The sequence below is a fragment of the Euleptes europaea genome, chromosome 2, assembly GCF_029931775.1.
Source record: "Euleptes europaea isolate rEulEur1 chromosome 2, rEulEur1.hap1, whole genome shotgun sequence".
NCBI lineage: Eukaryota > Metazoa > Chordata > Lepidosauria > Squamata > Sphaerodactylidae > Euleptes > Euleptes europaea.
The window spans coordinates 97,376,537-97,664,894 of NC_079313.1; the positions used below are offsets into that span (position 1 = coordinate 97,376,537).

At 43.6% G+C, this 288,358-nt stretch overlaps 5 protein-coding genes and 1 pseudogene across 6 annotated transcripts; 2 read left to right on the plus strand and 4 right to left on the minus strand.

The window, feature by feature from the left end:
* Window positions 1–4,446: 4,446 nt before the first annotated feature.
* ST7L (suppression of tumorigenicity 7 like) lies at window positions 4,447–57,836 on the minus strand. The gene is made up of 15 exons (XM_056845417.1): window positions 57,554–57,836; window positions 52,494–52,576; window positions 49,629–49,794; window positions 48,721–48,775; window positions 46,189–46,304; window positions 44,457–44,535; window positions 43,275–43,429; window positions 40,692–40,789; window positions 38,586–38,700; window positions 34,352–34,424; window positions 33,151–33,253; window positions 20,961–21,111; window positions 19,654–19,746; window positions 14,257–14,396; window positions 4,447–4,636 (listed from the first exon to the last, which is right to left on the minus strand). Exons 1-15 carry the CDS (start codon window positions 57,834–57,836, stop codon window positions 4,541–4,543), a joined length of 1,806 nt encoding a protein of 601 aa, XP_056701395.1. The 3' UTR covers window positions 4,447–4,540.
* Window positions 57,837–59,430: 1,594 nt separating this feature from the next.
* Window positions 59,431–88,131, plus strand: CAPZA1 (capping actin protein of muscle Z-line subunit alpha 1). The gene is made up of 10 exons (XM_056845419.1): window positions 59,431–59,518; window positions 71,987–72,050; window positions 73,761–73,812; window positions 74,863–74,926; window positions 77,056–77,262; window positions 80,396–80,475; window positions 81,010–81,088; window positions 83,783–83,854; window positions 86,646–86,708; window positions 87,949–88,131. Exons 1-10 carry the CDS (start codon window positions 59,480–59,482, stop codon window positions 88,087–88,089), a joined length of 861 nt encoding a protein of 286 aa, XP_056701397.1. The 5' UTR covers window positions 59,431–59,479; the 3' UTR covers window positions 88,090–88,131.
* Window positions 75,407–75,741, minus strand: LOC130473807 (eukaryotic translation initiation factor 1b-like; annotated as a pseudogene).
* Window positions 88,132–96,347: 8,216 nt separating the features above from the next.
* Window positions 96,348–134,899, plus strand: MOV10 (Mov10 RISC complex RNA helicase). Its single transcript, XM_056844846.1, has 22 exons — window positions 96,348–96,862; window positions 107,681–107,777; window positions 109,738–109,862; window positions 112,996–113,222; window positions 113,823–114,063; window positions 115,534–115,671; window positions 117,456–117,618; window positions 118,025–118,179; window positions 118,840–119,016; window positions 119,845–119,992; window positions 121,316–121,477; window positions 121,614–121,717; window positions 123,185–123,282; window positions 124,359–124,478; window positions 125,061–125,163; window positions 125,713–125,830; window positions 125,921–126,115; window positions 126,552–126,620; window positions 127,817–127,942; window positions 128,830–128,918; window positions 133,376–133,500; window positions 134,835–134,899. Exons 1-22 carry the CDS (start codon window positions 96,348–96,350, stop codon window positions 134,897–134,899), a joined length of 3,360 nt encoding a protein of 1,119 aa, XP_056700824.1.
* A 7,994-nt stretch (window positions 134,900–142,893) lies between these two features.
* RHOC (ras homolog family member C) lies at window positions 142,894–148,390 on the minus strand. The gene is made up of 4 exons (XM_056844440.1): window positions 148,223–148,390; window positions 146,375–146,495; window positions 144,678–144,808; window positions 142,894–143,135 (listed from the first exon to the last, which is right to left on the minus strand). The coding sequence occupies exons 1-4, from the start codon at window positions 148,376–148,378 to the stop codon at window positions 142,962–142,964; spliced, it is 582 nt and encodes a 193-aa protein (XP_056700418.1). The 5' UTR covers window positions 148,379–148,390; the 3' UTR covers window positions 142,894–142,961.
* Window positions 148,391–185,527: 37,137 nt separating this feature from the next.
* PPM1J (protein phosphatase, Mg2+/Mn2+ dependent 1J) lies at window positions 185,528–215,626 on the minus strand. Of its 2 annotated transcripts, none has more exons than XM_056844645.1 (10): window positions 215,328–215,626; window positions 207,419–207,545; window positions 205,262–205,585; window positions 198,384–198,496; window positions 192,874–192,958; window positions 189,768–189,886; window positions 189,076–189,139; window positions 188,246–188,353; window positions 186,536–186,687; window positions 185,528–185,708 (listed from the first exon to the last, which is right to left on the minus strand). In XM_056844645.1, the coding sequence occupies exons 1-10, from the start codon at window positions 215,624–215,626 to the stop codon at window positions 185,561–185,563; spliced, it is 1,539 nt and encodes a 512-aa protein (XP_056700623.1). In that variant the 3' UTR covers window positions 185,528–185,560. The 2 variants fall into 2 exon arrangements, with proteins under 2 accessions (XP_056700623.1, XP_056700621.1); XM_056844643.1 differs by having other exon boundaries at window positions 205,262–205,588.
* Between the last annotated feature and the right edge of the window lie 72,732 nt (window positions 215,627–288,358).

Consider the following 288,358-nt stretch of genomic DNA (forward strand, 5'->3'; position numbering starts at 1 on the left):
TGCTCAGGTACCAATATTCTTTCAATTAAACAGTTGGCAACCCTACCTGCAGGGTAGAGGAAAGGGGAGAAGCACAAGCACAATAACAACTTTGAGACATGGTGTGTTCTTGTGATCCATCACTATATCTGGAAAACCCAGAAGTGCTTTTCATCAGATTCATCTGGTGAGAAATGCAGTAGTGCCCTTTCAGATGCAGTCCTGGTACTAGTTTTGAAACTAGGTCAGTTTGAATAGGTGCTGGTGTAGCATAGTGTCTAGGAGTGCATAATTTAGGAAATTGTTTATTCAAATTTCACCTCTGCTATGAACTGCTAGATAGCCTTGGGCAAGTCATCCTCCCAGTTCCAATCTACAATTCAGGGATAATATTGACCTGCCTTACAGGATTGTTCTAAGAATTACAACAAGAGCATGTATGTAAAACCTCTTTACACACTGAAAGCACCATATGAACTCCAGTGGTATTGGATAGCTTGATGAAAATGTTGACCCAGTGTGCAGCTGCTGAGAAAAAGGCAAACCCCATGCTGGCTATAATTACAAAAGGAATAGAGAATAAAACTGCCCTTGTATATCATACTGCCCTTATATAAATCAATGGTGAGACCACACTTGGGATACTGTTCATAGTTCTGGTCACAGCATCTGAAAAGGATACTGTAGAGCTTGAAAGAGTACAGAAAAGAGCAACCAAAATAATCGGGGGCTAGAGTAACTGCCCTATGAGGATCAGTTAAAACTCTTAGGGCTGTTTGGCTTAGAAAAAAGGTAAGGGGAAACATGATAGAGATCTATAGAATTATGCATGGTGTGGGGACAGTGGGCAGGCCTCTCTCATAATACTAGAACCTGGGGTCATCCACTGAAGTTGAAGGTGGGAGTTTCAGGAGAGAAAAGGACTTTTCACACAGCTCATCATGGAACTCACTGCCACAGGATATGGTGATGGCTGCCAACGTGAAAAACTTCAAAAGAGTGGGCAAATTTATGGAGGACAGGGCTATCAATGGCTACTAGTCATAATGACTACTAGCTGTAATGGTGTGGTGGTTAAGAGTGGTGGACTCTAATCTGGAAAACTGTTTGATTCCCCACTCCTCCACATGAAGCCAGCTGGGTGACCTTGGTCTAGTCACAGTTCTCTTTGAATTATCTCAGCCTCACCTACCTCACAAGGTGTTTGTTGTGGGGAGAGAAAGAGAAGGAGAATGGAAGCCGGTTTGATTCTCCTTAAAAGGTAGAGAAAATCAGCATATAAAAACCAATTCTTCTGATGCATATCTACTCCATCCAGAGCCAGAAGCAGCATGCCTCCTTAGTTGCTAGGGAGCACGGGTGGGAGGTTGCTGTTGCAGTCATCCTGCTTGTGGGCATCTTAGAGGCAGCTGGTTGGCCACTGTGTGAACAGAATGCTGGAGTTGATGGGTCTTTGGTCTGATCCAGCATGGCTCTTGTGATCAACCAAGAGACTTGGACAATGCACCAAGTGTGAATATCAAGCACATTTTCAAAGGCTAAGCAGCTATCACAACTGTGGAACTTCTTTCGCTTAGATTTTGACAAGTGTGAGTTTTGGCATTTTCAAGAATCATGCAAAGGCTTTGTTCAGACTAAGCAATATGGATATTTAATTTTAAAATATTTTTTAAGTTAATGCTTTTTCTTAATGATTTTGATGCATTTTAAAATGTTGCTCCTTTTCCCAAGTCCTAGAATTGTGGTGGTTTAGGAAATGGAATAAACTGGTTCTACAGCAAGGGAATTCTCAGTATCACAAAACATCTGGAGATCAATTGAATACATCTGTGCAATTTGTCTCTAGGACCCAACAATCAGTCAATAGAAGATGCCAGTGGCCGTAGATCTTAGCCACCACCCCTCTCCGACACCAGTAATTCTATCCAACCCTGACAAACCATGATATCCAGGGTTGTGGGACCTGTGTGGTCCAATAGCCACACAGACTGGAGGGCTGAGCAGGGGGCAAAGCTGCACCTCCTCTGTTAGTGAAGCTGCACTTGCAGAAGAGAGGGTGATTTCAGACCCTACCCCCTTGTCAGGGCAGCGCTTCAAACCACATTGCTTTCACTCCATATAAGACCTGCAGTCACAGGAATCACCTGGGGTAGAATGGACTGCCATGGCAAGGGTTGTGTGGCAACTTCTGGCATCGCTGGATTGCTGGATTGAACCCAGTACCTGCCACTTGCAGATCACAAAATGGCGAAGAAAGCCCATTTCCTCAAATGCAGGAGTTAGATAAAGTTTGGAGAACTTACAAACCACCACTGTAAAATGAAGCAATGAAATCTAAAATGGAGCAAGTTCTTATTCTCAATGTTCAATTCAAAAGTAGAGATAATTGATTCCTGAAGAAGTAGAAGCAAAACCACTCCAAGGCAAAGGGATCTGCATGTATACAGCAGCGTATCCTGGAATTGACTAGCGCCACACTTGTCAAAAGGGATGACTATCTATGGTTTATAGGACTGGTGACCTCTGGCTCTGGTATCTTAAAGCAAAGAATTCATACAAATCAGACAGTTGTCCACATTTTTCTGCAAGGCAACTGGGTATGACAAAATTCCAAAAAGCTATAGAACAGAGCAGGTACCAACTGGTTTGCTTCATCCAGTACGGCATAGACAGTTTTACCCTAGCAGCCTGTGTGGCTCTCTCAAGTTAAAAAACAAAACCGAAAACCTCTTCTACTAAGAATTGCTGATAGCATTAGACATCATAGACCACTGCCAGCTCTTACATTCACTCACTGCTAGCCCATCCAGCTCTAGTACACTCATGTCAAAGAGGAGACAGTGAGAGAAACCAGCTCTAGGGAGTGATACATGGGAGGCTGTGCTTCATTTATAACCCCACACATATGCTGGAAAAGGTTCAACTTTAAAAAGCATTATATCGCTTACCTTATGGGCCCCTGTGGATGGTGAAGTGAAATTGCACGAGCACAACATGTCTATTAATCATCACTGTGATACCAGCGTGAGAAACAGCCCCTGTGGCTTATGCTCACTTCGAAGAAAATGTTGAGGGGGGAAGTTACCTCCTGGTAGTTATGTAGTTTCAGCAATTTGTATCTCTCCCTTTCTTATGTCATCATAAATGAATGCTAATATCAGGTGGTAGACAGTAACATAGCTGCAGGATTGTGATTCAAGGGATTTCTTCTCCAAAAATGAGAACCACATAAAATACTACTAAGAATAAGAATGTAGACCGGCTTTTTCAACTTTCTGATATTAGTTTAGGGAACAGAATGAGATCCAAATGTTGAGGGGGGGGGAAGGAAATTAAACAAAAAACTTCAACACATAGGAAAAGTTATAATCATGAAATCATGTGGGCAGCAGTACTACCTCACACTTTGCTACCAGCAGCCAGCCTCTTTGTGGGAATCAAAATGAGCCTTTGCGTGGTTAAAATTGCTATGTAGTTTTCTAGTGTAGGGGTTATGCTCTTTCTAGTGAAGCACCAGTCGCTTGGATTAAATGGACATCCTAGCAAAGCCTTTGAATGAAGGTTTGAGAGATGCATGTGGCATCCAACACTGCACAACCATGGAACAGAGTTTAGGCCTCACACTCCCCCCCCCCCAAATATGTGCTGCTTGGGAGTGAATAAGAAATAGGGGAGTATAAAAACTGAGCTGTGTGAATGCTTCTGGATGGTCAAAAGTCAAGGAAAGCATCGTTTCTGTCCACGGTACTTCGAAGACATTCCTCCCAAGGTACTCGTCTCCATCAAGCACTAGAAATAGTAAACCAATTCCAGAAACAGTTGCAAGCGCCAGTGACAAAGGCCACTTATTTAAGTTTTGATTTATGCCTCATCAAATGGTAATAGGGGGAAACTCATCAGAAAAATTCAACCCATTACATTTGGAAGGAGCTGGATCAGCTACTTCAGTGGTCTTGTGAGTAATAACATGTTTCGCTTGCACGCGGACCCAAGGTTTTGACGATCACACCCAAAGTTATGATAACCTGATATCCTGCCCTCTTGTTGAAGCTGAGATACCTCACAGACAACATGGCTCACAATGTTATTGTAATTCAGCTAATCACTACAAAAGAAAATTAACCACAGATTTATAATGAGACAACCTGGGAAGTTGCCTAATGAGGGGGGGGAAAGGGTCTCTTTAGAATTTTGGTCAATAAGCATTTAAATGTACCTTGTGTTCTGAAGAAAACTTCAACACACCACTTACCAAATTTATTGCTTTCCAGAGGGTCTTACACAGAAAGCAGTAGCTTCAAGTGGTACAGCTAATGTTCAAGTGAGCACAATACCCTTCCCTCACACACAATGTAAGCTGTGCGTTTTTAATCAATATAGACACTAAGGCTTAAGAAGGGATACTGCAACTCTCAAGCACCAATAACAGGATGTAAAATAAAACAAAACGAAGTCATAGAACTTGTCTTCCTTCACACCCTTAGCTGCAAGTGCTGTTGTTTTGGGGGTGCTGATGGTAGAGTTCCTGAGAACAATGGCTGGCCCAACCATTGAGGTCCTCTCAAATTTGAGTTAGTTGATGCCAGAGACCAGCAGGCATGAGGCGCTCAATCTTCTCCATCATGAAGCTCAAAGGTGACAAGAGAGTTCCAAAGAACTGAAAGATTAAAACAGAGAGAGATGCAACAAACATTGATGCTTAAGTCCAAACTTCACAAAAAATTATTCCTTCAGATAAAGGTCCAGGACAATTTTTTTCCCATGTGAGCATCACTACCAGAAACAGATTTTCTTGAAAACCAGTGAAATAATTTTAACAGTCCAACCAAACTAGGACATTAAAAGATCACTTCCCCAAATCAACACATTGGGATAAAGGGAAATCAAAACAACAACATTTTTGTATCTTGCAAAACCAACGTATTTAGACAACCTTTTGTTTTTAAAAATTCACAAAGTGAAATGCTGCCTCTGTCTTCTCCGCAAAGCAACTGATAACATTTGGAAGCAGAGGGAGATCAGAAAGGGGGTATTTAACCAAACTGCACCATAAATAGAAAAATTCAATTGATATTCTGAAAATCTGAAGTTTATCAAAGCAATAGATGTCTTGAACATTTAAGAATGCTAGCCTTCGTTCCCATTTTGTTCTTATAGCAACAATTCAGTCAATTCTAGACATTCTTTTCCTCAAAATTGCCCTTATTAGATAAAAGCAGAGAGTAGAATTTTGATGACCACAGAATCCTAAAGAAAATACAACTGAACTAGGACAGAAACCAGAAGTAAAAAATTTCAAACCGTTAGCTATAATCATTTAATAGTGTCTTCATTTCTGTTTCAACTTTATACCAAGACAAACGTGCACGATACTTGACTTTCAAAATAAACTTTTAACCTTGTTCAGCCCTTTCACGTTCAGCGTTCACGTTACTTTAAACAATAGACTATCCCATCTTCTTCTAATTGCCTTCTGTAATCTGCTAGGACCTTTCCCTATTCTTCACATTGGTAATTAAATCCAGAAAGTTAATGTTAAAAATACTACTTTGTGCCAATGGCTTCAGGCCGAGGCAAATGGGCTATCCACAATTGCCTTGACATAGAACAGTTTGTGACTGAGTTCCAACAGTATATTAATGGAACTTTTAGTCACAAGATCATTCTTAATATCCCAGGAACATACAGAAGCCAACCTTTAAATTATCAGTCTATGAGTGGCTTCTCTCATATCAAGAACACCGATTAGGATGCTGATTAGCAAAGCAAGAAAATTTGGCCTGTCAGTTCTACCCATTCAGTTTGTGGGAGAATATCTCAGAAGTTTAAATGTAGAATTGTTATTCATTATACCTTTCCAAGTCATATAACATTCTCACAGATAAGCAAAAGCTTCAACTGTTTATAAATCTGAGACGTTCAGCAGCTGTGTAGTAACTTAATTTTTCAATGTCACTTAATGAGCCTCAACAAAACAGTCCAGGGATTTATTCCTATTACAAAATCTGTTGCCATAAAGATTAGCAGAATGAATGTCCTGGGATTCAGAGGTCTACTTGGCATAGTATTAAGGCTCCCAAAAAATATGCAGAGTTCCAAAATGATTGTGGGAGAATCCTCTGAAGCAGATGGCAACAAGATGACCCACAGACTAGAACTGTCACCAAAAAGTCACTTCAAGCAGGTTTTTGAGACAAATTTGGAGATCCCTGCTCAGTATAAACATGTGAGGAATTAAGGGGAATTTTAAAAAGAGAGGCAACTAGCAAACTAGTGGTAGGCTTCCACACATTGTTAACACAAAGCTGCCTCCCTAGAACCATTACTTTAGGTGAGACCCTGACAAATTCTACAAAATTTCAGGGTATTGAACCCTCTAGACAAAAGTGTGTTTGTGTGCAAAGGAACCTTAAACACACAAGGGTTACCAAACTATGAGTACTGGTTAATCCAGCATACAATTAAGATAACCATTATGCACCTGGAACTTCCAAGAAACTGCCAGATTCTCTGTAATATCAGTGAACATTAGGTGCAAGGGGTTTATGAACCAATGCATGCTGTGTTCTTGCAACAGAGAACTCAGATACACCATGACCTGCAACTGCATACACAGAACATTCTTGAAACTTAAAAGGACAGCTCCTGCTTGTAGAGAGCACAAGAATCCATACATGCTCCTTGGAATCAAGAGGCAAAAGATTCAGTTTCTATGCCTAAGTAGTGACAATGTTCTTGAACATGTGCAGGTAATTACTTCTGTAGCAAGTTCTTAGGCTTTTAGTGTTTCAGTGGTATTACCTTTGATCTCGGATCAACAACTATGCAAATGCCTCAGGTATGGAATAACAAGGTGGGATGGGGGCAAAAACTTAATACTGAAAAAAAGCCCCATCTATATATCTAATTCCCAAGTGGGGCCCCCATCTGCAGATACCTACATTCGCTGATTGGGGCCACACTTAACCCCAGATTTTTCTGCAGACTCAAGAGACTCCCTAGGTCTGCAGAAAAATCTGAATTAAAAAAAAAATCAGAGGGGTTAAATACCCCCTCCCCAAATTAAATAAAGTGTTTTCTGAGCAAATGCAGAGAACATACTTCCTTTTGATGGCACATCTTGGAAGTGCGATGGGTCTAGCAGTGGCGGTGGCAGCACAGCTGGCCTGGTGAGAGAGTGGGGCTGTGGGGGGAAGCCATGCCATGCCCACCCAGAGCAGCTCTAGGTAACACCCCAGAGAGCCACTGTCAGTCTGAGTAGGCAAATACTGACCTTGATGGACCAACAGACTGATTTAGTATAAGGCAGATTCATGTGTTCATGGGGGATTCAACATGGGATGGGGTCTGCAATGAGAAGGGGAAAGAGCAAAAACCACTTTCCCCCTCAAACTAGCAGAAGATGACTTAGAGCTCAACCCTATATAAATACAAAATATTATGTATTGTAGACAACTGGGGCTCTTAATTCAGGTTGTTTAAAATGATAACTTCGTGTGGGGCATTAACTAGGTAGTATCAATAGATATCTTTCTAAATCACACCATTTCCTGAAATATATTAGATGTGCAGTATTAAACACACTTACGCAGGAATAAATCCCTCTGAAGTGAATGTGACATCTGATTAAAGATACCTGGTATCATATTACACAAAGCCTAATCAATTCCTCTGTCAACTGTATCGTCAAGAATGCAGGGGGGCAAAAGACTGACACCACATTTTACTCATTTATGGCATCAATGAAAACAAAAATATTAGGTACTTTCCAACAGCTATTAACCAAAAGTGTGATGCCACAAGACAGAGTCCATGTAGAGATAGATGAAAGAAAATCACCACTGTAAACAAGTTGATGAATAGATATGTATTACAGAGTGAACAAAACTTGCTTGCTGTCATAGCAGAATTCTATAGTTCTTCTAGCTATAATAGGTAATCCCAAATCAAACTCATCTTCAGTCTGCTCATGTGTACAAGGATTGAAACCTCACAGCACCAGTCTCAGATATTTTGCATACCTGGTAAATTGGTGATCAACTTAATTACTCTCCTCCCCCCACACTTGGAATGAAGTTAATTTTTTTTAATGACCCCTCCCCAAATCCAGATTAAAGATAGGAAAACAGTGCAAGCCCTGTAAATTGCTCCCAGAAGTGATTGCTTCACGGTAAAGCCAGCACCTTTACTTCTATTTTTAAGTATCACCACCAGCAGGGCTTTTGAATCAGGTCATTGTTGAAGGAGAACAAATCCTTTTACTCTTTCCTGCACTGCTAGATAAGCTACCCTGAGATGTGAATGGAAGTGAGGAAAGTGGACCTCCTATGGTCCACATCCACAGTACCCCCTCCTTGATATGGCAACAACATTTCTGACTTAGCCTTTACTTGGGCTAATAAACGTAACAACCAAGTTAGCTGGAGGTTAAGCGATCACATAAACAAGCTCAAATAACAGGATTCAGGTTTCCCACAGTGATATCCAAAGCGTCTAAAAAAGCAGGTCCAAGAAAAATCTGTAACTCCTGCTGCATCAAAAAAACTCAACAACTATGTGCCCACTGAATCCGATGGAAAGCTTCCATTCGTTTCAGTTGAGCAGCTATGTGCCAGTGCTGGGTTTGTGTTGTTGGCATATTCCATTGTGTATATGCTGTAGATATTAAAAGACTAACTGTGGGTTTTGGCTTCTCAACAGCTTTTTGCAGTTTGGCAAGAGTCTTGTCTGGCAATTTGATTGTAGAGGAAACAAATGAAATATTATCCAGTGAAAATACACAAGTCATCACTGCTCCGCTAAATAGATATTGAGATTGTTCTTCTACAGGAGTACATAGCTGACCATATGGATTAGACAGCTGAAATGTATCTAGCATCTTCTCTCTGCAGTACACAGAAGAGTTGGATGGTGTGATAGCCACCTACCTTTTAAAAGCAATACTGACTTAGGATCACATTTAATATCAGGGAGCAGAGATGAAACTGTATGAGCTGCCACTACCAGATCACTATTACTGCTCCTCCTGCACTCTTAAAACAAGCAAAGGTTATGAGGAAAACCTTGTCTAGGCCTCAAAATCATCTATTTGTTGTAGTCTAGATGCTGAGACTCATCTCTCTCTCCCCGCCCAACCCTCCCACAGTTAGGGCCTACTTATACTGTTTCTGGGTCTGCCCCAAGTCAAACCAGATCATGTTGGGAGACTGCTTTACCAGGTTGATACTTGCATACACACTTTGTATGAGAGACCAATACAGCCCAGTGTAGAACAACTTACAGGTATTCTACCTAGAGGGATTTCTAATTTGAAATGTATTATTCATCCTATACACATGCCTGGGCTTGTATAAAGTTATCTATCTATATTTGGTCATATATTGGTATATTACTTGTGTGTGTATTGTATGTGTTTTTATTTGACCACTGATGAAGGCTTGAAGGCCAAAGCACATATGGTCAGTGTGATTTAAGTCTATCAACCTTATGAATTGCCAATGTGCCTTGTTTTATCATTTTTAATGTTTTTAACCTGATTTAAGCACCTTAAAATAAAAATAATTTTCTATTATATATTTTTACCTTCTCCACCCAGCCTTGGGTACCCAGCATCACGCAACTCCCTATGCATGTTTGGTTTGACAGTCAGATCCAGAAGCAGTGTAACATGTAGCTAGGCCCTCAGTTGTCAAAGCGTGAAGATCTGCTTTACTTGATTTAAAAATGTAAAAGCCACATGGTAAAATTATTTTCACATTTCAAGAAAGAGACAACTGAGTTGCTTATTCTATTTTACCTTTCTGCCACAGTGCTCAAGGTGCTTTACAACTTGAAATAATGCCAAGGAAACATAAGGCAAAAGGGGCAAAGGATGGGAGGAAGAGCGAAGGGGATAATCAGCAAATTCAATGTCCCAATTATTTCTCTCATTTAATACCCAGAATAGGAAAGATGTAAACAGATGTCTTCAAAATAATATGCAAGTCATAGCATGAAGATAAGTTTCAAAAATTACTTACAGTAGGTTCAATACTTTATTTGATTTAGAGATTAAAAATGCCCAGCAAGGCCCAACCCCCTATACATTCAGCATTGTATTCAAGTTGTGTTAGAGGTTCAAGATGGCTTCAACTACACGGCTGTTCAACTGCTCAAGGTCTTGCATGGTTTAAAAATGAGAACAAAGGAAAGCCAAAATCAACTCTCTTTGCTAAAATGAAAATATTAGGGAAAGGATGAGCTCCATTCCCAGCAGCAAGGCCAAAGAAAACCCTGAGAATCACACCTCTTAAAGGAGACAATGCCTCTTGTGCATGGAGACCAGATTCTCAGCATGGAGAAGAAAGAGGGAGAATACACAGTATCCCCGCCAAGCTGTCTAAACTCTCCCCTTGCCAAGATGAACCATCAAGAGCACATTTCCAGCATTTGCACAGCCCCCCTATGGTCTTTTTAGCTTAATTCAGCACTGGTTATGACCTACAAAGATCTTAATAGCCTGGATCACTCACATACTTCAAGAGACCAACTCCTTTGTATCATTATAACCATTACCATCAGCAAAGCCCAACTTGACCGTACAAATCCGCATGCAAATTTCAAACAGCAAAGACACATAAGAAAGGCATTCACAGTGACTACCACACAATTGTGGGATTTCTTTCTGGAGTTCTGAAAAAGTCAGAACCAAAATATTTTCCTGATGAGTTGCAAACCTTTGGACTGGCGTCCAAAAGTTAAATTTAGCAAATATGGGGTGATTTTAATTTAACGGGATATTCTGTTTTTATTAAGTTATTCTCCATGTTTAGAGGTAATAGCTCTGAGAAGAGGTTGCCAGGGAGAAACAACAGGGGTAATCTGTAGCATTTTGACTTCTTGAACGTCTTCTGATGCATTTTGTTATCATTGTAGGGAAAAGGATATGGAACTATAAGGATTACTAGTCTGATCTAGCAGGGCCTGCCTTACGAGCTCTTCTAATATGATGGCAGCTATAATATACAATTTCTCGCCTAAAAATGAAGATTTTACTTTCCCCCCAGAATTGTTTATTCATATACAAATATCTATTAATTAATTCCCATATGATTAATGAAGCAAAATTTCTCAACAGCCATATTACTCACAAAGTTAATTATCCAGAGCCACACAGCAAAGTTTACTCAGAGGCAGAAGAAACAAGACTGTCAGTTTACACTTAAATAACTGGACCACATTTTGTTATGAGTAACTGATGACTTTGGTATCAGCTTCACTGGAGAGATCTTTTCCTATGGTCTGGAATGGAACTCTTTCAGGAAAAATAACAGACTACAAAATCAACATAAGCCAGTGCTAGCCTGCTCTGTTTTTCCAAATGAGGCGACTCCTAGGGAAACTGCTAGAAATAATCATGGTGGCAAAACATTAAATTAAACAAGAGATAAGAGATTAAAAAGTTCCCATCTAGCGGTATTTCAAAAGACAATTTTATACCAAGTATGCAATATTTGTTTTTTTGCTTACGCATGGTAATCAACGTGCTTCCTGTGCAAACAAGGAGGTAACAGAATTTTTAGTTACAGAAATCCAGCAGGGAACTTCACTGGGCAATTATTTGTTAGTATAACATTTGACCTTGTATCTCTTTTGGACATCATACAAACTTTGCAAATGCAGTCCTTCAAGAATTAATCAGGCAGATAGTTATAGCCTCGTTCCTCCAAAGACAGCCAGTTATGAACAGCACACAAATGCACCGCTGGCATCCAGCTATGTTTTCCCACATAATAGTTAACTAACCTTGGTTACCAGACTTATACAATTCAAATGCTGCAAGCAAAAACAGATTTCATGCAATTTTTGCATTGAAGACAAGCTGTTTTGTTCTGGTTTCGCCCTCATTTAATGTATTACCTGGATGCAGACTATCAACATTATTTCTATCCAAGTTTATGCTATTGCAAAATAATGATTTCATGCAAACTTATTCTATAGATCCTCAGCCAGTACTCCAGAGTACAGTAATAAAGAACAGTGTGATAAAAACTGGATATCTCAGAGTAGCAGTTCTGCAACTGTGGGTCAGGATCATAAAGCAGAGCAGGTGGGAAGATGAACAGGATGAGCTGGGAGAAGACACTCAATGGCAGATTTGGTTTTGCTTCTGCCTAACATGCCAAATGGCCATGAAATACAACCTGTTGCTAAGCAATGCCCTATATTTATAAATACTAAACTTGAAAAGTTTGTTTAGTAATAACTAGAGATGGAAAAAATTCTGGAATTTTTGAAAACCGGGGTGGGGGCAATTTTAAAAGAAAAATATAGCTATTCTGGGGAAAACTGACATAAAAGCAGTGTTTACTTTCTATCAAAGCTAAACATTGAACTGTGTTATCCTACAATCCATCATTTATAACTTAGGTAGCATATAAAATTGCACTATTTGGTATCTTCTGAATTTTACAAGTATGATAATACAATCCTAAGTAGAGTTACACTTTTCTAAGCCCATTAACTTGAATGGATTTAGAAAGGTATAACTCTGCTTATATCAGCACGGTAAATGCCTCAAAATTGTTGAGCAAAATTATGAACATACTCTCCAATACTGAAAAGAACTGCAAACTGCTGTTACTTTGCATATATAACTGGGAGGTACGAAAAAATAAACGTTGAAAATTGAAAAGGCTGATGAAATTTAGTTATCAAGAAAGGGTTTTCAGAGGTTTAGATTGTAGGTTAAGATAGATTTTAGTCAAACTTATAACTTTGTAATTCTAAACTACTTGTTCTTTTTTAGTTATTATTGAATTTGTTTCTGATATTGACTCGGAAGCACAAACCCTGGGAAATTTTATTCCCTTTCCCCCCTATTTTTTTTCTGTATCCTATATTTTTCTAAAAATAAAATATTAAAGAAAAAGAAAACTGAAAAGGCATTTTGTAACAGAAGAAAGTATACGATTTGAACAAAAATAGTCTTTGTCACAATAAGACTAGCACCATATTTGGATAGCAAGTTAAAACTTTATAATATATTAAACTCCTTAATACTGTATTATCATCACACACATTGTAGACAAAATTAGTCACATCTAAACAATAAATATACCCTTACAAATACTGTGCTTACAGTTTATACAGGAATCTTCTAATGTTGTGTAGATTGTCGCATAGTTAAAAAAAATTCACATTTTGAGTAAAACTTGGTTAGAAACCATTTTCTCATTCCAAAACATAAAATATTTCAGTGCTTCTAAAATTTCCAATTTTTTCCTTTGGAAGAAATAGAAAAAAAATTCTTGAGGAAAAAACATTTTCTTCTCTCCCAAAATGTTCTGGTCTCCCCTCCCACCACCACTTCACATTTCCATTGTTAACTGAGGTGAGATTCCTGCATATTACATTGGGGACGGAGAAAACAGTATGAGGTTACTTTGCAGGTGGGTCCCAAAAACGACTGTAAGTTTAGAAGTGGGTTCCACCCCAAAAAGTTTGAGAACCACTTTAGAGAGTGGTTTGGAACTTGGTAAGGCGGTCATTTAGACTTTTAGAGTGTGTGCAGGAGTACTTAAGAATCACCATAGTAAATGAGACCAATAGCTCATACAGAGTTGTATCTACTCTGTATGACAGGGGAATGTGTTATTTTCATTCCTTTCAGTAGCCAGTATTTATGGTCTTCTTCAGCATCAGACGATACTGGCCTTATTATCCCAGTTACAAATCAAGAGAGGAAAGTCTGCAAAGAACACAAAGCATAGCAGGACAAGGGAGACAGACACTCTGGTAGACGACCCACAAGATGACAAATACAGTACCACCCCTAGCAGCTAAGGAAGGAGGGCTGTTAAGCAGATCTCTGCTTAATTAAGTACTTGGCAAAGAAGGTGTTTTAGAATGATAGATCACAGCTACCTCCACCCCACCCCAGCTGTTGAGTCCAGGCTGACACTGCACCAAGAACCCTGAGGGATAGAGAATTAGCTTCTAGAGATCTGTAGACAGAGCTCTTAGTTTCCATTCTTAGTGTCACAACACACTTTAAGTAATAGGGTTGCCAACCTCCAGGTAGTAGCTGGAGATTTCCTGCTATTACAACTGATCTCCAGCCGACAGAGATCAGTTCATCTGGAGAAAATGGCCGTTTTGGCAATTGGACTCTATGGCATTGAAGTCCCTCCCCCAAACCCCGCCCGCCTCAGGCTCTGCACCAAAAACCTCCTGCCGGTGGCAAAGAGGGACCTGACAGCCCTATTAAATAAGCTCTGAAGTAGAGATAATACTTACAGCTTTTGCAAAAATGACCATGAGTTCAGGGAACTGGTGAGTGAGGAGGGCTAACATTGCTGTGAAAGAGCACAGCCCGGCTGTAAAATGGATGAAAAAAGGAAGCTCCTTCTGGGGATAGACGGACACATCGTGAAATGCTGGAACAAAAAACAAAAAAAAAGGTGACGATTACTTAATGGTTCAGGTATTCAGGGATAACTTTATAAATGTCATGATTTAACAGAGGAAAATATATTGAAGATTAATCTAATGTTATAAACTGTCAGACTTTTACGGATACATTCAGATTTTTTAATACATTTAGAACAAAACACATGGTTGACAAATGCTGAAATATAGCACAATGCTAATTACAGTTTCCAAAAACCACTAAAATATGATCAGTTTTATTGAAATGTAGGGTCTGTCAGAGTGGTCTGGGGTTGGGAAGGTGTTTATCATTCCAGCAGTATGATGTGACCTCTTGTGTGTGGGGGGGGGGGGACGGGACAACGACAGAAACACTAAGTAAAGAATGTGCCTCTCGATTTTCAGTGTTTCCTTGTAAAACGCCACAGAACTTATATAAATATAAGGGCCAGTTCAGATGTTTGTAAGTCATTCTTCCTGAACTAGTTTGAATTAAACTGAGTCAAAATTAAATGAAATTTTCTATAAGAAAAGTGTGTCCAAAATGTATTCCACACCTTGATAGCACTGAAAAAACACTTAAAGCTACTTGAGGGCCCAAATTCCATTAATTTTATACTTTACACTTGTATCTTTAAAAAGATAAGGTGTATCACTTAATTTTTCTCAGCTGGGCCAACAGTAATAACAGCAGGCTGAATGAGTTGCCTCATCTCCCTTTCCCACATAGCCAGAAACTACAGAGAGTGACTATACCCTTATCTCCTTGGCACAATTAGCTCTAGCTAATCCATACAGGGACTTCTAATTACGCCCATCATCTTTTATAAATCCAAGGCTCCTTGAAAAACGATAAAAATTTAAGCTGGAAGCAGCATGAACAGAAAATTTCCCACAAACCTACAAACTCGGATCTATCTTTTGATATGGGGAAAAAATCTATAAGAATACTGAATACATTATTTGCAGTTATGTGTACACCAGTGCAAGCAAGCCCGAATGGAGTAAAAAACAAAAAAGTTCTTTCATTAAAAAAAAAAATCCAACTAGCTGCATTTTTTAAATTTTAGAACTGCTGGAGAGTTGTAGTGTAAAAGCGTTAAGATGATTTTATTTATGGATAGTTTTGTATTTAAAATTTAACAGGAATGCGTGAGTGATTGTGCTGAAATGTCTGCATACATTGCAGTTTAATTTTACCGGGAAACCCACGGCTTAGGGTTAGTCACTAGCCAAGGCATTCCTTGAGCAATATCCTGCATGAGTGAGAAATGAGTAATTTAGAGCAGTCTGGGGGCAGATTTTAATTAGTTTTTAAACAGAGCTTTTCAAGGTTTTTTTTTTTTTTTAAACACTTTTTATTGAACCACATATATGCAAGTGCCCTTGTGGCAGATATGCTTTGGTAATATGTGCGCCGCACTTTGCAAATGAAGGGCTCCACATGATGCAGGAATTAACACTTAACAGAATCTCACCAGCGCCTAGCATGAAACAAAACCCTCATTATAATGTAACAGGGCAACACAGCTCACACATTCAGCCAGTGAGAAGTATATTTTCAGGTTGCTTTACAAAGGATCACTCATGGACTAATATCAAGATATTGATTTACTAGAGGAGAACCTCTTTTCTGATCTAATCAGAGACACCAATGAAGAACCCTGAAGCAGAATGACAAAGCTGGAGACCTTCTATTAGGAGGTTCGATATAGGTGGCAGCCTGTATGTAGCATTTAATTGATAATTTTTGGCAAGACATTTCTGACCTCCCTTCTTCTTCAAATTAAGCAAATGTGTTTTTAGGCTACATGCTTGAATGGCAAAAAAAAATTGGCACGGCAGCTACTTGAAAAATCTCAGCGTTCTCAATAAGAAAATCTACAACCCATAGGAATGCTAAAACAGCATTACAGGGTAGCGCACAGACACAAAAGCCTTGAGTGGAACCTGTAGGGTCTCATAAGATGAATTATCAGACTCATTAACAGTCAGCCACTAGCCCCTATAGCTTCCACAAAAAACAATGATTCTCCTCAACATGGAGCATCTTGAATCCTGGTATAATTAAACATTTTTGTGCTACTAAATGTTACTTACTTCCTATATGGAAGAACTGTCTAGACCAGTGGTTCTCAACAAGGGGGGAATTGCCCCTCGGGGGGAATTTTAGGGTTCGGGGGGGGGGAATTGGGACCACTATTCAGCAAAGTGTGATGTCCTGTTGATTATGTACAATCTGTAAAATTGTAGGGGTTGTTTTTGAGTTAGACTATCTTGGGAAGGGGGGAATTATATTCTGAACAATAGTGAAAGGGAGGAATGGAGCAAAAAAGGTTGAGAACCACTATTCCAGACAGAATGAAACATAAGAACTATAGCGAGATGCTCCTATATGACAACTGCACATACACAAAGAAGAACAGAGGCACGTGCAACCATCTTTCATGGCAATCTATACAATGCTAATGTGCACACAGCTAGAAACCATGTAACATCTGAAGCCTTACTAAAACGATTAGGAGATTTAGTTGGTGTGAAGGGCACACTATTCTTCCCAGGACATCAGAAATTGCCTGTGAGCACCATTCCCTCTTCTGTTCCCAACCAGATTCATTTGAGAGTACTCTTTTTGACTGTGGAACTTTAACTATCAATTAATTGAAGTTTCAATTTACACACATTTTTAAAGTGACAAATCCCAATCCCAATCAGAGAAGTATAAAAGTCCAGTGCCAAATATGTCTAGCACACACAGAATTCTGTAGGTCTCCAGCACGGAACACCAGTGTGATTCTGTGCTCATCAAAATTATCCTGGCTAACCTTTTTTATCATTTGTTATTGTCATTTAAAAGCCAGAAAAGTAATAGAGTTTTTTTAACAAGATATGAAGCTCCGGACACATGACAAATCAATCAAATAGGTCAGATCCCCACTAAAATTTATGCCAAGGAAGGCACTTTCCCGCCTCCCCATCCTGCTGCAACCCACCAATCTTCCCAAAATGCTGCTCCTGAAGGACAGAGGACCCCCAGGAACAGCATGAGAGGTAAGTAATGGGGTCTGCAGCAGGGTGGCAGGGAATAAGCAAAAACTGATGTTTGGAGACAATCCAATGTATGGAAACCTACGCCAGTCAGGAATGCAAGTCTTCAATCAAGCTGTAAAGGTTGGTCTCTGCAAGGATGAAGCAGTATCACGGGTAAGTACAGACACCATCACACTTTCAAATACCTATGTTCTGAGAATCTTCTTTAAAAAGGACTAAATGAATTTGGTAAATTCAGAGTCTCTTCCAACCAGAGAGAAATGCTCATTGAGACTTGGGGATAGATTGTTGAGAGAAACACAGTTTTTATCACCGTCACGCTCCCAACTAGCAGCTGCCAAAGAGAGAGGAGGCCATTGGCCAGCTCTGGGTGGCTGGTAGGGAGGCCAGTCATCCTAAGATCTTGGTCAGTGATTGGCTGGGCAGCAGCTGAGAGAGGCTAGGTTCAACCAGCTGGGAGAGGCTAGGTTCAATCTACATGGATGGCCCTTTAAGGGCTCTCCTGACACCCAGCTGATTGCCAGTATGAGGAAAGGGAACCATAGGGCAACAACAAGCCCCTGCCCGGGGAGTTCTACTCTAACTGGTGAACAGAAGCAGGTAAGGGGGAGGAGCCTGGAAAAAGGCATGTTGGGAAGCAGCCCCCACCTCCTTGAGGATGGGACCCCACCCACAGGAAGTGGGAGGCAAACAAGAAGCAGGCACAGCGTGTGAGGCTGCCTTCAAAAGGGGCATTGAACAGGGCTGATGAGGACATACATGGTTTCTTTCCCCAGGCTGCACTGGAGAGGGCCAGGAGAGAAGACAAGGACCCAGATGCCATCTAAAAGGTTAGTAGGGGTGGTGAAGTGCAACCTTGGTTCTATAAAACCAAGTGGCAGCATTGAGCCAATCCTGAAGTTAAGTAAAAACACAAGAGGTGGCAATTATAACTTGATTTCCTCTTGGAAGCGCTAGAAAGAGAAATTCCCCCTCTCAGTCATCTTCTCATTGCAGAAGTCACTTCAGCACAACTCTCTCCTGTACCACCGCAAAGAGAGTTCTGGAATCCAACAGGCCATGCAGGAAGAGCTCTTCCTTAGACCAGTGCACCCCTCCATGAAACAGGAGCAGTACAGGCAATGGGGAGAAGTAAAACTAGCCTCTCCCATACTGCCTACAGTTTGTGACAACATGCACTGTGTGAAAAGACAACATACCACAGTGGTTCTCACTGCACAACAATAAGGGGGAAGGGGACGCTGTTCTTAACTGTTTTCTATACCTCTTTTACATAACTGCACATCAATGTTCAGGTATCCATACTATCCACAATGCACTTGTATGTAGGAGAACCAATGAGAACATTACTAAATATACTTACCGTATATACTCGCGTATAAGCCGAGTTTTTCAGCCCAAAAAATGGGCTGAAAAAGCCGGCCTCGGCTTATACGCGGGTCAATACGGGGGGAGGGAGGAAAGAGGAGGGAGGAAGGGGGGAAACTTACCGCCGCCGCCGTGCCGCTTCCTGCCGCCGGGAGCGGCCTGGGGCAGCCTCCTGCTGCTGCAGAAAGGCTGCCCCGCCCCCCACCAGGCGGCGGCGGCGCTTCTCCCCGCCGGGAGCGGCCTGGGGCAGCCTCCTGCAACTGCAGAGAGGCTGCCCCGGGCCCCCCCAGGCTGCGCCACCGCTTCTCCCCGCCGGGGGCGTCCTGGAGCAGCCTCCTGCAACTGCAGGAAGGCTGCCCCGGCCCCCCCGGGGCAGCGCCGCTGCTTCTCCCCGCCGGGAGCGGCCTGGGGCAGCCTCCTGCAACTGCAGAGAGGCTGCCCTGGCCCCCGCGGGCGGCGGCGCCGCTTCTCCCCGCCGGGAGCGGCCTGGGGCAGCCTCCTGCAACTGCAGGAAGGCTGCCCCGCCCCCCCGGGCCGCGCCGCCGCTTCCTACTGCCGGGAGCGGCCTAGGGCAGCCTCCTGCAGCTGAAGGCTGCCCCGCCCCCCCGGGCCGCGCCGCCACCCCCGCCGGACCCTCGCCGCTGGAGAGCCCTGTAAGGCAAGCCTGCGGGGGGGGGGGGGAAGGGGTTATAAGCCGACCCTCGGCTTATACGCGGGTGACTAATTTTTCCCCATTTTTGGGGAGAAATTAGGCACCTCGGCTTATACGCGGGTCGCCTTATACATGGGTATATACGGTAGACAGCAGACTATAGCTGAATTATGAGAAACAGAACAGTTACTTACTTGGTAATAACTCTCTGTCTGCTGTCTCTGTACAGCTGGGATAGGGATGGAATAAATGTCCCTTCTCTAATGGATATGGGATCATTCTAAATGCTGAGAGAAAAAAGACAAAAAAAACCCCAATGACTCTTGACCTATGCAAAATTCACATTTCTAGCATCTACTAGGGTTGAAGTCATTTCTGCATTCTATATAGCACCTAGAACGTGTTATTACTAAATGCAGTAGTTTGTTGAGAAATCTCAGAGGAGAAGGAGTGTGGAATTACCTATGTTCCTCTCCAGATAACAAATGGTCAGCATGGCTACCAAGGCAGTTTCAGTTGCAAATCCAGGATGGATGTCAGTTGTAAACCATCCACCTAACCACAAATTAGATACCAGATAATAGGTGGAAAGATCATCTGCTAATACATCTGGCTTCTTTACAGAGGGGCCTGAACACAGCTTCCTTTAAAAGTGGCATCATCTTTCCCTCTCACTGACACTGAATCTCCCAACCAATTTATACTCTTACAAACTTTCACATACAACGGTAGACAAGGGTCCAATGTACAGTGGCTGCCCACATTTCCTGAACTCCCTCTTGGCATCCAAACACAAAACAAGCTAAAAATGATCTAATAAAAAGAGAGGATGTCTCTAATATTGTTCGCATCCAGCTAAAACGGGATGAGAATTATTGTAGTCTATTGAAATGTTTATTATATGTACCACTTTGCTTTTATTGCATTGTCTTCTGCTTTTGTGATCTACTTTCTGCATTATGGTATGTCACACCTTAGACTTTTTTGTTGTTATTGTTTGCATCATTTTCTAACTCAGTAATCCTTGTCCTATTACATAGTTTATGGGATTGTGTCGTCTGGCTTAATTGTCTCCTATGTTTTGTAATCTGCCTTCAGTTTCACCAAGAAAGGCAGGTTATAAATAATGCAAGCAGACCTATATTCCATTATAGCCTATGGGGAGTCTTTCCTGGGCTTGCGGGTAGACCAACTTAAGAGTTCATGTGGCAAAAGTTCAGACACGGCTATGTGCGAGGGACTTATCTTCGCCTTGAACCATGAGGAAAGGTGAGATATAAATATTTTAATGAACAAATACAAAACAGATAAACTTCAGTCTCCGAAACTAGCTATTTTGGTTTGGAGGTAAGCAACAGGTCTAAGACAGTTATGATGATAATATAAAGTCAATCAAGCTTCACACAGTACCTATCTGAACAGCAAGAAGAAATGGCCCTTTAAAATATCAACTTCAAATGAAAGAGAAATTTGCTCACATCACTGACAAAAGGATACTTACTGCCTTCCCATGTACAGTGCAAGAGATTAAGGGCCCCTTCTATTCTTTTCCAGTGCTGGAGATGGAAGAAAGCATATGCCACTGCTTCGCTATCACCACGTTTCAGGATGTGTTCCGGAGGTAAAATTAAGCTTTTCATTTCTAATAAGTACTAAAAGAAAAAGCATGAAGTGATACAGCTAGTTCTTAGGTGCACAATCCCCCAGTTTTTTCAAACATTATGTTTGGCTCAGCTCTCTATACCACTGCAGCAAGGAGATCCCGCCTGTGACTGGAACACAATGTTTAACTATTATTCAAATACAAATTAATAGTCTGACAAAATCCTCACAGACATGCATGCATCGTTCTAACTCCCAAAGAAAAGGGAAAGGACATAAGATTTGTAGGATTTGTGTTGTAAAAGATTACCACATTAATATTTCAGATTGTAATACACAAAGTGGTCCTAAAGAATAACTGCTGATGTAGGCAAAGTGGAAGCTAGGTATTTTAAGGGGGGGGGGGAATGAGAGAAACCTTTTGGTTCACATGGTGGGACATGCATTTAACCTCCCAGTTTTAGCACTACATTATGAGCTAAAGCTGAACCCCAGTTCTTGGGAGAATCTTTTAACCCCCAAACTACTCAGCAAAGACAGCCAGCTGACACAAGTCATAAGAAAAACTACAGTGGTAGACAGGGTCAAGTAGCCTTTCATCCAGCAAAACTTAATCAGAAGCACTATAGGCATACCTAACCCTGGCCCATCCCTTTTTTGTTGTTGTTGCATTCAGCATATTTGAACACACAACATGCTACTGATGTGTTTTTAAACCCCAAATATGCATAAAGAAGTAGAAGTCTTTTGATTTTTTTTTAAGGGTAGGACTCACCACTTCAACCTGAGAACTGTTTTTAATTGTTGATCATATATGACTGGCTTTCTTCCTCCCTCAACCCCAGCATGAAAAATGTGGTGGCACAACTGCTGAGTCACCCTTGGTAAATCAGAGTACATCGCAATTGTGTATCCCAACAAATGGGTTGAAGACCAATGGAACTGGACATAACACTGGGTCACACGAACATTAAAAGTAATGGGCAACTGTTAGAAGTAGCTATTGAGGTCAATATTTCAGGAGGAGATGATGGTATTTCCTTCTTAGTTGGGGTATCACACTGGTAAGAAGGTTCTCATTCGGTTCTTTAGTAAGAAAGTCTTGGAATTGTTACAGTTAGAACCACTAATCTGACTTTGTCTCCAATGATTAGTATCTGTATGAACCACTCGCTCCACAGATGGAAGGAAGGCTCTACACCATGAGCAAAAATAAGATAAATGTCACATTTTTTCTCCTAACCTCAACATATTTAATGACTACTGTTATTCACACAACATAATCTAAGCCCTTCCCACAAATGCAAAGAATTTGATTTCTTTTTAACAAAGAAATAAAAAAAACCCAAATGAATGGCTTTTTAAAATATGCTGATTGATGGATTAGCCTGGCCCACTCAGTAATGGCCAAATATAGTACCATCTTTGATTATGAGAACCAACGATTCCATCAGCTCTCCCCAAAACTGTATAAATGCGGCCAACTGACCAAATTATTTCAGCAGATGCCACAAACCATGAGATTATTTACTAATCCAGTTCAAGGGACTTAACTTCTTCCATTCAGATTCTTGAAGGAATGTAGCCAGGGCTCTGCCCTGGTCAAATAAAGCACATTTACTGCCTGGCTAGGTTCTTCTCTTAATGTCTTGGGGCTACTTCTGGGAGGGTAATATTCTTACTAATCCCATTTAATCCTCTTTGACTATTTTTTTGACACAGTAAAGGATCACTCACATAGGGTCACTGTGGGAAAATTGTCTCAAATATCTGACCTCTGACATGACTCCTCATGGTCTCTGCAATGACTAGCTTGGTACTGAGCTGGATTTCATAAATAAAAGAAGGAGAATGTAGCATCAACGGTGAAGCCTAGACTAAATTAATGTCTTGTGTGATTGTGAACTCTCCAGATAGGGCTAAAGTCTGCTTGTTCCTCTTATGCCATTCAGAAAAGTATAAATAAGTGAAAGTTGCAAGAAAACAGATTTTGTTTGTTTGTTTCCTGAAGCATTTTGGTAAACTATTTACTCTGAGAATAAATAAAGGAGCAAATATTATTGTTGATGTTATTTTAGTTATGGCTCAGGATGCAAAACCAATGCTTAACTTTTTCTCATAGATATAATAATCATGTAGATCTTTCAGTATCTACATTAATAGTTGCTCTGATTTTCAGTCCATATACTAAATGTGGGAGACTTGAGATATACTGAAGCACTAGCTTTTGCCATTCTCACTGATAAACTAAGGCCAACTTAAGCAAAGCAAGACTGCAATGAAGGAAAACAGGAAAATTATATTGTAATTCCTTTCTGAATAGTTTCAAATTAATTAAAAAAATAATTACGTGAATTTCACCTCCATCTTCGCACATTAAATGGTGGTGATGGAGTTTGACAACCTGGTTCCCTCTACCTCCATTTTGCCAGTGATCTGCTATTAAGGTATGAACAGGGAGTTATCCTGTCTGTGTCACTGTTTTTACTCTGTCCCACCTTTAAATCTTTAGAGCACGAAGATTATTTTAAGGATTTGTATTACAGGAAAAAACGAGTCATGCCTAAAATAAAACTTACGTTGCTTTAAATTAAGGGGTTTTGTTGTTAGATTGATCAAATGCTTTTCATGAACACTCTTCTTGGGTATCACAGATTAAACAAACTATCAATGTATCAAAACAACAAAAACCCATACCAGTAAGACCAGATAACTATTATCTTAAACTTAAGGCCAAACACCTAACATATGCTAGAACTGGATTATTTTAAATGCAGATTTGTTGTTAATCTAAATAAACTGTTCACATCTCTGTCTAACATAGTGCCCCATCTTGGCTGGAAGTGGGAATTTAAATACAAATAATGAAATAAAAAGAAAACACAAGAAGAATAGGATGGTAGAATTATTGATAATGTAAGGCACTAATGTTCTTGTCATCTTGTGGTACTAGCCAGCGCTACACATTGACACTATAAGCATCTTAAACGCCACAAAGACACAGGCGTTCTGAAACAACTGACAGAACACCAAACATATAGATAATAATACATAATCTTCTTCCCCTAAAGGCAGAGAAGCTGAAGGAAAATCTGTCTGAGACTGCCTGAAATGAACTTGCTGTGCTCTTGATCAGTCATGCAGGCAAACAACAAATTCTCTCAGCAATTAGCTTGCTCAGTGCACATTCTATCAGACTGGACAGGCAGACAGAAGACTAGATGGATAAATTCAGACCTTCAAGGCAAGAACCATTTGGACACCCTGATTATCAGAGGAGGATTAGGCCCAGGGATAAGCCATCCTTTCCCTATCAAGTCTGCAATGACCATATATCATCAATGCCAGGAATGCGTGGAGCTGTGTGGAGGTTCCAGTTATACACACTCATATAACGAGAAAATGAACGGGGGAGGAAGTGTATCATACTGGCTAGTGCCATAGGGCGATATGGCTTTGACTTTAAAAAAGGGAAGGTATTAATTGTTCCATGCTTCTAAAAGGCATGTTGCAAACACATTGGAAAATTTGGGAGGGTGAGCGAGTTGTATAATGACAACAGCTAACAAAAATTTATGCCTCGGGACAGTCTACTAAACTGGCCCTTAACTTTACCTAGAAAAGGGACATGGATGTGTGCACATGTGCATGAATGCAAACACACACACAAAAGCAGTCTTAAATGTGCGAACAAATATTTAGGGCCCCATCCTTTAGATGTTTAGAATACGATTGCTCTGCCCTGAGCTCTGGGGCTGGGGGGGGGGGGGAGCGGGGGAGGAGGATAAAAAAGAAGTGACTAAAATTAATCCTCTGCTTTGCAAGAAGCACAAATTATGGAAGCCTGGATAGGCTAGCATGATCTCAGCAGCTTTTCATGGCTGAGGAGTACAATTTCACCATCAATATAAATGCAGGACTGGAAGAGACTCTTACAAGAGTGAAGGCTCCATTCAGCAGAGGAAAGCACCATTGCTAGTGGAACAGATCTGCAGGGTCCAGCCCAAATTTATCCTTCCAAAACTGCAATAAAACTGTTGTGCCAATCCATCTGCAGTGTGCCCACATATTCATGGCATTCTGCTCTTCTCAGACCTGATTCAATCTTCAGGACAGCGATAAAGTATTTACTCAAATGCAAGAGTAGTTTTTTTTCATGGGTATGCCATCAAAAAAGGGGGTCATCCTATATTTGCATGCAAGTTCATTATGTCCAATAATAATTTCTTTTGTATGTAACTTTTTTGAAGGGTGCTGCCTTACATTCAGGGTCAACCTCAAGTAAATAGGAAAGACACAGCTGAAGAACTGCTTCCACAAGGCTAGGGCTTCACACAAGCACCCCAAATCAATTGTTCAATTTGAATGGGCAAGTCCTAATACCAGCACCACCCTAGTGCCTTGTGGGGAGCCAACTATGCAAGAGCATTTCATGGTAGCAACCACATAGCTGCCATAATATCTGAAATCCAGAATAAATTGCTTAGCAATGTACTGCATGATGCCCTTTGTTCATTCAGCCCTGCAGGAAGGACCCCTCCCCCATTTGTGGTTGCAAGATTCGCATCCAACAGGGGCAGAGATTTTAAACTACTTTCAGTAGGAGCTATTGTAACATAATTGCTAACAGAATGAGCTGTGATCAGGGAGGTCCCTAGTTCAAATTTTGCCTTGCCACGAAGTCACTAGATGTCGTCGAAGGCTTTCACAATATTGTCGAAGGCTTTCACGGTCAGAGTTCATTGGTTCTTGTAGGTTATCCGGGCTGTGTAACCGTGGTCTTGGAATTTTCTTTCCTGACGTTTCGCCAGCAACTGTGGCAGGCATCTTCAGAGTAGTAACACTGAAGGACAGTGTCTCTCAGTGTCAAGGGTGTAGGAAGAGTAATATATAGTCAGAAAGGGGTTGGGTTTGAGCTGAGTATTGTCCTGCAAAAGTATTGTCCTGTAAGTATCAAGATAATGTGCTAATGAGGGTATGGTATGTTGATATGGAACCATTGTATCCTGAAGTGATCTGTTAATGTGTGTAATCCAAAACTAATCTGTATGGCTATTGTTGAATGTTGTCTTTGTCTGGAGGTTTTTCAGGGCAGGAAGCCAAGCCTTATTCATTCTTAAACTCTCCTCTTTTCTGTTAAAGTTGTGCTGATGTTTATGAATTTCAATGGCTTCTCTGTGCAATCTGACAAAATAGTTGGTAGAATTGTCCAGTCTTTCAGTGTCTTGGAATAAGACCCTGTGTCCTGTTTGTGTCAGTCCATGTTCAGCCACTGCTGATTTCTCAGGTTGGCCAAGTCTGCAGTATCTTTCATGTTCTTTTATCCTTGTTTGTATGCTGCGTTTTGTGGTCCCGATGTAAACTTCTCCACAGACCCCCTCACCTCTGCAGGAGTATATCATATACCTTGCAGCTGTGGAGAAGTTTACATCGGGACCACAAAACGCAGCATACAAACAAGGATAAAAGAACATGAAAGATACTGCAGACTTGGCCAACCTGAGAAATCAGCAGTGGCTGAACATGGACTGACACAAACAGGACACAGGGTCTTATTCCAAGACACTGAAAGACTGGACAATTCTACCAACTATTTTGTCAGATTGCACAGAGAAGCCATTGAAATTCATAAACATCAGCACAACTTTAACAGAAAAGAGGAGAGTTTAAGAATGAATAAGGCTTGGCTTCCTGCCCTGAAAAACCTCCAGACAAAGACAACATTCAACAATAGCCATACAGATTAGTTTTGGATTACACACATTAACAGATCACTTCAGGATACAATGGTTCCATATCAACATACCATACCCTCATTAGCACATTATCTTGATACTTACAGGACAATACTTTTGCAGGACAATACTCAGCTCAAACCCAACCCCTTTCTGACTATATATTACTCTTCCTACACCCTTGACACTGAGAGACACTGTCCTTCAGTGTTACTACTCTGAAGATGCCTGCCACAGTTGCTGGCGAAACGTCAGGAAAGAAAATTCCAAGACCACGGTTACACAGCCCGGATAACCTACAAGAATCACTAGATGTCCTTTGCCAAGCCTTCTTCTCTGAAACTCCACTTCCTACCCAACATGCAGATGACGTGTTTTTGTTTTGTAAGGGAATTTCAAACACTTTTGCACCAGATTAGTTTCCAGAACAAAGTAATTTCACAAGGATATACTAATGGCTCCCAGAAATTTCTAAAAAAACAAGACCAAAAAACCCCCAGAAAAACCTTTCTGGAAAAGATTTTCATCTTATCTATGCTTTCCCAAAAAACAATCTTTAGAAGTATTTTTAAATAAAGTTTAGCTTTCATTTCAACAGTATTTAATAACACATAATACCACTCACAATTAGGCTAATGGGAAAATTCAACAGCACTACCCTATTGACACAGCTCTGCAAGAAAACTTTCAAAGAATTCCATCTTTCCTGGAACTGCAAATTTTGGCAATCTTCTGAATTCTTCAGAACTGGTCTTAGTTGTTGTTCGGTAGCACATGAAAATATATTATTGCAAGGCATGAAACATCCTTTCCCTTGAGTAACACAGAAAGGTTGCTTGTTTCCCAAGTCACGATGGACCTGACCCTTCCTCAGGCAGGTACAAGGCAGGTACAATGCCCACAATGGAACCCTCACATGAGCAATAGTTTCTCTCTCAATACATGCACGAGACCACTGCACCAGAACATCACAGGGAGTGTGTTCACACCATCTGCAACCCTGCCAGCCCTCTCCCTTCCATTGAGTCAGGGAAAACAAACTCTGGAAAAGGGTATGGAAGGCATTCACAGACCTTGCATTCTCCTAGAAGGCAGCTGCAGTGCCTACATGTGTGTACAATTCAGGGGGCAAGGGAGAGAAAGACACTGAGGACTCTTTATCCATGGAGGCAGGCCACATTATGGGATGGACAGGTCCTTCCATCTTCCTCCAGAGGTACTAAGCTGCTCCTTTGAGCGGAGTGATCCCATTCTTAAAATATGCTGAAAGTGGTTCTTGTGATACTGTAAGAACTCAGGAAATTTCGGAGCTGTACAAAACAATCTAGCCCTACTGGTTGAAATTAGAAGTGAGGAGACAAGCAAAACAGAAGACAAGCCCTAGAATCTAACTATTCTAACCAAGAAGACTACTGCCCCCCCCCCCAACCCATTTCCCACTATAATCATGACAGACCACACTTGGCACAACCAGGACATTACCCTCTTGGAGAACATCCTGGGGATGGACATAGAAAAAGAATGAATGTCAACATCCCTCTTTTTTCTTTACTGTGCATCTGTAAGGAGCTTATTCCCACTTTTGGGGAGTGCAGCTCTTAGACAAGAGGCATGACAGAGCAATCCAAAAGAGGCATCTGAAAAGCAGCAACAGCTCTTGAAGAAGGCATATTTTGGGGGTAGTATTTGTAATGTTCTTGCCAGATGTCAAGTATTCGCTCACAATACTCAGTGAATGAAACATGGAGGCCTTGAGAATACTTCCTTTGCTCTGACAGCTTGTGCTCCGCTGTTTGTTATGGCTGTCGTTCTGGGACTCCAACTGCTTTACGTAAACTAGGAACAGTGAACACACCATAAGTCAGAGGCAGAATTCAGTGCGATCTGAACACACTGGAAAAGTGGGTGGATGTGAACAAGATGCAATTCAACGATAAATGCAGAGTTCTACATCTGTGCAACATAAATGAGAAATATGCATACTGGATGGAGGATACACTTCTGGGTAGTAGTGTATGTGAATAAGATCTTGAGATACGGGTGGACTGTAAGCTCAATACAAGCAGCCAGTGTGATGCAGCGGCAAAAAAGGCTAATGCAGGCTTGGGATGTATCAACAGAAGCATAACATCCACATCGCAAGATGTCATAGCCCTGCTGTATACTACATTGGTCAGGCCGCACCTGGAGTACGGTGTGCAGTTCTGGGGGCCTTACTTCAAAAAGGATGTGGACAAAATGAAACGAGTGCAGAGGAGAGTGATGAAGATGATCAGGGGCCTGGAGACCAAGCCCTATGAGTAAAAGGAAATTATTGCTCTTTAAGTATTTGAAGGCTGTCACTTAGAGGAGGGCAAGGAGCTGTTCTTGTTGGCAGCAGAGAGTAGGACTCACAATAATGGCTTTAAATTATGGTCAGAAAGGTAGTGGATGGATATTAGGAAAAAATTTTTTTACTGTGAGTATTGTTAAACAGTGGAATCAGCTACCCAGGGAGGTGGTGATTTCCCCTCACTGGCAGTCTTCAAGCAGCAGTTGGACGAACACTTGTCAGGGATGCCTGAGGTTGATCCTGCATGGATCAAGCGGTTGGACTAGATGGCCTGTATGGCCCAGCTCTATGATTCTATGAGGACTCGTGTTTGAAACATCTGCCCTGGGAATCTAATCCTCCATCAATAACATGAGGCCAACGGTCAAAAAAGGCATCTCTTTGTATGTTCTGAATAACCTGGGCATAGAAGAAGGGTTGAAGCTCAGTGTCCTTGTTGGGTGGAAACACAATGAGTGCCATTCTATGGCAGAAGGCGCCGAGACACCAGCTGGTGAAAGCCTTGAAGTCTTCCAGAAGTAGGAGGTTCAAAGCACAGTGCAGAAGCCCGGACAGCCTTCCTGCTTGTGGGCCCTGACATGTCTGCTGCTTTCTCCTCGGTCTCATTTGGCTCAGTCTTATCTTTCTCCAGAGGAAAAGTCAAGAACCTGAATAGGCTGCGGGGTCTGTACTCTCAAGATTTCCATCTAACCTAGGTGGCTACATGCACTCAGGGGTCTCTTGGCAGTTTGCTGTATTGGTCCACTTGGCCCACCTCTAAGTCACTCAAGAAGGGAGGAAAAAATGAATTCTGCCTTAGGCCTCTAAAAATTTCTAGTTTTTATTTTTAATAAAAAAAAATATTGCTTTTTTCATAAAGTTGATACAATAATCCCATTCGATATACCATCTAGCTTATTTTTCCATATATAAACAATAATAGTACAATGCTAAATGGATATCCTCATAGTAAAATACATATATCAATTTGAACTCCCCCCCCCCCAACTTCCTCTAACCCATTCTTAATCCGGTCACTTCTTTGTATTAATCATTGCCTATCCTTCTAAAACAGTATATATTTATTTTTATTTATCTATTTCTTTCTTATATCCATGCATATGCCATAACTTTGTAACCCTATCTGATATAATTAATTAACATTAAAAATGCTAATTAAATTATAATTAATTAAAAATGCTAATAGAGTATAAATTATTCCAAAAACAAGGATAGAACTACACATACTTAACATTATCATGTAAATTAAAAAAAAGATTATATTTCCCTACACCTCCCCTTATTCCCTTTATTTTAATACCCTCCAACCAGACTTCTTCTGTCGGGGGTTTCTACTGTGCTTTTCTTGCTTTCTCGGTATAGTCTCTTGAAGTCGATGGTGTCCAGTTGCTACATCTTGCCCAGTTGAGTCTTCATCCTGTCGCATTTCTTCTTGGTCTCTGTCTTGAATTGGATCTGTCAGTTCTTTGTGGCTTAATACAAATCTTTCAGCTTCAACTGGTGAGTTGACGGCACATCTGCTCTGTTTATAGATGAACGTAAGTCCTTGTGGTATTAACCAGGTATACTTTATTCCATTTTTCCTCAGCATCATTGTGAAGTCTTTGTAAGCATTTCTCTTTGCAACCAAGTGGCGAGGTATATCTTTTAGCATTATTAAAGGTAATCCATCTACCGAAAGAGGACTATCATATTGGATTTGCATGATTGTATTCCTCATTTTGAGATCAAAAAAGACAATCACAATCTCCCTGGGTGTTGATTTCTGTATTTTTGGTGACAGGGGAGCTCTGTATATTTTATCTATTGTGTAGTTTAATTTTTGATCACTTAAATGGAAAATATCAGCAAGTGACTTTATCATAGTCTCTCTGGTGTCCCCATATTTTTCCACGAGATTGCGTATTCGTAGATTTGATTATCTCGATTTCATCTCCAAAAATGCAATCTGGTCCTTCAGAATCTCTCCTTGTAGGTTTTCAATTTGTTTCTCATTATCTTTGGTTTCCTTGTAAATTTCCTTTTGTTCCTCCTCCACTTTTATTATAGTAAGTTCCATCTTATTCATATCTATTTTTAATACCTTCACTTGTTCTTTAATTGACATAATCTCATTCATAAGATTGTCAAGTTTCTGGTCGAGTAGTTGAGTCATATGCTGTGTTAGATGTTGAATGTGCTTGTTAAGTGTTTCAGTTTGCTGCATCAAAAGTTCCTCCATTCTTTTGTAATCCATGGTTCCCTGTAGAATTAGTTGCATAGGCGGGCAGTATTGATGTAACACCCACCATCGAGTTTCAAGAGTCTTCTAGTTAGATCTGTAGAGACATCCGGTACTTCTCACTGAGTCTCCTCGCTCTCACAATGAGACGTGGCAGGAAGGCTCAAAAGCGAAAGTATTTCAAATCGGAAATAAAACTTCTTCCCTCCCCCTTCTAACTCGGAGTCTTCAGTTGCTGCGTGCAATGTCACTCAAATCCTCAGTTGTTATGTCTACCCGCAGGAAAGATTTATAATCCTCAGTCCGGTTAGTGATTTGTCTTATTTATTATCAAGTTATCTCATGGTCTTGGGAAGGGGGGGTGCGGGTGTACAGCTAGTTTAAAAAAACTCCTCCGTCTCTTTTTTTTTTAAGAAAAGCAAACAAAAGAAGTTCTTGGCACTTACAAGTCTCAGATGTTGGGGTTTCTGATGATTAAAATTTTTCAATAGCTGGTATTAGGTAGAGGAGATCTGATCCCGGTTCCATTAGAGGCGCTCGCAGCGATGGTCCTCCCTCAGCCGAGCGGGACAGCCTCAACCCTCCCCCCCCCGGTTTTCGTTCCCGGGGGAGAGTTTGGGAGTCAAACCGCACTGGTTGGCAGCAGGAATTGCCTGCTCCACGTTCCACCTTTTAGGAACGTGGTCGAGTCACTGAAAGTGACTCATGTCCAAAGCGCCTCTAGGTTCTCTCAAGAGCTCTTGAGAGAAGTTGCGATCAGACCAGCCATCTTGCCGGAAGTTTCTAAAAATTTCTAGTTTTGAAGGTCAATAAACAGCATGCAAACAACAAAAACTCTTTCAGATGAACAATTTAAATCCACTGAAAGACCTGCTTCAGGATGAGGGGTGCATGTTCCCTCATCCAAGGGTATCTACCTTGGAAGAAACAACAAGACTCTTTCATCCCCTATGGGGATTCCTCCACAAGCAAGCACCGTGTTCCTGTCATGAAGGAATGAATCGAGTGTAGAAAGAATGATATACAGGTTTACTTAGGAGTAACCATACTTAGAAAGAAAATAACTAAACTGTAAAAAGTCCAACATCCTTCTGAGAACTCATCTGTTTCTTATTGTATGAGTTATCCAATCTATCTAGCTTTTAGCTGGAAAAAAATCTACATTTCAGCCATTTAGAAAAAGCTTTCACTTCCTATTAAGCAAAAACTGATCTATTAAGAATTTCACTCTTCGAAAAAACCAGTAAGAGCATGCAAAAAAACAAATTCTTCCCAAGAGAGGTTATTTTGAGTCATTTCTACACACAATATGCTATAGCTGAAGATTAAACTGTCCCAAACTGTCCAAAACAATGCTGACAGGATCATATTTTCCTGGCTAGTAGCTCTGTTCTCATAGTTAAAGTGGTAGGTGGGTCTCCCTAGAGGTGAGCAATTCCTAGGAGAGTCAATCGTCCTGTGCTCCTTTCATTTTTTTACCCAATTTCTTTTTATCCTGAGTTTTGCACATAGTTGCCCAATTTTCACTTGGAAGTCAAAGCAAGGAGGGTTCTTCCTTGGGCTGCACGCTGGCTTGTCCATATGAACAGCTGAGGATTTAAGGACAAACAAACAAGCTTCTGATGTTCTCAAAGATTATTTTCTGGAGTTCATAACAAAAGGACCATAAGGGACTCCCTGAGTACATATTGTCCTTGGCCCAAAAGAAAGTGCCATCAGCAAAGCAATCACTTTTTGGTTTTCCTTATGAATATTCAAGCAATAACTGAAATGCTACAGTTAAAGGAGCAAATGCACTTACCTTTGGGACATGAGGGTTAAATTCAACAGCTCTGTGAATTGCTTCTACTGCATTAATCTCTGCTGTACTAAGTCCTCTTCTTGAGGCTGTTTCTGGAGAGAACCTGAAGCAACACCCAAAAGCTTGATAAACTTCTAAAACCAAGAACAATGTAGCCTCTTATCTTTTTCAAGATAAACTAAAAGGAAACATGTGCAAGTAAATTGGGCTGGCAGACTGAGATGCAAGGCTTCAGTCCTACAAAGCAATCACTGCTACTCCAAGATGCCCGGTGCACAATTATGTGCTTTGCAGCAATGCGCTGAGCCCTTTGTTCCCAAGTCTGAAGTGAGAAATACAAGCCAAACTTTGACCAAGCCAAACTTTCACCTATCCCATAAGCCATTGGTGAATGTTCAAAAAACACAGAACGTGGCTATCTCAGAAGAGTGTGTCATACCAAGTTCAAAGAAACAGGAGAACCAAACACTCTTAATCTAGCTTCAGGCATAGCTTAGACTTGATTCATACAAAGGACAGCAGCCAAATAGGTATTGTCTGCAATTGTACCCACATGACAGCTGTTCCATCTGTTAAGATAACTACAGACAGCAGCTCCTCATATAGATTTGTTCCCTCTCTGTTTATGTGCACATACTACTGATCTGCCAATATACCATTGTAATATACTTCTACTGCCGGTTTGAAGAGGCATGGAAAACAGCATGTGAGGAACAGTTTGCCTAATACAACAGCCACTACCCAGATACACTTGCAAATAGCCCTTGTGCAGTTATCATTTTGAGCGAAGCATGCCTGGCTGTTCAAGAAAATAAACACAACCACCAAAATCAAAATTCAACCTTGTCACTTCGGAATAGCCAGGCAATAAACTTGCTAGAAGCTTTTAGCGCCAACATTGTGGTTGTTTGTTTTACAACACGCCGAGATCACTTGCTAGTATGGGATGAGCTCTGCACCAAACATCTCGTAACTCTGTGTGCTGACCAGACATATGGATATAGGGCAAATCAGTCAGAGGAACAGTTTGCATGAATAGACACATGGTTACCAGGTTACAAGATATTATGTGAATTGGTTTATACTGAAGAACTTGCTTTTAGAGTTATTAAAACCCACTTAGGATGGGCTGTTGACCCAGTCTTGTGTTTATGCTGTAAATAGTTTGGTTTGATATTGTACTCATCTAAAATTGACTTACCTATCTGAAACTGCTCTGGCCTTTAGAAGTGCTGCTGTGTAACATATTGCTGCAGATTTTGGAAGGCTGATATCTATGGAACAATAAATGGTTGTCTTTAGATCCTAAAGTGAGAAACATTTCAAAATCACTAACTCTGAATACAACCATTTACATTTGGGACGTTGTATATAATTGAAACATCTTGAATTCTCCCTTCTGATATGTTTTCATATCAGAAAACATACACATGAAGCCAGCTGGGTGATCTTGGGCTAGTTACACTCTCTCAGCCCCACCAACCTTACAGGGGAGGGGGAGGGGAAGGGAAGGTGATTGCAAGCCAGTTTGATTCTTCCTTAAGTGATAGAGAAAGTCAGCATATAAAAACCAACTCTTCTTCTTCTTTTCAGCTCATATGCTGTGGGCAATGTTTCTAAGATTAACATTTAAGATGAACTCAGAATTTCTGCCTAAGTGCACATCAAGAGGAGCAGTCTGTGTAAGTGATCAATCCACGCAACAGGGGCCTTTCAGCTCCCACAGAGGTGGTGGCTAGAAGAGGTACTTTGGAATCAATCTGCAAGCCTTGCTGTGGGAGGTGTAGAGGGGGAAACTACAGAAAGAATCCTGGCTATGCACCTTTTTCTCTTGTACATGCATAAAGAATCCCATTGGATCATGCCCCAAATAGCCCAACTCAGTAGAAACCCAATGAGGAACTGCTTTAAGCAACCAATTTCCCTCAGTGGCCATTGCTAGGCAACCACAGATTCTGGGCTTCAGTTTCTATGAGTAAAAGGCAGGGGGAGGGGGCAGGGCCCTTTCTAGGCCTATTTTGGCATTTGAGGGAGGACTCATTGGGGCCAGACCTGGGCTTGCCGGCTCCCTGTTAGAAAGTTCCTGGAGATTTTGTGGTAAAGTCTGAAGAGGGCAGGGTTTGGGGAAGGAAGAGGCCTCAGCAGGGTATAATGCCATAGAGTTTACCCTCCAAAGCAGCCATTTTATCCAGGGGCACAGATCTCTGTTGTCTGGAGTTCAGCTGTAACTCCAGCAGATCTCCGGGTCCCACCTGGAGGCTGGCAAGCCTAGGCCTTCCAGCAACCTCTGGGTGCCTTGTTACCAACTGACTTGCATGACTCAACTAGGCCTGGCTGCTTGCTGCTGTTCAACAGCAGCCACCCCACGAAAGCCAGTGCAGTGTACCAATTAGAGCTTCAGAATGGGGTCTGCGAGACCCAGGTTCAAATCCCCATCTTGCTGTGGAAGCTCACTGGGTGATTTTGGACCAGTCACATTCTTTCAGCCTAACCTATCTCTCAAGGTTGCTGTATGGATAAAAAAAGAGGAGAGGAGACTAATGTAAGCTGCTTTGGTCCCCACTGTGGAGAAAGACTATAACTTTCCAAGGCAGAGGCTGTGGGGTTGGGGAGACAGAAAACCTAAGACATGGGGCAGATAAAGTAGGTTTGTGGGGGCACTGTCTTTTTATATTTGGGAGAATTTTAAATGTTATCTTGATGGCACTTAACACACAAACACACACACAACAGCTCTTAGAGATGTGAAGGCCTGGGGGAAAGGGGGGATGGGGGGGTCTGTTGTTTTTTTCCGAGGACTTAAAAAAATTCTGATGGAAATGTTCGGGAGAACAGGGGGAAAAAATAACAATGTGTGTCAGTTTAAAAAAAAAATTTCCCCCACATCATTCTGTCACCTCCTCCTCACTCTCAGGAGTTTAATTATCTCTTTTTCTCCTTCCACAGGCCAGGTCAAAGAAGCTTTTCCTGAAGAGAGAAACTTTTTGAAACTCAAGGTGAAGGTTTTGTTCAGGTGAAACCTCCAAACAAAAATGCACGTCTCCACAATATTATATTGAAGGATTGCAAAGTTCCAAATCTAGGGGCAAATGTTTATATAGCTGTACTTAGTAAAATGTAACTGAAGTTTGTAACAGTGATCCTGAAATAAATTACCATTTTTCTGATTAAGAGAAGGGGCCTATCTTAAGGGGAGAACAGAACACATGCTACAAACTGGTTCAATTGCCTGGTTCTAAATAAAAGAACAAAGAAGCCCTGAGATCCTGAAAAGCTGCTGTGACTTGGCATGGTCAGTCTTGGAACAGCTCGGGAGGATAATTTTATAAGGGAATAGGATTGTAGTTTACTGCAACATTTATTGTCGGTATCATCTTGCTTTTACTGCATTGTCTTCTACTCTTGTTTTTGGTATATCTCACCTTGGACAGTTTGTTGTTTGCATTGTTTTCTAATTCTACAACCCTAGTCCTGCCACACCCTGATCTGGATAACTCAGGCTAGCCCAATCTTGTCAGAGTTCAGAAGCTAAGCAGGGTCAGCCCGCATCAGTACTTGAATGGGAACCCACCAAGGAAGTACAGGGTTGCTATGCAGGGGTAGTTTGCTATGGCAAACTACCCATGAATGCCTCTTGCCTTGAAAACCCTACGGAGTTGCCATAAGCTGGCTGCGACTTGACAATAAAAAAAGGCCAACTGCATTGTTCACCGGATGTCTTGCACTGTCTACCTTGAGAGCCAGCAAGAAAGAGAGCTATAAAGTAAATAAACAGTTAAAAATAAGTATACATAGTTTTGGATGATGTTTCATTGCCAACATCTGTGGATTTCTTTATTTATTGGAATTTATTCCAATTCTAGACTGTAACTTTCCAGTGAGTTCAACTGGTGGGAAGATACCAAGCATTCATTGTAACCCTTGGCTAAAGAGTAGAGCAAAGCTTGCCAGAACTGTCTGATGTACCTTTTAAATGGAATTTAAGAAGTAAATCCCAGCACTGTAGAAAAAGTGGTGCAACTCTGAGAAATGATAAAGAAAAGTGTCAGTCTCTCATATTAATTGATCTGTGATAGGAACAGATCAATTTACTGTTTCCAACAACAGGTCAAGATTAGTTCATAATGAATCAAGATCACATCTCCAGTTAAATGAGGGGGCAAAATTTTGGCCATATATAAGAATAGCGGCAGAGAATGTAATACTGACATTTTTTTCCCAACTATAGATCTCACTAGGCCATCTTAGAAGGGTCAACACAAAATAAAAATTGCACAACTAGATTGGTGGGCATCATGCATCTAAATCACTGCCTATGAATAGACCAACATTATAAATAACCTAGGATATCTCCACCTAACCCAGGGGACCTCTAGGGTTGCCCGCTCTGGGTTGGGAAATTCCTGGATATTTTGGGGTAGAGCATGCGGATGTAAGGGACCTTAGTGAGGAATAATGCCATGGAGTCCACCCTTCAAAGTAGTCATTTTCTCCAGGGGAACTGATCTTTGTAGTTCAGTTGTGTGATGGAGAGGAGACTGTCCTGTCCTGGAAAAGAAAAACAGCCACTCAGCTGTTTCATCCCTGAGCTTATGGGAATGCTGCTCCAGCATCTAATCATCTTTCGGGGGGCAGGATGGGTTGTTGGGAGAGAAACACAGCAGGAGAAATTTCAGGTCTGCCTCAACAAAAAAGCAGACTGTTTGAAGGGTAGCTCTGCCTGCAATTGTGGCAGGGTGGTTTAGCTCTGTCTCTTGGAGAGGATAGAGTACCCGGTTGTTAGGCCTGTCTCTGGTGATGAGCAGACCTTGTGATGAGAGTCTTGGGAAGGGCAGGCTGGTGTGGATGGAATCCTGTACATGAAAGGATCCAACCTAGTGGCTAGTTAGTGAAAGCCTGTTTGTACTTGCAAACAGTAAAGAGAATTCAAACTGCACTCTGAAGCCATAACTAGCTTAAACTTATGTGCCTCAGCCAGGTTTCTCCTTTGACTATCTGAAGACCCGTGCTGCTGATCTGTTCTTTAAAAATAACTTGTAAATAAATAAATCTTCTCTGTTATTTACATACAACTCCTGTCTCTGTGGTCTCTGTGTTCTTTATGCTCACCAATACTTACCTCACAGCAGTGAACTCAAATCCTTTACACTTGCTACCCTAAAAATATCTTGTACCTGAGGGGAAGGTTTAGAGTTCTAAACAAACCTGGTTCCCCAAAATCGTAACAGGCTTTATGGGTCCCCTCAGTTGGTAGAAAAGTCCTGTCATAAGTTGTAATTCTGGGAGATCTCCAGGCCTCCCCTGAAGGTTGGCAATCCTAGGAGGGGCCAGTCTCCACATTAACGGTGCAAATGAATGCAGAGTTACTTCAATCTGGGCTTAGAACAGTATAACTCAACATAGGATGACACCTAACAGCATTTATGTATACTTACCATCATACTTTGCCAAGACTGCTTGGACATCAGCATAAGCCTGTAGTTCCAGAAGGGCCTCTAGCAAGTTTTCGTGAATATTCAGTACACTTAGGAGAGGAAATTCTTTCATTAACTATAAAAGAGAAGAGGAGAGAGAAATTAATTAACAGGTTACAAAAGTTACTGTTTTACAACCCCATCTTAGCATGTCCGTGCCTCTGAGTAAACATGCATACAATCATTCTGTAAGACAATAACCAGAAGGATCACATCCACTAATCCAGCAAATTGAGTAGTAAGTGATAAGGTAAGTGTGCCTCAGTAGTCAACACACTAGAAGACAAAATCAAGAGCCTCCAAAACAATGCTTCTCCCCAGCAAAGCAGTATTGAAAGGGGAGCCATTTCAAGCTTCCCCCACTCTTTCCCTTAAAGTTTTTTTTTTTTTTTGCTGGGGGTTCCAGATTAATTTGCCATACACACAGCCCCTGTTTGGGGAAAAAAGCATGACTTCCTCTCAATGGCTGCTTTTCCCTCTGTAAAGAAAAACTGTGGACTCAAGCCATGGCAGAGGTAGAACACGATTCTTTCCTGTATTTCCCAATATTAAAAAACAAAACAAAACTTAGATGCTTTATGAGAAGTAAAACGTGTAAAGGAAGACTTAAGTTTGCAACCCCATGTGATATTTAAGGACTTACTAACACAATTCACAGCAAGAATAAAAGTCAGTCAGTAAGCCACAGTAACTTGTAATATGCATTTCGGAATATTGGCAATGATAAAAATGCTGCATCTGAAGTATTTGAGCTTCTGATTCATTGCATATAGAAATGTACAATTCTGGGGGAATGGAATAAAGCAAAGCCCCAAACACTCAATGTACTGCATTGTTTGGCCTTGAGGCATACAGAAAATGTGGTAGCCAATAATTTTTCCTTAAGGAAAATCACAATGGACTGACAATACATTTGGAAGGATGTCAATCCCATTTATTGGCATAACTGAAATCAAGGTTGACAACACACACTTCCAAAGACTCTAAAAGATTTTTTGTTTTGAGATGACCAAATAAGCAAAGCCTAAACTGGTATTCAACACTATGAAGTTCTTCTATTAAATAGTTTTTATGGTAGGAATTGTGAAGTCTATAATTAGGATAAAAGCTAGAGGGAAAGATTAGGGATGCCAGCTTTAGTCAGAAATTTAAAAAACTATCAATAGAAATAGTCTTGATTAATCAAGCTACATTTTAAAATGACCCATGCTCCTGAAGGGGGGGGGCAAAGCTCCTTAGGAGCTGGTGTTGTTACGGATAACTGTGTGACCCCCGCACCAGCGTAGGTGCCGCCTTATCATAGAATAAAGTGCCACTTACGCTGTCCCGTGGGCAAACACACTGACATCAGGGAGCTGCAGAGCAGAGCCAGCCCCCACTGCCAGTGCAGCCACACCGGCAGAGAATTCCTGTAAGGGAAAGCCCACACCGGCATTGGGGGCATTCCAGGGTGTTCCTAGGGGCTGAGCTGCCTTTAGGCTTTCGCCCCGGGAATGGTTCCTCATGCCGCAGCGTGGCTATGCCACCTTTTTTGGTGGTGCAGCCTCACTGTCTTCAACGGGGGCAATTTCCTTCTTTTAAATTTAAAATTCCTTTTATTTGGCAGTTGGGAAGCCTCTGAGGAGACAGCATAGCTGTGCTCCTCCTGGCCACCGCAGATCTACCCCCCTCTGTAAGTGAATGAAGAACTTCAAAAACAGCACCTGGCAGGCGTCATCTCATTCAAGCATGAGGGAAGGCCTCTGTGAGGAAGCCTGCTGCAAATTCATGTGAGCATCATCCAAAGACAGAGAGTATGTTTTCCTCTACAAAAATGTTTCATTTATATGAATGCTTAATTCTGCCTCAATCTGCAATTAATTTAAATTCATAAAAATCAGTCTTAAATTTAGTGAGAGGCCTAAAAAATGTGCTCATGAAAAAGAATTATTTTGACTTTTTTCTAATAAGTTAGATCATAGAAACAAAAAGCGAATACAAATGTAGACCTGTTCACATCACGGTAACAGATTATCAGTTTTAACCACCTGTAGAAATAGCTCATTAAAAAAAATAGAAATTACTTACATCTCTCATCATTTTTACGGCTTCTTTAATTCTTCCAAGCTTCCTTGAACACATTGCTAGTCTTCTTTTCACATATACCAGTACATTGGTGTCTCTTCCTGAAGGACAAGAAAATTACCTCCATTTATATGTCAACATGTCATGCTTTTTTCTATCAGGTATTTCATGCTTTTCTTGTCTAAGTGGAAACAGGAATTTTGATAACATGAAGGCCATGAAAAGATCATAAACACAGCAGAATAACACAGTTGGATAGGTTTAAAAAAATGCCAATGCAAAAAACAGAAGCAAATGTTGTTTTAAATCTTCTACAGCAGTGCATAATGCAAGGCTCTCTTGAATCACTTTGACCATTTCACAAGTGGGGCTTTACTCCTGAGAAACACTTCTCCTCCCTGCAGACCATTATAGGGGGTAGGAATACAGAGATCTTAACAGTCAGAAACATTATAAAGACAGGTCAAAACAACAAAGGATTTTCTTTTAGAATTGTTGGTTTCACAGAAATTAAGTATTTGTGTCAGTAAACATGTCCATTTGAGTTAAGAACCAACTCTGAAATAGAAAAGGAAAGGCAAAGAAAATGTGATCTGGTAAACACTGACGATACGAATTCAAAGAACAACTTTAAAGGGGTCCCACACCTCCACATCCATGGATAGGGAACCAGAAATTTCAACACACTATAACCTAAATAGGAAATTCATAACCTCAGCACATACTGCTACTCCATCACATTCATTTAAGGTTTGAGAAATCATTTATGGGTTCAAAGTAAGACATCACACTCAGTGGCATAAGAAAAAGAAAAGAAAAAAAAACAGTGAAGGGTATCATGATTTCTAGTTATTCAGCAGTTACTGGAGAATTGCTGTTGGGAGGAGAATCATTAAGCAGGTACTGGATGATGAAACTTTTAAGCCTCTGAACTGCTGGGGTGGGTAGAGGTGGCAGGGCTCTGCCACCAACAATAAGGTATTATTACTCCTAATCACATGAAGCCATCTTGTACCAAATCAAACTATTATTGGTCCATTTAGTTCAGTATTATTATCTATTTGGGCAGACAATTGAGGTTACAGCACTTGTATTCCCAGCGATGTATTAAGAGTTTGAAAACGTTATAAAAATACTGTTCGCACTTTGTTTGGCCCCTTTAGCTGTGAAGACGTCTTCCAACCATTTATTAGCCGTGGTATCCAAAAACCCTTTTAAAGTGATGTTTTTAATAACATTTTCAAACTCTTAATACATCACTGGGAATACAAAGTGCGGTAACCCCCAATGTATCTCCAGGATCTTAGGGGGAAAACCTTTTCCCTGCATCTGTGACCTTAAGTTCCTTAAACAGAGACACCAGGGAGTGGACCTGGAAGATTTAAACCATACACTATATACCACTGAGCCACAGTCCCTCTTCTTTGTTATTCCATTCCCAAAAACAACAGCACAAAGCATTTTAAAGTAGCCAACCTGCATCTCAGGAAGGCCACCAGTACTGTTAGATACAGTACTGTAATAGTACTGCCGAGTGTTAACTGCCATGCGAATTTTCAGTTGAATGACTTCATAAAACATTTTAGAATAAATATTATCATGTTGAATGACAGGATAAAACTTTTTAGAATAAATATTATTGTGAAACAAATGTACTAGATTTAATAAATAGGAATATGCTGTGCAAACCAGAATAAAATAGTTCAGCACTTTTTAGTGCATTGAAAATGAAACCTCTCTTACGACTGACAGTGATCTGTATCCAACCATGCAGGTCCCCCAATGGAACAGTATTTCCATTTGTGAAAGAGGGAGCAGTGATTCCTGCCAATTCCCTCTTCCCACTGCTGATCCTACTTCACCCGTAAATGCTGTTCTCGCTGGTCCAAGATGTAAAATTTCCAGAAATGAGACCGTGAAATAAAAATGGAGGGTTTTTCTCTTGGTTTTTGAAGGAAAAAAAGGAAATGGGATGGGGTGGAACAGATGTAATATTTACTTTCCTATTAAACCTGAATACATTGTATTGCTTTAACAACATGAAATGTAATGTTGTTTGCATATAAAATGGTATAAAAGTATAAATACCTTCGTTTTCTTCCAGCAAAATTGCAAATATATTAAAACAGAGAATGCTGCAAACTGCTGCACCATATGATATATTAGCATATTTTAGGGGAAAAAGTCATTTTTAGTGCTCTTCCAAATTTCCCTATTGGAAAAAAAAACTGGGGGGGGGGTAATCCTCGGGGGGGGGGAACAGAAAACATGTTTTGCTTTGTTTTTCCCCTGAATTTTTCATCCGCCCCTCCCCCCGGGCTTCCACATTTCTAATCTATTGCCCCCCAGGAGAAACACAGAGGGGGTTATCAGTTGTCTGCAGCAGGACAGGGAAGAAGGGAAGTCTTGCTCTGCAAAGCCCATGGATAGCTGGATACACACCTGTGCTTCTAAACTGTGCATAAAATGAACACTTTGTTTTTGTGCTCATGTAGGTTTTAATCAGTATTGAAGACAGCAACATTTTGCCCAACACTTTAATGAAGCCAGTCCAAAATCTTCAACTGTTTCAGCAAGAATACTTACTAAGCTGAGCTTCATGTTGAGGACTTTGCGAACCACAATGCTGAGACTTCCTATAAATGTTTTCTCCAGCTCTCAGGGCCTGCTTGAAATACTTTTCAGCATCCACAATTGTAGTTGCTTCTTCCTCAGCCAGGAGAACATATGCAGTTGCACACCTGAACAGAGGGGGAAAGAAGGAGAAGATAATATTCAGAAAGAAGCCAGCCAGGGGATTTATTTTGCATGTGGACAGAAAGACATCTGTGGTTAACCTTTTTGCCAATATAGTAAGTGAACAAACTCAAACATAATCTTTGCAGATATGTGATCAAATACAGTATGGAACACTGGCGAAACGTCAGGAAAGAAAATACCAAGACCACAGTTACACAGCCCGGATAACCTACAAGAACCAAAGAAAATACAATGATTGATAGAAGCTAAAGCTGTAGTATTGGCATTCCATAGGTCCAAGGTGCAACAGCCACAGGAGAAATGTATCTTTGTGTATGCAAGTACACACAGAGATAACTGGATCAAGGGTCATGGGAACGGCGGATGTAGGCCTATACCTATTTAAGCAAGTCTGAAGCAGGAATACAAATCAGAATTCCAGAGAGGGCTAAAAGAATTGGGATGCTGTGGTGAACCTTAACACTTAACCACCACAATGCAAAAAGTACAAAGAAAATATTTTAGAAGTAGACTCTGCACTTTATCACAAAAATGAGTTTAACTACCAAGATTGTTTTAACTGCTGTGTTTATTTTTGGCAGATGAATACTAGAAATTCCTTATGCCATTTGAAAACATCGATACTATATCAACCTGGGGGCACAATCAAGCCAAAGTTAATAATAATAGAGGGGTTGTGCTTACCTGACGAAATTCAGCAATGCTTACCTCTGGGCCACCTCCCAGTTTTTAAAAACTCAGCTTCACAAAATGTAACATCTATGGGACTGTACCACTTCAGAGTGCAAGATGGGAGAGCTGAATGTCTACAGGCCCTGCCATGTTTAAAAGTTTTCTGATATGCTAGGGGTTGAAACATAAGCGGCATATTCAGACATTTGATCTACCATCTGCAATCTGAAGTTATACATCAGAGTGCCAACTGTGTGGGTAGTCTATATGAAATTACTATACAGAATTGTATGGCTTTGGTTCAGAAATTTCATTTATTCTTCTGACCACACTTACTCGGTATTTAATTCTAAAGCTTGATATGCTGCTTTGATTCGAGCCTGAGGATTCCTCTCCCGCCAGGCCTTCTGCATAACTGTTGGAAGAGAAAGAAAAATTTATGCAAAAGCCAATCATGAATGGAAATCTTAATGTATGAAATACACATTATTCAAGAAAAGTACCGTATATACCCGTGTATAAGCCGACCCGCATATAAGCCGAGGTGCCTAATTTCTCCCCAAAAATGGGGAAAAATTAGGCACCCGCGTATAAGCCGAGGGTCGGCTTATAACCCCTCCCCCCCCCACAGGCTTACCTGGGCTCCTGGCAGCAAGCGGCGCGGGCCTGGCGGCGGCACAACCGGGCAAGGGCCGGGGCAGCCTCCCTGCAGCTGCAGAAGGCCGCCACAGGCCGCTCTCGGCCGCGGGAAGCGGCGGCGCGGCCGGGCGAGGGCCGGGGCAGCCGCCCCAGGCCGCGAGAAGCGGCGGCGCGGCCGGGCGAGGGCCGGGGCAGCCGCCCCAGGCCGCGAGAAGTGGCGGCGCGGCCGGGCGAGGGCCGGGGCAGCTGCCCCAGGCCGCCCTCGGCCCCGAGAAGCGGCGGCGCGGCCGGGCGAGGGCCGGGGCAGCCTCCCTGCAGCTGCAGGAGGCCGCCCCAGGCCGCTCTTGGCAGCAGGAAGTGGCGTGGGCCCGGCGGCGGCAGCAGTAAGTTCCCCCCTCCCTCCTCCCCTACCCTACCGTATTGACCCGCGTATAAGCCGAGTTCGGCTTTTTCAGCCCTTTTTTGGGGCTGAAAAACTCGGCTTATACGCGAGTATATACGGTAAAAGCCATTAAAAACAGACAATACCACTTGAATCAGTTCAACATAATGCTGTTTATTCAACAAAGCAGGATTCATATTTCTCAACCAACGCCCATAAAGGGACATTTAAAGATGCTGAAGCACGATATTGTAATGAAATCTCTGACTTGATTTTAAAATGGCTGTAAAGGTAAAGGTAGTCCCCTGTGCAAACACCAGGTCATTACTGACCCATGGGGTGATGTCACATCCCGACGTTTACTAGGCAGACTATGTTTATAGGATGGTTTGCCACTGCCTTCCCCAGTCATCTACACTTTATCCCCAGCAAGCTGGGTACTCATTTTACCGACCTCAGAAGGCTGGAAGGCTGAGTCAACCTTGAGCAAGCTACCTGAAACCGTCTTCCATCGGGAACGAACTCAGGTCGTGAGCAGAGCTTTTGACTGCAGTACTGCAGCTTACCACTCTGTGCCATGGGGATGTACCCAACAGTAAACGTCTCCAGGTTACAAACTCCAAGTAATCATAAAGAATCTTCTATAGATCAACACTTTTTAAACCTAACTATGTTAAGGATTGCAATGATAGGATATGGACACCCTTTTCAGTCAGGATTCCTTTCAGAGCAGCTATTTTTTTGTGACTGATAATTAATAAACTCCGGCATTTTGGTTTAGAAAGCAACAGCTAATTGAAAAATACAGAACATTTTAATCAACTGAAAATATACAGCATAATTTATCTTGCGGAAAAGGGCAGCAAGGAATATGAATGCCAGATAAATGGTCTTACAGACTTACAGATAAATGTAATACATTTTGATCTAGAAAATTTGTTTAATAGATATATTAATTTTATTATCTGGGGTTATTTAGAAGTATTTCCATCCTACGAGCATCATCCACCTTTCATTCTATCTTTCACAGAAGAAAAAAAAGAATACCTGCATCTGAAGGCCTAAGTGAATCTGTTTCACATGTGAAAAAAGTCTGATGATCCTGAGCAGACAAGTTCATGTCGTAATATGTGAGTGGCTCCTTTCCAGTCACCCATGTGTATCTTCAAGAAGAAGAAAAAGGGCTGCATCAATGATTTATTGACATAAGAAAATCAAGATGTGCATTTAACTGGACAGTTCAGTCCTCTCTGTATGCATAATAAATCCTAGCCCAAATTGGGATAGCAAGTCATTGTATAGAAGGTGGCTATTATTACATTTTCTCCATTGAGGACTGCACAGTCTTGGAATAAGATTCACTACAGATGTCAAAGATGTTTTGTGGTGGAGACGCACATCGTGGCCCATCATGGCCCTTACTGTATTTAGAAACTGGTAAATTTGCTATACACAGTACAACATGGATTTCGGGAAGACAGAAAAGAAACTGAAGTGGGTCGTGCTGTTCAGATGACAGGCTCTTAGAATGTATCACTTACTGAGAAGTGAAGTTATCTTATTCAGCCAATCATCGAGTAAGCAGGACTCAACAACTTTACCTACTTTTTAAAACCAAGTCTTTTTATTGATATACTTCTAGTAAAATATGTATAAATGCAGATTATCAAGTCTTTAACACTTCTATAAAAACTCTTGTCAAAGTACAATGTATGTATTTACAATGTATGAAGTAAAAGCAAGCAAGTCTTACATACTATTCAGTTTCAAAATCCAACTTCTAAAATATAACAGTCAAATTATTCTGATTCAGTTCAAAGTGTCTAATTCACAAAGTCTAGAGTAATGTATTTAAGCCATATATACCATTCAGCCTTTTCTTGAGAGCCTTTTGGAAGGTTCTGATTCTCTGGGCTTACTGTGGCTGTATTTATACTGTTTTAGAGTGAAGGGGGATTTTTATTCCCACTTTCAGACAACATTTTTATCCATCAAGAGGGATACCTTTTATTCCCTCTTTCAGATAACATGAGCAGTGCAGTAATGTCTTAGTTGCAGCTGTTCAGTTCCCCATGACCATATATGGGCTTCCTTTCCTTTCAGTCTATTTTGCTTAAAGTATAAACAATCATTTCTGAGCCCCATGATCACACTCAATTTTCACATCATTCTCATTGTTATTACAATACGCATTAAATGAGACCATTTAGAAATCTATAACACAATATATAACTATATAAAGCATAAAACATAATTATTGCTGACACTGCAACTTGTAACCAGCTGGTTAGTAGAAAATAGAGCCTTTAGCAAGATTTACAAAAAGTAAAGATTTTTCTGCTCTTGAGATATGAGGCTATAAGATAGCAGGATTTTTCTGCTCTTGAAATATGAGCAGCTGACAGCTGGCAGATGAGTCAGGAAGGGAAATGCCAGATACATTTTTCTTAGTAGATGGTAAAGGGTAACTCTGTTCTTTTCCCTTTAAGGATAAGACCAGGGTAAAATAGTTATTTCCTGAAAGGATTCAGTCAGCTTATTTTAAAGACATTTGCATTACACAGGCTTTTCATTACACAAACCTCTGCAGTTTTGTGGTTCAATTTGTTCAAGCTCTACATGGAATTAATTCTGCACATGTACACAAAATACCATAATTATGTCAGAGACTGTGACAAAACAACCTAGAAGAAATGCTATAGATCAGGGATCCCCAACCTGTGGGCACTTTTCGAACCAACAAAATGAATACTGCAGTCGGCAGAGCTGACCACAAAATGGCTGCCACAGGAGGCACAGCCAACCACAAAATGTCAGGGAGTGAGGTCATACATAACTCTAATAGTAAGTATTCAACATTTCAGGCAGAAGTTCTGTTTAACAAGATGCCTTTTCAAATGAACATATCATTTACAAATATTTTATTGTTTACACACAGCTTATCTTCATTCACACAGTGAAGATCCTTCTGCTGTGGTGGCAGCTGCTTTTTCAAAATCAGAGGCAATCGGATCTCCAATGGCCAAAAAGAAGAAGCTCTGCCGGGCAAAAGCCCCACCTGGCCACACCTACTTCCAAAAATACGGTGGGTGCCAGAAAAGGTGTCAATGGGCACCACGTCAGGGACCCCTCCTCTAGAGCATTAACTATCCTTAAAAATAAAGAATTCTGATCTCAACAAACAGGTGCCTGTTGGGACGACATTAACATTCCTTCTAACTGAGGTTACAGATGTGCGCAACCCTGGCTTCTTGACGTGCTTGGGAGCCTTCCTCCTCCATCTCTCCCCTCACCTCCTTTAGAGCCCTGGTTTGTGGAGGGAAGCCTGTGTTCCTGTATTCATATTGAGTTAATTTCTCACTGGGATTCGCAGTATGAGGTACAGCAGCCAGCAAGAAGGCAGGTCAGTGGACATTCCAGTTGACAGTGGTCTCCGAAAGCAGCCGTAGCCTTTGCAATCCTATTCCTTCATGCGGACTACATTCCAATACTTTGTTTTGTATTAATGAACTAAAATCATTATAACCTATCATCCTTCATTTTACAAATGGTAAAAATTCTGAAAGTGGACAAGAATACCTGCTATATTCTGCTCCTCTGAACAGATTGAGGGGGTTTCTCCATACTTTGCACTCTGTAAAAAAAAAAAAAAAAGCAAGAGTGCTTAATTTTAAGCGTCTGCTATTCTAACTTAATAGACATGGACCTTCACATTGAACATAAAATATATTATTTCCTCTACTACAACTTCAAGTAAGTAGAGTTGTCCTTTCACAGGACAGACACAAACCCAGAGATTCTCACAAAACCATAATTCAAAAGTACATGTGGGAGGTTCACATACATTATGATAAAACTAACAGCCCAGTCCTGAAAGGGGGGGGGGGGGCAAAAGGCCGCTGGAGGCAGCGTGACCCCAGTTCCGCCATAGATGCCACTGGCAGCATAAAAATGGGCATCTACGCCGGCGGTAGGCCACTTACGCCGGGGAGCAGCGCCGTGCTAGGGTGCCAGAGCAGCGTTTCTCTGATGCAAGAGCTCACGCTGGGGCCAAAGAGGCATTCCCGGGGAACACCCCCTTTTGCAGGCATGAACTTGCACCTGCAAAAACCAAGGCGAAGCCCCATGTAACTCAATGGGGCACTTACACAGGGTTTCACGAGGAAAATACATTTTCCCCTTCTGCGCTGGGCCTCCAAGCTGCTCAGGAGGTGGAGCTGCTGTGCCGTCCCCGAGCCCACCATAAGTACCCGCCCCCCGTTAAGACTGCGCTGTAAATCTTATTACTTTGGAACTTGCCAGAGTTCTAGAAAACAAGCAGTACTAAACCCCACCTCCAGACTCTCACTCCAATTCAACTTCTCTTACTTTGACTACCTTTAGCAAAAATAAAAAAAATCATTATGTGACACAAAGCATAAGGAAGATTTACTGGCCTCAGCTTAGGGCAATTATGAAGATGTTCGTATGAAATCAGAAGCAATCACCTGATAAACTTTGCCTGTTTGTGTCACTTTCTCCATTAGTGGCAGAGAAACTTGACTGCGGAGAAGTAGTGTTCTCTGCTCCTCCAATCAGTGGTCGCAAATGACTCACAGATACCTGCTCAATGAAAGAAGTGCCATATTTTCTGAAATACCACCATTCAAATATCTGCAGTAAGAAACAGAAAAAAATTACTTAATTTACAGACCGTCTTTATTGTTGAGACTCCAGGTGGATTACAACTAAAAACAGTGCAGTAAGAACAGTACAAGACACCAGAACCAACAAAATTAAAGAATGCAGTGATCAAACAGTAAAGTAACATTACGATGTATAATTTAGAACACGATGAAAGAAAACTTACAGTGCAATGCTACGCAGAGTTACATCCTGTTAAACCATTTAAGTCAATGGATTTAGAAGACTGTAAGTCTGTTTAAGAGTACCCTAGAAGGCTGCAATACTAAGAACACCTTCCTGGGACAGCTAGATGTGAATCCAGTAGCAACTTGGAGAGTCAAAGCTCCCTTCATAAGAACATAAGAAAGGCCCTGCTGGATCAGACCAAGGCCCAGCAGTCTGGGCCAGTCTTGATGTCCAGCAGTCTGTTCACACAGTGGCCAACCAGGTGCCTCTAGGAAGCCACTAACAAGACGAGTGCAGCAGCACCATCCTGCCTGTGTTCCACCGCACCCAAAATGATAGGCATGCTCCTCTGATACTAGAGAGAATAGGTATGCAGCATGACTAGTATCCATTCTAACTAACAGCCATGAATACCCCTCTCCTCCATGAATATGTCCACTCCCCTCTTAAAGCCCTCCAAGCTGGCAGCCGTCACCAAATCCTGGGGCAGGAAGTTCCACAATTTAACTATGCGTTGTGTGAAAAAATACTTCCTTTTATCTGTTTTGAATCTCTCACCCTCCAGCTTTAGCAGATGACCCCGTGTTCTAGTATTATGGGAGAGGGAGAAAAAGTTCTCCCTGACCACTCTCTCCAAACCATGCATAATTTTATAGACCTCTATCATGTCTCCCCTCAGCCACCTTCTTTCCAAGCTAAACAGCCCTATGCATCTTCATCAGGTCCCTATCTGACACAGGAAGCTCGGACTCTGAAAAGCTTATACCCCAAAATCTTGTTGGTCTCTAAGGTGCTACTGGACTCAAATCTAACTGTTCTACTGCAGAGCAAAACAGCTACCCTCTGAAACTTCCTGGGAGTAAGTTTCATTGAATAAAACAGGAGTTATATCTGAGGAGACCTGATTAGGCTTGCTCCCTTAGGCTGCAATCCTCCTTCCTGGGTGTAAGCCCCACTGAGTAAAATGGGAATTAATTCTGAGTAGACACACTTAGAATTTCCCGCACAGTCGCTTAAATCTCTTGCTTAAAAATAACAGATGGATTAGTTATGGTTTAGTTAAGCTTCTTTGCACAATAATATAACGGTTTGCTTGTGAATAATGACAGAAAATAATCTCTCCTTTTACTTCAGTAAGCTCATTGGCAAGAGTTATGGCAGAAAGTGAACACTAGAGGATGAGAACAAATATTATATGTTAAACAGAGATTCAGCTTTATAGAACTGTGTTTATTTCTACATATATTGTAGGAAATGGTAGAACAATTATCCCAAACAGTAATTTGTTCTTTTTTGCCCCTGGGCTCAAAATTGCTGGAAATTTGACATTGCTGCCCATCCTTGTGCTTAGCTGTGCCACAAAACCCTTCTCAGACTAGGCTCCATGCGCCTAGAGCGCACCTGGAAAGGTTATACCACTGCTCTTACAGTTGCCCCTTGCAGTTTTACAAGCCTTTAAAAGCTGACTTGTAAGGTGGTGGTAAAACAGTATAGAATCACATCAAAAGGGATCAAAATATTTGTTCTTTTTTGTACAACAGCACCACCTACAGTTCAACTGGTGTATCAAAGGCAGCCTTTATCTACAGATTAACATGGTTTGCACACCGTTTAATTGTCAAACAATACATAATCTGTGCCTTTACACAAATACCACAACATTTAACTTTATCTGTTCTGTAATTGCCGGCTGCCCCAAGAAGCTCAAATGCTATTAAAAAGATGCAAACACGCCTGATTCTATATTCCCAGTCATACCAAAAATGGATTTTTCCCAGGAGGAAAAGTTAACTCCAGTCTTCAATGCAAGACGACACTGTTCCCAATCAAATTAATTAACTTGGTATCTGAGTGGACATCCTGAAAGGCAGGCCAAAAATCCTAGCAATGGACCTTTTTTTTCTTCTCTGAGCATGTGATGCCTAAAGAAGAATTATCTTGGATACTTATTTTTAATTTCCTTTCATTGGAGTCACTTTATCGCGTTTCTTTTTATTTTTTTATAATATTTTTTATTTTCTTCATTTAACATATCAACAGAAACAATATCCAGTACTAAAAATAATAGTAATAAAAAGAAAAACAAGTAGTATCACTAATTTAACAATAAGATGACTTCCCCCTCTCCCTCTTCCATCTAAAAATGAATGGTATAAACTTTTGCTAACGGAGCTAATCCCAATATTATTTTAATTAACCTGTTCTTATCCTATCCAACATTATGACATCAAAACCTAATATAAAATTAATACAAAGTATAGATAAGGGATTCGATCAAAGAGTATCCTTTAAATGGTCCCATTGAAAATTGATTTTCACAGTAGGTTCTCCAAGCCTCCCATTCCCCCCAAAATTGTACATTATCATTCTGGTTTATCAAAGCTGTAAGCTTTGCCATCTCGGTCAATTCCAGCATCTTTTTTATCCAGTTTCTTGTTCCACAGAACTAACATAACTACTTATATTCCAATCAAGGATAGTAAAGAGAAGATGTTACTTACAAATATCAAGCCGGATATCAAAGAGGAAGTCCCCGTAAGTGCAACATAGAATTTTGGGGTCAACGTGCTCAAGAAGACAGTCACTGTCAATTTAAAAAAAAAGTAGCTTTTGTCAATCACTGTATCTGCCTCGGCAACACTGACTTTGACTGCTCTTGCCAGCAGCTCTGGAATGACATGGACACCCTGACACTGGACTGGCAGCACCCTGTAAAAGAACTTGCATCAATTTTAAATGGGGACAGAGCCTGCACAAGCTCAGCTTTGAGCATTACAAGGATCTCCCAATACACGATGAAGTAATTGCACACTCAGCAGGTAACGATGCTCAAAAGATTACAGGTAGAATAGAAAATGCTCTTTTCCCTGTAGGAGAAATTATTTGTCTAGCAAAAATGTCCTATATCAAGGGATTGAGATTCACTATTACTACCTTTAAAAAACATTATATAGAAGGAACATCAGAGTCGATCCATACCAATGTATCTCACTAGCATATCACTTTCAGCATGCAAAGTGCTTTACAGTTCTCATTCACACATCTCGTTTTGCAGAAAGTTCCTTGATTTGAGCCACACAGGCATGGGTACCAGTGCAATGTACAATATCCCCCTCATTAAGTGTGCAAAAAGCTCCGTGGACATAGGTCAGCTGTAAGTAGCTTGCTCCTTATAACCGCACAGTTCTGCTCCTATTTGAAAACGTATTTTGTTGTACTTTTGCATAAAGTACTAACTTAGCTGGGATTATGGAGCCATCATCACTCAAGTATGAACCCTCATAAGAACATAAAGGCTGTGCTGGATCAGACCAAGGTCCATCAAGTCCAGCAATCTGTTCACACAGTGGCCAACCAGGTGCCTCTAGAAGGCAAGACAACTGCAGCAGCATTCTCCTGCCTGTGTTGCAAAGCACCTAATAGAATAGGCATGTTCCTCTGATCCTGAAGAGAATAGGTATGCATCATGACTAGCATCCATTTTTACTAACAGCCATGAATAGCCCTCTCTTCCAGCTTATGGCTGGAACAGCAAAACCCCACAGTGGCTAAGGATCTTCCGTTTTTTAACGAACATTGGAATTTTCAGAAGAAATTTGTCTGAAGCAGCGATAAGCAAACAAGAAAAGTTCTGTGCACTGATGCTCTGTGCTGTGCACTGTAACCAGTCAGTCAAACACATCAATTTAGCTATTGCAACATGCTCTTCACAAGCCTACTCTTCATGGAAGTTTAGAGGCATCCCCCGGCAGGGATCACTCATTACACGGATTGAGGGTGTGACCAGAAAGCCAGTGGGACTCAAAATGCTGATTCTGAATACTGTTCCCAAGCAGCATGGGCATCATTGCCTTCCCTAACTTGAAAGCCAGCCAAGAGTGCCCTGATAACATCAGTAGCAACCAAACAAGTTTCCTTGGAGATGGTCCATTATTATTTTGTCACGAATGCTGCCACTGTCAAGAGGGCATCCGCTGCTGTGGAAAGGTCAGAATCAATAGGCCATCTGTGCACATTTTCATAAGATTATCATTGCTCTTGTTACTGCAGAATTTGATATCCTTTTCACCAAGGGGCAGGGAGAGAACACAGCTACCAACAAAAACAAAAGAATCATGAAACGCCTTTTCCTGAATACTCAAAATCCTAGATAGAGCTTAATTAAGAAATGCTGCAGGCTCATGGTTTAGATTACTTTTTAGTATTAAATGTTAAGTAAAGAGGGGTTTACACTGAGTTACTTCACTTAAAACAAGTTAAAAACATATAGCTACTCTCCACAATACTGCAAGGACAAGTGGAATACAAATGTAAAAATACTGATATGCAATCTTTCACAATAAAACACAGTGGAAGTACTGAAAAAATAAGGAATATATAGTGGACACAGAATCTAGCTTCCTGAGCCTCTCGGCTTTCATTAAAAAGGGGGTGGGGTAAAGTTTCAAGACCTCATATCAAATATATGCTTGAAAATGCATAGGTAATACCTGCTGAAATCACAGAGGCCTGAGGGGTAGAAGCTTCAGTATCCAGTGCTCTGACTAGCAAAACCTGAATAACAGAGCAATCCCTTCTAAACCTGTTGACTTCAATGCAACTCTGCTTAGGATTGCACTGTGGTGGTGATGGAAAGTGCCGTCAAGTCACAGCTGACTTATAGCAACCCCCTAGGGTTTTCAAGGCAAGAGACGTTCAGAGGTGGTTTGACATTGCCTGCCTCCACATCACAACCCTAGTGTTCCTTGGAGGTTGCCCATCCAAATACTAGCCAGAGCCAACCCTGCTTAGCTTCTGAAATCTGATGAGATGAGGCTAGCCTGGGGCTATCCAGGTCAGGGCAGGATTGCACTGTAAATCATGCATAATAGCAACAAATGGCAACATTTAGCTAATTGTGCAAGTCTGCATAATTCTCCTAATTTGCATGAATGTGTATGTACCATCAAGTCACAGCTGACTTACGGCGACCCCATAGGGTTTTCAAGGCAAGAGACGTTTAGAGGTGGTTTGCCATTGCCTGTCTCCGTGTGGGCTGAGAGAGTTCTGAGGGAACAGTGACTGGCCTAAGGTCACCCAGCAGGCTTCATAGGGAGGAGGGCGGAATCGAACTCGGTTCTCCAGATTAGAGTCTACAGCTCTTAACCACTATACCATACTGGCTCCTGCATGAATCTATACATGTTGCATAATTCATCTTTTCTTGGAGAACTATTTGGATTGGTCATTGCAGAAATTTCAGTATTTTAACTATGTACATAAGTTGCTTATAACAAATTTTCAGCTTCTTTTACTTTACAGGGGTACGGCTTTTTGCAGTATTAAGTCGGTGCTTCAGAATAGCCTGCAAGAGGAAGCAACTTGCATATAGATCACCGCAAGAAGGTTTCCATGCAGGAGCAATATAACACCAGAAGTGGTTCAAAATTAACTTTGTTACAATTCTAAACATAGTTACTATGAAATAAATAAATAAATTTACTTTTGAATAAACATGCTTATGATTTGGTTTAAAATCTAGGTTAAACTGCATAGATCCCCTAACATAATTTACTAAACAAGCAACAATGTGTAATTGTGTTTTTTGATTGTGCAGGTAATCACAAAATAGAGATACTAAAGAAATTGTATGTGCTCTTCTGTTTGTTGACAACTTGCATTTGGCTGCTCTTAGAGAAATGTCAGCATCACCATGAACTGTTTCATAGGTTTCATCTGTCACTTTCTCAGGCCTTTGAAATAGCAATTTATCAAAACAGAGAAATATTTATGACACAAATAAGACAAAAATTAAACACATGGCACAGACATTAGGTAGTGTGAGGAATCAAGAGGCAAGGAGTCAACATTATACTTAACTTTTAGTGGAAATAATGAGCACTGTAGCGCATGGTAGAGCTCGGTGAGACCACATGGCAGATGAGTTAAACACACTCTTCCCTTCCTTAGTATTGTCAACCAACCAACGCATTGTTTTCTAGTATCTACTAGAAACATCAGTAGATCATAATAGTTTGTCATACTTTACCACTGTGACCACTAGTAAAATTGCAATCCTATGTTCATGTACTTAGAACTAAGTGCCATTGCACTCAATGGAGGTTACTTTTCAACAAACATGGACAGAATTGAGCTGCAAGTCTCATACTATGCACTGGTATGCTGGCACAGCAAACCTTATAACACTCTACCCTTACCCCTTCCAACAATTAAGTGTGGACTAAACTGAGGCTATTGTACTTTGGTCATGTTATGAGAGGACAATAGTCACTGGAAAATACAATAATGCTAGGAAAAGTTGAAGGCAGTACGAAAAGAGGAAGATGAGATGGATTGACTCTACAAAGGAAGCTACAGCCCTAGGATGCTTTTGAAGGAGATTGATTCATAGGATCACCATGAGTCGGAAGCAACTTAATGGCACTTAACGCACATAAGATTAAATGGTTTGCTCATATACACTTAGAAGCATATGAGTACCTCTGATGAAAACAAAACATTACTGATGGATCGAAACCTCTGATCTTCTAACGAAACTTATGTATGTATTCTGCATCTCCTGATCAACATGTGAGTCTATTGGTTCTCGTAGGTTATCCGGGCTGTGTAACCGTGGTCTTGGTATTTTCTTTCCTGACGTTTCGCCAGCAGCTGTGGCCGGCATCTTCAGAGGAGTAACACTGAAGGACAGTGTCTCTGACAGTGTTACTCCTCTGAAGATGCCTGCCACAGCTGCTGGCGAAACGTCAGGAAAGAAAATACCAAGACCACGGTCACACAGCCAGGATAACCTACGAGAACCAATGAACTCTGACCGTGAAAGCCTTCGACAACATGTGAGTCTGTTTTGAAGATATGCAGCACTTGACAGCTCTTAGCGCTGATGCTGTCATCATTCAGGGCACGCAAAGAACAGACGAGAGGCACTTTTTATAAAACTAAGAACGAGGAAAAAAAACCCACCTCGAATGAAATATCTGTAAAACCCTATGATGCATAAGAACTATATGGTGTTTTAAAAAACCATGTAGTAGGGCCAAAGGTGAAGCAAACGGGGGAATTCTACAGACCGATTTCTACCCAGCTCGGCAAGAGATAAATAAGGAGGTCTCTGGAGAGCAGCAGCACTGGAAAACATGCACAAATGGAGAGGTGAACCTGCCCTTCTTCACTGCCGTCTCCCTCCTCCTCCTGGCCCCCTTTTCATAGAACCCCTTCCCAAATCCTCACTCCTAGTTTAAAGCTGACCCCTGACCCCTATTTTCACTGCTAGGGCTTAACCCCCGGACAAACGGAAGAGGTTTTTTTGTAAAAAAAAAAAAATTAACGTTGTCTCCGAGCCGAGCATGTGAAGAGTTCCTTTCCCGAAACAACCTCTCTCTCTCTCCCGCCCCCCGCATCTCTGATTCGGGGTCAGCAATGGCGGGTCAGAGAAGGAGACTTCCAGAGAGGCTGCAGGCCCGGCTGCCCTCCCCCGCCACACCTGACGCGCCTTCGCCTTCCGACGCCCCCCCCCCGCCGTCCTCTCCCTTCGCCCAAACATCCCCCTCCTTCGCCTCACCGGCCACCAAGTTGTCCCGCAGCCGAAGCGGGCCCCTGAGGCAGTAGAGGAGGCCGAGCGCCGCCAGCAAGGCCCCCGTGCGAGCCCAGGGCCCGGCCGCCCCCCTCAGCCGCTCCCAGCGCCCGGGACAGGCGCCGGTCGCCTCGGAGGAGGAGGAAGAAGGCGCCGCGTCCCCAACCGCCGCGCCGCTCTCCGCCATGACTCCCGCCTTTCGCTTGCCGCGGCCTGGCTGGCTGAGCGGAGGCAGGAGGGCGGGACTAGCCGCGCGCGCCCCCGCCGCCATGCCGAGCGGCTCTGGGAGGCTCGGAGCGCGCGCGCCCCCGCCCTCCCCCCCCCCGGCGGCTGAGGGAAACCCCCGCCGCTCATCGGGGAGCGAAAGGGCGCTTGGGGGGAGGGGGGTCCTTCTGGCGCTAACGCCGTCATAATATGCTTCTCCCATTGAAGTCTGTGCATTTCTTGGGATGTCGGCCCGTAGGACTCCGTGATGGGAATTAATACCCTTGTCAGAGGAAACGGGTCGTTGAATATTAATGGTGTGAGCGGTAGAAGCGAGTTCAGGTTGCGCGCACCCAATCAAGACTCGCAGTCTGTTCTCTTAGTGAAAATCAACTTGACACTGACGTCAGGGAAGGGTAACTTCGAAATAATAAATTCCTTACTGCATTCTAAGTTTCCTATCACTTCCCCGATTCATAGCTGGGAGTTTCTACAGCTTCACCTCTTCACATAGTAAGATCTAAAATGCAACGGCGGTGGCTTCTTCTTGCTAAATAAAGAAGCTCCTAGTACGCAAAACACTTTTACAGCTGTCCTGTTTAACCAACAGCTGGTTGACACGTACTGTAGGTCACCTCACCTTTTGATCTGGTCAGCTTGGTTACAATTTAACCCTCGACTGTCTGAAATACAGTGAAACTCGCTACCTAAGACCCGACGCTCCAGCGTGCGGACGGGCGCCGGCTGGGGCAGTCTCGTCACGCAAAGCACGTGGGGTGGGGTGGGGGTCTAATGGGGACCATAGGCGTCGGCATCCGTGGGGCGCAAAGTTTTATTTGCAGGCGGGGCGAGGCCTGTCCTTTAAAACGGACCCGGGTGTTTTTTGCAGCCGGGTTTGCACAAAGGCGGGCTGACGGAGGGACGACGGCGCCGCCCGCTCGACGGCGGCATTCTTAGGCGTGGTGCCAAGGCCAGTACAACAAGCGAAGGGGAGGGCTAGGGCCTGCGACAGTACCCCAGAGATCTCCCGGTAATAATTGGCTTCCAGACTGCCAGGGAAGGAATTTCTGCCTCGCTACAAGCCTGCTATGTGCGCTGGGTCACTGGGCTAAGAGCCACGGAGTGTCAGAGTGAACGATCAACAATGATAGGAGAAGCTGGATGAAACTGCAATTGTACTGAGTCGCCTTTCTGTCTGTAATACAATCAGACATGCACAACTTGTGGATGTATCGTCATAACTTGAATTTGGATAAATCTCTCTTCCCCAGTATAATCGGGACTCAGAGATTTCTGCCCATTAGGGCCTCGGAGTCAGCAGCTGCTAATAAACTGTTTTCTTGATAACGATCTTGGGTCTCCCTCTCCCCCGCGAACCCCTGCTTTACTGCAACGGGCGTGACAGGAGCGTCGCTGGAGGGGCCGGCGCCGCAGTCGTTTGAGCTACTCTGCCCTTAGTCACGATGGCTACGCTTTAGCTTCGGTCGGTGGCACGCGCCCGGCGGGGGGGGGGGGCTTGGCTGTAAAGAACAGGCGTGCCCGTAACTAACATGGCGCTCGCCAACTTCTGTGAGACCTCCGAGATAAAGCGAACGGACGCTGAGGTTCACATCCGGTTGGAGAGGCGCCCGTCACGTCCCCGGCTACTCCTCCGTTCCCGGCGCCCTTTGCGCGGGGGTGACAGGTGGGGCTGGGCTCAGAGAAGCCAAAATGGCGGACTTCGAGGATCGGGTGTCGGATGAGGAGAAGGTAGGAAGTTGTCGAGCTGTTTCTGGGTATGGAAAGAAGAGGATAGTTATCCTAGCCGTGTATGGAGGACAAGTCCTTCGTTGCCCTCGTTCGGTCATGCTCCTGTAATGTGAAGGTTCATAAACTTAAAGATCTAATCTACTCTTTTAAGAAGGAGAGGGGAGTAAGAGACTCGTGTGTTCTCTCTGGTGCTTTCACCTATTGTTTTCTTTTTTTTATGCCGCTCGTTAAATGTTCTTCGTTACCCTTTGGCTGGTGATGGACTAGAAGAAGAAAAGTGGGGTTTTATACGCCGACTTTCTCTACCACTTAAGGGAGACTCAAACCGGCTTACAACCACCTTCCCTTCCCCTCCCCACAACAGACACCATGTGAGGTAGGTGAGGCTGGGCGAGTGTGACTAGCCCAAGGTCACCCAGCTGGCTTCATGGGTAGGAGTGGGGAAACATATCCAGTCCGCCAGATTAGCCTCCTCCGCTCATGTGGAGGAGAGGGGAATCAAACCCGGTTCTCCGGATAAGAGTCCACCCTCCAAACCACCGCTCTTAACTACTAAACCACTCTGGCTAGTGTGAATGATTGCGTCTGAGTTGGACCTGTTCCGTTAAATCTGGATTTTAAGGAAGCGTTTTTAGTGATGCCTTACCTTTCTCCTAAGAAGAGACAAATTTGAGGAACATTGCGTTTATGCTATGCTAGTGCCCTTTAAGTAGCTATTTCCTGGGGCAGAAAATACGTTGGTATTGCTGAGATAGTTAAAATAATGAAGCCTAGCTAGCTAATAAAGCATTTTTGACCCACAGTGTTGGGTTCTTGTAGACCGGAACAGAGAGACAATATGAGTGGACATAGGAAATAACTTTCTTTAAAGAGAGGTGAAAGCAATTTGGAAGCGGAATTGCTGATCATTACCTGTATTGTGTCATTTTACTTGCCTCAGGCCTGATTTGCATATGTGAAAGCAATTGGGAAGAAGAAAGTAAAATGCTGAGTTTACAGAATAGACTGTATTGTGTGTCAGACTACAAGTGGAGGGATCACATTGTGGAATAATCCACTGTGTGAAAAACTCTCAGTAAATAGAAAACCACTGTAGCAAGCAAAGGGAAGAAGTAGAAGGTTTGTGCTGTTCTAGTTTTCTGTTTGCATGTTTGTTTTTTTAATATGAAGAGGCATTCAAAACTGGATTCTGTCACTGAGGTCTTGTTTTCCAGCATATGTTAACCAAGCCTCAATTAACAGGTTTTACAGAATTTTATATTGCTTCAGAAATATGTTTTGTTTGAGACAGCCGTGGAACAAAACAGTGTGTGAGCTGTGGCTTCCTTCTGTCAAAGTGTTTTCTCAATTGTTTGGAAAGGTTTTGCCTATCTGCAATCTAAGAACCTCTTCATCTCTAGCCTCTGAGAAGATAGGTTGTATGTTTTTTTTCCCACCTTCTATGCATTTTTGTGACTTCCCCCCCCCCTCTCTCATAGGAAGCAGCCCATTCCCAGGTGATATCCAGACTGCAGGTTGTTGGTTTTTTCCAAATAGTTGCAGGTGTACTAAGCATGTCAAGGCATAGTGGAATGGATCCTTGGTTGCAATTAGAAGAAGGAAGCAGTCAATTCCTTGTTAAGACTTATTTTCTGTTTGAATTTTTAACAATGTATCCTCTTGTAGATAATATTTGAGGAGCCATATTTTTAAATTTTTATTTTGCCCTGTTGTGATAAACATAACTTCATTTGATTCACCCTGAAACATGGTTGACTCTGGATTTGGAAGTGAAATGGGTAATTGGTTTGCAGTGTAGCTATGTAACATGTGAGCGGGGAAGGTTGGGAGCCATGGCAGAAAAAGAATAGTCCCCTAATATATGTATAAAGATTCATAGGGTACTCTTGAGAAGAATTTAAGAACTTTTGTCAAATTTTCTTTTTCAGTATTTACTTTTCCTCATGCTGCATAAAGCTTGCATTAAGCATCATTAAAAAAACGGAACAACAAAGTATTGATCACATCAGAACCACTTTTAACTTGCTGGAACATTGTCCTTGGATTTGATCACAGCAATGGAATACTAAAAAACATGATGTGCCAATATATTGTTTGCTTTTTCTCCAAGTCTGCTGAAAAAGGGTGTGGTAACTAGGTTATAGAGTTTCTTTCTTTCCTGTTACAATGTACACACTGGTATTATTCATGTATGTGTATTAACTCCCCTCTTCATGCACATTCATCGCAGGTCACCAGGAAGTAGAGAAACTGCTACCCTTCCCAATCAGTGTAATAGCAAGAATATTTTATTTGCTTTAACTCATTTGGCTTACCATGACTTTAAAAGCTAAGTAAAGGGAAATAAGTTACCACCTTATGTTTGCTTTGTTTCTACAACATAGCCCCAGCTTTGCATTTGACTGCTTGCATGGAACCCTGTAGAACTTTTGCTCTGTACATATGTTATTCCTTTCAATTTGATAGTGCTTAAGTTAAATCTGAGTTATTTCAGGCCTTACAATAGGAGCCAAATGGCTTATTATAGCAAACAGTTCTCCTTGCAACACTATGTACATTATAAGTGGCTGCAAAGTAACCAGTAGGCTGAGGGCTGCACAGAGGTAATGGTGGAGCAACCCTTAGTCATCATGTGCATGTAACATAGATTGCATAGATATAAATCTGCGGGATTGTTCATAGTGTCCAAGTCTGGTATTAGGGAGGTTTATCTTAGGGCATGATGATAAGCAGCAATTCCCTACTTCAATGTATTGCTAATTAAGAGTCTGTTACTATCTCTGTATTGGTAATAAAATGTAGAATATGACTCTGATATGGGACTGAACTTTTGGGAGCACTAGAAATTAAGTGGTCTGGGTAGTTTCTGTAGGTTCTACAGCTAGGGGAGCTGATGCACACAGGCAATATAACTTAGATTATTACAGAAAAGAAGCTTATAGAGTATGAGTTCCCAGTACCTTGCATAAACTCTTAATCTGACAGTCTCTTTATAGAAACATTAAATTAATTTAGGTTCACATTTATTTTCTCTCATTTCTACGTGCCTCTTTTTGCAAGAAGCTCAGGGCAGCTTATAAAGGAATATCCTAACAAGGTTCAAGGCCAAAGTGAGCCCAGGCCCAGTGCAAATATGCTAAATGGATGAGCAGCCCTCTGCCCAAATCTACTCTGACCCAGCACAATTTTTTTCCAGAGATGAGGGAGGGAGATAGCAAGGAAGCCACACTTTAAGTTCTTGAATGCAGAAATGTTTATTAAACTCGCACCAAGAAAATCCAAAAGCACTTTGTTGCATTGCATTCATGCACAAGTGCTTGGCCAAGACATACCTAGGGCAGCTTTAGATGCAGCTGATACAATTCAAATTGGAAAATCCCAACAGATGGTGAAGAAGATTCTGCCCCTGCCTTGCCAATTGCTGGTTTTATGCTCCTTTGTATCTCCGGCTCATGTGGTTTGCACCCACCTGTTTTCTAGGAACATAGCAGGAATTAGTCCGATCCAGGTGAGTGATGTTACGGCTTTGGTGGGGAATTGGCTGTCTTTTTGGGACATCCTGGTGAAACCTTCTTCTCCCTGGTTGGCTGATTCAGGAGACTTGGTGGAGCCTGACCCAGGAGGGTCTTGGCTAGAGGTAGCTAAGATAACTACTGTAGAAAGGCTGAGGTGGGGAAGGCAATTGCAACACACTGTGTCCCTTTGAGTTCCCTGCATATTGGAAAAGTGTCTTCTGCTTGTGTTTGCTGCGAACAGTGAGACATACTTATCTGCTTGTTGTAGTTTGTCTTCTCATGGCCTTCAAGGGGACACAATCACACCTAGCCACACTCACCCACACGTTTATGTTTTCAGCCTAGCATTCCATGAGACAAAGATCAGCTATTACAAGAAAGACTACCTTTGCATGTTGAGCATAATAAAAAAGAAAGCAAAATTAAACCAATAATAGATAATTTCAAAAAGGCATAAATTCAGTAAGCCATCTGTTCAAAACTCCTTTTAGTTTCTTATACAAGGACACTGTTGTGTAAGCTATGGTTTGCTGAAGGCTGCCCAATATATTTTATGGAGCAGGGATTTGAATCTTGAGTTTCCTGGAATGAAATCCAACATTTTAGCAGCTGCATCAAACTAGGGGATGGAAAGTATCTGTCATCAAGTTCACATACCTCCATAATGGGGTTAGCCAGATTTCACTGTTCAGTTGTCATGCTCTGAACCACACGGACACAGGCTCAAGAAGGTTCAACACAGAGCCTTAGCTGACTCAAGTAAGTGATTCAAGGTACGTCTTGAAGGGAAATCCAAGGTTACGCACCCGTAGCAGAAAATCTTTTCCCCAAACATAGATTGGGCATGAACAGCACAGCACTGGATACTTTCTCTGTCTGCCACACAAATATAATCCTTCCCTACTCAACGTCCTGTCACTAGTGATGGAGAGAACAGTTGTGCAATCAGAGGTTTAGGACAGACTAAAAGGTAGTTTTCTCACACAAAAACACCTGTTGCAAGTCAGTACCAGCCATGCATAGCTCAAAGCTTACCACCCGGAACATAGCCAGAGGCCTGCAGAATCAGTACTGCAAAGCAGGTTCATGATGTCATACCTTCCAGGGGCATCTCCATTTCCATCAATCCGAACTTCTTCTCCTGTAACGCCAATGAACGATGAATTCAGGAGAAAATCCAAGAGTTTGCTACCATCAATGGGCTTCATGGCATCACATAGTCCAACATATCCTGGACATAAGGCATGATGCATGTTTTGTAGGCCGTGGGCCATAGCGTATATGGCATTGATAACAAATCCCATTTTACTGTCCTGGACATAGTTTTCTTTTAAACTTTCGTTACCAGCACGAGTTCCTCTTCTTCAGGGTCTAGACTAGGGCCTCCCAGGTTCTGCGGGGATGCGGGGGGGGGGGGGGGCAGGAGCTGGTAGTTGGCACCTAAGCAGGACAATACTGTGCACAGAGATCTCAGCACGAGCAGCAGAGCCTGTACTAATCAGCAAAGTTGTTCCCACGCTCTACTGCAAAGCAAGTGAGCCAAACTACCTAGATCTGTAAATCCTCTCTTCCGCTGGCTATCAGAGTTCATGCACATAGTCTAGCAGGCACTGTTAATTTCCTGTATCAGAGGAGCATGCCTATTACATTAGGTGCTGTGAAACACAGGCAGGATGGCACTGCTACAGTCGTCTTGTTTGTGGCTTCCTAGGGGCACCTGGTTGGCCACTGTGTGAACAGACTGCTGGACTTGATGGGCCTTGGTCTGATCCAGCAGGGTCAGTCTTATGTTCATGAAGTGTGTGTAGGGAAAATGGCACTCCCTCCTACCCTTTCAAAGAAGAAAGGTGAAGAAGCAGCAGCATTTGGTGGATTGTGCTCTGTTTGAATATGTGTAGTCTGCATGTACCCATGACAACCAAATTAAAAGTTGTTCTGGATAATTTTCCCTTTAGAAAAAGGAAGTCTGCATTTACTGTGAAATAACAGCAGTCGACTAGGAAAATAGGTCCTCACTTCCTGAAGAACAGCAAGAGCTATCTGTATCAGCAATCTGAGTGAGAACAAAAGGAGATACCAGTCAGGGAAGCCTGAAAGTTCTGGTTATCATATTGTGCATACTGGGACTCAGTTCTGTTTAACAAAAGCTTTGCTCATTAGTTTTAGTCGTGGTCATCAAGCCTTCCGACTCATGGTGACCCTATGAATCAAAGTCCTCCAAAATATCCTATCTTTGACAGCCTTGCTCAGATCTTGCAAATTGAAGGCTGTGGCTTCCTTTATTGAGTCAATCCATTTCTTGTTGGGTCTTCCTCTTTTCCTGCTGTAGGATGATGTAAATGTTTATTGTTCCCTTGCTTTGCCTGGTGCAGGAATACAGCTGTCCATTGCTTACCTTTAGTTTTTCTGTTACTTTAGTTTGCTAAAAAGGCTGAACATTTAAAACAGGTTAGAGTATGTGAAGGAATACAGACCTAATTCACTTCTCCTGTATTTGAGTTTAATCTATCAGGAAGAACATCCCAAAAATGATTCTGTTTCTTTGGTAGGACTGTAATTGTTTGGTTGGACTGTATTTCTGTGTAAGAATATAATTGATTATGAGTGACTATAATTCACTGGTTCCCAACCGGGGGTCCGTGGACCCCCAGGGGTCCGTGAGAACTAAATTAAGGTCTGCAAAACAAAGTTATAAAATTCCCGGAATATAACCAGACCGAATCAAAAGATACCCAAAAGCTGATTTGCAATCGTTTTGGTGTTGCTGTTGAAGAGGTTGCAGAAGAAATCCAGGAAGAGCTCATTGAATTCCAAAATGATAGGCACTGTAAGGATGCGTTTGAATCAGTTTCTCTTGAAGAGTTCTGGTGTAAAAAAGCAATTTCATATCCTACAGTTTGGGGATTCGCCTTGCGATATCTTATGCTCTTCTCCACAACTTATTTATGCGAACAAGGTTTTCTGCTTTGCTTATAATTAAGAACAAGACCAGAAATCGATTGGAAGCAAGTGATGATATTCGTGTAGCTCTGAGCAACAGTATTAGCCCCAGAATTGCCCAGCTTGTAAAAAGGATGCAAGCTCAAAAATCACATTGATTTTCAATTAAAAGTTCTCTATTATAAAAAATATATTCAAATATTTAATGTTTAACTAACAGTTATGATTAAAGTTTATTTTCAAATTCTCGGAATTTTTATTTTGAACCTTGTGGTCCCTGCACCGAACAAAAAAGTCCTAGTGGTCCCTGGTCAAAAAAAGTTGGGAACCACTGGACTACATGAAGCAGTTGCATGATCAAAAGGGGCTGTATTTTCCGCCAGTATTTCAGCTGCCCATTTTGCCAGCTTGTTCTTTTTGGGCACCGTAGAGGGGAGACTGTAGCTGAGGATGATCAAGGCACTGGTGCGCTCTCTGCTGAAATAGATCCTGGTGCTTGTTAGACAAAGTTGTGTGTCCTCTGAGCACCATATTTGTAGCAGAGCTTTAATGCAACCAGAGTGTCATGCTTACTGCTTACAGTTGCACTTTCTAATAAAAGCACATGCTATAGTTTGAAAGAGGCTTTTGGCCATCTAAGGGAGTGCTCTGTAAAGCCTGTGGGGAAAATATGGGGTAGAAGTCTTTTTACTAGCTTTAACACGGTAATTTGTGTCTCAAACCAGTCCTCCCCCCCTACTTTTTATCAGAAGCAGAGGCAGCTTGGTCATGGTGGAAAAATGTATTCTGTTGTTCCTTTTTTCACACACACACATTACACAACTTGAAAATTTAGCAATTCCTTTTCCCAGCTGACAGCAAAAGCACTTCGTTCCATTCTGTTGCACAGAGCTGGAAGGCAGTGAAGGCTTGATGAGATATCCTGCGGAGTACTCAGGTTGTTCACATACGACTGGGTTTTTCAAAGAAGAAAAATAGGGGAGGAGAATTGTGCAATATGTCACTGAGTCAATACTTTCAATGTGTATGTATGCAACCAGCATTACTGTCATCTGGTGCATAAGTAGGAGGACCATGATGCTTGTTATTCTTCTCCTGTATTAATAAGTGGGTTCCCGTGGCGCAGAGTGGTAAGCTGCAGTACTGTAGTCCAAAGCTTTGCTCACGACCTAAGTTCAATCCCAACAGAAGTTGGTTTCAGGTAGCTGGCTCAAGGTTGACTCAGCCTTCCATCCTTCTGAGGTCGGTCAAATGAGTACCCAGCTTGCTGGGGGTAAAGGGAAGATGACTGGGGAAGGCACTGGCAAACCACCCCGTAAACAAAGTCTGCCTAGAAAATGTCGGGATGTGATATCACCCCATGGGTCAAGAATGACCTGGTGCTTGCACAGGGGACCTTTACCTTTTTTCAGGATCAAATCAAGTCTGAAATCTCCCTAGAAGCTAAAATGACTAAACTGAGGCAATCATAGTTTGGTGACATTATGAGAAGACAACAATGCTAGGAAAAGTTAAAAACAGCAAGAAAAGAGGAAGACCCAACATGAGATGGATTGAATCAATCTAGGAAGCTACAGCCCTTAGTCTGCAAGACCTGAGCAAGGCTGTTAATGATAAAATTTTGTGTGTGTGTCGTAAAGTCACAACTGACCTATGGTGATCCCATAGTATTTTCAAGGCAAGAAATGTTCGGAGGTGGCTTGTCATTGCCTGCCCCGCATCACAACCCTGGTGTTTCTTGGAGGTTGCCCATCCAGGGCTGGCCCTGCTTAGCTTCTGAGATCTGACCAGATCAAGATCGCCTGGGGCTATCCAGGTCAGGGCTGTTTTGGAGGACATTAATTCATAGGGTCGCCATAAGTCGGAAGCGACTTAATGGCACTTAAATGTGTGTGTTAGGAGAGGCAGCATTTAAATGCAGTCCAGTGAGCTCCAATGTCACTGTACCTCTTTTCTCTGACATGGATTTATATGAATATTGGCAAAAATATACACTTCGTACAGTGTACACTTGATTGTATTATTTTTGGTAAATAAATTCCTCTTGGGAAGCAGCTGTATGTATAAACTTTCTCATCTTTGTGGCCCTTTAGTGGCTTGGTAATCTGGATATAATAAACCAAAATGACCACAATACATTTTGAAACAAAGTTGTTCCATTAATGTAAAAATTATCTTTTTTCTTTTTACCACCTTTTGCAGCCCAAGCAGTGTTTTTGGTATCTGACATTCTTAGCAATTGGCATACTGTGTATTTTAACTCCCTCACCACTTTATGGAAATTGATTATTGGACTATTGTTGAGTTTCCAGTAAAACATTTACTTCCAGATAGATGAGGGGAAAATGTGCCATAGAACAGCTCCATCAAGTCCTTGAACTGCCATGTGCCAGATATTATTCCAAATTATGTGTAGAATTGTCCTCACTTCTTTCCTTAGCCAGAAGTTGTGAAACACAGCAGCTCAAGAATGGAAACTAACACAGCATTGGTTATGATAAACCAGGGGTCCTCAAACTACGGCCATCGGGCCGGATCCGGCCCGTCAGGGTCCTGAACCCGGCCCCTTTAAAAAATTGCAATCGCAAGGTAATGCTGGAAGGAAATGTGTTGATCCCCGAGGGACGCGCTGGGGCGGAGCGATGACCTTTTCTCCCCCCCCTTTGTGGGGGGGGGAAGAAAGCAAAGCTTAGCGTGGGAGGGGATGAGCTCGCCCGGCCACCGTAGCTCCCGGGAGGCCGCGCCACAGCAGGAGCCCTCGCCGGCCACCGTCCGTGCGCCAGCCACGGCGGACTGACTGCCGAGCCTCTCACAGCAGCCGCCGCCTGAGCTGAGGCGATGGAGCGACGCTGCCAAAGGCAGCCGTGACAGGCAGGCAGCGCGGCGGCGATCATGGCTGCTGCCTTCCCGCTCCTGCTGGGCGCCCTCGCCCTCCTGCTGGCTCCAGTGGCCGCCTCAACGGAGGCAAAGGAGTGCGACAAGCCCTGCGCCAACGGAGTGCCAGCCCGGCTGGGTGGGCGACCAGTGCCAGCACTGCTGGGGGCGCTTCCAGTGAGACGGGGGCAGAGGGAGGGAGGGGGGAGATCTCTGATCCCTGGGGGGGATTAGGTGGGGCTCTTTGTGTGCAATGGGGGGGTTAAAATAGGGTTGCCACCCTCCAGGTGCGGCCTTGAGATATCTTGGGATTACAGCTGATGTCCAGACGACAGAGATCAGGGGAGGGGCCCTGACTCAGTGCTGGAGCATCTGTTCAGCATGCGGAAAGTCCGAGGTTCAATTCCTGGCATCTCCAATTAAAGGGACCAGGCAAGTAGGTGATGTGAAAGACCTCAGCCTGAGATCATGGCTCAGTGGTCGAGCATCTGCTTGGCATGCAGCAGGTCCCAAGTAGGTGATGTGAAAGACCTCTCTGCTTGAGACCCTGGAGAGCCGCTGCCAGTCTGAGTAGACAATACTGACTTTGATGGACCGAGGGTCCAATTCAGTATGAGGCAGCTTCATGTGTTCCTGTATTAGAGGGGAGAGGCTGTGGCTCAGTGGTAGAGCATCTGCTTGGCGTGCAGAAGGTCCCCGGTTCAATCCTCGGCATCTCCCATTAAAGGGACCAGGCAAGTAGGTGATGTGAAAGACCCTTGCCTGAGACCCTGGAGAGCCGCAGCCGGTCTGAGTAGACAATACTGACTTTGATGGACCAAGGGTCTGATTCAGTAGAAAACAGCTTCATGAGTTCATGTGAAGTGACGACCGGTCACTTCCTCCCAGCTCTCTACACACGGGAGGGAAGAGAGACAAGCCGCGAGGACAGGAGAGCCGCGCCGACTCCCATTAGCCACAGCCACCATCTCATTAGCCAAAAGCAGGCCCATACTTCCCATTGAAATATTATAAGTTTATGTTGATTACAATCGTTCTTCATTTTAAATATTGCATTGTTTCTCTTATTTTTTGTGCACTACAAATAAAATATGTGCAGTGTGAATAGGAATTTGTTCATATTTTTTTCAAACTATAGTCCGGCCCCAACAGTGTTTGAGGGACAGTGAACTGGCCCCCTGTTTAAAAAGTTTGAGGACCCCTGTGATAAACCATGAGGTCTAATAGTAAAGGCCAGCGCCAGGCAAATTCTGCCATCATCTGATAGGTTAAAGGCAGCTTGAATAGAAAGTTTCTCCACTGTTCCTATGCAAGTAGTTTGACGTCTGTGTGTTTCCAAATCTGTTTCATGTTTTTCCTGCACAGGGCAAATGGTATGGAAGAAAAGATACATCTGTACAGTCAAAGTACATACAATATGCAAAGCCTTGGAGAATTATTCAGTTCATGCAGTAGAAGCAACAGTGCCTTTGGTTTCATTTTATAGTAATTCCAGAGACTTTGGGGTTCTTGTTCTTCAATATTTGAGTTGTACTGAATATGTGTTTCTGTTTTCTGAACTCCTAATGCTCCATTCTAGATTACACAAATCCATCCTGTGATCCAGAGAGAATTCCTTAGACTTGCTGATCTACAAGTAAACACAAAGTACAATTGCCACAACATGTCAAAACCCTGGTTGTTAGTTCTTTTTGATGTTTCTGGAAGATTTTGTGGCTTTGGACTAAATTCCTTCTCTGGTTTCTCAGGCCTTTCCTGATGATGATATGTTCAAGGAGTAACTTCTCAGCAGCTGGCTTGAGAAAAATACAGGCCTCTAGGAGTACTTTCTATTTTTTGCACTGTGGGTTCTTTGTGCCTTGGTAGACTCCCAGCACAAAGCCAGACATTGATGGCAGAATTTTATTTACAGTTCAGGGTGTCTTAGATTGAGTGGGGATGATATCTTCAATTTAGCTTTGTCTCCCCCTTTCCATACGTGAAGCCTCTGTTAAAGGGGCAAGGCATTTTGTCTCCAGGTTGTTGGCAACCCTGCCTGCTGGAGAAGTTTTACTGTGCTTTTAAGTTTGCCCTTTACGGTTGCATGTCTTGGGGAGAAGCAGCTCTCACACCTGCCTTTGCTAATATATATATATTAATGCCATAAAGCCATTAAGCAGCTACTTATTTAATGGCATTCTTGGCTTCAGATTATATTTGATATGTGACTGTGGTCAAATAGTAGGCGGTCAGTTGAAAATATTAGACAAGTTAGTTGACTAATATCAAGCCCAGCAGGTGAACAGAAAATATAAGGGTCTCTGTTTTTTTAATCTGTTCAGTAGCCTTTGAGACAATCTTATCTAAATGAGTACATATACTCTGTGCTGGATGGCAGCAGGAGAGCATTATTACATCACTGTTACCAAAATTAGAAGGTTCAGTACTGAGAGTAAAAATGACCGTTACTTGTAAATGTCTTGTTCAGGTTCTGAATGCTTGACTCTGGAAAACTGATGTCTGGTTTCCAGATAGCCTTCAAGTCTTAATTTACTGTGAAAAGCAGGACTCTGGGTGAAAAATGTAGTTCTTGGGATCAGGAATACACAATTGTTGATGACCTTAAATTGTTAAAATAGATGTATGAGTATAAGAAGAGTACAACATGATAATGAATTAGATCACATTCAAATGTTTAATACTGGGATGGCCAGCCTTTCACCTGTAGGGCTTCTTTACCAATGACAGTTTTGTAAATTTTGCATTGTTTTGTACGTTTTGCATTGACATCTTGCCATGTCACGCTGCAGAAGTGGTTTGATTGGTTGCACCTGTCAAATTCTGTTACATATACAACAGTTAAATACAGGGGCCCTAACATTAAAAGGTTGGCCATCTGTGAGTTGACTTAAACCTCTAATGATGCATATTGCTATTTAGTGCCAAAGGAAATAATGAATATAGTTATTTCAGTATTTCCTAGATAAAATCACCAGGAACTTTTGATGCAGCCACCAAAGTTCTCATTTCTTCTGTTGACTTGATGAGATATGACTGTGCTAGAGCTGCATCTGTTGCCACCGTGTGTGTTCTGTGGCCATAACGGTTTGAGATATCTAAATAAGATGACTCCACTAATACTTACCTCTTTTATGTGCAGGTGCGTATAGCTGCAAAATTCATCACTCATGCACCGCCTGGGGAATTCAATGAAGTGTTTAATGGTAAGTGAAGAGAACAAAATTATTCATGCAAGTTTTGCATTTTATCATAGGCAAAGAAAACATTGCAAGTTCGTAGTATCCTACTAGAAGACAATATTGTACGATGTAAGGCCCAGATTTCCTTAAGTTAGTATATGTTTGCTTACAGCTGAATGAACCCTTTTGTGCCGCTGTAACAGATGAGCATTGAGAATTTCTCTGTTAATCTTTAATAGCCCATCTAAGAAAAGTATATTTGTTTAGGGGTTACACTTGTCTTAGATGCACCCTGATTTTGCCATCTACCTTTTTAGTATCCTTTGGGATTTATCAGAGTCCTCTAGAGTGATTCATGAGAATGAAAAATCTTAACAGGCAAAACTTGCCGTACTCGTCTGTATTCCTTCAGTGGGGGTTACTGCACTTTGTATTCCCAGCGATGTATTAAGAGTTTGAAAATGTTGTAAAAAACATCGCTTTAAAAGGGTTTTTTGATACCACGGCTTATAAATGGTTGGAAGACATCTTCACAGCTAAAGGGGCCAAACAAAGTGCGAACAGTATTTTTTATAACGTTTTCAAACTCTTAATACATCGGTGGGAATACAAGTGCGGTAACCCCCAGTGTTCCAACATCCTTGTATTGAGTTAACAATAAGATCTGGCCTCTTTATCTCGCAGAAAACCAATAGCTTTCTTGCTACTTTGCTCATCAGTTATTTTTGCCCGAGAAATCAATGATATCTTTTCTTCTCCGTGCAATTCTAAGCTAGCTGAAAGATCAGTATTCTACTGTTTAAACAACAAGAACATTCAAACATAGACATAAAATTACACCCAGCAGGGAACATTGGAGTATTGAAAGCAGTGTATTATGAGCAAAACACTTTCAAAAGTATTAGAGAAGGACTTTATAAATCCCAGGCACCAGGTTACCATGGTGCCTAGAAATTTGATTGCGGCACCTAATATTTCCAGGAGTGATTTCATTGTAGTGTGTCTCAGTGCTCCTCAGGAGGAATACAAACATTATTTCACATCAGAATATGATTTGCTGTATGACATAAAAAATACAGGTGCATGAAGTGCTTGTCAGTGCTTGTGTAAGTGTTAACTTTACACCATTCAGTGGTGGTAGATGAAATCATTTCTTAACCAGTTGCTTTCTAGACTGACTCCCAAATTCAGTTAAACAAAGTTTTTTAAAGCAATAACGGAATTATTAGAAATTGGGGAGAAATTAGGTTAGGGTTAGATGTTAGCTTTTTGTTGCAGTGATGACAAACATGGTAACTATATACTGCAACAATTTGTCATAGTTTGGATAAAATTACAAGAAACAGAAGACTAGGATTAGGTTTTGCAGTAGCAATAATTAGAAAATACGTTCATTAAAATACAAAACCTCAAAGGCTGGAAAATGAGTCTGGCTCCTGAATTTATGAGCTGGCTTCTACAGTCAAAGAAAATTTATCGAGGCGTAGCCAAAGTAATTGTTAGTGTATCACTGTTAGAATATACTTTATGTATTGGTTATTCATTAGTCTGTAATGGAAGTTCTCCTACTCCTAGAAAGAACTAATCCTTTTAGTGAGAACTAATCCTTTTAATGAGCTGTGTTTGCTATAGTGCCAGACAATTTATGACTCAGCCACTTTTCTAGGTACCATTAAATGCATACATTGAAGCAGAGGAACTGTTGCTAATCTACATCACTATCTATTTTCCTAGATGTCCGGTTGCTGCTTAACAATGACAATCTTCTTAGGGAAGGGGCAGCCCAGTAAGTACTGCTGTTCTTTTTGTTTTAAAAGAAACAAAACATGATATAAAGAACTCTGTGCTTCAGTTTTAGTAGTGTCATGTAACAGCTATCTTTTAAGTGGCATAATTATCCGTAGAACTGCTATAATCCCAGTATGTCTTGTAGTTTCCTGGTAGGAGTTACTCTTAACAGTAAGACTATGAGACCTCTGGGTCATTCTGCCTTGTTTACTCTTCTTGTCAATTCTCCTGGTGGCATGGACATGAGCCCTAAGTGGTATTAGTGTCTGTTTTGCTTTAATGGGTAGGGAAGGGGTACTTGATATGTTTTTTGTTTGTTTTGCCATCAAGTCACATCTGACTTATGGCAACCCCTGGTAGGGTTTTCAAGGCAAGAGATGTTCAGAGGTGGTTTGCTATTGCCTGCCTCTGCGTCATGACCCTGGTATTCCTTGGAGGTCTCCTATCCAAATACTTGCCAGGGTCGACTGACCCTGCTTAGCTTCTGAAATCTGACAAGATCAGGCTAGCCTGGGCCAGGTCTGTGCTTTCCATGCATAGAATAACTGGGGATGTATGCTTGCATTTCTTGAACAGCCTCTCTAGTGCTGCAAGCAAACTGTTTTTGAAAACCAAAGCAGACTGTGGTGTGCCATCAGGGTCTCAACAAAATAACCTCAAAAACTCTACTAGGTATATTTAAAGCCGTTCTTTACATCCTGGCCAAAATGGATGTAAATGAAAAAATCCATTTTGGTTGACTGTAGCACTTTCTGGTTATGAACATTGAAAAACTAATAAATTTGTATATTTTTAATTCATAGCTAGAACCTTTTAAATAACTACACCTAAGCTAACCTGTCACACTATTTTGTTGATTCCCTGAGGTCAGGGATGGTACTGCATTCTAGCATCTATGTTGGCTGCCACTGTGTGATTTGTTCATTAGCTGATTTTTGTGCAGTAAAGCTTGAGATGGGGGGAGGGGTTCATAAAATTGAAAACAGACTTGTGAATGTGGTCCTGCAGAGAATCTAATGTTAACTTATTCATCTTCTGTTTTTGAAAGTGCATTTGCTCAGTATAACATGGATCAGTTCACTCCCGTGAAGATAGAAGGGTACGATGACCAGGTATTGTACTTTATAAGTAACTAGATAAGAGACTTTTATTTAAGCTGCAACACACATGGGTTTAAAATATTGTCGAAGGCTTTCACGGTCAGAGTTCATTGGTTCTTGTAGGTTATCCGGGTTGTGTAACCGTGGTCTTGGTATTTTCTTTCCTGACGTTTCGCCAGCAGCTGTGGCAGGCATCTTCAGAGGAGTAACACTGAAGGACAGTGTCTCATGGGTTTAATACAGCATTTAAATCAGATGACAAGTAATTCACTGAACTAACAGCAGTTAAAATTCTCAAGGATCTTTTATTACCATCTTACTGCAGTTATCTTATGTGTTGCTAGTCTACACTCCATATGTTTTCTGTAGTCATGCAAAAACAAATCCGATTTTGAATAGGAAGTCCATTTACTGCAAAAAATCAGATTCCACAGAGTAGCCAGCTTGGGTAAGAATAAAGCCTGCAGAGTTCTTCATTTAAGCACACACAGTTTAGAAGTGATAAACCTTCAGCTGCTCTTCCTTAACAATGTGAACGTCTTCCTCTGGTCACCTTACAGTTGGATCATTTCTCTGTACTCAGGATGCTCAATCATGGTATCATTACAGACAAATTTCTTTTTGAAAGCTTTCACAAGTTTCTTTTTGTCACAGTCCTCTGCAATTCCCTGATCTGTAGTGAGTGTTTTTCTCCTATTTTGCTGTTGGTATTACCAATACCTTATATGGTCGTAATCTTTAGTCCCTGCCAGGAGTGAGCAGTCACCCTTAGTTGCATCAGCAAAGGGGCCAAAGGATTGGAGGTCCTGGATAGTGGACATGCGATTCTGTGGCCAGGCACTGCTCGGGGGGAGGCCGCGGCTGGGTTGACCCAGGGTTCTCTTCAGATCAGCAGTGAAGGGGGAAAGAGAAATGCCAAACTGGCAAGGCCTTGATGGCAGAAGAGACCCAAGGTAAAAAGAAGAGGAACGGGCTCAACAACCACAATGTTCCTTTATAACTAGATACTTAGACCCCTTTGTATAGAACACTGGATAGAAAGATGCAGTTGAATGTAAACTTGACCGCCAGTTCTCTTAACTTTGTTTTCTTTGAACGTTGTGCTCAGAAAGTGACTTCTTGGAATTCTTAAAGGATATTGACTACATCTACACTGAACTGTGCATTCAAAAAGAAGGCTTTGTGTGATCCCTAATTTTGAGCATGTCCCTGTGTGTTTTAAAGCAGTGACCAAAAACAAAAAACATTGTGCTTTAAAATATAGCAGGGGATTGATGAATCTGGACACACGTTGAATCAAGCACAAAATGTGCATTATCAGGTTTTCAAGGTGGAGATATATATATATATACACACACACACACACACACACACACACACACACACACACACACACACACACACATATATATATATATATATATATATATACATACACACACACACACACATATATATATATATATATATATATATATATATATATATATATATATATATATATATATATATTAGTAATTAAAAGAATTAATCTATTGATAAGTTGGGGTGATATCTTCCTTGCGATAGAGTATGGACACCTGCATAAGGGTGATGGTTTTTCACCTTTTTGACAAGCTGTTAATGTTGCAGTGGTACATGTGAGTTATCCATAGACATAAGCCACTCATGTAGTTCTGTCTCTCCTTATGCAGAACAAAAGTCATTACGGTTACATTAAATCCCTTTGGGTTATATAATGATTTCTGGAGGGCCATCTTTGACCTGTAGAGCTGCATGGTGGCTCCCGGGCCAGTGGGACATGACTCTGTGTGTGAGTGTGAGTGTGTGTGTTAAGTACCCTGAAGAGTTGTTTCCAATTGGGGGAGGGAGTCCAACTTCTAATTGTGGTTTTCACAAAGCTGAATTTCAACTCCTGGGCTTTAGTTTATTGCCATAATTGTGCTGGGTGGGGAGGTAATCAACATAGGTCATATGTGGAGAAAACAAAAATTTCTGTCCAAGAAGTGACAGGAATTTCTATCCTGGAAGAAACTATGGAATTACACAACATCTTTGTGAAACATCAGCTAAGGAAATCTGGCACAGAAAGTATGTTTAAGTCACTGTTCTCAATATGGGCTGTTTTTTTCTTTTTTAAGGTATTAATTACAGAACATGGTGACCTGGGTAATGGCAGATTTTTAGACCCAAGGAACAAGCTTTCCTTTAAGTTCGACCATTTAAGGAAAGAAGCCAGTGATTCCCAGCCAGAGGACACAGATGCAGCACTCAAGTCTTGGAGGGATGCTTGTGACAACGCATTAAGAGCCTATGTGAAGGATCACTACCCTCATGGCTTTTGTACCGTTAAGTATTCAACCTCCTTTTATGTTGACACATTGGTTAATATAAAGAACATCAGTAATTGAACTCTACAGATGTTAATACCTTGTTTCTTCTGTGTTAGAATAAGATATTAATATATGAATGTCTCAGTATTTATGTGAATGTCTCAGTATTTATGCATGATCTTCCAGAGATATGAAGCCATTAATGTTGAATTAAAGAGCATTGGAACATTTCCCATGAGCTTTAATAGATTTACAATCCTCTATGGACACAATGTGGAACCAACTTACCTTTCCCTTCATCTGCCCTCAGAAGAAAATTGTGGAATAGTTCTATGGCTCTGGGCCTAAGGTACCTTCAGAATAGTGTGTGTATTATGTGCCATCAAGTCGTTTCCAACTTATGGCAACCCTATGAATTAATAACCTCCAAAATGTCCTATCATAAACAGCTTTGCTCAGGTCATGCAAACTGAAGGCTTTGACTTTCTTCAAACACTGGAAATCAATCCATCTCATGTTGGGTCTTCCCCTTTTCCTGCTGCCTTCAGCTTTTCCTAGCATTGTTGTCTTTTCCAGTGTTTTGTTTTCTCATAATTTGACCAAACTACAATACCCTCAGTTTAGTCATTTTCGCTTCTAGGGATGGTTTAAGCTTGATTTGATCTAGAACCCACTTATTTGTCTTTTTGGTGGTCCACAGTATCCTCTAACCTCTCCTCCAGCACCCCATTTCAAATGAATGAACTTTCTTCTTATCAGCTTTCTTCATTGTCCAACTTTCACACCCATACATAGTAACAGGGAATGTTATAGTATGAATAATCATGATCTTGGTCACCAGCAACACATCCTGACACTTTTCTAGTTCCCACATGGCTGTCATTTCCAGTCTTAATCTCCTGATTTCTTGGCTGCAGAAATTATCTGGAATTACTTGGGAGAAATCACATAAACTTGCTTTACAGGTTCAGTGTAATGGAAGTTAAATCCTCTGGTTGTGCAGGCAATAGGGGAGCGTAGTGGGAAGTATGCACACAACACACATGAGATGCAACTACTGATTTGGGCTTTGGGGAGGAAATTAGAATTGGAAAACTTCCTGGGAAGCAATCTAATACCCTAAGTAGGGAGTGGATGATATGCTTTAGCATGTTTTATCATTTATATTTAGTAAACGCATTTTTAAAATTGTCTTATACTATGTCCTAGTAGGAACAAATACTGAAATATTTCATTAGGGTAGTTTAACTAGGTGGTTTAAAAAAAACCCAGGCGGTTTGAATGTTCAAAATAACTTAGAATCTAGTGACAACATTTATTCAAGTATGAACTTTTGTGAGATTGCTTCTTCAGATGCAAATTAGAGAGAAATTATTTTGCACATATTTTGAAGGGAAATTACGGCAGAGAGGTGGGGCAGAGAGGCTTGGTTGTGAACCTGTTAATTACTCTTTTGTTCATCTGCACCCCATGAGAGAGAGGCTGTAACCTCTGACTTCTCATCATGTATTATGTGTAACAACCTCACCTGACCTGTTCCAGTCCCTTAAACAGAAAATTATATCTGCATAATGTATGGCAGGTTCTTCTGTCTGCCCCAACTCCTTCCTTCCTCCCCTATAATTTTTGTTATAAATGTGTGCAAAATGAGTTCCTTCTTCATAACATCTGAAGAAGTGAGCTCTAGCTCACAAAATTTCACCCTGGAATATATTTTTTTAGTCTTTAAGGGGCCACTGGACAGGTTTTCTTTTAAATGTTCAACCACATTCAAAGCTTTATACAGAAATTATTTTTATGGTGAATAATACTTGCACAAGTGTAAAGGCAATATAGCATGTGCTTCCTTTATATTATTTAAATTTAAGAAGGAAACTGAAGCTGCTGAAAACTGCTGACACACTCATTTTAGCACAACATAATAAGAGCTGTGCTGGATCAGAGCAGTGGTCCATCCAGTCCAGCATCCTGTCTCACACAGTGGCCAACCAGTTACTATGGAAGCTCAACAACAGGACATAGAGGCTGAGGCCTTCCCCTGATATTGCCTCCTGGATCTGCTATTCAGAGATTTACTGCCTGAGTATGGAGCCCCCCTTTAGTTGCTATGGCTAGTAGCCACTGACAGACTTACCCCTTTTAAAGCTGTCTGTGCCTGTGGCCGTAACTACATTCTCAGGCAATAAATTCCACATTTTAATCCCTTGTGTAAGGAAGTATTTCCTATTGTCCATCCTGAAGCTACTGCCCATCGGATTCATTGGATGCTCTCAACTTCTAATTTTTTGGGAGAGGATGAAAAAGCTCTTTGTCAACTCTCTCCACCCTGTGCATAATTTCATAAACCTCTGTCATGTCCCCCTTAGTCATCTCTTTTCTAAAGGACTGTATTTGATATGCCTTGGACTTGGTTGCCAACTCATCTATTTCAACAGTATTATAACTCTCTTCCATGGAGGCCACTGGGTCACCTAATCACTTGTATTACTTGTTAGCTCCATATCAGATTGGTGATTACAATATCTTTTCCACCCTGTGAGAAGAGATACATAAATATAAGAACATTTAGCTTTGATTTTGAGTTGACCTACACAAAAAATCAGGTGAGTTTATAAACTGATTTTTAAAATTTGGATTATTATATGTGTAGTTTTATCTCCCCACCCCGGTATACACATCAATAAAATATGTGCATGTACACATTGCCTGGGGATAATCAGCTGAAAATCATACATTACAGCTTTGAAAACTGCCAAATTCACCTAATGTTGTAATAGCAATGGACTTTATTCATTGTTCATTGTATAAAACAATAAATCTTTAGAAATGAAAAATTATCCACACACAAAAATCACAGGAAATTTTTCTGTCAAAACATCTCTGGCTGCAGCAATCCTCAGGAAAGCTATGGGATTTTAGTCTGGTATTCTTTCAGGTTAGCTAGACGAATGAGTCGTTGTCATGTGGCTGTGGTAGTGATGATTTCGATGGTAAGGGCCCAAAAAATTAGACTTGTCTTTAGGTTTGCAGGCCTCTGAACATTAAAGCAATACAGTAGGAGGAACCCTCAGGTGAGCTGTTTTAACAAAGGACAACCAGATTTGGCTTCCAGTCTGTCTTACTATGTAAACTTTCTTTGTGGCAACAGGTTTATGGGAAGACTATAGATGGGCAGCCAACGGTCATTGCTTGCATTGAGAGTCACCAGTTTCAGCCCAAAAATTTCTGGTAACTATTTCTAAAATACTTTTCTGCAAATTGTATTCAGAACAAATCTGTCCACCTTGGCTTCCTTCCTCACAGATCTAAAATGCATCTGTTTTCACTTAGTTAGCAACTTGGTCTGGAAATATTAAGAGTAAGAATAAATAATCACAGATATGTCTTTAAGAAATAGATAAGGCACAGACTCCCATTCTTCTCCTGTGTTGCTTAATAGGCATCATTTTGCTATAATTTGTTATAATGACATCAGTGAACTAGCAGCACCTCTCCTCCCTACCTTCACCTTCTTTGGTAAAGAAGGTGAACTTCAGCTGTGAAACTGTTAAATCTCTGTACAAGTTGCCATCTAAGCTGAATTTGCCTGCAGAGGCAAAAACCTTCAAGTCATTATCATGCTTAAATAAAGCTATTTAGGGAAGAGGTTCTTATTGAGTCTGCATTTATGCATGACCTTATAGGGATATGAAATTGAGTCTCGTAGTTCTTTCCCTCTGGGAAGTTGTTTTGTTCGTGATCAACATCTGCTCTTTTATGTAGGAATGGGCGCTGGAGGTCAGAGTGGAAGTTTACCATCACACCACCTACGGCTCAAGTGATTGCTGTACTCAAAATCCAGGTTAGTTATGCTAAACTGCTGACATTCCATGCCATACTCTCAGAGTAAGGGGGTCGAAAAAGAAGGCAGCATGAGGAACACCAGTGCTGCTGTGGAAGTGGCAAATGGCCAGGACAGATTTGCTGTAGTTGTTGGGGAGCAGGAGAGAAACTTCCTCACAAACACAAACTTGCTGATGAGCAATGCAAGGTAGGCAGGAAGTGGGCATGGCTGGGAAACAGCAGGCAAATGGCAGAGGAAGGAGAGTGGAGCAGGGAAGGGCCTGTTCTATTTCGGGGTGTAAGGCTTAGCCCATGGTCAAGGGCAAAGGTGTTCCAGATCGAAAGAGAGGAGAAGAGGTGAAGAAGAGTTGGTTTTTATGTGCCGACTTTCTCTACTACTTAAGGAAGAATCAAACCAGCTTACAATCACCTTCCCACAACAGACACTCTGTGAGGTAGGTGGAGCTGAGAGAGCTGTGACTAGCCCAAGGTCACCCAGCTGGCTTCATGTGTAGGAGTGAGGAAACAAATCCTGTTCACCAGATTAGCCTCCGCCGCTCATGTGGGGAATCAAACCCGGTTCTCCAGATCAGAGTCCACCGCTCCAAACCATCGCTCTTAACCACTACACCACGCTGGCTCAGTGAAGCCACTCAGTGCAGTGGAGGGAGAACCGAACCATGTCCTAGTCCTGAAGTAAGAGAGGCCCGAAGGTGGTCACAGAAACTGTGGAAGAGAACCCTCCCCCTAAAGCTGACCTGGAGGCCATGTCTGGGCCTTAGAAGGAAAGGAGTGCACGCTAAAGACAGTAAGCATTATTTCCCTAGTCGGGGCACTACATCTGTGTTTTTCATTAAAAGTGGACTATTACATTAATCTTCCTCAGCTTTACCTGATATGAAATTTCTGCAATAGGAGGCTGGAACCCCAAGGGGAAGAATTTACTTTTGATACAGAGAGCTTCCCACAATGCCAGGGAATAGTTCCCTTGGTAGATTCTATGGGGCTTCCCCGTGAAGAAAACTCATGGTGCTGGTCTAGATTTAATGAGAGCTATGTTGGCTCACCTCCCATGATTTGTCCAAAAACTTTAAAATGTAAATACCTGCAATGTGTAAAAATTAGCATTATAATTGGCTATAGCAGACTCGTCATTTGCTTAGTTCCAGCAATGTATGAATGAAAAGGAAAATTTCTTAGCACATTTTCACTTGCACAGACAATACAGCAGCAATACATAGCACTTAAATATAATTTTAGCAAAATAAATGTGCATATGGAGCAATGGAATATATGACAAATATAGAAAACATTATTTTATTTTTTTAAATTGGCCTAGAAGAAATCTTCTATTGCATCTGTGCACATGGAGAAGATAACAGCGATAGAATCGTTTTCACATAGTACAAGCAGACAGCATGGAGTAATTTTAGTGTTTCTGCAAGGAGTGGTGTGTATCTGGGAATCTTCTGTGGAATCGGCACTATGAAGTATGTCAAAACAAGATGCAACACAAACCATAGTATGATGATGTTCAGCTTAAGTTTTAACACTTTTAACAAAACTTGAATTTCACAAATCAACCTCCATCCCTGGCTACCTTTCTCAGCCTACTTTTCAAATTAAAATTTGATCCATGGGGGGTTTGTTAGGCTGGTTTAGGGAAAGGGGTTTGCACCTTGCCTTTTCTTCCCTCAGTGTCAGCAAACACTCATTGCAGGATTTTTTTATGCAACCCCAAGATTTGGAAATCCCAGGAAAAGCACACCCATGTATTGCAAGATAGAAACAAAAAATGTAAACTTTTTCAAAACTAGCTTTTTGTGTGCTTAAAAATGTATCTTTGTTGTTAGTATTTTGGCAAACACTGCAGTAGTTTTGAACACATTTCTGTTTTTGTTTATGTGCTTCAATGCAAGTGTATATGCATGGGGGACCCCCCCCCCCCCACACACACACACAATTTTTACAGTCTTTGTGGGCTGTGGTAAAATTTTACTTTTTGGGTTAGCTACTCAGTTTCATTAAATTCCACAAAAGATAGATGAAGTAAAACCCTACAAGTAAAGAAAAATGAATCCAAATTAGGATGGAGTTGGAGGAATCTGTTCATAGATAATTTAAATTATATAGTGGAACCTTACAAGTTATTTTGCCTGATCTGACTTTTTTTTAAGTATCTTCAGCCCTGCTGTAAGCAAAGCTTTGCCCAAAGAAGCCATTGTAAGCTGGTGATAAGATTATTCAGTATACAGTGAATGTTTTAAAGCAAATATGAAAATTTAGGGTTTCATCGTCACACCTTTTCCACTGGTGCAAGAGGGAAGAAGGATCCTTTTTAACCCCCCGAAAGGACATGTTGGGGATCATGGGACCCATGTGGTCAAATGGTCACATAGGAAGAAAAGGATCCTTCCTTGCAGGAAGGGGTCAGGTGATATCGCTCCTTCTCCTCATGCCAGTAGAAGTTCAGTAGCTTTAGCTTATTATGCCATGAACCCTTTTTCACTGCTGTATCCTATAGAGAATTAATCTGGCTTATGCCTTTATTCTGCTATGAATGAGGGCTGAGGTACTGTTGGGGTGGGAGGATTCTTTCCTAGATCCTTTGTGTTTATAGAGTCCTTAGCTCAGCAGCGCTCCAAACAGAATTGGGACCACTATATACTACTCTGATGGCATTCAGATCTGTATGGTTCTTACTTTAATGTAGGTGCATTACTATGAAGATGGTAACGTACAGCTGGTTAGTCACAAAGACATACAGGATTCTGTAGCAGTTTCGGTGAGTGGAACGTTTCATCTGTTGTTTCTTTTGCTGCGTGCAATTCTGCTTTCAGATCTGGTTCCATGAAGGGAGGGTTTTACTAAGGTAATCCCTGAGGGGTAGCTGCGTTAAGTCCAGCATAGAATGGAAGATGAGAGGTCAAAGGTTCCATCCAGCCTATCATAGGGTATAGATTTAGAAGGATAAACAGCAATAAATCAAGGAAGAAGCCATTTGAAGCATAAGAAAATTATCTGACATCTATAGAGGGTTATACAACATGCTAATCATAGAATCATAGAGTTGGTACCACCAGGGCCATCAAGTCCAACCCCCTGCACAATGCAGTACTTCCCCCCCCCCACACACCCCTAGTGACCAGAAGATGGCCAAGATGCCCTCCCTCTCATCATCTGCCTAAGGTCACAGAATCAGCATTGCTGACAGATGGCCATCTAACCTCTTCTTAAAAACCTCCAGGGAAGGAGAGCTTACCACCTCCCAAGGAAGCCTGTTCCACTGAGGAACCGCTCTAACTGTTAGAAAATTCTTCCTAATGTCTAGACAGAAACTCTTTTGATTTAATTTCAACCCGTTGGTTCTGGTCCGACCTTCTTGGGCAACAGAAAACAACTCAGCACCCTCCTCTATATGACAGCCCTTCAGGTACTTGAACATGGTTATCATATCCCTTCTCAAGTCTTCTCCTCTTCAGGCTAAACATACCCAGCTCCTTCAACCTTTCCTCATAGGACTTGGTCTCCAGACCCCTCACCATCTTTGTTGCCCTCCTCTGGACACATTCCAGCTTGTCTACATCTTTCTTAAATTGTGGTGCCCAAAACTGAACACAGTACTCTAGGTGAGGTCTAACCAGAGCAGAGTAAAGCGATACCATCACTTCGCGTGGACGCTATACTTCTGTTGATGCAGCCCAAGACTGCATTTGCCTTTTTAGTTACTGCATCACACTGCTGACTCATGTTCAGTGTTTGGTCTACTAAGACCCCAAGATCCTTTTCACACCCACTACTGCTCAGACAAGTCTCCCCCATCCTATAATTATGCATTTGATTTTTCCTACCTAAATGCAGAAATTTACATTTGTCTTTGTTGAAGTGCAATTTATTAGTTCTAGCCCACTTCTCCAGCCTGTCAAGATCATCCTGCATCTTGGCTCTGTCTTCTACCATATTTGCTACCCCCCCCCCCCAATTTAGTATCATCTGCAAATTTAATAAGCATCCCCTCTATTCCTTCATCCAGATCATGTATAAAGATGTTGAACAACACAGAGCCCAGCACAGATCCCTGAGGAACTCCACTAGTCACTTCTCTCCAAGTGGATGAGGAACCATTAACTAGCACTCTTTGGGTACGATCTGTCAACCTGTTGCAGATCCACCTAACAATAATAGGATCTAACCCACATTTTCCCAATTTGTCAACTAGAATACTATGTGGAACCTTATCAAAAGCCTTACTGAAATCTAGATAAACTATGTCTACGGCATTCCCCTGATCCAGCAAGGTAGTAACTTTCTCAAAAAAGGAGATAAGATTAGTCTGACATGACTTATTCTTGAGAAACCCGTGCTGGCTCTTAGTGATCAGATCCATCTTTTCTAAATGCTCAAGGACTGACTGTTTGATGATTTGTTCGAACACTTTTCCTGGTATAGAAGTCAAGCTGATGGGTCGGTAGTTACCTGGATCCTCCTTTTTCCCCTTCTTGAAGATGGGGACAACATTTGCCCGCCTCCAATCTTCTGGCACCTCACCGGTTTGCCAAGACTTTTCAAAAATAATGGACAGAGGTTCAGAAATTACATCTGCAAGTTCTTTGAGAACCCTTGGGTGCAATTCATCTGGACCAGAGGATTTTGTTTCATTTAAAGAAACCAGGTGTTTGTGCACTACCCCAATGCCAATTCTAGGCTGCAAATCCCTTCCCTCATCACATGTTATGTTTATGCCATGTTGAGCACCACTTCCCTCACTAGAAAAGACTGAGGAAAAGTAGGAATTGAGGAGTTCTGCCCTCTCTTCATCTCCTGTTACGATTTCACTTTCCGGTCCATGCAATGGGCTTATCTTGTCCTTGTTCTTACTCTTACTCTGTACATAGGAAAGGAACCCTTTTTTTTTGCGTTTAGCATCTCTTGCTAGCTTAAGTTCAGCTAAAAAGGGCCTGTTAAAGTTTCTGCAAGGAAACCCAAGTCCATACTGTTACAGATCTAAAAGTCACTGTTAAAACAAAAAAAGGGAATATACAATACAAGAGTGCTGAATTATAACTCATCAAGAAATTAAACACTCCCTCTCCTGCAGGTTTAGAGAATTGGATTTCCTTACTTTAACTTTACAGAAACTTAACAGTTTCTTCATGATATGTTGTATCATACTAGAACACTTCACTGATGTCAGTTAATGCTCTTATGTGTCAGATGATTAGTTGTTTGTTCTGCTTCATTCTTTGTTTGCCTGAAGAGTCATATGTATTCTTAGTATCACAAAATAAATATGGTAGAGAGAAAGTTGTGCAAGCAGGGTTATATGCTAACAAATTAATATTTATTCAGTATACATAACTTATTCCAGACCACAAGCTGTGTGTTCACTGAATTTTAGACCTATTTATAAAGAAGAGGAAAGTTAATAACATGTGTGGGTTACACATTCAGTCTGCGTTGCTTTTTCCTGTAGAGGGCAGTCATCTTTCATTTTCTGTACTGTTGAAGTGTGCACAGATTCATTTAGAAGCTTCACTGCATGATGATACACCAAATGTTACGTCTTATTTTTGTAGAATGATGTTCAGACAGCCAAGGATTTTATTAAAATTATTGAACATGCAGAAAATGAGTATCAGGTAAGAGCGCTGCTTTTTAAAACTTTTTTTTAAAATTCATTTTTACTAAAAAAAAAAACCCTATATATCCACGAATCTGATTATGAACTTGGCTCCAGAAAGTGGATCCAAAAAAAGTGGGGGAGCCTCTGTCCCCAGTTAGCTGGTAGGAGCAATAATGTAAAGCTGGTTCTCATGTCTTACAATGCCGCAAGGTCATTTTTTGTAAAGGGTATTACCATGAATCTACCATTAATTGAGTGATCTGAAGGCATGCGTAAATTGTGATGCTGAGCAATGAAAGCTGCTACATCAGCACATAGTTCCATGTGCATGAGAGAAGGTTATCTGTATTGCAGTAGTGTTGAGGGAAATGTAAGACACAGACTCCTCGTAACACCAGAGCTTGCCCTCAATACAGAATAGAATATTGGTACTACAGATATCTGGGTTGGCGTCTGACAGTCCTTCTCAGTCTTTGAGCCAGACTATAGTTACAGATGGATTAAGTCTGGATCTTCCATGGTCATATAGAAAATGGAGGGGCCTTACTTGAGCCTGCAGCTTACTTTCCCTCAGTCCATTCCCCAAACTTCCCGTTGGGGAAGGGCTATAGCTCAGTGGTAGAGCATCTGCTTGGCATGCAGAAGGTCCCAGGTTCAACCCCCGGCATCTCCAGTTAAAGGGACTAGGCAAGTAGGTGATATGAAAGACCTCTGCCTGAGACCCTGGAGAGCCACTACTGGTCTGAGTAGAAAATACTGACTTTGATGGACCAAGAGTCTTTTTCAATATAAGGCAGCTTCATGTATTCATGTATCTGAGCTAGGCTCCACTACTAGACCTGAGCCCCATGAGTGGGAGAGGGCCCAGAGGAACAGAAAGTGGGAAGATAAAATTTGGGAGAATTTAGCTACAGTCATCCGTTCCCATTTTACATTCAAATCTGATTCATGCTTTTCCTATTTTCAATATGATTGTTGCAGATTTGGGCAGTAAACCTCTTGATCTGCTGCTGTCACATCTGGTCTGGTTCTTTGTCTGTTTTTGCTACACAGTTTTGAGACAGGAGTTCCAGTTCTCCTTCTGTGTAATTGATTTCATGGGTGACCTTCCATCCATAAGCATGCTTTGTGGGGATTCAAGAAGGCCATATTTCTTTCAGGCTTTGACTCTAGGTTAACCAACCTTTGTTTAAATGATCTTGTTGATGTATTTTTTAAAAAGAATTTTAACCTCAAGCCTTCTTAATTATTTGCAGACAGCGATCAGCGAAAATTACCAGACTATGTCAGACACCACGTTCAAAGCCTTACGCCGGCAACTGCCTGTCACCCGTACCAAGATTGACTGGAACAAAATCCTCAGCTACAAGATTGGCAAAGAAATGCAGAATGCCTAAGGCCAGAGCTGAAGTGGTGTAGGAAATGTTAGCATGCAAAAACAAAGCAAACCACAAGATGTGTTCCTATGCCAAGTAGGAGGTTTCTCTGACATGCTGGCATTTGTCTAGGGCTTTCAGAGTTAACAGGTTTTCTAGTCTCATGAAGGACTGCTGAACACATTGCATTGTCTGTGTATTGTTTGCCTCTGCCATGTAAAAAGTTTTGTGCAAAAGTATCCTTCGTAGGATTCCTTCATTCAGCCACTTTGAGACCAGTGATATCATTTGGTTCTTGTGTTGGTTGGAAAGCTTCTTACCTGGGAAAGCCCTTCTTAGAGATGCAAGCTGGTAATTTTGGGGATACTGTTCCAGAACTCTTACTAGCACTCCAGGTGCTGCATTCAGTTCAACAGGACTGCTGGCAGCTTTAAGGCATCATACAGCATCAGATACACCTTGTCCTAACTTGCCCCCATGACTGCCAATTTCCACCTAGCAATATCCTCTATGCTTAGCTTTTAATGTCTGCAAGGTGTTTACAAGATTCTTCCCAAGAATCCCAAGGAGGCTAGATATTCTGGAGGGAGGGGTGGGGGTATATTTTTTGTTTTTTTATCCAAAGACTCAAGACACATTTTCTTCAAGTGAATTTTTGTCTTTTCCTGGAATTACAGTTTAATATAGACATCTGCATTTTTACAGAATGGTTCCCCCCATTTTTCTTTTTTTTAAAAAATAATGTCTGATTGCTGTTGAGACATCGTGTTTAAACTGAGAAGAAATCACAGAACTGTTTACGGAAAGTTGGGCTTACTCTGCTTTAATGCTTTGTGGCAAGTTGATGGCATTTATACTGGAGATGTATGAATGGACATGTACAAATGGTCAATAAAATATTTGCACCAAGGCATATTCTGTGGAGGCAATTTTCTTCTGGTGTACTCAAGATGAGCACTGCTTTTCATTGGCTCTTTGTTGAGATTATCTCTTGGAGCTTGAAGGTGTTGGAATAAGGTCCTATTACAAGAGAGACCTTGCTGAGCTGGGCCAAAGTCCATCTGCTCTAGAATGTTGGTTCTGTTTGTAGCTAGCCAGGTAGCCTTCCCTGTTTTTGTTTCCAGCATCTAATAATCTGAGGTTTGGGCTTCTGAACATGGAGATTCTGTTTTTCACTTTCAAGACTAACATAATCATAGACATTTTCTAAGGTGATTTCTACTGCTCCTACCCCCTTCTTCCAAAGCAATTCAAACCAACACCTCCAATTCACAACAAAATAAACTAGGTTTATTGTCTTTAGAAGGGTCTATGCTTAGTGGATTGGTGCATAAGTGAAGGAATGTGTTGCTATTTACAGCAAAGGAGAGCAGAAGCTATGCTTTAGAGGACTTACAATTTTACACACACCCAGCTTTACCTAAATGACAGGCTGTTCCTATGTGTGAGAGAGAAGGGTTTTATTTGGAACATCTCCTTTAAACCTCAGAATCTCGGCATCTTGAAATAGTGTTAGCTTATCTCTTGGGATATTTCCCTCAACCCCCCTAACAAGTCAATCTCCCATTATTTCCCTGCTCTATTCCTGCCTGTTCATAGGGCCCTTAGTCCTGTGTACCTAAACAAAAGCTTTCTGAGTTCTTCCTTCACCTGGAAAAGCCTATCTGTCCTGGTAATTTTCCCTTCATCCTTGCTTCCCCAAGCAATATCTGAGTCAATGATCAACTTTCCTGCCTCACCCTCCCAGGGATTCCACAGCCTCCCACTGGCTACTCCCTTTGCAAGTAGGCATTGGCTGTGAAGCCCAGAGGAGGGAACTAAAGGCTATCCATCACAAGAAACTTGCCTCCATTTTATCTTTTTATTAAAACATAATTATTTACACTTTTAACAAACTTAAAAGAATATATGTTAGTCATGCATAGATAATACTGGAGCGCAATTATTTGAGCCTATTAAAATAGCTTACCAAAATTAAGCAGGTTACAGGCAAGGAGGAACTTCAAAGAGGATGCTACAGATCAATTCAGTTTCCCATAACTTGCATGCCCAGGGTAGTGCTGATCACCACTTTGGGGTCAGAAAGCAATTTTCCTCCAGGCCAGATTGGCCAGGGATCCTAGAGGGTTTTTTTTTTTTTTGCCATCTTCTGAGTGTGGAGTAGGGGTCACTGGGGGGGAGGTAGTTGTGAATTTCCTGCATTGTGCAAGTGGTTGGACTAGCTGGCCTACGATGGTGGTCCCTTCCAACTCTATGATTCTATGAAGTATTCAAAAATCATCTTCCAACAATAGCAGTCCCACCTGGTATGGCTCACATTCTTGGCTAACTGTTTACCTTATAAGCAGGGGACCTGCAAGGACTTTTTTGAGGGGATCTCTTTTTCTCCTCATTTCCTCTTTCCCTTCCCTGAAAGCCCTCCATAGTTTTCCCCCCCTTCTCTCCCACCCATCTGCCAACCTACATTTATCACCACCACCCTGGTCATCAGCTTTCCCTCCTTTCCTCCCACAACAGCCTCTCCCAGAGCAAATGCTATACAGTGCTGGCTGCCAAGTCCAGTTGAGCAGGGCCAGCTGCCAGGCTGGGCTGTTGTGAAGTGCAGAACCCTCAAGGACTTGCAGGCCTGGGAAGGGCTCTGTCCCCCTTCCCTCCATCTTTTACTGAAAGAAACAAAGCCTGCAAGATTTACAATTGTGTTGTGGTTGCCTAGAAACAGCCATTGAGAACATCTGTTTCTTAAAGCTACAGGTGCTGCTTCTACCATGGGGGGGTTAACCCCCATTGCACTTTTTTTAGATGTCAGATTTTTCCACAAATCTGTGGCTTTTCTCAGGTGTAAAAAAAAACAAAAAACAAGCTGTCCATGGCTGCAGTCTCTGGATGTAAGTATCCACAGATGGGGTCATTAGATACGCAAGTGGTGGACCTGCAGGGACTTGTAGGGGAACATCTCACTTCCCCCTCCCCCATTATTTCTTCTTTCCCTTCCCTGAAAGCCCCCAGAGCCTTTTCACCTTTCTGGCCTCCCTCTACCCTTCCCACCCACCAGCTACCTTTATCTGCTCCCTCTGTCTTCAACTTTCCCTCCCACAGGCAGCCTCTCCCTGGGAAAACTCTGCCAGGTTGCACAGTGGAAGCTGATCCAGGTCCAGTTGTGTGGTGGGGAACCTCACTTCTCCTGTATTCCTCCCCAAACTATGTCCTCTTTCCCTTCTCCTGGCAGCCCTCCTATATCCTCACTTTTCCCTGCTTCCTTCTCTCCTGTCTTATCTGCCCCAATCTTCAGCAATATTTATTATTTACTTCATATTCCACTTTTCTCCACAACAGGGACTCAAAGCAGCTTGCATCATTCTCCTCTCCTCCATTTTATCCTCACAACAATCCTATGAGACAGGTTCAGCTGAGAGCATGTGCCTGGTCCAAAGTAACCCAGTGAACTTCCACAACACAGCGGTATAATGGTTAATCTGGAGAATCAGGTTTAATTCCAAATTCCTCTACATGAGCGGCGAACTCTAATCTGGTGAACCGGGTTCAATTCCCCACTCCTCCACATGAAGCCTGCTGGGTGACCTTGGGCTAGTCACAGTTCTCTCAGAACTCTCTCAGCCTCACCTACCTCACAGGGTGTCTGTTGTGGGGAGAGGAAGGGAAGAATATTGTAAACTGCTTTGAGACTCCTTAAAGGTAGAGAAAAGTAGAGTATAAAAACCAACTCTTCATCATCATCTGTTTCTCCCACATTCTAATATGAAACTCTTACCACTGGTGTTCCTGGGGTGGCTGCTGTTAATAGTAGCAAGCAGCCACTCCTGGATGAGTCATGCAAATCAGGAGGTAGCAAGTTAGTGGCTGCTGCCAGGCTTTGCACTAGTAATGCCTGCCAATACTGTTATGATTGCCTAGCAACAGCTGCTGAAAATATCTATTTCTTAAAGCTGCAGGTTCTCATTATTTCGGGGGTGTAAACCCCCAAAATAGTAAAAAGCTTTTCTCGCAAACCTAGGGCTTTTCTCGGGTTTGTAGAAAGACCTATGTTGTCCATTCATGGCCCCAGTCACTGGATTTAAGTATCCACAGACATGGGGGCCACAATAAGAATTAGATATATTGACGATTGATAACTTAAATCCAGTTTTAAGTTATCTGTACTGGAATATCTTATAACTTACTCTTGATAACTTAAATCCAGTTTTAAGTTATCTGTACTGGAATATCTTATGAAAATATATTAAAAGTATGTTAGTTCAGTCTTACTATTTTTCATCACAGCTAAAATTATAAAATAAGGTTTACAGGTTTTTCATACATATGAGTATTTGTTGGACTACAACCAACACACCCATCTTTAAAGTATATATTTACTTCTATATTTTGTTGGACATTCTTGCCATTCTCAGAAGCTTTTTGCCCCTGGGCCCAGACACAGTATACCTATTGATATTATATTGTTGTGTGTTCTATTCTATATTGTAAATTTCTTATCCACCAAAGGCCATATTATTCTGTTACTTTTTTGCTCTTTGTCCCTCTCCAAGGTTGTTCTATCTTGGGTCTCTGGACTCCCTAATTGCTATGTTTCTGTGTTTAGTTAAGAGATTAGGCCCTCTCTGCCTTGTTTCTGGCCTACAGAAGCACCTCCATGATTTTTAAGTGAAGATCAGCAACTGCATCCCTATGTTTCTGGCCATATCCATTTCTGGCCATATCCATTGGGGTCCAATTTTCCTTCCTGCTGTTGTGATAAATGAGCACATTCCTGCCGTTTTGCTTCCAGCATCTAACTGGTTATCAATTCATAATTGCTTTGCAGCCATGGAATAAGTTCCCTTAAGGACTGCCTGCAGCTGGCCTTATCCTGTTTGGCCAATCAGGTATGCTGCTAAGACATTTGACCCCATACCTCTGCAGCTGGCATGTAATCACAATCAAGCAACTCACCCACGCTCAGAGTTCCTTGTACTAATGAGATGGAATGTGTGTGCAAAACTCTGTCCGGGTCTCTGGCCTTGAATCTCCCAGGTCCACTATCTCACTTGCACCTGGGCCTGGCTCCATGTCATCCCTTATCTCTAATGAAATGTCCATTTCCCAGAGAAAAGCCTTCCGTAACTGGACTAGAACCAAAAGCCTGAACCAAAATTTGAAAGGCTAAGAAATGGCTAAACGTCCAGTTTCTTGACAGTGTACAAAACCCCGTATAACGTACCTCTTCCCTGGCCTGCCTTTGAACAAATTATGTTTTTAATTGAATCTGATTAAAACATTTTTATTCCACATTTCCTCACAATCAGCATCCCCAAGGAAGGACACATAAAAACCATTAAAATATCTGAGCAATTAACATTTTAAATTATAAAATAATTCAATATAAACACACAAACGACTGGAACCAGGAAGGAGGGCCAATATCCAACAACTGGAGGGTATGACACACACATACACGTCTTTACACGCTGGCAGAAGTCATAGACAGAGAGTGACAGATGAATCTCCCAGGGGAGGGGTTTCCAAAGTTTCGGTGCCATTACTGAAAAAGCCCTCTCTCAAGTCACCTCCCATCTAGCCTCCAATGGCAGGAGCAACCAAAGCACAGCTCTGAAGATGACTGGAGGGAATGAGTAGGTTCATATGGGAGAAGGCAGTCCTTAAGGTACGCTGACCCCAGGCCATACAGGGCTTTAAAGGTCAATATCACTGCACCCTGAATTGAGCCTGGAAGCAAACTGGAAGCCAGTGTAACTGGAAGAAGACTGCAGTGATATGATCCCTACAACCCACCTTAGTCAACACTCTGGCCACAGCATTCTGCACCAACTGTAGCTTCAGGTAGGGATGCCAGTCTCCAGGTGCGACCTGGGGATCCCCTGGATACAGCTCATCTCCCCTCATGCCTTATTTAACCTTTCCTAGCCAGGAGTGGCCTTGCCTCTCCCTTGTTCTGTAAGTCTTGCTGCTACGTAACACATATTGACTTTGCAGAAGCTGGCCCTGACAGGCTGAGAAGGCCGGCAAACCCATATCATATGGAATCCTTGGGCCCAGAAATACTTCCTGGACTTCCATTTTTATGTTGAAGCACAAAATTGAACAAAACAAAATGCAAGAAACATCCATGGGGACACATCCCAATACTTCCTTTGTCAGCTTTGCAAGAAAATCACCTCTGTTCAACGCAGTGTAATTTACAACCAGATACTATTCTATGCATATATCTCCCCCGCCCCAAAAAAACTTTGTCCCGAAAAAGATTTTTTTTAACCTGTTTTTTGTCTTTTGACCAAAAAGTCAGACCTGTTCAAACTGCCCACAGGGCAGCCAAAGCAACAAATAGATGCCTTCATATGTAAGGTTGCCAGCTCCGGGTTGGGAAATACCTAGAGATTTTGGGGATAGGGCCTGAGGAAGGTGGGGTTTGGAGAGGGGAGGGACTTCAATGCCATAGAATCCAATTGCCAAAGTGGCTGTTTTCTCCAGGTGATCTCTGTCGCCTGGAGATCAGTTGCAATAGTGGGAGATTTCCAGTCACCACCTGGAGGTTGGCAGCTCCATTCATATGATATCTTTCTCAGTTCAACTTGATGTCAATTTTAAAAAATCAAGCTTTCACATTACTGTGAGCAAAGAAAATTTAAACAAAATAATTAAAAAATATATAGATGGTCTGTATTTCCCGATATTCTTTGAAAGGAGGATTGGAAGGTAGACAATTACCTGAAGGGCCGCCTTCTCCCATATGAACCTACCTATCCACTCTGGTCATCTTTGGGTGCTCCTACCACCTGAGCCTAGATGGGCAGCAATGCAAGAAAGGGCCTTCTCACTCATGGTGCCAAAACTTTGGAACTCCCTCCCCAGGGAGATTCATCTGTTTCCTCTACTGTTGTCTTTGACCAGCAGATAAAGACTCTTTTGCTTTCTTTGGCATTCCCCCAGTAACTTATTGTTCCATCTCTCTGATTACATTGCTATGCATGTTTATATGTTTTATTGAATTGTTTTAAACATTGTAATTTTCAAGTTTATCTTCAGATTGCTTTGTTACAGATTGCTTTGTGTTGGATTCTGAAGCTAAAACCAGCATTTAAAAAAAGCGACTCACTTGGTCTAAGTTATCATCTCCAAAATCCAGGTTAACACTTGAATAATCAGCCAAAACCCTGAGGTTTTGCAGCAGGATTAGCCAAGAACAAAATTTAAGTCCTTATTATTCCTAGGCAAAGTATTGCCAATGGCAACTTGTGGGTACAAACAAAGCAAATATAGCAGAATTGAATTAAATCAATTTCTTCTCCCTCCATAACAAAGTAGGGGTTCTTCTGAAGGCCACTGGGCCTTGGAAACTGCTAATGCACTGAATTCATATTTGCTTAGTTGAAGCTCTTAGCTTAGTCTGCTGGGACAGAGGAACCAAATCCGTTGGACTTCATAACCCAAAAAAGGATTCAAATTTCTGGAACTCAGTAATATTCTGGATTTAGGATTGCTAGCCTGCAGGTGGTGGCTGGAGATCTCCCGCTATTACAACTGATATCCAGGTGACAGAGCTCAGTTTCCCTGGAGGAAATGGCTGCTTTGGCAATTGGACTCTGTAGCATTGAAGTCCCTCCCCAAACCCCACCCTCCTCAGGCTCCACCCCCAAAATCTCCAGGTATTTCCCAACCTGGAGCTGGTAACTGTGCCCTGACCTGGATGGCCCAGGCTAGCCTGATCTCATCAGATCTCAGAAGCTAAGCAGGGTCGGCCCTGGTTAGTATTTGGATGGGAGACCACCAAGGAATACCAGGGTTGCTGTGCAGAGGAAGGCACTGGCAAACCACCTCTGTTAGTCTCTTGCCATGAAAACCCCAAAAAGGGGTCGCCATAACACACAGCTGGTAACCGTATCCATTCATTCTACAATTGTTTTTGAGAACTTCACTACATTCTATGGATCTGTTGTATTTATTATTAACAGTAATTATTAGCTTTAAAAAAGCTGTCGTATTTTGGTCACGTCATGAGACGCAAGAGTCACTGGAAAAGACAGTCATGCTAGGAAAAGTTGAGGGCAGCAGGAAAAGTGGAAGACCCAACAAGAGATGGATGGACTCAATAAAGGAAGCCACAGCCTTCAATTCGCAAGATCTGAGCAAGGCTGTCAAAGGTAGGCCATTCTGGAGGACTTTCATTCATAGGGTCGCCATGAGTCGGAAGCGACTTGACGCCACTTCCCACACCCAATCATGAGCTTTAAAAAAATATTCCAAGTACTGTCCTCTCCGTTGGACTAATGCTGAGTTGCTCAGATGAGCTGGGGAGGTCTGACCTTTGCCCCGGACAGCCAACTGCTCCCACTCGCCCGCCTCCCTTGGAGCCCTGCAACACACAATCCAGGTTGCACACATCGCAAGCAGCGCCCGAGAAAAGGAATTGCGCTCCCGTGCTTGGCCAAGGCGGCCGGCCAGGGCGTCCCCGGGTCCCCCGAGGGCCCCGATCCGGACGCTGCCACTGCGCCTGCCCGGATCCAGCCGAGCGCTCCGCTTTCAGTTTCGTTTCTCCCCGCCGGGCTGCTCACCTGCCCGGCCTCCTGCAGAGCGGCGTCCCCGGGGCAGCTTCCGCCAGCGGAGGGCCGGGCGGAGAGGGCAGGAGGCGAGGGGGAGCGCGGATCATGCCCCCCAAGTTCACTTTCCGGGAGACGAGGGAGATCGGGGAGGAGTTCATCGCGTTCCTGAAGGACTCGGGCAGGCGAGCCGTGAGCGACAAGGAGGAACTCCGGGCGGTTTACAACGAGGAGTTCCGAAAGAGGTAAGGGGAGCCGAGGCGAGGGGCAGGAGCGCTTGGAAGGGCGGCGGCCCGGAGCCAGCGTGGAGCAAGGTGGCCAGCAAGCCCTGGCGCCTGCCTGGCCCAACGATGCCGCTCCCCTCCTCTCCTGCCGGGCTTCATGGGAAAGGGAGGCAGAGGGGCTGCGAGGGAGGCCCGGGTCCCTTCCCGGCGCCGGCTGCTGTGCCCGTTCTGCCGGGCGGGTCCCCCTTTCCCCAGCAATGGGGATGCTGCGTGGTCCCCGAGAGGGCGCGAGGGCGCAAGGCGGCTGGTCGCTCTGCCCAGACGATGTCCGCGAGAGAGGCAGTGGCGGACTGGCCCTTGGGTCGGCTTGCCCAATGGCAAGGGTGTGTGTTTTAAGGGCCGTCAAGTCGCTTCCGACTCGTGGCGACCCTATGAATGAAAGTCCTCCAAAAGGTCCTACCTTTGACAGCCTTGCTCAGATCTTGCAAACTGGAGGCCGGGGCTTCCTTTATTGCAGTGGTTCCCAACCTTTTTTTGACCAGGGACCACTAGGACTTTTTTGTTCGGTGCAGGGATCCCAAGGTTCAAAATAAAAATTCTGAGAATTTGAAAATAAACTTTAATCATAACTGTTAGTTAAACATTAAACTTAGAATAATATTTGAATATATATTTTTATAATAGAGAACTTTTAATTGAAAATATTAATTTATTATGGGTTTAGAACTTTGTTTCGTGGACCTTAATTTGGTTCTCGCAGACCCCTGGGGGTCCATGGACCCCCGGTTGGGAACCAGTGCTTTATTGAATCCATCCATCTCTTGTTGGGTCTTCCTCTTTTCCTGCTGCCCTCCACTTTTCCTCACTGGCAAGCGGGCCCCTCTGAACATTAGACAAGATGTAAAAAAATGTAGGGGCCCTTGGTCTCCGGGTTTGAGTCCCCGCTCCTCCATATGAGCGGCGGAGGCTAATCTGGTGAACCGGGTTGGTTTCCCCACTCCTACCCATGAGGCCAGCTGGGTGACCTTGGGCTAGTCACGCTCTCTCAGCCTCACCTACCTCACAGGGTGTCTGTTGTGGGGAGGGGAAGGGAAAGGTGGTTGAAAGCCGGTTTGAGTCTCCCTTAAGTGGTAGAGAAAGGCGGCGTATAAAAACCAACTCTTCTTCTCCTCCTCCTGGCAACCAGTATTTGGATACCCAGTCCGCCACTGGAGAGAAGCTAGGCTGGAGTACTGTGTTAAGGCGGGGGAACTTTGGACTTGTGCGTCGTTTGTCATGTAATAAGGATAGTTGTTAGATTCATCATAATAACTCCAGGTAGGGAGCCGTGCAAACCTGTCGCAGCAAAATAGAGCAAGAGCCCCGGCCCTCGGGTTTGCAATGATGTTTTGGAGGTCATTAATTCATGGGGTCTCCATGGGCGGAAGCAACTTGATGGCATGTAACACACCCATGCCAGTGGCATATTAAAGACTTACCAAAATTTGATTTTTAGTCTTTAAGATGTTCCTAGAGGACCGCTTTATTTTGCTGCTGGAGATGACTAAAATGTTGAATCCAGAAGGGTTCCAAATGGAAGAGTCGAGCATGAGCATGTTGAATAACAAACTTTTCAATGGCACAGAGTTCTTCTCTTGGCCAAAGAACAGCTCTATGTAATAGGGAAGCTGCACGTTGGAAGCTCTCTTCTGAATGGTTTCTTTTTTTTAACCTAACTCTTTTGGTGTAGTGTGGTTTAGGAAAGGCAGGAAACCATCAGAAATGGCCCAGGCTGGATATAGCAGTGTGTTTGTGGCACCTGAAGACCTAAGATTTGGTGTTGGGTGTAAATGGGCTGAAGTACAAGAAAACAGCATTTAATTTTTCTTCCAGGAAGACTCGGTGACCAAGGTTTTCTCAAACATAAAGGGTTTAACGTCAAGTTTAAGATTGGAAAGGAATGCTTCCATTCCTTATCCAATCTTAAATCCCCATATCAGTTTGGAAAGGGGGCATAGGTTGGTAAGAGAATGTGGACAGTATTGTGGGGTATGTAAGAGATGGCTGTGAGGAATTTCTGCAGCACAGGAATGTGGAGGAGGGCTTTAGTTCGGGGAGTTGAAAGTTGATCTTCACATAGTACAATTCTGGTGAGAAATTGTTCAGGCAAAGAATTGGGGGTGGGATGACTAAATCATGTCATGCTTTAAAAGGATGCTTGTTGGTGTTTCTCAGAGCCAGAGAACTATGTGTATAAGCAATTCGGCGCTTTTTACTGGGCCAATAGTCAAGAGTTAGAGATTTTCAAATGATGGGTTAACACATGCTTGCTGTCTGCCAAAATTAAGGTTGCTGAAAAGGAGAAGTGGGTGGGTCACATGCACCTAACTGCTGGTGAGCATAGTTACCTCAGACTGGAGAAGAACTGCCACACAGATAGGATTTGTACTCCTAAAAAAGGATATTACAGAGCTTGAGAAGGTGCAGAAAAGAACAACCAAAAAGATTATGGGACTAGAGCAACTGTCCTATGGGGAGCGGTTAGGATGCTTAGGGCTGTTTAGCTTGGAAAGAAGGCGGCTAAGGGGAGACATGATAGAGGTCTATAAAATTCATGGTTTGGAGAGAGTGGACAGGGAGAAGTTTTTCTCCCTCTTCCATAATACTAGAACACGGGGTCATCTGCTAAAGCTGGAGGGCGAGAGATTCAAAACAGATAAAAGGAAATATTTTTTCACACAACACATAGTTAAATTGTGGAACTCCCTGCCCCAGGATGTGGTGATGGCTGCCAGCTTGGAGGGCTTTAAGAGGGGAGTGGACATATTCATGGAAAAGAGGGGTAGTCATGGTTATTAGTTAGAATGGATACTGGTCATGCTGCATACCTGTTCTCTCTAGTATCAGAGGAGCATGCCTATTATTTTGGGTGTGGTGGAACACAGGCAGGATGGTGCTGCTGCACTCGTCTTGTTTGTGGCTTCCTAAAGGCACCTGGTTGGCCACTGTGTGAACAGACTGCTGGACTTGATGGGCCTTGGTCTGATCCAGCAGGGTCTTTCTTATGTTCTTATAGAAGATGGGACTGGCAAGAAATGGTGCATTGGGTTCTAGTTGAGGGCTGAAGAATCACAGAGCAGATAATAGATGGAAGCAGACAGAGACATGAAGGATGTGAATAGTTAAATGGGGAAGAGTAAGCACAGAGAATGTGGATGTTGGTAGAATTATTAAAAGAGATGCTTAGATTGGTAGTGGAGTGTTGGGCTAGAAAGTTAAGGAAAAACTTTCAGCGTTTTGAAAGACAAGGAGCACGATCTGATACTTAGGAAGTCCAATCTGATACTTCAAGGAAATGAGGAGTATTCTCAGGTTGGGGTTGGGTGTGGATATTGTTGCTCTGTGAGTTATGGAAATGCCTCAGAGGTCTGCTTTGTCCATAGCCCTCCTCCTGGCATAAAAGTGTGTCATTTAAAATCGATAAGATGTAAAGTGCTACAGTTGCAAAATGATTTTCTCATCATTCAACTATTTTAGAAATCCTAAGACAATTGTGGAGCTTTGCTGTCGTGTAAGCTTTTGAATTCTTTGCTATTTGCTTACTGAATTTGACTTCATGTATTCACTATAAATGGTATATGCAGCTATGTCATCCTTCCTCTCCTTTTCTTCTGGGATTACTCTCTACATTTACCCCTGAATTCAGCGTTTTCCTGCTCAGGAAGGTCCCCATTGCTGCTTGAATAGCACCTTAAATGCTCAAAGTTGAAGAAAAGTCCATATGAAAAGCCCTGGAATTAGCATATTTACTGCTGGGGGAGGGGGAGGCAGAATGAGGCAGGGCAGATGACATAGGAAGATTCAGTCTAACATTCCAGAATGTCCCTTTTGGGATGGAATTTGTGGGAGGGGTTATTTACTTACAAAACTTGCTCCAAGCTTTTCTGCCCTACCAGGGCAGCTAGCAGTTAACAACAACCATTGTAAAAACATGGCAAAGGTCTCTGGTCGCTCTGCCCTTGTTTACTTAGTTTGTACGCACTAATGGAGAAATCCCGAGGTAATGTGGCTCACCTCCTTCCCCCATCATTGTCAATGACAAGCACTGAGTCATACTGTTTTTCTCTTACAGAGTTAATAAAGCTTCAGTTTAGCTAAACCCCTGAAACCCCTGTTCATACATTCTTGCCCTGGGCAAGCAGATGTTCCCCCCCCCCACACACACACACACACACATACCTCTGCTTCATTAGATTCATAACATAGTTAAGGTAAATGGGGAGAAGTAGCCCATCCTGTGATAAGATGGCTTGGGTGTTATTTCTGAAGGTAATCTGCTTTTTTGGGTGGTAAAATTATACTCGTAATTTATCACAGCAAGTTGTCTTAACTTGGTTTGATTCATTCCTGGTCCCCAGGAATGTCAGTTTTTGTTGTTTTTTCAACAGTTGAAGATTTGGTCAGTTGTCCAATACATTGATCATGAATGTTTAAATCATTGAATTATTAGAATAACAAAAAGATACTTTAATCATTGTTTGGTACTTATGCAAATTACAAAAACAGTTAAGTATTGTGTAAAACGTTGTTTTTTTAAATAGTTCTTCTGTTTGGTTTTATCCTACGATACCACAGCCTACAGCTATTTTTTAAAATGAAATTAACAGCAGGAGAACTAGCAGGAATTACTAAAAGTCACTTTCAAAGAGAGTTGTGCTATATAAACAAGCTGCTGCTTTGTTGGGATGTAGCCAATGCTGCTAGGTTTAGCCTTTAGCAATGCTGCTAGGTTTAGCCTTAATTGCAGTAAAGTCTGTCTCAGGCCTTTTATGCATGTCTGTTCCGCTCAGGTCACCCCCCTTCTTCAGATCTTTGTTTTGATTATGCATGCATTTTCTGATCATCAGTGGTCGCCTTGCTGTCCCCATGCATCTCTCCCGGTAACCTCTGATGTTTGGAAAATGCACACATAATCAAAACAAAGCCCCAAAGTAGTGTGGGGAGTGACCACGAGGGAAACAGCCATGCATAAAAGACCTCAGATCAGATGTTTCCCTTGAATTAGCTTCATTGATTTCTGCGTATTATAGATCTTTATTTACTTCATTTATGCCCCACCTTTCTTCCCATTGGGAACCCAAGTGGCTCATGCCGTTCTCCTCTCCTCCATTTTATCCTCAAAAACAACCCTGTGAGGTAGATTGGGCTAAGGGTGTGTGAGTGTTCCAGCAAGCTTCAATGGCAGAGTGGGGGTTTGAACCTGGGTCACCCAGATCCTAGTCTGACATCCTAATTACTACACCACATTGTTCCTCAGTATGCACATTTGAAGCGACTCCTCCATTTTTAGACAACAAAAGGGCAAATTTCCAAGGTATTCTAGACAGGTGTGGATGGACTCCAGTGAGCTGCTTCCAAGTTGCACTGACTGGATACATCTGGTATCATAGATCGCAAAATATTTCATCTAGTCTTAGAAGACTGACTCTTATAACTCCTTGGCCATTTGTCTCACTTTCCTCTCCCTAAGACTTCTGCCATATGTGACAAAGATGATGAGCAAGAAAGCCTCAGGGCAAATGATATCAGAGGCCTCATCCAAACGGTCCTAGCCTGACATTCTAACCACTATTCCTGAAAGTTGAGAGATGTCCGCAAAATGGACTTCAAGAGTGTGATTATTGACCGTCTGGTACAGTACATGTGTACTTCATGACTTGTTCTAAACTTGGCAGAAGGGCAGACTATAAATGGGGGGGGGACCCTTGATAACAGACACTCTGATCCAGCAGCATAGCATACCATAATCTCCCTGGGTTGGTTCCAGTGGTCCAGGGCCCATGGGTTGTGGGATCTTCTCCCCCTCTCCTCCCATTTAACCTTTTCCAACCTGGAAAAGTTTGTTCTAGGGGTTTTGAGGCAGCTGCTATGGTGAGAGGGAAAGGGGAGGAATAACTCCTTTCTTTTTCTTCAATCCAGGGAGCCCCACTGACCCCAGAGGCAAAAGGGGCAATCTCATTCCCTTCCCCCCTCCCCATGGCAGCCACTAGGGTGGCAGTTTCCCAGAATCAGAAATGACTGGGGGGAGGGGAGGTTGAGGAAGATCCCAGACCATCAGTGTTTTCTGGGTTCAAGCCTCCATTTGTGGTGTTTACTGATTAAAGGTTAGCAAGTCTCATTTAAGGGTATTGGCAGCTTATAGTTGGAATATGGGGATTTATATACAAAGGATGTCCAGTGATTCTGGCACAGGTGGAGGGTTTCAAAAACTTAAGGGCCATTTCCTGTGTGTTCCAGGCATGAAATAATGTAGAGTTGATGCAAGTTGGAGATCACATTTATCAGGTGATAATCTTATGATAAGCTTTACTCATTGGTGTATGTTGGTTTTATAACCCATAAACTAAGAGAACTCTGTCTATACTTGCTGTCCATTGCTTTGCTGCACAACCAGTTGTTTCTGTTATGCTGTTGTGTATTGAATACTGATATGTGAACTGGCCTATTTGCAGAAACCGCAAATTCCTGATCCATGCAAGAATGTAATCAGTGGCATTGTCAGTGGCATTGTTTTGAGTCTTTACTTTTGTCTTTACTCTTTACTTTTGTCTTTCTCTGTGAATTGTTATGTCTGTGCCCCCAAGCTCGATAACGCTTTTGCAAAGAGAAGAGGTTTAAATGATAAGAAATAACTGTAAGAGGGGAATTGCTGACCTGCTTTGTTTCTACATGCAATCCTGTTCCCTTCCTGAACCAGAACAAGGTCTGGTCTACACCTGCAGCAAAATGAGGTGGCAGAATAGAAAAAGACTGTACTGCTTCAGACCGCAAGTGGAGAGGATCAAATTTAGACATTCACTCCTTCATAAAGAGTTCTGAACAGCTGGTCTTCTGTGGGCAGGGGATTTTTCATGTAGCAGACTGCCACATGGGCAGGGGATTTTTCATGTAGCAGACTGCCACATGCAGTCCCCACTGTATCATCAGATTCTCAGCTTAATTATCTGGGTTAGATCCATAGAGGTTTTCTGCTGGTGAAAGCAAGAGGACAGGCAGTCAGACTACCCAAAAAGCCATGCAGGATGGAGGCATAGTAAGGTGGGGAATTTGGTAAGACTGAGTGAAATAGCTGTCTGGATTGACCAACATATACTGAAAATGGCCAGCAGCCTCATGGGTAGTGCTTAGCAGGTATAAATCAAGGAATACTTTGTTCTAATAAATATCAGGAAGGGCTTTCTCAAGAATAAGAGGTAACCAAGTTTCTATGCTCATGAAGTAATTTGAAAAGAAGTCTGGACTATATCAGTAGATACAGAAAGCATGTTAACTGGGAACCAAGGACAACCAGAAGAATAATGAGCATGCCACTTAGTCAGGGATGAAACAAAAGTATATTCAGAGAGAGGGTTTATCTGTAAATGACCACTAAATAATTATATGCTTGTAGACTGTTTAGTCATTAAAAGCAATTATTTTTTGTTAAAATGAGTTAATGATATTTGGAGAGATACATGCATTAATCTAGTTCACGCTGTCTAAGAATATTTGAGTATATATCAGTTTCTACAAGATTGAAGTTCATCCTTGTCTGCATAGATGTGTAGAGGGATAACTGGGTTCAATCAGTGTTCCCTCATATTATGTAACCATAGATATTGTATATATAGTATTTTTACATTCTCTTAAGTTAAATTTGAAGGCATTTTGTGTTAGAATGAAAAGAAAATGGCTACAAACATTGTGTGATATTACTATCTTGTACAAAACCAGAGGAGAGTCTAGAATTGTTATCAAGGTGTGAAACTTACCAGGAGATTATAGTTATTGGGAAGCTAAATAGAAGACCGTCTTGTCAGGTGCAGAACTTTATGTTGATTAACCTGATAAAATCCAACTGGAACAGTCACCACTCAATATAAATATCTACAAGGAAACATAAGAACAATAAAATCTGAATGAAAAACAATAGCAAACCAAGACACAAAATGTGAAGGTATTACTATAATTATCTAAAACCTTTTCATGCTGCCTTTCCAATTCAAGGTCCTAAGGCACTAAACACTAGATACTTTTCAAATATGAATATAATATTTAAAACAGCTAAATCATAATACAAACACATTGTATATAATATCTATGCTTGCCATGAAAGGGCAGATTATAATTGAAATCAGAAAAACAAACAAATAATGTATATCAACACAAAAACAAGGAGAACTTGTTTTTGAAATGGGCCTGGAAGCAAATTCAGAGCCAGTGTAGATGGAACAAGACTGGAGTGATACGGTCCCTACGACCCACTCCAGACAGTATTGTGGTCTCAGCATTGTATACCAACTGAAGCTTCCAGACAGTCTTCAAGGGTAGCCACACATAGAGCACACTGCAGTAATTTAATTTATATGTTACCAGGATATTCACCACAGTGGCACAATCTTTCCTGCCCAGTCAGAGCTAAACTGGTGAAAGACACCCTTGGCCGCCGCTGCCATCTGTTTATCCAGCAGGATGCAATGGGTCCAGCAGCACCTTTACAGGGAGTGCAACCCCATCCCGAAAAGGAAATATTCCTGATCAGATGACACCACCCACCACCCACACACACACACACACACACACATGCAAACACCAGTAGCACCTCCATTTTGTCATGATGAAGTTTCAGCTTGTTAGCCCTAGTTAAAAATCATTAAACATCATTGGAGGAGGTAAAAACAAAACCGAGTGAAGATCTTAAAAATCCTTTAAAAATAATAAAAACAGGGTCCCAAAAGAGCAGCCGGAGGGGGACATCAAAACTGGGCAGCTAATAAAACTGTATCAGAGAGGGGGGCATTCCCAAAAGAATAAAAACCTGTGTGCCTGATGCCTAAATCTCCTGTGGTGAGAAGTTTCATAACTGAGGAGGTTACTTGATAGTGGGGGTATACAGAGCAAGGCCTCTGAGAGGATCTTATTTTGTGGGCAGGTTCATATGAGAGAAAGTAGTCTTTTGAGTATCCTGATCCCAGGTTGTGTATTGCTTTATAGTTACCAGTATAGTAATTGTGCCCAGTGAGGATCTTTTGAAACTGTGGACCCTATAACCTATTCCGGCTAGCAGCCTAACCACCAAATTTTGAACCAGATGAAGTTTCCAGGCAGTTCTCATAGAGTGCACTGCAGCATGGGTGATTGTATTCGAGACATACTTCTTGAAGGGTCTGCAACTGGTGAGCTACCAAAGCTGGTTATAGTCTGGGTGTTCTACAGAGAGCATCTGTGCTTCCCATCTATAGCCATGGATCAGTCTGTCGATTTTTATTCCCTCCTTTCCCAAAGGAGCACAGGGCAGAGTACATGGATCTCCTCTTTTTCTGTTTTGGCTCACAGTAACTCTTTGAGGTAGATTAGGCTGAGAAAAGGTGACTGACCAGGTCACTCAGTGCAGCCTTAAGCAGAAATATGGCATGCAAAATCCACTGAAGTCAGTGGGCTTAGAGGTGTGTAAGTCTGTTAAGGATGACACGGTCAGTCAATGGTGATTGGGGAACCAATGTGTCTCCAGTCTTAATGGCTCCCCCTAAACATTATGCTACACTCCGCATCTAGAATACCCCTCAAGAAGCACATCTGCTCCACAAGAATGATTACAGCCTTGTCCAGAACAAGAAAGTTTAGACTCTTTGTCATCTCAGCCTTATCTGTGTTGATCTTCAGTTTATTGGCCCTCATCCTGGCCATTTGCTTCCTCCAGATCTCTATTCAGGCCATCCACGGTCTCACTTGAAATAGAGTAGCTACATGCGATATATTTGTAGCATGAGGAAACTGGTTTTTTTGAGATAAATAACTCCCCAATTCTTCTGGCCAAACAAGAGCTTTGCTGATGTGCCTAAATGTCCCATGGGAACTCTTGTCTAGTTGGCGTGTAGCTTTTAGCTTTGTTTCCATTCTTGTGGTATTGCCAGTATATATCCTTGCAGTGGTCCCTTGAGCAAAATTGCTCTAATAGTAATCTGAATTCACAGGTGGCCACAGTGAAAAAGGAAAATTAGTTCATTATTCCACATGCTCTGAGTATGTGTCCCCTGAGAGTTGTTGAAGTTATGAGTTATTTGCATGAAATACCTTAAATAAACTCTGGTGTGTACAGTGTGTGCATTTGTGTGTACATGCAATAAGACACACTGTGCTTTTAACATTCACAGAAGCGAGAGTATACAAGCATAACTCAGAGATATTACGGGTTTGGTTCTAGACCACCGCAATAAAGTGAATATTGCAATAAAGCGAGTCACGTGGATTTTTTTGTTTCCCAGTGAATATAAAAGTTATATTTACACTATACTGTGGTCTATTAACTATGCAGTGTCTAAAAAACAATGTACTGTAAGAATAATGAAAAAGTTTGAAACATTGCGAGAATTACCAAAATGTGACACAGAGACACAAAGTGAGAACATGTTGTTGGGGAAATGGTGCGATAGACTTCAAAGGTGCTATTTACACAGCCCAAATAATGCACTTTCAATCCACTTTCAATGTACTTTGAAGGTGGATTTTACTGTGTCAACTGGCAGCATCCACTTGCAAATGATTGTTAAGGTGCAGTGAAAGTGGATTGAAAGTGCATTATTTGGGCTGTGTAAATAGCACCTCAAAATGCAATATCTGTGGCAATAAAACGAGGTATGCCTGTATGCCATATTCATGCCATGTTCCTGCTGTGGTAGAATCACTCCCCCCTTCTATGGACTTATATGAAAAGGGGAGTCCTCTTGTGCATTCAGTTGGACACGAAGCCCTCAGCATACCACTGGATTAGCTTCAGTTACTGAATTAACATTCTTGCCTTTGTTTGTTCTTGCTTGGCAGAGATAACGAAAGAAGACCCAATTTCTCGAGTGTGCTGTATGTTCTTCGGCAAAGTGGCCGTGCTGGAGTAACCGAGGACACTGTACAGTTTGGTGCTGTAAGAAATGGCTGTGTTGTTGATTCTGAAATTTCTTCCTGATAGTTAAGCATGGTTACTTTACTTGATGAGTCAAAGGAAAACCAGAAGTGTTTGTCCTGACCTGTCAAGTCCAAGACAAAAATAGGGGGCCATTATGTTTTCAGGACTCCTCTTCCAATTGCTAATTTCATACAAATTTTAATGCAAGTTTTTTTAAAGTACTAACTTGTATTATTTACTGCTCCATTACCAGCTGTTTAAAGCATCAGTTGAATTGATCTGTTTGACTGTGCCGTAGAAGTATGGGTCACTGGTGGGGGAGAAGGCCCTATTACACTCTGGACTGTTCAAGTTAGGGGGTTAGGTGGAGGGGCTCAGAAGCAACACATGCAAATTGGGAACAAACAAAGTAACTGGGTTTTATTAGCTTATACCCTGTCTTTGTCCCCAATGGGGATCCAAAACTATTTAGTTTTTTGCTTAATTCATACCCCATACCCTCTCTCCACAAGGGACTCGGGGCAGCTTACAATATTAAAAATGCAATAAATATAAATACCATGCAAATCAATACAATAGGAATATAAAACAAAACCAATTAAAACATCAAATTGACAAGCCAATCTGAAGAATTAAAACAACTGGCCTGCAAGGTAGGTTAGGCTGAAAGTGTGACTGGCCCAGGGTCACTAAATACTATTACTAAATCAAACCGGTAACTAGTGTTAAAAGCATTTTAAGATCACCAGTCTTGAGACTACCATAGAATAGACATTTCCTTTATCAAAATATTTAGAGCAGCTCCAGTTTATCAGAGCTGAAATGCAGTAGAAATTTTAAGCCCCCCACTATAGAACCATAGAGTTGGAAGGGACCACCAGGGTCATCTATATATTAGTTACTGATCTTTAAGTATCCAAAGCATTTTTAGTACTTCTGATACTTAGCACTAGCTTTTGCATACCCTATTCATTCAATATGGTAGAACGTGCTCCTAGACTTCTCTAGCAATTAACTTCTCAATCTGGAGTTCTGGAGAGCCACTACCTATTTGCTTAGAAAGGGCTGAGATAGATGTATGGTAGGTTTGCATCCATATAAGGAACAAGGAAATAATGACTCTCCAAGAGAAGAAAGCAAGCCTCTGACCAAAACAAAACAAAACAAAAAGCCCTACACACAGTTGCTTGGCAGGGCAGTCCCCTCCTTGGCAAATGTTTGTAGTTTTTTTGGTCTAATAGATGTTGCTGTGATAGTTATAATATAGACCCACGTCTTGATTTCCTTGTTTCTTGCACTCTTCGTTCACTAAAACCAGAGACTGGAGAGAGCTTGTACAAAGTTGCAGGTATGCTGCAATTTGGGCATTGCACTGCATAAACATGAAGCTGGTGTTGAACGATAACTCCATGTGTAGTCCTTAAAGTAGCAAAAAAAGATTGAGGAGCAAGACATGCAAATAGAACTTGTAAAATATACAGATATATGCAAATCTGCATAATTTATACAAGCAAAATACACTTTTGTAAGTCAGAAGAGCAAAGTTATTGCAAAAATCTCTGCTGGAATGAGGTCTAGCATGTGTTAAGCTGAGATCATACATATCCATGATCACTGGTTCCCATCCACTCTCTAGAAGCAGGGGTCTTACAGAACATGCTCCCACAGATTTTCTTTCTTTCTTTAAAACATTTATATGTTGCCTTTCCACCCAATAGGGTCCTTGAGGTGGCAGACATCAAGGCATTAAAATACTAAAAACAGCACTTAAAATGTATATATAAATATCAATACAGTAAAAACACATAGATGTACAAAACACACAACCAGAGATGCTCCCTGCAGTGGATTGTGTTAGAACTAAGGTTTGTCCTTAAGTCTGTTAATTTGTGACCCCCACCCCCACACGCAGATTCTTTATGCTATAGCCTTTGCCTTAACCATTGCTATAAGCCTTCCTGTTGCTTCTTTTGGATAGGTGAAGAAGAAAGTGAAGTTTGCCAATCAGTACTGGAGACCAGGAAATTATGCTGGAGGTCAGACTCCTCATGGTCCTGGATCGGCTGCTGACCCACCTCCTCGAAGATCACGTGCCAAGGACAGGTATGGGATGACTGGGAGTAGTGTGAAAGTGATGTACTATAGAAGGTTGTAATATGAACACATGAAGCTGCCTTATACTGAATCAGACCCTTGGTCCATCAAAGTCAGTATTGTCTGCTCAGACCAGCAGCGGCTCTCCATGGTCTCAGGCAGAGGTCTTTGACGTCACCTACTTGCCTAGTAGTCCCTTTAACTGGAGATGCTGGGGATAGAACCTGGGACCTTCTGCATGGCAAGGAGATGCTCTACCACTGAGCCATGGCCCCTCCCCAATAAATAGTGGGGCACTGTTTTTTCATGTGCTTTCGTTGCGGGCAGCTTTTGAGATCTTCCATGGTTTTCAGAGTCCTGGGAACCAAAGTCCATTTATGAGTGAGCAAGTATGCGGCTGTGGGGATGCCCCTGGGAACTGTGAATGCTGAAATCAAAGCCAGAGTGGCTGAGAAGAACTTTAGATTGTCAAGGGGTAAATAATCAGTTCTTTGCTCATTCCCACATTTGAGGTTTGAACAAGTGGAATACATGTATTAGGGGGGAAATGCAGTGCCCTTAATGTATAATGTAGGGAAATGAGTCTGCTTTTTGTTGCAGAGCGCATGTGTGCACGTGTGTATGGACATGCAACTCTGGAATAGAAAGGGTTCCTGTCTTTATCTTATGCCTTAGGCTTCATTAAAGCTCAGGAGAAAAGAAGCTGGGCAGAACAAGGATGTTGAACTTGGTTCTTCCAGTTTGATTATTTTAATTTAAAGTTCTCAGGAAGCTGAATTCTGGGCTCATTGTCTTTGTGTGGAATGGCAGGATTCAGCTGAACGTTGTGGCATCTTTGTGCTATAGCCTGAGGCACTAGAATCCCAAATGGTTACAAACCATTGGTTGGCTATGATGGTCATTTATCAAATGGAAACTTAGCCACTGTGTGCAAGTAGTAAAGGCAGCCATCTGAGTCTGTCCAACCACATTACCCCAGGTTCAGGTCTCATTCTAGGATATCTTGATCATCTGTATCATCTTACTAAATGTAGAAAAGAGCAAGAGTCCAGTAGCACCTTAAAGACTAACAAAATTTCTGGCACAGTATGAGCTTTCATGAGCTACTGCTGAAGAGGTGAGCTGTGACTCACGAAAGCTCATACCCTGCCAGAAATTTTGTTAGTCTTTAAGGTGCTACTGGACTCTTGTTCTTTTCTACTGCTAGAGGTAGACTAACATGCCTACCCGATCACGATCTTACTAAATGGTATAGGTCAGGTCTTCATGTGTAGTAAAACATTTACCTGTGTAGGGCTCATGATCTAAGAGAATGTGGGAAAAGTTGCTTTTCTTTGAACAATTCATCTGCTTGGAGGCCTTTTGCTCATGAAAGGATTTCATTTGAAAATTAACAGGTCTGCTAAATAATGTTACACTAGAGTTCTTTTCACTTCCTTGATTACAACTTGCATAGCCGGATTGTGTGCTCATTTGCTCAGTCAACAGCAGCCTGAATGGCTCAGCTTAGCCCAGGCTTGTCAGAACTTAGGTGCTTAGCAGGGTTGGCCATGGTCAGTATTTGGATGGGAGACCACCAAGGAAGGCTGGGGTTGCTGTGTGGAGGAAAGAAAAATGACAAACCACCTCTGCTCATCTATTGCTTGGAGTGCCCAATGGATGGAGTCACCATGAGTCAAGTGTGACTTGACAGCATGTTCTTCTCTCTCTCTCTCGTCCCTTGTTCAGTAATAGTCACATTGCCATTTTCAGCCTATGTTTTAGGAAGGAATAATTACATTCTGGTATACCAGCCTATGCAGGGCTGGGGTCCCTCTGTGATAGTCGTAAAGGCATCTGTCATGCTTCGTTTCCAAATGAGAACTTGAAGATGTTCTGGAACAGGCAGTGTGCATCTCTATCTTTTTTGGGAGGGGGTACTGCATCCACATTCATTATCCCTTCATTAGGTCTTTTCATTCCAACTGCATTTGTACCAGGTTTGTACCTTTTCTAGCTGGCAGCAAACATCACATTATATAGTAGAGAAATTGCTTAAATGTAGCTGTTAATGGTTTACAGTTTTGGTTTTTTTGTGATCATAGGAAGTGTCATGATCAAATTTTCCTTGAGTGGTATGGTGTTCTTTTTTTCCTGGTGGGGGAGGGGTAAGCTCTCCAGAGAGGTTGGCTCATTTTAGCTGCATGTTTCCTCCCTGGACCATGCCTTTAGCTGATGGTGTCTGAGTTCCTTTGTTAAGCTAGATGTGTGAATCCCCACACTCAATGTCTTCTTCAAACCAAATTCCTTGCTAATGGCCATCCTCTGCAGAAGCAGGAATCATAAACTGCCCATCAAAGGAGCAGGCCAAACTGCAGGGGAGAGGTGGTGCCTTAAAAACCCCATTGAGCAGGAAATCCCTTGCCTGTCCTGTGCAGCTTGAAAAAGAGTGTCCATCTATAGGATGAGGGTAAAAGCTCTACTCAAATGGACTTTTCAAGACTAATGTAAGTTGAAGCTAAGAAAGGTCCCTTAGGACTATGTTTGCAACTGTGTGTATGCTCATGTGCTCTCTCTTTTCCCTTCCCCTTTGATTGTCCTTGAATCCTCCAAGTATCCCATTTATTTATTTAAAACATTGTTATGCCACCATTCCACCCGATCAGAGTCCCCAAGTTTGCATCCTATCTCTTCCTTGTCTAAATAAAGCTTGGGTTTTCCCCCCTCTGAAGCCGTGACCCGCCTTTGGTCACTCAGTGAATGAATGCAGAGTTGATAACTCGAGGGTTGTTTTGTGAAGGGTGTGTGTCTATGTTGTGAATGAGGGGGCGGACGTGTGTTCTCAGCAGCTGAGAGTAGGGAAGATTGGGGAAGGAAGGTGGAGGGGTCAGAGTTGTTTCTAACCATGCCCCTTAGTACCTGGCCTAATCATGACAGGAGGCATATACAAAGTATGGGTACTATGGGTGCTCCTGGGTTCTGCTTCTGTGCAATGATCACTGCAGTACTGCTTGAATGCCACCTGTTCCTTCTGAAAAGCTCTAGGTGGTAAGCTACCAGCTAGGCATATTACCACCAAACAACTGAGCCCTGTCATTAAAATGTTCATATGGGATGGGATATCTTGTGGGAGATAGGTAACTTTGCAGTCTCTGTTTCCTAGAGCTGAATTCGTTTCAGAGAAGCATGGCGTGGATATTGTCTCTCAGCATGATCTGTCCAATGGACGCATTCGCTTTCCTGTGTCTCGTGATGAGGCCAAAACAATTACTATACTTGTCAAAAACAAAGGGGCTCACGACGTGACTCTATGCAACTTCAGAAAACTGCGTAAAAGTCGTGAGTTAACCTTTGTGGTATCCCAGCCTCTGCCTGTGGGACTTCTGCCAGGTAATACTTGTATTTATTTGTTGAAAATTATTGTTTGCACTAAGTAGCAATGAGAACTGAGAAGGAAAAAAAATCATATTGCAGACAAATTAAACATGTACAAAGAGACCCCATGGTAGCTGCTAGAAAGTGGACATTAGGATTGTGTATATCAATATACCTGAACCGAAAATAAACCCAAAATTAGCTGTTTTGGCAATATTTGGGTTTTGGGTCCACCAAATACCAAAACGTGAGAATCTGCCTGAAACCTGTGTTTTTGCCATTTATGTCTTCTCTATCTCCCTAACTGTGTGTATAGCACAGTTATGTTACCACTATTGCTACACGTCTTGTAAGTAAAAAGTAGCCATTTGCCCATACACAATAAATAGTTTTTTTAGAATCTGTAGAAAACAGTAGGCATCTTTCATGCTCTTGATGAACTTTTAATGTATTTATCTGATTTAAAACATTTTATTCCCTATCCTGAAGGGCTATGTGTATAAGTCTCTTCTTACTTGCTAATGGCTAGGTTGAAGTACTGGGAGGGAGGGGCTCTACCTCCTCCCTGCTACCTTGTAAATGTTATGGAGGTTTTCTTTCTTTTTCCCCGCTCAGGAACATCATGTGAGATTTCAGTTCGCTGCTTGACACACTTCTACGGCTACTTTGCTACGCCCATACTGTTTGAGTTCATCAGCGAGCAGAATGAACTCTTCACAATTGGGCGTTTTGTGTCAGCTGTTGCTAATAGCAGACTAGCAGAACAGCTGGCTCCTTCTGCTGACTATCGACCCTATCAAGCCAGTCTTCGTAAACCTCAGGTTGTGACTACAGAGCCTGGCTTCCTACCAGATGAGTATGTGGTGATTCTCTATTGTGCTTCCTTTATTTGGATCAACCTCCCTCCTCGTCCTTAAGGCAGTTTTTCCCTTTTAAGCACTGCTTGTCATCAGAGCTGCTTCCCACCTGTGCCTGTGTCTTTCTTCTCTTTACCTGTTCTTCCAAAGTCTGATAACTCCTCCACCCCACTCCAACCCAGTTAGGCTGTAGCTTCTTCCTTTTTGTGTGTCTTGACTGTGTGATGTACACTGTTAAATCTTCTGGGTTAGAGGTTGTCTCCCCTCAGTTCTGCACTTAGCACCCTGTAGGAGACAGTGGAAGACTGAGTTGAGGACAAAAGCTGGGCTTTGGATGGGGCTAGACTACTATGGATTGCCCTCTCTATAACTAATTCTGAACTGTGCCCCCTGCCTGTGGATAATTAAATCCACAGATGGAGCACACTCATCCCCAACAAAAGTTTTTCTGCAGACTCATGGGACCCCTTGGGTTTGCAGCAAAATCTGAAATTTGAAAAAAAAAAAAAAAAACCACCCTGGGGGAAGGTTAAACCCACCTTCTGATATTAATAAAATCTTTGAGCATCTGGAGGGAGTCAGTGAGTGGGCAAGCAGAGAGCCAATTGGGGGGGGGCGAGTGGGTGAGCAGAGAGCCGAAATAAAAGATACGATGGAAAGAAGATAAAGTTTTAGGGGGGAGGAGAAGAAAAGGAAAAAGGGGAGAGATAAGGAAAACAAAAAAGGGGTATGGGAACAGAGGCAGAAGGAGAGAGTGCTGGGGCAGAAAGCAAGAGAGGGTAATGGGGTTTGGAGGGCAGGGCGAAAAAATGGCTGGAGGGGTGGGGGCGTTGGGCCAGATCCCAGGCAGGTTCTCTCCAGGGCAAGTGGCTGGGATCTGCACTTTACTACTGAAAATAAAACTGATTCTGCAACATATTCCTCTGCCAGCTGCAGGCTAGTAGCTCTTCCATCACACCCTTGAGCTTAGTCATCCATATTCTATCCTTATTGAGAAGAACAGGGGCTGTCTAAATACCATTTCATTTCATTTTTTGTTCATCTTTCTGCCACTAGTCACACAGTACGCAAACTGCTACCACAAAACACATTGTTGGTATTTAAACAGATATCTAGTGTTATCAAAACATTGTGGCATTTGATCTGTGGTGATAGTTTCAGACGTGCACTTTTATTACTTTATTAAGTCATTATAATGTGTTGCAAGTGAACATGTGAAATCGTTCTTAGGCCATCCTGGAAATCTGAGCAGACGTTTTAATATTTTCCTGATAATACTGGTTTTGGCTTACTCTGGCTACTGAATTGGTAGACAAAGAGTAATGGACTTGCTACCAGGATGTCCATGCTATAGGTAATGACCTATTGGTAGAAAATGTGCTTAAATGATAGCGCTCCCCAAACCATGTCTCTAATCAATGCCTTGACTCAACATAAGCTTATATGTAATATGCGCACTACCTCTCCAGCTCTTTACCGTATGAACTTGAAAAGAAAATACTTCTAGAGCAATATCCCTATCCAGCCTACTTGAAAGACCTGGTCAGTTATCTTCACGAGGGCTGTGTGCCCAATGATAGCTCCCGCGCCATGGTTGCCAAGCTTCGGTAAGTGCCTGTGAACTATTAAGTTCTTCCTTGACATTCTTCCTCTCAGTCCCCTTCCCCCCAAGACCTTTTATGCTTATTAGACACAGGATTCATCCATGGATCTTGTCACTTTTTTCAAAACCTGTTTATTGAATCCATTGGGTAAGAGATGTCACTGGCAATTAATACTGTTCTGTATCCAGCTATTCAGTTCCTCTATAGGGGTGATGGGGGTGGTATTTCATTGGTCCTTTGGAGGTTGTTGTGTACATGGTTCAGTTCAATTGGGATGTCTCCTGATTTGGTGTCAGGGAAAAGGGTGTGTGTGAATTTATGTCCCTGCAGTAACATTGACCCATGGGAAAAAACTTAATACAATGAAACTGAATCTCAGCTGGATGTTGTAGTGCAGGCTGAGACAGCAACTGCTGTCTGTGGGAAGGAAACCAAGAGTTGTCAGGATTTGTCAAAGCAAGTTAGGATTGAATGGTTGTGAAACCAAGGTTCGGTTTAAAGACAAGCCTAATCATGGTTAAAATGAACCATTATTCTGTGTTAGGACTGTACTGATCCATTGTCGTATAATCTACTTTTTTTAAAAAAAGGAGTGTTTGTCTTGGGATGTCTCTGACCCCATTACGAAATTAGTAACTTTTTTCCTGCACACAGCAGAGGTAAATTAACCCAGTACCATCATCCCAAGAGAACAAAGCTTAATGTATATTGGTTCTTGTAGGTTATCCGGGCTGTGTAACCGTGGTCTTGGAATTTTCTTTCCTGACGTTTCGCCAGCAACTGTGGCAGGCATCTTCAGAGTAGTAACACTGAAGGACAGTGTCTCTCACTACTCTGAAGATGCCTGCCACAGTTGCTGGCGAAACGTCAGGAAAGAAAATTCCAAGACCACGGTTACACAGCCCGGATAACCTACAAGAACCAATGAACTCTGACCGTGAAAGCCTTCGACAATATCTTAATGTATATTACTAATGCACAAAAATAGGAGCCCCATGCCGCAGAGTGGTAAGCTGCAGTACTGCAGTCAAAAGCTCTGCTCATGACCTGAGTTTGATCCCGACGGAAGTTGGCTTCCGGTAGCTGGCTCAAGGTTGACTCAGTCTTCCATCCTTCTGAGATCCGTAAAATGGGTACCCAGCTTGCTGGGGGTAAAGGGAAGATGACTGGGGAAGGCACTGGCAAACCACCCTGTAAACATAGTCTGCCTAGTAAATGTCGGGATGTGACGTCACTCCATGGGTCAAGAATGACCTGGTGCTTGCACAGGGGACCTTTACCTTTTTTAATGCATAAAAATAGGAGCCCCTTGGCACAGAGTGGTAAGCTGAAGTACTGCAGTCAAAGCTCTGCTCAAGAACTGAATTCAATCCCGGCGGAAGTCAGGTTCAGGTAGCCTGCTCAAGACTGACTCAGTCTTCCATCCTTCTGAGGCTGGTAAAATAAGTACCCAGCTTGCTAGGGTAAAGTGTAGATGGCTGGGGAAGGCAATAGCAAACCACCCCATAAACATAGTCTGCCTAGTGACATTGCCCCATGGGTCAGTATTGACCTGGTGTTTGCACAGGGGACTACCTTTACCTTTTTAATGCATAAAAATAGCAGCACACCAATGAGCAAACCAAAAATTAAACAGTGCATTAACAGTGTGTTGTTGGGCAAGGAGCAAACTCTGCCCTTCCATTCAAGCACCTGCCATTCCTGAACAACATTTGTAGATCCCTCTGTTGTGATGAGCAGGGCTTTCTGAGTAAAATTTGATATGAGGATCTCTTGTACTTTCTCAGGACCGAGCTGAAAGCCACCCTGGAGTTTAACAATTATTGCGAGAAGTTTAAACTCCTGCTTCACTTGGAAGAAATACAAATGGAAGTGGACATCCGCCGATATGACATGGTAGATGTTTGCATGGAGGCCGATCCTCTGAATAGCAGTCTCCTTGTCCTGAAGGTGAGGGGGCTTTGGGCTCAGAACAGTGTGTCTTCACTTGTACCACCTAGGGGGAGATGTTTCTTACCTGCCCATCAGCTGATTTTCCATCAGGATCAAAACAATTAGAAGCCAGTGTGGCGTAGTGGGAAGAGCTTATGGTTTGCATGTGAAATACCAATTTTCAGATCTGTGCTTAGCTATGCAGCTTAGTGAGTGGGCTGGGTAAGTCACTGCCTCTTTGCTGTACTTGGTAGAGTTATTATGGGGATAAAAGCAACTCTTTGTAGGAATGATAGGATACGACTGTAATATGTGTAACTCATTAGGGTTATGGAGGGCTTATAGAAAGCATAAAGATGGAATGGCACAGTGTGTGTATGCGTGCTCTCTTTCTCTGTAAAACTGACATTGTTCTCTGCTCCAGGTGCCCGGGGTGGCTGAGAACCGCCCATCGGTATTAAGAGGTGATCATCTTTTTGTGACTTTGGCTGATAACCGTGGACAGAGTCCAGTTGTCCGGTACCAGGGCTATGTCCATGCTGTGGAATTAGAAAAAGTCAAGCTGGGCTTCTCCCCAAAGTAAGTGACCGCTTGCTCAAATGGTTTTTAGACCCTTCTGTATTCGAAATGAAATTAAGATTGCCAGCTCCTAAACCTGGCACAGCTGCTTGCTCTTGCAATGGCTTTGTGTCAGCAGGTATGACTTAAGACTCCTTAGCACTTTCAATTTGTTACTGGGCCGTTAAAGGCAAGGGTCAAGACTTGGCAACTGTAGAATGTTGAGATGCCTGGACTCCACCATCTACTGGACAGTGTTGGGTGTTCAGTGGCCTAGTGTTCTTGGCAGACAAACCATCCAGCAGAAAAAGACACCAAAAGGAGGCCCAGCATAGAGAATAGAGGGCAGTATTGGCAGCAAGCTAGGCAGGTCAGTGCCTGGATGGGTAAGAGCAGCATTTGGAAAAGAGAAGATGCAGGAAGTTAAACTGGAAGTTAGAGCAGTATGAAAGTGAAGTTGATTGATAGATGGCATGGATGGTTGGACATGGTGTGTTGTGGAAGAGTCATTGGGAAGATGCAGGTGTTACAGAAAATAGCATAGGAATAGATACGAGAAGCCAGGAGTAGAAAGTATTGTGGTAATTAGGAGCCTGCATGAGGGATCTTGTGATGGGGCATAGGTGAACTGAGGTGCCTGGTTGCTTGCTGCTACTCACCAGCCCCATTTCTTGTTCCCAGACTGAGGTCCTTGTTCATCAAAAACATGAAATTTGATGTGACTTTCACCTTCAATCGTCTGCCATTACGGGTTCAACATCGGGCTGTTTTTCTTGCCCAAGAGAGGCAGCTTCAGCATTTGCTCTTCCCATCTTTCTCATATCGGGAATCCTTGCTGTCTGATGGGCAGCGGCTCAGGTGAGTAGAGGGGGAAAAATGACCTGAGGAGTCTAGCACAGTGATTCCCTACATACCGCCCACAAGTTCTATGGTGACCACCTGTGTATTTCCTGGCATCCGTTTGTTTTCTCCCCAAAGCAAAGAGCCAGTCTTGGCTTTTGTCAACCTCATTGCAGGAGGTACTTTAGCAGGAGGTACTTTAGGTGGCATCACCTTTTGGAGCACCCATTCATCTGCAGCTGTCTCCATTCTAGGACTGCTTCAGCAGGAACCTCCCAATACTTTCATATTCCTCACAGCCATTTTGTGTTGATTGCCCACCCTCACAGTTTTAAAAATCCTCCCCGTTCATGACTCAACAAGGTAGAGGATCCATGCTCTAGCACAGTGACTCAACTCTGTGGCTTGCAGAGAGCCACATTCCCAGTTGCCATCAACCAAAACAGCCTCGTTTTCTTCCATCCCTGGGATTAGGCCTATACTTCAGGGAAGCTTGCAGCTTACCTGTTCCTCTGGTGGCAGCTGTTTCAAGGTGGGAACCACCTGCCAGCCACAAGCCCCTGCAGGCAAGGGTCTCGCCCACTTTCCTGAAACATGGAGGAGATGTCACATTAGGGAACAGCGCCCAGAAGAGCCATGGGTAGCATGTCAAAGAGTCACATGTGACTTCTGAGCCACTGAGTGAGTATCGCTGCTCCAGCAGCTTGGAGATGCTGGAGATGAGATTCATAAGAGTGTGTGGTGAAGAGGTGGCCTTGAAGAGGTGGCAAGGAGTAGAGACAAGGCCACTGCTCCTTCCCTGCCGTGGCTGGCACTGTACTGTCTTTTCTGTTTCTCCCCCACTAGTCTGTATGACCTCAGCCTGGAGAGAAATGAGGAGCAAAGAAGGGCTGTCCATCAGGTGGTGGCAGGCACTTCCAGACCAGCCCCTTACCTCATATTTGGACCTCCAGGTACTGGCAAGACAGTCACTATGGTAGAGGCCATCAAACAGGTGAGGAGTTCACTTCTTCAGTATGACTTTGTCATATGATACCATGTGATTTTTATTGTGTGCTCAAACGTATTTTCATATTGGATGTATGTGGATTTTACTTTCAGCTTTGAGTTCCTTTGGATAGAGGTTAATGATCTTTGCTAAAGCTGGGGAGATTCACATTTCTTCACTTTCAGCTTATTCAAGCCCACACTGTAACAGTTTAGATGAGATTTGGGGACACGATAAAGGGAATAGATTCATTCATGACAGTGATAGTTCTGACAGTTAACCAAAGAGGCTCTTTTGAACTAGAATACTATTAGCTCATCATGGGTATTTGATCCCAGAGTTGTAGAAAATATGGTGTTTTGCATAAACCGGCATTGCCCTGAATCCCTAATGTGGAACACTATTAGGGAAAGCCAATACTGAAAACTGATCTTTTCAAAGTCAAAATGCTGCATATCTTTTTGTGGATACATAAACTTGATGCCTACATCTCAGGTAAAAATATAATGCTAGGTGGAAGACTTATGAGAAATGCTTGTTTTTGGACTAAGAATTCTTTTTCTTTAAGTACTAGAAGTGCATCCCTTTTTGGACAGCTTAGTGAGAAATCTCCTAGTTCTCAGAGAGCTAATCCAGCAATGCCACAGGGTGGGTGAGAAAGGTTTCTTGGGATGCTAGAACTGGATTATTTCTTGTGGGATCTAAACTAGAAATATTAGAATGATAGCTGTTCATATCTATGCATGTATGTATTATACTTGTGTGAGTGGGTTTTTTCATAATATCTTGCTTTAGTTAAAAGAAGTAGAAACCTAGTGTAATGAAGTATTAAAATGCTGGAACCCCTATGTGTTCTTTGACTAAGGGGAGCTGCCAAATCAGAAGGCCCATTCATTAGAATTCTGGTTTTTACATCAGAATAGTGTGCTGAGGAAAAGTAGCCTCCACAACAGCAGGGGCTAATTAAACATGGACCTGTGACCAAAATGCTAATTGCCCTATATTGAGTCAAAAAGGTTTTTAAGGTATTACAGAGTAATTTTCAGTCTTTTGGCCATGACAATTTGATTAGCTACAAATGTATGATGGTTTGGGGAAGGGATCTGGCTTGGTTAATGGGTTTGTGTGTTTTTTGCATGACTGGGTTTAAATGCTTTCCTAATACAGGAGTCTTGCAGAGACTGCTAAGTCCAGTATTGCATCACCTCTAGCATGCTTCCTCTCTCAGGATGCCCTTTGAACAGTCTTAGACCTGCACTCCTGTATGCCTGGCAGTGTGACCTTTTCTGGCTGATCAAGAACTTTCACTTTGTGCTCCTATCCCAACAGGTACTGCGCTGCATTGAAGGTTCCCATGTACTTGCCTGTGCCCCTTCCAACAGTGCCGCTGACCTTCTGTGCCAGCATCTCATTAAACATGTGGATAAAAGGAACATCTACAGGTTAAATGCTTACAGCAGGGATTATCGCCTGATACCTGAAGATATCAAGGTGTGTAGTAGCTTACATTTTGGTTTGTTAAAGCAATAGTTGCCCCCCACCTGTCTCAAGATAAGACACTGAAGAAACTGTCAAGTAATGGCACCTCACTCCCAACAGTGCCTAATATGTATGTTCTTGCTTCCAGCCTTATTGTAACTGGGATAATGCAATGAAATGTCCCATCTATCCCAGTAAAGAGAAGTTGGAAAGCTACCGAGTTATCATCACTACCCTGGTGACAGCAGGAAGGTAAAAAGGATTGGGTGCCGTACAAAAACGATAAACCAGGATGCATGGGAACTGAATAGAGAGATGCATTTATTGATGTATGTTTTTGCAAAGGTGGGGATTCTTTTTAAAGAATAATTAATTTTACACTGTTCAAATGGAAAATGTTTGACTTTATTACATTTTTAAATAAGATTTTAAAAAATGTTGAACTGCACTCCATACTGCAAGGAAAAACTTCTTTATTAGATATATATGTAAGGGAAGAATATATGTAAGGGAAGAATATTTTTGTGACCAGAGGATTCATTTCATCCGTCTCTAAACACTCATTCCACTTCTCCACTTTGTTTTTCTTAAGCATGATTCATTGCACAACTTGGGTAAAAGTTATTTTCTATTTAGAAATTTTCTGTACAGCTTCAGCAGGGAATCTAGCTTATATAAAATATAATTAAAACATAAACCACCATAAAAGTTACTAATAATTAAAACCCAGCATTAAAAACCCAGCCAGAGCATAAAAATAGCATAAAGCACTGAGCACCTTAAAATGAATGTTAACAAACAGTTCTCAGGACTGGTTGGTATTTGTCTGCATTGTGGTATGGATCCCCAGCCAGGCATGAAGAGACGTTTGATGGCAACCAGTATAAATTGGGCCTGTTGCTTTATTATGATGATACCGTGCCCTTCCATTAGTATGCTCAAGGTGGCAAAGTACATTAAATCAATGCTATAGAAGATTGAGAACTGGCTCTTCCCTCTGCTGATGAAAATAAATTACCGTACATACTCGCGTATAAGCCGGGTTTTTCAGCCCAAAAAAAGGGCTGAAAAAAGCCAACTCGGCTTATACGCGGGTCAATACGGTGGGAGGGGGAGGGGAAACTTACCACTGCCACCGTCCTTCGCCGCTGGCCCGCTCGCCTTCCCGCGGCCTGGGAGCGGCCAGCGGGGCCATAGTAAGGATGTTAGTAAAAAAAAAAAAAACCAAGAGTCATAGTTCATCTTATCCCTTTACAAGAGTTATAGTTCATCTTATCCCTTTAATAGCATTTCTGCAGATGTCTTTTCACTTTCATAGGTACTTGGGTGATCTCACTGTCCAGAAACAATTTCATAACGAAGATTATATGGTGGGCAAGTGCATGGGTTCAAATCTCTGTTTATCAATGAAGTTTATTGCACCAGTCCCTCTCTGTCAACCTGCCATCTCATTGTGTTGTCATGAAATGAACAGATAGGGAGGGGGAATGAATTTGTGCTGCTACTTGGTGCTTGGAATAAAGTACAGCACAAGAGAAGTCCTTGGGAGCTAGAGAGAGTGACAAGTTTGGCTTTGCTGCAAACTGCACAGCTTTCATAGGGAGTTCTTGAGACACTCCAGGAAAAAGAGATTCTTTTGCTCAGCACTTGGAAGGGTGGTGGTACTCTTGCTGAGACGATGCATGTTCATGCTCATTTCTGTCTCTTTCTCCTGGCTAGGTTGGTCTCTGCTGATTTCCCCCGGGGGCATTTTTCTCATGTCTTTATTGATGAGAGTGGCCATGCTGTGGAGCCAGAGAGCCTGATTGCCATTGCAGGTAAATGATAGCCTTCCTATATTCCTCTGCAGCCTTTTTTCATCTTGAAAATGACCTGCATTTCTGTGGTGTTTTTTTTTTTAAATTGGTATTTGGAAAGTGAATAAAATGCAAACTGGGGAAGAGGGGTCAGTTCACGTTGTTGGTTAGTTATAGATAGGCATTGTGAGTTTAGTCATGTCATCCTCTGCGTTCTGCCTGCCTGCCTGCTGCTGTGTTTCCAGGTGTCATGGTGTTTTGGTCAGGACAGGCTAGAAGACCTCAAATTGATGGGGGGTGGTTGCTGGAAACACCACCCCTTTGTGCCCTGAAACAGCATTTGGAGTATCCTGTTTGTTTTATTTTATTTGCGTCCCTTGGCAGATTTCGGGCTGTTGTCCCAAATGCGCATTTTTGGTTTTGTAACCGTTCTTCCACACATGCTCTGACCACATCCTGTGTAATGTAAGCAAAGTTCAATGTGTATATGTGAAGAAAAGGCTTAAGCAAAAATTAGCAACCCCTAATCAGTTCTGTTTCACCTTCCTCCAGACTGTCTTTGAATGTTGCTTTTGGCAGCAGTTTGTATTCTAAAACTGCTTTCGCTAAGTTATTCCCCAACATTCCAGGCATTCATGCTGATGGCATTCCTAAACATTTTGGCCAGTTTAATCAAAACTTCCCTTTTTTCTTGCTTCCAGATTCTTACCAGATGATTGTTCATTGAGCACTGCCTCTTTCTTAATCACAGTTTAGCAACTTCTCCTATTTTTCTTTGCAGCTGGAATCTTCCTTTTTCTCAACTGCAGCCTCTAAGACTTGTTTTAAAGTTCCTTAGTCAAGTTCTGACTCGAGTCTGGGGTGGCGGTTCTAGGATTTTAAAGTCGTGGGCTCACCTGTTACAGTATCCAGTGCAGATCAGCTCTCCCACCTATTCTGCAGGCAGGACTGTGCTAAAGATCTTGCAGAGTCCTTTCATTTTCAGTGGGAGAGGGATCTCAGTACATGCCCTGAGTGTTCTGCTCTTCTTGCTCTTCATTGCTTTCCTGGAACTAATGACCATGCAGCTTGAGCACACCTTCCTCCCCTCCCCCCAGGTCTCTTAGCCATGATGGACCCAAAGACAAATGCCAAAGGAGGACAGCTTGTTTTGGCAGGGGATCCTCAGCAACTGGGACCCATCCTAAGGTCTCCTCTGGCTATCGAGTATGGTTTAGGTGAGTTCAAAACAGATGGCAATGCCTTTTAGGACTCCCTCCTTCTATGCCAGTGTATTGTGCAATGATAGGTTATCTGTCTGCCTCCAAGGGGCACACAAAGTAAATGGACTCTGTACTGAATTGAATGGGAAAATCCTTGTGTGAGAACTCCAATAACTGTGGGTGTCATGTTTCAAATAATGGCCTCCGGCATGATGATTTTTCTCTGCCCACTGGCCTTTGCAAGGAAGCTTATTTCAGTCTGCCCTTTATAATGTGTCAGCTCCACAGTTCTAGGTGGTAAGCTGATTCTATAAGGCTGTGCCCAAGTGGTTTGGGGAGATATTTCCTTGGCAAAAAGACAACCCCTTCCTCCTCTTGTGTGTGTGTGTGTGAGGGTTAAAATCAGTCCAAATTAAATGAGTGTGCTTTCACATATGTCTTACAATTCAGAGTGGCATCTACACTATTTACATCCTTGGCAGCCACCAGACTTCATTGTGACCATGTATTGGGTCTTTGTGCTGCTCTGAGAGATACTTAAGAGGAAAGAAAAATTGGGAAGGGACATGGCTCTGAGATGTATTTATGCTGTTGTAGAACTTTCCCTGCTGGAGAGGCTGATGCATGACAACCCCCTGTACCAAAAGAAGGATGGAGGTTTCAACCCACAGTTTGTCACCAAACTACTGCGAAACTACAGGTACATTTCCTGCTCTGCCTCTGAGTTCCAGCAGATGGAGCATAAGCACTGTCTTGTGTGTATCTGGCTGCCTGTCTGACAGAATGCAAGTTTCAATCTGCTAATAATTTGTAAAGTATCATGGGTGTGATGAGTGTAGTTCCTGGGTTCTGCCCTCTTAGCCTACGTTAGCATATAGTCTCTAAACAAGGCCTGTTTCCTAAGGGTTGCAAATGAACCCATGTTTGTGGGGCCCCATATATTTGATTTGAATTGTGCTGAAAGTTTGCTGTTTGCTGTTCACCCTTAAACATTATATTCCCGCCTTGCTTGGCCACATTTCATTGCTTTCATGCATTTTGGGGGAAGGAGAGTGCTGAAAGCAACAGAGTGCAGTGAGGTAGAGCAGGGCTTGCTCCCCTAACTCACAAATTCTATTTTTTGCTTTAAAAGACCAAACCCAGTTCACTTGTGCACATATACAGAAAGGGAAAGAGGCGCTGTGTTCTCCTCAGCCAGTTCATGCAGACAGTGTTGATTTGTGTGCTAAGGCCCACTCTCCCACCCAAGGTCCCATCGTGCTATCTTGAAGTTTCCCAATGAGAAGTTCTATGAGGGGGAGCTGCAGGTCCACGCCGACCCTATCATCGCAAATTCCTACTGCTCCTGGAGTGGACTGGCGAAGCAGGTGAGAGGCCACCAAGCCATCATTGAGCTACTTTGTCAGTCCCATGTGACCCCTTTCAGACAACTCACGTGTTACCTATCATTCTTGCAGGGGTTTCCCATTATCTTTCATGGAGTCTGTGGAGAAGACCAACGGGAAGAAAAGAGCCCTTCGTTTTTCAACACTGCTGAGATCGAGGTGCTGATAGACTACCTCAAGAAACTGCTTCTGGAACAGCAGGGCAAAAAAGGCCTGTCCCGCATATCGCCCAAAGAGATTGGCATCATCTCTCCGTACAGGAAGCAGGTGCTGTCTTCTATTGGTTCCTGCTTATTAAAAAAGACTCGCTGCTGGGGAGTTTGGGGGCAGTCCTTGTGGTCAAATGCCTTTGATGTGACCTGAGCTGTTCTTGGCTGCACAGATGCCTATGATCTTGTCAAAGCTGTAAGTGGAACCTGTGACATGGGCCATCCACAGATGTGGTCTCTGTATCCCAGTGGTTATTTCCGAGACTGCAGTACCACAGTTTTCAAGTGCTGTAAGCTCTGGCAGTCATCTCTTGTCTGCCGGTCCTGTCCATCTCCACGGTCTCTGAGCCCTTTGCTAGTCCTTCCTGTATCATTCCTGTCCTCTTTGTTAGGAACAGCCATCACCCCCATTTAATGGGCCAGAAGAATTCTTCCACAAGAATTAGCCAGGAAGTTTGGAAATGAATAAATTATTGATTTTGCTTTTGCTCTAGGTGGAAAAGATAAGAAAGGGCATTAATATATCGGAGTTAAAGAACCTGGCAGATGTCAAGGATCTAAAGGTGAGACCTCATTGTCCTGCCAGCAGTAGCATGCTGTGATTGGGGCATCACACATTAGAATTACTCGGCTAGGTTAGACAGAATAGTCCTAAGCAGAGAGACACCTTCTGAGCCCATTGAAGTCCATGGGCTTAAAAGGGTCTAACTTTGTCTAGGGTTGCACTGTAAAAGCCCATCTAATTTAGCACTCTTGTGACCAGCCAGATGCTTCCAGAAATCATTTGCTTGGCTGGGTGTGACTTTGCCCATCATTATGCTGCAATAACAGAAGAAGCTGCACCTGGGAGGGTTCAGAATTTTGGTATAAACTCTCAAATCTAGGGTAGAGCATACCTGATGGAGATCATGGAAATACATTTTTCCCCTTTAAAACTGGTAACTATTGCAGGGAGTCCTGTTTCAATGAATGAAACCAAGATGGTGGAGCTGCATCAGCCTGTGAAAAGTAAATTATGCATGTACGGCTGCATTTTGGATTGCAGCCAGGCAGGAAGGGAAGGGGGGATTTAATCCTTCAACCTCAGCTAGGCTTCACTAGTTGAAACCAGGCCTTCCGTGCTACTGTTAGCTGTTCAAAAGAGAAAAGAGCATCTTGTTCCCCCTTTAAAACTGTTATTGATAGTGCCACAGGCATGTTTCAATGAACAAAACCAAACACAGTTTGAAGGATTAAGGCTCCTCTTCCTGCATGGTCCCAGTCCAAATTGTGGCTGCATGTGTGTACAGTTTTTAACAGACTGTCGATGTGTAGCAGCATAATCTTGGCAAGTGCAAAGTCCCAAGAGTTAGTCCTTTTTTGCCTCAGCCATTCTCATGTTTAAATGAAGCCACAGGTTCTAGAGCTGGCAACCACAGGGGTTGCAGCGTGTGGACAGGATCTGCTTCTGTTGCCATGTTTCATCTCTGGGGGTCTCTTGCTAAGTTACTTTTTAAAAAGCCTCTTCCAGTTGCTCAGTTCCAGAGAAGCAGCTGTGCAAATGCAGCAAATGCAGCAAAAGAAGCTCTGTGGCACTGTAAAGATACAGTTTTTATTGTGGCACACGTTTTGATGGGAGACAGCCCAAAATCTATTCATCTTTGAGATACTGTCTTTTTTCTGAGAGTTGTGTTTCATTTTACCCAAGGCTTTGAGGCTTGATGATTTTCCATCTCATTTCCTGTCACCTGGCTATTGCTCTCCTTTCCTCTTCTTCCAGGTGGGCTCTGTGGAGGAGTTCCAGGGCCAGGAGCGGCGTGTTTTGCTTATTTCCACGGTGCGCAGCCGAAGTGAATATATTGATATAGATGAAAAGTTCAACCTTGGATTCCTGAAGAATCCCAAGGTACAATTCTGCATGTTTTCCCCCTACAGTCCCACTGACTCTTTGTTTTTTGGGACCCAGAGCATGTCCAGAGCATTAGTGGCATCCCATTCTCCCTCCCCCTTCAGTAATCTGAGCCATATTTCGTTGTCTGGAGGATGCCTGCAGAGCACCTTCCTGTTTTCCTCATTCAGAGTTAAACTGGAATTGTGGAAATGGCCTCAGAAAACAGCATCTCAAGCTCTCATCCCATCCTCTGGCATACTGATGCCCAGAAACCTGCTGGCAAGACTCCCATGTTCCTCGTGGTTTGAGGCAGCATAGATGATAGTGGAGGGGCCTATTCTGAACATGTACTTGTCTCTTCCCACTCCCTGGCTTAAAAGGCACCACAAGCATGGTCACTGGGTGTGTGTGGGGGAGGTAGTGGTGAAGTTCCTGCATTGTGTGGGGGGTTGAACTAGATTACCCTAGTGGTCCCTTCCAACTCTATGATTTTATAAGCAGTAACAGAATTAACCATGACAGGAATTGCTGCTGCTGCATGAGCAAATAAGCTTTCTGAATTGTTTCCCTTAGAGCTCCAGAGTGCAAGACAGAGGTCCCCCTCCCCCACTGGAAATTATTTTCCTAGTGCCACCATGGACTGGCAGAGAGCCAGTGTGGATTAAAGTCTCCATGCCCTGAATTGCCAGGGTCTTTCATATGCACAGAAGGTTAACCTGACTCTCCTTCTTAAGCTTCCGCAATTCCATTCTGGGGGCTCTGATTTTTCTGCTGGTCAGCCTTCCATTTGTGGTGGTTTTATGCTAGGGGAAAAGGCTGCTTTCAAACCACCAACTTCTTTCCAGCAGGCCAAGGCCGTTAATGTTCTCTCTCATTCTCTTTTCAACGTTTTTTATGTTCAGCGCTTCAACGTGGCCGTGACAAGACCCAAAGCACTCTTGATTGTCATAGGCAATCCAACCACTCTCAAACAGGATATCTACTGGGGCGAGTAAGTATTTCCCTGCAGTTCATTTATTTGTATGTATAAAAAATTATGGATTGTTCTATTAATGGCAATGTCTTCTATAAACTGATTAAGAACAGTCTTCCTCCTGTTTATTCCCAAATCCCCAAATTAAAATGCACCAGCCTAAACTTCTCAATTTGCTCACTCCCTTGCCTGTTTTACCCCCACCCCCACTCCCAAATGATTTCAGTCTCTCCCTCCCTCCCAGTACTGACACACCCAGGTACCTCTGCATGAGTTGGGCTGGAGATTACCTGTTCTGTTAAACATTTATATGAGGAAAGCCTCACCAGTATGCATATGAAAATGACATTCAACTCTACTTCTCCTTTTCTACTGAGGCAGGTGAGTTAGTGAAGGTGCTTAGTCATTGCCTGGAGGCAGTACTGGGTTGAATGAAGAATGGGTACTGAAGCAGGTAATTGTCTGTTTCCCAGTGTGAAGAATGGGTACTGAAGCAGTGGGGCAGTTCCTCAGGGCCATTTCAGATTGGGGGAAATGGCATGGAGGGGAAGGCTCATGACCTCTGTCCACTGACAGTGTAGCCCCATTTAGGCCCCCACATGCATGATTTTTAAAGGTTGATAGGCAGCAAGGCCTATCAAGGTTTACAGAATCAGTCTGAAATGGATAGATTGCCTTCCCCCTTCAAGGTGTTGGTTTGCAGGTTACTTGTAGATCTGGCCATTAAGATGGAAAAACTGCTGATCTCTGCACCATGTAGCCAAAACCAGATTTAGGAACGAGCCATCATGATGTAGTGGTTGAGAGCAGCAGACTCTAATCTAGAGAACAGGGTTTGATTCCCCGCTCCTACACATGAAGCCAGCTGGGTGACCTTGGGCTAGTCACAGTTCTCTTCGAGCTTTCTCAGCCTCACTACCTCACAAGGTGGGGAGGGGAAGGGAAGGCAATTGTAAGTCAGTTTGATTCTCCTTAAAAGGTAGAGACAATTGGCATGTAACAGCAACTCTTCTTCTTCTAAGCTAGGGCTTTGGGCCTCAGGTTATGAAGGGTATTTATACAAAAGTCAGGTTTTACGTATTTCTGGGGGAGGGGGCGTAATGCTGTGAAGTGTCTTAAACTTGACATAGATCCTCAGCCTGTCTTAATCTGGTCTTGCGTGTACCGCCTGTAATTCTCTTCTGCTGTTTTGCCAACTGTGACCGTTTCTTGTCCATAGTTACCCGTGTACTCATTGAGGCCCAGTTAAGTTACTGCTGGGGGTAAAGGGAAGATGACTGGGGAAGGCACTGGCAAACCACCCCGTAAACAAAGTCTGCCTAGGAAACGTCGGGATGTGACATCACCCCATGGGTCAGGAGTGACCCGGTGCTTGCACAGGGGACCTTTACCTTAAGTTACTGCAGCTCACTCTGTGTGGGGTTGCCATTTAGCTTGTATAGAGACCATATTACACTGGTTTTAAAAGATCTGTGCTGGTTTACAGTTTGATTCCAGGCAAAATACAAAGTACTGGTTATTGCCCATTGGGATAAGACCCCAAGGGTACTTCTTCCATATGTACCCGTCTCTCAAATTACAACCTTCATTGGATGCTCTGCTCTGTGTGTCAGACAGTGGCATGCCAGAGAATTTTGCGTAACAACCAGGGCCAATTGTTTGCCCAAGCCACAGTGGCTTGGGAGCAGGCAGATGGCATGACTTATGTGCATCACAGTCACCCAGGCTCACTGTCCACACACACACACACACCTCTGGGTCAGAGGGGCCAGCTCTGCTCCCTCTGTGTCCAGCCAAGTACAACCATTGTCTATTTATTTATTTATTTATTCTATTTCTAACCCACCCTCCCCAGCTAAAACCAAACTCAGGGCCAGGAGCAACAGTAAAATCACAGATATACATATCAATTAAAACATCTTATTAAAATCAATTCCCAGACTATTACCTAATCATTAAAATAGATGGCACACAGCTTACTGTGGCACCCGCTGTGACAGTGGTATTGCATCCAAGCAGGCAGGCCACCCCCTTATATGTCCCAAAATAAACCAGAGGAGAAAGGGGTGGGTAGGGAGGCCAGCATTGATGAACTACCTGCGGCTGCCCTCAGTTGTAGGCCTGGTGGAAAAGCTCTTGTCTTACAGGCCCTGTGGAAATCTTTCAGGTCCCACAGGGCCCTAATGTTATTAGGCAGGGCATTCCACCAGGCTGGAGTCAGGGCCAGAAAAGCCCTGGCTGTTGTCGAGGGCAGCCACACTCTCCTGGAGCCAGGGACCACCAACATGTTGTTATTAGCAGATCGTAAAGTCCTTCAAAGGGTGTACCAGGAGAGGCAGTCCCGAAGGTACGATGGTTCCAGACAGTGTGCAGCTTTAAAGATTGAAACCAGCACCTTTTAGTGGCACACCAACAACTTCACAGATATATGTGTTTTCAGCTCTTGGGTTGAAAAGGTTACTGATCTCTGTTTGAAGACATTAGTTAAAGACATTTTTATTCTCTAAAGCCTTTTACATAACCTGCTGCTTGGGAGTTTTATAGAAGCTGTACATTTTTTTTGTAAACATTTTTGTTATGTCCTGCTTAGTCTGTTGATTGCTGCTATGTTAGTTGCCTTGACTTTTTGGGTGGGGGGAAAATATATATATTTGTGCATGTCTTTGCTAGCTGATGATCTACACCTTTGGTTCTTGTGGGTTATCCGGGCTGTGTAACCGTGGTCTTGGTATTTTTTTTCCTGACGTTTCGCCAGCAGCTGTGGCAGGCATCTTCAGAGGAGTAACACTGAAGGACAGTGTCTCTCAGTGTCAAGTGTGTAGGAAGAGTAATATATAGTCAGAAAGGGGTTGGGTTGAGCTGAATCATTGTCCTGCAAAAAGTATCAAGATAATGTGCTAATGAGGGTGTGGTATATTAATATGGAACCATTGTATCCTGAAGTGATCTGTTAATGTGTGAAATCCAAGGCTAATCTGCATGGCTATTGTTGACTAGTCTTTGTTAGTCTGGAGGTTTTCAGGACAGGAAGCCAAGCCTTATTCATTCTTAAACTCTCTTTTCTGTTAAAGAATGAATAAGGCTTGGCTTCCTGTCCTGAAAACCTCCAGGCTAACAGACTAACAAGCTCCAGACTAACAAAGACTACAGTCCACAATAGCCATGCAGATTAGCTTTGGATTTCACACATTAACAGATCACTTCAGGATACAATGGTTCCATATTAACATACCACACCCCCATTAGCACATTATCTTGATACTTACAGGACAATGATTAGCACATTACCTTTGATACTTTTTGCAGGACAATGATTCAGCTCAACCCAACCCCTTTCTGACTATATTACTCTTCCTACACACTTGACACTGAGAGACACTGTCCTTCAGTGTTACTCCTCTGAAAATGCCTGCCACAGCTGCTGGCGAAACGTCAGGAAAGAAAATACCAAGACCACGGTTACACAGCCCGGATAACCCACAAGAACCAATGAACTCTGACCGTGAAAGCCTTCGACAATATCTATACCTTTCTTTCTTGCTAAATGTTTTATATGCCTTTTACTGATACCGTATGTTTATTCTTTCTAATCTTATTGCCTATACTCTTGCTGTTTTCTGGTTCATATTTGAATTTTTTTTAATATTTTTGCCTGCAGGTACTGTTTTATGTTCATTTTTGTAATCTGATTATTGTTACGGTTTTAAGTTGTGTCATGATTTACCTTGGAGAAAGTTTTTTAAATGTGCAAAGCGCAGGATGAAAATGCTTTAAATAAACTCTGGATCTGAGACCCAGTTAACAGAAACTCTGAACTAGGGCTGTTGAAAAAAAAAATTCGGTATAGTTTGGCTTTGGCAAAATTCGGCCCGTTTTTATTCGGGCCATGCCGAAGTCCGAACTCCCCCACTTCGGATCCCCGGAAATTCGAGGGGATCCGGAGTTCGGGGGAAAATTCGGCCACCCGCGCGCCTTCAGGGGATTCCCTGAAGGCGTGCGGGGGGCCCTTTAAACAGATTTGTGCCTCCCGGCCGGGAGGCACAAATCTGTTTAAAGGGCACCCCGCGCGTCTCCAGGGAAGCTCCCTGGAGGCGCAAGGGGGGGGGGAGCAGATCTGCGCCCTCCAGCTGGAAGGCGCAGATCTGTTTAAAGGGCCCGAATTGGCCGAATTCATTCGGGAACAACCCGAACTCGGCCAATTCGGCTTCCCGGTTCCCCCTCTTTTTTGGGTTCGGTTCGTCCTAACCGAAAAACTGCCGAATCGGGAGGAATTTGGCTGTTTTTCCGTTCGGGCCGAACCGAATCAACAGCCCTACTCTGAACTGAATCCTAGCTGGTCACATTCTAGTCGTCCATTTTGGGTTGAAAAGGGTGTTGCTCCCTGGTCTACGCAGCAGTTCTGTCAACTTTGGGTCTCTCGCTCCCTTGGTTTAGGATGGTAGTTTTTAAATACCACTTGTTGTTGGTGCTTCCAGGTTTCTCAAGTACTGCAGGGATAATGGTGCGTACCGAGGATACCCATATGAGGAGGAAGAGAATGAGGAGGATGACGTTCTGGCAGCAGAGCTTAATTCCCTCAGCCTGAATAGGCAACCGGCAGGTAAGAGCCTACAGTGAGACATGGTTTGCACCCGTCATCTCTTGGTCTATAATAATTTATCCATCCATAACCTTATTTATTGGCATGATAGCAAAAACATCAAATACAAAAATGAGACATCCAGTGCAAAATGCAGAGCAATTTTAAAATGGCCATTCTTTGGCCAGGCATATACAAATAGTAACTACAAACAACTTTCATAATCCTTATAGAGGCCAGGGAGACCATTATATAATCTGACTCCTTCGTTCATTAACTACAGTCACTCTTGCTCCAAAGTAATAGTAAGAAATTTAGCAACCACTTCAGAAAGCTGCGGGTTGTGATCCTTTAATAGTCGATGGACTATCCATCTACTTTCACTGTCCTCGCTATTTTTTATCCATGGGGTGATTAACTTCTCTTGTTTGGCTCTATGTTTCTCACAGAACAATAACACATGTTCCGTGGATTCAGGTGACTTTCCATTACAGGTATAATAATTTTCACTGTAGGGGGAGTGGCCTGAGGAGACATAAGAAGAGGCCTGCGTGGTCAGATCAAAGGTCCGTCTAGTGCAGCACCCTGTTTCCTACAGTGCCCAGCCAGGTGCCTTAAGAAAGCCCCACAACAAGGCCTTGAAGGCAATCCCCTTCTCCCACTGTGGTCCTGCAGTAATTACTAGTCAGAGATATGTAACATCCCAACACAGAGCTTGTTCTGCTACCCTGGCTAGTAGCCATTAATACGGCGGGCCTCCAGAAGGGCCATTTTCAGAGTCGGCTCTCCAAGGAGACTGGTCTATCCACTCAGGTAGTCCTATTCTGTACACTAATCTGTAATCCACGTATAGGGAAGAGATTGGCAGGAGATCATCAAAATGTATGCAACTGTCTGGCAAAAGATTTCAACCATGCAGGTTATTAAAAAAAAACAAATTATGACTTTTCCTGTTATGTGTAAATGGTTGCTGGACTGATCCCAAACCCTGCTTATTCCTCTGTTTCTAAGAAGCTGCGTGTGTATGTACTTTCAGAATAGATTTTTGCAGCAGAATCTTGCACACTTGAAGGAATAGGGCTTGCAAAACAGTATAGTGTAAACAGGTTTCTGTTGGATGAAAAACCAAAAAAAAGAAAAGCACTATGCCTGAAGGTCACTAAAGGAAAAGAGTGTGGACGCTGGAGTAGCAGAATGCTCTGCCAGTATTACCAGTGCAGCACAGGAGTTCGGGCAGCAACAGCCCTTCCTCCCCTGTGAACCGTCCCATCAGTAAATCAAATGGTACTTTACAGTGGCACAAACAAGTAGCACGTGTCTCTTCTTTCTCCCCCCCGCCCCCTTTTCCTCTGCAGGCCATAACTTAGCCGAGAGTCACATTCAGCAACAAGCGGAGCCAGCATGGAGACACGAGCACTGAAGCTCCGTTCAGCCCTCAGCTCAGCACAGCTGCCCTCTCCCCAATTTGATCACTTCTCTTTGTGCGGCTTAGGTACAGGTAGATTGCAATGCAGGTGGCAGCCCAGCTGAAGGAATCATGTTGGAACATACTATCTACTGTCCCTCAGGGACTGAAGCAGGAATTCTGCACACAAATCCCACATTTCCAAGGTGGGCATCCTAATTATGCAATGGGAATACTTTGTGCAGTTATCATTGTTAATTCAGTGTGAGTTCTTGTTTTGTTCTTCATCTTAGTAAGGGGACTCTACTGTATTTCCTCCCTGCTTTTCTAAGTGTTGCAAAAGTGCTAAGTTGTTGGAGCAGCAGAAGCGACAAAGCGGACTGAGGAGTGGTAACAAGTGCAGGGATTCTGCTCCCCCCATTCTTCATTAATTAAAGACTCAGTGCTGCATATGTTTTTCTTTCACTAGATTTCTAGTTAGTGTTTAAGACTTATCTTGAATTGCATTTAAAAAGAAAAAAAAAGCTTATTCCTTGCTTTTCCAAGACAATCAGATTTTAGCAACTCTTTTGTACTGAATTTCCATTAAAGTTTACAAGATAAAATGACTACTGAATCATGGAATCACAAGACCAAAAGATGCCTCTGCTGTGTTCTTTCCCATCCACTCCCTCCATTGCAGTAACATGATAGTGGAAGGTAGGTATCACGTGTTCTTTTACCAACTCCCTGATTTGGGGAACTTTCAAGGAGCACAGCCCATGTAGCTTTTTGAGGCTCTTCTGTATGTAGCTTGTAACAGATCTTGAAGAAATATGCAACTGTTGCTTTATGTTAGGCATGAATGGGGTTTTCAAAGGTTGAAGCAGGAAGACATCTGTGATGGCTTAACAGCTCATAATACAAATAAGGATGTGGGGTGCAGTGGTTAAGAGTGGCGGACTCTAATCTGGAGAACCGGGTTTGATTCCCCACTCCTCCACATGAGGGGTGGAGGCTAATCTGGTGAACTGGATTTGTTTTCCCACTCCTACACATGAGGCCTGCTGGGTGACCTTGGGCTAGTCACAGCTCTTTCAGGACTCAGCCTCACCTACCTCACAAGGTGTCTGTTGTGGGGAGTGGAAGGGAAGGTGATTGTAAGCTGGTTTGATTCTGCCTTAAGTGGTAGAGAAAACCAGGGTATAAAAACCAACTCTTCTTCTCCTTCATTCAGATAACTAAGCGAAATCGGAACCAAATACACTGTGTTCTTTACTAGTTATAGAAACCAATTTGAATTGGGAAATGTTACAACAGTTTAATATAATAAGGGAAGGTAACTGAACCTTAGTATCCTGGCATCTGGCTGATGTGACATCTGGCTGAAGTGACAAGTTAGACAATGATGAACCAGCAAGAAGCATATTATCTCTCTTGCCACCAAAGCGCATTGACTCCTGCAAAAGCTGTGCCAGGGAACCACAGTGTATATAAAGCCAACAGGACACAGGGATGTTGCAATGAACAGGATCAAATGAACTCGCTCCCCATCTCTGCCTCCAGCTTTCCACAGGCAGGAGAGTTCAATCTAAACCGAGAGTTTTCTGAATGCTCTAGATCCTCAGAGTGGTGGTGCTTTCCCCCCTGCCCATATTAAGCACACTGAGAATTTGTTTTACTGCTTTGCAGAAACCCAGCAACAAGAGTGTGGTTTAGGTCTGGTTTAAACTTGGGGTGAATAAGGCAAATGAACTTAGCTGTGCTGCTGCCCCTACAAAGCAGCTGCATACGCTTAGTGAGCAGCTTGAGGTCCAAAGCCCAGGCAGTTACATTATTTAGAGAAAATCGTGCTGCCTCTCACATCTGCTCAAGGCAGCTGATGAAACTAACACAACTAACCTGTTATCTTTACTTGAATTTTTAATAAAACCTTAACAAATCAGCCCTACCAACAAGAAAACTTTATTGTATATTGTTGCTGTTTCAGACATGGCGATGTTCACCTTCTATACATTCTTGATTAACAATGTGTGAAGTCACCATCAGGTGTGATAGTCCTGGGATAATCACACCACCATATATGCCTTTTCAGCACATACCTATGTCCTCTTTTGACTTCATGTTCTATTGCCACTATTTTTAATACTGAATTATGATATTTTGCAGTTGTTAATTTGATGCCATGTGAATCCACCTATTAGCATAATCAGTTCACTTGGTTATATTTTGCTAACTTTAGTGGCACCCACCTGTTCATCTAACCCTTATTTATTTAGAGCATTTTCATGCTCCCCTTCCTCCAAGGACCTCAGAGTCTGGTTCTCCCCTCCCCTTAATCCTCACAACCACCCTGGGAGACAGGCTAGGCTGAAAGAGAATGACTAGATTAGGATCCATCCAGTAAGTTTCATAGCAAGAGGAGCTCTGTACTTGGTCTCCCTGGTCGTAGCCCAATACTCTAAACCCTACACTAGCTTTGCCACAAGATCTATGTTTGTGCCATGGTCCTTATATTATTTACAAAACTTGTTCTCATTGCAAACCCTGATTTATTTACCTATTCAAGCAGTAAATAAAATCTAGAAATCTTGCATGTGAGCCAGCGTGGTCTAGTGGTTAGACAAGGTGCTCTTTGGCATGGTTTTCCCCTACTGTTTTGGTTTATTCACTGATTTCCACACACATTTTTGTTGCATTTAATTATTTATTTTGTTTTATTTTCCCCTAGATTTTTTCTTGTTCTTTTGAGACCACCTCCCCCCTGATCTTTTTCTGGAAGGTGATTTTGAGTCACCTTTTTCTTCATGCGCAATGTTTCTGTTGGTTTTCTTGGTTCCACCTGCTCCCCACCCACCTCCAGTCCACTTTTCCATGATTGGACTGTTGTGATCATCAAACCATTCCCATTCTCCCCCATTCCCTGAAGACGAGTAGTTTTGTTTAGTTTTTTTAAAGGCATTAAAATATCAATGTAGAGTTTTTAATGATAGTTTTCTGAATTCCCAGCTTTCATTAAAAATGTCTGTCTCTAACCCTTTCCATTGTGGAGATAAAAGGGGAAAGGGCATATATCTCCAGAAAAAAAGGGCTGGAGACTTTTTTCCCCCTAAATGGATGCTGGGAAGTCAGAGACCCTACTTAAGTCATTACAACACTATATTTATATTTTAGTGCCCTTTAAAAAATTGCAGTCATGAATGTAAGCATGCACTAAATATAAAGAGGGGGTAGTGCTGTGATGCCACTGATGATGACAGTACCTGAAAATCCTCATTATTTAAGACACTTTCAGGAGAAAACTTGATTTCACAACTGTGAAAATGCAGGGGGAGGGCAGACATGCAGAAGAACGGCAGACATGCAGAAGAACCATGCTCAAATCAATTTCCAGTGCTTGTGGAGCGACTGCCCAAAAAAATCAGGAGTAAGTCAAGCGTGGTGAAAAGCACTAGGTCTGGAGCAATTGTGATTCAAATTCTCACTCCATCATGAAGCTTACATGGGTGACCTTGGGTCAGTTACCGTCTCTCAGCCTACCCTACCTCACAGGATTGTGTGAATGAAATGCTACCCTGAAACTCCTTGGAGGAAACGTACCATAAATATTAGATTAAAATGGGGGTGAGGTTGTGGTTCAGAGCATCTGCTTTGCAGAGAGGTGGTCCCTGGTTCATGCCCCAGCATCTCAAGTTAAAGGATGGGGTAGAGCAGACACCTAGTGACCATGACAAGCCAAGTATAGCAGCTTCATCTGCGATGCTTACCTCAGGATCATGGAAGTACATGGACTGTCTGCTTACTTTGAACAAATATATTTAGAAAATGACTTAGAAAATTTATATGCTGCCCCTCCAGAGACCTGCGATGATTACTGCACGACCCATATGCAGCCTGACAAGAAGCATGGATGAAATGATGCACCAATTCATGTCACTATAGAAAGTACCAGTTTAATTCAATAAGGGTACTACCACAGAACTCAGCTGCCCACATGAGAAGTCTTACTCGATGTATCAATGCAAAAACTGATCTCAGCCTTTGTGGTTTGCATAATTAGCGGTTGGCCCACTAATTTGCTGGTGTAATGAACTGGTCACAAATAGAATTAAAAATGAATTGTTTCTTGGAGCTTAAGAGTTTAATAATGTGTTTTTAAGGTCAGTACTATGTTACACCCAAGTAATTGAGATTCTCTGGTTTAAATCAGGGAAGCGAACAATCCTAGGACTAGGGTCTAAGGTTCCTTCTGAGGGTAGACTGTGTGCCCACCAATCCTAAAATTGAGTAACAAAGGTAAGTGATCGCTAAGGGTCAAGGTGCCTATTTCAAAGTTGATAATATTTGACCATAAAGAGGGGGAAATTAAGATGTAATCAGTTACACTACAGCCTACTGAAGAAATAAAGGTAAATTCCCCGGAGTTAGCATATTTCATTAAGCCATTTCTGATCTCAGCCTTTGAATTGCTGAAGTTGCATTGTCTCCACTGGTGGATGAATCTCTTTTATTGTCGTGACATCGTTTATTATTCCTGTCTGTCGAGAAGGAGCTGTGAATGGTACAAGCAGCAACTATTGTTCACCAGCTCCAGGGAGATCTGCATATTATGGGAGCAGCTGGTGCAGCGTTTGGCTCTTTGCCTACTGAGGAAGCCAAGAGAAGAGTGAGGAGACTGGTCTCTGGGGTAGTTCTTGGCATGATGATGAGGCCTATAAATACTGACAATAATGAATATGCTGCTTGGGAACATCCAGGGTAGCAAAACTCCTTAGAGAAGTGCAGCTCCGCTTGGGGAAGAGGGCAAAGGAAACAGAAGCAGTGTTCAGGATGCTGTATCTCTGTTGCTGTGTGGATGCCTATCCAGATGCATCTTGTTAGGACTGCAAACTTCCTGTGATTGAGTCATGCTTCAAAATAGCTAAATATGCACTCTGAACCACTGAGCACCTTTATAAAACACATTTGTTTTGATGTAATCACAGCTGCAGCATACACACTCAAATTAGGTGCAAGAAGTCTCCACAAACACATTTGTTGTTGCTTAAACCATGGCCCGCATCTGACCCAGCCCTAAGTTTCATCTGCCATTCTAAATTTTACTTTGTGAACAAAAAAAGTCACAATAATTGAGTATTCAATCTCCACTGTTGCAAAAAACCAGAAAGCAGGTATCTGCATCCGACTCCTTTCGTCCAAAAGGTATGTTCAAACTTGGTACACTCCATTCCCAGAATTTTATTTCCTTTAAGTATAATCTGGTCACTTTCTGGTGATGGTATCATAGACAACCTATCAATAAAGCCACCATTAATTATTAGCATTTAAAAGAGCTACAAGACCATTTTGTTTGCATTTCGCCATAAATAAGCTGTGACTTGAGAGCAATTTTTTTAGAAGAGATATGAGTTTAGTGTATTATACAGTGCAGAAATGCATGTAAATGAAACTTGTCTGAGTTATATTTGTAAAAATTGTTTAAATTTAATTTTTTTTTTAAATGAACACAAATACAGTCACTTAATAGTATTGGCAGATTAGTCAAGAATTCCAAATTAGCTCTAATGTAGGGTTTTGATCTCCATCTAGGGGAATAACCACTAGGCAATGGAAATACTGAAAATGTAAGAGCATTCTTAAACAGGTACAAGCTTCTCCCTTTGTTGACCGACTGTATTGCCAAAGAAGACACATTTGGATCAACAGACTCACCAGCAGAAATTTGCCTTTCTTTGTTCCCATTCAGTCCGAAAACATTGTGACCACAGGGTGAATCCTTTGAGCAGCTAAAGTTTACTTTTGAAGACATTTGTTTTGAAAAAGCTGTAAGAATACTCTGTATATTGGCCATCCTAGATTTAATCTTGTCCATAGTTGCATTAATCTCTGATAGACTCACAAATTACTTTGCAGCCAACTTACTAATTAGCAGGCACTGCGTACTCACAAAGTCCAGATCAAACTTAGTTTTCTTCTTGGCACAACAAGGCAATCCAAATGAAGACTTTTGGACCCCATCACTAGTATGGAGTTCCTCTGGAAGACGTAAGTTGCCAGTGTTTTCTTGAGGCGGATTTAAAATATCTTCCTCATTTAGAAGTGCATAATGATTTGAAGTTGAAATAGGGCTACAAATCCCTGTTGACTTGTCTGCTTTATCTAATGTATATTGTTGCATGTAATTATCCTTTAAGGAGCCCCATGGCGCAGAGTGATAAACTGCAGTTAAAAGCTTTGCTCACAACCTGAGAGTTCGATCCTGATGGAAGTCGGTTTCAGGTAGCCGGCTCAAGGTTGACTCAGCCTTCCATCCTTTCGAGGTCGGTAAAATGAGTACCCAACTTGCTGGGGGTAAAGGGAAGATGACTGGGGAAGGCACTGGCAAACCACCCTGTAAACAAGTCTGCCTAGTAAACGTCGGGATGTGACGTCACCCCATGGGTCAGGAATGATCTGGTGCTTGCACAGGGGACCTTTACCTAATTATCCATTACAATGCTTGGATTCTACAGTTCCACAATAGTGAGTTTTGCTAGTGAATTATGGGTTATGTCAAAGACCACCAGCCTACACCCCCCTGAAAAGTATTTTGTCTGTATGGATTTCAACAACTGTCTCAGGGCATGCATGTATAAAAATAACAATAACTCAACTTTCCCACACACTTCTTCCTTAACAGCAGCTGTGCAAGGTCCTAACTTGGATCATTTCTCCATGCAGAGCTATTTCAATGTCTACAAACTTGCCCCAAACAGGACAAAATAGCAGCTCTGTGAGGGCCATTTCAGCACAGGGGGAAGAGTTAACTCCCATACCTCCCTGCTCTGAACTGGGGCCCTGAGCAGCAGCCATTCTAGAAAGTACACTTGAAAGCACCCATCACAAAATTCCCAGCATCATGTCTAAATTGATCTTTTAAACAGGACGTTGGAAGAACACACATTGTGCACAGAGATAGTCCCTAAAGCTGTTTTTCCCCGTTCGTCTCCCAGTCCCGATGTGAGTTAAGCAATACATCCCTCTGAACAGGTTGTACCATAGGCAGATCTACATATTCAGCAGAATGATATGGTATATTGCTGAAAATGGACTGCCACTTCAGAGCACAAGTGAGAAATCACATTTTTTTAATGTTCCCATGCATTAAAAAAAACTCCCTGCACCTAGAAAATTAGCATCTGTACCCTGCGGTGCTACTTTTCAATACGCAATGTGTTTCCAGGAAAGAAGCATGAGGTAACCGATATCCCATGGAGAGTTTGGGGGTGGGGGAGAGAGATGACAACTTACCTCAGGTCCTACAGCAGAGCTCAAACGCAACTTAACTGCACTAGAAGAACGCAACACACACAACACAGCTTCATGTGCTTTAATGGCCCAACAGAAAAATGGATGGAGAATCCATTTTTGTTGTCAAGATCTGATTTAATTTAATAGAAGTAGAGAGAAAACAGTATTGGTAATATACAAGGCTCTGACCAAAACCAGACAGAGCAAAGAGCATTTCTGACAGCAGAGCTCAGCTCCTCGTAGAAGTACAGGTGGACATCTTGGCAAGGCTTCCCACTTGCCACGACAAGTTTGTGTAGAGAGGGGCAGGTGCACGTGCTAGACAGCTTAAATCAGGGCATGACTCCGCAGACTGCAATATTCAGCACACAAAAGTCGCTTCCTTAATTTGCAAGAATGGGAAGGCAGAAGGATAGGTTAAATAAATCTATACCAGGCACTGAACTGCAAGATTAGTATAAAATGGGAGTGAAGAGCAATGCAGAGTTAATTCAGGTACGTTGGCTGCCCTATACAAAAACAACAGTGTTTACAGAGAGGGTTCAAGAGACATCTGGTCCTCAAGCACGGAAGGTGCTGGGGAGCCCAGCAGAGCCCAGAGAGAGACTACAGGGACCTCCCCCGCCCAAGTGTGCCCCAGGCAGCCTTAACTACTGTGGGGAGAGGCCCAGCATATTAAATTCTTACTCTAGACAGAGCCAACAGCTCTTCTCCCCACCCCAGCCCCAAGCTTGCATCCATGGGGTGCGTAGAAAGAGACAGACACAGTTGAGACAACACAGTCACTTCCTTTGCTGATGCTCCCTTGTTAAAAGAGGGGGCAGCCTTTGCGTTTTTTGTTTTTCCTGACTTGCAAGGCAGCCCGAGTGGCCATTTCAAACACTTCCCGCACACCATCCTTTGTCTTGGCCGAGCACTCCAGGTAACCAAAAGCATTGATCCTGTTTGCCATGTCTCTCCCTTCCTCTGGTTTCACTGGCTCCTTATTAAGAAAAGACAAAGCAGGAAAAAAAATGAAAGTTTTCCCAGAATTTGATTTCAAAGAAGGATGCAAGATAAGGTATTTCCCTATTCTGACTCAGACATGCATATCAAAAAGCACTTCTAATCATTACAGCTCCTTGGCAAAAATAAGGATGAACATTTTGCCAAGGCTCGTTACTTTGACTATGATCTGACAGTGTCAGCTGGGGCTTTAATCAATGTTTTTTGACATTTTTCTGATAGTATCTTTCCCAAGTCATTGGATTTGGGGGAAGGGAGGATCAGCACTATGAATAAATTAAGTAAAGCGGGTACAAGAAAAGAGGAAGAAGAGTTGGTTTTTATATGCCAACTTTCTCTACCACTTATGGGAGACTCAAACCGGCTTACAATCACCTTCCCCTCCCCTCCCCACAACAGACACCCTGTAAGGTAGGCGGGACTGAGAGAGCTCTAACAGAGCTGTGACTTGCCCAAGGTCACCCAGCTGGCTTTGTGTGTAGGAGTGGGGAAACAAATCCAGTTCCCCAGATTAGCCTCCGCTGCTCATGTGGAGGAGTGAGGAATCAAACCTGGTTCTCCAGATCAGACTCCACTGCTCTTAACCACTACACCACGCTGGCTCTCCCAGCTGTAGAAAAGGCTGTACAGAAGTGGATCCCTTTTTGGGACCAGACCCTCTCTGGACAACCTTTCCACGTAACCCCCTGCAAGACACTCAGCTAGGTCATCAACTTAGGCACAATGAAGATGAAACAGAGACCCTGTCTCAATTGCATAGTTTCAGCCAAGTTCATGGGAAAGGGGTAGGGAGGCCAGAGAAGATGTCAACCGTAGCTGTCCTCAACCATATGCCTGGCAGAATAGCTCTGTTTTTATTGTGTTTGTTTAAAGAAAGTGGTGACAGAGCTGCTAATGCCAGCCCCCTCTTAGGCCAGGCGAGCACAGAGCTCCTTTCCCAGGGTATTGCTGGAATGATGCAGCAACCTTGCTGAAATTAAACCAGTCTGCCTGGATGGGAGACTCCCTTGAGATCCATGATGGAAGAAAGGCAGAATGTAAAAGTAATACATACAGTTTTGACAAAACCATAAACCTTTGAGAGTTTGCTTCCCCTCCCCCCCAAATAAACTTTTGAAGTTTGTGCTCGACAAGCTCTCATTTGTAAAAACTGTCCGGGTTTTGTTGTTGTTGTTTTTTTAACACACCTGCCTTTTAAACTAAGATTTTGTTCATCAAAATATGCTTCCCCCATCCCACAGTTATTTTTCAGAGGAAAGACGTAATCTGCCATCAAAATGTGAGAAATAAGCTTAGGGTTAGTCTGCATGTTACCTTCACTACACAGAAAAGGCAGGAAACTACCTTCCACATGACTGATTATCTACACCAGCAATGCTCTACAATGCAATTCAAGTTTTCTACCTGGTGTGAGCATCTCCTGTGTCAAAGCAGTTACCTATTCTTGAGAGTAATGGAAAGGTTTCATTTCTAAAAGTTAATGGAATAAAAAAAGCAGTGGCACCCATTGGGCTCATACCTGTTTCATCTTTGCCAGCTCCCTGCGGGTGTGGTCATCATTTCTCAAGTCTTTCTTGTTTCCCACAAGGATGATGGGTACATTTGGGCAAAAATGTTTTACTTCTGGTGTCCATTTCTCTGGTATGTTCTCTGAAAAGAAGTTGAACACGTTGGAAGAAATTATTGCCATTGGACAAGGGTTTATGTTAAAGATGCAAAGGAATGATCCCCAGATGTGTAGGAAGGTGCTCTTCTGAAAGAGCCACCCCCAGATCCAAAGGATGAGACAGACTTAGTCTGTTGCCAAGAGTAAAGCTGGATACAATGGCAGCCCTATTTTCAGAGTCTTGGCCAGCATGCCACTGTAAGCTTGCTTCGTTTACCGCACCCTATCACAGCTGTAAAGCAACATTGTACTCTTCCTCCAGCTAAAGAAAAAAAAATGACTCAGTAGAGCATGAGAAGATCCCCACCCAAACCCCAGATCCACAGCCAGAAGCATCCTTGTAGACCAGCTTCAGAGAGACAGACTGCCACAAAGGAGGAGCTGTTCAGAAAAGATCAAGCATACTTGTACACCCCCATCTTTGTGGATTCCAGCTCTGGCCAATACTGCCATCATTCATTCAGTTCCTTCCTCCTGAATTCAGCTGTTGATGCCCTACTGCCAAACTGCTTACAAGTTGTGCAGAATTATTATTAAGAAGGACATAGTACTACACACACACACCCAAGAAGCCAACAAAGCTTACCGAGTTCCAAGATACTGAATAAACTGTATTGTCTTGAATGTGGAAGAGCTGTTTTTTTCAATGTGAACCTTGGAAGTCACATCCTGTAAGTTTTGCTAACCTCTGTAGCCTCTCAAATGAAAGCTATGAACAGAGACTTTTTACTCTGAAATTCTGGCTCTCTATCAAAATAAGGCAATATTTCGACTTTATGTTGCCACAAAACCCTCAATGAACAGTCAGAAAGTGAGGCCCTGATGTCGAAATGGTAAGTTTCAAAGTAATTGAAGCTGTTCTAGGAATCAAGTGTCTCCCTTTCTCCAGCAGATTCTTAAAAAGGATCCAAATATGTTTGCAAATTATTTGGACTACAAGGCAGGTCAGAATCTCCTATGTGTGGACCAGCATTCTTGTGCTACAGATGTTGGCACTTGCACAGAACTCATATATTTAGAAGAGCAGACATACCAAGCAGCTATAATAAACTACTGCCCCAAATTTATTTTGAGTAGCAGCCAAAGCTGGGAAAGCTGTGTTGAGCGTCCTGGTTGGTTACTGAAAGCGCCTTACAAACATATCTTGATTTCCCAAAGAAGTTTGATCACATTCAGACACAGTTTTTTCAGCTCTGACCAGCAATTTCCAGTACATCACTTTTGTTCTCATTGGTTCCAAAAGAACCTCTTAAATCCACATTATCATGGTAACAAATAGAATAATGGAGCCTGTGCATTCATGACCCTGCTAGTTATTTTTGTTGGTTTTTGCCATCAAGTCCCAGCTGACTTGTGGCGACCCCTAGTGGGGTTTTCAAGGCAAGAGACGTTCAGTGATGGTTTGCCATTGCCTGCCTCTGAGTAGTGACTGGTATTCCTTGGTGGACTCCAGATGGTTGACCAGGGCCAACTCTGCTTAGCTTCCGAGATCTGATGATATCAGGCTAGCCTGGGCTATCCAGGTCAGGGCCTGCTACTTATAGTCTTACCTAAACTGTCTGGACTGTCAATGGAGAAACACATGAGGATAACATCAGTGTCTGGGTAAGAGAGGGGCCGCAGCCGGTCATAGTCTTCCTGCCCAGCCGTGTCCCAAAGCGCGAGCTCCACCTGGAGACAGAGGGAAGTTTGCATCAGTAACCCAGCACAATCACCATCCCTCTGGGTGAAGCAAGAGAGTGAAGCAAGCAGGGGAGAAACCTGTTGTGTCCCCTATAACTTCACACTGTTGTGCCTCTCTGGCAGATATAAGGCTGTCTGGCATAACATCTGCTCTAATTAAGCTGCCTAGGCCCAGTAATTGATTAGGGCCATTATGCCTTTTGCTTTATGGGGATGTTTTGCAGTGTTACCCTCAAGGGCACCACTAAACTGTATTAGAGGACCATAAAGCTGTCAGAAGATACCAAGGCTCTCCTGACCGATGCAAGATGGCAAATTATAACAGTGCAGCTACAGACAGATAAGAGCGTGAAATCCATAATTCTCTCTGGAATAGCTGTACTGAAGTTGCCGTTAACAATTCGTTGAGTCAGTGGGTTGTGGAGTGTGTCCTTAGGACCTACAGAGCACACACATTTTCCCAGTAAGGTTACCATCCTGACCATGGATTTGATATTCATTTCTGACTTTTACAAAGACAACTTATTTCAAGACTCTTTCATAGCCTCTGAACCTGTACTATGTCCTATGAGCAGGCAATCTTAACAGATTTTTCCTACAGTCTAAAATAAGACATTTAGGGGGAGGGACAGGTGTACTTCCTCCCAGGAGCAGGTGTTTCTATTACAGCTGCAAAGCTGCTTTTCCTTCCTGCTCTACTGACACATGTACCTGGTTTAGACTCTTGCATAGATTTTCACCTCTCTATAAGGGGTCGCCATAAGTCAGCTGTGACTAGAGATCACACACACATCTCATGCTTCAGGCAGGTTTTTGGTTCAACTTTTCTTTTATTCCAGGCAACCAACACCTATCCATGTATTTAGAAAAGTTGCATGCTACCTTTCTAGAGGCTCTGCTTGATGACGGTTACAAAGTAAAACACATCACCAAACACCATAATTTTTTAAAAAAATTAATAAAGCACTAAAAGCAGCTCAACACACTTAGCAGCGTAAAATGAGTTTCAAAGCAGTTCTCGGGCTAGAAGCAAACTGTAAAAACAGTCTAAAAAGATCAACCCTTTAATTAAAAGCCTGGATAAAAATAAATGTTTTGGCCCAGCATCTAAAGGAGTAAGGGTGGCATCAGGTGAACCTCAAGGGAGAGGGGCATGTCAAAAGCCAGGTGCCATCGCTGAGCCACTGCCAGTCTCTGGTTGCCACCCACCTTACCTTTGCAGGAAGGGGCATAGTCAGTAGGGTTTATGAGGAGGATTTAAGCATTTACATGGGTGGGTGGGTGTATGCATACACATGCACACACCTGGTTTCTCCAGGTAACAAGATCCTTCCTGGGCTTAATTCAGTTTGAAAAGATGACAATATACAGTGGGCTTAGCATTCATCCTGTTTTCATCCACATTCTTCTAACCTTGTATCAGGCTGCTGTCAGTTGGGTGCACTGCTATACTTCCTTTCAGGAGCTCGAGAAACTACAGGAAGAGGGCTTAATATCATCAAGCTTACACCGATGGGAACATTTAACTTGAGATATTCGTTCCATAAAATGAAAACCAAGGTTCAATGGAGGTGAACTAGATAACATTTTCCAAGGGTATTTCTGTAAAGGCTAGTATGAAGTCTGTCGGCTATGGATGAACTGACACAGAAGCTGACAAAGCCTGCAGCAGGCTCTCCGGATCAAAGGGCAAATTGCTGCTATCAAAGAATTACCTGCTTCCCGTCTACTTCAATGTCAGCAATGTAGTTTTCAAAGACCGTTGGTACATAGACCTCTGGGAACTGGTCCTTGCTGAACACAATGAGGAGGCAGGTCTTCCCACAGGCACCATCTCCCACAATCACTAGTTTTTTCCTGATGGCTGCCATAGCTGTAGAGACAGAAGGAAGGTGGGAGTTGAGTCCTGCTCCACACCAGACACATGGCCACTTCGCATCAAGGAAACCCAAAGCCAACATCGAGAACAAACTAGGGAAAACTAACATGTCAGGGCTAAGTTTTTGAGACAAGTTCTCCAAACACTAATTTTCACCTGCACACTGAATGCATAAATCCAAAACACAGGGAAAGGGGTATGCAAGTAGACAAAAAATGCTGGAGAGCAATTCTGGAGGTGGGCAAGAAGTAGGGTGCAGCACTGTCTGCCCCCCCCCCCACACACACACTTTTTGGTTTCCTCTTCCTGGCTCTAGTGCAGAGGTGTATAACTCATTTGTTACGAGGGCCGAATATGACATAAATGTCACTTGGTCAGGCCAGGCCATGTGTACCATAAAATTTAATGCAAAGTACTGGAGATGCAAACTTTATAGAAGACACAGGCAAAGCCAATTAATTACATTGTCTTTTGTTTAAAATACAAACATGTTTAAAACCATAACACTCTTACAGTATTTTCTGTTATTTATCAGTCTTTGATAATTGACACCTTGGGACTGGGGGAGGTGACTGCCTCGGCTGGTGAGGCCACAAGCAGGCTCGCCAGCCCAGATTGGGACCAGGGCGGGGGGCGGCTGACTCACTGGCTGGATAAGAGCCCTCAAGGGGCTGGATTCAGCCCCAGGGCTGTATGCTTGACACCCATGTTCTAGTGGGATCAGAACACTGATGCAGCCGGGAAGAAGAGAAAACCCAAGGTGTTGTGTGCCAGACTGCCTTCCCTGGCCTTGCTAACAACTCTTTCCAGCTGGCTACAACTCTAGAATGCTGACATTTGAGAAAAGGGAGGCACAGGGAGCCCCTTCTCTTCCTCCCCACTATGCCCCTTGCTATCAGCTTGTCTTTCCTCCCCTGTTGTAAACAAGGAGCCTTCGAGGTGTCAGAAGTTTATTTTTGTATGCCGCCATTCCACTGGGACCTCGAGGCGGCAAACATCAGATCATTAAAAATCAGACCATTAAATCAGTGTTTAAAATTCAAATATATATAAATCAATTAAAACCGAGACAATAAAAACCGAGACAAGGACAACAGCTAATAAGATTTAATGAGGGAACACCAAAGCAATGTTTTGACCTCAAAAGCCATGTGCCCTAAACAGACCCATTCACTTCTATTTCATGTATGAATGGTGTGAACATACACATCTCAGTTGGCTCCCAACACCTCACGTATACAGGCTAGCGAAATTGCCCCTCTGGATCAACCCCATTCTCCTCAGAGTGGGAGGTGGTCCTCTTCAAGTAGATATAGGCAGCTGCTAAGGAAGGGTAGTCGTCTATGGTTTGATGACGCCAGATAGTGGTGCTTTTTCAAATGGGAGTGTTGACTAAGGTCCTGAAAATCAACAGTATTTCCCACCCACCCACACTAATCACAGGCTTGTTGCACACTTTTGTCCTTTTTCTCTGGACCTCAGAACACCCACTGCAGTGTTAACTGCTGCAGCATTTCACCTCCCTTCCCCTTCAGTTTCCAGACCCCAAATCTAAGATGCAAAGAGCAGCTTATCTTCTACACTTTGCTCCTGCTTGACACATCCAAAAATCTCTGTCTATTGACTTACAAATCTTACTAGAACAAGACACAGAACACCTTTAGAGGGTACTGATTTTCAATTAGGGGGTGGGATAAGAAAATGCTTCCGAGCCCCCTCTACATTTTTAGTAATTCTCCTTAACAGGAAGGATACAATTTGTTCAGAGAATTGATGTCACACCTTCCATTGTCCAGACTTTTTATCTTCATTCAAAGACCATTACAATATGGTTTTCCCGCATGGCTACTACACAACATTACTGTAGTTAAGATTGTAATTTATCTCCCATTGCAATTTTAACAAGGGCTTTCATTGAGACCCAAAATGAATGAGTGCAATAATGGTATTCTCTTATTTCAATCATGGTATTTTCTCATTTCTTCCCATCATCTTTTAATGTCTGAAGAAAGCCTCATTACTAAGTCTAAATGAAGATAAACTTGCCCACAGTTAGAGAATGATTTAATGTTCACACCCAGAAATGTACGACTTCTCAAGACTTGCTTTTTGGCCTGGCATTCTTTCTAATGGGGTTGTCTCCCTCAACCTTTGCTCACAGCATCCCAGTCTACTGAGACATTGTCATGACTCAGTGATGAATCAAACACGTCAGTGATTTGATCACCAATATGCACTTGCTGTCACAGAAGTTCTATACTGAAATTTCATTGGAACAAAGTATATCCAATGGAGTCAGAAGGCGTAAGGCTGATGACATTGGTCAACCCCCCCAATAGTTATGGAACAACTCCAGTGACTCTATAGAAAATGGAAAATTCAGCAACTGTAAACCCCCCCCCCCCAATTCCAAATGTATATCAGTAAAACCTGCACTGATTGAAAAGCATGGAGGGGAGAGGCAAATTTGCTAGCACGCCAAGTCAGCAGACAAAAGGGTTTTAGACAAAGGTGTGGGGGGAATTCCAAGGGATGTGTGTCTAAGCACATTCCTAGCCCAGGAAACTGCAGTCAGACCTCATCTAGCAGCATTTCCCTTATAGATAAAACAAAAGGCTTTGTGCCACAGTGTCACTATTTGAGCTGGAGCTGGTACAGACTGTGAGCAGAACTGCCAGAATGCACTCTGAAGACTGGAAGCCCCACATAAAGATTTTTCACTTGTGTTTTACAGCTGCATTTAGCAAATGCCGTGCCTGAAAACTCAGGGAGATCCGTTTGAGAAAAAATTAACTGTAAAACTGAAATACCAGAATATGGCTAGAAACTGGACTATGCCCTTTGTCTGACTTGCAAGATTCCTTAAGACAGGTTCTATTTGCAGAACAAGCATAACGCATTTTAAGCACTTGTCCATGCAGAAAACTAGCTGAACAATTTCTGAAACTTTTCACAATTAACTTATTACAAATTGGAATGAGGAGAATGTTTTTTAAAAGGGATTTTTTTTTGTTTACCCCAGTTCATACAAACAGCATGTCCATAGAGCAGCAGCCCTCAAGCTTTCACTGACGTAGATAAACCTAGTCAAAAATGGATCAGCCAATACAAACAACAAAGAGTACTAAAACAACTAAAAGACATGACACATTTGAGGAATAGTTTCTCACGGATCAAAACCCACTTCAGCAGATGGAATGAGTTCCGGTCCACAAAAGCTTTTTGCTGTACCACACTGTTGGTTTAGCTACATACTAACCGGCCTGGAATCTGTCAACCCCCATAAACCTGAGCATTAAAAACCACATCCAAGAATGTATTTTTAAAAGGCAAATCAGAGGGCAGCCCTACAGCCTGATAACCAACCCACTCCCCCATATAAAGCTGCATGAGGAGTTTAAATACCACATTGATCACTAGAGATTAGTATTGTCTACTCTGTCACTCGATGGTCTCAGTCAAAAAAAGTCTTTTCCCAACCCTTGTTAACAGAGATCCTTTAGTTCATGGGTGCACAGCTCAAACAGATATGTGGGCCGTGAGGGATCTTGAATGGAGTTCAGGAGGCCATCCCAAGACGTTGCCTGGTTCCATTCAGGGCCACAGATGTATTCTGGGATGGGGGTCAGAATGCCTCCTTTCAGCTGTCCCCTGGGCTGAAGCATGGCATTCTCACCCACCCCTTAGGAAATTTCCGTTGCATCCCAAGGTCTGGGGGGGAGGGGGTTCAGAACATTCAGCATTTTGGCTGCAGGGTAGCGCTGTGCCCCCCCCCCCGAAGATTTCTCCCTGCATCCCTACTCTGGGACACACGGAGAAATGAGGGAAAGGAGAGAGCAGAACAGAATTCCTTTTCAGGATCAGAGTATGTAGCCACCTCTGCTTTTCCAAGGTGCTAGCGTGAATGGTCAGCAATTTACACTTGTCCAATGAAAGGAACTCCAAATTCAGAAAGGTGCTGAAGACCCCACTTTGCAAGCTCTCGAACTTTGTGGTAGGCAGATCCAGCCACGTGAGACAATATTCAAGGCAAGATATCAGACTCCACCCTTCAACAATCAAAATCATTCATGAGGACAATCCATCAGTAGTAGTCTTCTTTCAAACACAAGGTCAGGTACATGATGAGTACCCCATTTTGGGCAGCAGATTCTGGCATATAATTTAAAGGAGAATGAATCCAAGGTCATAATAGCAGCAATGTGGGGCACGGCTACCTGAAAAGGGGATGTCTGGGCAAGGTTTGCCTGCTACCTAAGACTGTCATTCCACCAACCAAAAAACTAACTCGGTCAATTGATCAGTCAAGTGTTAAAGGACAGCATTAGCTAGAACCAAAGAAAGATTTGTCCTAATTAAAAATGTAGTCTTCTGGATGGTTTCTACCAGAGGTGTTTCCAAGCATCATGCCAGATCATATGGCGACAACTCCCCACAGCAAGAACAGAGCAATTATCTGTTCCATTTTCCCCCCACCTTACCTCCAAGGAGCTCAGGATGCCTTCTTATCCTTACAACAACCCTGCTGAAGTAAGTTGGGCCAGTCACATATTTTCATCCTAAGACTACCAATGAACTTCATGGATGGGGGTCAAGGTTGAGCCCAGGCCACGACACTCTAAGCACTAAACCACACTGTCCCTCCAATGGCAATGTCTTGAGCATCAGATCCCTCTGGAATTGCCTTCCTTTGTTTAGAAATATACTGGATACTTTCCCCAGAGCATGTGCAAAGCACCAGTCTTTTACGAAGGAAACACTTCCTCGCCTTACCGTGGAATCGGACATTGTGACCCGTGGTCTCAAGCATGCTTATATAGAGTGGTAGCATCTCCAAATGCCCTGCAAAATCTGAGAAGCTCCCAAGGACAAGATGGTAGGCAGTCGCTTGAAGAGAGTCATTTAATGTGGCTCAGGCTCTGCTCTAGGCAGGCAGGCTTATCTGCAAGGCATCTAGGGGAACAGTTTATTGAAATTTACCCTGCACAATAGTGCCAGCCACCTCCAGAGCAACAACCTTTCATAATCCTCACATACAATCCACTACAAATTAAGCCGCCATTACTCTACATAGAGCTCTGGCTAACTAGCAACCCCATATTTGTGCTTCTTCATTGTTTATTTTGACCTCCTCTGCTGGCCAGGAGAATGTAGGCCACATTGCTTAATTAGAAGGGAAGAGTACAACTTTCAAGAGAGAGTTGCAGGACAGACAGTGTCTGCTAATAAATAAGGGTGGGGGGGGGGAGTGACCGGCAGCTCTGTGAAGAAAGGAGCCCTCGCCATTACTATCAGATGATGACCCCAAAAGGTAATAAAAAAATTCCAAGACATTCTTGACCAGTCAAGTATTATGAAATACTTCATGAAAATAGGTAGCCAGCTGGCAGTATTTGACCAGCTCACAGAAAGCTGCCCTAACCCCAGAACAGATGTTATCCAAATAGGACAACAGTATATATTCTAGCTTTGGTATGGATGAACACATGCATAAATCAGGGTTTCTGACATTATGTACCAAAGCTGGAATGTATTCATTTTGCCCTATGCAGACTAAATGGCAATCACACGTACTCAGAATTATGATCATTTCTTTGAACCTGGAAGAATTTAGCTGAAGCTGGAGTCAACCCCCCAATGACTGTCAAAAAAACCTGGCCCTTTTAGACAGCCCATTCTCAGAAAGCTAAGTGTTTAATTTGTGATAGTCTGTCTGCAAAAGATGGCAGCATATTCCAGTACTGCCTATTAAACTTGGGAAGATCAAACACTTAAACCCAACCTACTACAAAAGGTTCCTTGTGACAGACAACAAATAGCCGACCTCTCACTTTTATTGAGCAGTCCACTCCATACGATTTATTCCATCGATTGGCAACCTACTCCCCAGTATGATCATTTTTATTTTAAGGATGTTTATTGTTTAGGTCATTGCAGTATTAAAAACAATAACACAGAATACAAATGTAACCCTGTAGAACCCTGGCTACATATATCCCTATTGGAGAGTGGGGGGGTGGGGATTCAATTCAATAAATGACAGCACCCCTGTAGCTAGGTAAACAAATGTGAAATTGCTTCAAACAGGAAAAAACATTCATCATAAACACAAAAACTGTACAACTAGAATTAAAACTAGAAGTAGAACAATGGCATATAGCAAACAGTCCCAAACGTTAACTTGAGGTTCAGGGCTGCTGCTTCCCCACCTGCTCTTTGGTGGTTCTTTCTGCTGCCCTCTAGATTTTGCTGTCTTGGGACTGCAAGGAAATTAGCAGCTCCCTCAGTCAAGCTCTGAGCCTGCCCTCTCCTGCTGCGGGCCAGACTGGCTCAGGGGTAAGAGTTTTAAACCATATGTTTAACCACAACTCAACAGCTTAACAAACCCTTTTGTTATAACTACTCGTAAGGGGGAATTTCTAATATGCAATCTCTGCCTCGTTGGGCCCATCACATCCCTGCAAGGAAATCAGCAGTCCCCTCAGTCAACCTCTGGGCCTTTGCTCTCCTGCTGCAGGCCAGGCTGGCTGAGGGGGTAGAGCTCTTGCAGTTGGTAATATGGAAGCAGCCTTGCCAAAGTGCCCGTGCTCAGAGAGCACCCCCTCCCTAGGCCCCAAAGACCAAACCTTCTAATAGAGATCAAATGCAAACACCAAAATGGCATGGGTTACACAAGCATGAAACAATACAAGTAATCAGAAATAGGAATGTCATAGACATGGCCAAGGCCATAGAAGTGATCTATGAAGGTCTGAATTTAAATCTCATAACTGTTGAAGATTACATTTAATACAGCATTCGACTTACAATGAGAAAGCTGTCAGGTTTCCCCACAAGATTTAAGGAAACTCTTTGGTGTGATGGCAGCAATCACATACATTCATTTCCATATGGGGGAGGATATAATTTTTACATCAAAAGAGATGAATGGCTAAGTGGACCTGATCCCTTCCTTGCCTTCCCTCGTTGTGCTCCAGGCACTTCCAGAAGTATTTTAGTTTGAGCGGCATGGGATGAGATTGCTACTACTTAATATTTTTGAGGCAATTTACCGACCTGGCATATCTTTTACACTTTCCGAGAGATGACCCTTGAAGGAGATCACAGGCAAGATTCTACTCTTGTCTCCCCCTCTTCCTCCATATTCAGTTTTTTCTCCTTCCTGATTGTCACCAGCTTGTTTCAAAAATCAGCTGCCCGTCCCCCAGGATCTGTGATCAACATTCATAAAATACCAGCTGCATTCTTTTCATAAGAAGATTACCTTATCTTTTCAGCCAGGCATTGGTGTCACCCAGAACTACAATACTGCCTGCAGAGGAGTAAAGGGCAAAGGGGAAGGGAACAGACAAGAGAATGCATAATGTAGGAGACTCTTGTTGTTAGAGATAACACTGGCCTTCTGAATCAAGTCAGGCACACAAATGAGACACAGGCAGCCAGAAAGAAATGTGAAATGGGCTTGACTGATTTGGCAGTGTTATCTCAGAACAAATCGTATTGGGGAACAAATATGGGAGAAATAGATAAACAACTGTGAGAAACAGAAACTGTTCCAGCTAACACCACTCTTCCAGTGTTGCAACAGGACCCACAAGTGGGTTGTATACCACCGTGAGACAAGTCACATCAATGGGACCCCCCACCATACTAGTCTTTCTTTTAAAATCAAGACTGACTAGGGAAGAAAGACAGAAAGGAGAAATATGAACATGTATGGTAAAAAATGTAGGCGTGAATCACATGTTTCAGTCTGAATCACAGTCTGGAGCAGAAGACCCCCAGATTCAAGACCATTGTTAGAGAGGACAGCTATTCTGGGTGAAACGTTTGATTTGAATAGTTACATTTTTTTCAGCAGCCTTATGTGACTCCAGGTCAAAAATCTTTGTACCCCAGCACATTAGAACACCTTACATGATCAAAACTTTACATACTTCATTATACACAGGAAAGATGAAACACAATTGTAAATCAAGCTTTCTTCTTGGCCAAACAATTAAGAAATCCAGTACAAGTGTACTTCAAATGGCTTGTTTTTCCATAAACAAGAAACCAAACAGTCACACATTTAGAATTGCCTGTTTTTCACAAGTTTTTCCACTACCTGCAGAATAAGGGATGAAAAGCACTTTCAGCCATCCTTCCAAAATAACCAGAACATAAAAATGTGGGGCCATTAGACATACAAGGACAAGGCATCTTTCCTACACGAATAATAGCAGGCCCTTTGTGGAATTCCAAAAAAGAAATTTAAACAAAAAGGCTTTACAGAAACAGGTTTAGACACCAGATTTTCAAGGCACCTGAATACAGAGACATATTTATTATGCATACGAGACTTAGCTATGACTTGCTGATAGACCTGAGGAATCTGGAACACGCAAATCAGCACTGGTATATTGAACCATTAGCGGTTCATAGCATGTTTACTTTAGCACATTTAGTAAGCTCTAAGATATTTAAGGGGAGGATACTCTGCAACCTTCCAAGGCCCCAGTGAAATCTGACCAAGTCTGTGCTCTCAAGCAGATGCTCAGACTGATCTTTTAATTTCTGAACGTGCTCAGATTTTAATATCTACTTGCTTTAAAATACACCATCTCTGCTATAATTTCCATAAAGCCTTCTACTTGCAGTAGGTGTCCTCATACGTTTGTTTGCATGGCAACAGTTAGATGACAGGCTTTTTTCTGTGACAGGCCCTGTCTAGAATTGCCAACTTGGGGTAGGCTGGGAAATTCCTGCAGATTTGGGGGTGGAGTCTAGGGAGGGCAGGGTTGCGGAGGAGAGGGATTATAATGCCATAAGGCAGGGGTGGGTCAGGCCCGGGGGTCGTTTAAGGCCTGCGAAATAATTTGGTCTGGCTCTTCGTGGGTCCTTGCAGATCTCTAGCTCACAAGGATCCAAGACTGGTGATCCGCCCCCTCCCACGGACAGGAATAGCCTCTATTGAAGGTGGATGTGAGTTTGTTTTGCCAAGAAAAGGAACCTTTCCCCCCCTTGCAGAAGAGTTGTTAGCTATGGAGCTGCTAGGACTGCCCAAGAAACTGTGTTAACCCTTTCCCACCTGGGCCATGGAGAAACGTATTCCCTCTGTACTACAAGAGGGCTTGGGGTGGAAGTGGCAACAATGGAGGGGTTAAAGGGGGAAGGGCCAGAATGCGTGAAGGGGGGAGTTCTTAGCCAGTGTGTCCTCATTTCATCCCTGCAGGTGGAGGTAGCAGGAGCTGGTTGTAGAATCTGGCCCCGACCATGCGGAGCAGGAGCAACTCCGGCGTGTGGCTGGACGGCTATGCCCGGCTGGTACAACAGACCATCCTGTGCCACCAGGTGGGCAAGTGCGCCACCGGTTGGATGTCTGCCTGCTTGCCTGCGTCGGGGGGGGGTCATCTGGGGCAGCTGCCTGCTTGGGGCTTGGTCGGCTAATTTTTAAGCTGATAATTTTGTATGGCCCACGAATGGTGTTATAAATATCCAAATGGCCCTTGGTGGGGGGGAAGGTTCCCCACCTCTGCTCTAAGTAGTCGGCAAATAAACCATAAATCACTGTGCATTTTAAATATACTTGAAACAAAAGGTTGGACACATGCGAACAAGCCTAATGCATGTTAGCCAGCCTGAATATTAAACCAATAACTGCTATCCTCCTACCCTTCTAGTTATAGCAAGCAAGCTAATGCAGTGTCATGGCTTACTGATCCAAGGATCCTGGCAGGTTGAAGAGACAGGAGGCTTACTAGCTTGTGGACTTCACTGGCTTCCACAGACGGGAAAGAGGAATTGGAGAAGGGGAATGAGATGCACCCCCCCCACACACACACACACACACACTTATGTTGGTCTAAAAGCAGCAGTTCCCAAACTTGGTGCTCCGCGAAACATCTCCTAGTGCTCTGTGAAGAGACTGGAAAGAAAAATACTACTGTCATTTGGTTTAATATATAGGTGCTAGGTGAAAATTAGTGCTCTGTGACAAATTTCTCTCCTGAAAAATGCTCCATGACTCAGAATGTTTGGGAACTGCTGGTCTAAAGCAACATACCAACAAAAAACAAACAAAACAAAATTGATTTCTTTTAAGGTTAACTACAAAAACTGTGTACAAACTTTCAAACTCTCCAAAACTCTTCATTAGGCTAAATCAGGGGTGGGGAACCTTTTTTCTGCCAAGGGCTATTTGGATATTTATAACATCATTCGTGGGCCATACAAAATTATCAACTTAAAAATTAGCCTGCGATATTTGGTGAAACATTTAGCCAAGAGGCATGACTGGAGACAGCTCCAAGTGTCTGTCACGTAGAGCAACTTGCTTTTGAGCTGTGCTGTCCCCAGCTGGGCCCAAGAGATTCAGGCAGGGTAGCAAACACAAGATGGAGTGAGCGACAAGCAGGGGCTTGTAGGCAAAGGAGCCCAGTCCAGTAACGTCCCGATTCAGCACTTTCCCACCCTGCGGGTCTTTTGCCCGACTCAGAGGGGAAAGAACAAGAATGGAGAGGGAGTACCAACCAAGCCCGAAGCAGGCAGCTGCCCAGATGACCCCCCCCCATGTGGGCAAGCAGGCAGGCATCCAACCAGTGGCGCACTTGTCCACCTGGTGGCACAGGATGGTCTGTTGCACCAGCCAGGCGTAGCTGTCCAGTCACACGCTGGAGTTGCTCCTGCTCCGCAAGGTCGGGGCCGGATTCTACAGCCGGCTCCTGCTACCTCCACCTGCAGGGATGAAATGAGGACACACTGGCTATTCCTGTCTGTGGAAGCGGGTGGATCACCAGTCTTAGATCCTTCTGAGCTAGAGATCTGCCAGGACCCACAAAGAGCCAGACCAAAAGATTTTGCAGGCCTTATACAGCCCCCAGGCCTGACGTTCCCTACCCCTGACCTAGAGTGTCTTCCACTGGCAACCGGTTTAGCACTGTACTGTAGACTCATGTCTTATTTGTTGATGCTTATGGACTGCCTGTTTATGTAACCCATAATATGTGACACAGCTGTGAGTGTCTTTATGATGGTTTTGGATCCATTCCTTTTCAGATGTGTTCATGTATCATGCATCTGATTCTGTTTACTTTGGTAATGTGCCTTCAATAAATTACTTAATTTGTTTCAGTAAGATGTTGGAGTCTGTCTTCCTACTGACAGTTGTGTACCCACCAGTGTGATAGGAACCTCTTTATTAAGGGGACAGAATTAACACCTTTCTCCACAATGGAGACCCAAAGCATTTTACATCATTCTGCTCTCCTCCTCCTTCTCCTCACAATCCTGTGAGGTAGGTAGGCTGAAAGTGAGACTGGCTCAAAGGCACCCACTGAACACAATGACAGAATGGGGATTCGAACCTGGGTCTCCCAGATCCTAGTCTGAAACCTTAAACAGTACACTGCACTGGCCTTCATGGGGTGGTTGCTATTGAACAGTTTCAAGCAGCCAGGCCTGGGTGAGTCATGCAAGTTGGGTGGTAGCAAGTAGCCCGACTCTTGCTGGCAGGCCTGGCCCCAATGAGTACTCCCTCAAAGGCAAAATAGCCCTGGAAAGAAACCTACCCCCCACTCCTGCCTTTTACTGACAGAAACCAAAGTTTGTAGCACATGCTAGGAATACTGTTGTGGTTGCCACTGATAGGGCATTTGTTCCTTAAAGCTACATGCACTGCTTTTATTATTTGGGGGCTTTTTAACCCTTCTATTTTTAATTTTTTTTTAGATTTCAGGTTTTTCTGCAAATGTGGGGTTTTTCAGGCTTGTAGAAAGATCAGTCTTGCCTGTTCATGGCTCCAATCTCTGGATTTAAGTACCCACAAATAGGGCCATGTTGAGAAATAGAGATATTGATGGCAGCATGCAAACTCTTTCAGCATTAAGTTGGTAAAGGAAGAAGCTTTCATTGTTTGATTAAGCACCCAGTCTAATTTGGTGTTATGTACAACTCAAAAGCTTGCATAGTGCTTTAGGGATTTTGGTTGGTCTTAAAGAGCTTGCAGCAGTGCCATCCTCATAAATTGTTCCAATAACCAACCTTTTTCTGATCCACACAAAGAAAGTCTCTCCCCAAATTTACGCAAGTACATATGTCAGCAAAGACCCAAAATAGGTAGAATCAATGAGGGTGCTATGTAATTTTGAAACGGGGAAACAGTTTGTGACGAATGCCAGCTACTGGATTATCAGAGCAGCCTAGGCAGCCTCAGTGCTTGAAGAGAGGTGGTGGTGGTAGGGGGAACACTATAAAAGCAATTTGGTGAATCCAGTAGGAAGGTCAAGGAAATACCTCCCCCCTTGCAAAAACGGGTAGAATTCTGAAAGAGAAATATTGCACAGGGAACACAATATATATGATTTCAGAAGCACCATCCAAGACTGAAAAATTAGAACAGGGAAGCTGAAACCATACAGGAAAGCGTAACAAACAAGGGATCTGTTTAGGGCAGAGGCCTGATACAAAATACACAGGAAGATGGCCAGCAAAAGTAAACATTTCAGACAACATAATCAGAGTGTAATGTTGAAGTGAGCTGTGGCCCAACAGACACAGCTAAACTGAGACAAACTTCTGCAGGCAGTAAAGACATCATGCACTGAGTGCTGTAAATGCGGGTAGTGGTGGTGGGGAGATATTGGACAGTATTCTAGAGCTTCAGATACAATCAGGACTTTACAAACTGGCTCAAATAAGCAAAAAAGCAACCGACAAGGAAGAGTGAAGTTCACATCTTCCAGGACTTTTGCACTGATCACTGCTTGCTGCCATCTGATTTTTAGCAAACCTAAATCCATGCTGTTAAATTGGCGGGGTGTGGGGGACTGCTCAATACAAGAGGCTTGAGTCTGCAACACGTACTTGCATGAATCATCATGACAGGCTAAATCAAAAAGGAACTGTGCTTAAGTGGGGTGTTCTGTGACTTATACCCATCTTAGGGTTGCCAGCTCTGGGTTGGGAAATACCTGGAGGGGGAGGGACTTCAATGCCATAGAGTTCAATTGCCAAAGTGGCCATTTTCTCCAGGTGAACTGATCTCTATCAACTGGAGATCAGTTGTAACAGCAGGTGATCTCCAGCTAGTACCTGGAGGTTGGCAACCATAGGACAGACCTTAGTATGGTGATACTCAAGCTATGTGCTTAGTGGTTGGTACTCTCCAACCCTTTATTAGGTCATGTGAACTAGCCATGCTTACACTAATTTTCAATAATTAGTCAACTAATATCTTTACACAGAACAAGCCCTGCACCTCCAAGCACAAAACAAGCCCTTCTAAATATCACACCTGATGTTAAAAGCACAATGGCAATGTGGACAACTTCAGATTTTATTCTACTTTGTTACAAATCTGAATGCTTGACTCTGAATTCTTCCAACCTGCCATATATAGCACCAGAATCACATAAGCAGCAATATGTAATATATTCAGACCCAAACTTTCAAACAAATATGGAATAGACTAATCTGGGTTTTATCAGAACCCATAAAGTACCAGACACAGCAATACAAGTGGTGGTGTATGTTAGATTACATAAGAACATAAGGAAGGCCCTACTGGATCAGACCAAGGCCCATCAAGTCCAGCACCATCATGCCTGTGATCCACAGCACCTAATATAACAGGCATGCTCCTCTGATACTAGAGAGAATAGGTATGTAGCATGACTAGTATCCATTTTAATTAATAGCCATGAATACCCCTTTCCTCCATGAATATGTCCACTCCCCTCTTAAAGCCTTCCAAGTTGGCAGCCATCACCACATCCTGGGGCAGGGAGTTCCACAGTTTAACTATGCATTGTGTGAAAAAAAACTTCCTTTTATCTGTTTTGAATGTCTCACCCTCCAGCTTCAACAGATGACCTCACGTTCTAGTATTATGGGAGAGGGAGACAAACTTCTCCCTGTCCACTCTCTCCAAACCATGCATAATTTTATAGACCTCTATCATGTCTCCCCTCAGCCGCCTTCTTTCCAAGCTAAACAGCTTTAAGCATCTTAACCGCTCCCCATAGGATTCTCAAAATCCTTCCCGTTAATGGTAATTCTTTGGGACTACGCTGTTTATCATTCCTGGCAAGGAAATGGCAGAGCACAGAGAAAATGCAGTTTTCCTCTCCCCAGCAAAAATCTGGGTTTCAAATAATCTAATACAGTGTTCATAAAACCTTTAATAGCTGAGGCACAATTTCTTTCTGAACTAAAATAAAAACATCCTCCACACTTATATCCCAAAAGGTTTACTTTCAGAGTAGGTAGGTGAGAGAGAGAGAGAGCGCTCACCCCTGGGCTACTACATGAAGTACTGATTTGGGTATGCCTTCTGATCAGAAAGACGCAAGCCAAAAACAGATATTAGAAGAGAAGAGGAGGATCCATGGTCAGGGTCACTCACCTTTGGGTGTGTGTGTGTGGGTAATTCTTTTAAAACCATCCTTACAGCTTGCTAATTTGATTGGAAAAGTGGTGTTGTGGAAAGAGTTGCTTAACCCTTTCCATTAATCTCAAGTCGCCACCAAGGCCTTATTATCTCTATAGGGTAATCAACAAAACAAAACTCAGTTAATAGTAGCTTTGGGGAAAAGGTGGGGGAGGAGGTTCAGATCAAGGAAACAGTACAACAGTGTGTGTGTGTGTGAAGTGCCTTCAAGTCACAGCCAACTTACGGCGACCCCTTTTGGGGGGGTTTTCATGGCAAGAGACTAACAGAGGTGGTTTGCCAGTGCCTTCCTCTGCATAGCAACCCTGGTATTCCTTGGTGGTCTCCCATCCAAATACTAACCAGGGCTGACCCTGCTTAGCTTCTGAGATCTGACGAGATCAGGCTAGCCTGGGCCATCCAGGTCAGGGCCAGTACAACAGGCAAAGGTTAAATAAGACTCCCCCGCCCCCAAGTTAGGGGCTTCACACAGCTAGTTTGCAGTGCATGGTCAAACACTACAGGAGAGCCTGATCACTAGGGTTGCCAGGTCCCTCTTCGCCACTGGCGGGAGATTTTGGGGGCGGAGCCTGAGGAGGGTGGGGTTTGGGGAGGGGAGGTGCTTCAACACCGTAGAGTTCAATTGCCAAAGCGGCCCTTTTTCTCCAGGGGATCTGATCTCTATCGGCTGGAGATCAGTTGAATTAGCAGATCTCCTGCTACTACCTGGCAGTTGGCAACCCTACTGATCACAGATCTCAAGCGTCACATGCAGTTTGACCTTTACAAGCAAACTGATGACAAGGACAGGCCTATCTGACAACAGCCCAGTTTTCTCAGTTATCTTTAAAACCAGGGCCACATCCAATCCCTATGTCATTGGATTTTGTCCTGTCACTGTCCTATCACATTCATTTACACCTGGACAGGATGGATAAAAATCAATGATTTGGAAAAAGACAAACCAGTTTTTATTTAAATCAGATTTTTTTAATAAAATGCTTTTTGAGGAAAAATCTTATCTAAAGATAGTTTTCTATTTAAGATGCATTATAGTCCAGAGGTTATTCATCATGAAATAAGGATTAGTTTTTTATTATGTAGCATGAGGCTGTATATTCAAGCAATGTTCATTTTTTTGGGTAAATGAATTCAATTAATCCATTCACAATGCCATGCTCTTCCAGAGGTTTCTGAAAGATTATTTTCAGCTATTTTTCTATCTAGAAGATATTATCACAGATGCTTGGCTTTGCAGTTGTCAAAACTGAATTTGTGTCTGCAGAGATAACATGCTTCCTCTTCAAGGCAAAAATGTTATAAAATAAATGTACAGAGTTGAGAAAAAGACCTTACGCCCATTGTTCTTTGTACACAGAATCAACCCCCTACCTCTTAAGTACTAAGTTTCAAGAAATTCAATGAATAAAAGATTGTTTAGAGTGGAACAGATCTGCACAAGGAGCTAAGTGTGTGGAAGGAGAGACAAGCAGTAAAAATGAAAGGGAAACCTTTTGAGCAGAATATTCCACAAATCCTGGGATCTTTGTGTGTATAGCCTGAAGTTTATCTTATTATTCTCTCCCTGGAGGAGAAAATCTATAATGGCAGTAGGCCGTAAAAGAGTCCCAGTTTGGGAATATTTTAAAGATGTTCCTCTTCCAATGGGTAAGGCAGGCATGCATGCAAAATGCAAATACCGCAGCAAAGGAATGCCCGAATGAAACTGGAGATAGATACCGGTAATTATGAAATTATTGCAAGGTCAACTATATGTATTCGTAATAGTATAATAAAATCAGTAATTTTTTGATATAACTGTAAAAATAATTTGAAAAGTTATTATTCTAAAACTAAAACCTTCATCTGGTTGTAAATATTAAGATTATACCAGCAAGAATGAGTCTTTATGTAGAAAACCATTATATAAATCTAGTTTTACTGACTAGTGATTTAAATTGATTTGATTTAAATCAAATCTACCCTGCACTTGGATTTTCCTTTTTGGACAAGCAGTGTAGTGTAGTGGTTAGAGGGCTGGATTAGGATCTGGGAGACCCAGGCTCAAATCCTCACTCTGCCATGAAAGTTTGTGGCAGGACTATGGACTAAACCTACCTCACAACTTGTTGTGAACATAAAATGGAGGAGAACAATGTATGCTGCTTTGGGGCCCTATTAGGGAGGAAGTGTGATATAAATGAAGTAAATAAAATAAATCAAGTTGCCAATTATTGCTGTAGTATAACAATAGTATGAGTAAGCTCATACCCTACCAGAAAATATTTTTGTTAGTCTTTAAGGTGCTACTGGACTCTTGCCCTTTTTGACTAATAGTATTGTTGAAGTATTGATGCAGCCCAGGATGGGAGCTAGACTTAGTTGGAAGTACACATCTCTTGCAACTGCATTAACTTGCTTCTCCAGCAATAATGTTGGGTCCAGTATTACCCTAAGGCTTTTAACTTGGTAGGCAGGAGTCAGCTGAACCCCACTGAATGGGGAGGAGCATAATATCCTTAAGACCTCTGCCTTCCCAACCAGAATTACCATGGTCTTTCTGGAATTGAGTTTCAATTTGTTCACTCTTAACCATTTAACTACAGCTGCTAGGCAGTCATTTAGGACCTCTTACCACATCACTAGGAGATTGGATAAAGATATATATAGCTGTGTATCATCTGCATATTGATGACAGTCAACCTCAAAACTATGAATGATTTGGCCTAAGGGCTTTACATAACAATTGAAGAGTGGTCAAGGAAAGGTGCCTTGAGTTAGTGATTGATTTATGTGTGTGTGTGTTAAGTGCCATCAAGTCGCTTCTGACTCATGGCAACTCTATGAATCAATGTCCCCCCAAATGATTTAGAATAGATACTAAAGATTCGTTGATGTGGTCTTTACATGATTTAAAAAGCCAGGATAGGCAAGGGTCCAGGGCACAAGTAGTGGCCTTCATTGATCCCTGGACCTTGTCAACATCCATTGTGGAAACTATGTCAAAGTGGTCCATAAATGTATATGATTTTACAATTTTTCAAGAATAAAAGAAAATAAGATTTTTAAAGAGTCCTTTTTTTGGTAAAAATACTGGTCTTCATAAACAAGGTTGCACTGATCCCCCCACAATGACTTGGGAGAAGCCCCCCCCAAAAAAACCCTTTCATTTTACATGCAGCATTTACTTTGTACATAAAACCTGAATCAGCAAATGAGCAGCTTAATGTAACCTGCATGTCCATAAGTCACATGGACCTCATGACTGACTTCAGAAGCCTTGTGCTGTTGAATGTCACAGCATAGCTGAAGAGGAAATTTTTTTTCAAGGCTGCCAAACCAGTCAGATTGTTTAAGTGAGCATCTCATTTTGTGGCATATTCTGCTTTGCCTTTCAGAACTCAGAAGTACATGGCAACCCCCCAAAAAAGTAGTAAACCCCACCCCCAATACAGACTCTCTTTCCTAGAATTACACTCCCATCAGATTATGGAATAATCTCTTTTAGCCAGCACAATGCCTATATTCATTCATCTTGGCTGAGCAACTATGTTACTGATGGTACTTGTACCCTGCACATTATCCTGCCAGCTTCTCAAAACAAAGACCTGCTTGCTTACTAGGCGTGCAACAGGTCTAGCTAGATCCAGTCACCTGTCTCTTCTGATTTGATAAAATCTTCACACACTAGATTGACAACTGTGGTAACTTAGTGACAACTTAGTGCAGCCCAAGTTTCCCAGCCAATTCAGCTGTCACTTTCTGCTTGGCAATAACGACAGGCAATAACTACTCCTTAAGAATAAACTCGGAGGTTGAGGTAAAAGGAAAGAACCTGTACAGGATGAAGGAATATCCACTACTGTGAAAAATTACAGCCTTAAAGTATTGATTTTTAAAGTCCTCTAAGATTCAGGAACCAGTGACTGTTCTGGACAATGATCTATTAAAAAAAAAAAACCAAGGAAACTCCAGACTAGAGACACAGTTCTGTTTCTTTGCTGCCTAAATCCAGTTTTGGCTGAGATATCATTTGAAAGGTATATTATACCACATACAGTTAAACTTTAAAAATGAGAAAGATCCATTAGAATAGCTGTTTAAATTTTTTTCTTATTTAAAGCAAAACACACTTCCAAATATGCAACCGTCATAACCAAAAATATGTTGCTATGACATATGTTAAAGTCAGTGTTATTACAGTGCGATCTAGGGAGAATTTCTATGGAGTGCTTTACTGTTCCTGCTTGGGTCAATCTGTATTTGTCGAAAACATTCCTTGCATTGCATGGCATTAAGTTTCTCTACAACAAGCAGATGGTTACCAAGTACATTTGGACACCACTGATTTTGACAACTTCTTGGTAGAGGATTGCAGTTCTGCCCATATTCTGATTGCAATGCAGCCTCTTAAGGCAACAGCACAGTTTAAAGTCTGTAGCATGCTTCCAAGTATGAGCCACCAGCCCTGCTGATCTGAATAAGAGTTAACACAGTTATATATTCATGAAGCTCAAATCCATTGAAATAAGGTTTGTGCAGGAGAACTTCCTGATCAGTTGTGCAACAAAAGGTAAAGCTCAAATGACACTTGGCTAAAACTATTTGAAAACCAAAGATTTTTTCAATTAATCTAAAAGGAAAAAAAAAATTCTGGCTAGCTGCTTTTAATTGCATTTCTCTCTTTTTAAGAAAGTCCTTTACTCAAAAGTGCAAGGACACCTTTTTATCCATTAACCAATAGATATCCCGGAGTCCCACAGAGCACACAAAACATCTGCCAGTCACAAAGATCACTTTGAACCAACACAACAATGCGGCTGCCATTTTCACTGGGGTCCTCTAAGCTGGGGCAGGATTTAGAGGGCCTGGTTTGCAATGAAAGGACTTGGCTGCCAAATTCCAGAAGCTGCTTAGAGAGAGCAATGCTCAGTCATGGTTTTGGAATGCTTTCTTGTTCTTAAGCTATTCAACAGCTAGCACAATCTCCTCCCCACCCCCATAAATGTTTAATAGTGAGCTAAACAAGCAGAAATCACTTTTTTCCCCCCAAAGGGCATAAAGAATCACTTCACATGACAAGCCAGGAAGTGTTACAGCAACATAAAAAGGCATGAAGTTCCCAATAGGCAGCACATCGGAGCAAACCAGGAAAACAAACAGAGAGCGGGAATTATGCTCTCAGCTAGCTGCTGTCCTTAGCCACCATATACTTCGTCTCACTTAGCTAGTCAGAGCTCCCACCCATCCTTACTCACTAGTGATGGGGGGGGGGGGAATCGACACATCCCAAGCCCTGTCAAAAGTAAGGGAGGCCCAGAAACTAAAGGATTAAGAGAACCCTTGCTTACAGATACAGCAGAGCAATTCCTAAACTATAATGAAATAAAGAAGGAAATCCCTATGAGAGTGAGCAAATTAAAGTGACTCACTGATGAGAGAAAAGCAGAACCTCTTACTTCCAGGATAAGGGATAATACTTTCAAGGTCAGAGTGGAGACAACGGTTTGGGGCTACCATTGCCAACAGTCCTGGAGAAAAGTATCTTGTCACTTTAACAGAGGCTTAAAGTATAGACATGGGCAGCTGAAGCTCATTATGACATGGGGATAAATAGCATCCTATTAAGCCTCCATTAAAGGGACAGGACATTCCCCTCCCTTGTATCCAGCAATCCATCTCAAGGCCCAGCATCTTTACTTTGATAAATTAAAAAGCAGTTAAAACTCAACAATATGGCCATTACTATAGACCTTGTCAGCAACAAGTTTATTTGGAGGGGCCCATTAAGAAGCAAGAGGTGTGATTGGTCAGCACCTCACCACCCCCATCTCACAGTCTGCCAATAAGTTCTGCCCTTTTGCACCTCACCTCCTTTGCAAGTGAACTCCTTACCCGATCTGGTTTGGTTCAAGACCCTGTTCTAAAAGAGGGATTAATACAGAGATGATAAAGAGCCCACACAGAAACTTACCCTACCTAGAACACTGTGGTCTTTCCTACTTATCCCTACCCACCCCAGATAGTAGAAGCAGCACCTCTTTTGGGTTGGCCTGGTCTATCAAGCTGTGGGACACCATTTCTCCCCTGAAACCCACAATCGGTAAGCAACTCACATATTTTTAATCTGACCAGGGATTGGGGACCTGAAGTAAGGAGATGTGGTGGTCAGCGCTTATTGCAACCATTTTGAAGACAAAATGGAGTTACAGCACCTTCTAAAAATTTCTGTGTGTGTGTAAAGTGCCTTCCATTCATGTAAACTTTCCACTCTATTTACATCTGAAGTTACAATTTTTCTTCTACTTACTGCACAGCCCAATCTCTTTCACTACAGAAACCACAACACCCTCATGGACCCATCTTCCCTACACAGCCTCCTTACTATATAAAATCATACTAGTGTGGCATACATTAATATACTCACCCCCCCTTCATTTATCAGTGGTTCCCTAAGGGGGCAGTACCGCCCCCTGGGGGGCGGTGGGATTACCTAGGGGGGCACGAAGAGGCAACGGGGCAGCAGGGGGGTGCTAGAGGTGGGGCCCTTGCAACTGTGTTGTTGGATAGGGTAGGGGGTGCTGGGGTTGAGTTTGTAGAACCATGGGGGTGGTGGCCCAAAAAGTTTGGGAACCACTGATTTACATCATGTACTTGAGCGGTGGGAGAAAGTTCTTCTCTTTTCATCTCTGTAACCACCCTAATGAGCAAAGCACCATAGAGCCGTTCGAAGACATTATGGGATGGCAGAAGCACTCCTTACAAAAGCAATTAAGGCATAGGTCCCTACAGAAGCTAAAATGACTAAACTATCGTATTTTGGTCACATTATGAGAAGACAAGAGTCACTAGAAAAGACAGTCCTGCTAGGAAACGTTGAGGGCAGCAGGAAAAGAGGAAGACCCAACAAGAGATGGATGGACTCCAGAAAGGAAGCCCCGGACCTCAGTTTGCAAAACCTGAGCAAGGCTGTCAAAGACAAGAAGTTCTGGAGGACATTGATTCATAGGGTCGCCATGAGTCGGAAGCGACTTGACGGCACTTAGCACACACACCCCCCCCCTACAGAACTCGGCACAACTTACTTCCACCTACAGCTGTCGCAAGAATCCTGCGCGCTGAAAGTAGCCAACCTTACTGAACACGGGCAGAGTTCCAGTGGGGGTTACAGTGTCGGAGACCCTGTCCTTCAGTGTCACTCCTCGGAAGATGCCGGCCACAGCTGCGGGCGAAACGCCAGGAAGGAAAAGACCAAGCCCACGGTCACCCAGCCCGGACAGCCCACAAGAACCTCCGGGCAGAGTGGTTTCGGAGGAGGCAGGCACGGAAGAGCACGGGCGAGGGCTTGCAGGGACTCGCCCGGCTCATTGTAACGACCCCCTTGTAACGACCCCCTCCCCCCTTCTCGTCGGCAGCCGCACCGTTTCCCTCCCCATTCGTACTGGGCCCCAAGACGGCCGTCTTTCTTCCCCAATATCCCCCCCCCTCCTCCTCCTCCTCCCAGTTCAGCGCGGGTTTTGCTGGATGGGACGCAAAAGGAGGCTCCGCTGACCGTCGGAGGGCTGCCCCAGCGCGCGCCGCCCCAGTACCTGCAGCGTGGAGCCGGACCCCCGCGGCGCGCGCCCCCCTCGCCTCGCCTCGCCTCGCCTCTCCCTGCCGACGGAGCGGCTCAAAGGAGCGGCGGGCGGACTGGCCCTCCCTGCCCGGCCTTGGCAGCGCCTCTGCGGCCGCCTCGGGGAGGAGCCAGGCGCGGGGCGAGAGCGCCGGGGGCGGGCCGGCGCCGGGCCGCTTGCATGGACCGGGGGGGGGGGGGAGAAGGAGGACGGAGCCTCGGCGCCGGCCTTGACGTCCCCCAAAAGATCATTCCCAGCGGGTCGCCGTGTTAGTCTGTCTGCAGAAGCTAAAATGACTAAGCTGAGGCTGTCGTATTTGAGACGGCCAGAGTCACTGGAAAAGACAGTCCTGCTAGGAAAAGCGGAGGGCAGCAGGAAAAGAGGAAGACCCAACAAGAGATGGACGGACTCCATAAAGGAAGCCACAGCCTTCACTTTGCAAGATCTGAGCAAGGCTGTCAAAGACAGGACATTTGGGAGGACCCTGATTCATAGGGTCGCCAGGAGTCGGAAGCGACTTGACGCCACTTAACACGCAGTAGTAGAAAAGGGCAAGAGCCCAGGAGCACCTGAAAGACTACCATTGGCCGTGCTCTTCCGTGCCTGCCTGCTCCGAAACCACTGTGCCCGGAGGTTCTTGTGGGCTGTCCGGGCCGGGTGCCCATGGTCTTGGTCTTTTCCTTCCTGACGTTTTGTTAGTCTTTAAGGTGCTACTGGACTCTTGCCCTTTTCTACTATTGCCGTCCCAAAGTCCGCCTTTGAACGCGTGGAAGGGGGCGCTTCTGAACACTGAACGCATTTCTCATCACCCGACGAATGGTTTTCTAAAGTCCCGGAAAGCGCTTTCATCCCGCTCTGAGCCTCAGCGCCCTTGCGAAAGACGGCGCTTTAGGCCATTTCTGTTACCGCACTAGGTATTCCCAGCGATGTATTAAGAGTTTGAAAACGTTATAAAAAAAAACAACGCTTTAAAAGGGTTTTGGATGCCACGGCTAAAAAATGGCCAGAAGACGTCTAAACAGCTAAGGCTGTTACCGCACTAGGTATTCCCAGCGATGTATTAAGAGTTTGAAAAGTTATAAAAAATACTGTTCGCACTTTCTATGTATTCCCACCAATGTATTAAGAGTTTGAAACTGTTATAAAAAATACTGTTCGCACTTTGTATGTATTCCCACCAATGTATTAAGAGTTTGAAACTGTTATAAAAAATACTGTTCGCACTTTGTTTGGCCCCTTTAGCTGTGAAGACATCTTCCATTTTTTAGCCATAGTATCCCCAAACCCTTTTAAAGCGATGTTTTTTATAACATTTCCAAACTCTTGAAACATCGCTGGGAACACCTAGTGCGGTAACAGCCATAGAAAGTGCAAACAGTATTTTTTGTAACAGTTTCAAACTCTTAATACATCGCTGGGAATACCTAGTGCGGTAACAGCCGAGCGTTTTGCCTTGGATTTGCTTCTCTCTTGATGCGCATTTTCCCCATCCAAAAATTCTCAAAATTCAACAATAAGCCCTCATGCAGAGTTTTGAGAATTCAGCTGGGGAAAATGCACATCAAGAGAGCAGCAAATCCAAAGCAAAACCTCCCATGCAGAAATGGCCTTAGTTTCAAAGATGCCATGTTCAATAATTCACGACGCCTCCGTCCTAAGAGGTCACTCCCTCTTTCCTTCCTTCTTAGATTGGCTGTTAGGGAATGAAATTGTGAGGCACTGTGCACGTGCGTAAAGACACTGTTCTCATTCCTGTTATTTGTTTTTAGACGAGGGTTGTGCTGACCAAGGAGTAAATTCTGGGCACAGAGGACCAGGGGTGTATGCGGAGCAGCCAAGAATTGAGAGCTCTAGCACTTAAAAAAACACACAAAAAACTTTGTTGATTTGAGAACGTAAGAGTTTGCTGGGGGTAAAGGGAAGACGACTGGGGAAGGCACTGGCAAACCACCCCGTAAACAAAGTCTGCCTAGTAAACGTCAGGATGTGATGTCACCCCATGGGTCAGGAATGACCCAGTGCTTGCACAGGGGACCTTTACCTTTAAGAGTTAAAAGAGAATGAGCCACCCGAAGTCCCTCTTGAAAATCAAGCTCTCAGGTGAGAACTGGTATGTGGGAAATACTTCAATACACTACTTGTTTTTTTTTAATGTATAACAAAGTGATTTTCTATTGACATAACAACAATCAACGCAGTAAGTGTATAGTGTAGATCACAATAAACAAACATATTCACAACAATGCAATGAAACATACAAACATGAAAAAGCTTCTTCAGAGATAAATGTAAGGTAGGTTCTTTTCAAAGTGATATTCCAACAATGTCTTGATTTCAGTCTATTCTTTTTTTTAATATCTTTTTATTTAGTTTCAAATAAAAAACAAACAAAAAAGAAGAAAAAACTCACAAATTGTTGAATATATAGGTACAGTCGATGCTTGATATAGTAACATACAGTGGAAAACAAAATTGGGAAATAGAAAGGACTACTTGATTTCTTGTATGTAAAACCCCACACATAATTAGGAAAACTATGAAGTTTCTTCATTTTCAGTACTATAAAGTGTGGGAATTTTGTATTGTGGGGGTGGGGGTGGGTGGGGTTACCGCACTTGTATTCCCAGCAATGTATTAAGAGTTTGAAAATGTTGTAAAAAATACTGTTCGCACTTTCTGTGTATTCCCACCAATGTATTAAGAGTTTGAAAACGTTATAAAAAATACTGTTCGCACTTTGTTTGGCCCCTTTAGTTGTGAAGATGTTTTCCAACCATTTATTAGCCGTTGTATCCAAAAACCCTTTTAAAGCGATGTATAAAGAGTTTGAAAATGTTATAAAAAACATCGCTGGGAATACAAAGTGCAGTAACCCCCTGTGTTAAAAGCCGTCAAGTCGTTTCCGACTCATGGCGACCCTAAATCCTTCTTTTTTCTTATGTACTCACAGGAGCCTGTCTTTGGCCAAAGCATTTATCTCCAGGGAGTGAAGAGTCATCAGTGATTGCTTGATCAATTGAAGGACAAAAGGGGGAAGGGAAGATGAGTCATCTGCTTTAGACATCTTTGATGGGAACAGCATTTGCATTTACTACTTTCTAGGGAAAATTAAAAGAGCTATCAACTTTCAAGCATTAAGGGTGTGTTGATTTGGAGGGGTACCATAGGCTGGAAAGTATCTGAAATCAACCCTTTGTTTAAAAAAAAATTGTAGTTAAGTCACAGCTGATTTATGGTGAGCTGTAGAGTTTTCAAGACAAGAGACATTCAGAGGTGGTTTTCCATCACCTCCACAATCCTAGTATGACACTCCAGCTACTATACCATGTTGGCTCTCAATGTTGCTTTCACTGAGGATAACTTGCTTCTTGTTTCATCTGTCTGTGGGCTGATAGATGTAATGAGAGATGTTCTGTACATAAGTCTACAATGAGTGTAAATAGCAACTTATTTGGATCTGCGTCATGGAGAGTGCTGCAACCCCTCTCCCAGTGCTTCCCCCCCCCTGCTGCAGGTGGCTCTAGTTCTGCAGTTGTTATTTGCCCCCACAGGAAGAAACACAGGCAGTTACGGAATGGTGGGTTGGATCCAGCAGAGGATCTCTACAGAGGGAATAATTTCCATCCATGGAGACCCCCTTCCCTTCCTTTTCCTTCTTTTTCTCATTCCTTCCCTTTTCCCCTTTGTGGTTTCCTTTTTCCTTTGTCCTCCTGTTTCCATCCCTCTGAAGGAATGAAATCATTGCTGGTTGTCGGCCCCTGTTGTCATTCTCTAGTTCACTGCTGCCTTGCTGGAATATTCTCCCTAAGGGGTACAGTTACTCAAGGTGCCATCGGTATATGGTATGAGTTTACTTTTATGTTTTGAAAGCTTACATTTATATATATGTTGTTAGCTGCCCTGAGCCCAGTTTGCTGTGGGAGGGCAGGGTACAAATTAAACAAACAAATGAATAAAATTGGGATTTGGGGCCACAGTGAAACGGGGTGATAAGGAAGTCACACTCTACAGATTAAAATATTTGGTGGAAATCCTCTGGTGGATCCAAGCCACTGAAACTGTTCTCTATCTTCATAGATTTTTTCCTTCTCACACTTTCTCCTGGGTCTCTCACATAGAATAAAGGCACATGGAGAATTTGTGTGTGCTAAAGACTACTTCAGAAAGACCAAAGTAGTTTCTCCAAATCCTGGAAGTGTCCCTCTAATTCTCCTTGCAACAACTGTCAGTTTTTTAGCTGGAACAAAATTAGCTTTAACACCAAAAGAGCACTGGAAAAGTTCCAGCAGAAATTCTGGAATAAATACACTTAAGATACAAAGGGACAATACAAGGGGTGAATAATACAGACTGAAGGTAATACACACTCACATGGCCTGAAATAAGCCAGTCATTGGTGTACTAACAGCTTAGTCCTAAATACAGTTACATTCTTCTAATTCCATTGAAGTCAAGGATGCCTAGGATTGCACTGTAATTCTGGTTGAAAAGCTTACTCTTTCTTTTTCACACGGGGATTAAGCTTATCCTCCTTCCAGCTATGGGGATGAACTCCTGTGACGCTGGAAGAAAAGAAAGCCCACTCAAGGCCTTTGGCTTTAGCCCAGCCAGATCTCAAAACCATTTACTTTATTTTTCTTTCTTTTTTCTTTTTTTTTAATCTGTGTTCCACTGCAAGGAAAGGAGAAGGAGATGTGTTGTTCATGAACTTGGCTTGCTAGTGCCTTTCCGCACTAGCTCCCCAGTAAACATAGATCTGTACGAAAGTGGGATTTGCTCTTCTAACAATATACTACTGATGGCCTTATGAACATGGTGAGGATTTAATGTGTGACAATCAAGTACATTACAATGACCACAATACAATCAATATATGTGGCACTTAACAGAGTGATGAGTAAAGACCGCAGGCACGCATAGTTTCCAATGTACAGTTAGCGGTAAAAGAGCAGAGTAAAGACATGCAGAAGATGATGGAAAAACCAGTGAATCTAAGCCAAGGGATCAGGTTTCACTGCTTCTTTGGGGGGTGAGAACTGAGGGTTAGGCAAGGGTTCCATTGAAAAGTTGTATTTTAGGAAGGGATCCTTAGGAAGAGGGCTTTAGCTGCAAGTATAATCAGAACCGTATGCTTGTAGATAATTTATATGCAAACTATCCAGCAGCAGTTAAATAGTTCCAAATTTCATTGGTGTAAAAAATGGAAAAGAATTAAACATGTGTTTAAGGTAAGGTTTCCAGTTGGAATGGGGGGGGGGGGGGTTTCCTTTAACAGAGGTTTAATTAGTGGAAATGGGTAGATGACCTTTTTTGTGACATTAAGTTAAACAATATCTCCTGATAATTGGTGCAGATCAAATTGATATTAAAGGAACAGCTAAGGACTGGACTCTAAAAATTGGCAATCCCAGTTTAAGGCTAAACGTTTAGGTAGCCATGTCGGTCAGCAGGAAAAGTCTTAACAGCATCAGTTAATATCTTAATTAGCAAAGTAGTACCAAATTGCTGTTCAATTTTTTTCTTCTGCTTGGTAAAGTTTTTGTTTAGTATTACTCTTGTCATTCTTTAGGCTGTAGTTCTGTAGTCACATAACTGAGAGTTAAATCTTACAGAATTCAGTTGGAGTTGCTTCTAAATAAACCAGCATAGGACTGGGTTGCACCTCTCTGTGTCTGATGAAGGGAGCTTTTACTCTCAAAAGCTTATACCCTAAAACTGTTGTGGGTCTCTAAGGTGCTGCTGCACTCAAATCTGTCTGTTCTATGGCAGACCAACAAGGCTACCCTCTGAACCTCTCCTGCTGACATCATTTGGTCTTAAAGCTGCATCGTTCAGTATATTTCTGTGGGTATGTTTATGCATGCAAGCATGTCTATGGTATGTGTTAGTAAAAAAATGCAAGAGGGCTACAAGTATTCAGCTGAAGGGTCAAAATCCACAAGTGGTCAAACCTGGACCTTAGAAGGATCACATGAATGGCTAAGGTTCCCCACAGGCCTGGAGAAAAATGTCCTGTCCTTTTAACAGAGACTTTCTAATGAGCAGACAAAGCTTTTCCTGACAGAGAGGTTAATAGCATCTCATTAAGCCTTTATTAATAGGACAGGACTCCCCCCACTCCAGACTGTTGGTAACCTACTACAGGCAGCAATACTAGTTTTTGTAAAATAGGCCAATATTTTTTCTCCCTACACTGCAATTAGGGAAGTAGAAAGAGCTGGTGTAGAGATGTTTTGCGGGACTTCCTCCTAAGGCTCTCAGTCCAAGTGTGAGGACTGTCATTTTTTTTTGTATTTGCAAAGTAATTATATCAATGACAACACGTCCACAAGGCACCATTAAAGGCTTCAATAAAGATCTCATAGGACCGGATAGACCTTTTGGGGCACTAGTTGCAATTATCCCTACACTGGCAATAACTACATTACAACTCCTACTGAAGATAAAAATTAAAAGCTTAATCCCTCCCCAAGTAATACTAATAGCTTCCTTTTTCTTACTATCAGTTAAGATTATTTAGCCAGTGACTGGCTCAGCAACTGGGGACAGGTATACATCTGATGAAGCAGACGCTCATCTTGGCTTGCTAATCTTGACCCCAAGGGTCTTTCGGTTGTTATTGGGGGGGGGGGAATGTTTGTGATCACATGCTGCACTTTAAAGACAATGCCCTGGCTGCCTTTAGATGAGAGTTTGGTTATAGCTTAATTGACACATTCTTCTTGGTCTTCTCTATTACCCAAATATTTAGGATTAACATCTTTATATGAACTTCCATATCATCTGAGTATTGGGGTAATAGAATACTTGGCCCTTATCTGCAATTTACACTAGACTAGAGCCTTTCTCCTCATTCTGAGAATAGCACAATCTCTTAAATTTTTTACTGCTCCCCCATATTTGTAGTTCATCTTCATTCAGTCCATACCTTGCTGCATTTTCTGGCCCTATTCTGTTTCCCTTCTTTACCCAGGTGGAGGGTTTTCCTTCTCCCTTCTTTCACCTTACAGCAAAGAGAGGGTTACCGCACTTTGTATTCCCAGTGATGTATTAAGAGTTTGAAAATGTTATAAAAAACACCGCTTTAAAAGGGTTTTGGGATACTTCGGCTTATAAATGGTTGGAAAACGTCTTCACAGCTAAAGGGGCCAAACAAAGTGCGAACAGTATTTTTTATAACGTTTTCAAACTCTTAATACATCGGTGGGAATACAAAGAAAGCGCGAACAGTATTTTTAAAAACGTTTTCAAACTCTTAATACATCGCTGGGAATACAAGTGCGGTAACAGCCACTTTGTTTAATGCTCCAGTGATGTATTTATGTACCAGCTGGGAGGCTGATGTAATTAAAATGTTGGCTTCTTTGTAATCATGATTATTCTGATCTTGTTGTTGAATCTAACCATTTGGGAATTGCTCATCCTGCCTTCCAGCTGGAGCAGAACAGAAATTCTAGGCACTGATCAGCCAGAGAGCTTTTTGAATTGTATTCTTCAATATAGACCTCCTTTCCATTCTGCTGTGAAATTGACTATCAGCCTTGCACCCAGTGATTTCCCCTGCCAATATCTGTGTGCCTGTTCTGCCATTCAGGACCAGGTGTGGTCTTAGCCAACGGGCAACAGGGGCAGTTGCCCCAGCCCCCACACTTAGGGTCAGGTACCCACAGCCCAGCCCCACAACTGATTGCCAGATGACAGAGATCAGTTCCCCTGGAGAAAATGGCTGCTTTGGAGAGTGGAGTTGTTGAATATTACACATTATATTTAGCAGAGTAATTGATAACAGACGCTAATGTTAGCTTAAACGTGAAGATTTATTCCTTAACTAACATACTAGATATAAGTCCTACACTATGGAAAAGCTAAAACAACTACAACTGAACCTAGATATAGCACAAGGTCAGTTAAACTCCCTCTTTTAGAATCAACTGCTTTACTCTACGCCCTATTGGCTACATACTACCACAGAAGCACCTAACCTTTTCATGACTGGATGCTGAGACTTGCATATATAAACAGGAATCTATGGCGTTATACCCTGCTGAGGCCACTTCCTTCTCCAAACCTCACCCTCCCAAGGCTCCACCCCCAAATCTCCAAGAATTTCCCAACCTGGAGCTGGCAATCCTAAGGGGAATTGATCTCTGTAGTTGGGAAATCCATTGTAATTCCAGGAGAGCTGCCACTGCTGTGTGTGTGTGTGTGTGGGGGGGTGAAGTAGGTTAATGGGTAGGAGGGTGCTGGGGGGCAGAGAGCGTGATGGGGTGGGGTCAGAAAGAGAAAGTGACAGGCATGGAGAATAAGAAAAAGGGTGGCAGGAGGGGGAAAGAGTGAGAGACTGAGAGAAGGGGGGGAGAGGGGAGGAAGCAAAGGTGGGGGGAATGGGATACCTGCTTCTGCAAGTTTCTTGCAGGTCCCCACTTGTATAGGTCTGATCTCTTGCTCTTTACTTGAGGTCTCATCTGTATAATAAGCATAATTCATGCTAAAAGGAATCTGAGAGTATAGTGTGTGTGCAGAGTACATTTACCTGAGTAACTGCAAATTGCCCAATCTCTGGAATTATGAGACCAAGTTTTCAGAACTGAAAAATGTGGTGCTCTAATATGTTTTTAAAATTATCCATGGCATGTTTTGAAGCAGAAGACAGCAAAGATACATGCATCTTCTTCTGCAACAGTGAGCCCTATAGAATGAAAGCACACATTGAAAAATTGCAGTGGAGTTGTTTGTCACTCCACCCCATGTTTTTGAGCCTTTGCAGCACCCTCAGAATTCAAATGGTTAATGGGATGTTTCAGATCTCAGTCCAGGGCTGCAAACAGAAAGGAATTCCCTGGAGCTACATTCCTAATTCTGTGGTGTTCTGTTGTACCGGATTGCTTTGAAATAGCAGGCTCTTCAGTAGTCTTGGCATTGGGTGCTCTGCTGTTCTATCACTGAAATGCCAGGTGTGGTCTGTGAAGCCATTGATCACAAGTTATAGCCAGTTCCTGAAACCTGCAGTGGCTGGGGATAGCGTGGCCACAGTGCTACCACTGTGCCTCCATAGAGGTTTTGTGGCCGCTGCAGGGGGAATAAAGGGCATTCCCCCCAAAAAAATGTAAAAAGGGGGGGAAGCCCCACAGAGAACAGCAATGCTGTGCCAACAAAACGCTGGCGCAACACCACTGTTACAAATGGGGGTGTTCCTGGGCTGAAAGGGGTTAGGAAGCTCCCTACCAGCAGCTTGGCCCCCCTGGAACGCCTCCCGGGATGCTGGCATGAGGACTTGCACCAGAAAGACACCAGCAAGAGGCTGAGCTGGCATCTGAGGGCAGCGTTGCCGTGGCCATCCAGGGGAGCCGGCGCAAGTGGCATGGACGCCAGCGTTGTGGTCACATTGCCTTCTAAGGTGATTCAGCTCCCTACCACAGGAATGTGCTCTTAGTGTGAGAGTAGACTCTGTATAGACTATTCATCAATTTCAACGCATGCTGCCAGTTGAAAATGCCCCCTTGAGAGCATCGTTTCATAGGGCTTCTCCAGAGCATTGATTTATAAAACAAGAAATGCAGAGTTTTTGTTCCCTTGTTATACAGGATTCAGATACCTTCCGTCCATGGAGTTCTTCTGTCACGTCATTCACATACAAACAGCTTTTGGGGTTGCCAACTGCCTGGATTAAGAAACACCCTGTTCTTTAATAGAGGCTAGTGTTATTTACCAGGTGATGTTATTTACCTCCATGCCAGGAAAAGCTTCAGCTGCCTATTTCCATGCATTAAGTTTCTATTAAAGTGAAGACATTTTTCTCCAGGCCTGTTGGCAACCCTAACTGCAATGTATTGTTGCTTGCTTGCCCTTGGGGGGTGGGGTGGGGTGGGGCTTGAATGCACGAGTTTCATTGGTACCCTTCAGATGGCAAAAAATAGCAAACATCTAGCCTTTTGAGTCTTTGCAAATGCAACAGTCCTAATTGCTTAGCCTCAATTAACCAGGATTCCCTGCTGTTTTCAAACACTGATTAGCCTAATCATGGTTAGCATTGCAGGGGACTTAATATATAACTGTGATTAAGGCTAGCAGTTAGAATCCATGCTCCGGAAGAAAGGGATGAGTGATTCCACAAGCCAATCTGGATGGATAGCTATGAGCATTATTTTTGCATTAACTGTGACCAAGAGCATTATTTCTGTCCTCTTTTATTGACGCCTGTCATCTGCATTCGGCAGTTGATGCTGTATGTTTATAACTACCATTATACCACGTTCATCTGAGTAATCTCCATCTTTTTGCCTTCTTGAGGTCTAGCGCTTGCAACTAATGATGACGTATCATCCTTTGGCTTGTGTCTGTGTGATTTTCTAATCCAGATCTCAGCCTACAAGTAGGGACAGAAGGTACAGAAACTCAAGGCTTTGTTAGATGGGATAGAAACAAATCAATCCCACTCTGATATGATGCCCCTCTATGTATGGAAAGCATCTTGTGCAAAAACAAAACATTAGAGCCAACCAGAAGGACATCAAACTGTGCGCAAGCTTTTGAACTCAACAGGCTAGATGTTACAAAATAAAAGGAGGTGTGTGTGTTGGAGGCAGGGGAAAAAGATGTTTCAGGCCATTATTTTAAGACCTGTTCTTGACTGTATTCTTGTACTTAATGCTGGGCAGCCACATAGGTTTAAAGTGGTGCTGTTGGTTTCTGCAAGCAAGAAAAAAACAAATGGTATCTGTCCATTGATATTACAGAAGCCAGCAGTTTTCCTTGTATATCAGACACCAAGTGAGAATCTTTAAGTTGAAATGAATTACTTGGTAGTCATTGTTTTAACAATTCTGGAGATAAATTTAAGGGAATGCATAGTGTGTGTGTGTTAAGTGCCGTCAAGTTGCTTCCGACTCATGACAACCCTATGAATCAATGTCCTCCAAAACGTCCTATCCTTAACAGCCTTGCTCAGGTCTTGCAAACTGAGGGCTGTGGCTTCCTTTATGGAGTCAATCCATCTCTTGTTGGGTCTTCCTCTTTTCCTGCTGCCCTCAACTTTTCCTAGCATAAGGTGTAAAGATGGCTCCCTCCTGTCATCATGGTAAAAACCCCACACTTCAAACTAATTTAAGTGTGGATTGTCACATTGTTCCTTTTAATAGGGACATGTAGGACTGTTGCACAAAATATAAAATATGATGGAAAGAGGTGCTGAATAGCTACAAAAGGCAGAGCAGGCAGGAAAAAATGGCATTACTGCCCTCTGTTGGCCATTTTGCCAAGTTCTACAGTCACAATAGAACTGTGGCTAGCACAAGATGAAATTGTTTTTATTCCTTTACTTACTTGAATATAACGCGGAAACGAAGACGGGGAGAAGGAAAATAATAAAAAGGGCTGTGATGGACACATGAGATTTCCAGATCCATAAACTTACATCCAGATTATGTTAGGAGGCACAAAACTGATCCCGAAGATACTTAAAACATTCAAGTAATCTGACATGTGAGCAGCTGAGGGTGCTATTTACTCAGGATTCTACAGACTTGGAAGATAAAAGGAATCATGTTGAAGTCTCAGAGAACTGAGAGTTAGTTGAAATATTACTATCTCACCATGAGCACTGAAACAACCCTGAAGGTTTCTTTCCTGCACTGGCTTTACTATTTTTTGGAAGAATGCAGAACAGAGTGGCTCTAGAACCCTTTCCTCTTTGGATATTGTGACCTGTACAGTAGTAAAGAGTGTCCAAAAGTACAGCCCCTTACCACTTACAGATTTCTTTATGTAAAAAAAAAAACATCTGGGGTAGAAAAACCACCACAGAAATCAAAGTGTTTTGCCACTGGGGTCTTTTAAAAAAATGCCACCCATGTAACATATTGACATAGGAAGGTACTCCAGGAGTATTTTCATAAAACAGTACTCCAGCAAAGCTTTTTGACATACCCTGAAAAGATACAGCCCTTCATGACAACATGATGGCCATTCTCATCCAGACAGGAAAAAATATCCCTCTAAATACCCCAAAATTCAAACAAAAATTCCTCAAGGTACAAAAAAAATTGAAATTTCTAATTTTAGATGTTTCCTTTAAAATTCATTAAAGTTTGTGTTAGTTTTCTAATACCTTAGCTTAAAAACATAGTTTTGTTTATACCATAGTTTTGTTATACCAGACACAGATGAATCAGATGACCATTTCAAAACATAGTTTTGAAGCCAGATCTGCCACGCTCAATAGGGACTTACAGCCAATCTGATGCTAGAGTGTGTACATGTATTCAAGACATAAGTTTGCCATACTCAGAATTTACAATTTCAGGTGCATGACTGAACAGCAGATTGTGTGAAAAGGCCCTTTGTGCAGGCCATTGAACCACTAGTTCAATGCACATAATTTTCAGAAATATAACCCCATTACTACATCTAACAGCAAAGTGGCTGGCTCTCTGGTCTATTACACCAGCAAAACAGAGCTGCCCATAGACAAGGCAAGAGGTCTCCCCAGGGAAAAAAAGTATGACTTTGAAGTTAACAAAACAGAAAATGGACTTGATGAGGACTGTACGCAATTCAGGAAAACAGGTTGTTGAGAACAGTAAGAAGATTTAAAGGATATTTTAAAAGAGAGGAAGGGAAATCCCCCCTCATAAGGTAAGAGGGTAAGCAGTGATTTCCAAATAGCCCTCAACCAAACAATCCTTCATAGCCCCAGCTGGACAATGTGGGTTACTGAGATGAGTTTTTAAAAATGTCTTCTTTGCCAAAGCTGTTCAATGCATCCTTTGAATCAGAGTATCTTTATTGGCGACAAAGGCCCTTGCTGCGCTATCAAATTGCAGCGATGTCCTCCTTTCCCTCACATACTTTTTACCAAATTAAAAGCCTACTTGCTCTTGAGATTCCAAAGAACGGCACTCACTTTTATTCATGTCTCACTGGTGAAAAAGCATATATTACACCCACCGGAAAGTGACAGCGGGACACAGAATCAATACCAAAGAGTTTTCCAGAAAGAGACGCTCTTGGCCAGTTGTTGCTTTGGGATGGCAGCTGATCGCCACAATCCTGCACTTGGTTCTTTCTTCAATTCTCAATCACTTTGAGAAGAGACAGGTAAATCCAAACTTCAAAGGAGGGGTGCCTTTACATAGTGTGGAGGTTTTGTCTAAATGAAATGTTCTGCAACACAAAACTGCCAACCTGGCTCTTAATGCTTAGAGTTTCTATATAGTGGCCAGAATTTTCTTTTAAATTTGTGATTCATTTCATCTTAACCCTTACTTTATAAATTGCTCAGAGTAAACAGATATGCACAGGCCAAATTTAAGCTGCAGGACTTCTAGACAATGGACTCTTTTGTACAATGTAACGAACTGAGAATTCATGGAAGATTATGATTAAAATTATTATTAGAAAAAAATAATGAAATCCTCTATTCATTTGGGCCAAGAACCTAGCAGTGGGATCAGCCCTGGATAGGGGGGTCCAGGTCTCCTGCTATAGTCGGAGTCCTCCCAGCATTGGTCTCCCTTTCCCTACTGCCAGCAGGGGAAATGGAAAGAGCATTCCTGGTGCAAAACTAGAAGTGTCATCATCATTTCAGGATGCTGCTCTGAGATTCACTCAAAACTATTTGGCAAATCCCAGAATGTCATCACAACATGATGATAATTCACAGTGGGTAGCCGTGTTAGTCTGTTTGCAGTAGTCAAAAAGGGCAAGAGTCCAGTAGCACCTTAAAGACTAACAAAAATATTTTCTGGTAGGGTATGAGCTTTCGTGAGCCACAGCTCACTTCTTCAGATACAGCTAGAATGTGAATCCATCGGTCTTTAAGTAGAGGAACAGTATGTAAATGTGAATAGCCGGCTTGATTGGATTAGGTGTGATATGCAGAACAGTCTGTGATGTCCAGAGGAGAGATGGGTGTGGAGAAATCAGCATTGGTAATGGGCCATGAATGCAAGGTCTATCACAACATGATGATATCACTTCCAGTTTTGTGCTGAAAGTGACATCGCACACTGTTGCAATGCCAGAGAGCCTGTCCCAGTTTCTCCCAGCGGCTGGCAATCCTACCTTGGTACGTGTGATTTTTCATAGAAGGAAATAGATGAACAAACTAAAAATGCAGAACATCTGCCATCCCTATGTATAGCTGTCATACCCTTACCTTGCAGTAGTATCTTGCAATGAATATTCTGCTTTTAAACCAACTGAATATTGTCATTATAGGGTGGCAAATCTATGACAGTGTTTGCTTGTTCTCATACGTTACCCTTATGCAGCAAAAGGGAAGACATTCTCAAATGCAGTTTTCTATTGCAGGAATCTGTTGTACCATTCTTCTGCCCTTTGAGAGCTCATTTGTGAGAATAAGCAAATTTACAGTACAGTACATTATTTGTCCTTACAGGGAGAAATCCCTATCTAAGATGAATGCACAAGCTGTGACTACTTTGGACCGACAGCTGTGCAAGATCTTCTGTCTACAGTACAGCCATTTTTGTCCTTACAGGGAGAAATCCCTATCTAAGATGAATGCACAAGCTGTGACTACTTTGGACCGACAGCTGTGCAAGATCTTCTGGAAGCAAGGCTGAGGAACCAACCAAAGAACAGCATTTACTCAATTTTGCTTCAGTAATTAGCAGCAGGGACAGGGCAGGAAACTCAGAACCGTTGTCATTGTAAGTCAAGGGGTCCTTGGAACTCTGCAAAGGACGTTTGTAAAGCTCCTCTATAAAGATAGAACTAAATGCTGCAGCAAATCAGGGGGGCTCCAGTGCTAATATCCAATTTGGAGAAACTTTCCATGCAACTGTACCAAAAAAAATGACAGCTCCACCCTGCACCCCCTTCCCTTCCCTAAGATGATGCTGGCAAGACCCCTGAATGAAAGTAGCCCTTGGAACATGGGATTTCCTAGGGGTCTCACGGTCCAATAGGGATATTCCTGAGAGGAACTGCTGTGCCTTGACCTCCTTGCTGTGAACAGCTGTGTGGCCCAAACCTACGATTGGTGTTCCCAAGTTGGAGTCCTATAGTTTTAATCCTCTTCTGAAGACTCGGGAAGCATGAATGTTTCCACTGAAGGAGACCTGCAACTTCCAGTTTGTAGTAAGTGGTCTCTTACAGTCTAGCAGCGTGGATCAGGTGCCCTGGGACCTCTTCAGGTATAGTTTCCTGGGCCACCGAGAGGAATAACGAAGACTGAGATATCATCACCAGAGCCTAGTTTGTCATTGGCCAGCCTCCAGCCACGATCCTTCAGAAACCCTCTGGACCTTACCACCAACTCCTGGGCTACCATAGTGTATCTGCAAAACAAGAGCCACCTAGTCAGCACCAACCTCCATTCCTGTAATGCAACAGGTATAATACTGCACCCTATTGTTTCAACATGCCCTTTTAAAGTATATGCAGAGGATTTGCCATAATTACCCCATTCACGTCATCATATACTGATGGGTGTGGCAAACAGTGAGAAGGAAAGAGGTTGGATTTAACGTTTTGGTATAGTAGGGTAGCATTTAGAAGTAGAAGGATGCAGCCAGACTGGGAAATCTTATATTTGGAAGACATGACCACCCAAGTGTAGCACGATGGATGGAGCTGGGCCAGGAAGAACGGAATTAAAATCCCACTGAAGCTTCCTGGATGACTTCAGGCACTATCTCAACGTCAAGCCATATTTTACATGGTCAGCCTGTGATCAGGTCCCCTGATTTTTTTTCTTTAAACATTTAAAAAGCAGGAAGGGAAAGAGAATGTAGTCTGGATTGGGAGCACAGCACTAGACCAATCTTTTCACTTTGTACTGTCTCCCTGATAGAAACTGACCTTCCTAAGATGTTGTTAGTCCTGGCAGGGGAAAAAAGACTGGTGCAATATGGATATCTATTTTTCTAATTAGACAAAGCACCTCTGGGGAGCTTCTATTGGTCAAATGGCAGGGGTAGAAAGGATTAACTCCCCTCGACCCCAGCACCATTCCCCCCCAACACAAACAGAGACTGCTTGTAGCTGCTTTTTCATATCTGAAGCCGGTGTCTGCAGACCTGATCATGCATCTCCCACATAACATGTAATTTGGCTGTCAGCCTCTCTCTGAAACATCTCCCTTTAGAAATGTTGCTCTGCTCACCTGCAAGGGTCATTGGGCTCATAGCGCATGAGGACATCCAACACCACATTGGCCGCTTCTTGATTACTAGTGACATCCCAGAGGCCATCAGTGCCCAGGACAAGCACATCATCTGGGCAGTGCTCGTACTGAGTGAGGTCATAGATGCGGACCTGGGGAAACCAAGAAATGCAGCCTTACTGCAAACATTACTAACTGCAGCAAGAAATTCTTCGCCCACAGGAAACTGTGATATCCCATGCACCTTCTGCCTTGCACACAGCTGCACTCTCAGTCACTTCCAGTCTGGTTTTATGGGTGCCTGCAAAGGGCTGCTGATGCCGCAGCCAGCATGGTGTAGTGGTTAAGAGTGGTGGTTTGGAGCGGTGGACTCTGATATGAAGAATCGGATTCGATTCCCCACTCCTCCACATGAAGCCTGCAGGGTGACCTTGGGCTAGTCACAGTTGTTTCAGAACTCTCTCAGCCCCACCTACCTCACAGGCTGCCTGTTGTGGGGAGGGGAAGGGAAGGTGATTGTGAGCAGGTCTGAGTCTCCCTTAAGTGGTAGAGAAAGTTGGCATATAAAAACGAACTCTCCTTCTTCTTGTACTGGACAAAATTAATGAGTTTCCTCTGCACTGCTTGGGTGGATCTTGACACATGATGCTCAGCGAGGTCATACTCAAGTTTTATAGGTGCAGTGTTGTACCAGGTTGAAAAGGGGCTGCCATGCTCACCATTCACCCTCATCTGATTTAAGAAGAGGCCTTGCAGTGTGGCATAAGTGCAGTTTCTCCAGTTCTGTTCGTCTTCAGTTGCTGCACAGGTGCAACACTGTACAACACTGCATTGGTGCAAGACCTTGCATGTGTTGCTCTTCCTCATTTGCCTTACACAGCAGGGCCAAAAGAGGAACTGCCCACAAAGGGGGGATCCTCTGCATGTTTTGGCCCCTCTGGAAATCAATGGGGTCATCTAATCAGACATGAGACCACCACAAGGCATGTCATTCAAGGTATCTTTGTCTCAGTAATACTAAAAAAAAAATCAGGATAGAGTAAGGAGTGTCCATGCTGCATCTCGGGTTTTATGTGGGAAAGGATCTTCTACTGGACCCAAGTGCTTGGCATGAGCATACATGCAGGGCTGATCCTAGTACCGCGGAAGAATATGAAGAGGAAAACCAGAACAAATGTTTATATAATTTTTTAAAAATCTTAAAAGTGGAATTTCTAAACCTGAGTTTGAATGCCATGTTTTCTTTCAAATTTGGATCAATTTTACTTTCTAAACGCCAACATTTCAAGTTTTGACATCACAATTACCAAGACATCTCAGAGCCCTAGTGTGAGAACCCCAAATATTTTAACATATTTTCCTTTTAAAAATTCCCTGTAAGGAGGAAAAAAAGTATTCCAGTTCAAACACTAGAATTTAAAGCTAATAAGTCTGTGACAGTATATTATTTCATTTAGCCTTTCCTCCAAAAAGCTGGGGGTGGTATATGGGCCTCCCCCTTTATCCTCACAACAATTCTGTGAGTTCTCTTAGGCTGAGTGACTTCCATGGCTGAAAGAGAACTGGGATCCAGGTCTCCTTAGTCTAACTCCACTTCAGGGAGAAGAAATAGCAAGAGTCCAGAGTCCCTCATTTGCTCAACAACAGCTCTTTTTACACAGAGCCTTACTGTGTTCCTAGAGATCTAGATCTTGCTTCTGATGTGCTTACCTCTGGGATGCAGGACAAGAAAGGTTTGATGTAGATGTTAGAGCTGTACACTTTGAGATCATGGTCTCCCAGGCCTCGAGTCACCCCAATGGTCGCCATCATTCGCGCCTAAGAGGGGAAAAATGTCACAAGATATATGACCATGTGGAGCTGCGTTTATCAAATCAGATGGATGGCCCTTCTAGCTCACGATGGGCTACTAGCAGCAGTTCTCCAGTGTCTCAGTCTGAGAAATGTTTTCCCCCAACATCTGTTCCCTGTGATTCTTTTAACAAAGAGATAACAGGTCTTGAACTCAACAAGGCTTTCTGCATGCAACGAAGGTGCACCACCACTGAGACACAACTCCTTCCACCCCTCTAGATTTCTACGTGAAAAGCAACATGACCACAAGTACAGGAATTTACGTAAGTGGAATAAGGGCCTTTTACTCTAACCTAAAGCAGGTAGAAGGGTAGAAAGCGGACACTTCAAGGCTTCAGAGACATTTCTCTTTCTAGGCTAGTAATTACAAGCTTCATTTAATGTGTTTTTCCTCATACAGCATGGTTTTAGAAACTCCACAAGCCTTGTATGTTCTGTACTATTCAGTGCATATACATTTCCCCCAGCAGGTTATGAAAAAGGATTTCTGTCCAGGAAATAGCACAGGGGAAAGGATTAACCCTTCCTACTCAGTACTGTGGTCCTTATCCAACCGCCCCCCCCCCCGGTTTCTTTTCCATACAATTTAAAATGCCAGAACAGAACCCTAACCACCTGCCTCTCATCTAGTTGTTCACAGGAAGTGCTCTCTCTTCTTCAAACACTTCCTCATGTCCTCAACACACCTTTTTACCCTCTCCATATACAAGTGGAAACTTCAGGTCATTTTCTTCTATCCTTTTATATGCCCTAGTTAGAAAAGGAAATGCACACATTACATATATGATGCAATTCAGGAATAAGTTACCATCATCTCAGAAATAGAGAACTACAGAGAGCTATGGGAAATTTTCCGCCCTACCAAACAGCAAGCCACAGCCAACTCTTGTCGGAAACATTTCACTTTTGCCCCTTGCATACAGACTCATCATCATCATCATCATCATCATCATCATCATTCCTTTATTGGCATAAAAACAAAATACACAAAGGGTACAAAGGAATGGAGATATTAAAAGGTGCCCTTTATGGCATAGTTAAAAGACAATCGAATAGCGCTGTTTGTTGATGCATATAGACTCATCTCTTTTGTCCCACAGTCATTTTTGTTCACATTCCTGAGGCACTATACAATCTGGTTTGTACAGGCCAATAGCTGGATGAATACCCACACCACGGGCAATAAAATGCCATATTCAACTTCCTCAAAACTAAACAAAACCGTCCTGTAATTTCTCTCCAGTTATAGTAACATGACACAAAGGAAGCAGGGAGAAAGAAGGAATTTCCCATCACATGGGTCATAATGTTGTCAATGGTACATTTAATTTCTTCTTCTTAATAGAGTTTAGCTTTGATGAAAAGAGGGGGGAGTTACCAGCCATTCATGTTTTGGTCCCTGTATAGCATCTTCTTTCCCAGTTCCTTATGCTGGATTCTTCGAGGGAACTCAAGATGAGTAAATTCATTCCCCAGCAACTCAGGACTCAAAAAGCCCTGTAAGAGAAAAGAACTGGTTGACCCACAATAGTTGCTTGGACTCTACTGAGAACAATAGAGGACAAAGCCCCCCAAACCCCAGAGGATCCTGGCACTGCAGAGAGGGATTCTAAACCAGGTAAACCCATGCGGACACCACAGGCAAGGGGATGAACCAAACTGCCTGCTTGGCCAAATGCTAGGATTTTTAGATGGCCTCTACACACAATCGCTCGCAGAGTAAATTGATATCCCGGAATATACTCTGAAGAGACAGTTTTAATGTGTACTGTGGAAGCAAACTGGTCACTTACCACAGTTTCTCACATTAATTTTACAAGAAGCACACCTTAACTTACATGTTGGGATTCAACCCACAGAAGGGCTGATTTAACTACCACACACAATGAAATGAGGGCCAGAAGCTTTCTCCCAGATATCTATGTTTCCTTCTCGTCATCTTACAACTGTTTCTCTTCCTGACAAAGGAATCAGAGGGCCATCCCTGACAATTAAACCACCCTCATCAAGGTTTAATTGTCAGGGATGGCCCTCTGATTCCTACAACCTGTCAACATCCCTAAAAGAGGCAATTACTCACTGAGCAAACCCTCAGCTAAAAAGCCAGAAATGCAAGCCCAGATGGACACATGCCCATTCAGCCCACCCAGAAGGCCTTACAAGAAGGGGCCAGGGCCAACTCACAAAAAAGAAAATGAAAGACAGAGGACATCTGAGAACGGGGGTACTCCAAAGCATGCCCTGAAAGGGAGGCAAGCTCTGAATTCTAACTCTCTTTAACCACCTAGATTGTGGGTTCAACAGTATGTTTACTGAGTGCAAAGCAGGAAAGTAACCCATATTCAGTAATCCTAAATATGCATGCTAGTAACAGCAGGAACTAAGCACTGAAGGACTGGGGAGGAAGGACAAACATTAGGCAGAAGGGCAGAGAGATTGAATGAATCTTAATTTTATGGGACAGAAATACAGCTACAGAAAACGACACACATACCATTAGGAAAATGGTTAAGAGCAGCCTCACAGATCACACTGGCACAACGATAGGATTGTTACTCCAGCGCTTCTTACGGCAAAGAGCTGGAGCCATAAAAGGGCTTTGGCTCAAAGCAAAGTGCTCAGACCCAGGGGGGAAGTGCTGGACTGGTTTTTGAGTGGCACTTTCCTTATCTTAGCCAGCTGAAGAGGATCTGTTACTCAATGAAATTTCCTCCTTTCCAAGGCACAGAGGCTGCTTGGACATAGAGCAGCAGATAGGATTCCATCTGGGGTCTTGCCAAGGAGGTCTGCTCTGAGCCAGGAAACACAGCCAGCCAGCAGTGCCTCCACTGGCTCTTGCTCAGGATTTTCCCTTTGAGCTTCACTGTATTTCAGGGGGCTTCCACACTGGGGTGGAGGCAAAAAGGATCCCCTGCCACAGCAGCAAGCAGAGTAGGAATGGAGAGGGGCTGTGGCTCAGTGGTAGAGCATCTGCTTGGCATGCAGAAGGTCCCAGGTTCAATCCCCAGCATCTCCAGTTCAAGGGACTAGGCAAGTAGGTGATGTGAAAGACCCCTGCCTGAGACCCTGGAGAGCCGCTGCCAGTCTGAGTAGATAATGCTGACTTTGATGGACCAAGGGTCTGATTCAGTATAAGGCAGCTTCATGTGTTTATGTGTTCACAAATCCCCTGTCCCCATGCTGCTCCTCTGCCACCGCCGCCACCCACCCTGCTCCGTGTCATGCCCGCACAGTGTGCAGTGACCCCCACAGTATTCAACACCACCAGGCATTTTTTTCTAGCCACGCTGTAGTGCAGAGTTGCAGGAGAAAAATGGCAGGTCAGGAAAAGATTTGAGCACTTTTCCTCTCCTGCTGCTTCCTTGCTCCAAATCGTTCAAAACTTCTTTCTCCATGTTTGGCAGGGTTTTAATATACCGCCTTTGTGCCTAAGGTGTAGAGATTCTCTCAGTATTGTACCTTCAACAAGAGAACCTAGAGATGAACCTTAGAGTGGGATAGCACATTATGTGTTTTCTGTAATTATTTTTTCCTGACTTCTTTAAATACAATAGAATACCATGAAAGGGGGGGTTGTGATTTAAAATACGAGACGGGAGCAGCATGACAGAGGTTACTGAATTCTTGCCCTTGCGGTTTTACCTGCAAACATCACCACCCAACATTACTGTTATTCAAGTTGGGGGCAAGAATATTCATTCCCACAAATTTTCTGCATTGTATATGAGGAAAGCACTTTCTGGGAGCCAATTTTGGGCAGTAAAATGGTCCGAGAGGAAACAGTAAATAGTCTCTGTTTCCCCTGAGCTGGTCTCTCCCCTTAAATTGCACTGGGTTAAAAAGAAAACTTCAGGAGAAAAAGAATCACAAACTTACATTTATCATAGTTTCAGAGGGTAGCCATGCTGGCCTCCAGTGGAACAGCTGGATTTGAGTCCAGTAGCATCATAGAGACCAATGAGATCTTCAGGGTATAAGCTTTTGAGAGTCAGAGCTCTCTTTGTAAGACACAAGCAGGATGAAGGGAGTTCTGACTCTCGAAAACGTATACCCTGAAAATCTTGTTGGGTCTCTAAGGTGTGACTGGACCCAAACCTGTTACAAAGATCATGTAGTTCTGCCCTTACTCTAGCTTACAGGGTATGGGTAACTGATACATTTTCACATATATTATTTACAAATCTAGGTGGGAAAAAACTATTCACCCAGGGGTGTCAAACTGATTTGTTACGAGGGCCGGATATGACATAAATGTCACTTGGTGGGGGCCGAGCCATGCCTCACCAGCCCAGATCGAGAGTGGAGGAGGCGTCTGCCTCAACTGGCTCGCTGGCCGGATAAAAGCTTTCAAGGAGCCGGATCCGGCCCGCGGGCCTGATGTCTGACAAACCTGCTCAAAAGTATATTCGTGGGCAGCGTGGCAGTGTTAGGCAGCGGATGTAGTGTATTAAAATAAATCATATAGGAAGAAAGTTCTTTCTTACTAAAAACTGCAGCCTTTGCCTCTCTGTCTCTGGAGTAAACTCCCTGGACATTGGAATGATTTCCCCATTACGGATGACAATGGCCCTGCAATGAAACATGGAATGATGACATTAGAGGGAGGGAGAGAGATCGAGAGACACAGAGAGAGAAAGAGACAGAATAGAAAGGGCAAGCAGCAGTTAAGTAATAGGGTAAAGGAGAACTCAGTGTTAGCCAAAGATCACTTGGCATGTGACTGTTTGCTCTGCAGAAAGGTAAATTCTCTGTAGGAAAAAAAGCACATGTATTCTCATGTGCAGTACGCAGCACAAATACCTGGAATGATGCACACAGTGTAAGGCTACATATGAAGCAGCTCTAAGGCTCTTTCCTCCACTGAGCCTCTTCCTACTGGGACAGACATTTATCATTTATGGGAGGGGATAATGGCAGGGGACCGGTTACGTAGTATTTTACACTCCTGAGCACATAGATATCAACTGAATTGTCAAGCACAATCTTCCTTTCTAGCCTTTTCTTCTCTTTTCCCAGCAAAATAGTATCTAGGAAAATATTTTATCTACCTGTGCCATATTTTATTTCTTTTATTTAGAATTTTTTTCTGCGCTATGTCAAGGATTAGGCTCAATCCTTGTTTTTGGCTCAAAAGGTATCCTGAAAGGTACATTAAGTCAGGAAGAAGAAGAAGAGTTGGTTTTTATATGCCGACTTTCTGTACCATTTAAGGAAGAACCAAACTGGCTTACAATCACCTTCCCTTACCCTCCCCACTACAGACACCCTGTGAGGTAGGTGGGGCTGAGAGAGTGTGACTAGCCCAAGGTCACCTAGCTGGCCTCATGGGTAGGAGTGGGGAAACCAACCCGGTTCACCAGATTAGCCTCCGCCACTCATGTGGAGGAGTGGGGAATCAAATCCGGTTCTCCAGATCAGAGTCCACCGCTCTTAACCACTGCACCACGCTGGCAAGAGCTTGCACAGGGCCATTCAATGAAGTTTATGAATGAGCCAAGATGTGAGCCCGAATTTGTCACATCTCATTCCAGCACTATTCCCTGTCTGTGCAGGGGTGGTGTGTGCAAAGTATGTGAGGGAGGGATGCTTCCAGGCCTGGAGCCAAGGATACTTTCTCCACTTTCAGAATCCCCACTGATTTTTTTTAAAAAATACCCCACTTTTCTCTCCAATGAAGACCCAACACAGCTTACAGCATTGTTCTTCTCTCCTCCAATTTATCCTCCCAACGTCCCTGTGAGGTAGGAGAAGCTAAGAGTGTATAACTTGCCCAAGATCACCCAGTGAGCTTCCATGGCACAGCAGGAATTTGAACCCAGCCTCACCCCCTTTAGATCCCAGTCCACCACTCTAACCACTACACCCACTGGCTGTACCACAAGAGCAGGCAAACTCTTGGCAGCCTATTTCTATTACAGGCCATCCATATACCTTTCAAGAGTAGTGTCACACCAGGGTGAATATGGCAGATAATGGCTGGATAAATTCAAGAAGAGAAAGACCACTCCAACTTATGAACATTTTATGAGGAAGAACTATTTCCATTAACAAACTATTAGTAGCCCTGATTTTCTACTGTAGCTGCTGAGCTAACCCTCCATGAATCTTGCATTTATCTCTGTTAATCATTTCAGATGAAAGGTGGGAGATCAGGAAACACACCCTGTTTCAGACAAATGATATACAGAAGCAGAGTAGAAGAGGAAAAACTGGTTACAAAACAGAGAAGAATGGATTGGGACCATGAAAAGAGAAGTATGGTTGATATTATGAGTCACCATCAAAAAGAAGACTGCAAAAGGGTCTTTGCCAATGCACAGAGTGGGAATATGCACAATCTACACTCCAGTCATATGCTGCGGGTTGAATTTTTGGGGAGTAGCTGGGTTGTTAAGGTCTGTGACCACAACATGAATAAAACTTGACTTGACACTCCAGTCAATGGCCCCTGTTCACTGCTGACCACTGAGAGATGTGTTCTTGCAATGAAACATCAAACAAGGTTATTACGATCACCTGAAAATACAATGTTCAACTGAACTCCTATGCTACTTCACACTTAAAACTGGCAGTTGCCTTTGACCAAAGTGAGCAGGGCTATCATCAGAATCCCAACAGTATTCCTCAGAAAATGGACTACCATGGCTTGAAAATGTTGGATCTCTCTGGAACAGTGTGCACAAGAGAGAGGACCTGCCATATTCTTCTGCTGAGAGCTGCCCACTCCTGAAATTTCAGCTCACTAAACTGACTTGAGGAGTAACACTGAATTCTCCCCATCTTTCTGTAATGTCCACCTACTGGGTGGGATCCAGTGGAATGTTTCCACAGAAACTGTTTTTTTCACCCCCCCCCCAAAAAAAAAATCCTCTCCCCAAAGAACACTGGGAAGTATAGTTCTGTGCAGCTCTCTAACAGAAAATCCGCATCAAATTAAACTTCCCTGGATTCTCTTAGGGAAGTTACAACAGCAGTTGGTAAGAGTCTATAATGTGGCTACCCTCAGAAATTTTACACTTGGACGACTGATCCCTTTATGTATCTCTGAGTTGTCTATGACCTTCAGAACATCCTCTTCAGAACACAGTTGCTATCAAGGATGTTCCTTAAGACTTGCTCTGTAATCAGATTTTCTACAACAGCTGACAACAGCGTTCATGACTTGACAACAATGATTTCTAAAAACATACGAATGCACCAGGATGGCATTGGCACGGCAGATGACAGGGGGCTGCAATAACGCTTGCTAAGCGGCAAAACACAGCTCAGGCTTGGAAGGAGACAGCAAAGGACTCAGAAAATACACAGAGAAGGGTGGCAATGACACGTAGGTGGGGGCTGATTTCCATATAATTCTCTCTGGTTCCCCTGCACTGGTCTCTCCCCTTAAATTGCACTGGGTTAAAAAGAAAACTTCAGGAAAGAAAGAATCCCAAACTTACATTTATCATAGTTTCAGAGGGTAGCCATGTGGGTCTGTAGTAGAACAGTTAGATTCGAGTCCAGTAGCATCTTAGAGACCAACAAGATGAACACATGAACACATGTAGCTGCCCTATACTGAATGGACCCTTGGTCTATCAAAGTCTGTATTGTCTACTCAGACTGACAGCAGCTTTCCAGGGTCTCAGGCAGAGGTCTTTCACATCACCTACTTGCCTAGTCCCTTTAACTGGAGATGCCGGGGATTGATTCAGAGACCTTCTGCATGCCAAGCACATGCTCTACCACTGAGCTACAGCCCCTCTTCTTCTGGGTATAACTTATGAGGGTCAAAGCTCTCTTTGTAAGACATAAGTAGGATGAAGGGAGCTTTGACTCTCAAAAACTTTTACCTTGAAAATCCTGTTGGTCTCTAAGGTGCTACTGGACCCAAACCTGTTACAGATATCATGTAGTTCTTCCCTTACTCTAGCTTACATCTGAGTGTGAGTCTGGTCATGAAAGCATGACCTGGAGCATATTGGGTATATTGTGTGGTCTGAAGCTTCATGAGTTCCCCTCTCCCCATTTCTGACAGGAGAGTCCCTCAAAGCAATGGTAAGTTGGAAGATGAGCCATAGCACTCTCTTGATGCCTTTGGATGCTGGAGGGATGGGAGGAGTCTATCATATTTGCATCCCACCATTCTCCCAAGAGCTCAGCTAGTATCTATGGCTTTCCTTCTCTACTTCATCTTCACAACACACCTGTGAGGAGGACTGAGCTGAGAGTGACTGCGACAGAGTCACCTAGGGATCTTCATGACTGATTGGGGATTTGAGTCTGGGTCTCTTCAGTCTTAGTTTATTCAATGTAAGATTCTCCCTTATGCCATTTTACAGGAGAGACTTTTATTTTATTTATGCTGTATGTTGCCTTTCTGCCAGAAATTTTTTCAAAACAGCATATCATCAACAGTCAAAAACAATGAAGTACAGATTAAAATGAATCAATTACAGTATCATAAAAGTGAACAATGTACATATTCAGTCACTGAGAAGATGAGCAGCTTACTCCCTAAAACCTCATTTACCACAAATTTCCTGTTCCCACCCTTCTTATATAGACATGTGCCTACTAGGGCAGGTTCAGTGCGTCTACCTGTGGTATTATCAGATTTTACTGATACTGGTTTAAAAATTTAGACATATATATGAACACAGGAAGCTGCCTTCTCTCCTCTGGTCCATCTAGGTCAGTATGATATCCACAGTATGACCTCCAGGTTCTTCAAGCAGGGAAAGGTCTTTCAATACTTGCTACTTGAGATCCTTTAACTCAAGATTGAAGAATGACTCTTGGACATACCAGAACACTTGCACTCTACCACCGAGCCATGATCCCACCCCTGTTATCTCCACCTGCTGCTTAAAGGCAATACGTTTGCTCATTTTAGCCTGGTTTGCCTGACTATGCCCTCTTGAGTATGGGCACCCACTACAGCGAGAACATTCACAACCAAGTAGCCACAGGTTGTTAGCAGTTGCCAGGGAGGTGTGTCCTGCTAAGATCAAGCTATAGCCACTGTTGACTGGTACAGCCGTAAACTTGGCACAGCCGTAATATCTTTCTGACTGGGGAATGTGTTTTACTAGCCACATGGTTTCTTGCAGCTGAAACTAAGAAAATAACCTGGTATGTAACCATTACAGTTTCTTATAAAGCAGGCTAATTTAATTAAATAATCTTAAAGTTTTAAGGAGGGGGAGATGTCATATTCAGTGCATTTTACTGGAAGAGCAAGCTGAGAAGAGCAAGTTGCTCTTCCCTGTACCATTAAACTGGCAACAGAAGGCAAGCCTGCTGACCAATCCCCCTATGTGCCCTGTTTGTAGGGATGCAAAGTCCTCTTCACCACCAGTGGGTGGTTTTTGGGGTAGAGCCTGAGGAGGGTGGGGTTTGGGGAGGGACATCAATGCCATAGAGGCCAATTGCCAAAGTGGCCATTTTCTCCAGGTGAACCAATCTCTATTGGCTGGAGATCAGTTGTAATAGCAGGAGATCTCCAGCTACTACCTGGAGGTTGAGCAAAACAAAAACAAAGGCACCTCCGTGCCTATACCAAATAGGTTTGGAAATTAGCACGGGAAAGTGGTACACAAATGCACATAAACAGGTTGCAAAAAACACGTCTATAATGAGTAATGAAGATGGAAAGAACAAAACAAGTATACAACATGAAAGCTTAGCAACTAAGTGATTGGTTATATATAAATGTACAAGTAAGCAGGAAACAGTCTATTGGTGTGTATCTGGAGGCAAAAAGTCCTCTTCTGAGTTTCAAAATTAATCAGTTCAGCAGGATATCCAATAGTAGGTATAAATCATGTTGTACACTTGTTTTGTTCTTTCCATCTTCATTACTCATTATAGACGTGTTTTTTGCAACCTGTTATATGCATTTGTGTACCACTTTCCCATGCTAACTACCTGGAGGTTGGCAACCCTACTTGGCTGCCATGATTCAGGAAGCAACCCCCCCCCAAAAAAAAATCCTTTTTATGTCTCCTACCTACTATCACCTGCATTGGCCACGTAGAACTTTCCCAGGAGGTAAACCACAGCCAGAGCACAGCAGCCTCCAGATACATGCCGGGTCACCCGCTCTTGCTCGATCTGATTGTCCTGAAGAGAGAGAAAAATAAGCTCACGGGAGGAAGGAGGCAGGAAAGTGACCAAACCAGGTCATGGAGTCAAATGAGCTGGTAGGACTTTTGCAGCAACCACAGGGAGCACCTCAAAGGAGCCACCTAGAGTACATTAATCTCTCCTGTAACCGGAAAAAAAGCCAAACACTAGGATGTAAAAAAAAATTTTTCCCTGGTGTGCTGATTTGTTTTAATGTGCCGGGAATTTTTGGATGGGAAAGCATGTAAAAATGTGACTCTCCCCACTTACAGTCTGAAGTGCTATGGCCCATTCTTACATCAAGATTATGTTGCCTCATTCTGCTACATGGGAAGACCACACCTGAGGGCCAGACTAGATGAGAGGGCGTCCCCAAGTTCACCCTGGGGTTGTCCTGCCCTTTTGAAGAGTCCCCATTCAGGAATTCCTTTAAACTGTGCTATGGGTGCCCAATTCTGGTCTGGATCACCATTATGTGTGTGGGGGAGGAGGGATCTTGCCTTCCCCCCACCCCATTTACCCAACCAACATTTTTCCAGAATGCCACCAGGGGGTGTTATTTCCCAGTATAACCCCTGCTCCCCCCCCCCCGCAACTATTTCAGGTTGTAAAACAGTAGGCAGGATCCCCCCTCCCATGCCAATCCCAACCAGAATTGGCCCTCTGTAGCGCACTTTAAAGGAGTTCCCAGCTGTTAACTCACTCTTGAAAATGGTGATGCATCACCAGGATGAACTCAGGGACACCAGAAGGGTTGCCAACCTCCAGGTGCTAGCTGGAGATTTCATGCTATTACAACTGATCTCCAGCCGATAGAGAGCCGTTCACCTGGAGAAAATGGCTGCTTTGGCAATTGGACTCCCTCCCCAAACCCCACCCTCCTCAGGCTGCACCCCAAAAACCTCCCACCAGTGGCAAAGAGGGACCTGGAAACCCTAGATACCAGTCTCATCTCCTTTGGCCTCAGGCCATTGGCCAATTACGACAGCCATTGAAGGAAGGAAGGAAGGACATTTATTTGCATGTAACAAGTAGTTTGGGATTCAGATAAAGGTACCCTAGCAGCACTTCACTTCGACAGACACACACAGGTTTCCCAGTCTCTATACACATGCGTTTTAAAGGGGAAACTGTGGATAGAATACCCACCTATATGCACGCATGAATGCAACACAACTATTATTACCACCGCCATGACACACATGTATTTTATAATCCAGCATTTGTACTCATGTACAAATTTTTGTATAAGAAACAGTCCTACCAATTTGGAAACCAAATGTGTTCCAAATAAAATGGGGGGGGGGAGTATGCAGAAGATGCTCACTCCCACCATCTCATGTAAATTCCTATGATAGACCTGGCTTCACCTTAGAAGCAAAAGGTCTACATTCACTTCCAAATCAGACAGCTTAGCTCTTCTAATTGGGCTTGTAAATTTTCTTTTTGGATTTTATTTAACATTTGGAATCAGCTCATGGATTTCCACATTCATAGCCTTTGACAAAAAAAATTTTTTTCCCATGGGAGCTCCCCTCAGTTTCTACTTTGAATCCATTTGTACCTGCTCGAGGGCATGGGGAGAAATGGCACTATTCTCAGCATTCCTTATTTTACAGATAGCTGGTATCACCTCATCTCTCAACAAATCTGCTTTCAAAGGCAAAAAATTCCAAACAATTAAACCCGCCTTCAGTTTCTCTCTCTCCTCCTGGCAGGGCATGTCTTTCAGCTGCAGAACCGCCCAATCTATTTTGAAAAGTGGCTCCCTTGTCTAGCAGAGGGAGTTTGCGTGGCTTTAATTTGCACTACAGTCTTGCAAAGCACCATGCGGTGTTCCAGGGATATCATCTGTTTATGTGAATCGCTTTTGAATCATATGATGATATGGTGTTTCAGCTGCCCACACATCAATCCCATAATGCACCAGACTTGCCTCTGAGCTGAGGAAAAAGACAAGACGGAAGGAAGACAAAGCTCAGAACGCCTATCGCTTCCCCACTGAAGGGCTGGGAAAAGAAAACACAGTACAGATAATATCTGCACAGATATGCATTGAAGTAACTGTGACAGCAAGGTGGAAAGGATTATGGCAGAGACCTAAGGATATTCAAGAGGCTAAAAATGTTTTCACTGAGGTGCCACAAAAGTAACACCACAGTTACCTTATGTCAGAGAGTTCTGAAAGGAGTTCTGAAATATCTTACAGCTCTCACTGTTTCATCCTCCTTGTTGTCACACAGTGGATTCACACTGTCAGATAATGTGTGGGTCTGTTTTCTGCATGACACACGATACTACCCTCCTCATTTACTTGTGTGAAGCTGCTATCACAGGTCTGCTACTATGGAAAATTCTTTCAGTTAATCAAGACTCATGCCCTGACCTGGATGGCCCAGGCTAGCCTGATCTCATCGGATCTCAGAAGCTAGGCAGGGTCAGCCCTGGTTAGTATCTGGATGGGAGACCACCAAGGAATACCAGGGTTGCTGTGCAGAGGAAGGCACTGGCAAACCACCTCTGTTAGTCTCTTGCCATGAAAACCCCAAAAGGGGTCGCCATAAGTCGGCTGCGACTTAATGGCACTTTACACACACACACAATCAAGACTCATGCAGGGAAGCTAATAATATGTAACACTAGCCCTTTCCAGGTGCTACTTTTGACTTTGAATACAGAACGCACCTCATGTGTTCCTCCTGATATGCACGATTACCATTTTGTCTGGAAGGAGCAATGCATGTATACTCCAGCTTCAGAATATTTTTACCAAGACTGAAAATACACATGTTGCTCCTCTCAGACAAAATGGCAATCAACATGAATCAGGAGAATCGTGTTTAAGGCATTCTCCCTGTACGCGTTGCCAAACGTAATGCCTGAAAATGGCTGGTAGATCTTTGACAACTGTCCTACAGTAAAGAGCAACAATACAACAGCTGCAGTTTATCTTGCTGAGAGCTACACATTAACTCCTTTATGCAATTTTACTCCCTTGTTTCTGTGAAACCACAACTACTCCTGAAAAAATAGTCTTTTCAAAAGAACAAAAAGTTAACAAATTCCTTTCCACCACCTGAAAGCATCTTTTCACCTTCCCTGAAGGTGAGCTTCTACTCTAACTTCTAGCTAAATAAGCGTAGCTTGAACCTTCTGACAGGTCAGAGTGAACACCAGACAGAATGCTTACTAATGAGCTTTCCTTAGTCACATTAGAGAAACTTTGATTACCCCCATAATTTCCCGCCATCCCGGCAAAAATAGAAGGACTCTTCTCTCTGTTACGCTAGCAGATAAGAATCAAGAGATCACTTTCAAAGTCACCAAATTTGGATGGATAGCCTATAAGACTAGGTAAACTTGGGTAAGCCATGTATAGGCTTTTTAGCTATAATTTTATAAAAATAATGTATAATTCTGTGAATTTATAATTTTAAAATGTTTATTTTCTGAAAAGTTATTTGATATACTGGAAGTTTGAATTATTAAATTGATTCTATTTTTATTGGTCTTGGACTGTATTAAATTTATTTAAAAAAATATTTTTTTTATTTTCTTGATTTAAAATATCAACATATAAAACACTATCCAATGTTAAAAAATAATAATAATATTGAAGAGTCAAATAATATTACTAAATTACACCACAAATTGACTTCCCCCTCTCCCATCTAAAAATAAATTGTATAAACTTTTGCTAACGGAACTAATCCCAATACTATTTTAATTAATATATTCTTGTCCTATCTAACATTATTAGATCAATACCTAATATAAAATTGATAAAAGTGTAGATAAGGGATTAGATAAAAGAGTATCCTTTAAATGGTCCCATTAGGAATTAAATTTTTTCAAAAATATTAAACACATAGTTTAACAATTGACATAAACAGTAAAAGATAAAAACAGATAAGAACCATTATTAAAGATATTTGTATGTAATCAAAGATATATTAACTTCCCCTGCACCTCCCTCCATTTCCATTAAAAATTAATTATTCTGTAAGCCCTCCATTTCTCCCATTTCCATAAAAAATTAATTATTCTGTAAGTCCTCCATTTCTCCCTAAACTCATTTAAGACATATTATAGTTGTAGTAAATCAATATCACATATGGTTCTATTTCCATTAAAGCCAATCCTTTTAAGCAATTCTTTTTAATCCTTTCCACAAGAGAAACTAAACTCTTTTAAATTAGTCCCTTAGCTCGGAATTTGCAACATTTCCTTCTTTTCCCCATTAACAGTAAGCATCGAAGGGCGTCCTTGGAGGTTGTTGGTATAGTCTCTTCCACAGATAGATGATCTTCATAGTATATCCACGTTGCAATATCTTCCATCCCAAATTCAAAGAAAAGGATCCTGACAGCTCCAGTTTCTCTACTCATTAAGTCCTCCAAGCAGGTATTGAAAAGGTCATCCGGCAGAATGAAGAGACAGAGGTCTAAGTTACTCACTTTCAGATCCATTGTTGTCAGCTTGGTTATTGCAATTTGCTTGTTGTAGAGCTCCATTTCCTCTGCAAAATTCTTCTGTTCTTCATCTCTCTTGTCAGTTAGAGGGACATCTTTAAGGTCTTCTGTTGCCTCATTCATTTTTTGAATGATTGACTGGGTAAAGATGTTCAGCATGGCAGTCATTTGTTCCATCTGTTTTGACATCTGCTCTTGTTGTTTTGACAGCTGTTGATATTGTTTTGCAGTTGTCTCACTTTGTATGGCAAACATATCTTGGATTTTCTTTTCCATATTTACTTCTTGCGAGAATCTTTAAATTTAAACAATTTTGACAGGTCTTGAAAAATGTTGTTCCAGAGTGTGGGTAGTTTAAAATCTTATGCTGAGCAAAATCGCTTAGATATTTAAGAACAAATTCTCCAAATCAGCTTAAAAAAAACTTATAAAATTTGAAGTACCATCGAGTTTTCTGGATGCTGTAGGTCGACAAGCAGACAGGAAGTAGGAAGTCGATCAATCAAAAACTATAGAGCTGCGGACCTTCCGTCATCCCCTTTCAGTAGTTTTTAGTGTCGAACTTTTTAGTTGGTACTCTGAGGGGAATCACTTCCGGTCCTGCGGACCTCAATCCTTCCCGTCTCCCTGGTATATCTTGCAATGCAATGGTGCTGGTAGAGATCTTCCGGTACTTCAAAATGAATCTTGAAACATGGCTGGAGGACCTTCCCGACCTGGAAAAGGCAGCGTGACCAAGGGGTAGGAGGGTTTTATTTCTCCTTTCCCCTCAAACGTCACGGAATCTGATTGGTAATTGCCCCGTCCTTCAAAAGATTTGGTTGTTTAGTCTACCCACAGATCTATTTGATAAAGTCCTTGCTGTTTTATCTGATATCTTATCCAAATAAGAAAGTTCTTCTTTGATAGGGTGGGGAGAATGCGGAGTTCCCAGTTAATTCTGTCAATCGATTCAGCTTTCCTTTCCCGGTAAGATTAAAAGAATTCTTGTTACTCACTTAGATATCAGAGGGTGAGGTTTTTCTTCTTTAAACAGTTCATAAGTTGGTTATAGGTAATGGAGGTCCGAGCCTAAAGCCAAAGAAACGCTTGCAGTGATGCTTTCTCCCCTCGATGCCAGCGGGACAAACATCCACACCTCCGGGGGGCTTGAAAAAGCTCCCTCGGAGAGTGTGGGAGTCACACCGCTTTCTTCGGGCTGCAGAGGAATTCCTGCGTCCCGGTCCACTATTTAGAACCGGGTTGGTGTGCTAAAAGCACTCCAATTCAAAGCATTTCTTGGATTTTCTTGGGTTCTCCCAAGGGACGTGTGCTGGGACCAGCTCAGATACCGAAAGTCCCTTATTAAATTTATTTATTTACTAATGAGCTCAATGCAAATGTCTAGACAACAAAATGTAAGTTTTGATTTGGGCATATTTACACCATAAACTAATTTGATAATGGTTCCCTCTCCTCGTCTGCCCTATGAGAGGGGCAGGTGAATTACCTCCAGGAAACTACACTTGCTGCAATGTTTTGGGGAAATTGTAACAGTTAAACGACTATAAAACTGATACAGGGTTGTAGTGAATATGCCTTTGGAGAACTTTATTCCCTTTGCGGAGGCAGAGATTGGGGCCTCAAATTGTACAGGGCTGAACTGCAGAGGAAAAGCCAACCCGAGCAGTCTCCTAATTTGCAGCTAGGTAAGCAAATACCCAGTCAGACCAAAATAGTCAGGGGTTGCTATGTCGGCATCTTGGCTGCAAAAGGAAGTGAATGCATATTCCAGACGGAGAACAGCCAGGCAGGATTGGAACACATCCCTGATCCCAGGACTCTCTCCAGTCATGTTTGCCTTCATGAAACTGTGAGGAATGTGTGAGCCAGTGTGAGAATGTTTTGTTATTTATTTAGATTTCTCTCATCCCCTGTCCAACATGTCAAAACGGTTCAGGGCAGGTTACAAATCTACCCTCATCACATTTCAACCTTGTAATATAAGTTAAATTGACAGAGAATAACTTAACCAAAGCCTTGGGTTTCATGGCCAGGTGAGATTGGAAGCTGGAACTTCCCAGTTCCGATTCAACATTCCAGCACACAACTCTCACTCCCATCCCAATGATACAGGTTTCTTAAAACTATGCAATTTAAGCAGAGTTTCGACTGTTGGGGACTACAGCTTAAACTGATCCAGAATCTGTGTCAGATCAGGAAACTGATTTTTGGATCTTTGCCATCCTACAGCACCGGATCAGCCCTCTTTCTTCAGAACTTCCCCCCCTTTTTTTCATAGCTCACTCACCATCTCTTTGAATGCATTCTCAATGGCTCCCACTACCAAACTCTCATGGGAAACTGCCTTCTCCATATGGAAACGTGGCAAAGCATTGTTGGGGACCTCAACATCTTCCTCTGCCAAGGGAGCCCTATTTGGTTCTCCCAAAACTGTCCTGGAAGCATCTGGCAGGCAGATTGGAGGAGGTGAGGGGTCTTGGAGGATGTCTACTATTTCCCTGAGCTGATCACGGATGTGGAAGTGTAGCAGCTTAGATGCCATGACTGCAGCCCCGCTTCCGGCATGTCCATCGAACAAGCCCCAGTAGTAAAAGTACAGGCCTTTGTTGCCCTGCTGGGAGGGAAAAAAATTAATGAAAAGGTTGCCCTAAACAGATATTAAAAGCAAAAAAAGAAAGAACAAAACCTCATTAAAAAGATAACAGGCAAGAGGCAACTGCGATGTGCAATTCTCCTTTGTAGTCAGACCATTGGTCTACTAAGGTTACTATTGTCTGCTGTAACCAGCAGTGGCTCTCCAGGATCTCAAGCAGTTTTTCATTATACCTATTACCTGATCCTTTTAACTGCCCACTGCTCTTTTGTTGAATATTTCTGCACAATTTTATAATAAAACACTTTACTTCTATTTTGTGGCATTCTTGAATCCGGAAGGCTTGAACCTGAATCCTGTACTTTAGCCCTTATTGGCTACAGCTACCAGAATAACTGTTTTTTTGGAACTCACCTTGGAAGCATTCTAACTTGCAAGGGTGACCTTAGCCCAAGGATGGCTAGAGACACTGACCCTTGGTCTCTGGCTGGCTGGGTAGTAAAAGAGGCTGGTGGCAGTGATACCCTGGAGTATGAGGACTCACACCTCAGCCTTTTTGGTTCTGTCTTGCTCTGCTTGCCCCTAAATGGGACCTTGGCTGTAAGGTTCCTTGACACCTGGGACTTCTACATGCACAGCATATGCTCTACCATTGAGCCAACCCACAGTGTACCCTGTGCCCCTCAAAAAAATCAAAATAGAGTGCCAAAATATCCCAAATTCTGTACCAAAACAAACTGACTCCGGTCTATTTACTGTTTAACAATTATATTTTTATCCCACCCTACTAAGCAGTCCAGGCCATCATATATAGGATTCCTACTCCCAATTGTATCCTCAAAACATGGCCCATGGTCACCCATCAAGCCAAGTGAGGATTTGAACCAGGGATCCCCCAATTGTAGTCTGACCTACTTACCACTATACAACATTGGCGCTCATTCTTGTACAAATGGTTCCTATTGTTTTATTATTATATTCTTTTGACTTTGTGAACCACCTGAACAGGTCTCGGGTGAGGTGGCATACAACACAAAATTTTATGCTGTGCTGAATTTAATCTACTTCTGCTGGTTATGCAGAAGACAAGTAGTGATGCTCTGGCCCTAACCAATAGAAACCTCATTCAGCAGCTTTTTTGGATGCTGGTGTGGGGCTTTGTGCCAGTGAGACACTGGCGGAAGGCCCAGATGGTTTCCCGGGGTGGAGCTGCCGTGGCAGTACCAGGAGACTGGCATCCGGGCTTCCCTGCCGGCATTGGGGCCACTCACTGCGGCGTAAGTAGCCTAGGCACCGGCGCAGGGGGCCCCCAATGCTAATGCAGCCCTTCCTGGCCTCCTGAGGACTTTCTTCCTTGGAAGTCAGGAATGGGCTGTAAATCAGACTATTGGCCCATCACAGTCCATACTGTCTACTCAGAACTGGCAGTGGCTCTCCAGGATCTCAGGCAGAAGTATTTCACATCACCTACCTCCTAATTCTTTTAGCTGGAGAAGCTAGGTCTTGAACCAGGGACCTTTTGCATGCCAAGCAGATGTTCTGCCACTGGCCCATAGCCCCTCCCCCTCGAACATCTTACTTAAAGTAAAGCTGCAGTGATTCCTGTGTTGATGGTCAACGTAAAAGTTTGCAAAACATTGGCAGTTGCATCACACATGGTCTGGCTCACGCATGATAAAGAAAGGTCCAGAGTAAACATATGATGAAGGCAGTGTCATACGTGAACTGGCCCTTAACAGTATCTGAGGACTGAAGCTATCTTGTTCTCAAAACAGGGTAGAAATAAGATGTAAACATAGGACTAGGAGTTAACTTTTATAAGAGGCTAAGTTCAATTATTATACTGCTTACCCCCTCTGGGTCTCCAGATGTTTCCTTGGAGGCTGGGTTATTCCTCTGACTTCTTCGCTTTTCCACAAATACTGCCTCACAGCAGGCTTGATCTTCATTGTGCTGGCTCTTGCCTGCATTTATCACCCTGGGAAGGAAAGAAGTTTTCAGAGAAGCACACAATTCGCTCAGGGCAAATGTTCAATTTGATCAGCGGATTTCATTTTGCCTGCCTACCCCTCATGCCTCATACAAAGGACCTGAGGTTGGAGACAGGCTATTATTTTCTTCAGAAAGTCGAAGCCAATTGTTCTTCAGAGGCAACTCGACACGCTTGTGCATGCCAAGATCTGCTGTCTCGGATGGACTGCTTTACCCTGCTAAAAAACCAGCCCTGTCGCAGTGTGTACATATTTTTGCCTACTTTTTTTTTGCTATTTATATATTGCCCATTTGACCAGAAGTAACAAAATAAAGGTGTGTTTACTTTGGAGCCCCCAACTTTTTTGAGCCTCTGGCTACCTTTGAATTCTGATACAGGGTGGTGGGCCCAACTACAAAATGGCTGCTGTGTAGGGTTGCCAACCTCCAGGTAGCAGCTGGAGATCTCCCGCTATTACAACTGATCTCCAGCCGATAAGAGATCCGTTCACCTGGAGAAAATGGCCACTTTGGCAATTGGACTCTATGGCATTGAAGTCCCTCCCCAAACCCCGCCCTCCTCAGGCTCCACCCCAGAAACCTCCCACCGGTGGTGAAGAGGGACCTGGCAACCCCATTGCTATGGGAGGTGGAGCCATACATACACCCAGAGAAGTGCAGAGGAGAAGAGGGGTAATTTTAAAAAATACATTGGAAAAAAGTGAGAGAATAAAGTAAACCAGATGTCCAATGGCCTATCTGAAGCTGTGAAGGGCCTGGCTCCTCCCACTTTTTGAAAACATTTGGCCGGCACCAGGTAAGGGGTCAGTGAGTACCATGGTTCACGTTGGGTTTACATTATGGGGAGCAATGTCTCTCTGAAGCCACTTTCAGCTTCCTTAAATATTAAGGAACTACCAGCCCAAGTGACATCACTTTGCTCTCTTTCTGCTCCACAGAGAAAAACTGCTTCATAAGCTGGTTTAACCTTTCAGGCAAACTTTACCACAGACACTCTGCTGAAAGAGAGTTCCTAATAATCGGCAGCTAATACATCTCATAATGCCGAATTAAATGGGCAAAAGGCAACAGAAATTCTTAGTCATTCTAGTTAAGCAATTTCTCATTCATCTGGCTACCGGGGGGGGGGGGGGAGTGGTCAAGTCCTATCTGTTACAAAACGCAGGTTTGTGGGAGGAAGATGCAGAAATGCAAAACAGGATGTGTGCTGTGAACAAGGACACTATGTTGCAGAGAATTCTGTCTGCAGAGCAAAAATGATTTGACATTGAGGAAGTGTGATTGGAATGAAGCAAGGAGTTTTTTTTTTAAAACAGCTTCATCTATCCATGCTGAGAGGCTAGAAAAACCTTCTATGTACCTCTGGACCAACCCAACTTTTTAACGAATCTAGAGCACATGTGGGATGTCATCTTGCAGAAGCCACATTGCATAGACTGGGCATGGGCAAAGATAAACATTTATATCATCCCTTTCCTCCATCAAGCTCAAGGGAATGTACAGAAGTAGGGTTGCCAGGCCCCTCTTCGCCACTGGCGAGAGGTTTTTGGGGCGGAGCCTGAGGAGGGCGGAGTTTGGGGAGGGGAGGGACTTTAACGCCATAGAGTAAATCTAACAGATGAACACAGGAAGCTACCTGATATTAGCCCTATTCACGTTACACTGTAAGCACATACTTCCTGTGTATACACGCTTATGTCTGTTTGTAAGAAAGAGTCAATGTGCATTCACTTTACAAATGAAACGAGGGACCAATACCTGGATAAATATGTGGTTTAAATCACATGTTCAACTGTACATCAGTTGAATGTGATAAAGAAAAAGGCAGTCCCTTAAGACAACCTACAAAAAAGTGCAGCAACACAAAAGATTTTTGTAGATGTGTTGAATGTAACGGAAGAATTACCCAAATGTGTCATACTGTTGGTCCACCTAGGCCAGTGCTGCCTACTCTGACTGACAGCAGCTCTTCTGGGTCTCAGGTCGAGGTCTTTCACATCCACTACTACCTGATCCTTTTAACTGGAGATTGAATGTGGGACCTTCTGCATGCAAAGTAGATGCTTTCCCACTGAGACGCGCCCCCTCCCCTAGTAAAACTTGGCCAATATCTCCCTATGAATAAAGATTTGGCCCTCCTGAGTCTAGAAATGTGGGAGATCTTACTTTGCTTTGGCAAGTGTATTCTATGGCATTATACCCCACTGAGGTCCCTCCACTCCACTCCCCAAACCCATCCCCAAAGTTCCAGAAATTTTCCAGCTCAGAGCTGGCAACCTTACCTCTAGCCCATATCCTTGGACCTCTGACCCTTGGCCTGATCTTGACCCGGATCCTGCACCCTGAGTTACATATAGATTCCTGACATCAGTTCACCATCAACATATCAACAGAACACACACAGCATAATGGCTGATTGAAAATCAACATCAGAGGAGGTAGTGTCAATCTATGGCAACCTTCTCATTGTCTGCTCATATAGAATGTGAAGGCTGTAAGCTTACTCATTTTAGTGCTTCACCATAGTCTGAGTCAGCTTGCAACCACACAAAAGCTTTTTAGGCAGGTTTGTGGTAGAATGCTAAAGATGTTTTCACTCATGAAGCTGAAATCTGGCTTTTTTGAGCTAGGTCTGAATTGTGAATATGAGGCTTACACTAGCAGTGTGCACTTGATTTAAGAATGTCTCTCATGTGCTTTATATCTCATATTAAAAACATTTACAAAGATCACAAATTTCATAAGACAAACTCAGAAGTTTTTTAATGTTACATTGGCCACTGGTTGTGTACCTGTTCGGCCACTGTGTGAGACAGGACGCAGGGCCTTTCTTGTGTTCATTAAAAGTTATGCAACCTGACCCTATGCATGTTGACTCAAAAGTAGGGTGCCAGTGTGTTCAACAGGACGTATTCATATTTAAGGGGGGGGGGAATATAAGATTGCAAACTAAATATGCATCGGTGTGCTTTCAGCACTGCCACATTCAGTGCTGCTTGCCAAATGTCCATAGAGATGGAATAGTTAAATTTGAGTCCAGTAGTATCTTAGAGAGCAACAATACTTTGAGTTCATTCACAAGTTCAGAACTATAGACACCCCCCCCCCCAGGGCTAATCTTCTGCTCCCAAGCATTTCCCCTCTGCTCTAATCAAGCTGATTACAATATACATGACAGATTAGCATCCTTTACAAGCACTCTTTACAATACCCCTTCCACATTCTGGCTGGAATATAAAGACTCAGATCTCCAGTCCTACTCATATCTGATGAAGAGAGCTTTAACTCTCAAAAGGTTATACCCTGAAAACCTTGTTGGTCTCTAAGGTTCTACTGGACTCAAATCTAATTGTTCTTCTACAGACCAACAAGGCTACTCTCTGAAACTACAAGGCGGAATATAACTAGTCACATGAAAGTCACATGTTAAGGAAGTTTAATTCTTTTAATTATGATCCCCCTTGTGTATCTAATATGTACTATTTTTACTCTTTTCCATATATTTTTGATATATAACCATGACATAAGTGATTTATTTTTAAATATTAATTTCCCTTTATAGTTAAAAAATGACAAGTGTGTATCAGCCATAAGAAGGATAAGGATGCTTGATGGTAGTTGCCCTACTGCTATCAACCTTGGAATCGTCATTACAATTATTCTCTTTTCACCCCTTGTCTTTCAAGGTAAGCTTGATCTTAATGCTGAACAAGATTATATGGATATGGGTGCAGAAAGCCATAAAGCTCAAAAAGAAACCACAGTGGATTCCCCCCCACCTCCCATATTTGCATCGTTAAATGACAGATTTACATGGTGGCAAAGCAAACTCTGGTTCAGTTGTCCTTACCCAACCCCCCAGTGTTTCAGGTAGGCTATTAGCCCTTCCAATTTGTTTCTAATGCCAGACAGACATTTCATTATTCAAATGGTTTCTCAGCCACTTTTTATTTCATAAAAAGCACTATTAATATTAAGAGGAGTCGCAAAACTCCTCTGGGATGGGTGTGTTTGTGTCATCTCCTGCACACAGGTGGCTTCTGATGCAAATGACTGGAACTGGCTTTTCCCAGCCTTGACCCTGGAAAGGAAATGGTTTGTTTGATCCAGAGTTGCCCTGCTTTTCAAATAGGTTATGTCTGTATGCATCCTGTATGTGCACACTTGAACGTTTTGCAGTAGACAAGCAAGTCATCACAAAGCCTCCTACACACTCTCTGAAGACAGATTATTCTACAGCGAATTATGTTGCAACTGTCATTAAAACAGTCCCTTTACAAAAGCAGTAATGAAGTAGATTACCCTGGTATGGGACTTTTTTAAAAAAGAGGGAATGTGTTGTATATTACAGCCAAGAGTTCAGTGAAGAGTGAAGGATAAGGCATTTTCTCCCCCAATACCGGTAGTTTCCAAAAGAAAAGATTATACCTCCCCTGACCAGATAGTTATATTGGTTCTAAATGCAATGATATCCTGGGGCTGAACCTCAGTAATCTCCTCTCAGTCCAAAGGGGCTTCCTGCCACAAAGGCAAGTTATGGCCAAGACGCAGCAATAGTCATAAGAGCACTTTTAAAGCATGAAATTGTGCTATGTTCTGGAAACTAAAGTTCTGTATTGATATGGAAATAGGAATAGATCAAAAGTGGAAAAGGGAACCTGCTCCAATCCACTCCAGTATTTTGCAATGTACAGCTGGATAACTAGAGAGTTATCCCACCCCCCTTTAAAAAACTACAATTTCTGCCTTTCTCTGGTAAGGTTCCTATCTTTAACACCTATGGGACAGCTTCCCCAGTCACTGAAAGCCAGGGAAAGTTTCCCCTGCTGAATTTCTCCCTGTCAATAAGCCATTAAAGAACCCTGCCAGTATAAAACACAGCAACTCTAGCTAGCATGACAATAAGAGAGGCAAGAAAAGCTCTCTCCCACATAGGACACAACATTGACTTAAATATCAGGATTGGGTAGGTTTTATAAGTAGTTGGCTATTTTTGTATTTTCTGGATTCTATCCAAAAAGTACATCTGGGTCACATTTTCAATCTTTTCTCCCAACTACAGTAGCTAGAAAGCTACTTTTGCAGGGAGTAAGAGACATCATCCATCCAATGAAAAATTCCATAATCTGTCAATTTCAAGTACTTATCATTCAGGTGAGAGCTACACCTCCCCCATGGTCACCATCATTAAAAATTTTTTTGTGCAGGTCATCTGTGTGGAAGGACCACACTAATCTCCTCCACTTGTCCCATTTTTAAGACACGTGACTCCAGCCGCCCTCCCCCCCAGAGGGGTCTGAAGGCACAGAATGCAGGAATTTTGCTGAAGCAAAGCAGGTGTGGGTCTGGTCGGTGCCCAGCTGGGGGAGACCCTCTGAGAAGAATGTGTGTGCCTCCTGGAGATCCCCAGAAGGTGGAATATTCATATAATAAATAAAGCAAGCTCAAGATCAATGTCAGATGTCTCAAGACTGCCAGAGTGCCACCAAAAATAACAATGAAACCTGATTTGGGCAACAAAAATACCACTGTGGGAATGCTATAATTATCATAAAACAGCAGTAGTAGCATATTTTTTTTATTTGAACTCAAACACAGCAAGCAAGCTGTGCTCGCAATATTCACAGTGGCTATACACTTCCTACTGAAGTGCTAATAAGTTTACTGGGTCAGCTGAACCCCCAATGGATTTTCCTACCCACTCATCCCAGAGAGGGACAGGGTGCCCATCTCTGTGCTGAAACACTGCAACTAGAATGACACGAAAAAGGATCCCGGAGCGTGGATATTCTTTATTAATGGCTACTGCTGACTATAAAGGTGTTCCTTGAATTGGCTTAAGGAGCATTAGAACCAAAAGGTTGCGGGGGAGGCTGGGTCAAACTGTACAGCTTGAAACAAACATGAGCAAAGCCCCAAAGCCTGCTCACTTTTTTTGACACATTTAAGAGAAAGAGAGCTTTATTGCAAATCCCTAATGTGATCAGAGTTCAAACTCTTTTTCAAGAGCATTTTGCCAAGATTCTAAAACATCATTAGCTGAATTGTGTTTGTCACTAGGGTTGCCAACAGGTCTGGAGAAAAACACCCTGTCCCTTTAACAGAGGGGCTTAATGTGTGTGGCGATGGACAGCTGAAGCTTTCATGCCATGGAAATGGGCACCTGGCAAATACTATCCCATTAAGCCTCTATTAAAGGGACAGGACCTTTCTCTCCAGTCCTGTTGGCAACAACGTGCATCACTGCTTACACCAACCCAACATTCCTGTTCTTGTCCTCCCTGCCCCCGTCAAGGGCTTTATAGAAACTAATTTTGCTACATTGAATGGTCCAGGCTAGTCTGATCTTGTCATATCTTGGAAGCTAAGCAGGGATGCTAGTATTTGGATGGGAGACTTCCAAGGAATACCAGGCTCGTGCCATGGAGGCAGGCAATGGCAAACCACCTCTGAACCTCTCTTGCCTTGAAAACCCTACGGAAGTCCGCACACTTGGCAGTACTTTCCATCAACATATTGTCGAAGGCTTTCACGGTCAGAGTTCATTGGTTCTTGTAGGTTATCCAGGCTGTGTAAAATACCAAGACCACAGTTACACAGCCCGGATAACCTACAAGAACCAATTTCCATCAACATTTTGACAAGTGGCAAGATCTGTACCTAAAGGCTGCAACCCTAGGCACGCCTAACTAGTGGTACAGCCGTGCCTAATTCCAAGTTGGCAAAAAAGGTCAGGGTGAATTGATGCAGGTAACTTCTCAGTCTTCCTTTCAAGGGTGGGAGTCAGGGCGCCTCTCTCCCCCTTCCCTCCTCGGCCATCGATTCCGGTACTTGTCGAACCTCGTCAATCAGCGCAAAGGGAGTGCAAGATTGGCCAGAGCTGATTGGCTGCGCTCCTCCCCCTCGCCTCACCTCCACAGACGCGCGCGGCACTTTGCGGCGGAGCGTAACAGGGACGCAGAGCCCTCGCACGTGAGGATGCGCGCACGGCTCGCCTGGGCGAGATCCGCTTCCAGCCTCTCGCCGCACAACCGGCCCGGAGACGAAGCATCAAATATCTGCTCCAACTCTTGCTTCTCTCTCCCCCCCCCCCCCCGCACCTCCATCGTATCTTCCAGCTCGTATCTTCCAGCCGGGAGGCTGGAGTCGGTCTCAACGGGAGCACCCCCCCCCCATTGTGAAACCACTTAACTCTATCTGAAGAAGTGAGCTGTGGCTCACGAAAGCTCCTACCCTGCCAGAAAATATTTTTGTGAGTCTTTAAGGTGCTCAACAAAGGAAGCCACAGCCTTCAATTTGCAAGATCTGAGCAAGGCTGTCAAAGATAGGACATTTTGGAGGACTTTCATTCATAGGGTCGCCATGAGTCGGAAGCGACTTGTCGGCACTTAACACACACACACAAGGTGCTACTGGACTCTTGCCCTTTTCTACTACTACAGATCTGAAGAAGTGAGCTGTGGCTCACGAAAGCTCCTACCCTGCCAGAAACTATTCTGGTTAGTCTTTCAGGTGCTCCTGGACTCTTGCCCTTTCCTACTGCTGCAGACAGACTAACACGGCGACCCACTGCGCATTAACTCTAGCCCCAGACGGATTATGGTTAGGCGGCGAAGCAGCTTGCACATGCTCAGAGGCGCTCTTGACCGCGGGCCCGAAACGGGGAGGGGGGCGTGTCCACAAGGGCCGCCTCGCTCCCGCTCCCCCTCCCGCCACGACCAGCGCCCCCTCCTCCTCCCCCCCCTCCCCGAGGCCCCCTCTCGCCTACTCGGCGTAGCCGGTCCTCCATGGCAGGCGGCGGCGGTTCTCGCGGGGGCTCTGGACGGCCCTGCCGGCGTGGTCGTCGGCCCGCTGGAGCTCCTCGGCGGTCAGCTGCAGGAAAGCGGGTCTGGAGAAGCGCTCTCGGGGCGGCTCCCGGCAGGGCTGGGGGGCGCCGGGCCCGGCGGGCGCTGGAGGGGGCGGCGGCGAGGCCACGGCGGGCTGGGCGCTCGGGGGGACGCCGCCGCCCCCCCCTCCGCCCAGGCCCCCGACCAGCTGCGCCACGGCCGAGCGCACCCTGCCCAGCATGCTGCAGCCGGGGAAGGAGGCGCGCTGCCTGGCTGGCTGGCTGGCCGGCCCGCCCGCCGGGCTCCCCGCCGCCTCGCCTCGGGCTGCAGCTCCGCCGCGCCAGGGAAGCGCCCCGCCGGCGCACCCCCGGGCCCCAGGGAGCCGCCCTGCTCCCGGGGGCCTGCCAGGCTGGCCGGGGGAGCCCTTTCAGACGCGCGCCGCCCACTCTTTGCAGGCCCCGGGGGAGCTGGCGCCGTCTCTTCCCACGCAGACGTGCCACTCCCCCCCCTCCTCCTCCTCCTCCTCCTCCTCCTTTCCCGAAAGGTACCTCCTCGCCTTAGATGCCTCGCTCTGAGTCTATCTCTGCCTGCTCTGGTTGGAAAGAGAAACTGCTGAATTACAGTTGATATTCAACCGAAAGTCAATGCATTTCCCTGGGCTGAAGAAAGACCTCGCATTCGTGGCTCCTTGCCAATGCTGATTTCTCCACACCCGTCTCTCTCCTGGACGTCACAGACTCTTCTGCAGACCACCCCTAATCCCATCACGCCTGCTATTCACATGTACATACTAACGCTTGTCTGGATTCACTCTCCTATACTTAAAGACAGATGGATTCACATTCTAGCTGTATCTGAAGAAGTGAGCTGTGGCTCACGAAAGCTCCTACCCTGCCAGAACATATTTTTGTTAGTCTTTAAGGTGCTACTGGACTCTTGCTCTTTTCTGCTCTGGTTGGGCTGGCTAAGGGACTCTTTATCCAGAGGGGGGCAGGGGATGGAAGGAAGAGGAAGGAGTTGGTTTTTATACGCCGACTTAAGGCAGAATCAGACCGGCTTACAATCACCTTCCCTTCCCCACGACAGATGCCCTGTGAGGTAGGTGGGGCTGAGAGAGTGTGAGTAGCCCAAGGTCACCCAGCTGGCTTCGTGTGCAGGAGCGGGGAAACAAATCCAGTTCACCAGATTAGCCTCCGCCGCTCATGTGGAGGAGTGGGGAATCAAACCCGGTTCTCCAGATCAGACTCCACCGCTCTTCACCACTACACCATGCTGAGGAGGTTCTGCTTATGAGATTAGCAGCGCATGGATATGAGGACTTATTCAGAAATCCGGCCCACCTGTGCTTCACATACCCATAAGGTGTAGAGCAAGACTGGAGGTGGATTGTGAAGCTGAAGAACACAGGAAAGCTGTCTTCCTCCTTCCCTCCACGTTGTCCATTGGTCCATCTAGTAGTTCTAAAAGGGTAGAGCCAGATCTCTGCGCACCTGTTGCCAGTGATGTTTAAGATTAAAGCAGAAACCTCTTGCTTATAAAGCAGTGGTTCCCAAATTTTTGGGGCCACTGCCCCCCTTTGGTTCCACAAACTCAACTCCAGCGCCCCCTACCCTATCAAATGACACAGTTGAAGGGGCCACCTCTAGCACCCCCTGCTGCCCCTTGCCTCTTAGTGCCCCCCAGGTAATCCCACCGCCCCCCAGGGGGTGATACTGCCCACTTTGGGAACCACTGGTATAAAGCCACCGAAACCCAGGAATTAGGGAAAGAAAGTCTATTTGCTTTTTCTCAAGGGCTCTGTTGTTTTTTTTTTTTTTAGTTGTGCAATGCATACTCTTGGCCTGACCCCTTCTTGCTCTGAAAGCTGGGATGGAGTAGCTAAAATACTGAACATGGACAAGGCAGAAGTGGATTCAGATTCCTGCTTAGTGTCCTGCTTTGCGGCTGACAGGCAGCAGTCTTCTGTAGGCAGGCAGGGGAGAGTTAGGGCAGTGGTGTGGAAGCAAGCAGGCAGAAGCCAAGGCAACAACAGCAAACTGTGATGGGCAGGTTAGGTTCTGCCTCTCTCTAAGAGTGATCAATGGAGAGCTGGTGGAATGTTAGTGAGAGACAGTTGGAAAATAGCAGTTGGGAGTTGGTAGCTAATGAGTATGTCTGACTGAGTGAAGCTGAGGCGAAGATCACCTTAAAGCTAAATGGAAAGAAAAGTCAATTTTTCACAAAAGATCCCAAATGCTGGAATAGGGAAAGAGTTAAAAAGTTCAAGGGAAAGAAATGTAACCTCTACCTTACTTTCTTCAGTGTTATGTTTAAACCATAAATAGTTAACTTCTTGTTTGTGGGCTGTGTGACTCAGGAAAAGAAAGACATATAGGCCAGTGAACTATTTTGTGTGTGTGTGTGTTTTGCTGTCAAGTCACAGCTGACTTTTGGTGACCTTGTAGGGTTTTCAAGGCAAGAGACTTTTGGAGGTGGTTTGCCATTGGGTATGAATAAATGGTGGCAGCGTTTGAATAGAACAGTGTATGAGCCCCCAACCCCAATAAAGTAAAGTGGGTTAGTGAGGGCCTGTTATTAATGGGGGCTGGGCTACCCTGTCTGCTGATGTCTCTGTGAATGGGAGAGAGGACTTGAGAGTTGCAAGGGTCATGGCTCTCTAGAGATGTTAAAGGAGTTGAGGAGATGGCCTGACCTACTTGCAACCCTGAACCTGAGAGAGACAGGTTGAGAGGGCGGTAGGCACTCTGTGTGACTGGTGAAGGGGTGTCACACAAGCCTTAGGGAAGCTGTTGAACCAGCGTAAGTTGCCAAGCTTCTTATATAAGAAGCTGGGGCCCCTGCACTTTCTGATGACCTGGTTAAAGTCCCAAGTCCTGTCAGGAGCTACTACACCTCATCATGTTCCTATCAGAGACTGGAGAAAGGCAGACTACTTGATGTGTTTTTCTTCATGGGGGTCCTGTCTTTGCCCTGGTCCTTCTTTATCTCTGATACTGAGGTATTTGGAGGACTTCTGTGGGTGAGGGACCTTGCCAGGACTTCTGCACTGGTTCCTGGTGATGGAGTGCAGGGCTTTCCAGGTGGTTCCTCATTATTTGGCTCACTGTGGGTGGGTCTGCCACTTGTTGCTGTGGCAGGGTCATGGGATCTGCCTGTGGAGCGCTCAGAGGGGCCTGTGCCTCAGAGATATCAGGGCCTGAGAGGGACTCCTCGTCATCTGAAGAGTCCGCCCAAGTGGAACCGGGGAAAACCATGAAACTTAGCCATGAAGCTCACTGGCTGATCTTGGGCCAGTTGACAACATTCAGTCCAACATATCTCTCACAAGGGACAGAACGCTCCCGTGAGCTCTTTGGGGGCTGATTTGGAGTAACAACGAGAACAAGAGAGAAGATGATCAAAGTCCCATTTCTATCAAGTCTAGAAATTGTTATGAGAGTTCTATAACAAGGTTCGATTCTGAAGGCTCAGGGGTACCTGCTGATGTGCTCCAAGAAGAAATGAGCCCTTGATCACCTAAAACGAGCCTGAATTCATCTGCTGCAACTACAGATCATATTCTGTGCATGTCTCTTTTGTACTGTTGTAAGCAGTGAGCATACTATGTGCCTGGCTCCAAACTTAAGGGGAGGGGGCACATACATATACCACACTACCCTTTCTTGTGGTTCAGCAGAAACTCTGTAGTAACAGATATTAAAATATGCCTTCCTGACCTCACAGAAAACCTTTGAGTGTAGCTCAGGGGTCTCACCATACTCTGTAGTGGTCTCAGCTAGGCACCGTCAGTGCTGCTGGAGAGGGCACTGTTAAGTTCCAAACCAAGGCACTGAGAGGGGATTGCTCATGGAGAGAAGGCCATCAGCTGCATGTTCAGTCCTGTGCAAATAGTGCTCTGGTTCTCAGTTAGTTGGTAGTAATGTGTAGGCGTAACGTCCTGCATGATAGGTTGTTCAAGCCAGAATGCAGAGGGCTCATTCTCCAAATGAGCCATTTCCTTGGCAGTACAGGCAAACAAACATGACCTCTTTGCCTCTCACAAAGTACAGTTTGGACCATTCAGCGTTTTGCATTGCTTTTGCCCTTGCTCTACCTGCCCGGGGAGAAATTTGCCAGTGCAGCACCTTTCTTGGCATGAAAGTCCTGTAAACAGTCAAAGCTAAGTCAGGGTAATGAGAGAAGGCAGATGGTTTGTTTTGCAATGAGTTGAAACCTCCAACAGAAAATGCACACTTGATCAAAGAGATAGGTGGGATGTTCTAATTTGAGGCCGTATTTGTCGGTGTTCCTTGGCAACAAGACAAAAGAGTACAGTGAGCTGCAGCAAAGGGGACGGGAGCGGTTTTTGCCACCGCCTGAAAATGCTAGCCGAAGAGAACCTGGGTGTGGGTCTTGTGGCTGCCTCATATCCTCCTTCTGACATTAATGTCTGAATTACTGCAAAATGGAGGAGACTGCGTTCTCCTAAGTAAGTGGGGTGGGTGGGGGTTGTACAGAAATGGCACTTGGGGCAGCTCTGGTCTATTGCCACAACAAGAATGTGTCAATTCAGCTAAACAATAAATTAGGATTTTTTTAAATGATGGGACAGGGAAAGAACAGGATACAGTTTGGAATTTGGTGGCTAGTACAAGCAGGGAGGGCAGTGAATTCAAAACATGCAAATAGGTAGTTGTTCAGGGAACCCAAGTCTGTGAATCCCACCTTCATTTGAATGAAACACATTTTGCACAGCTTACATTTTCTCAAACCTCCTTCTGCACTCATTAGGGCTAGATCCTTGTTTCAGAATAAACAGCCGCCTACCCAGAAAGCTGAAACCCTGAGAAGATTGAATTATGTGTTATGAGTTATGTACTGGCTTATTTTAATGGCACTAGCATGTTTTTATTGTTGTGTTCGGATGGTTTTGTTTTTGATCATAAAGTTGGAAGGGACCACCAGGGTCATCTAGTCCAACCCCCTGCACAATGCAGGAAATTCACAACTACCTCCCCCCCCCCCCACATCTCCAGTGATGCCAGAAGATGGCAAAAACCCCCAACCCCTCCAGGATCCCTAGCCAATCTGGCCTGGAGGAAAAATTCCTTCCTGGCCCCAAAGTGGCTATCAGCACTACCCTGGGCATGCAAGAAAGGGCCATGAGAGTCAAACACTAATGCAAACATTCCTGCCCTCCATTTGTTTTAATGGTTTTGTATTCTTATCTAGCTGTAAGCTTCCTTGGCCAGGTCTCTGGAGAGGCAGCATATAGATTTTAGAAATAAATAATGTGCCACATTCTGGATTCTACTCTTGTGTAGTAAGCTTTTGGAAAAACCTCTACAAGGCAAGAAAGGATTGTGTTAATCAGAGTTATCTTGACTGGTGATCCTTCTTGACAGGCTGGAAGTTTGGCCAAACAGTACTGAGTGACACTTGAAATGATAAAGGCTCCCATGCCCTGAAGTCCAATTCTTGTTATGACTGTATTATTCCTGGAGACAGCTCATCTTATTCCCAGGGCTGATTTATAGCATCAGCAGCTCTGATCATAATTGCTTGACATCCTCTGATAACAATTTACTTAGATCTAGGATGACCATCAGAATAATCATTCTAGGACTGTCAATTATTTATTCTTAGACTGTTCAGCGATGAACATGATGAATGACTTTCATTGCTGCAAGTACAGGCTCCGTGCCATGTTTTTAAAAAGTTAAAGATGGCCAAATTGTATATTCTTAGGAGCCACTGCTTCAGTTCAGAAACAGGAGCAAGCCATAGTTTGCCTGTGGCTGTAACAGGAAACTGGGGTTCTGCTGATAAAATCTCTGCTCAGAAGAAGGCAGAGGAGAAGGAAATGCACAGCCCCCAAGAGTCTCTCATGCTTGTTTATGTTGTGTCAAGCTATGGTTCTCAGTTGCACTTGAACTAAGTCATTGTGGTCTCCAAACAATGAGTTATGGGCCAAAAGTGCATTTCCCCGTATATATGGACCTTTTTGTGACTACTTAGGTATACATAGGAGAAATACTCCACATGAAGTATGAACTTGACTGTTGGGTTAATTAGGGCATTATGTACAAAATGCCAAAGTGGGATGTATCTCCCTTTGATACAACTTTAAACCATTTTCTTACAAGTGAAGCTGTGGACTAGCTTTTTATTATACCTTTAATAAAATTTGGTACACTAGTCTGACTGAATTGTTTCAGGGCTTGGATTCAACCCTGCTGTTTGGCTACGCCTGTCTTTGTTGGCAATGATGGCTGTAGAAAAATTGCAAATAATTGCTGATTATTTACAATCTAGCAAGAATTATGATGTGTATCCTGTTTCTATAGGAACATGGCCCATGTGTGTCTCCAGATGACCTATATCCATCTATTCTCTTTATTCCTCATTCTCACTCTCCTTGACTATCTTCTTTAAAATCCCTGAACAACAAACAAGAACATTGTGTTCGTGTGACCCACCTTGGGTTGGCCTGTGTTCCATCTGGAAAACAAGCATAGGAGAAATATCCATTTTGCTGAGGTAATTAATCCTCACTGAAGTTTGCTCAGCATTTTAATATTTTGTTTTGTGTGTATGGCTTCTTAAAGAGATGTCATGGCAGTGAAATTATTTAACAGTCAAGTTGGGTATAGAGTTTGGCCAGTAAATCTGTTACTGGATCATAGAGAACATGTTGAAACAATGTAATACAATTCAAGCTGAAGGTAATTTCTATCTGCAAGAATTGGATGCCTGGGCAATTTCAGCATACTTTTTCCTCAGCTTCTGTGCAACCATCATAAATTTAGCAATCTTATACACAACATTTCTCGTGGTTACGTGGGAAGTGTTTAGATTATGTTTAGATTGATCATCTGCATTTAACACACCAGCAAATAGTTCAGCGGTGAACCTCTTCTTTGGTTCCATGTATGTGAGGCAATAGACCTCTAAGGCTTTTAATGGTTTTGGGTTGGGGGTATGTCAAGGAGTGCCTCCTCCTGTCCAGCCCTGCTCTCTGTCCCCAAGTCTGCAGAGGTGAGGCAGGGGCCAACCACTGACAGGACTTTTTCAGTGATGGCACCTCACTTTTGAAATGCTGTCCCAGCCAAGGCTTGCCTGATCTTACTCTCCTTTAGGCACCAGGCTAAAGTTCCTTTTCATCCAGGGTTTTAACTGAAGCAGTTCCATCTTTTTTAGCTGTCTTTATGGTATGCTTCTAGCCTGAGACTGTCGTGTGGACATCAGTTTAAGCTGATGGATGTTAGTTTATGCCATGTTTTCTGCTGGGCTTTTATGTCTTATTTTTATGTTGTGATTTTATTATTTTGTTGTATTATTTTATTCTGTGAACTGTCTTGAGCAGCTCTATGGAGAGGCAGCATATAGATTTCCCCAATAAATAAAGTAAGAAATCTGGTGCAACACTGACAGGTTCTCAACTGTCTGTGCTCTATGGATAGGCAATTGTTGGTACCATCAGTTGGGAAAATATACTGCATGGTTTGTGGCCTTGATGCCAAATAGGCCTTGCAGAAGGAGCTATGCATTAAATCATGAAAACTAATACACCTGTTACTTTGGCTGGTTGTAAGATCCCTGTCACTGCTGCTTGTAGAACTCCCCCAGCTTGTTTTGCAGATGCCTTCATAGCTGGTCCAGGCCCCTCCTTCTTGAGTTATGAGGGTCTAAACCCATATCTTATTTCACACTGGAGCATCCAGGTATTCTCGGTCTTGGATCTTATTCCTCCTTTCTGCTTGCATCCCTCTTTTGTCTGTTGCAGAGGCAGTCCTGTTGTATCAGGTGCATTCCTCAGGTGCTAGGTACCATTCATCTTGCTGAAAGACATGGATCTTGTGTGAGCAGAAGTGGCTAGTGCTGGAGGAACACACCCTGCAGTGGAGGGACTGCCTCTGCAATGGAAAGGTCTCTGAGTAAGTGGAAATGAGGATTAGGATCCAAGACCAAGTTTTTATGTACAGTTCAGGAATACCTGGCTTCTTTTTAGCTGCTGAGGGGTACAAGCTCATCCAACCCTAGTGTAATGAATTCCTTCAAGTCACTCTCTGAATGAAGAGTTATCCCAAGAATTAAAAGGAGTAGAACCCAAAAGCAATATGGCAGATGATGGGAGGGTAGATTAGTCTTGTCCCCACTAACATTAAAAAATGGTTGCACTGATGTCTAGCAGGAGTGCAGGAGTGAAAAGCCTCAGAAGAGCAGAAGAGCTAAACCAGACATTGCCAGTTTGGCATATACAGGAGAGGCATTGTGGCCGGTGTCATCAGTTGCCCATGAATCACAACCAGAATTTATACTGCAATCACAATAGCAATGGTTGCACTTTTGGACAGTGGAGGAAGGGAAAATATCCCATTGTTTCCCCCAGGAACAAAATACTGCAGTCCTGGTACTTGGAAACTGTGCTTCTCTTGCAGAATATCATAACCTTGATGGAAGATGTACAGAGTGTACATTCCAGCTTTGGAACAAATCTGCATTTATTGAATGCACAAAAACCCTGCTCGTGTAGGAAGGCCCTCCAATTGTGAAAGACAGTTGCTGTTGTCCTAACCAAACTCTTGGATTAAGGGTAAAAGAACACAGAAGCATGTTAAGTTCAATATTCAGCCATCATCTGCATTGCCCCCATTTTAGTAAGCAAGCCCTTAGGAGTGTCCTGTTGTAAAGAGTCAGCTCAAAACTCTCCGGGTAGCCAGCAGCAGCAGGAAGAGAAAAAGTACAGTAACAGCTCGGAGGCTAACTGTTCTATTAAGGCCCAGGCAACAGCCTTCCAACCTCATCATATGCATGAAAAGGAGGGCCAGGCTATTTATAATGAATCCTCAAGGAAACCTAGATTGATATATGTTTTTTCTCTCCTTTAGCCTTGGGGGGAGCACAAAGGCTTAAGACATAAAGAGGGAGGGGGGGGTGACTCTTCAACTGACTTTTAAAGTATCTGTAGGAACATGAATCCTAGTGATTTAGAGTTTCCCCACATATTGTTCCCCCCAAAAGATGCTTTAATATCACAGTGTCTAGTTTGGGTTACCATGACAACACTGAGCACTGCAGAAATGCCTGCTTGCAGTAGACGGTTAGCTTTGCTGGTGTGGCCTGTGGTGAGGAGCCAGGATGACAGGCAGTAGTGGGATGTGAAGCAGGATCAGGGCTTTTACCTCCTTGACAAACATGTATATTTAGATCTAAGGCTCAGCATTTGAATGGTTTCATAGCACAAGGCATGGACTACACATGAGAAAGTGGACACATCTTTCTCTGTGCAGCTGTTCTAGGCCATCACAGTAGCTCGTTTTCTTCAGCAGTGCTAAACTTGAGAATCCGCTAAGAGAGGCTACTGAGATAAGAATGGTTTCTTCAGACACTTGCAGTGCTTCACTGCCAGATACCTTTGGGGAAGAAACAGTTTCAGAGGGTAGCTGCATTGGTCTGTAGCGGAAGAGAAATACAGGTTCTGATTGTTAGTGATGAGTTGAGTACTCAAGTTTGAGCAGGTGGAGAAACTAGTCAAGGAAAATGGTCAACAGTAGGAATGACTGCTTATTTATATATTATTTAAAATGTGCTGGAACTCCATATTTTAAAAAATACAAAGTGGCTTACAACAACCATTTAGAACAATAAAATGAACAAGATAAAGTTTAGTAAAAACAGAGTAAATTTTTTTTTAATGAAGCAATAAAAATACATGAATTAGAAAAAAAGTAGATTAAGGTGGCAATACTTAAATTTTCAACCAGCAGGAAACAGCAGGAAAATGAGCAGAGAGAAACCAGGGCAGTACTGCGGTTGAAAAGCAGCAGTAAACACTAGCCAGACTACCAGCAGATATAAAATAGTGAGCAGCTTAGTGAAAGGCTGGGGAGAACCAAAGTGCCTTTGCCTGAGGCCTAAATGGCTAATAGGTTCAGTTCTAGGTATAGTTCTGTTGGAAAGGAGTTCCTGCCAGGTCCAGGCTGGGAAATACTTGGAGATTTTGAGGGCGGAGAGTGAGGAGGGTGGGGTTTGGAGAGAAGAGGGACTTCAATGCCATAGAGTCCAATTGCCAAAGCAGCCATTTTCTCCAGGTGAACTGATCTCTATCGGCTGGAGATCAGTTGTAATAGCAGCTCTCTAGCCACCACCTGGAGGTTGGTAACCCTAAGAGTCTCAGATAGGGTTGTGCATATTGATAAACGTGAACCGAAAATAATCCTGAAATGAGCCGTTTCAGTAATTTTCAGGTTTCGGGCTTACTGAACGCCAGAACCTGGGGATCTCCCCTAAGCCAAATAGACAATACCCGAAAAGGCCGATTTTTTAATTTATTTTTTGCACAACCCTAGTCCCAGAGTAAGTCCTGTCCCAGGTGCTCACCCACCTTGTTTTTAATAGCAAGCCCTCTGAAATCGAGGCCTGATGAAGAAGGACTCGCTAGTACTGTACTTGGACAAGGAAGGGAAGTCATAGGGTCCTCTATCCTGTATGCCATTGTCACAGTCTTGGAATCAATAGATTCCAAAATGCCAACTCTCCTGTTTCCTTGTAAACTGATGGTAGACACCTCTGAGAGCCATGTATCGATGTTGGTCTCATTCTTCCACTCCTGTTATTCCAAACACTAGTGATACTTTACTTCTAACAGCATAGTTAGGGAGGCTGTAGTAGCCTAGCAAATGTGTGTGTGTTTATGTGTGTGTGTGTGTGGGGGGGGGGGGTTTGCCTCCAGTCTTGCTAGATGCTGCCATCTAGTGACCAAAAGGTGAATGTCACTATTTTGTTGTGTCTCCTGGTCTGCCACAGCTGAACTGGATATGAGGAACATTCCCTGTAGAGAAATAAGATCTGGGATCTTGGGTGACCTCACTAAGGCTTGATTTAAATGTGTGACATTGTGTATGCCCATTTCAATGGGGCCTTCAGCTGCTACGCATGTACTGTTAGCATGCCAAAGATCCATAGCCAGTGATTTTACTAACTTTGCACATGAAGTGATTACATGCATAGTGGCGCAACTTAAACAAGGGTCTGGGAGCATGCAGCTTGGCACAGGTAAGTGCTTCTTGCCTACCAGCATCACATATAAATCAATCCTGAGTAGTACCCTGCTCCTTACTGTCTATAGCTGATCTCAAGGGATGACTTTTGAATTGCCGGCAACTCTGAGTCTTGAAAGGTGTTCATTCACCTCACCCATTTAAAAAAAAATATTTTACAAATTTTCTACCCTGCCCTACAAGAGTTAGCAAGGTGGCCAACAAATTAAAACACACACACATGCAAAATTTCAAAACCTTTAAAAGCAATCCCCTGATACATCATTAAAGTCATTAAAACTAGAGCTAAAATACACACAAAAACTGCAATTGAATCACTGGGCAAGAAGAAGGGATCACGGAGGGAACGTGAAATGAAAAAAAAAGTGTTCACCTGCTGGCAGAAGATGGCAGCATAAGGGAACAGACGAATCTCCCTATAACTCCCAGTGCACTGAGAAAAGAAGCTGACCCTCTCCTTGCTATTCAGCACTAGAGGCCTCTGTGCCACCTTTGGACAAGGGGTTGGCAATGCTATTTCTGGACACTCCCTCCACCCCATATGCAGTACATTATTTTTGTATATCTATGACTTTATTCATACAGCTGCCTGGTATGTTTTCCAATCTATGACTTAATTCATACAGCTATCTGGTATGTTTTCCACGAGTCTTTCGTTCAGCATGCTGCCAGAGAAACTCCGTCTTTGGTCAGTTGTACAATAGATAGAACATTGGGTTTGGATGTACTATTGGGACCAAACAAACATGGGGGGTGGTGGATTGGATCTGCTGTGCTGGGGTGAGGGGTTTTAATACTTTATTTCCTGGTTGTGGACCTGTTAGAAATCTACCCTTGGAGCCCCCCCCCCCCCCACACACACACTATCATCCTTAATAGCAGTTCTGGGGGTAATTTCTAATGTGGAAATAGTCAGGGAAAGGATTAACCATGGGCCTCAGTCCAAATTGCTCCACCTGCCACATGTCACAATTCATCAATAAGGAAAAGACTTAAGAGACCAGATCATGAATCTCTCATATAAATTGCAGCTGTGAATAATGCTTTCTTCCACTTTCATTCAGCCTGGAAGAGGGCTCTCTACTCTGACACAATTGATCTGCTTACATGGATCCATGCCATAGTAACCTTGAGGCCTAGTCTATTGTAATGTACCCCCTCCCCACTACTATCATGCCTCAGAATGAGTAAAATGGAGTTGTTCAGGAGGGCACTTTTAGAAAGGGAGTTGGGTTGCACTGTTCATTATATGTTTTTACTGCATTTTCCAGTTTTGTGATCCAGTCTTTTTGCATTGTTTATAGAGTTTTGCTAAATTATTTAAAAATCTGCCTTAAGCCTCAGCAAGGAATGCAGACTGTAAATAAAGCAAATAAATAAAAATTATCTTGGCACTGAAATACAGGCCCAGTTTCTTCCCAGCCATTAAATATTTTGTGTGGCTTGGGGCAAGTCTGTCTTCCTCACTTGGAATTATTACTGTTTTTTCCACCCATCCTCTAAGGAGCTCAGTGTTATTTATCTGGTTCTCCTCAGCTCTGTTCCTACAACAACCCTTCAAAAGCAGATTGGATCCAAGGCCACTCAACAAGTTGCATGATTTGAACTCAGCTCTCCCAAGTCTCCTCCCATATTGTCACCTCGCCAATTGAGATCCACTTCTCAAGCCCTGTTTTCTGTGCCCCTTCCTGCAGAAGTAAGGCAAGCAGTGACCAAAGATCACTGCAGAAGTAAGGCAAGCAGTGACCAAAGATCACTTTTGTGGTGGTTGCACCTTGCCTTTGGAATGCTCTCCCTCCTGATACCTGCCTTACTCTCTTTTAGGTGCCAGGCCAAAACATTTCTCTTTGCCCAGGCTCTTTTGAGATGTTTTATGGTTTGCTCCTAGCCTAGGGGCCATTTTATCATTATAATTTTATAGATGGGTGCATTTTATGTGCTGTATTGCCCCAGGTTGCCCTGACCTGGATGGCCCAGGCTAGCCTGATCTCGTCAGATCTCAGAAGCTAAGCAGGGTCAGCCCTGGTTAGTATTTGGATGGGAGACCACCAAGGAATACCAGAGTTGCTGTGCAGAGGAAGGCACTGGCAAACCACCTCTGATAGTCTCTTGCCATGAAAACCCCAAAAAAGGTCGCCATAAGTCGGCTGCGACTTGAAGGCACTTTACACACACATTGCCCCAGGTGGCTTTTTTTTTTAATTGTGTAGGATTTTTTTTTATTAATGTGACTTGTTTTTATTGTTGTTTTATTGTTGTGAGCTAATCTGGAGAGATGCAATACATGCTGGTTGGCCACTGTGTGAACAGACTGCTGGACTTGATGGGCCTTGGTCTGATCCACGAAGGCTTTTCTTAGGTTCTTAATTTTCTAAATGAATAATTCCAGTACTGTAATCGCTATATCTCATGTTTGAAGCAGTAAACTGAAAAGATGAACTGTACACCAGAGGCTAAGGATAAAATGTGAGATGAAGGATGGACAAAATAGGAAGGAACCTTTAATAGTAGTACAGGTAGGAAAGAATGGGGAAATTGTCCAGCAGTTTGGTAGATCAGAAGGCGCTGACAGCAGCAAGATTTAGCAAAAGATTAAGTTTGAAATGAAAAAGAAGAACCTGATAATCCATAGGCTGTGTTCTGGTTGGGGGGAGAAGAATATTATCAGCTGTTGAGGAAAGTGAAACAGTAGGAGGGAAAACAAATTCATTTCTGGATGTATCAATAAAATAACACAAACATCCATTGAGAAATGGTGTAAAGACATTCAGGGATGGGGGTTGGTGGAGGTTGAGATCAGAAACGGAGGAATGAAATGGGAGGACATCAGCACAAAAACTTACATTGAAGGCTGCAGTGTGAAGGATAGCCCTCAACTAGAATTCCATGATGAGCCTTGATAGATTTTCTCTGCTTTGTGACCCGGAGCACATATCACCATCCAGCAAAATACTTGTTGCAGAGGTGGGATGCATTGAGGTCTGGATGTCTGCCCAGGACTCAAGTCCTTCTAATTGGGCTTGCATTTTTTTCACTAGAACAACATAAAGCTAAAAACAATGTTACCAAGTTATGGAATATTTTTCCCTACAAAAGGGAAACACAGACTGGAATGAACGGACACTCCAGTCCATCCTCCAGTCATGCCTGCAAACTTCCCTCCCCCCTTTTCCTTTTGTATTCCAATAGCCTTTAAAAAATTTTAAAGAAAAAGTTACACATTTCCCCTGTCATATAATATGTTCATAATGAGCATTTCTCATGAACACATGCCTTATACTGAATCAGACCCTTGGTCCATCAAAGTCCGTATTGTCTACTCAGACTGGCAGTAGCTCTCCAGGGTCTCAGGCAGAGGTTCTTCATGTGACAGCAGGTAGACTTCCCCTGACTATGGGAGATCCACTGATTTAGCAATTTGTAATAATCTCTTTTCCTTTCTGTAAAATGTATTAGGACAGCCAGGGAATAGCTTGTTGCTGGGCAGAATATCCCTGTATGTCTGTGTGCTAAGGAAGTGGGGCAAGAGTCATGGAGGGTTACAGTAAACCATAACAAGAACTGGATAGAGCTGAACTGTACTGCGCCGCCTCTATGTCTGGAGTGTTATCAGCACTACCCTGAATGTTGATGGGTTGTCATATCTTGAATTTGGATAAATATCACTTCCTCAGTATGATCGGGGCTCAGAGATTTCTGCCCATTAGGGCCTCTGAGTCAGCAGCTGCAAGTAAACTGTTTTCTTGAAATATTGATCTCAGGTCTCTCTCTCCCCCCACGAACCCCCGTTTGCCGTATCATTCATATTACCTACTTGCCTAGTCCCTTCAACTGGAGATGCCGGGGATTGAACCTGAGACCTTCTGCATGCCAAGTAGATGCTCTACCACTGAGCCGTGGGTAGAAAAAAATCTTTCTACAGATACAGGTAATCAGGCCCAGGTTTATCCAGGTGTCCTTAGTCCTAACTGTTGGGTCTCCCCGAAAAGGGCTTAGTCTGCAACAAAGGTAGTCCCCTGTGCAAGTACTGACCCACTGACCCATGGGGTGATGGCACATCATGTCTTGCAAACCACCCCGTAAACATAGTCTGCCTTGTAAACGTCATGAGTCTGCAACAGTAGGAGTGAATGATAGAATGCAGTTGCTTATGTGCCACTATTGGGAGAATCCATTTACCTTTTCAAGTGGACATCACAGGACAGTGGAATGGGTTAGCAGTGTTCAGGGTAGGCTGCCAAAATCACCCATCCCAAATGCTGGCTGCAACCTTCTCGGCGGCTGTGTCTGCAGTGTGCTGGAACAGCAGCCCCTGTGCTTAACTCCAGCCTTTTTGTTCTTCAGTCCTTCTATCACTCTTTTTTCAAAGTGTCATCACAATGTCCCTGAAGTCATGCTGGTCTCCTGGCTGATCCAGGCCTTGTGCACTTGCATTGGTGTGATGAATGTTTAGTTGAAAACAATGCTGTGCTATAATCATACCAAACTCTGGGTTGTTGTTTTTTGTGCGATCAAGTAACAGCTGGCTTATGGCGACCCTGTAGGGTTTTCAAGGCAAGAGACGTTCAGAGGGGGTTTGCCATTGCCTGCCTCTTTGTCACAACCCTGTCATTCCTTGGTGGTCTCCCATCCAAATATTGACCATGCTTAACTTCTGAGATCGGATGAGATTGGGCAAACCAGGGGCTATCCAGGTCTGGATAGCACTGGGGTGGTGGGTGGGAATGGCACTGACTCATGCCATTTCTGTCAATGAATCAATCCCCCCCCCCCCAGTTTCTTTCTTGTACACTAAATGTTGTTGGATAGGAACAAAACATAATATATGAACCCAAAATGAGCCTGAGCTTCAGAGCAGTAGCACGATAGCTACAAGGACAAGTACTAGTCAGGAAAGCGCTATTTGTTTGTCTGTAGCTAGTCAACTTGGTTTGCAGTGGACAGCTCCTGGTCCTGAAGTATTTTGTAGTGCTCAGTTCAACTTCTCTCCCCCCCCCCAATGGAATTGTAAACAAGTGCTTCAGGAGAGCACAGTTTGAATTTAATTTGGTTGCACAATTTATGGACAACTGCAGTAGAAACTTTGACATGGTGCTATACTGACAGGGCAGCCAAAAGCAGGACCAAGTTTTGTAATGTGAAACTGGCATGGGAAAAGATCGTGCAGCAGGAGCAGAAGGCTTAAATTTGCACTGGGAAGAAAAATGTGGAGATAAACTGTTGTTGTCATATCTTCCCAGTGTACAAGGCACAAGGTCAGGTCCAAGGAATGCATAAGAACATAAGAAAAGCCTACTGGGTCAGACCAAGGTCCTTCAAGTCCAGCAGTCTATTCACACAGTGGCCAAACAGGTGCAAGGTTGCATCAATCCAGAGTGACTTCAGAGCCATTCTGCATTCTTGCCCCTTTCCTGTGCATGTATCTGGACTGGTCATGTTACATTTGTTTTTCGCTGTCCTCTGCTAGCCTTCACACAGTTCCCATACACGCGTGGTTCCTCCTCCCCAATTTGAACATGTGTTTTGTACCCATAAAATGCTGCTGGAGAATTTAACAAAGTCAAATGACACAATTCCTGCACTTTTGTGAATTATTCCTACTGGAAGGATGACACACATAGCTGGACTCTTAAAGTGCAGTCTTAAAGTCACACCCTTCCAAGCCCATTGAGTTCGATGAAGTTTGAAAAATGTAACTCAATTTAATTAATAGTTTCAGGAAAAGAAAGCCAAAGGTTGACAATAAAATCAACTGGAAATTTCAAAAGACTGTAAAACCTTTTGTGGGGTTGGGTGGAGTGGGGGGAGTTCTATAAAACTCTGTTGGCAGGGGGCTTGGCATTATAGATACACCCTTGTGCGACAGAATCTGAATATCTAGTCTTTTATTATTGGTCCTGCGTTTCTTGTTCATTTTGGGGGAAAATTCACCAGATAACGAATGACAGCCAAAAAGGAAAGGAAACACTAGAGTGCACCAAAGCTCTTGATATATAGTTGATGTCAGAACAATCAACATATTAACTTGGCTTTCCAAGATAGTAAAAAAAAACCTGGCACATTCAACCCACCTGCTTATGTTGGCTTTGTTTTTTAGTTTGTGTTTCAGCTGGCTCTTTCCTGGTGAGGGCAGACCTGGTCTACTCACAACAATAAAATATGTAGGTTTTTTTATACCTCCACTCCACACAGGTTGAGTCCTTAAAAGTATGCCTTGTGCATAGAAACAAGCAGTGTCCAACACATGTAAAGCTGAAATTATCTGTCACTAGCAAGATGATGGTACCTACCAGTCATGAAACAGCTCTCGATCCCCTCCCCAATTTCCTCAAATCTCATCTAGAGACACTGTCCTTCAGTGTTACTCCTCTGAAGATGCCTGCCACAGCTGCTGGCGAAACGTCAGGAAAGAAAATACCAAGACCACGGTTACACAGCCCGGATAACCCCCAAGAACCAACTCATCTAAAGTTCTTTATGATTTCAGGCTTTCAAAAATGGAGGGAAAAGCCTAGCGATTCCAGCTCCTCAGCTCTCCTTATGCTCATCTTTGGCAGACGTGCCACTGGCTTCCTTTCTGCTGCATGAGCTGCATAGAATTGTTGCTTTAGAAACTCTCCTGTCACCAGGTTGCCGGTGGCTGAGGGAGAAAAGTGGTCTCCAGCTAGCCAGACGATCCATGGTTCATTGGAATAGGAGGAGGATTGGGGAAAGGAGAAAATGACCTCTCTATGTCAACACAGACCTGCTGTAAAAAGACAAGCGCCCTCTGTCCCCTGCCATTTCAGGCAGAATTGGAAAGGTGGAATTATTTAGAGTTGTATTTGATTGTCACTAGCAGGCCTAAACTGTGAGTGAATTTTGGATTTATGTATTCTATTATATATATTTTATCTATATTGTAAACTGCCTTGAGCTAGGGCTGTTGAAAAAATTTTTTTGGTATAGTTCGGCTTCGGCAAAATTCGGCCCGTTTTTATTCGGGCCATGCCGAAGTCCGAACTCCCCCACTTCGGATCCCTGAAATTCGGGGGGGGGGAGATCCAGAGTTCGGAGGAAAATTCGCCCCCCCGGCACCTTCAGGGGTATTCCCTGAAGGCGCGCGGGGGGCCCTTTAAACAGATCTGCGCCTCCAAGTTGGGAGGCGCAGATCTGTTTAAAGGGCCCCCCAACAAGCCCCTCTGCACTGTCTGCGCAGGCAGCACAGAGGGTTTAAAGACACTCCCCCAGCCTTCCCGGGACTCCCGGCAGGGCTGGCAAGCCCCTCTGCGCTGTCTGCGCAGAGAGCGCAGAGGATTTCCAGACCCCCCCTAGCCCTGCTGGGACTCCCGGAAGGGCTGGCGGGGGGCTGGCAAGCCCCTCTGCGCTGTCTGCGCGGGCAGCGCAGAGGGTTTCCAGACCCCCCCCCAGTCCGGCCGGGACTCCCGGCAGGGCTGGCGGGAGCTTGTCAAGTCCCTCTGCGCTCTCTGCGCGAGGGGCCCTTTAAACAGACCTGTTTAAAGGGCCCCCTCCCCGCAGCTTCATGGAAGCCCCGTGAAGGCGCGGTGGGGGCGAATCTGCTGAATTTATTTGCCGAACCCCTGAATTCAGCAAATTCAGCTCCCCCCATTTCCCACCTTTTTTGAGTTCGGTTAGTCTAAACCGAAAAACAGCCGAATCGGGGGAAATTCGGCCCGAACCGAATCAACAGCCCTACCTTGAGCTCTGTAAGGAAGGCATGCAGCTAATAAATGTTTTCAATAAAATAAAAAACTTTAATAAATAAATGCACTGCTTATTCAGAAGGGAGGATCTTGTGTTTTTCCTTGAAATGGTCAGTGTCACTAATTTGGGGTGGTTTTGCCATGGTATCAGAAAAAACAGGCACTGTTATCACCGCTACCAGAAGAATATAATCTCTGACAGAACCCCTTTGGCTGATCCACTCAGTTTCCTCACAGCCAGGTACAGCTCTTTCCTTTTTGTCCTCGATCCTTTACTTCCTCCCTCTCTCCTTTATATTGTGCTGTCTGACATCTTCGCATGCTTGATACCATCAACAATTTGGGAAGAACTAGATGGGGGACTCCATTTTGAAGTAAGAGAAATGTGGGTGTCACTTGCTAGAAAGGGCTGAGTGTTTTGCTACTTGTAGGTTTGACAACTTCAGGTTGGGAAATTCCTGGAGATTTGGGGGCGGAGCCTGGGAGGGCGGGGTTTGGGGAGGGACCTTGATTATCAAAGCATCTTGGTTAGGTGCGTATTCAATTTCTTTCTGGACACTTGCATAAAGCCTTTCAATTTCTTCCGCATCAGCATCTGTAGTTGGGGCATAAAGTTGAATGATAGTTATGTTGATAGGTTTCATGGTCTGATTGGTATTATTCAGTCAGACTTGGTATTATATCCCCTGACTGCTTGTGCTACATCTCGCCTCACTATTTGAGCAACTCCATCTCTTCTGAGTTTGTCATTTCCAGAGTAAAACACTTTTTAATTCTGTGACTGAAAATGTCCTAATCTGGTCTACTTTAGTTCACTCACTCCTGGAACTGCAATGCTTAACTTTAAACATTCCATTTCTTGTTTTTACACTTTTGTGCTGACCTGGACTCATACTTCTTACATTCCATGTTCGTATTATATGTGTCAAACAGATTTGGACTTTCCTTTTGCATTCATTCACATCAACCACTGAACATCCTTTCAGCTTTAGTCCAGTTGTGTCATTAAGAATAGCACTACTCGTACTTGTCCTCAGTGTTCCAGATGTAGATCTAAACTACTCTGGCAATGTCCACCAACATTTCCTAATTCTGACACTTATCTGCAAAATGTCAGCTGTTTACAGCTAGGTATACACAGTGTCTCAGCAGAAGGTGGCTATGCACTTATTAAGACGGGCATAAAGGCAATCATGCAGTTCCTCTAATAGAACTTCATTTTGTTCGCAGAAGAGAAGATGGTAGTTGCTACTGATTTCTCTCTCCCACTATAGACCCCCACTTTCCCCCCTGTGGTGTTTCTGGTCCCCACTGGTCAAAAGTGATGCCTGTGTCACCCCTGTGGGTGATTCGTGCATTCTGTTTGGTGGTGATCATGGTGTGGCATGTAACATGGGAAAAATCTTTAATTAGAGCAGTGACCCCAAGAAATACTCTGCTGCCTGTAAAATTTTTAACTGAATTTATGTGATCTGAAGGCATGTAATGTAGCAGCTTTGCTGAAGCTAACAGGTCTGTATTTGGTCAGTGCCTGGCTGGGAGACTCCCGGGGAATGCTGTGGACACCTCCATGGGGCAGGGAGGCAAGGCAGAATGTGATGCAATAATAAAATCACAGTGCTGTGACTCTTAATCATCTTTTGCTGTAACAGTCATTTGGAGAAGCATTTTAAAATGCATCTTGCATGAGCTATTTGCTGCATTCAAGTTGAAATCCCAAGTGATGCTGTGGAAAGTTTACAAATAAGGCACTAGGGAATAGCATATCCAGAATGTGTGAGACCTTTCCTGGGGGCATGTTAAAATGAATGACAATGGATGGTTACTGGAGTCCATTCACGGAATTATTATTGGAGTTCGTTGAGTTGTCTATTGGAAGGCATTAAGGCAAGGGAGATGGGGTTGTTTACGAAGTGGTTTTTAGGTACTGTCTCCAAACTGCAAACAAAAGTTCTTGGAAGACCATAATGCTTTTTCCTCTAACTTGAAGAAAGGTTTTAGATGGATTACAAATATATATAACATTCAACACAGTACAGGCTACAGAACTTTTAAAATTACCATCATTAAAACAATGACAGATTTTTATCTTCCTTAAGCTCATTTATTTAATTATCTTTGATTTATGTTAACTGTAGTCTGCTTTTCTTATTGAGAATAAAGTTGGTTTGTACAGTATAATTGAGGTAGTTAACAGGATAAAACATCCAGTAAGCAATGTAATAAGATTAGGATTGCGGAAATTAAAACCAAGTAAAAATCTGGAATAAAGCTGAAACAAATCATAAATTAACATGGCATATTAAATGATGCAAGCATTACATAATAGGATAATAAATACAGCAACAGATAGTACACAGTGGTATAATCCACAGTCTCTTTCCCTTTATTAAAACTTTTTTCATGAATCATTCCATTATAGTAAAGCCCTGTTACTTTTGGGAAAATGCCCTCATTAATAATTCAGTTTTGCATAGTTTGTGAAACACCAGGAGAGTTGGAGCCTTCCTGACCTCATCAGGCAGGCCATCCCATGAGGTAGGGGCCACAACAGAAAATGTATGTGTGTGGGAAGTTGTTGGTCTTGCCCGTTTGCAGGATGATACTTGCAAAAGGCCCTGCTCAGATGAGCAAAGCTGTTGTGGTAGAGCATAGGATAAAAGGCAGCTCCATAGAGCTGAAGGTCTAAAGCCATGAAGAGCTTTGTATGTGATAGCCAACACCTTTAATTGAATCTGGTAACTGATGGGCAGCCAATGGACTGACTGCAAAATGGACCTAATATGCATCCTCCATAGGGTTGCCAAGTACCAGGTGGTGGTGGGCAAACCCCCGCCAATCCAACTGGCTGCCCGCTGACCAGCTGAGGGTCGGCGGGCAATCTGCAGGCAGGGACAGGTCACTTCCGGTTCACATCCGGAAGTGCTGCATTGCAAAGGGCCGGTTTCCACTCAAACTCCCAGTTTATAAAAAAGGTTCCGGGGGGACCCAGGAAATTACAGGCCAGTTAGCTTAACGTCTGTTCCGGGTAAATTGGTGGAAAGCATTATTAAAGATATCATTGTCAAGCATATAGAAGGGCAAGGTCTGCTGGGCAAAACACAACATGGCTTCTGTAAGGGTAGGTCCTGTGTCACTAACCTATTAGAGTTTTTTGAAAGCGTCAATAAGTATGTGGACAGGAATGAGCCTGTGGATATTGTGTATTTGGATTTCCAAAAAGCTTTTGACAAAGTCCCCCACCAAAGACTGCTAAGCAAACTTCATAGTCATGGGATAAGAGGACAAGCCCTCTTATGGATTGAGAGCTGGCTGAAAAATAGGAAGCAGAGAGTAGGAATCAATGGCCAGTTCTCACAATGGCGGAATGTGAGCAGTGGGGTGCCTCAGGGATCTGTGTTGGGACCGGTGCTTTTCAACCTGTTCATCAATGACCTGGAGTTGGGGTTAAACAGTGAAGTAGCCAAGTTTGCAGATGACACCAAATTATTTAGGGTAGACAGGGAGAAGTTTTTCTCCCTCTCCCATAATACTAGAACGTGGGGTCATCTGCTAAAGCTGGAGGGTGAGAGATTCAAAACAGATAAAAGGAAGTATTTTTTCACACAACGCATAGTTAAATTGTGGAACTCCCTGCCCCAGGATGAGGTGATGGCTGCCAGCTTGGAGGGCTTTAAGAGGGGAGTGGACATATTCATGGAGGAGAGGGGTATTCATGGCTGTTAGTTAGAATGGATACTAGTCATGCTGCATACCTATTCTCTAGTATCAAAGGAGCATGCCTATTATATTGGTTGCGGTGGAACACAGGCAGGATGGTGCTGCTGCACTCGTCTTGTTTGTGCCTTCCTAGAGGCACCTGGTTGGCCAGTGTGTGAACAGACTGCTGGACTTGATGGGCCTTGGTCTGATCCAGCAGGGCCTTTCTTATGTTCTTATGAGTTCATCACAGGGCATCTTTCCGCATGGTTACTACACACTGCAGTTGTCATGAGTATAAGTCCTCCATCTTCAAGTCATAAAGTACAGTACTCGATAATCACAACAGTTACTAACTGCAACTATTCTGCTGCCTTGCCTCCCTTTAGCTAATTTTTTTTTGCCAGAAGATGTATGGCAGCAGAGGTATTGTCCACATTAAGACCAATGGCCATTTGGTCCCCTTGCAATGTGTCATAAAGCACAGGCTAAAATATACTTTATGCAGCCACGGGGCATTTAGTCAGCCTATATTAGTTTGTTGCTATATTACCTTTGCTTCCACTGACAGTAGAAAGCTGTTCTTCTGGGCAAGGTAGATATCTCAGCTCGGTGATGACAGATATTTGTATTGTTTAGCTTTGTTCTTCTTTGCAATTTACTTGGATGGTCCCCCGCAGACAAAACTTGGGTCCCAGAACAGAACAGGGGAGAATGGTTTAGATTACTGCTGTCAGAAACAGTTATTTGGAGGTAGGATTGGACAGCCAAAGAGATCTGAAGGGAATGCAGGGGGAAGCTATTTATTCCGAAGTCTCTTACCTTTATGGATGGGGGCATTTTTTCTCTTTTGATAGAGACAATATTCTACTATTAGAGGAACTGCCTGGGGAGTATTTGCATTTGTGAATTTTGTGTGCGCAGAGTGAAGAAATCCACCCACAGCCTATTTCCGTGGATGATATATCAAAAAAGAAAAGGTTAGAAGATTTATGTGAAGATGGGGGAAGCAGGGCAAGGGGATTGCTTTTTGAACAAACAAGTTTAAAAAGGCAGAAATGACTTGGGATTTTAGAAGCTCTCATGAACTGGAAGATGCTGTATGATCTAATGATTTTGGAAATGTTGGCTCTGGAGGGTTGATGAGAAGCTGGAGAAGGACTGAAAAATCATTTGATTAGAGCAGCAAATTATTGTCACCTTTTCTCCCAAGCAGCGAGATGTTCCAAGGTCAGTGCCACCCAGGTATGGGTTCCTTTGAATGAGAAAGGAAGGACAGGTCTAGTGAAAGGGTAGGCAACCTTTCCAGCCTGAGTGCCAAAAAAAGTCTTCCTGTGGCGTAGTGGTTAAGAGTGGTGGTTTGGAGCAGTGGACTCTAATCTGGAGAACTGGGTTTGATTCCCCACTCCTCCACATGAGCGGTGGATGCTAATCTGGTGAACCAGGTTGGTTCCCCCATTCCTACACATGAAGCCAGCTGGGTGACCTTGGGCTAGTCACAGCTCTCTTAGAGCTCTCTCAGCCCCACCTACCTCACAGGGTGTCTGTTGTGGGGAGGGAGAGGGAAAGGTGATTGTAAGCCGGTTTGATTCTTCCTTAAGAGCAGTGGTTTGGAGCGGTGGAGTCTGATCTGGAGAACCAGGTTTGATTCCCCGCTCCTCTACATGAGCAGCGGAGGCTAATCTGGTGAACTGGATTTGTTTCCCCACTCCTACACACGAAGCCAGCTGGGTGACCTTGGGCAAGTCACTCTCTCTCAGTCTCACCTACCTCACTGGGTGTCTGTTGTGGGGAGGGGAAGGGAAAGGTGATTGTAAGCCGTTTTGAGTCTCCCTTAAGTGGTAGAGAAAGTCGGCATATAAAAACCAACTTCTTCTTCTTCTTCAATGGTAGAGAAAGTTGGCATATCAAAACCTAGTCTTCTTCTTCCTCTTCTTCTTCCTCTTCTTCTTCCTCCTCCTCCTCTTCTTCTTCCTCCTCCTCTTCCTCTTCTTCCTCTTCATGTGCTTCCAAAAAAAGAAAAGAAGGAGGGGGTTGCAAGACAAGGGCTGTACTTAGCCAGGCATACTGGTAGCAAGCAGGGCAGAGACCTGGTTTAGCATACTGTGGTTTGGTTTGCCTATCCCTGTTCTACTGCCTTTTCAATAGTGGCTTTATTTACCAGTATGCAAGCAAAGCAGAACTAAAGGCAAAAAGCACTCTTACAAGGCAGTGGATCTGCCATTTCAATCCACATCAGATCCCCAGAGGAAGAGACCCTGTACACAAGATCCTTTGCTTTCAAACGACTCAGCCCTCTCTCTTTCGGTCTCATTCTCTCTGATGTTTGCAAAACTACTCACCTGCTGTTTCTTCACACATAAAAAATGTCTGCCCTTCCCTCCTCCCCACCCTTATGGCACTTTACAGACAAACCACATTTTATACAAGCATAAACTTTCATGGACCTATTTCCCAAACTCTCCTTTAAGAATGTAGAAGCATTGAAAGATCATCTCCAACCATTGGCTCATATGGGGGGGAGGGGAATCTACAGCTAGTAACAGTTATTAACATTCTTTTGTCAAAGCCCCCCAAATCCCTTCACTTGCCAAGTTTAGTGAGAAATCCACAGTGATCAGAGGGGGTAAGCTCACACTGCAAAGAGCTTTAAGGGCTTCCTCCATGCTCAGTTCTTTTGTCCCCCGATGTTCATTGTTTGCTGCTCACTCTTGCTTGGTTTTATCTCTTCCTTCCTTGCACTCTTGTTTGTGAACAGGAGAAGAAACTGAAATCCCTATATAGTCTTTCTAAATCTGTCCTTCACACCATCTGGAACAATTGGAAGCAGAACAGTACACCCTACTAGCAGTATGTACTTGAAAAAATATTAATTTCACGTCATAATTTCAAAAAGGGCATGATTATTGTATTCATTAAATGTCAGGAGTATTTTTATTGTATTGGAAAGTCATCTCCACAGATCAGATGTCTGCCCATTATTCCGTGGGAGAAAACCAGGGTTCCCCCCCCCCCAGATTGGCTGTTTTTTCACAAAATGGCAGCAAACTTTCCAAAAACCTAGTAGTCCTTCCTCACTACTAAATGACCACCAGTTTCAAGTAAATTGGACCAATGGGTCCAATTATATGGTCCCCTGAAGAAGTTGCTCACCATTGTTTCATATGAGGGGAAATGGTGGGTTTCGGGAATGGCTGTTTTTTCACCAAATGGGACCAACATTTCAGTGAACCAGTCAACCCTCTCTACTAAAGACCCCCTACACACCAATTTTCAAGCTATTTGGTCAACAGGATCCAAATTTATGGCCCCCTGAAAGAAGGTGCCCCAAGCTATCTTTTTTGCCATTGTTTCCAATGGGGGACATGCCAGGTTTCCCGAGCTGCTGTTTATTTTAACTAAAAACAACAAATGAACAAAAATTAAATTAAGAACAGTATATTAATAACAACAAAACAACTTCCCCTCTATCCCACCTAATAGAACATAAATATGTCCCATTCATATCTAACCCCCACAGGGAAAAAGGCAACACTAGTTGCTATTAGTAATCAAAATTAATCAAAACAGCCTGTAGCAAGGCTGTCAAACATTTTGGAGGACTTTGATTCATAGGGTCACCATGAGTCAGAAGCAACTTGATGGCACTTAACACACACACACACACACACACACACACACAGAGAGAGAGAGAGAGAGAGAGAGAGAGAGAGAGAGAGAGAGAGCCTGTAGTCCAGGTAAGGATCCAACAGGAGGGGAGTGGACATGTTCATGGAGGAAAGGGCTATTCATGGCTATTAGTCAAAATGAATACTAGTCATGATGCATCCCTATTCTCTCCAGGATCAGAGGAGCATGCCTATTATCTTAGGTGTTGTGGAACACAGGCAGCATAATGCTGCTGCAGTCGTCTTGTATGCTTCCTGGAGGCACCTGGTTGGCCACTGTCAGAACTAGAGTTGTACCAAAAAAAAACAAAAAAAACCAGTAAATTTCATGTTCGGGTTTATTGGGCCTGATTTTTTTCTGGTAAACCCAGAATATACCAAATTCCCATACTGGTAAAGGGGTATTTCAGCTTTATTTCCAGGTTTACCGAAAAAAAATTGGGTCCATTATAGTCTATGGGGATTTTTTTTAAAGCACTGTGGGGATTTTTTGGAGGTAGAGTTTCCAAATTTTTAGGGTAGCTTCAAGGGATTTCCTTGCATGAACCCCAATGTTTGGTAAAGATTGGGCCATGGGGTCCAATTTTATGGGGTCTGGATGGGGTCACCCCCCTCCTCCATAGAGCAGTATGGTAAAGTTTACAAGGCTTCTCTATGGAGGATGGGTGACCCCTTCTGGACTCCATAAAATAGGACCCCCTGACCAAATCTTCACCAAGCTTTGGGGTTCATGCAAGGAGAGTCTCATGAAGCTACGTTGCAAATTTGGTGACTCTACCTCCAAAAATGCCCCCCCCCGGAGAATTTTAAAACTATTTACTTTTCACAGTCTGTAATGGCCACACCGTACCCATGAATCGTGGGAAAACCCCATGAATGCTTGCAATGGGCCCATACAATTGCCCAAGAAGTTAGGGGGAATGGTATACTTGCAATTTTTGTAGTTGTTATATGTGTATGTTTGCTGGTTTTGACCCAAGCCTGCCTCAAAAACAAACAAAAAAACCCCTACTTACCGTTTCGCAAGACTTGAGCTGTTTCCTCAGCAATTATACCTGCCTGACCTGCAATCTCAACTGCTGTGCTACACGGCTCATGTCTCAGTGCTGCCTGTGATCACAGACTCTGAGGTGGGATGGAGGTCAATGAAGGTGATGGTCTTTAGGAGGGCAAGGCAGATCCCAAGAAGGTCACTTGTCACAGTGCTTTGAGGCGCAGAGCTGCAGTACACTGGCGAGGGACAGAGGAGGACACTTCTGAGTGTACTCTCCAGTAAAAAAATAAATCTTAATTGCCTGGGGCAGATCATTTGCAGTCACCTGGCAAGGGGGTTGCCTGAATCCCAGCATTAATTCGAATATGCCTCTCCTGCAGAATCGAGAGACACACCTCCAACTCCCTGAGCACCCACGGGTGACATAGTAATGTTGATTAAAACTGCAAGGCTGCAAAAGGCACCCACCTGGTGTCCCCGAAATATTGCTTTTTTTTTCACAGCTCTGCATATGTGCAAATGTAATCAGGCAGCTGGGATGGTTGCTGGGCTTCAAAAGGTTTTTTAATGAGGCAAGGAAGACCAGAGCGATGAAGTTTGGTGACCTGCAAGCAATGCTCCGGTGCCTGCAGCTCTGGGACCCTGTCTTGATCCCTATTTATCTGTTCGTTTAATGGCTTCTTTGCTCAGAGGCTGCTTTTGCTGCAATCACTGCCATAACAACAGCAAAAGACTTCAAATCTGAGACTGCCTCATCAGCGGGAGGCCGCAGGAAACTAAATATTGTCACGCTTTGGGGGGCCTCTTTAGTCAAACTCAGCTGTACAAACCATTAGGTGGCAATACTCTTCAGTGCAGGGTGTCCACATAGGTGACTTCATAATGTATCCAAATCAGGAGCATCACAATTTGGAGAATGCACCAGGATAAACTATTTAGTTAGTTAATTTTATCTAAAAGATTTCTGTGCTACCTTTCCACCCAAATAGGTCCCCTAAGGCAGCAAACATCAAAACATTAAAAACATTAGAACAGCCTTTAACAGCAACCAATGCTGCTTCTTTTTTTCTCTACACAATGGAGTTACTTTTTATTTGCCCTGGTTTCCTTTTCTCTCCGTTCATACTAGGAAGGACAATCCTAGTATAAAAGAGCACAGTGGATGGATGTATTTCTTAGCAATGTTCTAGCCAACTCTTTCTGTTTGGAAAGGCAACAAAAGTTGCTCCTAATTTAGGAACAGCCCCTTTAACTGCTGGTCTGAAATGCTGAATCTTCAGTGATAACTGAGCTAGGGCTGAATGCCAGACTACCCCAGAGAACTACAAAGCTTGCTAGGTTGGTGGCATTTCGTTTATACTTCCAGCAGGGAAGCAATGGCAAAGCACTCGTCTGAAAATACACAGAAGCAGATCCAGACAAGTGCTGCCCAGGCAATTCCCTGCAGTGACAGCATGAAAAGCCAAGACACGGCTGTTTAAAAAGAGCACAACCAGGCCTGCTTTCCTGTATCCAAGATGCACTGAGGATCCCACTGTGTTAGACTAATTGAATTCTCTGCCCAGTGATAAGCCCGAGCAAATTAGTCTTTTCTAAATCTTTTCTAAATTTTTGCTCCGGGCACTAACTTTACCCAAAGCAAATTGTACTGTGGTGAATTGATAACAGTCAAGGATCTTTGTTTCACCTGTGTGTGAATGCAAAAGCTGACGTGTATGTGTGTAAGCATGGAAAGGAGGAAAAGAAAGAGGCATCATTATTGATTTTCTTTGTACTTTTTTGGCTGTCAAATCACAGCTGACTTATGGTAACCTTGTAGAGTTTTTGAAGCAAGAGACATTCACAGGTGGTTTGCCATTTCATGCCTCCCTGGTATTCTTTGAATGTCTCCCATACAAATACTAGCCAGGGTCAGGGCTGGGACTGTGTGACTGGCCTAGGGTCACTCAGAAAGTTTCCATGGTGTGAGTGTGGACTTGAACCTGGGTTTGCCAGGTCCTAGTCTTACATCTTAACCACTACACCATGGTGGCTCTCTTTCCTTGTACTACTAAGTTGGAAATGTGGGACAGCGGAGTGAACAGAATTCTGGTGGAAAATCTGAGCGTGAATCTTTCATGCAATGTGTAATTCAGCCTGAAGCCTCCAATAGTTCCTTGAAGTATGCACTTGGTTCAGTTTTGGTTCAGTTAATTTTTCAGAATTGACCAGGACTTTCCAGAAAGTGGAGATTTGTTACCTGGCCATGTGTTTGATCATTAGCTACACGTGCCAAAATCCATAGAGGAAAAAAGACAGCATAGTTTTTCTTCCATTTGTAAAAGTAATGGTTTCGTTAATTGACATATTCAGATATTTTTTTAAAGCAGCCTGTTATTGCCGTGCTCACGTAAGGGACAGATAACTTCTTCCAGGTGTTAGCCGAAATGCTCCTTTATATGGGGAAATTAGCTGAGCAATCGGTAACTATGTATTTTTATAGCAATCTCGCACTCAACTATACCAGAATCCGTTTAATGAGACGTTTGAATAAAGACAGAGACTAGGAGATCCAAATTAAACAGTGTTTATGTATTCAAGCATTCAAATGGTGCAGTACAAACATACAAGAGGCTAGTAAATTAAAAAGAGGAGTTCAGAGACATTTGCCAATGTGGCAGGATCGTTGACCAAATATTTACCTTATCTAGACGAGGTGTTGTCCAAATTTCATGTAGACTAATAACAGATTGAAAAGGAAGACCGAGATGGGGGTAGGGGTTCCCGTAGACTTGACCAGCAAGGTGGGAGGGAGCGTGGTAAGGCTGTGCAAAACCAACTGTGCAAAGGTGCCAGGTAAGGCTGTGCAAAGGTGCCAGGAAAGACCTAAGGTGTCTTGAATGGGCCAGGAGCATCCTAGTTATACTATTTTCTGGGGGCGGGAAGAGGGGTTTTACCCCTCCCAGGTTCCCAGGTGACAAAAGGTGACAAAAGGATTAAGCTGTGTCTACCGGGGCAGGGTAGTGAGAATTTGGAAATCTATTCTAATGCCAATGGCTTTCGCAACCCGAGATGGTCTGGAATCTCTCTGCTGATGTGATTTACATTCAGGAACAATGGGTGTGATCTGTGCAAATGTCCTGGGGTCACTGCAGCTGGACAGGGGGGATGACTCATCTTGATATCAGGATCACCGCTAACGACCCATTGAGCAACGGAGGAAGTTGGGAGGGGGAGCAGCTCGCATTGAGTACGTGGCTGTCAGCTCTCTGCGAAATGGCTGCTACTGGAACAGAGGTTTACAGGAACATGGCTCCTCTCAGGCTCACAAGAGACGGCCCTTTGCATCTGGTTCCTAGTGGTTGGTTGCCCGGGCTGGCGAGAGCGGCTGTGTCAGCTTCCAAATGAACCGCGCCGCGACCGCCCAGTAGCGTTTGGGGCAGGCGCGCGGCTGGAAAGCAGTTAGTGCGCTTGCATACCGGGTTGCCAGATCCAGTCCTGGAGATTTAGGCAGGCCCGTATGCTATCACAGGGAAACTTGGAACCCTGGTTTTATCAGCAAGTAGAAAACCATTTGCTGAAGTTCCCTGTTTAGGGTTATGCAAACAGTCTTCCTTTGGTTCTTGTAGGTTATCCAGGCTGTGTGACCGTGGTCTTGGTATTTTCTTTCCTGACATTTCGCCAGCAGCTGTGGCAGGCATTTTCAGAGGAGTAACACTTCAGGAGGAGTAACAGTGTCTCCAACACTGTCCTTCAGTGTTACTCCTCTGAAGATGCCTGCCACAGCTGCTGGTGAAACGTCAGGAAAGAAAATACCAAGACCACGGTCACACAGCCCGGATAACCTACAAGAACCGATGAACTCTGACCATGAAAGCCTTCGACAGTCTTCCTTTGGTTGTTTATCAGCAGTTAACATGAGTGGACTGGGATACCAAATAGCCTTAGAGCAAGCTGAGCCAAGTGGCCCCTGTGGTACTGGAGAGGTTGAAGGTCTGCTCAGCTCAGACCTAGTCTGTAGTGAGTCCAGAGAACTTAACGCCCATAATTTGGATCTGGGCTGAGTTTTGGTGCATTGTGAGTACCACAGGAGGGCACTTGGCTTATCTTGCTATTGACTGCTGGTAGCCCTCCAGGGCAGTACCTCAATGGGAATGTCTCCATTAAGTTAAAGGGCCACTCTGCTCTGGGCAGTTCAATACATCGGAGTCTGGTTTAACTTTATAGTGTAGATATTCCCTAAAAGAAATGCTTCATTTGTCTGCTATAGTCACACCTCAATGGAAATTAAGTACCTGAGTGCTTTAGGGAAGCATCTGGACCCTTCTAGCCACACAATCCTCTGTGGATGCTAATGTAATATTTTGTTATTGGTTTTGTGAAAGGTATGGTCTAAACTGTTATGGGGCTTCTTGGAAACAAAGGCTTTCAGGTAGCATTGGGGCAGAAGTGTCTCTCTTCACAGGAGCCTCCCTTTGCTATGGACCCAGTTTGTCAGAATAGTTATGTGCACTCGTCCTCCGCTCTGAATGGTGAGAAGTTCCAGGATTAGCACTTTCTGGGTTTCAAGCAGCGGTTCCCAAACTTTTTGTGTCATGGAGCACTTTTCAGGAGAGAAATTCATCACGGAGCACTAATTTTGACCTAGCACCTATATACTAAACAGAATGACAGTACTATTTTTCTTTCCAGTCTCTTCACAGAGCACTAGGAGATGTTTCGTGGAGCACCAAATGCTCCTTGGAGCACAGTTTGGGAACCGCTGGTTTAGAGGAAAGAGCACTTCAGCCTTATGGTGTTGTGTGTGTGTGTGAGAGAGAGAGACACAGAATATACAGCAGAAGCAAAACAAAGGCCGTTTATGCTTGGTAATTAGCAGCACTTTCCAGGCTGAATTGCCCTGTATATTTTTTTGAGTTTTCAGGAGGTGACTGCGAAGCCGGCGCATACCTACTTTGCATTTCTTAAGAGCCCCTTTAACGCGACCTTTTGTGTTTGCTCCGCCCCCGCACCGAAGAATCCCCTGCCGGAACCATGCAAAATGACAGCCACATGTTAGCTATGCAAACGGCGGTTGGCTAATGGAAGGAACAAAGGAGCAGGCAAGTGGGGTGGTGGTGGAATTTTTCTTTTTGCGTCCGGACCGTGAATAAGCATTTTAAAGGTTGCATTTTTAAAAAGAGCTTTGAGTGAGCATCAAAATTGACCCTGCATAAATGACCAAAAGCTCTTTTCCAGGTTAGCAAATCTGCTATTCCACAGCAAAGAGAGAGAAATCCTGTACTCCAAAGAGCTTCAGCCAACAGCCAACTCAGGCTCTTTAAGTCCATCTCGCTCTCTCTCTCCCTCTGCTCCAAACTCAAACTTGCTGTTTGTTTCTTCACATGCAAGAGACATCCATATTTCCCCCCTCAGGGTCATCTTCTCTAACCCCTGATTAGTAACAGAGCGATCAGGGCACTCACTGTAGTAGACAGACATTCTTTTGCCATGGCTTCTCCTCTGGAATCCTTTTGTCATAGGCTCTGGCTCCTACTTGTCATGCCATGTTTTATGCCAAGCCCACTCATGGTAATTAGCCAGCCAACACATCATGATATTTAAAGCCAACTTCTGCAGAAGTTTACTGCTTTTGTGCTCCGGGTCGCTCAGTTAATAGCTTCTTCTCAGCCCACACACACAGCCACTGAGGTTGTGTGAAAGAATCGATCAGTCACAGACAATCCTTCTCAAGACCTGCCTCCTGCAGGGTTGGAAGGAAGGCAGTTGTAAAAGCCTGCTGGGTGGAAGGTAAGTACCAGCTTGTGAAGTGGGCTGGCCTCTGTTGGTAGGAGATAATTAGCTAGCTTCCCCAGAAGCTGGTGGGTCATGATCTATAAACATGATTGACACAGAAGGTGTCTGGTGGGACCGGAATGAGGCAGACTTGGCATCAAAGCCAGAAGCAATCAAGTGTTATGGGGCTGAGATCAGCTGTGGAAGTGGTTATTTATTGGCAGGCAGCTTGGATTTCAGTTGTGTTGTGAAAAGTCCAGAGCCACTGCAAAGGAAAGTGGTGGGAGAAGGATAACATTAGGAGAGGGGAGGGACTTCAATTGCCAAAGCAGCCATTTTCTCCAGGTGAACTGATCTCTATTGGCTGGAGATCAATTGTAATAGCAGGACATCTCCAGCTACTACCTGGAGGTTATGCAAACAAAACAGCATTGATGGCCAAACAGCAACTTAACAAAATGCAATCTATTACTCTATAGTACACTATTTAAAAATATTAAATATACAAAATGCCACGCAAATGCACAATATGCTCAAAATATCTCTCCAAAGTCCAATCACTAATAAATCACATATCTCTAGTTTCCAATCCACTGCGAGAAAAGGATGCCAGTATTTCCTTTTTTCTTGGGTTCTCCCTTCATCAGTCGCACTTGGACAAATTGGACCCATTCTTGAAAAGGCTGGCCTAAACAAAAAGCTGGACAGTTCCTCATTCAACAGGTCTTTGTTACATCATGCACATTACAATCCTAAACAATTCAAGAGCTGCGCAGCTCAATGCAGCCTGGTTTGGGAAGACAGCTAACGAGTGTCTCCATGGATTGTTTAGGATTGTAATGCACCTCCTCTACCTTCAGGATGAAATGACATGTCACTTGTAACTTGGGGATGCTGCTGAAAATGGCAACCATGTACTGAGTTTGCCACTTCTCCTTCAAAACATTTAACATCACTTGGTTGTGAATTTCCCTGCTTGGGTTCCACTGCTGCTGGTAGGGACAAGATCATTCACAATATGATGATGTTATGATGGGCTAAATGATCCTCTGTGTTATACAGGAAAGCGGGAGAATTCAGTGCAGGGATGCCATTTTCAAAGGTTGCTTTGGGTCATGGGTAATGTATAGTTCTGGCTTTGTATTGGGCTGATCGATTGAAATCATTTCCCTTCTGAGTAACCACTTTCTCTTTTCCATTTATAAATGTATTGTAGTTGAAATCTTTTGAAGCCATTCATAAGTGAATGGTCAGAAACTAGTAGACCAAGAGTGTGTTTAGGTTCCCAATCTTGTCCATTCTTACGTCTCTTATGTTTCATCCTTTGTCTTCCCCCAAGGTTTCTGTTGCATTCATGAACATCTCCAGGGCAATTTGAAAATGTAAACACAGAAACACCTACACAGTATCAGACATATGTACAGATAGGTTTTCTTCCTATCTGTTCTGTGTTAACACTTCTAGTTTATTGACATCCTGGCTCACGGAGGAAGGATTGACAGAGCTCTTACCATTATTTATTCCTTCTGGATTTTTGTTCAGACCTTTAACCAAAATGCAAACACATATCAGAAAAAAAGGGGGGGGGGAAGATTCTCCCAACTTCTCACATTCAGATATTGTGGCAGTCTCGGGGGGTGGGGATTTGGGGTTGAGCTTGTAGAAGAAGAAGAAGAAGAGTTGGTTTTTACATGCCGACTTTCTCTACCACTTAAGGGAGACAAACTGGATTACAATGACCTTCCCCTCCCCTCCCCACAACAGACACCCTGTGAGGTAAGTGGGGCTGAGAGAGCCCTATCAGAGCTGTAACTTGCCCAAGGTCACCCAGCTGGATTTATGTGTAGGAGTGGGGAAACCAACCCAGTTCACCAGATTAGCATCCGCTGCTCATGTGGAGGAGTAAGGAATCAAACCTGTTCTCCATATCAGAGTCCACTGCTCCAAACCACAGCTCTTAACCACTACACAACCAGTTAAAGTTTTTTAAAAACAAAATAGAAGTAAATATTTTAAATAAAACCAACTTTAAAAAGAAACTTACAACAGTCTCCTCTCCCCCATTTCATTCTCACAACACAACCCTGTGAGGTAAGTCAGGCTGACTGGCCCAAGGTCACCCCACCAAGCAAAGTGGGGATTCAAACCTGGGTCTCCCAGATAATAGACTGCCACTCAAACCACTGAACCACACTGGCCTTCAAATGGAAAGTGTGGTTCTGAAATAAATTGTGTGTATAACTTTCCCAAAGATGATACTGTGAGCTGGATCGAGCTGGAATTAGAGAATTAGTCCATTTGCAAATTCATGGATTTTTTCCTTATCATGTGCAAAATTCTTTACAATATTTTTGCTAGGATGCAAAAAGATGGTCTTCATTTGATGACAGTGGTTTGGAGCCTCCACTTTCTTTATGTGTCCCTATGAAAAATTGGTTATGAACCTCAAGGGAAACTCAGGAATGGAATAATGTGTGTGGGGGGGGGAAGCAGCTGCAGTGGAAAAGGAAAGGGGCATTGAACCCCCTCCTTTTGTATGAACTCCTGTCCTATTAGCACAATAATACATGCAAGAATGAGCAGAGTGGTTTCTACAGATGCCTCTTTCCACCATAGCACATGATACATCCCACAAGGTTCCCAAGATACTCTCCCTGCTCAGGGGCCGCTTTCTGTGGGGCCGCAAGGGCTTTATAAAGAGGAAGGTGGCAAAGTTTCCTTCTGCAAGCCACTCTCTGTTCACGGTTAGTCGATAAAGTCCAATAAAATATGCAGATTGTCTCATTTTTCCATGCTTTATTTTGAGCCTGTCTAATGAATTCATAGAAGCTGGGGTATTTTCCCTAATGAGCAAGCAGAAAAAGAGGCTGGGTGATTAATAATTTTCTAGTGTTTTGTTATTCTGCATTTTAATTTTTTGTAAGCCACCCAGAGAACCTGCTTGGTTGAGGGGCAGACTAGAAATATTTCAAATAATAAGCAAATGAATGAACGAATGTAGCCATCTGGGCAGTCTTGGATGGCATTGGTGCACTCCTGGTGGTTTGGCTGGAAGAAAATTCAGCCAGGCTGTAAAGGACACCTGGGTGTCAGTGGAGGGCAGGGCCCGCTCCAGCCAGCCGTACCATCAAAGGATGGCCAGGGGCCTGAGGAATGGTGCCAGCAGGTGGAGGAGGTGGCAAGGAAGCCGCAGAGGGGAGAGGGAGGTGAAGCCAGACCTGAGGTGAGGAAAGCTGGACTGGGCTGGGGTGGTGCAGCTGGCCAGGAGGTACAGGCTGTGACAAGGCAGCAGGGGCTGGGAGTGGCCCAGGAGCATGGCCAGGTAGTGATGCCCCTGCAGAAGGGCCTCGGGACTAGGGTTGCCAGGTCCCCCTTTGCCATTGGTGGGAGGTTTTGGGGTGGAGCCTGAGGAGGGTGGGGTTTGGGGAGGGGAGGGTTGCCAGTCTCCAGGTAATTAGGAAATCAGTACAGGGGCGACAAAATTGTACAATAACAATTACTGTTAAGTGCAACCAATATTTATCCTATGGTGTCTAAATACAACTATACATATAAACATACAGTGTTATGTACAAGCATACAAAAATAACAAGCACAACCAAACAAGTCCACATGGATGGTGACACAGACACTAACAAAATTCACAAAAATGCAAGGTCTTTGGCAAGGTGCTGCATTCTTCTATAAGTCCCATGCAGGTAAGTGTGCAATTCTAGCAGAAATACCAATTTTAGAGGAGTAACTTGATGGAGGATACGGCCGTTTCAAATTCTTATGGGTAGAATTCTTCATCAGTCCTTCCTATTCCAATATGTAATATTTTAAAATGCAATAAATATAATATGTTTCAAATATAAAATTACAAAAATAGTTCATTTAATAAATACAATAAATATAAGAATACTTACATATAGATTCCTCTAATATTGCACATCTTAAAGATTAAATTTCAAAATACTGGATGCATGTTAGTTCCCACGAAGGGTAGTTACCCATAAGAATTTGAAACGGCCGTATCCTCCATCAAGTTACTCCTCTAAAATTGGTATTTCTGCTAGAATTGCACACTTACCTGCATGGGACTTATAGAAGAATGCAGCACCTTGCCAAAGACCTTGCATTTTTGTGAATTTTGTTAGTGTCTGTGTCACCATCCATGTGGACTTGTTTGGTTGTGCTTGTTATTTTTGTATGCTTGTACATAACACTGTATGTTTATATGTATAGTTGTATTTAGACACCATAGGATAAATATTGGTTGCACTTAACAGTAATTGTTATTGTACAATTTTGTCGCCCCTGTACTGATTTCCTAATCTCCTGATAGTAGTACAGTGGTGTCTTTTTCTCCTAGTCTCCAGGTAATAGCTGGAAATCTCCCGCTATTACAACTGATCTCCAACCGATAGAGATCAGTTCACCTGGAGAAAATGGCCGCTTTGGCAATTGGACTCTACAGCATGGAAGTCCCTCCCTTCCCCAAACTCCACCCTCCTCAGGCTCCACCCCAAAAACCTCCCTACTCAAAGCCATAGAGTCCAGTGGCCAAAGTGGCCATTTTCTCCAGGGGAGATTTCTCCAGGCCATTTTCTCCAGCTAGTACCTGGAGGTTGGCAACCCTACTGGGGAGCCTAGAAGAAAAGGTGGGGCTGGATTGAGCCCTGGGAGGTGGGCAGAAGGAGGGCGTCTAAGCCCAACAGCAGCTATGGAGGCTGGCTGATGAGAGGGCCAGGGCTATCCCCCTCCTGGCAGTAATTCACCCGAGGTGCAAGACTCCGGGGAAGTAGAGGGCACAGAGGTATGAAGGGAGCATGTGGAGGGAAGCTGTTCCAGTGAAATAGCAGTAGCACCTTTGACTAACAAACCCAGAAGCCAAGGAGGATCCCCAAGTGACGGCACTACAGTCCTGTGGCCTGGTACACGGTCTGAGGCTGCGGGTGACAGTGACAATAAACAAACAAGCAAATAAATAAAACATTAGATTGTATTATGTAGACACTCCCCACTCCCTATAGGTCAAGCGCCTTTCTATCACATGCAGGTTTTCAAATATATGTCCACAAGCAAGTGAGTCTACTCACTTTTTTATTAAATGAAAGCTGAGTGTTAGCCGAAATGCTCTTTAAATGGGGAAATTAGCGAGCAATCGGAAACTACAATATTTATAAAGCGGGAGCAACCTTTGTATTCCAGAGCCTGTATTCTGTGACCTTTAAAATGACGACAGAGACAATGGAATCCGAATTAAGAGAGTTTATGTCGTTTTAAGCATTCAGTGGTGCAACACAAACCATACAGAGAATCTAAGAAATAAAAGGTAGTAGAGTAAGAACGGATGCCAATGTGGCAGGAGATCGTTGGTGGGGGAATACTACACCTTATTTTGCAGAGGAGTTGTCCAAGTTCCAGTAGACTAAGATAGCAGAAAATAAGATCAAAGGCGAGGGCAAAGGGTTCCCGTGGGCTCAGCCAGCGAGGCGGGAGGGAGTGTGGTCAGGCTGCGCAAAACCTAAACCAGCAAAGTAACGGCAAAGATGCCAGGGAAAAACCTAAGGTAACATAATGGCAGTGGGCTACCCCAGTTATACTGTTTCTCTGGGGGCGGCGTGATAGGATTACCCCTTCGAGGTTCCCAGGTGACAAAAGGTGACAAAGGACTTAATGTCCATCTACCGGGGTGTGGGGATTTGGAATTTGGAAATCTATTCTTATTCCAGTGGCTTGTGCAACCCGGGAGGAACTGGATCCTTGCTGATGGGCTTAACGATTCTAAAACAAAAGGCTCGATCATAATAACGTCCAGAGATCGCGATCTCACATAGCTGGCAGAGCGAGTCATCGTTATCTTAATGTCTCTGAATGGCTTAGCTTAAGCAGTTCGATGTTGCAAGGGAGGGGAAATGCAGATGCAGGCTACGTGCTTGTACACTTTCTCTGACATGGCTTCTTGCTGGAACAGAGGTGACCAGGAACATGGCGTCTCTCAGGCTCTCTGGAGGTTGCTCTGGCCTCGGTCTCTCAGCTGCTGGCTGCTTGGTACATACAGGAGCGGTCGTGTCAGTTTTACTGGCGTGTGCGCTAGCCTTCCCTGTAGCGTTTAGGGCAGGCGCGCGGCTGGAACAGTGTGCACACGTAGACTGTTTGCGGGTGCCATGACCAGTCCGGGAGATTGGCGACCCGTATGCTTACATGAGGTTCCAAATTCTGCTGACGTAAGGAATCTTGCACATACAGAACTGCTAAAAGTGAGAACAACCAGTTGTTCCAGTGTAGCAAGCCGGTGAACTACCCTATATCTGTGCTCTTGGTGCAGGGCTGTAGCACATACTTGGCAGCGTAGGAACTGCCTCCTACAGTCTGGCACAGAAAGTAAGGTACTGGGCATGCAGATAGCTAGAAATGTCATACATATTGTTTATGTGGATTAGGGTTGCCAGGTCCCCCTTTGCCACCAGTGGGGGTTTTTTGGGGTGGAGCCTGAGGAAGGCGGGGTTTGCGGAGGGACTTCAATGCCATAGAGTCCAGTTGCCCAAGCAGCCATTTTCTCCAGGTGAACTGATCTCTAGCTAGTATCTGGAGGTTGGCAATCCTAATGTGGATAGATGGGGGACCAACATGGAATGGGGTCCCACACAAGACTGCAGAGGCTAAATTCACCTTGCTCATGGGTCAGAATGAACAATGAGAGAAGCGAGAAGGTGCCACTGTCAAAAAGGGAAAACAACTCCCCCCCCATATTTGAAATAGAAATATTTCTGCTAGTGATGGAGATGAGGAGGAGTTATATTGCTCTGTAGTGATATCTAGTACACGCTTGTGAACGTGTAAAAACCACTGTCTGTCCTGCTCTTGTGATTGTAAGGGAAATATTGGCTCAGATGGGGTTGGATTGTGATTTTTCTGCATTGGAGATTCTGCCTGAAGTAAAAACTGGGTTTGAATCCTGTGACATTAATAACAACTTTGCTACATTGAGGAAATGACAACCATCTTACGGTTTAGTTTTTTTTTCTTGTTTTTGCATTAAAATTGGTGTGTGTGTGTGTGTGTGTGTGTGTGTGTTATATATACATATGAGTCTCTAATCTGCCAGCAGAGCAGCATCACTCTGAGCCTGTCTGGGAGTTCCAGATTTCATGATTTTGACAACAAGCTAGACGTATGCATTGCTCTTTCATATATGATGATATTTTCAGGCAGGCAGCTGTGGAACGAATTCTTGTATCTTCCCAAAAGGAACGTCTTCTGAATCATCCTTAAAACTGCTGTTCAGAATTATTATTTTTCCTGGCAACCAAGCCCTGTATGACTGTAACAGATCAGAGGCGGAACCGATCCTTTTGGCTCCCTGACCAGGTATCTAAAATGTAACAACCTTGGTCAGCAAGAGAATAATTGTACATATTTATACATAAGCCTAGCCTGTACTCATTCATAGACACAGCAGGAAGGTTGGAAACTGGGGCTCCAATACAAAGCAACGGGAAAACCTTTTAAATAGAATTTAGCAGAAGGGGCAGGGAAGCAGGTTATGGCCCACTGTCAAACTACAAGCCAATTTCGTATAGACTATCTGCGGTCTATTAGCTATTGGATTCTTGCAAAGATTGCTATATTCGATGGACCTTAGGTTGAGCCAACAGGGCTGTGCTGCCCTGTAGGTCTATAGTTAGTAGAACTTGTGTAAATGTTTAGTGTACCTTTAAGAATAGGTACTTGTTAATTGTATGTTGCAACAGTATGCCATGTGTAGTGTTGCCAGGTCCCTCTTCGTCACCGGTGGGAGGTTTTTGGGGTGGAGCCTGAGGAGCCCTCAGAGAGTTAGAGCCATTTGGTCAGCTGGTCACCGAGGTCTATGGACACTTCTAATTGAAAGAAAATCAACCGAAGAAGCACCGTTTGGCGAAACATACACAAATCCGGAGGTGGCGTTTTGGTAGAATGAATTATTGTTCCCAAGGACAGAAATAATTATCATGGACTATTGGATTATTGGACTTTCGGACTTTGGACCCGGACTTGGTGTTTAGATTGCTAATTTACTGTTTATTTTTGCATTTAGTATTCTAGACGTTTGTCTTTATTGCTTTGGTTGGATTTAGACCTGGGTGCAGTTAACCCAGTCTATTATAATGCTATGAAATGAACATGGTGATGTAACCATTTTTGTTTGATTGATTATTTCACGTTTACTTATATCAGGGAGTCTCATACCTGGCATTATAACTTGATAGTGGTGTTAAGTTGTGTTTCTTGACTTATCAAAATTTAGTACCTGGAAGTTGGCAACCCTACCCATGAGACACTGTTTCTTCCTTGTCATCAGGCAGTGCCGTTTCCCTCTCTGTTGCTTGCCCCCATGGCATTTTTTCTCCATGTTATCACGCATGCAACACTGGGAAAAAGTAATCATTTTTTCACCAGACTGTTCTCAGAAGCTTCAGCTCTTCATTTGTATCCTGTTAAACCCTATTTATTTTACTGTTTCTAAGCCAGCATATGCATCACAAGAACTGTATGTTTGTCTGGACATTTGGGCTTTTCATCACATGTTGAAGCTGTGAATAAAGTTCCATTTATGAGGAAGAGCTGCTGTTGACTGTCTTGCAAATGAGGTCATAGCTTGGGGCCAAGTAGGGTTGCCAACCTCCAGGTAGTAGCTGGAGATCTCCCACTATTACAACTGATCTCCAGCCGATAGAGATCAGTTCACCTGGAGAAAATGGCCGCTTTGGCAATTGGACTCTATGGCACTGAAGTCCCTCCCCTCCCCAAACCCCGCCCTCCTCAGGCTCCGCCCCAAAAACCTCCCGCCGGTGTTGAAAAGGGACCTGCAGCCCTAGGGCCAAGAATAAGGGCCCTACTTATGTTAAGCAAGATTGCATTCTTAGGGTCAAGTAAGACTGATAGGCTTTGCCTTAATTCTTGAGTGATCATGTGCGTCCACTTTTGCTTTGTAAATGAAGCACACTTTGGTGGAGAATGGGAATTCTAGTTAAAAGCGAGCTTTTTAAAGTGGAGGTCAGCCCACCCATGGGATAATGGACATTATCTCTATTTGCTGTGTTCAGCACAAAAAAACCTCTTTTAAAAAAATTCTCAGCTGCTGCGCTTTATAAAAACCAGGGAAAGGATATAGTCTGCGGTATTGGAATATTGCCTTTAGAGTCACAGTCATAATGCACTTTTCAGCAGCCGAGTGAAGTAGTAATGCACTCTCTAGCAGCTGAGATTATTTTTTGGGGGGAAATGACACTTTGGTGGCCTTTAAACCAGTCTGTGAATAAATGAAACCTCTAGATCATCAAAACACCAGAGGATGTTTTAAAATAGCCTCCTTGGTGCAACGCATTAGTTGACTATGTAGCTTCAGAGTGTAATGAGCAATATATTAATTTATAATTAGTGTAATACAGTAGAGCTCAGCAAATAGCTTGGTGCACTCTGGATAATTCATCAGCAGAAGGAGCATCCCTTAATGGGTTCGAAGGTTTGCCTGTCCCCAGTAATCGGGAAGGGCAGGATTTATTGTGATGCCGGTTAAGGGGCAATTTGATTGCAACCACACATCTTCATTTTATACTTTCCCCTCCTGCTGCATCCTGCACCATGAGGCTGCTCTGAAACGGAATTATTCCAACGTACTGTAAATGACCTCCTTTGCAGCTCTATGTAGGTGGAAGTTTGGCTCACTTCAACTTTGACCCTGAGGACTTCCTCCAGTATTTGCTCTGCTCCAGAATGGTTAAGAAGTGGCTCTGCCAGTTATTTAGTAGTTTTCTAGGGTTGGGCTTTCTCGGGCTTTCTATTTAGTAGTTTTCTAGGGTTGAGAAAATGGCCGCTTTGGCAATTGGACTCTATGGCATTGAAGTCCCTCCCCTCCCCAAATCCCGCCCTTCTCAAGCTCCGCCCCAAAATCTCCAGGTATTTCCCAACCCGGAGCTGGCAACCCTAGAATGCATGTGTGTGGGCAGTTGTTGATCTTGCACATTTGGAGAATGGCACTCCCAGAAGGCTTTGCTCAGATGAGCAAAGGTGTTGACATGGCCCCATATTGTCCTTTGCAAGATGTAAAATGAGAAGTAGCCTTAAACAAATGGTCTTTAAAACTGAACATTAGGAGGCAGTTTTGAAACTGATAGGTCCTTTAAATGCTAGTGCAAAGTGCAACCATTAAACAAAATCACAATAGAATCATTTGGTTAACTTTCTACAGTTTTGCCCTATCATAAGGGTTATTTTTCCTTGGATCTATGAAAGGACCTATGAAGATGAGTTCAAAAGTGCTTGAATTATTTAAGTAGTTAATGAGAATGCCTCCAGAAGCAGCTCTTGGAAGCTCTGACAATTTGGAAATTGGGCTGGTGTACAAAGTATTTCACTGCCCATTTAAGAGAGAAGGAGAACACCAGGATCTCTTCACTTCAGGGTATCTACTTGAACTGTAATAATTAAATGTGTGGCAGTAAATGAAAGGTTGTAGAAGTATGTGTTCTGACTAGGCGCACATCAAGTCATCCCGGCTCAGCGTTGCTGGGCAGCTGCCAGGGCCCTGGGGCCTCAGAAGGCCAACGGTTGATCCTTGAGACCCACAGCAGAAAGAGGCAACAGGATTGGACTACTCAAAGGGAATGGCCCTCCAGACTCTGCCTTTTCTAGTAGGAATGGAATGTGTGTGTGTGTGTGTGTGTGCACATATGCGTGTGCGCACACACAAATGGCAGGAGGCAGTAAGCTGAATGCAGGGGATACTGAGGGTAATCGTGTCCAGACTCCCTCCCCTCCAACCCCCCCTTGAGCAATCTATATATCAGCAGAGAGCAGACCTTTATGGTTTTGGGAGCTACTGAATCCCCCCTCCCCCCCCCCCCAGAGCCTTGGGAGTCATTAAATGGTGGCTCAGTGGGAGGAATAATAGAAGAAAAAAGAAAAGGGGAATGAAACCCAACATTAAAAAAAACAGAAGCTGGGTGCCCAAGGCTGGGTGGGATAAATAAAATAAATTGATAGTGAAAATATAATTTATTTAAGGTGCTATGTCAAGATAAAAATTATTTTAAAAAATTGTTAAAACAGCACGATGGCATTTCCTAAGGTTTAAAAGGTAAAGGTCCCCTGTGCAAGCACCGGGTCATTCCTGACCCATACTAGGCAGACTTTGTTTATGGGGTAGTTTGCCAGGGCCTTCCCCAGTCATCTTCCCTTTACCCCCAGCAAGCTGGGTACTCATTTTACCGACCTCGGAAGGATAGAAGGCTGAGTCAACCTTGAGCCGGCTACCTGAAACCGACTTCTATCGGGATCGAACTCAGGTCGTGAGCAGAGCTTGGACTGTAGTACGGCAGCTTACCACTCTGCGCCACGGGGCTCCTTGATATATGTTTATACATCTGTAAATATGTGTATATGTTTTACCTGGGTTTCAGCTGACCACTGAGTAAGGCCAAGTAGGCCGAAACGCGTCTGGCATGTGGTTACAGTATATCAACCTTAGGAAATGCCGTTGTGCTGTTTTAACTATTTTTAAAAAATAATTTTTTATCTTGACATAGCACCTTACATCAATTATATTTTCACTATCAAATTGTATTTATCCCACCCAATCTTGGGTACCCAGCTTCAGTGGGTGGAGCCGGTCACAAAATGACAGCTTGTACAAGTCACAATGTTTTCATGCAGGTTTTCAGTGGTCCAATAGAAAAAAAACCTTCCCTCTTTCCAAAGCTTCTCTCCCTCCCCCCATTGCAGCTTGCCCTGCAGAGGGAAAATATGCAGCTGTGTGCTTTCCCCAGAAGAGACAAATAACAGCTTAGGAGGGAAGAGGCAATAACACGCTCCTTTCCCATCCAGAGCAGGGGTGTGAGAGCACATGGGCGGAAGAGGATGAGAAGTGTATGGAAAGTGGTGCTGATGGTGTTGTTTTACCCATTCAGAGCAAAGGCTTGTGTGCGCCTCCTTCTCCTTTGCATGGAAGAGAAAGAGGAGAAAAACTGTGGCCGTAGCTTTAAAAGGAAAGGTAAGAAAATGGTTACCACAGAACTGGAAGAGGGGTGGAGAGCTACTTTTAATTGCTTGGAGAGGGACTGGTCATTCCTGAGTGATCTTCTGTCCTCTGCTGATCTATAGAACTCAATGGTGGGCGGAAAGTCACGTTTAACAAGTTTCAACAAGCTACTGATGGCAATGTGGATCTCCAAGATGACTTTTTTTCTCCTTGCCTGGAGAACTGTCCTTGCAATGACTGTAAAGAAAAACTACCTAGACTCAGAATATCCCATTCCACACCTAAAACATTTTTTGACATCTGGAAAGAGACTGACTTCTGTGGGACATGGATCTCTGTATCTGTGAAAGAACGCAGAAACAATCTTGTTTATATACAACATTATATCAACGAGATGTTGTGTGAGCTTTATCAAGCAGTCTGGTGTAGGACACACAGTGATAAGAAACACGTTTAACTCATTCTGTTTGCTATTCATTTTTCAGTGATAAAAGGCTTTAACCTGAAAAGCAACATGCTATTGTGGATTATTATGGGTCTTTCTCTCAATCATTTTATTATTATTAAAAATGCATTTGATTTAAGCTTCCTTGTTCAATAACCATTAAATTATGATTGCTGTTGTCTTTGAAGCATTATGATCTCTGCAGCGCAAGGAATAAAATGTTAGAATGACCCAGGGCTCATTTTAAATGTGTGGATTCTTGGAATGGATTGCTAGGCCTGATACTACTGGAATGCTATTTGTTTGCATAGTTCATCCTACACGTTTTCTCTACATGTGAACTATGCTGGCAGTCCTCGGGCATGTGCTCAGATGAAGAAAACGTTTCTGTTGCTTTATTTTGAGATTTATGTCCCATTTTTGTCCCCAAATGGGAAGAAAATCATTCTTCCAACATCATTCTCCCCTCCCCCATTTCATCTTCACAACAACTACCCTGTGAGGTGAATTCGGCTGAGAGAGTCACCCGCCAGAAATCACCCAGCAAGCTTGCATGGCAGAATGGGGATTGGAACTTGGATCTCAGATTCAAGCCCAACACTCCTAACTACTAGCACTACACCATGTTAGCATGAGCACTGCCCCCATTTTCCCATGCGGTCAGCTGTGTGTGACACCCCAGCTTCTACGTTACATTACCTGTGCACTTGTATACCAGGGACTGGTTGGAACCGGGCTATATGCAGCTCAAAGAACACTTTCAAACAGCCCAAAGTTAGAGCCTAACCAATCCTCTCCCGGTAAAATATCTCAGTGGTGATAATAAATCCTGGTGCGGAGCCAGCATGGTGTAGTGGTTAAGAGCGGTGGTGGTCTCTAATCTGGAGAACCTAGGGTTGCCAGGTCCCTCTTCGCAACTGGTGGGAGGTTTTGGAGGTGGAGCCAGAAAAGGGTGGGGTTTGGGGAGGGACTTTAATGCCATAGAGTCCAATTGCCAAAGCGGCCATTTTCTCCAGGTGAACTGATCTCTATCGGCTGGAGATCAGTTGTAATAGCAGGAGATCTCCAGCTAATACCTGGAGAACCCTAGGAGAACTGGGTTCGATTTCCTACTCCTCCACATGAGCGGCGGACGCTAATCTGGTGAACCTGGTTGGTTCCCCCACTCCTACACATAAAGCCAGCTGGGTGACCTTGGCCTAGTCACAGCTCTCTTAGAGCTTTCTCAGCCCCACCTACCTCATAGGGCATCTGTTGTGGGGAAGGGAAGGGAAAGGTGATTGTAAGTTGGTTTGATTCTTCCTTAAGTGGGAAAGAAAGTCGGCATATAAAAATCAACTCTTCTTGTTCTTCTTCTGAGCCTGGTTTGAATTAAACCCTGATGGTAATCCTAACTGGTGTATATACATTAAGCATCCCATTTGCTCACCCTACCTCAAAGATATGGGGGGGACAATCATCCCCTTTCCTGTATATGTGACAAGGAAGGGATAGTGCAGGACAACCCCCCTCCTTTTGTTAGGACTCACTTTGTGATTTTAACAAGTGGGTAACTAAACTGAGGCTATCGTATTTTGGTCACATTATGAGAAGACTGTCAGAAGACTGTCAGCCCTGGTTAGTATTTGGATGGGAGACCACCAAGGAATACCAGAGTTGTGGTGCAGAGGAAGGCCCTGGCAAACGACCTCTGTTCGTCTCTTGCCATGAACACCCCAAAAGGGGTCGCCATAAGTCGGCTGCGACTTGAAGGCACTTTACACACACACACACACACATGAGAAGACAAGAGTCACTGGAAAAGATAGTCCTGCTAGGAAAACTTGAGGGCAGCAGGAAAAGAGGAAGACCCAACAAGAGATGGATGGACTCCATAAAGGAAGCCCCGGACCTCAGTTTGCAGGATCTGAGCAAGGCTGTCAAAGACAGGACATTTGGGAGGACTTTCATCCATAGGGTCGCCAGGAGTCGGAAGCGACTTGACGCCACTTCACGCACACAACGGATCCGCACGCGACCTGAAGCTTTGCCATTTCGATGCCGAAGGGAAAAGCGGGAAGGGGAAACCCGCCCGTGAGGACAGGTGAAAGGAGCGGCGAGCGCCCACGAAGGGCACCCGCCAGCCGGCCGCGTCGACGGGACTTTGGAGGCAGGCTCGCAGCCGGGGGGCGGGGGGGCCGTCCCGTCCCGCCGCAGTGCCCGGCCAGGGCTGCAGGGGTCGCTGCGGCGCTTCCTTGCGGCCGGGGCTGGCGGGGCCCCGCGGGCGGCTGGCGCTGGGGTCTGGCGCGCGGAGAGCCGAGGCAGCCAGCCTGATGCGGCGCCGCGCCGAGCCGCCTGCCGAGGTTGCGCGCCGGGGCCGGACGGCGGGGCCGAGGAGCCGCGACGCCTGGCCGGAGGGGCGGGGAGGAGAAGCGGGGCAGCGGGCGGGCCCGTCGCCACGACTCGCCGCCCCCAGCTGCCGCGGAGGCGACCCGACAGGTGAGCGGCGGGGCCGGGGGCAGGCTCCGGGGAGAAAGGCGCCGCGGGGAGGAAGCCCGCCTTCGGAGGCCGCCGCAAGTTTGGTGGTCCGCTGGGGAGACGTCGGCTGCCAAAGGCGGCCGGGCGGGGGGCTTGAGCCGCCTTCCTCCGGCCGAGCTCCGGGGGACGCCCGGGCGGGGGGGGGGGTCAGCTGCGGAGCGCTGGAGCGCGGGATCGCGGCCGCCAGGAGAACGACTGCGGGGAGCTGAACTTGGGGGCTTTTGCTGCTCCTCCTTTCGGCCGGGCGAGGGAGAGGCGAGCGGGGCTGGGCGGGGGCGTCCGTCCGGCTCGGGGGCTGCGCCCTGGCGGGGCGGCGGGCAGCTGCGGCGGGGCGAGGGGCGGGGGGGGGGTTCGGGCGGCTCCTGCTTCCTCGGTGCGACTCTTGGACGGCCGGAGGAAACGGGAGCGCCCCGGTGAAGACGGGCGGAAAACTCCCCTTGCGAACTCAAAGGAAATCTCGGCAGCCGCTAGCAGGCAAAAAGCCCGCGCCTGGTTCCTGGGAGCGTTTCTGCACGGGAGGGTTTGCCCCTCTCCAAATGCACATTTCCCCCATCCACGTTGGTCACTGATGCGCGGGAGGTTTGCCGCCCTCTGGATGCGCGTTTCCCCCCTCTGACTTCTCAGAACTCTGCAGGGGGGCTTATTGTTGAGTTCTCGGGATTTGCATGGGGGAAATGTGCACCTAGAGAGTGGCAAACCCAAGGCAAAACCTCCCGTGCATGAATGGCCGAAATGGAATTAGTTATCGGAGACACCCCCTTTCCTGCTCTTAAGACATTTGTATGTGGGGAAAGGCCAGGGAAAGGGAAATCAGGAGGGAGCCGAATGGAGAGAAGCTCCCCTCTGAATAGCTGTAACAACAGCCGAGAAACGATCTTTCCTTCTGCCGCCTGCAAAAGTCTGCAGTTGGATTTCTTTGCTGTTTGCGGAAAGGGGCTGAAACCCCTGACTGCAGCTGTTAATAGCCTCCCTATAGTCTTGCATGGTTTTATGATTGGCTGGCAGCCCTTGGCAGGAATCATCTTGTCTGCTGGGGAAATAGATCATGACAGGTAGATTTTGTCAGAGTTGGGAGCAGAGATAGAAACTGGAGGGTGGCAAAGGTGTGTCTTCTTGGGTGCAGGAAATGCATTTCTCCAACTCCACCGTAAAAAGCTTTCAGACCGTTTACAGCATGTTTTGGGTTTGAATGCGAGGGAGGGCATCTTGGCCATCTTCTGGTCACTGGGGGTGTGGGGGGGGGAGGTAGTTGTGAATTTCCTCCATTGTGCAGGGGGTTGGACTTGATGACCCTGGTAGTCCCCTCCAAACCTATGATTCTAAGAAAGTGGGCTGCTTCAACAGTGACAGCTGAAGCCGGGGACACTCCAGGCACATGTGTGGTTTTCCCAAACGTGCGTCCCAATACAGATGGTCTGTCCACAGTCGGTTGCTTTCAATAGAATGTGCTGATGTGCCTTCAGCTGCCTGCTCCGCCGAAAGCAATGTGGTGTGGCTAGACCATCTGCTCTGGGGTGCCCATCCCCTTCCCACTGGGTTCGATTCTAGGAGGAGATGGGAATGAGACAGGGAGGCTGCTCATCTAAGAGTGTTACTCCTCTGGGTCAGTTCTCCCCACCCCGCCCCCGTGTTCCTTTAAGCTGTGACAAAGCAGCCTGCAGGAATCTCTTGGCTGGTGGCTCCGTGGAGCTGGAATACCCAGCGGGGCCGTGTTGGCTTTGGCCAAGACTGTGCCCCCCCCCTTTCAGAATGCAAAGGGGCATTTGCATTTGTTCATTGCCTAAGTCAATAAGTGTGTGAGGTAATTTATGCATGGGAGTTTTACCTGAAGGTCGTTGCTCGCTGGACCCACACTTTCCTGTTAGGAGTCTATGCACCAGCAGTCTCCAAGCTCAAATCAGGAAGTATTTGAATCCCCGCCTCTTGAAATACTGCTTCGTAGTTGGCTGTAGTGAGAGAAAAGTTCCCTCCCCCCAACCCATTTGCATCATAAAAAAAGCATTTTAAGAACATAAAACAAAAAAGGGAGTGATCTGAAAAGAAGGGGGAGGGGAGAAATCCAAGCCTGTTTTAAAAAGCCTTTCTTCTTCTCAGAAAGAGCTCCGAGGAATCAGGAAGTATTTGAATCCCCACCTCTGGACATGCTGCTTTGTAACTGGCTGTGAGCAAAACTAAGCTTGCATGTCCCGCACTGTGCCTTATGCACGGAGATGTCTCCCGGGCTGATCTCAGGGGAAACGGAAGAACTGGGTTAACAGAAGAATGGGAAGGTCCGGGATTTGTGAGGGCTGGCAGCGAGGTCATGTCTAATGGATGGAAAACTCATTCATAACTCCAAGGAGCAACCGAGACAGATTGGGTGTGTGTGTGAACGTGAGTGAAAGTACCCATGTATGAACGACCTGAGAATCCCTGAGCTAGCAACCTGACTGCACCACAGGGCCTAGGCTTTTCTGAAGTTGGGCCTGCGAAGCTTGCTGCTGAGGTGAGATGGGGACAGAAGTGATTGTCTGTGGCTTATGGGTCACCGGCCTAGCTGCAAAGGCCTTTTTGCATCATATCAGGAGCTATGTGCATATGAATGAATGCAGAGTGCATTTTGACTTGTCACTTTGGAATTCCTGATTAGAAAACATGCTAGATGAAATAATATTGACATTCTCTTGCATGCGTGGAGGAATTCGCAAGGTGAGAGCATAGCCGCTACTTTCTTCATAGGCAATACGATGTTTGCCAGCCTGAGCATCCATCTTTCTCAAAATCGCCTGGAAAGTGGAAGTTGCTGTATTGTGGTCGCATCCATCTTTCTCAAAATCTCCTGGAAAGTGGAAGATGCTGTATTATATTAGATGGTCTGATTCATGACCACTGGAAAACCACCATTCTTAGGCCTACAGGGAGTGTAGCCACTAACTTGTTTTCCAAATTTGAGCAAATCCCTCCTTCTTTCTCTGTAATGGTCAAAAATATACTACCTGTCAACAGTTCTGGGGAAAAACATCAGGATGCTATATTGTCACTAGGTGCCTGTCACTTGATGATGAATAGACCTTTTTTTTCCAGCTGCCAAACAGTGGACCATCATTAGTGTCCAACATTATAGCTAGATTTTGAAAGAAATCCTCCAGTATATTGGCAAGATATGGCCTAGCTCCTTGCTGTGCCATAAAACCTTTAATCTACTTACCCACCTTGCAGTCGCCAAACAGTTGAGAGAGTGAAGATGATGTTGGTTTCTCAGAAATCCATGTGCCTAATATTTTTGCAACACCAACTCAGCCACAATCCTAAACATGATAAGGATCTAGAAACCAAATGAGTTTTGCTAGTACATAGTACAAATTTTGAGCTTTAACCTTTCAAAGTAATAGTGGTTAGTATCGGGGTCCTACTTTTACTTTAAAAAGAGGATGTTTCTTAAGGAGCTAGGTTTCTGTTTAAGAGTGGAGAAGCTGTAAGCAAATCAGTGAGGCGAGAGAGAGAGAGATAGAGAGAGAGAGAATATTAGTGAGAAATGAGTTGGAGGGAAGGAAAAGGAAAGCTAAGACAAAGGGAGGGCTGTGAAAAACTGAATGTGTGGCCGTCCAAGCAACAAGGAAATGTGAAGATCAGATAGCTCTACTCAATGTTCTGTAAATTGTATATTTCTAAGCCACATTTAAGCAGTTGTGACCATGTCAAATCAGTTAGTGGCTTATGGCTGCTGTGTTGATAGCAGGCAACATAAATAGCCAAAGGTCGAGCATATATTTGTTTTTAGCATTTAAGGTACATTGGCCCCCAAAACTTAGTGCTCAGGTAGATGAAAAAGATGCACCTGCATGTGCTTTTATCTTTTGCTTGGTGAGAGCTTGCTTATTCCATCAGAGCGCCAGGATTTTTTTTATTTAAGGCCCTTTCCCCCTGTTGAATCAAATAAGAAGGAAGAATTTCTTTTTGCGTTCGGGGTTAAAACACACACTTTGCAGTGGACATGTGACCTGGAAGAGCTAATGCAGGGGTGTCAAACATACAGCCCGCGGGCTGGATCCAGCCCCTTGAGAGCTCTTATCTGGCCCATGAGCCAGCTGAGGCAGCCACCCCCTCCAATCCCAATCTGGTCTGGGGAGGCATGGCCCAGCCCAACAAAGTGACATTTATGTCATATCCCGCCCTCGTAACAAATGAGCCGGACACCCCTGAGCTAATGTGTCATCCAGAGCTGTGTAGCTTTAGCTGACAGAGGGAATTTTTCTGTGGCAGTGGGCCCAGGAGGTGATTTTGTAATAATTATTTACCAGACGCCACCAGCCACTTTCTCCAGGTGAACTGATCTCTATCGGCTGGAGATCAGTTGTAATAGCAGGAAATCTCCGGCAACCCTAGGTGCCAGCCCTGTTGTGATGCAGCAGGTTCTGTTCATGAATGGAACCCAGTGCATGTTAATTGCCCCTGAGAAGAACAGTCTCTTAAATGCTTTACCACTTCATGCTGATTTAGCTGCTGCTGGCTTTGGGTTTCCAGCGCTGCCGACTTTTCCCTCTTTGAGCTGCATTGTTAAGTCTGGGAGTTTTCTGGCACTGGATGATGTTGTGTATGTAGATAGTTAGGTGGGTATGTAGATAGTTAGGTTCGTCTCGACCTCGTGTGTCCTCCCCACGCGGACTTAACAGATGAGATGAAGGGGGAGACCCAGCAGCGGCTCTGACCTTCAGGATGCCACACAGGCTTCAGTAAGTGAGAGTAATTCCCAGTTGTGAGGCTGAATTGAGGATTTTTGGCTCTTCCCGGGCAAAGGAAGTTGTGAAACAGAGGGGAAAGTTAATTGGGGAAGGAGCAAGCAAGTGCACAGAGGGATGGAAAAAGACATGATTGTTTCTTTTGCACAGGGGTATCCACTATTACCTGATTGTGGGATGTTCATTGCTGAGAGTGTCTTGAAAGCTTGGCCTTATGGAGTTTTCTTGTTCTTTCTGGCTGAGCTGTAACCACCAGCATTACAGGGCTCCACCTTTCCCCACAACATTCTTATGGCTTGTGGACCTTGCTTCCATGAAACAACACTTAGACTGCAACCCTAAGAACACTTTCCTGTGAGTCAGCCCCATTGAATAAATATGGACTTACTTCTGCGTGGACCTGTGTGGGAGTGTTCTCTTAGGCGTTCTGTGTAGCCTGATTGGTCATCTGGAAGAATGCAACATGAATCCGGATGGGATGTTGCTGTTTACCTAGCAACTCTTTAGCTTGCTGTAGGCCCAGTGGACACCTTGCCCTTGAGTGGCAGCTGGGGATTCTCTACAATAGAATACTTTTGTGGGCCAGTGTATACCACTTTGGCACAGTAGTCATGAGCAGTACATAAATATCCATTCTTTCCCCTTCCCTGGTCCTGTCCTCCTGTTAAGGGTCCCATTCTTCTGGTGGGGGCAAGGGGGTTCATGGAGGAGAGGGCTATACATGGCTACTCGTCAAAATGGATACTCGTCATGGTGTATACCTGTTCTCTCCAGTATCAGAGGAGCATGCCTATAATATTACTGGAATACCTGAGACAGCCCTTCACTGGCTGCTCTCATTCCTCCAGGATCGGGGACAGAGGGTGGCGCTAGGGGAGAGGGTTTCACTCTTGGTGTGTGGGGTCTCTCAGGGGGCGATTCTCTCCTCAGTGTTATTTAATATCTATATGCGCCCCTCCCCCAGCTAGTCCAGAGTTTCGGGCTGGGTTGTCACCAATATGCAGATGACACCCAGCTGTATCTGCTGATGGATGGCCATCCTGATGCCGTCCAGATACCTTGGCCAGTTTCCTGGAGCCGTGGTGAGATGGTTGAAGCAAAGCTAGCTGAAATTAAATCTGTTGAAAACAGAGCTCCTGTGGCTGCGTGGGGGGCAGAGATGGGTTACCCGCTTCTGACTCTTGGCTGGGTGCAATTAACATCTGCACCTACCATTAAGAGTCTGAGTGTGACACTGGATGCCTCCTTATCAATGGAGGCTCATTTCACAATTGTAGCCAGAATGGCGTTCTTCCATCTCCGCTGGACTTAGTAGCTGGTGCCGTACCTGTCCCGCCCTGACCTAGCTACAGTGATCCATGCAACGGTCACCTCCAGGCTAGACTACTGCAACTCACTTTATGCAGAGGTGCCTTTGGGCTGATCTGGAAACTTTAACTGGCCCCACAAGCTGTTCTGGCTCCAGTTCGAGTACTGGATCAGGTTTAAAGTTCTGGTATTGACCTTCAAAGCCCTAAACAGTCTGGGACCACCATACCTGCAGGACCACCTCTCCCCATATACCTCTCAAAGAGCATTATGCTCTTCTGGTACCTGCTTATTAGTGGTCCCAACTTCAATCCCCGGCATCTCCAGTTAAAGGGACCAGGCAAATAGGTGATGTGAAAGACCTTAGCCTGAGACCTGGAGAACCATGCTGGTCTGAGTAGATAGTACTGACTTTGATGGACCGAGGGTCTGATTCAGTATAAGGCAGTTATACAAGTTTTTAATTTAACTTATTATATTACATATTGTTGGAGTGTATTTTAAATTGAATATATTGTTTTTATTGGTGATGTTAGCCATCTTGAGCCCATCCTTGGTCAAGAAAGGGCAGGATAAAAATGTATTAAAATAAATAAAAAGGTGCGGTGGAACACAGGCAGGATGGTGCTGCTGCAGTCGTCTTGTTTGTGGGCTTCCTAGAGGCACCTGGTTGCCCACTGTGTGAACAGACTGCTGGACTTGATGGGCCTTGGTCTGATCCAGCAGGGGTTTTCTTATGTTCTTATACATTCTTCTATTCCTCAGCTTCAGAGTTGCTTAATACAATTTTTTTCTGGGGACAAAGAAATGAAAGAATACTGTAGATAAAAATTTAATTAGATTTGTAAAAACAGTACAATCTCTTGAAAATAAAAATCTCTATAACAGAAATGATTTTGCTCTTTCCTTCTCTCTCACAATCCAAAACGATAGCCCCCCATTCCCCCCTCTCCCCCTTGCTTCATACCAAGTGCTCAGGGAGGCAGAAGTTGGCTGGCTGAAACCTGCAGGGCAATTTGAAAAAGAAAGGGCAGTGCAGCTTCATTTTTCACAAGGTGCATGTATAAAACCTGAATGGAGTGTTCCACCAGGGGGAAATGTGTATGTGTGTGTGTGTGAACCCTACATAGTGGTTACTCAACAGCTGGAACAGATTCTTTGTTTGTGTCATTTCATGCCAGCTTTGGCTGTACTGGTTGAGCTTTCCAACAACACGGGAACCGATTTTGTTTACATAGACAAGATGTAGAGTATGTCTGCATAGGAGGTTGAGTTTCAATACAGGATATGATGAAAAGAGTGAAGGATTCCAGAAATCCACTACTAGAGAGTCAATGTGATGCAGTAGTTAGAGATGTGGATTAAGATCTGGGAGGCCCACATCTCGGAGTCCTCACTCTTCCATGAAAGCTTGCTAGGTGACCTTGGGCCAGTCACATCCTCTCAGCCTAACCTACCTCACAGGATTGTTGTGAGGATAAAATGGAGGAGGGGAGCATGATGTAAGCCTCACCGGGTCCCCATTGGGGACAGAAGTGGGATATAAATATAAATATATTCTCTTAAACCAAATACTGAATTTTGGTGGCTTAATTTTATGCAGCAGAGTTGGATTTTAAACTGATGCCAATGTTTCATCTGTTGTTAGCTGCATTTGAGCATCTTTGGTCAAGAAGCCAGAACATTAAAGGAAGGAATATAGTGCATTGAAGATTTCTGTGGTCAGATTTCTGTGGTCAGGAAAGTCCCATTCTGCAGACTCCCATCCTTGCCTCTCCTTCCCTGCTGCATCCCAGAAGACCCCTTGAAATTCCTGCGGTAAAGAGTCCCACAGGAACAGCATGAGGGGGGAACTGGAGGAAACAGCCTCTCCATCTGTGGAAATCCGGTTTGAGCAGAAGAACTTCCCACTCAGTTGTGTGCATTATTCACATCTAGCAACTTTGGGGCCACTTTTATCTGAAGAACTTGGTACTGTAGCTTTATTGACAGGGACAGGGTACTGAGTTGGATGGACCATTTGTGTGCCCCAGTGCTGCTGCTATGTTTAGGTGTGCAAGTACCTGTTTCTTGTCTCCATTCCCTGAGAATTGTCAATCAGATCACTGTTGGTCCTCTGCTCGCGACTATTATGAATCCCACCTCACCATCAGATAATATTTAGTGTTTATAGTAGGTGTGGAATTTGTTTGCCAGCTTGGTGTAGTGGTTAGGAACGGTGGTTTGGAGCGGTGGAGTCTGATCTGGAGAACCGGGTTGGTTTCCCCACTCATCCACATGAAGCCAACCGGGTGACCTTGGGCTAGTCACTCTCTCTCAGCCTCACCTACCTCACAGGGTGTCTGTTGTGGGGAGGGGAAGGGAAGGTGATTGTTAGCCGGTTTGATTCTCCCTTAAGTGGCAGAGAAAGTCGGCATATAAAAACTAACTCTTCTTCATCATCATCTTTTAACTGTTTGTAAAATGTTTTAATTCAGTATTTTAATTCTATGTTTTAACTTGTATTATATTGTATTACAATTTACTTGTTGGAAGCCGCCCTGAGCCTGACTTAGTTGGGAAAGGGTGGAGTATAAATCAAAGCAAATACAAATAAAATAAAATAAATATAATTGTGCTTCCTGCACCATGCAGGCCACGAGCAGACAGCATGCCGGCTTCCCACAACTCTGGGCATAATTCAATGTGATGGAAAGGCTCTCATTAACACCAGTGGGCAGTAGTCAGCCTGTCAAGCTCTCTGCAGCTTGTTGGTAAGTGTTGGTGCTTGGGGAGGTGGGGGTGGTGGAAATAAAAAGTCTCTTTATTCTGACCATATAATCTTCCACAAATGAAATCAACACTTTAGTGCTGAGCTCATAATTTCCCTTGCTCTCCATGAATAACCTCTGCTAACTCACAATAACAATTTCTCACTCAGGGTTCTATGCTATGATTTGTAATATGAATGCATTAAAAAAAATTAAACAAACGGCTTTAATGACTGTGGTGTGTGTGTGGGGGGGTTGAGTGGACGAGGTTTGGAAAATAGAAGGTGTTAAAAAAAAAACCTGCTCCGTTGCTTGGTAATCATTAGCTTTACTGGAATCAGGGGAATCAGATGGCGCTTATCTTTAATCCTAATAATATAATCTCATCAGCATTTGACAACCCCTCCTAGTTGCATTCCTAGAGTGTCAAATTGCTGGTGAGGCTGGGGCATGAACATGTGAAAATCATCAAGAAAGTTGCAAAGCTGGGAAGGAAGGCTAGCCCTGGAAAAGATCGTGCGTCTGCTTAGTATTCCTGCCAGAGCCCCTTTTGGCAACTGAGCTGACAGGCGCCCATGGTATCTTAACTGGCATTGTCAGGAAACACATTGTCTAGTTTGCAGTCAGGGCTCCATGCCTGGCACGCTTCATTTGCTGATTACAATATAGCATTTCAGCAGCGGTCGCACAGGCTTTGGGCTTTGCGGAGGGGGGGCACAATCCTGTCAGCTCCCCCCACTGCCTGCTTTGCTGGTTTTGGGCAAAGCATGTTTTCACAACTGTGGTCTTCCCCAGTAAGAGTGCAGAGGAGCCAGCAAGAGGAGGAACAGGGGAAAGGCGCACACTGCCAGCTTGTAAGGAAATGTAAAAGGTAACTTGTAGTGCAGGAGTCAAAGGTATAATGTCTGTCAACTCTGGGGACCAAATACTGTGCTGACTGGTTATATCATAGGCTGGGGAGGGGAAAGGATGCCTTTACCAGGTAGCTCAAGAAGGGGGTCTGAGGCCGCAGGTACATACACAGTTGCAGATTCTGCATAATGAGATGAATCAGTTTGGACCATTGTTGACACAACTGGAACGATGTCACCCCTGCAGGAAGCATCCACACAGAGTGCATATGATGGGGATGTATATATCCCAGTAGATGCTCTAGAGACGCACCAGAACAAGAGCTGTATCTTACTTCCACAGCATTTAAGAGGTATGAGCTGCTTTTGCATCAGCTGTGGACTTGATCAATATTTGGCTAGGGCATTGCTGGGATTCCAACCCCCACCCCCCCCATTTAAGATATCTTGAAGTTGCTGAAAGGATGCAAGTATAATCTGCTTTTCTACGGTTTCATCATACCTATGTCACATGGAAGCCATACTTGCATTCAATAGATGCTTTGACGGATTTATCTCATGCATATGTCCGGGACGGCAGCCACTGGACCTGTCTTGGGAAATGTATGCATTCTCCCCCCCCCCAAAAAAAAAACCCCACAAAAGAAAAGGTATTGTTATGGCAGAATGTGGCCCTCTTTTTGTCTTGACTTCAGACACCAGCGTGGTGAAGTGGTTAAGAGCGGTGGACTCAGATCTGGAGAACTGGGTTTGATTCCCCGCTCCTCCACATGAGCGGCAGAGGCTAACCTGGTGAACTGGATTTGTTTCCCCACTTCTACACACGAAGCCAGCTGGGTGACCTTGGGCTAGTCACAGTTCTATTAAGAGCTCTCTCAGCCCTACCTACCTCACAGGGTGTCTGTTGTGGGGAGAAGAAGGGAAGGTGACTGTAGGCCGGTTTGAGTCTCCCTTAAGTGGTAGAGAAAATCGGCATATAAAAACCAACTCCCCTTCTTCTTCTTCTCCCCCTCCTCCTCCTTCTCCAATTCGGTGAGGGGCAGGAGGAGGAGGAGGCAGGTGTGACTTGTGCCTGCTGTCACCCACTATGCTGGTGCTGTTACAGCCGGGAGGCCAAAGCGGGCTGCAGAGGCGCTTCTTCTCCAGCTGGCCTGGGGGTTGTGGTGGTGACATGGGAGGGGGGCCCTTGCAGCAGCTCACTATGTTCGCTGGCCATGAATATCACCCATGCCTGATAACATGTCACCACACATCACTGTAGCACAATTCAAGTAACTGCTGTGTCACAAGCACAGATTAAGAGCAAAAAATGCCTGCAGAGCAGACAATTGATACAGGTGAGCACAGCTGCATATGGAGGCATTAAGCATTTAGAAGACTTTCTGGAAAGCATCTGTTTTACAGATGGGGAATATGGGACAAGGATGACCTGTAAATCCATGGCATGGATTTCTAGGTAGAATTTTACAGGCGTGTAACAGCAAGAATGAAATACAACTATTCCAAGCAAGTTGGTGAACCCATAATGGAGCGCTTGAACAGATCTAACCCCCAAAGCTCCCTCCGGATGGGTTGACTTAGTGACTGCAGTGCAAAGAAAGTCTGGAGAAACGTGGCTGCTGCCAGCCTTGAGGGCTTGAGACTGGCCTGCCATCGCTGCTCCTGCCCATTGGTTGTGATTGCTTTCACCAAGCCTGCCCACCCTGGCCTGCTGCTCTGTCATCACGATTGGGGTGGGTAAGCTGAATAAATGGGGGTGGGGCAACGGTGATCGTTGCCACTTAACGCTGCTCTGTTTGTGTCTGGAGCAGCTGCTTGGTGCCGGCCAGAGTCTTCTGCCAAGTGAGCGTTGCTGCTGCAGGCCTAGGAGAACAGACAGCTGAGTATAGTGGAAACGTGTGTTTATTATCTGTGTTCTGCATTACAAATACCTTAGGCTACACACAACCATCTTTCACCTGTTATTTTTCAGGCACACAGGCCAGCGCTGCATATGGACGCCTTAAGTTTCTGGTCCTGCCTTCTCTGTTGGGCACCTCAAGCAGGTACTCTGAGTGTGGAAGGCATAAGTGACACCTAATAGTTTGGGCTGTGAATCCTGGGGAGGCAGGACTGGGGGTGAACAGGATGGTTGTGGTCCACTTGAAACCACCCCGTGATCTACCTATCAATTGCAATTGATGTCCTGCCAGCCCTTGCATTAGAAATGTTACTGATAAGGCTCCCTTTTTAAGGGTTACCCATTTTGTATTCTTATAAAAGGGGTTGTTATTTCGCCCCTGCCGCATTGAGTGTACTAGGGAAGCTAAAACTCCTGGTTGTGACCATTCGCTAAAAAAAAGTGGAGAAATGTCTTCAGGAGATAGTTTCCACTTGCTGAGAATAACAGAGGGACGAGAAATAGGGATGCTGGGTCCAGTGAGACCCACTGATGATGGCAACGTGATTTGGCAGGTTGTCTTCAGGCGGCAGGGCAGAGTATGGCAAGCTGCTGCCTTGTAGGTCTGTTCTTGCAACCTGGCTATCCCCGTGAGAGAAGCAAACTGACTATTCTATATGCAGATGATGATGCTCAAGTAATTCATTCATGTGATAAGCATTTCTCTGACTTGCTCAAGGACGGAGGCTCACATTTCAATTGCCTGGAGGATCTGGAAACATCTGGCGGTTATTGAGTGACCTTCAGCAGATGGATGAAGCACCCGGGTGGGGAAAGGTGGGGGCCCCCATATGATCACATCTGCTCTTAGGACTTGGGGCAGTGCTCCTTACTGGGGATGGTTTGGAAAGCGTGCCTCAATACCGTCGCAGAGTGATGTGAAGATAAGCTGTGAGAAAACCAGGGAGCATTAAGGGATAGATTTCTGGAGAGGGTATCTGCGTGTGTCTGCTTCTGTCCGTGTGCAGAAGCAGACACACAAAAATGCCATTTTTGCAGCTTCCTGTGTTCCACAGCAATGAGCAATTTGTAAAGGCAGCCCTTAGCAGCCCAGGTAATCCCCCACTAGCATGGGAGTTTGATATCTGGCACTATTGAAACTTTCTCCTCTGTACTAACATGGGAATCTACCTGATTTGGTTAATGAACAGAATAGAATAGAATAGAATCATAGAGTTGGAAGGGGCGATACAGGCCATCTAGTCCAATTCCCCGCTTAATGCAGGATCAGCCTAGAGCATCCCTGACAAGTGCTTGTCCAGCCTCTGCTTAAAGACTGCCAGTGAGGGGGAGCTTACCACCTCCCTAGGTAGCAGATTCCCCTGTTGAACAACTCTTACTGTAAAAAAATTTTCCCCTAATTTCCGCCCACAATTTAAACCCATTATTGCGAGTCCTATCCTCTGCTGCTCACAGGAACAGCACCCTGCCCTCCTCTAAGCGACAGCCCTTCAAATACTTAAAGAGAGCGATCATGTCCCCACTCAACCTCCTCTTCTCCAGACTAAACATTCCCAACTCCCTCAGCCTTTCCTCATAAGGAAAAATGCCAATATTTTGCTGCAAGAACACACATTGTCAACCTCTGTGCCACTGTTGTCTCCAGAAACAGCCGCTACCTTATCTATATTCTACAAAGTTTTGTTTTAAACCTGTGAGGGAAAAGGTGAAATGGGGCAGTATCTTCCTCCCTGCTGTGGCATCTTGTGTCCTAGCCTGCCTCACGGGCCAAGAAACAAACCCTGGCTTCCCCCAGTTCCTTGGACTTGTACCAGTTGCTTATCTGAGACTGCAGACTTGTCTGTTTTTGTCTGAGTACTGGTATGTAGGTATTGTAGGAGATTGTGGCTCTGGATTGCTTTCAGCACCATCCATTGAAGGACAGCTCTGTGGTTTAAGTTCTGATAGCAGAGGCTTGAGCAGCTCTGGCTGATACATGCTTGGTACTTATAGCCTAAAACTGAGGGTCTTGTCAGAAAATTGGAAACAAAGCCAAGCCAAATTCTTGTTGTTGCACTAGTTCTGTGCAGGTTAGTATGCTGGGGGAGGGTTAGCTGTGCTTATGTTTGCTCTGTTGTTGTTTTTTTAATCCCCAGATACTGCGGAGGGGGCAAAAACAGTGGCACGCAATTTTTAACAATGTGTTTAAACAGCGTTGCGAAATGGTGGGGTATTTCTGCAGGGAAGGAGGTTGCATGCTTATACGGTACTTAAAAAAAAACCCTCCTAATGATTGTTTCCACGTCCAGTAAGAAAGGGCTGTTTGGTGCAGTTGTTTTTAGTGTTTGGGAGAAGGATCCCTCTCTCCCTCTTTTCCCAGCTGGTTTATGATTTCTGTTACTCGTTCCTAGATCCTCCTTCCCTTATGTCTAGGACAATGAGGGTGGGTCATGGGAGAGGCTCTGGTCACATGGAGCAGTGTTTTTCAGTGATCTGCTGGTAAGCAGCAGTTTTGATGGGAAGCTGATAAATCAGCAGTAACATCCCTCCTTTAGAACTGAACTATGGATGACCTCTACCAAGCCAGGGATCTGATGGCAGGTTGGGCAGTTGATGAGGTGTTTAGTTCAGAAGAAATCGTGCTAATGGAGGCTCTTCTGATTCCTTGTTCTCTTGAGTGGATAAAAAAGACTCCCAGAAGTCGGAAGTGATCTAGAAAGTGAAAAAAATGGGATACCCAAAAGTGTTGATTCTCCATCTCCCCATTCTTCTGCCTCCAGATTTCTCTTCTATTCTTTGGTCTGCTCTATGCACACACATAGAGCCAGTGTGGTGTAGTGGTTAAGAGCGGCAAACTCTAATCCATCCAACTGGGTTCGATTCCCCCCACTCCTCTACATGAAGCCTGCTGGGTGACCTTGGGCCAGTCACAGTTCTCTCAGAACTCTCTCAGCCCACACGGAGGCAGGCAATGGCAAACCACCTCCGGATGTCTCTTGCCTTGAAAACCCTCTGGGGTTGCCATAAGTCAGCTGTGATTTGACGGCACTTTCCACCACCACATGCACACACATCGTTGCAGATAGTCACCCAAGTAGGCTTAACTACCCATATGTATTTCACCCAGGCCTATTTGTCAGAGGAGAAATTGGAGGTGCCAGTGGAGCAAATGACTTGCACAGGGCTTCCTAATGAGGGAGTCTTAATTTCTTCCTATTCACTCAAAGGTCACAGAAGGGGAATAATGAATTCTCTGCCTCCCAAGAGCTGAGTTTTCAATAAATCCCTGCTGGGATATCTTTTCCCTGGTGTTTCTGCCTTCTGTTGTGTTGTGTGGTTCTGCTGCTTATTGTTTGTGTTTGTGTTTGTGTATGTGTGTGTGTGTATGCAGGCACACTATCCTTGTTCCTTCAGCTTGTCTTGCAACTGCTTGTAATTTTTTGTGTGTAATAGAATCCCCTTAATTTTATTTTTCTATTGACAATCCAGTTATATGGAAAAGGGCTGAGCGAAGGAAATAAGAGATTGGAGGGGGAAGGCCGTCAAAGGGAGTCTGGTAAAAATCCAATGGAGGCGAGACACCAGAGGCTGCCTGCTTTGTAACTCTTTGCCTGCCACAATCATTGCTGAGCACTCAGAATTCAGGCATTTCTGGAGGAACATGCTGCTGTCCAGATGTTGTGTTCAGAAGGTTCTTGTTATGTACCAGAGTTGTTTCTGCTGTAGCATGATTCTTTCCCCCACTTAAGTTGTAAGTCTTCTGTGTGTAGCAAGGAGATCCCCATGAACACATGAAGCTGCCTTCTACTGAATCAGACCCTTGGTCCATCAAAGTCAGTACTGTCTACTCAGACCGGCAGTGGCTCTCCAGGGTCTCAGGCAGAGGTCTTTCACATCACCTACTTGCCTATCCCTTTAACTGGGGATGCCAGGGATTGAACTTGGGGCCTTCTGCATGCCAAGCAGATGCTCTACCACTGAGCCACAGCCCCTCCCCCTTAGACTCACCTGCTTGTATAAACCTTCGCCTCTTTTCCACACTCCAAGGTGACTGTTCTTTTCAGCATTGCTCTGTCTTATAAGGTCTCCTCAGTGCTGGCGCTCACAATTACCCACAGCTGTTCGTCTAGGATCATTGCATCTTTTCACACGAGGGAATCAGTGATACAAGCACATTGCTGTCAAGCATGCACATTTGAGTGCGTTCTGGATCGTTTTCTACTTTTAATAGGCAAAAATGCTTGCTTTCTGTCACAATGAGGCATTTTTGTGGATTTCAAACACTTAGTGTCCCTGCAGTATGGGACTTTTCCCTGCGCATTCCTCACTCTGCAAACATCTAGAGAGAGAGAAGTAGCCATACATGATGCATTGTGTAGCGGGTTTGGATTCTGTAAACCAGCACTAGCTTCTGGAATAGATTCTAGGATCTTTCTCAGGCTAAAGTTTTAATGAAGAGAGTGACCTGATCAAAAAAGCTCACTTGGGGCACAGATTGTCCTCTTGTGGGAAGGGATGCATAATGCATATTCTGTACATTAGAAACTTGGACCCTGAGGTGTTGGGTGTGTCTATTTCACATAATTTGTATTCCTTAAGACACTATAATTGTCCTGTTTGTTCTTGCAGTCTGAAGGGGATGGTATTCCTCCCCCCCCCCCGGTGTCTTCTTGTAGATGAATTCTGGGATTGAGTAATCTGAAAAGGCACGAGGTGGCCGTGGTTTGCAGTTGTTAAGTGTGTGATATTATATATGTGATGTGTGGACAAAGGGATAGTGTTGGGGGTTGTTCTTTTGATGTCAGATATCAGTGCAAAGGCATTAGTGCAGGGGTGTCAAACGTAAGGGCCGAGGGCTGGACCCGGCCCACGAGCCATCTAAGGCAGCCATCCCCCCCACACCCCACTCTCAATCTGGGCTGGTGAGGCATGGCCCGGCCCGACCAAGTGACGTTTATGTCATATCCAGCCCTCGTAACAATTCACTTCGACACCTTTGCATTAATAGTTCGGTTTACACATGCTGAGGCTTAATCCTGACAACTGAAACATTTGAGTAGTGGTGAAATGTAGATCAGATCAAGCTTCCAGGAAAAGCTGGATGGCGATTTTTAGTGATTTGCCATTGTTGTTTGACTCTGGAAAGTGATAGCTTCTGCAAGGTCACGAATGGTGTGTGTGTGTGTGGGGGGGGGAGAGAGAGCACAGGAGGGCCTTTTTGGCACCTTTAAGACTAACCAATATATTGTGACTTAAGCTTTTATGGACTAGTGCCCTGTGGATCTAGTCCACAAAAGCTTATGCCACGGTAAACCTGTTAGCCTGTTTACTGCAAAGCAAACAAGGCTCTTGTGGTACTATAAATACCAGCATGGCTCCTCCTTGGGAATGGTGGGTTGTTCTTTGATGTTTTCAAAGCGTTTTCCTTCAGTTTCCTTGCCCTTCTGAATTAATACAGGGCTGAGTTCTGACAGCCATTCAGAGTTGGCGGCAAACTCTAAGGCATAGCTGCTATTCAGTGTTGCGGCACTGGAAGATGGAGGAAGGCAGGCATCTCTCTCCCAGCTTAGCTTAGCCTTGCTATTCTCTGGTGTGGTTGGTAATTAGTTACAGCCAGCAAGATGAGAGCAGCACAGTCTTATCTTTAAAATATAATGAGCACTTCCTGAGAAGTGGCATTTCCCTGCTGCTTCTACCCAGGAATCTTCCTGGCACAGCTGCCTCCTCCCAGCAGCTCAAACCAAGCCCTTTAGAAAGACTTTCGCAGAATTCTTTTCGGGCCGCCCTTGTCCTCCCTCCCGCAGCACGGCCTGCTGGAGCCCAGTGGAGCTCAGAATTTCAGAGACAACGTGACTTGAAGGATGCCTTTGCAGTAAGCACGCGTGCTGTGGTTTCTCTTCTCTTGTCACTTGGACCTCATCAAGAGTGGTGAAATGGCCAGGTTGTGAAATCAGGCATCAAAAACAGACCCAGAAAAAAATTCTTTGGAGGGGGATGGGGGGATCTGTTAGTTGTAAGTACATGGTCACTTGCCTGATTCTCTGCAGTATTTTATTCTGTTGATCCCCTGCATCAGTACATATATTATTAAAGAGACATGATGGAGGACCCTGGGGTCTCATGATGGAGGACCCTGGGATCTCTTTGGGAGGGCGCAGTGCATTATGTAGTATGGTATACTTCTAGACCATACTAGAACAAAGCTTTAATTTGTGTATTTAATTACAGTACACTATGCCTTTAGACATAAATACAGCTTTAATTTGTGCGCTTAACAGCAGTACAGTAAGAATCTGGACAGGCAGGCATTAAAACAGAAATATGTACATTTCAGCTGCATTTCACAACTCTCATATAGAATCTGTGTGCTGTCCTGGATGGCCCAGGCTAGCCTGATCTCGTCAGATCTCAAAAGCTAAGCAGGGTCGGCCCTGGTTAGTATTTGAATGGGAGACTGCCAAGGAAGTCCAGAGTTGCTGTGCAGAGGAAGGCACTGGCAAACCACCTCTGTTAGTCTCTTGCCTGAAGTGAGCTGAGTCTCATGAAAGCTCACACCCTGCCAGAAATTTTGTTGGTCTTTAAGGTGTGACTCTTGCTATTTTCTACTGCTATAGACAGACTAACAAGGCTACCCATCATGATCTATTTTTTGCCTTGAAAACCCTACTGGGTTGCCATAAGTCAGCTGCATTTTGATGGCTGTGTGAATCTCTGCGGTGTCTCAGGGTTTAGCCGGGGCCTGCACACCTTCTAGGCCCTCACTCTTTTGAGCCTCAACTGGCCTCAGTCCTGAGAGAGGAAGGGGTTCAGATTAGCTATGCTCTTCTTCTTCTCTCCCCACTGCTTTCCCCTCCAGTCAGCTAGGCACAGGGAGAGCTGGAACCAGTCCTCTTTGGCTTGAGTCCCTGGCCTTTGTGAAGCAGGCCCTATTGGCTATGCTCACCCCATCACCTCCCTGTTCTTCTTGTGGGATTAGCTACACCCATAGGAAGCGAAGGGACAACGTGGCTGCTAGTCAGGTGCAGCCTTTTTAAATGGCAACTCCGGCATGCCTATTCTGGTTTCTAGGAGTTGGCTTAAAGCCAGGCCCAGCAGCCCCCAGGGCCCTGCTTGCAGGTGGCTTTCCTGCTGCCTTTAGGGTAGGGTCACTTTGGGCCTGGAACTGTGACCGCCCATGCCTCCTGCCTGCTTGCGTTTATCCTCTCTCTCTCTGGAATTTGCCCAAGGCAGGGAGGAGTTCTGGCAGCTGTGGGCAGACATGCTGGCATTGCACGTTCTGTGTCCTGGATTCCTGGTAAACCTGAGGGTATGGAGGCTTCCTCTGTACAATCTCTTATCTTCCTTGATTGTGGGCATCAGGTCTGACTTCTTCATTCATGCATGTTCTCTATAGCCTAAAAGGAAACAAGTTATGAAACTGAACTATTCTTTGAACAAGGTCTGGAGTTCATTGGTTCTTGTAGGTTATCCAGGCTGTGTAACCGTGGTCTTGGAATTCCAAGACCACGGTTACACAGCCCGGATAACCTACAAGAACCAATGAACTCTGACCATGAAAGCCTTCGACAATATAAGGTCTGGAGTGTTTAGCTAAGCCTGTTAACTCATTATATATATATATATAAAGGAAAAAGTTTGGTGGGGTTCGGGTAGATCAGTTAGGTTCATGTTACACATGTGATACACTGATAACGTATGTTTCCTTGGTATGTCTTTTTGTCTATAGCCCCTTTCAGATTACCATTCTAAACCGGATGTTATCCGTTGTTGGCCTGATTCTGAGTAATGCAATACAGGGATGGGCATTTCATACAGCTCATTTCAATCCATCTATGATCCATCTCTAAAGTTATCTGAAGAGCTCTAGCCATTTCAAACAGTGCCGCGCTCCCCCCACCTTCTTTAGTGGCACGTTCTTTTCCGGATTTTTTTGGAACGTTCTAGTGTTATTGCTATAGCACCACAGCAGTCCGATACATCCAAATGCTGGTGATATAGCACTGAATTTCTATATTACCAGCATTCGGATGCATTGGATTGATGTGGTGCTATAGTGCTATAGCAATAATTAGAACATTTTAAAAAGCCAAAAAAAAGTGCTGCTAAAAATGGCTGGGGGAAATTGGTCCTTTTGAAAGTGCTCCAGTTTAAACAGCACACTGCAGCAATTTAATGGAAAATGGGATAAAGCAGTTTTCATCAAAACGGCTAAACCCTGGGATGCCAACGGGACACAAGTGGCTTTGTCTGAAAAGGTAAAAAAATCTGTTAGCAGCTGGCAGCTAAAATGGTTGTGTCTGAAATGACACAAAAAATCTGTTAGCAACCAGCTGCTCAAACGAATTATTAGAGCAGTTTGAAAAGGGCCCACAATTTATACCAAATAGCCGTAATCCCTGGAGTTTTCAAATATGTAGCATTCCTGAATGAAATTGACATGGATTTGGAAATGGTTTCCTCCTCCCTTCATGGGTGCAGTAGTTTTGGCAAGCAGGCTGATTTGCATCACTACCAAGACCTCAGTGAGGTTAGAAGGGAATCCAAGTAGAGAATATAGATTGACCTGTGGTGGAACTCTTCCATAGAAGCTCGGTTTCTCTGTTGTGTAGGTTATCTCAGTGATGTAGGCTCGACATGCACTTCACCTGCAAGTTCCTTGCACTTCTCTATTATTATGCTAAAAATCACCTTCTAGGGTTCCCTCCATTGTTTCCTCGGCCCAACCAACTAACAGTTAGATCGTTCTGCATAGATTGTTGCGCTTGGAAGAGTCTCCTTGGCTTTGAAGCACATTAATTTACTGTACTAAAACAAACAAAGGGTTATGTTTATGGTGCACACAACAGTTACTGTGAATGTTTTCCTGTCTTGGAAGTGCTGCTTGGTTCTGTTAAATGCTTGAATTGTTAGCCTGTAGTTGTATAATTATCTGCAAACATACGTGTGTGTGTGTGTTAAGTGCCGTCGCTTCCGATTTATGGCGACCATATGAATCAATGTCCTCCAAAATGCCCTATCTTTGACAGCCTTGCTTAGGTCTTGCAAATTGAGGGCTCTGGCTTCCTTTATTGAGTCAATCCATCTCTTGTTGGGTCTTCCTCTTTTCCTGCTGCCCTCAACATATGGATACTCTTGTGCTTTTGAGTCCCTGTATTTCACATAGCATTGCTGCATTGGGTATTTGATATCATCTTTGGATGCTCTCACAGGAAAACTTTATCATAGCTTTAATTATGCCAGCTGTGTTACGGACATCACTCATGCAGCTCAGGCCATTTACAGTGAGATTAAACTGATGGGATGAGAAGTGGGTCATGATTATCTGAAGATAGATTGCCTTGGCTTGTCCTTGAACCTCCCCTTCTGCCCTGCCATGGCTGAACAGCCATCATATCCATGCCAACAAATTGCTTGAGATCTAGTCCTAAACCAGAGCAAGCAGGTAAGACTCCTTTTCAGTAAAAAAAAAGTTTAAAAATTTGTTTTTGTTTTTTATCTACCCCTGCCATATGATGTTATCCCAGAACACACCATCTCGTGCTGTACCTTTCCTCATTTGCGTTTAGCAAAGGAAAGGCTCTTTTTTAAGTGAATTAACTACAAAGTATTAGTATATACAGCTAAAAGCCAAAAATCGACAACACTAGTCATTAAGAAAGAATTCTATCAAGTACAAAATCTTCACTGCATTGGAAGAAACACTGTTTGAGAATAAGCTGTCTTCTTAATGTTTATTTGGAGGAATAACATATATAAACAGTTTAGTTCCTGAAATCTGCAATTGGTTGCTTTTAAAGCATACATGGATCTCTTGGCAGATCTCCCATCAAGGCATTGGCCAACCCCAGCTCTGCGTAGCATCAGCAGGGTTACTGTATCCCCAGTCTTCCAAAATTAAATACGTAAAGGTCAAGAAAAAAAAATCAACATTCAAGGCCAAAGATTATACATTGTAAAGGTTATATCAGTATTACAGGCTAAAATCAATAACATATAAGGCCTTGTGATAGCCTACCAAATGAACATGTTCATGTAAACATACAACACAGATGGACATACAATCACAGAACTAGACTTTGACCAAACACATTTCAGCCAAGTGGCCTACTTCAGTTGTCAAAACAATCATAGTTCCAGGCTACAAATATACATGACTTTCTAAAAATCTTTATGACTGTACAGTAGGTATGTTGTGTTCTGTAGAACTTCCTCATCTGTTTTATGCTTCCATACAAATGGGCAAGTAACACCTGTGAGTATTTCCCTCTTAAATGAGATGTTATACTTCAGCCATAAATAAAGTTGTTAAAATATCACAGTCATACAGATGTCTCAAAGTCTGGAGCAGGAATAAAGTATTCCAGCCTTACCCTGGGCTATTTAGTTCTCTGCACCCTCTTCTCAATCCCCCCACGTAGTCAGCTGTGTTGCGCTTTTTCCTTTGGGACAGCCTGTTCACTGTCACCTCTACGGACTGGTGGGGAAGCCAGGTGGGCAGAAGCGCCCTGCGTGTTTCAACTGTAGGCATTGTTGGAAGCATTGAGCAGTTACCGAAGCATGGAATTAGAGTCCATTTGAGTGTGTCCTCAGGTGTTGACCAAAACCAGAATTTGTTGGCATTTCAGTTAACTTTCTTGCCTTCTAGTCTGGTAGTTTTGAACTATTTGGATTTTATTGGTAGCTGGAGCCGTAGAGAGAAGAGTTTGGGAATAATGAGAAAAAGTCGACACAGTACAGGGTCGCTTGGGTAAAGAGCAACAGGTGAGACATTAGCTGAAGCCTTGCTCACAGTACCTTCCTTGAACTCAACAATGGTATAGTGTAGGGCTTTTGTGTCTTCATTTTGAGCTTGCTGTGGCTAGAAATGTGCCAGGCCCCATTTTCTGTGTGTTCTTTTCACAGGCAGACACAAGCTTGCTTGTTCAGGAAGGCTTTAAAAAATACTGCTAGATAGCTGAGTTGAGCTTGAATTTAAGTGGTTGTTTTATAGCTGCCGATTCAAAACTTCTGCCAGTTTTACAGTTTTTTGTTTTTAACCGACGTCTTAATTTCTTTTATTGCATGTCACTTTGAGTATCTTATAGAGAAGGGACTGAAGCTTTATAAGCAAAAAAGAAATGCGGAGTGTTTATGAATCGTAACCTCTTGGCAAAAATGCTTGCTGCATGCATTGGAATGGAGGTCTTCCCCTCCCCCCTTTGCTCACTTCTGTAATGCTTCTTGGCTGGTCAAGCAATTGCATGGTCCTTAAAGTAGTGAGAGCGCAAGCTGCACATGGGGGGTATTGGGTGCTGGTGGGAGTTGGCACTGGCTTAGCTGCAGTAGGACATATATTGCATGTCTGTATCTTTTTAAAAAATCAGGTCATCTATCACTTGAATGGGGAACACAACCTAGAAGTAACTTAAAAAACAACCAACACAGCAGAAAGGAATTCATGAAATGGAGGAATGTTTGCTCTTCTTTTACGCATTGCTGTATTCATTATGGGTTTTTTTTTGCTCTCAAGTCGCAGCCAGCTTAGGGCAACCCTGTAGGGTTTTCAAGGCAAGAGACGTTCAGAGGTGGTTTGCCATTGTCTTCCTCTGCATAGAGACCCTGGTATTCCTTGATAGTCTCCCATCCAAATACTGACCAGGGCCAACTCTGCTTGGCTTCCGAGATCTGAGGAGATGGGCTAGCCTGGGCTATATTCATTTAGCATGCACCAAAGCTTGCACCTGATTAAGAAGTTGGGGGGGGTACTCATCCTCCAACAATCTTGGGAAAATAAATTAAAATAACATTTTAAAAAGTCTAATGCAAAATGTCTCATTTTAATATCAGCTATGATTGTTCCCTCTGATTGATGGTCAGCAGACTTGCCAAATCTGCTATAGCTGGAGACCTGTTGGCAAACGTCTACTGTGCCTTCTGGAGCATGAAATAGTAGCAGGAGGAAATGGGGAGCATGCCAGTATTGCGGTGGTGCACTGACGTTAATACCATTAAAACCCAGAAGTCACTGGACACTCTAGAATTTTGAAAAATTCTGTTTTTGAAAATTCTAGAACATCCAGTGACGTCAGTTCTGGGTTTTACTGGAAGTCATGTCAGAGCGCCAGTGTCATGCCACCCCAAAAGGCCCTGTCCCCTTTTTGCTCTCTGGGGCTTGCTGTCTGCAGCATGGTAACCCTAAATCAGCATAGCATGGACCAAACAATTCGCCATTTTTTAAAAAGATTGGAAGACTTGCCTCCTGTCTGCCTGTACTCCGTGGCAAGTCCATATTTTATTGTGTGGTTTTTGAAATCTACTGTAATGGGCTTGGGATAGGCTTAGAACTGGAAAATATGCTGATTCAAATTTAAATATTTTTGGCAAAAGAGGACAAATATACATGTACAAGGCTGGATCATGTATAGTCACTGGAGTTTGTCCATTCTTCATATCCCACATTAAGCCCATATACCGTGCTTTATTTGCAGCGCAGTAGTCCTGACCACTAAAGATCAGCAGACTATATATATGTATGTGGGGAAGAAATTTTTCCATGGAAAAAATATAGCATCAGGAGATTTTCCATTTTGGACATTTTCCCACCTGGAATCATTGGACGCTATGATGAAACAGAAGCAGGTAATTTAGAAGATACAGAGCTCTGCTTCATGAATGAGTTTGTTAATTATTTATTTATACTCTTTATAGTCCAACTTTACCATTCTGGTAAGCAGGGGGATGGATTCCACCCCAAGGCTGGGAGAGGTCATCAAGGGAGCAACCTTGTTGATATCTTCTAGGAGCTTCACATTCCAAGCTCCCATCACAGCCTTGACAGAGCATGTATTTGGAATCCTAAAATCTCCCAGAACATTCTGTAGTCCAGTAAAATCCATGAGCCTTTGTGGACCATCTTAACTCCCCCTCCTTTCCAATGGGGTGTAAGGGTCACATTCACCCTTGCCTTCAGTAGACTTCTAACTGTTTGCACTGAGCCTCTGATGGAAGGTCTGGTTTTAGAGGTTCAGTTCAAACGATTAAAGACCAAGATGTGCCTTCTTTTATGTTTTGGGTCTGTCATGATTTGGGAGAGGCTCAAGGCAGTCAAAGAAACTATAAAATCCTGGAATGGCCCAGGATTGCCTTGGCATCCTTGGCAAGAAGAGGTCTCTCAGAACAATCTGTCTATGTATGTCCAGCCCCACTCTTGAGAGCACTTCTGCCAATGCAGACAGGGGAACTGGGCAGCAGATACAAAAGCAGTATGCCTAGAGGTGTGAAAGCCTGAAAAACCAGAAAAAAATTGGAAAAAAGAACTGGCCATTTTTGATAACTACCATCCCCATACCTACCAGCTCCCATCTATACTAGAAGAAGAAGAAGAGTTGGTTTTTATATGCCGACTTTCTCTACCACTTAAGGGAGACTCAAACCGGCTTACAATCACCTTCCATTCCCCTCCCCACAACAGACACCCTGTGAGGTAGGTGGGGCTGAGAGAGCTCTTAATAGAACTGTGACTAGCCCAAGGTCACCCAGCTGGCTTCGTGTCTAGGAGTGAAGAAACAAATCCAGTTCACCAGATTAGCCTCTGCCACTCATGTGGAGGAGTGGGGAATCAAACCTGGTTCTCCAGATTAGAGTCCACTGCTCCAAACCACC

Bases quoted from the DNA above. Each gene is read 5' to 3' on its own strand.
- PPM1J (XM_056844643.1), bottom strand. From the start codon at position 215,626: ATGCTGGGCAGGGTGCGCTCGGCCGTGGCGCAGCTGGTCGGGGGCCTG. The intron at 189,887-192,873 runs GTAAGAAAGAAC...TTTCTCTTACAG, and splicing joins GGCAAAGGCTGCAGTTTTTA to GGCTTTTTGAGTCCTGAGTT. The intron at 186,688-188,245 runs GTAAGCACATCA...TGGTTTCCCCAG, and splicing joins TCTTGTCCTGCATCCCAGAG to GTCCGCATCTATGACCTCAC.
- MOV10 (XM_056844846.1), top strand. From the start codon at position 96,348: ATGCTGAGTTGCTCAGATGAGCTGGGGAGGTCTGACCTTTGCCCCGGA. The intron at 118,180-118,839 runs GTAAGTGACCGC...TCTTGTTCCCAG, and splicing joins AAGCTGGGCTTCTCCCCAAA to ACTGAGGTCCTTGTTCATCA. The intron at 119,993-121,315 runs GTGAGGAGTTCA...CTATCCCAACAG, and splicing joins TGGTAGAGGCCATCAAACAG to GTACTGCGCTGCATTGAAGG.
- ST7L (XM_056845417.1), bottom strand. From the start codon at position 57,836: ATGGCGGCGGGGGCGCGCGCGGCTAGTCCCGCCCTCCTGCCTCCGCTC. The intron at 44,536-46,188 runs GTATTCTTTTTT...CTCTTCCAACAG, and splicing joins ACTTAGGCCTTCAGATGCAG to TTATGCAGAAGGCCTGGCGG. The intron at 19,747-20,960 runs GTAAGTATCCTT...TTTTTCTCTCAG, and splicing joins GCACTGTACATGGGAAGGCA to CATTTAGAATGATCCCATAT.
- CAPZA1 (XM_056845419.1), top strand. From the start codon at position 59,480: ATGGCGGACTTCGAGGATCGGGTGTCGGATGAGGAGAAG. The intron at 72,051-73,760 runs GTAAGTGAAGAG...CTATTTTCCTAG, and splicing joins ATTCAATGAAGTGTTTAATG to ATGTCCGGTTGCTGCTTAAC. The intron at 86,709-87,948 runs GTAAGAGCGCTG...AATTATTTGCAG, and splicing joins ATGCAGAAAATGAGTATCAG to ACAGCGATCAGCGAAAATTA.
- RHOC (XM_056844440.1), bottom strand. From the start codon at position 148,378: ATGGCAGCCATCAGGAAAAAACTAGTGATTGTGGGAGATGGTGCCTGT. The intron at 144,809-146,374 runs GTAAGACTATAA...ACTTCTTTTCAG, and splicing joins TGACAGTCCAGACAGTTTAG to AGAACATACCAGAGAAATGG. The intron at 143,136-144,677 runs GTATGAGCCCAA...TTTCTTAATAAG, and splicing joins AGCTGGCAAAGATGAAACAG to GAGCCAGTGAAACCAGAGGA.